The sequence below is a fragment of the Bos mutus genome, chromosome 2 (assembly GCF_027580195.1).
Source record: "Bos mutus isolate GX-2022 chromosome 2, NWIPB_WYAK_1.1, whole genome shotgun sequence".
Classification (NCBI taxonomy): Eukaryota; Metazoa; Chordata; class Mammalia; order Artiodactyla; family Bovidae; genus Bos; species Bos mutus.
The window spans coordinates 111344904-111633261 of NC_091618.1; the positions used below are offsets into that span (position 1 = coordinate 111344904).

At 41.9% G+C, this 288358-nt stretch overlaps 4 protein-coding genes and 1 non-coding gene across 7 annotated transcripts; 4 read left to right on the top strand and 1 right to left on the bottom strand.

The window, feature by feature from the left end:
* The first annotated feature begins 26889 nt into the window (after positions 1-26889).
* Positions 26890-66664, top strand: HAT1 (histone acetyltransferase 1). Of its 2 annotated transcripts, none has more exons than XM_005887571.2 (11): positions 26890-26960; positions 29181-29285; positions 35977-36052; positions 39374-39494; positions 48031-48210; positions 48475-48596; positions 49097-49201; positions 49525-49631; positions 56442-56593; positions 59043-59159; positions 66222-66664. In XM_005887571.2, exons 1-11 carry the CDS (start codon positions 26954-26956, stop codon positions 66387-66389), a joined length of 1260 nt encoding a protein of 419 aa, XP_005887633.1. In that variant the 5' UTR covers positions 26890-26953; the 3' UTR covers positions 66390-66664. The 2 variants fall into 2 exon arrangements, with proteins under 2 accessions (XP_005887633.1, XP_005887634.1); XM_005887572.3 differs by having other exon boundaries at positions 26896-26960; positions 29128-29285.
* A 16169-nt stretch (positions 66665-82833) lies between these two features.
* METAP1D (methionyl aminopeptidase type 1D, mitochondrial) lies at positions 82834-159076 on the top strand. The gene is given in 11 exon segments (XM_070358447.1): positions 82834-82905; positions 141269-141426; positions 143419-143568; positions 144969-145117; positions 145655-145697; positions 149156-149319; positions 156114-156211; positions 157459-157506; positions 158408-158486; positions 158617-158649; positions 158651-159076. Coding segments are annotated over 11 exon segments (1005 nt in total). The 5' UTR covers positions 82834-82865; the 3' UTR covers positions 158694-159076.
* Positions 159077-163841: 4765 nt separating this feature from the next.
* DLX1 (distal-less homeobox 1) lies at positions 163842-167920 on the top strand. Of its 2 annotated transcripts, XM_070380975.1 has the most exons (3): positions 163842-164261; positions 164910-165109; positions 166252-167920. In XM_070380975.1, exons 1-3 carry the CDS (start codon positions 163949-163951, stop codon positions 166504-166506), a joined length of 768 nt encoding a protein of 255 aa, XP_070237076.1. In that variant the 5' UTR covers positions 163842-163948; the 3' UTR covers positions 166507-167920. The 2 variants fall into 2 exon arrangements, with proteins under 2 accessions (XP_070237076.1, XP_005887632.1); XM_005887570.3 differs by lacking the exon at positions 164910-165109 and having other exon boundaries at positions 166252-166454.
* A 10082-nt stretch (positions 167921-178002) lies between these two features.
* On the bottom strand, positions 178003-181416 carry DLX2 (distal-less homeobox 2). Its single transcript, XM_070380990.1, has 3 exons — positions 180710-181416; positions 180024-180208; positions 178003-179511 (listed from the first exon to the last, which is right to left on the bottom strand). The coding sequence occupies exons 1-3, from the start codon at positions 181107-181109 to the stop codon at positions 179101-179103; spliced, it is 996 nt and encodes a 331-aa protein (XP_070237091.1). The 5' UTR covers positions 181110-181416; the 3' UTR covers positions 178003-179100.
* A 5796-nt stretch (positions 181417-187212) lies between these two features.
* Positions 187213-187284, top strand: TRNAW-CCA (transfer RNA tryptophan (anticodon CCA)). The gene has a single exon. It is a non-coding gene; the product is annotated as a tRNA-Trp (tRNA).
* The last annotated feature ends 101074 nt before the right edge of the window (positions 187285-288358 follow it).

Consider the following 288358-nt stretch of genomic DNA (forward strand, 5'->3'; position numbering starts at 1 on the left):
GTATACCTGTAAAAACATTTTTTTTTCTAAATAAAATAAAGTAGGGTAGGGGGAAAAAAGGAAATAGGGAAAAATACCCAAAAATGGAAAGAAATAGGCAAGTCACATCTGGGAGAAAATTAGCAAATATATATACAGCAAAGGACTGATATCCAGGATGTAAAGAACTCCTAGATCTCAGTGATAAATAAACAGCCTAGTTTGAAAATGGGCAAAAGAGGTGAACATTTCACAAAAGAGGATATACTAGTAGCCAATATGCATATGAAAAACTGTACATCATTAGTCATCAGGGAATGCAAATTAAGTCACAGTAAAAAGATAGCACTATACACCCACTAGGGTAGCTAAAATTAAAAAGACTAAACACGCCAGATTCTGGCAAGGAAATGGAGCAACCAGAGCTCTCATGCACTGTAGTGGAAGTGTAAATGGTATAATTACTTTGGGAAAAGATCAAGCAGGTTCTTATAAAACTAAACAGACAGTACACAATGACTCAGCAATTCTACTTATCAGGATTTAACCAAGAGAAATGAAAATATGGTCAACATTTAATATGGTCAACCAGTCTTCTTAAGACTTGGTCAAGAGTGTTCACAAATACTTTATTTATAAAAGCCAAAACTGGAAACAGCCCAGTGATTCATCAATAGGAGAATGGATAAACAAACTATGCTATATTCACAGAACATCTGGAAGCTCACAGTTCACGTATTGCTGAAGCCTGGCTTGGAGAATTTTGAGCATTTCTTTACTAGCATGTGAGATGAGTGCAATTGTGTGGTAGTTTGAGCCTTCTTTGGCATTGCCTTTCTTTGGGACTGGAATGAAAACTGACCTTTTCCAGTCCTGTGGCCACTGCTGAGTTTTCCAAATTTGCTGGCATATTGAGGGTAGCACTTTCACAGCATCATCTTTTAGGAGTTGAAATAGCTCAACTGGAATTCCATCACCTCCACTAGCTTTGTTCGTAGTGATACTTCCTAAGGCCCACTTGACTTCACATTCCATGATGTCTGGCTCTAGGTGAGTGATCACACCATCGTGATTATCTGGGTCATGAAAATCTTTTTTGTACAGTTCTTCTGTGTATTCTTGCCACTTCTTCTTAGTATCTTCTGCTTCTGTTAGGTCCATACCATTTCTGTCCTTTATTGAGCCCATCTTTGCATGAAATGTTCCCTTGGTATCTCTAATTTTCTTGAAGAGATCTCTAGACTTTCAAATTCATTGTTTTCCTCTATTTCTTTGCATTGATCTGTGAGGAAGGCTTTCTTATCTCTCCTTGCTATTCTTTGGAACTCTGCATTCACATGGGTATATCTTTCCTTTTCTCCTTTGCTTTTCATTTCTCTTCTTTTCACAGCTATTTGTAAGGCCTCTTCAGACAGCCATTTTGCTTTTTTGCATTTCTTTTTCTTGGGGATGGTCTTGATCACTGTCTCCTGTACAATGTCATGAACCTCCGTCCATAGTTGATCAGGCACTCTGTCTATCAGATCTGGTCCCTTAAATCTATTCCTCACTTCCACTGTACAGTCATAGGGATTTGATTTAGGTCATACCTGAATGGTCTAGTGGTTTTCCCTACTTTCTTCAATTTCAGTCTGAATTTGGCAATAAGGAGTTCATGGTCTGAGCCACAGTCAGCTCCAGGTCTTGTTTTTGCTGACTGTATAGAGCTTCTCCATCTTTGGCTGCAAAGAACATAATCAATCTGATTTTGGTGTTGACCATCTGGTGATGTCCATGTGTAGTCTTCTCTTGTGTTGTTGGAAGAGGGTGTTTGCTATGACCAGTGTGTTCTCTTGGCATAACTCTATTAGCCTTTGCTCTGCTTCCTTCCGTACTCCAAGGCCAAATTTGCCTGTTACTCCAGGTGTTTCTTGACTTCCTACTTTTGCATTCCAGTCTCCTATAATGAAAAACATCATTTTTGGGTGTTAGTCCTAGAAGGTCTTGTAGGTCTTCATAGAATTGTTCAACTTCAGCTTCTTCAGTGTTACTGGTCGGGGCATAGACTTGGATAACCGTGATATTGAATGGTTTTCCTTGGAAACGAACAGAGATCATTCTGTCGTTTTTGAGATTGCATCCAAGTACTGCATTTCGGACTCTTTTGTTGACTATGATGGCTACTCCATTTCTTCTAAGAGATTCCTGCCCACAGTAGTAGATATAATAGTCATCTGAGTTAAATTCACCCATTCCAGTCTATCTGAGTTCGCTGATTTCTAGAATGTCGATGTCCACTCTTGCCATCTCCTGTTTGACACTTCCAATTTACCTTGATTCATGGACCTAACATTCCAGGTTCCTATGCAATATTGCTCTTTATAGCATCGGAACTTGCTTCTATCACCAGTCTCATCCACAACTAGGTGTTGTTTTTGCTTTGGCTCCATCCCTTCATTCTTTCTGGAGTTATTTCTCCACTGATCTCCAGTAGCATATTGGGCACCTGGTTTTAGAAAAGGCAGAGGAACCAGAGATCAAATTGCCAACATCCGCTGGATCATGGAAAAAGCAAGAGAGCTCCAGAAAAACATCTATTTCTTCTTTATTGACTATGCCAAAGCCTTTGACTGTGTGGATCACAATAAACTGTGGAAAATTCTTCAAGAGATTGGAATACCAGACCATCTGACCTGCCTCTTGAGAAACCTGTATGCAGGTCAGGAAGCAACAGTTACAACTGGACCATGGAACAACAGACTGGTTCCAAATAGGAAAAGGAGTACATCAAGGCTGTATATAGTCACCCTGCTTATTTAACTTATATGCAGAGTACATCATGAGAAATGCTGGGCTGGAAGAAGCACAAGCTGGAATCAAGATTGCTGGGAGAGATATCAATAACCTCAGATATGCAGATGACACCACCCTTATGGCAGAAAGCGAAGAGGAACTAAAGGGCCTCTTGATGAAAGTGAAAGAGAGTGAAAAAGTTGGCTTAAAGCTCAACATTCAGAAAACAAAGATCATGGCATCTGGTCCCATCACTTCATGGCAAATAGATGGGGAAACAGTGGCAGACTTTATTTTTCTGGACTCCAAAATCACTGCAGATGGTGATTGCCGCCATGAAATTAAAAGACACTTACTCCTTGGAAGGAAAGTTATGACCAACCTAGACAGCATATTAAAAAGCAGAGACATCATTTTGTCAACAAAAGTCCGTCTGCTGCTGCTGCTGCTAAGTCACTTCAGTTGTGTCCGACTCTGTGCAACCCCATAGACGGCAGCCCACCAGGCTCCTCCGTCCATGGGATTTTCCAGGCAAGAGTACTGGAGTGGGTTACCATTGCCATCTCCAAAGGTCCATCTAGTCAAGGCTAATGTTTTTCCAGTGGTCATGTATGGATGTGAGAGTTGGACTACAAAGAAAGCTGAATGCTGAAGAATTGATGCTTTTGAACTGTGGTGTTGGTGAAGACTCTTGAGAGTCCCTTGGACTGAAAGGAGATCCAAACAGTCCATCCTAAAGGAGATCATTCCTGGGTGTTCATTGGAAGGACTGATGTTGAAGCTGAAATGCCAATACTTTGGCCACCTGATACAAAGAGCTGACTCATTTGAAAAGACCCTCATGCTGGGAAAGATTGAGGGCAGGAGGAGAAGGGGAGGACAGAAGATAAGATGGCTGGATGGCATCACTGACTCATGGACATGGGTTTGGGTGGACTCAGGGTGTTTGTGATGGACAGGGAGGCCTGGCATTTTGTGGTTCATGGGGTTGCAAAGAGTCAGACATGACTGAGCAACTGAACTGAACTCAACTGATATTCACAGAATGAAATACTATCCATGAATAAAAGAGAGCAAACTACTGATAAACACAACAACATGGATGAGTCTTAAAAGTATCATCAGTTCACTTCAGTTCAGTTCAGTCGCTCAGTCATGTCCAACTCTTTGCGACTCCATGAATCGCAACACACCAGGCCTCCCTGTCCATCACCAACTCCAAGAGTTCACTCAGACTCACATCCATCGAGTCAGTGATGCCATCCAGCCATCTCATCCTCTGTCGTCCCCTTCTCCTCCTGCCCCCAATCCCTCCGAGCATCAGGGTCTTTTCCAATGAGTCAACTCTTCACATGACGTGGCCAAAGTATTGGAGTTTCAGCTTTAGCATCATTCCTTCCAAAGAAATCCCAGGGCTGATCTCCTTTAGAATGGACTGGTTGGATCTCCTTGCAGTCCAAGGGACTCTCAAGAGTCTTCTCCAACACCACAGTTCAAAAGCATCAGTTCTTCGGTGCTCAGCCTTCTTACAGTCCAACTCTCACATCCATACATGACCACTGGAAAAACCATAGCCTTGACTAGACGGACCTTTGTTGGCAAAGTAATATGCGTAAAATAGATAGCTGGTGGGAAGTGGCTGTATAATACAGGGAGCTCAGCCTGGGACTCTGTGACAACCTAAAGGAGTGGGATGGGGTATGGAGTGGGTGGGAGGCTCATGAGGGAGGGGATATATGTACACTTATGACTGATTCACATTGTTGTACAGCAGAAACCAACACAACATTGTAAAGCAATTATCTTACAACTTAAAAAAAGTATCACGCTACATGAAAGAAGCTTTACATAGTACAAAAGAGCATATACTATATGATTACATATAGATTCATGGGGTCACAAAGAGTTGGACACAACTGAGCAACTGAACTGAACTGAATGTCCTAGAACAAACAAACCTAACCTATGGAAGAAAAAATCAGAACCATGGTTGTTTAGGGAGAGGAATGACTGAAAAGAGGTATGAGGGGATCTGGAGCGATAGTAATAGTCTACGTCTTGCTAGGGGTTTAGGTCACACGTGTATGTATTTTCCAAAATTTAAGGAATGTACACATAAAGTTTATAAATTTCATTTTGTGTAAATTTTTCCTCAAAAGGAAAAAAAAAACAAACCTGGGGACTTCCCTGGCAGTCCAGGTCAAAAAAAAAAAAAAAAAAAAATCTGTTAATAAATATTGAACTGTAAGTGATGACATGAAGTATTTAAGGAGAAGAGTACTGGTATATTAAATTTACTTTGAAATCCATAAAAGAAATAAGAGAATGAATGGGTAGATACATAGATAATGTGATACCCAACTGGGGCATGTGTTAGTGTAGTCTCTTTGCAACTCCATGGACTGTGTGCAGCCCACCAGGCTCCTCTGTCCATGGAATTCTTCAGGCAAGAGTAGTGGCGTGGGTAGACCTCCCACGCCACCTCAGTTTTCAGATACTATAAAAATTCAGTTGTTATTGAGGAAACTGAGGCACACTGGGGTAGGGGGTGGTATTTGGGAATTCACTGCTAAACTTCTCTCAACTTTTGTATACTTTTGAAATTGTTCATAATCAAATGCTGGGAGAAATTGTGCCGGGTCTTTTGAAGCTTAAAATGTTACCCAGTTATGTAATTCTGTTATCTGGCTAGAAATTGTAATGGAACTTGTTAAATACTGACATGCCTCTGTGCATTGTTGGAGAGTAGGGAAAAGAAACTGAAACTGATGATTGACAAATAGTATATCTCTAGTATGGGCAGCAAAATCTGTGAAAGATATATTGCACTGAGAAAAAAAATATTTTCCTTATCATGGATTTAGACAGTAATCATATGTCCTTGGGAGTTGTGTGTTTGTGTCCATGTGTCTGTTTGATCTAATAGTTACCCACAGGAAAGCTAGAGGAAGAATGTCAAGGTATATTTGCATACCATATTGACAGAGATGTTGGAAAGTACCAGACTTGGAAACTGAAGTCTGCCCTAGGACTCCCTTTCTGAAATGCCCCTAGAGTGTAAATCTAGGCTAAGAAACTCAAGACTTTGATGGGAGATATCCTGCAATGGGTCATTGTGTCCTTGGATTGCTGTTTCGGGAAAGGAGAACTCATCCTAGTTTGAAACCAACCCCAGGAAGTAGAGAGTTTCCAGAAAAGCCAAGGGTAGATTTGTAGCTAGAGACCTAAAGAAAGGACTCATTAAAGGAAGAGAGGGCCACAAATCTCAAGAGAAGGAAGCCAGGAACCAGGGTACGCCCAGGAAGAAACTCCTTCTGAAGAATCACTATAAAGGAATAATGTAATATTGATCAGCATAAAATTCTGGTCTAATTCTAGTGACCAGAAACACAATCTGAAAGTTTAAGATAGAAAGTTATGGAGAAACGTCATGAATGAGCTAGACCTAGAGGAGAGTTAGACCTTGTGGAAAGACACAAATCAAGGAGGAAAAGTGGGCAGAATTGTGAAATGACTGCCTTTTTTTTGACTGGAAGAGGTCAGAAGCTGAGAACACACAAGGAATTTGACCAAGAACTGTTAAAAGGTCTCAAAGTAGTATTCTGCATTTTCCATTCCTAGTGGCCCTGACAACAGGATATATACCACCTTAAGACAGTGACTTCCCTGGTGGCTCAGATGGTAAATAATCTGCCTGCAATGCAAACAGGCCCATGTCCAATCACTGGATTGGGAAGATCCCCTGAATAAGGGAATGGCAACCCACTCTAATATTCTTGCCTGGAGAATTCCATGGACAGAGGAGCCTGACGGGCTACAGTCCATGGGGTCTCAAAGGGTCGGACACGACTGAGTGACTAACATTTCAGTTTACTTCAAGGTAATGACAATATAATAAAAATGTGACAGTGAAATAGTTATAAGAAGTCTTCACTGTGGTATAAGGTCTCTGTACTTTAAAAGATGTCATAATGGATACGAATAAATTTATGTATAAAAAGGATTAACTGGGGAATTCCCTGATGGCCTAGTGGTTAGGATCTGGCACTTCAGGAGGGATGGGTTTGATCCCTGGTCAAGGAATTATCCTGCAGGTTTTGTGATGCAGCAAAAATACCAAAAAAAAAAAAAAAAGAGAGAGAGAGAGAGAGAGTAAACTATATTCAGCACTTTTGAGGAAGCTTCTGGGTAACCCTAACCTGCAGCTTCTTCATTGACTCTGGTCAGCATGGGAAAAAATCAGAGTTACATGGTCTTGCCTGTATTATCTCTTATTTTTACAGTTTGGTAAGAAGCCCCAGAAAATAGTCATTGTTTGCTCATCCTGCTCTTCCCTCAGCCTGGATGGATGAATGGATGGGCTTACCCTCACAGTACAGGATGAGGATGGGGAATAAGACAGTCAGCAGTTATACTTCCCTTAATCATCCCCAAACTTTCAGTAAAACGTTTTATGTGAACTAGTTTTGTGTTGATGGTATGGAAGAAAAATTAAAGTTCAGTAATGCTAAATGTAGCCTTCCTCATATCACTCCTTCACTGAGATCCATGTGGCAGCAGCAACATCATTTCATCAAAGACAATAGGTTCAGAGTTCTAGGTAGGGAAGAGCAGCCAAGTGAGTGAAACCCAAGGCATGGTAAAGAGGGGACATGGATCACAGAGAAGAAACTGCTCAGTAGTAGCTGAGACAAACCCAACTTTGTTCAAACATACTAGAGAACTATAGAAAGATGATAGAGCATTTCATCATATGGAATTCTAAATGGCCATGACGTTCTACTCCATCTCTTAGACACAGTATCCATAATAAGCCAGGAAATATAAAGGGAATATAACAATTCCTCTCCATAAAGATCTCACCCTTATGGCAGAAAGTGAAGAAGAACTAAAGAGCCTCTTGATGAAAGTGAAAGAGGAGACTGAAAAAAGTTGGCTTAAAGCTGAACATTCAGAAAACAAAGATCATGGCATCTGGTCCCATCACTTTGAAAGGTTGTTGTTGAATCACGCAAATACACCGGGATTCTTGGCCCCCGGAGGAGAAGAATTCAATCCGGGGCCAGAGACGAGGCTTGATCGCTCAGAGCTTTTGTGTAATAAAGTTTTATGTGTAATAAAGTTTTATTAAAGTATAAAGGAGATAGAGAAAGCTTCTGACATAGGCATCAGAAGGGGGTAGAAAGAGTACCCGCTTGCTAGTGTTAACAATGAAGTTATATACTCTCCAGTGAATCCAAAGAATGTCTGGAGGTTGTAAAGACCTCATCAGACCTACTCCCATAATTTACATTTTAAGATAACAGAATTAGCCAGAAGGTTTAATCCAAAGACTGTCCTTAATCCAGAGACTGTCCTCAGGCAGGATACATTATTGTTATATAATCCTAAGGAATGTGGAGAAAGAAAAAAAGTTTGTCCTTTCTTCCTCCTTGAGAATTCCAGACCCCTCTCTCCTTGGGGACCCCTAGACTCCCTATCAACCTGCCTAGGAACTGACTCTCTCAACTTCAAGGCAAACAGATGGAGAAACAGTGGAAACAGTGTCACACTTTATTTTGGGGGGCTCCAAAATCACTGCAGATGGTGACTGCAGCCATGAAATTAAAAGACACTTACTCCTTGGAAGGAAAGTTATGACCAACCTAGACAGTATATTAAAAAGCAAAGACATTACTTTGCCAACAAAGGTGCGTCTAGTCAAGGCTATGGTTTTTCCAGTGGTCATGTATGGATGTGCGAGTTGGACTGTGAAGAAGGCTGAGCACCGAAGAATTGATGCTTTTGAACTGTGGTGTTGGAGAAGACTCTTGAGAGTCCCTTGGACTGTAAGGAGATCCAACCAGTCCATCCTAAAGGAAATCAGTCCTGAATATTCATTGGAAGGACTGATGTTGAAGCTGAAACTCCAATACTTTAGCCACCTGATGCAAAGAGCTGACTCATTTGAAAAGACCCTGATGCTGGGAAAGATTGAAGGCGAGAGGAGAAGGGGACGACAGAGGATAAGATGGTTGGACGGCATCACCGACTCAATGGACGTGAGTTTGGGTAAACTCTGGGAGTTGGTGATGGACAGGGAGGCCTGGTGTGCTGCAGTCCATGGGGTCTCAAAGAGTCGGACACAACTGAGCGACTGAACTGAATTGATAAAGACCTCATAATGTATTAAGAAGAAAAAACACAGGTAATACTATTAACTAACAATGAGGGGACTCCCCTGGTGGTCCAATGGCTAAGACTCTGTGCTCCCAATGTAGGGGGCCTGGTTCAACCCCTGGTCAGGGAACATGCTGCAACTAAGAGTTTGAATGATGCAACTAAAGATTCCACATGTCACAACCAAGACCTGGTACAGCCAGAGTGTGAAAGTGTTAGTCACTCAGTCATGTCCGACTCTTTGTGACCCCATGGACTGTAGTCCACCAGGCTCCTCTGTCCATAGAATTCTCCATGCAAGAATACTGGAGTGGGTTGCCATTTCCTTCTCCAAGGGATCTTCCCAACCCAGAGATTGAACCCAGGTCTCCCTCATTGTAAACAGGCTCTTTACTGACTGAGCCACCAGAGAAGATGTGCAGCCAAATAATAAAATAAATATTAAAAAATAGTGTATATACTTAACTGTGGTAAATATGCAATATATTTCAGAAAGAGAAAAAAATCAGTTCAAGCTGAGTGATATTCAGGTTTCATGGAAATCATGATTTGCTACTTTTTGAATTCATGATTCCTGTTTCTTCAAGGACATGTCTTATTATCCTATCCTTCCTTCTTGGCCCTAACACTTATCTCAATGCTTGACATTAACTACATAGGTACCACTTAAGTGTTTATTGATTATTCTTACCTGGTCAAGACCACAAGCTATTAGTCCTGTTGTCAATATTTCCTAAGTAAAGACCATTCCCACTGCTTCTGGTTCAAGATGGCAGAGTAGAAGGATGTGCACTCATCTCCTCCTGCGAGAGCACCAAAATTGCAACTAGCGGTTGAACAACCATTGACAGGAGAACACTGGAACCCACCAAAAAAATACCTCACATTCAAAGACAAAGAAGAAGCCACAGCAAGACAGTAGGAGGGGTGAATCACGATAAAATAAAACCCCATACCCACTGTGTGGGTGACCCAAAACCTGGAGAACAATAATACCAAAGAAGTTCCCCTTCTGTTATGAAGATTCTGAACCCCATGTCAGGCCATATGACAAAGGGACTGGGAATCCCCAGGGAATCTGATCTTAAAGGCCAGTGGGATTTGATTATAGGACTTCCATGGGACTTGGGGAAACAGGGACTCCAGTCTTGGAGGGCACAAACAAAAGTTTGCACACACCAAGCCCCAGAGGAAAGGAGCAGTGACCCCACAGGAGACAATCCAAACTACCTGCTCATGTTGGAGGGTCTCCTGTGGGAGGTGGGGGGTGGTGGATCCACAGGGGCTCACCACAGGGACAGGGGCACTGGCAGCAGCAGTGGAAAGGTCCCTCTTGGTGGCAACCCTTTTGGAGGTCTCCATTAACACCACCATAGGGCTTGCAGACCCTAGGTGGCCTCAGGTCAAACAATTACCAGGGAGGGAGTATACCCTACCCATCAGCAGATAGCTTGCCTTGTAGCTCAGTTGGTAAAGAATCTGCTTGCAGTGCAGGAGACCTGTGTTAGATCTCTGGGTTGGGAAGATCCCCTGGAGAAGGAAATGGCAACCCACTCCAATATTCTTGCCTGGAAAATCCTGTGGACAGAGAAGCCTGGCAGGCTACAGTCCATGGGGTCGCAAGAGTCAGACACAACTTAGTGACTAAAACACTGTAACATCAGCAGATAATTGAATTAAAGCTTTACTGAACAAGGCCCTGCCCACCAGAGCAAGACCCAGTTTTTCCCATTGCCAGTCCCTCCCATCAGGAAGCTTACACAAGCCTCTTAGCCTCCTCCATCAGAGGGCACACAGAAGCAAGAAGAACCACAATCCCACAGCAGCCTAAACAAAAGCCACATTACAGAAAGTTTATCAGGATAAAAAAGCAGAAGGTTATGTCCTAGATGAAGGGACAAGATAAAACCCCAGAAAAACAACGAAATGAAGTGGAGATAGGCAACCTTCCAGAAAAAGACCATTACCATTGCTTTAGTAGCTCAAGCCAGAAAGCTGGGTATCAGACTCTTCCTTACACCACACATCCAAACAGCTGCCCAGTCCTGTGTTTTCCATCTCCCTGTCTTTTTAAAATCTCTTCTCTTGATTAAAAGGGCCTTTATTGTGCCTCCTATTTGCTCTCCGTGCCTCCAGTTCTCCACTTTCTGCCTCCTGTTACTATCCTCAAATCCATTCTTCACAGTGCTAGCAAGCGTTCAATACAAAACAGATACTAAATTTTGTCATTTCCCCATCCTCTAGTAGCTCTCTAGAGATGTCAATATAAAATCCAAGCTCCTCAGATGATGAAGAGTAGAAGCTCCCTGATCTGGCCCTTCCTCTTACTTATATGTTAGTTATACTTGTTCCTTTAGTTACAAGGATTTTTGAGCTTTTATGCTATTTCATTTACTGGAAATATATTACTCCACACTTATTACAATTTGTCTAGCCTTTAAAATACAGATCAAGAATCCCTCCTCCAGAATACAATCCTTAACTCCCCTTTTCACCATAATATTTATCACATTGTGTTGCAAATACCTCTTTGTTTATTGGCTTTTCCATTGGTGGCTTTCCAACTTCATTGTCCCAGACTTGAGTAGTAAAAAATATGTTTTTAAATCACAACCCCAGGACACACTGAAATAAAAATTCCATAAAGCAATATTGAACTTTATTACATGCAATGTACTATGGTATTTACTATTCTATACTATTCTATTTCTTTTTTTTTAACTCAAGTTTCAACATACTGGATTGATTTCATGACCCATACTTTAAAAATACTGTCATAGATTGTGAACTTACATACATTCTGAAGCATAGTAGATGCTGAAAATAATTAAGAAGATGATACAAACAAAATCTCTGTCCTTAGCAATTAGCAGAGGGCTTCCCTGGTGGCTCAGACGGTAAAGAGTCTGCCTACAATGCGGGAGACCTGGGTTCGATCCCTGGGTTGGGAAGATCCCCTGGAGAAGGCAATGGCAACCCACTCCAGTACTCTTGCCTGGAAAATCCCATGGACGGAGGAGCCTGGTGGGCTACAGTCCATGGGGTCGCAAGAGTCGGACACGACTGAGCGACTTCACTTTCACTTTTCACTTTCATGCACTGGAGAAGGAAATGGCAACCCACTCCAGTGTTCTTGCCTGGAGAATCCCAGGGACAGGGGAGCCTGGTGGGCTGCTGTCTCTGGGGTCGCACAGAGTCGGCCACGACTGAATCGACTTAGCAGCAGCAGCAGCAGCAAACACATGGCAGTGTTAAATAAAGATGCCTGATAAAAGGATAAATGCACACTCCTGGAGCAGACCATTCTCATGAATCATCATTTTCCCTCCATCATTTCCCTTTTTAAGAATAAGAGTTTGCTACAACACATTACATGTAATTTTACATTACAAAATATACACATGTAAGCACAGGTACAGGGCTTCCCTGGTGGCTCAGCAGTAAAGAATCCACCTGCAATGCAGGAGACCTGGGTTCAGTCCCTGGGTTGGGAAGATCCCCTAGAGAAGGAAATGGCAACCCACTCCTGGGAAACCCCATGGACAGAGGAGCGTGGGGGGTTACAGTCCATGGGGCCGCAAAAGAGTTGGACATGACTTAGCAACTAAACAACAACAATAAACCACAGGTACAGATTTAGGCAAAACTGGAGAAGGATTTTGAAAATTGCTGCACTTGAAGAACATAATGAGATAGAGAGGCATGACTGCCAAAGGCCAACTGTTTGATCTTCTCAAAACAGGCCAAGATCAGGATCTGGTGAGAAATTATCTTCTAAATGGCCCAAAGATCACTTACACTAACTAGGTTCACAAGATACTGATGAATAGCTAATATTAATTAATATTTATTATTGAGTACTTAGTGTGTGTCAAAATATTCTAAGCACTTTTTCTGACGCTATCCTCAAAAAAACACTGTGAAATATGGTTGGTTATCTCCTGCTAATATCTCCATTTCAAAGATGAGGAAGCAGACAGATATTAAACAGCTTTCCCAATATTATACAGCTAGTGAGTGGTAAAAAGGTTAGTCAAAGCATTGTAATTAAACTGTTGTAAAAATCTCAGAAAGTAGGACAATACACAAAGAATCAAAGGAAAAAAAATATTTAAACACAGAGTTAAACCAGGGGAACTATTTATTGGCTACTAGGATATCCAGAGAAAATAGAGATTTTAAATTATGGGGAAGAAATTAGCAAAGAAAAAAAAATGAGAATTTCTCAAATTCAAAAGATGAGTTTTGAGTTTCAAAGTGTCCTCTGTGTACCCAGAACAATGAAAGAAAAAGATTCAATACCAAGGCAGATTAGAAAATACCAGAACACTGGAGATTAAAAAAGGATCTCCTATAGTACTAACCCACGTACTAAATAAAAGAGGAAGTAAAAATGGACCTCTCACTATCACAACAAATAATCCACTAAAGAAATTTTTGCTTTTCTTCCCCACAACATTGGGCTCATGCTTTTTGAGGTCTTATATCTAAGGGAGGAACGCTTCCATCAGGAATCAGATGAGTTGGAAGCTGAAAGTTCCCCTGGCTATCTTTGGCTTCTGGAGCTATAGAATTAAAGGCAGAAAAGGGTTATCATAGCCATGTGGTGATTAATCCCAGTCATCAAAGGGAAATTCAGTTGCTGCTATACATGGAACATGCTGCTGCTGCTGCTAAGTCGCTTCAGTCGTGTCCAACTCTGAGCGACCCCATAGATGGCAGCCTACCAGGCTCCCCAGTCCCTGGGATTCTCCAGGCAAGAGTACTGGAGTGGGTTGCCATTTCCTTCTCCAATGCGTCTAAGTGAAAAGTGAAAGTGAGGTCTCTCAATCGTGTCCGATCCTTAGTGACTCCAGCCTACCAGGCTCCTCCACCCAAGGGATTTTCCAGGCAAGAGTACTGGAGTGGGGTGCCATTGCCTTCTCCATACATGGAACATAGATGATGTTTGAAATCCAACTGAGGCAACTCAGTGAAGATAGCCAATATAAGTCCAAAAATAAGTCCATAGTGGACCAAAGTCATTTGGGAATTAAGATTTAGGCACTGAACTAAATAAAGAATGCAAGGTCAAGATGCTTAGAGGGATAAAGGGATGTGAAATGAAGGGGTGAAAAATGAAGTTATGAGTATCAACTTAGGCCTCATGGCCACCTACAGAAGGCAGGGTTCAGTAGTAGCTATACTTTACATTATTCTCACTCCCCACCCTACCCCCACCTTATATGAAGAGCATTGGCATTGGCTAACAGTTTAAATTTAATTATCTTGTGATGATATGATAGCTGATAGGACTGTGTGTGTCCAATGCACTGGGGACATTGATTGCATACAAGAAATAATGTGTGGATTTCCTGTAGGTCAAGAGACACCAGGAAGATATTGGGGCTTGAATTGTTTTTGCAGTGTTCCACCAAAAGGGAAGACTACTTAACAAAGTATTGAGTTGGAGTGGCCAAAAAGTTCGTTCAGGTTTTTCCATAGGATGTCATGGAAAACACAAGTAAATAAATCCAATAAACAACACAGAAAGGTGCCAGAGCTTCCTTGTGAGGGTGCTGGTACAATACCGAGGTCCCTTCTGCTCACTGAAGGAATTGATGTGTACTATGGGAGAGGCAGTTTGGAACACTGAGGGCAGTCAGTGTCAGCTGGAGAAGCATAGATGACCAAGAAAAAGAGCAAGACTCATTTCTCCTCTATTCCTACTTCTAGCCCTCAATACCAGAGGAATTAGCCTTGCAAAAGAAAAAGGAAAAAAACCGTTGAACCAGACACCTAGCCCAGTCTTTAGGGGCCCAATGAGGGAGAAGGAGTGAAAAGTTGGTTATACTCCCTTCCTCATTTCACATCCTTTTGGCTACAAGTCTGGCCTGCATTGGAGGGGGTTTTAGGACACCAAAATTTTAGAAACTAGGCGAGGCTGGACTTTGAGTAACTTAAAAGAGCAGAAAACTATGGAATCTGCCTGTGGAGAAAGGGTGTTTATTCAACAGAGTACAGTGGGAGCAGTGACTAGAGGAAAAATACAATATTTTATGTTTATATCCCCACCAAGATCAGATTTCTTAGTAACTTTGTCACATAAGAGTAGAATGCAGTTTATGATATAATGTTAAATGAATTAATCAGAACTTGAAACTGTGCATATATAGCACGTACAATTGTATGAGTAATCTGAATATATTAAACAAGGCCAGGAGCAGATAACTGAATTTTCTTTATATCACAATTTTTCATAGGATCAGCAATGATCATTTATCTAATTGAACATGCATGAATGTATGTTCAGTCTCTCAGTCATGTCCAACTCTTTGCAATCCCATGGGCTGTAGCTCACCAGGCTCCTCTGTCCATGGGATTTCCCAGACAAGAAGAGTGGAGTGGGTTGCTCTTTCCTACTCCAAGGGATCTTTCCAACTGAGGGATTGAACCTGCATCTCCTGCATTTCAGGCGGATTCTTTACCACTGTGCCATACTATTATACACACTTCTTTTTGCCATTTATTTAAGAAGTAAAATGAGTTTATTTAGTAAGATTGTTTTTCACAAACTCATATTAGACAATAGATACTTGGCCACCCTCTGTGGACTTATAAATTACAGGGTTTTTGTTTGTTTGTTTGTTTGTTTTTTTGCTTTTGGTTTTGTTTTTCAAAGATTAGCACCATGGTATTTCAAAGAAGACTAAACAGTGCAATCTTCCAGTTCCTCCCTTTTCCATTAAAAATTGTGTATCATGCTTGACTTTTTCCATTATCTGCAATCATTCCAGTATGCAGGGAGTCCATACATATAACTGTTAATATTGTGCAGATATTGCACAAAACATGTCTTTGAGCCCTCTAGTGAAGATTCCTTTAGGCCCACCTGATGTGAAATCATCTACCATAACTTATTCTATCTCTCATTCCAATTTCTATGGCATCGTTGGTAATATTTATATAAGTACTCTAATAGATGAAGTCTTTCTCCCACATTGGAATATTTTAGGACACTGGGGCAGGGTAAGAATGTCCTGTGGCATATTGATACCATGCATACTAGAGCCTTTTAACCCCTTCTTAAGCCAAGCCTGCTGCTGCTGCTAAGTCACTTCAGTCGTGGCCGACTCTGTGCGACCCCATAGACAGCAGCCCACCAGGCTCCTCAGTCCCTGGGATTCTCCAGGCAAGAACACTGGAGTGGGTTGCCATTTCCTTCTCCAATGCATGAAAGTGAAAAGTGAAAGTGAAGTCACTCAGTCGTGTCCGACTCTTAGCGATCCCATGGACTGCAGCCTACCAGGCTCCTCTGTCCATGGGATTTTCCAGGCAAGAGTACTGGAGTGGGGTGCCATTGCCTCGTAAGAGATAAAAAGTTTATGGCTATCTTTTTTAAAATTCAACCCTTATGACTCCAATGAGAAATATGTATGAACTAGATAGCATAAAAATAAAGTAAGGCTCACTGAAGAATGACCTTTCAAATTACAGCTATTATTCTGTTACAGGGACAATTTACGTAAGTATTTATCTACCTTTAATAAATGGATAACATGTTATCCATGTTTTGAGTTTTTAGTATTTATTTTTATTTATTTGGCTACTCCAGGTCTTAGTTGTGGCATGCAGGTTCTAGCCCCCTGAGCAGGATCAAACCTGGGCCCTCTGCATTGGGAGCACGGATTCTTAGCCACTGAACTACCAGAGAAGTTCCGAACTGTGCAGCTTTCATTTGCGGTTAGATAGGGGCTCATCCTGAGAGTCCCTTGGACTGCAAGGAAATCCAACCAGTCCATTCTAAAGGAGATCAGCCCTGGGTGTTCTTTGGAAGGAATGATGCTAAAGCTGAAACTCCAGTACTTTGGCCACCTCATGCAAAGAGTTGACTCATTGGAAAAGACTCTGATGCTGGGAGGGATTGGGGGCAGGAGGAGAAGGGGACGACAGAGGATGAGATGGCTGGATGGCATCACTGACTCGATGGACGTGAGTTTGAGTGAACTCTGGGAGTTGGTGATGGACAGGGAGGCCTGGCGTGTTGTGATTCATGGGGTTGCAAAGAGTCAGACATGACTGAGCGACTGAACTGAACTGAAGGGCTCATATACAATTAAGTCTCCTAATAATAAATAAAATTGTCATTCAGCATTTAAACATATTATATAATTTATTTTACTTAACAGAAAGCAAAGCAAAACCTAAGATAATTAAATCATACTAATATTATTTAAATGACTTGGACATTTGTCATCTCCCTGATGCAGTCCTTCTGTGCATTTTACTCAAAAGAACAACATGCAGTTCAAGGTCTGAGAATAAAATAACTTGAAAGTCTGCTTGACAAGGGAAAAAAAGCAAGAATCTTTACCAAATGAAAGAAACAGACAATTTAGCTTAACAGGGCTTCTACACATCTAAGGGCAATGTAGATACGCAGTCATACTTTTTTGAAAAAGGAAATTTTTGTCCTGCTTTTTCCTGTGATCTTGGTCTAACAAAACTTATATAACATAAGACGTTATAATTATTTGTTAATATTTTAAAATATTTTAGGAATCCCTTGACATTATTCCTATGACTTTTTTAAAAGGGAAGTTTTCACTTCTCCAAGTATTCATTCTTAATTGAGAATATTACATATTTTTTAAAGTTAATATTCAGACTTTTAGATAAGATCTCAAAAATGGAGAATATAAGATAGTACTGCAGTAAATAGATAATTTCACTTATATAAGAATAGACCTTAAGGACCAGACAGAGAAGGGGAAGGAGACAAACATGAGTGGGCCTAAGAAGAAAGGATATAGGCAAATTTAAATGTTAATGTATTCAATACAACAGTTAATTTGAATAAAAAATCTTTAGTAAATGTTACTTTAAAAATATTGTTCTCACTTCAAGGAAGAACTCAAAGATGAAGGCAAAACAGTTTCAGCTCTGGAGGAGTTATGAATAAGAAGTAAATAGGTTTAAGAGTGGAGTAGGTGATCATCCACAATTATTCCCTAGGACAGATCAGAAAGTGAGGCAATCCTTCTGTGATAAGCAGGCTCACTTTGGTGAGTGAACACAGCAGACCCCAGATACGACAGGCCTCAGTGAAGACAAGTGGAGAGAAGTGAGGGAAGAGAATAAAAGCCTCAGTTGGGGTGAAGCGTGGGGCTGCTGCGGGTTACAGCATGACCACATCCCTGTTTGTTGTGGGAAATCCAGGGAGAAAAGAAAGGAGACTGTTATATCCACTATACCACTTATTCAACATTCACTTCTCTTGGACTGTGTAAGTAGATTCCAAATCGGGCCTGGGTTTGGGGAGATGGCAGTTTACATTTAGTGCCTAAACATTTGGGTGCTAAACTGATTGAGAGAGAGAAAGAGGTATAGAGAAGGAGGGTAAACTCCCAATTAGGAAGCTGGTTAGATAGGCTTAGAGCTATGTAAGAAAGCCAGAACTTAATCTGAGTTAAAATTTTCTGGGGAAAGCAAAGGATACTGATGATTTGGGTTTGTCTATAAGAATACCTGTGTCCCATGGAATCTTGTCTTTTCAGCCATTGTACTGGGGATTAATTTACTCTGGCAAAAGATCATCTCCTCCTCCTCTCCTCCTTGTATTGATCACTCCCTAATCCCTGATGACATCCAGAGAACAATTTAATAGAAGAAGAATACCTGTGTTATACACATGTTGGTAGTAATGGGTTAACATGGGTAACGTAGGGACTTTCCTGGTGGTCCAGGGGCTGAGACTCTGCACTCCTAGTGTAAGGGTTCTGGGTTCCATCTCTGGTCAGGGAATTAGATCCCAAGCACCGCAGCTAGAGAGTTTGCGTGACCCACCGAAAGATCATGCATGCTGAACCGAAGATCAAAAATCTGACATGCTGCAGCTAAGACCCAGCACAGCCAAATAAATAAATAAAAATACATATTAGAAGAAAAACCCAAACATGGATAAGTTAATTTTTAGTCTCTTTGATTCTAATCACATGCTCATGGATGTTTTAAAACAAGGAAACAGCAGTTTCCAATACCAGGAACCATGGAATGCTTGAACAGAAGTGGAAGCTTAGATGTTTTGGGGAGTAACTGTGTTCTCGATGGTGTTACTGCAAAGTCATTTAACAAATATTTATTAGATATCAATCACATGCTAGATCCAGTAACTTTCTTTGGAAATTAAAGTATCTCATGAAGGAAATAGCCCTTTGTATAGAAAGAAAGGAAAGAAAAAAATGGGAATACATCCCAAACTGAGAGACTTAGGTCACAGTATCAGCTTTGCTAGTTATTCGCAAAGAACCTCAAGCAAAGGGTGTTTTGAGTCAGGGATCTTCAGGGGTGCACAGGTGAACAACTGAGATAGAAAATATTAAAAAATGAGCATTCATATTCTCTTTTGTCTAAAAAATTAAAACTTAATAATAGCAATATTTAATGCAGGAATTAAAAGGAGATATGAGCAAAAGTTTTTATGCACATGCATACCAAATTTTAAAAAAATGACAATGACTAGATTACCTGATTTCTAAAATCACTTTGTTCTAAAATTCCTGATTCTATTTTAAAGCACCTTAATTGCTCTTAAACTATATTAAAAAATAATACCATATCTATAATAACATAAACTGCTTCATATACAACAAAATTTAACTTTACAAAGATATGTGAGAGAAAGCCATTTATTGTTTAAATGTATCCTAACCCTACCAACAACATTGGAGAAGGAAATGGCAACCAACTCGTGTTCTTGCCTGGAGAATCCCAGGGACGGGGGAGCCTGGTGGGCTGCCGTCTATGGGACTGCACAGAGTCGGACACGACTGAAGCGACTTAGCAGCAGCAGCAACCCTACCAACATACTCTTTTTATCTGATGAAACAGGTTCTTTTTGTATTATATGGTGCCAGTTAGCATGACAGTTTCTTCCTCTTTGCGCATTAAATTCTGGATTCCCTCTAGCAACATTTTCAGAAAGAATTAATGTTACTAATATGCATAGTGATTGGTAGCTCTAGCTTGTTAACAACTATATGTTGATATATTCCCTCAAAATTCTGATTTGAGGAAACATTACTATAAAGCTGTCTTATTTTATCATCCTTTTAAGGAACAGTTTTAGGAACTAAACACTTAACAGTATTATATAGCTGGTATAAAAACTCTTCACTTTGTGTATCCAGATCGTAGGAAGTTAACAGTCTTGTTTTGCATAGTGATATGGGTAAACAGGTTACAAAAGAAGTGGCTGAAAACCAGTCCACTAGAATGACATGTTCACAACAATGTGAATATACTTAGTGCTACTGAACTGTATGCTTACCAATGATTAAGACTGTCAATTTTATGTTGTGTATTTTTTGCCACAATAAAAAAAGACAGAATGATTGAAACAATATATCAGTTTAGAATGAATATTACTAGTCATAATTTTCACCACTTTTTATTCTTAATTATGTAATATTCCCTGGTGGCTCACATGGTAAAGAATCCGCCTGCAATGCGGGAGACCTGGGTTCGATCCCTGGGTTGGGAAGATCCCCTGGAGAGGGCATGGCAACCACTCCAGTATTCTTCCTTGAAGAATCTCCATGGACAGAGGAGCCTGGCGGGCTACAGTCCATGGGGATGCAAAGAGTCAGACATGACTGAGCAACTAAGCATAGCACATTTAATAACAAAGTGGCTTTGATAGTTTTCTTCACCCCCCTCCTATACTGAAACTTTTCCACCTTAAGGTACAACGCAAACAACAGCAAAAAAGTTTAAAACAGAGGAATAATGGTCATTTTTCAATTGGCTAAACCTGAAAAAAGAATTAATATTTGAAATAATAATTAAAAATGTGAACTATCATCAGATCAGATCAGATCAGTCCCTCAGTCGTGTCCGACTCTTTGCGACTCCATGAATCGCAGCACGCCAGGTCTCCCTGTCCATCACCAACTCCCGGAGTTCACTCAAACTCACGTCCATCGAGTCAGTGATGCCATCCAGCCATCTCATCCTCTGTCATCCCTTTCTCCTCTTGCCCCCAATCCCTCCCAGCATCAGAGTCTTTTCCAATGAGTCAACTCTTTGCATGAGGTGGCCAAAGTACTGGAGTTTCAGCTTTAGCATCATTCCTTCCAAAGAAATCCCAGGGCTGATCTCCTTCAGAATAGACTGCTTGGATCTCCTTGCAGTCCAAGGGACTCTCAAGAGTCTTCTCCAACACCACAGTTCAAAAGCATCAATTCTTCGGTGCTCAGCCTTCTTCACAGTCCAACTCGCACATCCGTACATGACCACTGGAAAACCACAGCCTTGACTAGACGGACCTTTGTTGGCAAAGTAATGTCTCTGCTTTTGAATATGCTATCTAGGTTGGTTATAACTTTCCTTCCAAGGAGTAAGTGTCTTTTAATTTCATGGCTGCAGTTACCATCTGTAGTGATTTTGGAGCCCAGAAAAATAAAGTCTGACACTGTTTCCACTGTTTCCCTATCTATTTCCCATGAAGTGATGGGACCAGATGCCATGATCTTCATTTTCTGAATGTTGAGCTTTAAGCCAACTTTTTCACTCTCCACTTTCACTTTCATCAAGAGGCTTTTGAGTTCCTCTTCACTTTCTGCCATAAGGGTGGTGTCATCTGCATATCTGAGGTTGTTGATATTTCTCCTGGCAATCTTGATTCCAGCTTGTGCTTCTTCCAGCCCAGCCTTTCTCATGATGTACTCTGCATAGAAGTTAAATAAACAGGGTGACAATATACAGCCTTGACGTACTCCTTTTCCTACTTGGAACCAGTCTGTTGTTCCATGTCCAGTTCTAACTGTTGCTTCCTGACCTGCATACAAATTTCTCAAGAGGCAGATCAGGTGGTCTTGCATTTCCATCTCTTTCATAATTTTCCACAGTTTATTGTGATCCACACAGTCAAAGGCTTTGGCATAGTCAATAAAGCAGAAATAGATGTTTTTCTGGAACTCTCTTGCTTTTTCCATGATCCAGCGGATGTTGGCAATTTGATCTCTGGTTCCTCTACCTTTTCTAAAACCAGCTTGAACATCAGGAAGTTCACGGTTCACATATTGCTGAAGCCTGGCTTGGAGAATTTTGAGCATTACTTTACTAGCGTGTGAGATGAGTGCAACTGTGCGGTAGTTTGAGCATTCTTTGGCATTGCCTTTCTTTGGGATTGGAATGAAAACTGACCTTTTCCAGTAGATGTATATAATTAAAGCATTTTTTACAAACTACAGTTTCAAAAAGTAAACTGGGCATCCCTGACTGGTCACTTTGTAAACAAGAATAAGCAATTATAGTCCTCTTTTCTCTTTCTGACTATTTTTTGCTTATAAATAATGACAGAATGCAAAACCAGAAATATTAATTTTCAACTAATGTTCTTTGTGCCAATTAAGCTGCTTCTCTTTATTCTGTGTATCATAATTTACCAGACATAAAGAAGAGTGTAGAGTTAGCCACCATGTCGAAAAACTTCCAAAAGATTGATGTTTTTAATTATAAAAGAAACCAATATATCCTCATTAAAAGAAGAAAACTTTTTTTAAAATCCCTGATTAATCCTCATCTCCAAATTCTCTTACTAGTAGCCACAGTTAAACTAGTTTGTTATGCTTCCAGATGTTTTCTTTGTTTATATCAGAATACACTTCTTTATACAAGTAAAATTGGGCTTCCCTGGTGGCTCAGATGGTAAAGAATCTGCTTGCAATGCAGGAGACCTGAGTTTGATCTCTGGGTTGGGAAGTGCCCCTGGAGAAGGAAATGGCAACCCACTCCAGTTATTTCTTGCCTGGAGAATTCCATAGACAGAGGAGCCTGGCCTACATTTCCTGGGGTCGCAAAGAGTCGGACATGACTGAGCAACCAACATTATGCACTATACAAGTAAAATAGCATTATAATGTTATATAACTTACTTTTTAACCTATTATATAGTAGGCATTTCCTCAAGTCAGTACGTATTAGCTAGCTCCTTTTGATTAATGTTTCCGCCATAAAGAAGGCTGAACCCGAAGAACGGATGCTTTTGAACTGTGGTGTTGAAGACTCTTGAGAGTCCCTTGGACAGCAAGGAGATCAAATCATTCGATCCTAAAGAAAATCAATCCTGAATATTCATTGGAAGGACTGATGCTGAAGCTGAAACTCCAATACTTTGGCCACCTGATGCAAAGAACCGACTCATTAGAAAAGACCCTGATGCTGGGAAAGATTGAAGGCAGGAGGAGAAGGGGATGACAGAAGACGAGATGGTTGGAATGGCATCACTGACTCAATGGACGTGAGTTTGAGCAAGCTCCAGGAGATGGTGAAGGTCAGGGAGGCCTGGCGTGCTGCAGTCCACAGGGTTGCAAAGACTGAGCGAATGAACAACAATAGTTTATTTCCCCAAGTCAGTACATTTTAGCTAGCTCCTTTTGATGAATGTTTAGACTAATTCCAATGTGCCAGTAAAATTAATGCTGCCTTGAACATCTTTGATTATTTATCTTTGCATTCTTGTGCAAATAGTTTTGTAGGAGAAATACTTTTAAGTGGAACTACTTCAAAGATATACGAATTGAAATATGTTATATTCGTTAAAATTGCTAAATTGCCTCTCAAAAAGTACTAGTTGACACACCTATAGGTAGTATATGAGAACTGAAAAATGGAATGCGTAAACTGTTGGTACTGTCCCTCTTAAGCTATTCCTCTAACATTACTTTTCAATTTTTATTTTCTTTCATCTCATATGAAAGTCATCTATCTGGGTAGGGGATTCTGGATAATTGTTCTGGGAACTGACACTCATACCCCATACCCCCACCATTTCCACTATGTGTTAAACAAATGAATTAACTGGTTATTGTTATTTGTTTGTAGAGAGGCATATATTTTGAAATAAAGATGCATCAAGTACCTGCATTTTTCTTTTGGATCTCAAATTTCCTCCATCCACTTTCTGATAACCATCTTTTTAATACCATGTTTTGTTTTGTATTGTTTTTTTAAATCCCTTGTGGAGGTTTCAGGACAGGATGACAAAATTTACTAGCCCATATGCACTTGAACATGTACAAAACATATGGTTGCTAGTTCATTCCTAGCAATGTAATATGACTACTTGCTATGGAGAAAAATGCCTTTTCCAAATTTTCTATTCTAGAATGAATGGTATACTAATACCATCTCATATCAATATCGGATTTTTATAGTTTACAAACCTCTTTCCTAAATATCGTTCCATTTGCTTTTCACAACAACCCAATGCAATGAATGGGAAGGTATTATTATCTCCACTTAATAGAGGAAACAAGGTCTACCAAGGAGTAGAACTGAACTTTTCATACCACAATGCACCCTCCTCCATATACCTCAGAACAGCAGATTCCTTTTGCAGAAATTTTACTCTGTGGCAGTAATATTCACTTCCTAAATCCCCTTTAAAATAAAGTAAAATATAAATTTAAAAAGAAGGGGAACACCCTAAAAAATATTTTTTCCTTTTTGGTAATTTTACTATTACCTTTCTGAAAGAAGTCATTCATTTAGCTTTTAGCTAAACTAGTGAAACACGTATTCTGTGACTTTTTTTTCCATTTTATTTTTATTTCTTTATTTTTGGCCACCCTGTGCAGGCATGCAGGATCCTAGTTCCCAGACCAGGGATCCAACCCATGCCCCTTGCACTGGGAGCACAGATTCTTAACCATTGGATCACCAGAGAAGCCCCATGACGTTTTAATAAATATGCATGAACAGTTCTAAAACAAGGGCAATTTAAAACTGTAACCTCAATTCTGCAAGCAAATCATAATACTAAATGTTTGTCACAAAATATATAGGTGCCATATTTTTTTCATATTCAGCTTATTTTTTAATCATCATATGCATCCTGTGCCGTGTTTAGTTGCTCAGTCATATCCGATTCTTTGCAACCCCATGGACTGTAGCCCGCCAGGCTCCTCTGTCCATGAGATTCTCCAGGCAAGATACCAGAGTGGGTTGCCATGCCCTCCTCTAGAGGATGTTCCCCACCCAGGGATCGAACTTGCATCTTGTATGTTTCTGGCATTGGCAGGTGGGTTCTTTACCACTAGTGCCACTTGGGAAGCCCACAACTAACTATGAAATCATATAAAGTCATAAACTCTGTTTCAGATTTGCTGCAGTTAAGACAACTCCCTTTTGATTTCTTGTTTTAAGAATCATAATTGCCAGTCAGCTATTGAGCAATCTACAGGTTAGTTTTGGAAAGAAATGATGAATCTTGCCATTTTGAAAAAATGATTATATAAAAAAGATTGTTTTCCATTTTTGATCAATAATGTCACTAGTGACAATGATTTCAGTTTCCTTCTTAATATTATGATCATAATTTCTTGTGTTTCATTAAGGCTTAAAGGAAAGGGATCTGAGCATTCTCAGTACCTTTTCTGATCTTTACCTTCACGGGGGCCATATCCATGTAGTGAAATACTGAGCTGAGAATCTGGAAACCTGGGCTCTTGTATAAGCTGTATACTGAGTGTGAATTTGGGTAATTCTCTTTTCTGGGTTTAGTTTCCACATCTTTAAAAGAAGGAAGTGTGTTAGTTCTAGATTGTCATCCCAATGGTCCATTTTAGCTCTAGTATCATCACTGTAAAACCTATTAACCAACATTTGTTGAGACAAGGCATTCTAGTATATAGACATGTGGGAATAATTGTGGATACGGATGGCATCACTGACTCGATGGACGTTGAGTCTGAGTGAACTCCGGGAGTTGGTGATGGACAGAGAGGCCTGGCGTGCTGTGATTCATGGGGTCGCGAAGAGTCGGACACGACTGAGCGACTGAACTGAACTGAACTGAAACAGGGGCTTCCCAGGTGGCTCAGTGGTAAAGAATCCGCCTGCCAACGCAGAAGGCTCTGGTTGGATCCCTGGGTCAGGAAGATCCCTGGAGAAGGAAATAGCAACCCACTGCAGTATTTTTGCCTGGGAAATCCCATGGACAGAGGAGCCTGGCGGACTGCAGGGTAGCAAAGAGTCTGACAGGACTGAAGAACCAAGGACGCAGACACGCAAACAGTGGTTTATACTCTGGGACAGTTTCAGCAGCTACTAAACACTAACAAGCCCTACGGCCCAAATCGGATAGTATCCTGTGCTGTGGTTTGGACCACTAGGACTTCAGACATGTAGGAGCAGAACAGGTCACCTGAGGTATTATTGGGTAGCAATTTCGGTACACTAAACTCTTGCGCGGGCTTCCCCTGTAGTAAAGAGTCTGACTGCAACGCAGGAGACCTGGGTTCCATTCCTGGGTTGGGAAGATCCCCTGGAGAAGGAAACGGCAACCCACTCCGGTATTCTTGCCTGAAGAATCCCATAGACAGAAGAGCCTGGCAGGCTGCAGTCTATGGGGTCGCAAGAGTCAGACACGACTGAGCGACTAAGCGCAGTGCAGACTCTTGCGTAATAAACTTAAAGTGAAAACAGTACCTAAGTCTCAGACCGCAAACATATTGTTAAAAAGTATGAAAGAAAAACGATGTTAAACAAGTATTTACCGCAAAAATATAAACAAAATAAGTTAAAATTTCTCCGGAAACCACAACTCAGTCCCTGTATTTTACCGACAGGGCTCCGGTGTTTGAATCTACCGTCCAAGCCAAGTGGAAAGTTTCTCTTCCACTCCCAAACATCGCTAAGGGGGTACAGAAAATTGCCATAAGGTATGTATACATTCAAATCAAGCCGATAGAAACTCTCCTCGAGCCAGCGAACGTCTTAACAGAGAATACCCCTTCGCGGCCTCCTCCAGCAATTCAAGCCTGCAAAGGGACTGACTGCGCTCGCTGTGGCTAGGCAACCATCCGAGCCCGCCCCGCCGTCTTAGCCCCGCCTCTCAAGACGCTTCCACTACCCCGCGCCTCGAACCTCCTCCTCTCATTGGCCAGCTACAGGCCAGGGGTGGGCGGGGGAAATGCGTCAGAAAGTGGGCTCACTTCCGGCCTGGGAGCGCGCGCGGTTGATTCGTCCTCCCTCAGCCGCGGGTGCTCGCAGCTCGGAAATGGCGGGTAAGTTCCCGGGAAAAGTTTACCAAGGGGAGAGGGCGGGCAGGTTTGGGAAAGAACACCGAGACGGAGGTGACAGTACCCGCCGGGAACTTTCGAGCTCTTGCCTGGGTTTTAGAAGGCCTGTTTGAACCTGGGAGCGCGGAACTGTCAGCCCAGCTCCTTTTCCGCCGAGATTCGTGCCCCCGCCCCCAACTGCTCGAGGTTCTGCACCTTCTGAGGGGAACTCGGCCCCTGAGAGGGACCAAGAGCCCAGGAAAAAGCGTGGTGATTTGGTCTTGTAAGGTGCCAGGTGTCTGGACGCCTGTTTCTCTTCTCGTTCCCTTCGCCCACTGCTGCCTCAGCCTCTAGTCTGAGCCTCTTCCCGCCAGCTGATTTTAATGCTCAGACCCTCCTCTTCCAGGTCTTCCGCCACCCTGCACTTCAACTTCTGAGCTAGCGCAATGCTGCCTTACCCTGCGCCAAGGCTCTCATTTGAGTCTTGTTTGACTTGATGGTAGTCTCCTTAATCTCTCACACTTCAGTAGTCCTAGGATTTATGTAGATTTCCTTTGAGAAAGAGGATGAAGCATTCTTCCTTCATCTAAACTTCTCTTTTAGGGGATGTCTAATATAATTCTGTGTTTATTCCATTCAGCTTTCTTTATTGAATCTCTTAAATTTACAGCGTTTAATAACTAATAATTGCCATTATTTTGTACGTGTATTAAGATTGTTTTGGTGTGGTATATGTTTGTTTTTTTTTTTTCCCGGTTACATATCTTTTGAAGTGATGGACAGTTTCTTCTGATTTTTCCCAGTGCCTTCCTAGTAGTCTCAGTAGACTTTTATAGATGTGCTGGATAGACAGGGTATAGCATGAGCTCTACAGATGTTTAACGAAGACCTCTTCTACCAGATAGAGATTGTAGGATTTTGGGGTCCATTGGTACTGTCTTAAGAGGGGGGACGCATGTATTGCACGGGGTGAACTGTAAGAATTCCACCTAAATTCGAATCTCAGTCCCACCATTTAGTAGTCAGGTGACCTTTAAGCAACCAAACGTCTTTCTAAGCCTAAGCTTTTGAATATGAAAGGGGGCTGATAAAGTATCTGCTTGTCTTGTAGAATTGTGAGGATTAAACTAATGTATGATTTGTTGCTTAGATTATACATAAATGCCTTGAGATGTGTTCTGTTATCTCATTTTTATAGATGAAGTTTGAGGTAGGTTCTATTATACTCTTTTTATCCATTTGTTCAGAGAAGCCAAGTAATGTGCTCTAGGTCATAGATGCAGTAAGCAAATGATGAAGCCTGGATTTGAATCCAGCAATTCTGACTCCAAACCGTTAATCTGTACTGCTTCAAGTGTTCCACATTTGCTGTGTACCTGTGTTGTAACCACTTACTGAAGTTTATGGCATGTCATTGTACCCTGTTTTTCATTTCTGCTCATGACTTTTTTACCTGAGTTTTCCCTAATTTTTATGATTATTTTGTCAGGAGATTTATTGCCATCTTTGCTTGAAAGTTTCTCATGATAATGGTTTCTTCCACTGTTAATTATCATATACATTGATGGATAGCCACCTTGTAGTAAAACCACTTGATTATTCCAATAGCCTATGTCTTTGTGCACTTGGTTAAAAAAGAAAATTTTCTTTCCTAATCATGTCCTCGTTCCTTGTCTTTTATACTAGAAATAGCAGTGTTTACTGGTTTCTTGTGTATCCTTCCTGAGATAATCTTTCTATGCATTATTAGTTGTTGGTTTTGAAATAGTTGATCTGAAAGTACTTTGGGTAGAATTTTTCCAGTATTATGAATAAAATGCTATCTTGTAATTATTGAAGGACATTCTCACCTCGATTCTTAGTGGAGCAGTAGCATCCTTTTTATATTTCTTTTTAAAAGGCTACTTAGGTATAAATCCTAGCAGGTAGTTTATATTAACTATTTAGAAATGTCAGTAGTCTGTTATGTTATCAAGTTTACTCATTTATGTAAAGCCAGTCTGGTTCACAAGCCTCTATCTCAAAAGTGATGTTTATTCTGTTTTATAATGAGACAGTCATATACTCTACATTTATGTAGGAGTATTTGGAAATCTGTGGTCTGTTAGCATAGTTAAAGACTTACCTTTATTCCACTTCTAGTAAGAACCCTTTTTTTTTTTTTTTTTTTTAGGTTTGATTAATTAAATCACTTCCAACTAGTCTTTTTAAAATCCTGTTTCTTAGGATTTGGTGCTATGGAGAAGTTTTTGGTTGAATACAAGAGTGCAGTTGAGAAGAAACTGGCTGAGTACAAATGTAACACCAACACAGCAATTGAACTGAAATTAGGTATGTATGCCTTTCCTAAGTAGCATTAGACACATGAAGGGGAATTTTGTGTAAGAGCAGTTGTTTATGACATTTGTATGGCTTATTTTTTTGTTTATTGCAATTTATGTTTAGTTTTCTATACTAATTGAGCACATCTAGATTTTATGAAGTCTTGATTTATGTCATGGAGTGGGTAGGTGTTTGACACATGGCAGAGTTTACATGTCAAAAGTTCAGTGTCGCAAAATAATGACAAGTAGAAATGGTTTTAACCTCTTAAAAACATTTACCTTTACCTTTTTGCTTATAAAAATAATAGAAAATAAGTGTTGGTGAGAATGTGGAAACACACTCATATATTCCTGGTGGGAGCATAAAATGATGCAATTACTTTGGGAAACAGTTTTGCAATTACTTTGGGAAGCAGTTTGGCAGGATCTTAAAGAGTAAACATATATTTGCTATATGACTTAACAGTTCAACTCCTAGACATCTACCCAAGAGAATTTAAAACGTTTGTCCATCCAAAAACTTGTACGTGAATGTTCACAGGAATATTATTCACAATAGCCAAAGGATATAACCTAGATACCAGTCAGCTGGTAAATGGTTAAAGAAAGTGTGGTATATCCATGTGATGGGATACTATTTGACATTAAGAAGGAGTGAAGGGTCGATACATGCTACAACATAGGTGAACCTCAAAAACATTCTAAAGTGAAAGAAACCAGACATCCTGTATGATTCCATTTGTATGAGTGTTCAGAAAAAGCATATGCACAGAAACAGAAAGTTAGTGGTCACCTGGGTCTGAGGGTGGCAACAGAGAATGACTGCAAATTAGATTTCTTTTGGGTAATGGCAGTATTTTAAAATTAGATTGTGGTAGCAGTACACAAGTCTAAATGTACTAAAAATCTTAAAATTATACTCTTAAAACAATTGAGTTTATGGAATGTAAATTTATAACTCAATAAGGCTGTTTAAAAAATAATTATGTGCTAATGAGTTCTGGTCTCATCACTTTCCATTCCTTAGATTTTTCATCTTTAAAATGGAATCAATATTATTTGTAGTGAATCAATTATGAGGTTAAATACAAGTAAAGTGCTTGAAAAACTTGATTTAGTCACAGTAAATGTTAGCTATAATTAAACAGTACAAACATAACAAATACAGAGAAGGTGATAAAGAAGATACTTGTGTCCTGACACCTCATTAAAAGGATAATACTGATCAAAGTTTTTATTTTTTCTTGTACATACATTATTTCTTTAAAACCAGGATCCTTTTGTAAGGCTGTTTTGTTATTTAGCTTAACAATAACTTGAGTATCATTGTTTATAACTATATATAGATGTACTTCATTCTTTTAAATTATGTAATTCAGTATGACTGTATCATAACTTTTTAAAACTTACTCTATATTGTGAGATTTGCTTCTCCTTTTTTACTATTAAAAGTGATTCTCTAGTAAATACCCTTGTGTACATTTGTACCCACTGGTGTGAGTGATCTGTAGAATGTGTGGCTAGAAGTTAAAATGCTGGATCAGAGTTTTTCATTTTCAACACTGTTAACATTTTGGGTTAGGTAGGTAATTGTTAGGAAATGGCAGCCCATCCCAGGTGACACTAGTGGTAAAGAACCCATTTGCCAGTGCAGGAGACATTAGAGACACGGGTTCTATCCCTGGGTCTGGAAGATCCCCTAGAGGAGGAAGTGGCAGCCCACTCCAGTATTCTTGCCTGGAGAATCCCATGGACAGAGGAGCCTTGTGGGCTGCAGTCCAAAGAGTTGGACATGACTGAAGCGACGTAACAGCAGCCAATATTTTTGCCTGGGAAATCCCATGGACGGGGCTACAGTCCATGAAGTCACAAAAGAGTCGGAACAACTTAGCAACTAAACAACAAAAGGATTCTTTGTTATTTTGTACTTTGTAGTATGTTTAGCAGCACTCTTGGTCTGATAACTAGATGCCAGTAACATTCTCCAGTTGTGACAACCAGAAATGTCTTCCAACACTGCCATACCTCCTAAGGATGGTGTGTAAAATTGTCTCTGTTTAAGAACTACTGTGCTAGATCAAAGGGTTACAAACATATTCTACTTTAGTAGCTGTTGTTAAATTGCCTTCTAGAAAGAGTATGTGTGCTTATACTGCTACAGTCTCACATTTGAGATAGTCCTTTTACCTCTACCCTGATCAGTGTTGCGTATTATCATTTTTGAAAAAACCAAAAACACCTTGCCTCTGTGATGTGTGAAAGGTAGCTGCTTATTTCTGCTTGCAATTGTTGTGAGAAATGCATAACTTAAAATTTACTGGTTTTTGAAGTGTACAGTTCTATGGTATTTAGTATACTCTCATTGTTGTGCAACTAGTCTCCAGAACTTTCTCATTTTGTAAAATTGAAACTGTATTCATTAAAGAAAGAACTCCTTATTTTCCCCCCTCTCACTGGCCCTTTGCTAATACCTTTCTACTGTTTTAAAATTTGACTGCTTTAGATACCTCATATAAATGCAGGCATACAGTATTTGTTGTCTTGTGACTGGCTTATCTCTTTTAGCATAGTATCCTCAAGATTCATCCATGTTGTAGCACTTGGCAGAAATTCCTTCCTTTTAAGACAGGATAATATTACATTATATATATATGTATATATTATAGATAATATAAACATTATAATATTGTTATATTTAATATTATATATTACATGTAATGATTATAAAATTATAGTATTTATGTTTACATTATATATAATATATACATTACATTATATATTTATAGACATATATATACATACCACATTTTATTTATCCATTCATCTGTTGATAGATACTTAAGTTGCTTCCTTCTCTTGGCTATTTGAATAATGCTGCTGTGAATAGGGATGTGCAACTGTCTCTTTGAGATCAGTTTCAAGTTCTTTTGGATATGTATCCAGAAGTGGGATTGCTGGATCATATAGTAATTATATTTTTAATTCTTTGGGGAACCTCCATAATTTCCATAATGGTTATTACGACTCCATTTTACATACCCACCAACAGTGCACAAAAGTTGCAGTTTCTCCACATCCTTACCAACTTACTGTTTAGTGAGATTTTTCTTTTTCACTGTGTTTTTGACTGTTTTGATTTGATAATTAAAATTGATTTTTAATTCTAAGAGAAGTATATCCTTTATATTTAAAAGAACCAACCCTCCTTTTGTCATATTTTGCAAATACTTTGACACCTGTTTTGACTTTTGTTATGTAGAAGTTAAAACTTTTTATCTAGGGAAATTTCTTTTTCTTTTGTGAGTTTTCATTGTGTCTTATAAAAAGGGCCTTCCTTCTCTAAGATTATGAAAATGTTTATATATTGTTTATTTTAATAGTTTTTAAATTTTTTTCTTTTTTAATTGAACCTTTGAATCTTTACCTTGATAAGGCATAGAGTAGGAATCCAGTTTTATACTTTTCCAGATGGTTTAGGCAATTATCTGCCTGCCAGTTTGTTGTCTCTTAAACAATTACAATTTCTTTTTTTAATCACACTAAAGTATCATATATATTCTTGGGTGTACTTTGAGGCCTTTTGTTCCCCTTGAGCCATTAGTGTACTGTTACAATAAATACGATTAGTATACGGTGTGACTAGATCCCACTCATTTACTCTTTCAGTTTCTGTAATGTTTTTTCTTCTAATGAACATTTTACTAAGTTCCAAAGAGATGTTTTGTTAATTTTTTTAAATTGAGATCCTACTAAAATTTAAGTTTAATATGGGGAAAAGTAGTGTCCTTACATTATTGAGTCTTCCTTACTAATAGCAAGCATATCTTTCTATTTATTAAGGCCTGTTTTTTTGTCTAACTGTAGAGTTTTAAAGTTTATGTATAGATGATAAACATTTCTTATTGTTTATTCCTAGGGATTTCATCTATTTTACTGCTATTATGAAGTGGCATCTTCTCTTCTGTTGTATTTATCTTTATTGTGTGTAGGAGAATGATGGAAAGTAATTTTTAATATATATATATTTTACCACATCAAGATCCCGTTTACATATATTCTACACATATTTGACATAACTAAAGTTGACTGGGTTATTTGGGCAATCTAATTCCTACCATCAGTAGCAATAATTTGCTTCCCTCAAACCAGCCTTTCTTTCTATCTCCCTCTTTTCCCTTCCCCCGTTCTTTGGAGAAACATTTATCAGAACATACTGATAGACACGTGGGATAACTTTAACTCTTGACTGCATACCAATAATTCCACTAAGTTTATCCCAAGATTCTTCTCCATTAATAAGCTATTTTCACTCTGTGTGTGAGAGATTGACAGGCGTACTTTTCCCACAGGGATCCAGTGCTCTGGGGGTGGGTTACTATAGAAAAAAGTGAATCTTTTTTTATTATACCAGACAAACTCTATACCTGTTAAGCGGTAAATCTGCATTCACCTTTCCCTCCAGCTCCTGGTAACCTCTAATCTACTTTCTGTCTGTATGAATTACCCATTTTAGATATTTTGTTTAAGTGGAATATTTATCCTTTTCTGTCTGGCTTATTTCACTTAGCATATTTTCACCTTATTTACTCATCAGATGTTTCATGTTGTACCATGTATCAGAGCTCCACTCCTGTTAATGGCTGAGTAATATTCCACTCGATGCCACACTTTGTTTTATTTAGTCATCTGCTGATGAACACTTAGGTTGTTTCCACTTTTTGGTAATTGTGAATAATGCTGCTGTGAGCATCAAGATAGAATTGTGTTATCCTTGTTTTCAGTTCTTTTGACTGTATAGCTAGGAAGAGAATGCTGGGTCATATAATAAATCTTTGTTTATCTTTTTGAGTAACTGCCAAATTATTTTCCACAGTGGATACACCATTTTACATTCCCACCAGCAATGTATAAGAGTTCCACTTTTACTACATTCTTGTCAGCACTTAATTAATTTTATATATAGCCAATCCTAGAATATGTGAAATGATATCTTATTGCAGTTTTTATTTGCATTTCCCTAATGACTGATATTGAGGATCTTTTCATGTGCTTATTGTCACTGTGTATCTTTTTTGTAGAACTATCTGTTCAAATCTTTTGCCTAATTTTTAATTGAAGTGTTTTTAATATATTTGTTATTTTTTTAATGTATTTTAAAACAGATAATCTTACTGGATTCTTCTACTGTTTTTGGAGAGTGGTTTCAGCTGATTTTCTTAGTTTTTTATTCACTTCCTTTTTTTATAAATATGCCTCTTATTTTGTTCTCTTTCCAATTTGCATTTTCTAGCACTTTCAGAACACTGTTAAAAAATGATAGTGGTCATTCCTTTCACTTAAATTAATGAAGATGATTATAGTAATTCTCCAATAAATCTCAAATCCTGGCTTGTACATTGAAAAGTGTTTTTCAATTTTCAAAATTTTTTATTCAGATATACACATTAGAGTATATTGAGGGCCATTTCAGTTTACATGGAAATAATTTTGATAATGTCTTATATACAATGTAATACATAAATATTAAATTATTTTTTTATTTTTAGATATTGAATCATCCTTTTATTTCAGTACCACAGTGTATTTTGTTTCTATGAAGACTATTTTATGTTATCTTTAAATATTCTTACATTATTGTTTGTAGGTGAGCTTGGTCTGTTTTTCTCCTGAGGTGAAAGTCAATTTTTGTAGTCTTTGTGCACATTTCTCATGGCCTTCCCACTTTACCATTCCCACTCTGAATAGTTTTTAAAGTATTAGATAGATATAGTTGTTCCTTAAAAGAATTCACCTTAATGACTATGAAGAGATTGTTCTTTTATGCCATTTAATGCTTTCTTTGCCTGAATACAACTTAGATTGCATTTTCAGGTTTTGTGCTTTATGATACATTTAAAAATTTATTTATTTAGGTTGCTCTGGCTCTTCATTGCTGCATGTGGGCTTTCTTTAGTTGTGGCAAGTGAGGGCTACTCCCTAGCTGCAGTGCGTGGGCTTCTCTTTGAGGTGGCTTCTCTTGTTGCAGAGCACAGACAGACCCTAGGGCAGGTTTCAGTATTTGCAGGACGAGGATTCAGTAGTTGCAGCACACCTGCTTAGTTGCCCCTTGGCATGTGGAATCTTCATGGACCAGGGATTGAACCTATGTCCCCTGCATTTGCAGGCAGATTCTTAACCACTGGACCACCAGAGAAGTCCTGCAGTGACAAGCAAAAGGAAAAAAAGCTAGCAACAACATAAACATCATCATCATCTTGCAGTCATAAAGAATGATGTGATGATATGAGCTTCATCAAACTCAGATTATTCTTGTTCTCAGAATGTTTCCTATAGCACTTTGTTTTTGTTTCCTTTGTACTAGCTTTGCTCATCTCAGTGTGCCTCTCTTTGGTTTTATTCTCTTTTACTCTTTGCACTGTGTACAAACATAACAGAAAAATAAAAACTAAATTAGATGCCTGTGTCATACCTAGGTTTCTAATTCTTAGACTCAGTAGGGTTTTGATGCTGAAGCACTCAAAAGTAACATTCTGATTTTTATTGTTGTCACATGAGAATCCAGTGTAAATCATATAATGGAAAAGTGACATTTTTAAGTAAAAAAAAATTTGTTGGCTGTATCCTGGTTATAATGAGATTCTCAAAGTGGAAATACCTATCACCTTTAATATCTCTATATTTTTTATTCTTTTAAACAGTTCGTTTTCCTGAAGATCTTGAGAATGACATTAGAACTTTCTTTCCTGAGTATACCCATCAACTCTTTGGGGATGAGTAAGTAACTTAGTAAGATATTTGTCAAATTAGTAGGGAAAACACGTTTTTTTTTTTTTTTAATTTAAAATCAATTTATTTTCTTTTTCTATTATTTTCATGTTTCTTTTAAAATATATTAGAATGGCATGTTTTATATTGAGACACCAATCTACTGTATAATACCTATCATTTAGTGCTATACTGTAGGTACAGTATGATATTTAATTTGCATAATCTTAGCAGTGGTATCATCATGTGTAACATTAACATTGGCGGGGTTGGATAGTTGCCTAGGAACATATGAATGACTGAAATTCAGATTCAGTCAAACTGTAGAGCCCATATTCATAACTACTTGTTTTGCACGATTTTGCTATACTGCTTCTAGAAAACACTCCCCCAACACTAGAAAGCTCAAGTTTTTTTCTATGAGAAATAAATAAACAATTAAGAGAAATTTATTTTCAGAAGCAAGTTTGAAGATATGTCCTGGGATGTTCAGCATAATTTTTTAAATTTCTAATGCCTTCATTACATTATTAGAGTAGTCCATTACCTTTTGATTTTGAAGAAAATATCAACTTTGCAGTAAGTTTCAAGAATAATATTCTGTACATCCTTTACATACATCAGTTATTAACATTTAGCTATATTAGCTTTAATCATTCTCATACACGTATATTGTAGATTATTGTTGAGCCATTTGAGAGTTGGTTGCAGATATATCTTCTCTTACTCCTAAACTCTTTAGTATGTATTTTCTAAAAACAAGGACAGTATTGTGGTAAAATTATCCAAACTCAGGAAATCTAACATTGATATATTTTCTAAAATATAATCCACATTTCAAACTTTGCCAATTGATTCCCAGTAATTCTTTTGTGTATATTCAATAAAGTCAGTAATTCCTCATCCTTGATCCAGTCTAGAATCATGTATTGCTTTTAGTTGTTACCTTTCTTTAGTCCCTTTCGACTGGAACAGTTCCACAGACTTTATTTTCCATGTCATTATTTTTGTAGAGAATAGGGCTAGTTTTGTAAACCTTCATTTTGGACTAGTTTGATTGTTTCTTCATGATTAAATTCAGATAATGCATATATTTATAGTACCACAGCAGAAGTTGTATCTGCCCTTCTCAATGTGTCATGTCAGAATGTCCATGATGTCAGTTTGTCCCATTGTTGGTTACCTTGGGTCATTAAGTTTGGAGGTATCTGCAAGGTTTCACCACTGTAGGGTTTTTTCTTTGTTATTTATATGTAACCTGTGAGGAGATACTCTTGAGAGTGAAAATACCCTGTTTCCCATCAAACTTTCATTCAATAGTTTTAAATCTGTTAATGATTGTTAGTATTTTACTATGGTTGTAAAAGGGCGATTTTCTAACGCTACCACATTTCAGCAGTTATTAGTTTGCATTCCGCTGTAAAAGAGAGTGTGTCTTCTTCCCCTTACATATTTTTGTTTATATCAGAATAGACTCAGGATTTTTTAACTTAATGAGTTATTGTCTGTTACTGTTTTTAATATTGATGCTCAGATTATCCCAGATTCAACAAGTGGCTCTTTCAAACTGGCTTTTGAGTCCTTTTGATATATCATCATCATTTTGAGGACACTTTACTTTGTGATAATCAAGTGTTGCACATTCACCCTGTACTTTACTAGTTCTGCAGAATGAATTGGCCATATCCTCAAGGAACCATGGATTTTTTTCTTAGTAGGAAAGGGTGTTTAGACATAGTTGACATTTAAAATATTCTTCTGTATTGCCCTTTTCCCTATGCATTATTTCAGCATTTTTGACATAATTTTTTTAATATATTTTTAAATTGACAAATGTCTCTTCCTGGAAGAAATTTTGAAGAATTTCTTGTGAATATATCAGATTAGGTATTTTATGTGCTTTTAAGTATTAATAACTGAATTTTATAATTGATTCATGCCAAAATTTGAGCCTCTTATATTTTAAACAGGTTTTATTACAGCATAAAAATAAGAATGCTTTCTTTTGGATCTCTGTCTTTAAAGAGTGTTTTGTAGTACTGCTTCTTTGTGGCATTTTGCACACTCACTTTGCACATCATTAAAAGTGGTGTGCACACCCCTCTAAGGTAGATGGAAGAGAGTCACATAATCATGGTAACTGTATCTTGGGAACCATTACATTGATCTTAATCCTAGTATCATTGCCACTCTTTCCTATTACACATAATTTTCAGAGTCCTGGAATGGACACTTCTTATATTTTGTTTTGGTAACCTAGACAGAAATCTGGAAATGACACTGCTTCTTTCTAGCATTCTTTCAGAATTCATCTTAAAAAAAAAAAAAAACCCTTTATCATACAATAATCTTTTTAAAGTGTATAATTCTGTGGGTTTTAGCATATTGAAAGTTGAATAATCATCACCACAACCAATTTTGGAACCTTTTCGTCATTTCCACCAAAATTCCCATTGTGACCAGTTAGCAGTGGCTCCCTCTTTCCCATACCCTCCCTAGCCCAGGATAGTCACTAATCTACTTTCTGTCTTCATTGATTTACCTATTCTGGACTTTTTTGTGGGGGCTACACCATGTACTTGGTGTAATAGTTGTTCCCAACACAGGGATTGAACCTGGGTCATGGCAGTGAAGGTACCGAGTCTTAACCACTGGACTACCAGGGAACTTGCCTGGCTACTTTAGAATTATCTTTTTAGAAGACTTTTTTTTTTTTTTTTTAAGGAAATAGAAAGGCATAGATGGATAGCAGGGAGCAAGGTTGGGAAAATAGCAGCAGCTCCCCGTGTGCTTTCTGAGTTCCTAAGTGGGGTGTAGTCAGGTGCTACCACTTAGCACTTTCAGCAGCTCTGGATGTTTGTGTTGGACATGCAAGTGATAAGTTGGGAGATCTGGGCTATAAGTTGGGAGAACTACAAGTTGGGCTCTATAGCTCCATCTTAACTGCTTGCCTAACCAGGAATCAGTTTAACATTACTTGTCTCTGATATGAAATACCTCATAATAGTAGCAAGAGTAAAAGCAGCAACAGTAGCTATAGTACACTTGTACAGTGTACCAGTGAATGTTATGAGCAATTTATATGTATTGACTTATTTATATAACCCATATAACATCCCTAAGGTAGGTGTTATTATTCTGTTACTTTATAAACTAGGACAGACAGCTGAGGCACAGTTTCATTACAGTATGGTTTGTTGTTGTTTTTAGTAAGTATAGTTTAAAATTTTGAAACCACGCATGAAGTTAAACCTGTTTCTGTGTAGAGTTAATACTTTGTAATGACTGTTCATTTTCGGGTCTTAGATTACTGCTTTTTCCCCCTTTCAGTGAAACTGCTTTTGGTTACAAGGGTCTGAAGATCTTGTTATATTATATTGCTGGTAGCCTATCAACAATGTTCCGTGTTGAATATGCATCTAAAGTTGATGAGAACTTTGACTGTGTAGAGGTAAGAACAGAAATAAATTTATTTTTAACTGTTTCCTAATTGAGTTTAAAACAGATTATAAAATGTTAAAGATTTGAGGGAGGAGAGAATCTGTTATATTACAGCTCTAAAACCACATATTTAACATTTAATTATGGAGATGATTATCTGCCTGTCATTCCAGTTAAACCTGTGATTGTGATCCTTAGCCTTTTCTGTAAAAATCTCACTTTTTTGATCAGAGTTTTATTTCATTTACCAACTTTAGGTTTTTTAAATTAGTTTCTGTTGTTTTAAGCATATATTCATGTGAAAAGGAAAACTTGTAAGAAATGAACTTGGTTATTGAGCTAAGGAGCTTTATGAACAAAGTATTGAAGCTGTGGCCTGCTTTCTTGCCACTTAAAGTATAAGAAGAAAGAGAGAAATTGAGAGAACTGTTAAGTAAAAAAGATCTAGGACTTGATTTGGGAAATTCTCAGCCTGTTGTGAAGACACTAAATTTAGAAAATTCCTTGGTGGGGAAGTGTGCTCTGGGGAGAAAGCCAATAGTAATCTTGGCTAAATAATCTTGTTTTGCTGAATAGACAGGTGTGACTCATTGATCTCCTCAGTAATCTCAACAAAGCCAGAAATAGGGATTGAATTCTGTGATATAAATTCAGGGAGCACCTGTGGAGGACCATCTTGTCCATTGGCATGAACTTTCATGGCATACGTACATGACCCAGAAAGTTTTCCAGAGTGTCATATCAGCAGAAATATAGCCAGTTTGGACTGACAGAATACGGGAAGGCTAATGGACTTCTAAAATCCAATAGGCAAGAAACAGGTTGATAACACTATTCATCTGCAAACATGTGCTACCTTTCAAGAAAAAGGATGAATGATTTTGAAGGAGGAGCTTCAGGCTCAGAGGGTAGTGTCATAGACCACAGTATTCCTAAGTCTGATGAAATTTGAGCCTTCCCGGGTGGCTAAGCAGTAAAGAGTCCGCCTGCCAATGCAGGAGATGTGGGTTTGATCCCTGGGTTAGGAATATCCTCTGGAGAAGGGAATGGCAACCCACTCCAGTATTCTTGCCTGGGAAATGCCATGGACAGAAGAGCCTGGCAGACTACAGTCAATGGGGTCGCAAAGAATCGGACATGACTTAGAGACTGTACAACAACAATGGAATTTGACCTACTGGATTTTGAAATCATTTGGTGACTTATTTCTTCCTACCATTTTCTCCCTTTTGGAATGGCAAAGTCTATAACTTTTATCCAATGCTTGTCCTGCCTTTGTTCTTTGGAAGTAATAACTTATTTTCTAGTTTGACGGGTGGGAAGGAATTGTGCCCCATGATACGTCATACCCATAGTCTCACGTGTACCTTATTGAATAACATAGATGATGAGATTTTAGACTTGAGTTGATCTTGGAATGGTTGAAACTTTGGGAGATGTTGGGAAGGGGGTGTCTTTGGCATGTTTGGATAGACGTGAATCTTTAAGGAACCTTCAAAAAATTGTATATTTTAGACTTGTTCTGTTCTTAGACATTCCTATTTAAAGATATTGAAGCAAACGTTTTCAAAATTTTAACTAAGTTTTAATTCCTGATGTAAGTCTTTTCCCAGCCTCATGCTCCACTCTTTTATTGTTAAAACCGTCTCTCATTACAGGGATTGGTTGATTTGCCCCCTTTTTATTATTTGTTTGTTTTTTTGTTTTATTTTATTGTAAGGGACTTGTCCAAAGTCACACAACTAGTAAATAATCTGTATTGCACATGGGAAAGAATCACTTATCATAGTATGCATAATATATAGTAATATTCTCCTCAAAGATGTTAGAACTGTTTATGACCTGTTCTAAATGGGCCTGGGCTTTTGTGCTTGTTAGGTTTTATTTCTGTTTTTCACAGTGTATATTTTATTTATTTGCCTGCTCCCATACTTTTATGCTATTAGCTCTCAGTTTATTGCTAGTGTGAGAGTCTTCCCTCTTGCAAACAGTCCCCTTATCGGTAAAAATTCCGTATTAGTAAGCTTAAAGGAATGGAAACGTGAATGATATATAGCATAAAAGAAATCTGAAATAGTCTCTTATGTCCATTATTCAACTTCAGTGTCAGAAATATTTTGAGCACTAACTTTTTTTGGTTCTCATTTGCCACCCCTATTTGAGATGACTCAGCTTGTTAGATAAATATATATAACTTTCACTTAATATTTTTTTTTTAGTGGTTTGTGTCCCTTAGATATTATTGAAAATTTGCAGCTATAAGAATGACTCATTGACTAATACTGTAGTTGTGGTGATTTGATACTTGAAAAGATTTAATCTTAGATAAACTAGCATTTAACACAGAATTTACTAAAATGGAGCTTTTTATAATCAAATATTTGTTAAATTTTCAAGCCCAGATACTCTTAAAAATACATTAAAAATTGTATTTTTTTTCCTTTGTGTTGTACATAATTCAGTGTTGTTTGAGGAGTTTACTGGTGTTTTGTGTTTCTTTTCTTTTTAAGTTCTAGCTGGTAGTGCTGAATTGATTTCTTCTGAAGGAAATATTAATTAGTTATTGATAAATCTTTCAAATATTTTGTGCAGTGAAAATAGCTGTGTATTTGCATTGACTTCTAATTGTTCCATTCTTGAAAACGAGGTTTCTCCATTTAGAAGTACTGTGTTAGGAGTAAGGAATCAGTCTTTTATAATGTCTTTTTGTAGGATTATTTATTTGCTTCATTGTCAGAGATCATTTATTTAAATTACATGTTCAAGCAGAGACCTCTTTTTCCCCTTGTAAAAAAAGAATGGGTAGCAGATGTGGGGGGAACAGGCGTGGCTCTTTCCCATTCGCAGTGAGAATGTTCATTTCACAAGGGTATAATGGCAAACAAAGCAAAGTCACTGTTCTTATGACACATTCTTGCCAAGGGGAGCAGTCAACAAATAGATATTAAATAAACAAATTAATATGTATGAAGAAACGTTTTGCTGGTTTCTGAATGAAGAATAGCCAGTCATGTGGTTATCTGAAGGGATCAGCCTATGCAGAGGCCCTGAAATGAGAACATTCTTGGCATTTTTGTTGTCCAGAAAGATCACTGTTGTTAAATTGTGGTAATGAGAGAAGGAGGGTAGGAGATAGTAAAGAGTAGTTGAAGCCCTTGGAAGTTTTAAGTAGGTGGGGGTTATCTGATAGTGTTTATATTGAAAGATGATTCTGCCTGCTATGCAGAGAACCCACTGTAGAGGGCAAGAGTGAGAGAAGAGAGACCAGAACATTACAGTGTTATGGGCAACACTGCATTTACCTGCTTGAGGATATTTCTTTGGTGGTTGTTCAATCGCTGTGTCTGACTCTTTGTGACCCCCATGGAATGCAGCACACCAGGCTCCTCTGTCCTTCACTGTCTCCAGGAGTTTGCTCAGATTCATGTCCATTGAGTCGGTGATGCTATCTAACCATCTCATCCTCTGCTGCCCCCTTCCTCTTTTGCCTTCAGTCTTTCCCAGCATCAGTGTTCTTTCCAGTGAGTCACCTCCTCAGAGGTAGGGTCAGCAGCACCTGTTACTGAGTTAAATGTGATTGTTCAGGGAAAGAGCAATGAGGAGGATGCCATTGCTTCAGTGGTGGTGGTACTATTCCTGAGATAGGGACGATTGGAGAAGTAGATTTAAGTGGAAAAAACCCAAGATTTCTGTTATTAGATGTATAAGGTTTGAGACTATAATATGTCATAATTGAGTTTATGGATACGGTGCTTTGTAGTATTATTTTTGCATGTGAAAAATATACCCTTTTAGATGGTCAGAAACCAGAGCACATCTGCTTAGAAGTTATTTGCGTATTAAAATTTTGCCATATTAATCTTTCATCATCCATTCTTTTTCTTTTGCAAACTCTCTGGCGACACCTAAATTTTTTTAGTAACAAGTAAGATGTCTATAGAACATCTCCATAGCTATCATCTTTAAAGATAATGTAATTATTTTTAATTTTGCAATATAATAAACTTGATTATTCAGACACTGATGGTTTGTTCATCTTATGGTTTTGCTTTTATCAGTACCTCCAGCCCTCTCTTAAGGTAATTTCATTGCTTTTTAGTAGAAGAATGTATAATAAAGATTGTTCAGTCTTGCTGATTGCTGACATTTTAGGGAAGGGTTTGTTGGAGAAAGTTGAAATACATAGATAAAGTTTGTATTATCTGTGAGTTTCAGTCATCTGTTTTATCCTTGTCTTTCTTTAATTTGGATTCAATTTGAGAGTAGATGAGAGCAAATTTCTTTAATCTTCTGGATTCCTTAGGGCTTTTTTAATAGAAAAATCCTGTGTATGTATAAAAATTTAATCTTGAGAAAGTGAAAAAAATACTTTTGTAGACTAATAATATTTCCTAATGTATTCTACTGCATTCCTTTTTTGATAATGGTGACAATATTCTTAATGAGAAATTCTGTCATAAAATATCATAAAAAGCTTTAAAATTATGTGTTTAGATCTTTATCTTGGAACATCGTTGTGAGTTTGGTGGTGGTGGTTGAGTTGCTAAGTCATGTCCGACTCTTGCAACTCCATGGACTGTAGCCTGCCAGGCTCCTCTGCCTGTGGGATTCTCCAGGCAAGAATGCTGGAGTGGGTTGCCATTTCCTTATCCAGGGCATCTTCCCTACCCAGGTCTCCTGCATTGCAGGCAGATTGTTTACCAACTGAGCTATTGTAAGTTTAGTTAGGTTGCAAAGCACTAATGCAGTAAAATTAACATAATGTGACCTTTGTTTTTCAAAAAGTGGAAGTGCTCACAGTTTTTCTCTACTTAATTTCTCCAACAATACTGAAATTTCTGCAGCTTGCATATTGTCAGTGAATGTAAGATTGAGCAAGTTTATATAGATACGGAGTTTTTTGGCTTGTTTTTGCAGCATATCTTGGGTATTCTTAGAATTACAGCTAATGTTAACTCTCTGCAACTTTAGCCAAGCCTTAACATGCCTTCAAAATTGGTATTTCAAAAATTACGCACCACAGGCAAATTTAGACAAATGCTGCTATTTAGGTTAAGAGGCTAAAGAGGTAATTTGTTTTTTAAATCTGTATTAAGTACATGTGTACGAATTCTATCCGACTGCCAGTTAAGTCTCAGGCACATTGCTTTATGCAGTGATGAGGAAATGTAAAAATTGCTTCATGGAAACATCAGATATGTAACAGTGTATAGAACACTGGAAGTTGAAATGGCCATAGTCAGAGAATATACAATCTAAAATATTTCGTCTTAAGTCACCTAAGAGAAGACCTAAATAGAAGGGTTACCTTTATGCTTTCCTTACTAAAAAGACATTGCCAATTGTTAGGAAAAAATTTGTAAGGCATGTCCTTATTAATTAAACATATCATGCCGTACTCTAGATTCTTGATCAGCTTTATTTCTTATCCTTTCTATAACTGTGGGCTTCCCAGGTGACGCTAGTGATACAAAACCTGCCAGCCAATGCAGGAGATATGAGAGATGTGGGTTCAATCCCTGGGTCAGGAAGATCCCCTGGAGGAGGGCATGGCAACTCATTCCAGTGTTCTTGCCTGGAGAATCCCATGACAGAGAAGCCTGGTGGGCTACACAGTCCACAGGGTCGCACAGAGTTGTACGTGATTGAGTGACTTACCACACATAACTGTATTTCTATATAGTTTAAATTAAAGTTTAGAATACTCTTGCTGCTGCTACTGCTAAGTCGCTTCAGTCGTGTCTGACTCTGTGCGACCCCATAGACAGGAGCCCACCAGGCTCCCCCGTCCCTGGGATTCTCCAGGCAAGAACACTGGAGTGGGTTGCCATTTCCTTCTCCAATTCATGAAAGTGAAAAGTGAAAGTGAAGTTGCTCAGTGGTGCTCTTAGCGACCCCATGGACTCCAGCCTACCAGGCTCCTCCGACAATGGGATTTTCCAGGCAAGAGTACTGGAGTGGGTTGCCATTGCCTTCTCCAGAATACTCTTGAAGATAGGGAATTTTTCAGTGATCTTCAGAAATAGAATTAAACCTTTAACCACAAGCGTTGGAACTTGTGTAAGTTTCAGTTAACGTTTAATTCTACATTCAATTTAAAAAGATTATATGGGGATTTTCTCCAGTGATAAACTATTACCTGGCCAGTAATCCAGAATGATAGATGAATATTTAACTGAACTAAAATAAATTTATTCTTTTAGAAAAGAGTGTAGATCTGTAAAATATGATAGTTACAGGATTTGTTTTTTTTTTCCTTAAAGCAAAATCCATTTAATAAAGAAATGCAGACATTTCTCCTTTAGTGATACAAAGTTCTGAATTCCAAGTTTGAAGAGCTGTTAGTTTTATGTTTTGTATTTTATATAATAGATACACATTTTCTGTAGTGTATTACATGTTAACAGATTACTTATTTTTAAACGTGGCCTTTTATTCCTCTGTAAAAGTTCTTAAAATAATGTATAAACTTGTCCAGAGCAAAATATTTATTTGAAGATATTACAATAAATAGGTATCCTTTGAAGGCTGAAAGTTAAACATTAACTATCTTTCAACTTTGTTGAGCTCAAATCTTTGGGCTGCTCTATAGTCCACCAGAACTGCCACTTGAAACTTAGAGTTTCAAAGAAATCTTTGAAATACATTTGGTGCCGAATATGTGAAGTTATTTGATCATGCTTTGCAGTGCCTTGTTGAGAAGACATGACATTGGGGGAAATTTTTAAAAGTTAAAAGTATATATACTGTATGTGTCTTGAAGTGTTTTCTTTTAAACTGATAGATTATAATATTTAAAAGTAGTGTTTCTTGACTTTTTAAAATTTGAATTAATACTACCTTTACCCATTGCTACTTTGGATTTTAGTTGCCATACAACAGACATATTAGACTTATCCCTTATTCTTACACTTTCTTCTTACAATTATTGAAATTGTACAAATTCTAGAAAATATGCTTAAGATCATCTCTTCATATTAGTTAGCAGTTTCAAGAGAAAATATTTATCAAATAGTACTTTAAAAATAAGCAAAAGTAGTTCTGTCAAATGTGGTGCATTTAACCTTGAGCATGAATGGATTGTACAGACTGGTGTACATGTTAGAAATAAGCTGTTGGGTAAAATGTTGAAGAGCTATATTTTAAAATAATAGCTCTTTTTTATAGCTATAAACAAGTTATATATAAATGTTGGTGTACCAGAGCATTGAAAATAAAACTTGTTTGTAATAAACTCCATCCCTGGTTCTCTATCCTGAAATGTAACTGAGTGATAATAAAGTGCTATTCATCTGCAGGTGCATTGCTTCTGCTTAGTTAAAAGATGGTTGAAAGGACAGGAATTAGTAGCATGTTGTATTAGCCTTTTGTAGTGCATTTTGTCCTAAGCATCTTAATTTCCCTGTTTTGAATGCTAAGTAGCAAGGGTCTTGGTTTAGAACTAATACCCATCATGCATGTAAACGGTATGAAAGAGCTGCTTAGTAAGTTAACACAAAGTGTTCTTGTGTCAGTCCTTGTGGAAATAGATACAATACAAACATTACAGCTGAACTCACGGCAAACTCCATTAAGTAAAAACCTGGCCTCATTGTTCAGGAAAAAGTTTGAATAGAATGCAAGCTCATTTTGTTGAATGTAATGTCAGGCTTTTAGGGACTGTATTGAGGGATAAGGTTTTGTTAAGTTGAGACCAATTCATTAAGTTTTATTGCCTGGTGAGAAGCAGTAATACTTTATTGTAAGACTTCATCAAATATTCATGGTTAAAGAGAAGTAGTAAATGTATTCAATCAAGTGGTCTTTTGGGGTTTTGAAAAGGATTATGAAGTCTGCTCAGCTGATAGTTTAACATTCATCGAGGTTGTTTAACAAGGGTAATTTTAATCTCTGAGTTTAATTTTGTTGTCCAGGCTTGTCTCTTTTTACTGTCACAAATTCAACTCTGTAAAAATTGTGTCACGTTATAGGATGAGTGGATAATATATCCAGTCATATAATTTATGTATTTCCTAAGTGGGCATATTTTAAATAGTCTTAATTTTGAGTTTTGGTGTGAGGGAGTTAATGACCTGCTTGCTCATGCTTACCGTTTGTTTGGTCAGACTCTAGCCTCACCTCACTACTGCTGGAGATCCTTTCATGTCTTGAATAATATACTCTTCTTGACACATGTAACTTAATAAAAATAATAAGCAGTCTTTCGTTTTGGCCAGTTCAAGTTGTCCTGAAGGGGTGTGGTCAGCCTTCTCTACATGATGTTAGAGATTTCTGTAGGGTTGTATTCATTCTTGCAGTTGATTTCAGACTCCCCGCCTCACCTCCTCTTTTTTATTTCTGCGTTATACTTGTGTTCATCTCACATTTTTGTGGCAGAATCTTGTACACATGAAACTCATCCTTTCCCAATTTGCTATGTGTTCACTTGTTTAGTTTAACAGTGAATTGAAGTTTTGTGAATTTTGTCCCTTTCAAAAAAACTAAGCATATTCGACTAGGTCAGAGTTATTAATTTCTGTGTGTGTCCTTTAATCTCCATTCTTTAGGCAGATGATGTTGAGGGGAAAATTAGACAAATCATTCCACCTGGATTTTGCACAAACACAAATGATTTTCTTTCGTTGCTGGAAAAAGAAGCTGATTTCAAGCCATTTGGAACCTTACTTCACACATACTCTGTTCTCAGTCCAACAGGAGGAGAAAACTTTACCTTTCAGATTTATAAGGTAAAGATAGATCTAAATGCTCCCTTACTTAATTTGCCTGAAACCTGTGTTCTGTTTGATGTGTTATTTTCACTGATTTATTTTAACTTCAGGAAACAAGTCTTTGTCAGCACTAAAAACAAAGATCTGTTTTGTATGTGTGTCTGTGTACACATCTTAATCTGAGACTTCTAAACATTTTCCCACAGAATAGTTTTGCGTTCTGCAGACTTTCACTTACCTCTGTGATGAGTTTCACCTGACTTTTCCTGGCTTTTTCCCTAGGCTGACATGACATGTAGAGGCTTTCGAGAATATCATGAAAGGCTTCAGACCTTTTTGATGTGGTTTATTGAAACTGCTAGCTTTATTGACGTGGATGATGAAAGATGGCACTACTTTCTAGTGTAAGTACAGTTCTAAAGCAACAGTAGACCTTATTACCTCCACAAAGCCAGCATTTTAATTGTGGCAGCCCAATTATTGGGACAGTATAATGATATTTTTCCCAGGAAAGAAAAACTATTGTTTATGAGGCTTGAGTTTTCCTTCATTATGCTTTGGGAGACCTTGAGAATAGAGCCGAATTAAATGCTGTTGTCCGTTAGGGCTCTGAATGTAGGCTTAAACAGTAAAATGAGCTTTGCCTGTGTTTTCTTTTACTTGCCACCTATTCATCTTTATAATAGGCAAGTGCACTGAAGTGATGTAAAGAGGTCTGATTTATCCAAGTTGCTGCACACCAATTAAGTGAATTGTATATTCAGAACATAGCAGGTGTACCCATTGGGCCCTCACAGAGTAGCTTGCTGACACTGAAAATTCAGTCAGAGAATGGAAAAGAAAATGGACACTGCATGGGAGCGCGACTGTAATTGACCTGCTTGGCTTTCTGTTTTATCTGCAGATTTGAGAAGTATAATAAGGATGGAGCTACACTCTTTGCGACCGTAGGCTACATGACAGTCTATAATTACTATGTGTACCCAGACAAAACCCGGCCACGTGTAAGGTAATTGGCAGTATAACACGTGCCTTGTCTTTTATTTCAGAAGAAGGAACTGCTGAAGTTTCTAATACTTATTATAATAGTGTTGATTTGTTTTAAAAAATACCATTATTCATTGGCTGTGTACTGATTTATTTCATTGTTCCTTTTGAAACCGTTTGGAAGATTAAATGTTTACAATTTTGAGTGTCTCGGTGGTTTTTGGAATTCTTAAAGATGGATTGAAAAAAAACTACACAAACTTTAAAATGTTTGTATTACTGTAGTGATTTGCAATCTGTAAACTGGTCAGATTGTAATATTTTAATATAATTTCTTTACTATAGTCAAATGCTGATATTGACTCCATTTCAAGGTCAAGGCCATGGTGCTCAACTTCTTGAAACAGTTCATAGATACTACATTGCATCTCCTTCTGTTCTTGATATTACAGGTATGTAAATTTTGTTACTGAAAGAGCTTTTCTAAATCTCTTCTTTACTAATTTTGGTTTTGTCAGAAATAACTTTTGTTTTAAATAGCAGTCTCCTGAGGTCTTTTTGGAACTGTTTAGAGATGACTTAAGTTTCATTTTAAATCATAAACCCTTTGTGAAATTGGATTGCATCTCTGAGTATGAAGTGCTTAATTAGTTGAACAAATTGAGGATAATGAACTGAATATAAAATGGGAAATCTTGGTCAGAAATATATATATATTGCAAGTATGGTATGACTATTTGTTCAGTCTATTTCTCAAGCATTTTATAAAGTTGATTTATCTTTTCATCTAACTTTATTGCTGCTGTTAAATGATTTGGAAACTTGGGAGATAAAGAAGTAATTACTAAAGTTACTTTATATCAAAAGTTATAAATTGACACTTTCACTAGCTTAGTGACTTGTAAAATTATGGAAACTTTACACAATCAGTAACACTTCTTTTTAGCTAAGCTGAAAGTTGTTTAGCTTCTGTTTACTTATAGAGCTTGGACTTGGTACTACATGAAGAGACTTTTTGGTGATTTTAGTCTGGAGATTAGGGTTTCCATAAGTAGTCTTTGTCTTCTCTAGTGGGTAATGTGCCAGCAGGGGTTGTTTCTGTGAAGCCTCTTAACCACTTTCTTCTGTCTACTCCAGCCTATAAAGTCCTTGATACTTAGCGCCAATTAGCAGATAAAGAATTTTATTTCTTAAATCTCAGTGAAGAGTCATCAATAATGGTAGCCTTTATTCATTGCAAACTGAAGTCTCTAAAGAGAAAATGCTGAACGTGTTAAAGGACTTCTGAATTAGAAAACTGGGTATTGGCCTTTATTTTCAGTGTTAACATTTCTTAGCAAATTACTAAAAATGACTGATACATTTCTTCTCATTAAGATATTTCTCCTAGATTTCCATTCTCAGTCTTTTTAAATAAAGGATAGTTTTCTCTCTTTGGTTGTTTTAGTTGTGTTTAGATCTATTATTTTGCATATTTTTAAAACTTTTGGATCTTTTGCAGGGTCTGGATTTCCCTTTGCAACCCAGAATATTCCTTATATTGAGATGGCCTTTTGCTTAATTGACATATAGCCAGATATAGTAAAAATTAAAACCTAACCATTGATGGCCTATGTTACAGGATAAGTTTTTGTGGTATAATTGCCACCCATTTTCTTTTTTTAGCACTTTTTTTTTTAGCACATTATGCCTCGTGACTTGCAGGATCTTATTTCCCAGACTAGGTATCAAACTTTGGCCCTGGCAGTGAGAGTGTCGAGTCCTAACAATTGAACCTCCAGAGAATTCCCTATTTTTAGCATTTAAAAGTAAAATACTGGGAAACAGTTCTTTATATCATGTGCCATTTTCCTTTTGAGGATGTCAGTATCATAAGATATACAGCGTTTTAACACATCTTGGTTATATGACCTTACATATAGAATCAATGATTTATTTCTTCCAGAATTGCAGAGACAGTTGCGTTTGACAGTAAAAATTGATCCTGGGCTATATGTCAGTGTTATTAACCTATCAGTGTATATTAAGAGTTAATTAAATCTGTTCTTTAAATATTCCTTGTAGTACTGGAATATGTTACATGGCTTTTTAGAATTTTATCTGTAAATGTTTTGTAATATGAAGAGTTAAAAGAGTGTTTTTTTAAATGATAGCAGGGTATTAATGTTGGTAGATGATGTATTTAACTTGGGGAAAAAACTCAAACTTTGAGCCCATGTATAACTATAAATTTATATCCAAGCAAATTTCATCTTTTAAATGCATCACTTATGTAGCATAGAAACAAAGCAATTGAAGGATGTCACAAATTAATGGGTGTTATCATTTTAGGTTCATTTTCAGGCTGACACCTTTAGTTAAAGCACTTAAAGTTAAGAGTGGTGACTTGGCCACTTATATGAAGCTACAAACAAAATATTGTTAGTCTATAATGGATTATTTAAACCTGAGTGGAAATTTTTTTTACACAAATTTTTAATTTATGTGAAAATTACAGATAAGAATGTGGTGTGAGTTTTTTTAGATTTTTATCAACTGTAATTCTCTTACCTTTGATGTGTTTTCCCCTAAAATTCTGGGGGGTATTAGTTACTTAAGTTACTTAGGCTTTCTCCCATACTAAATTTTATTTTATACTGATATTAGCAACACAGTTCTTTCTTTCCAAACCAGAAAGAGGTAGACTGGATAAGCATGTGTGTCGCTGTTAGCACTTCAGAACATTTTTTCAAGAAATGCTTGCTTAAGAGTTTGTCACTTAGTAGAGATTTAATTAAAGCAGCTCTATTGAGGTCTGATTTCCATACCATTAAATTCATCCATTTTAAGTGTATATATAGTTCAGTATTTTTAGTATACTTGCCTAGTTTTGTGGCCTGTTTTAGAATATTTCTGTCACCATAAAAAGATTCCCTCGTTTCTATCCCCAGTCAGTCCCCATCCCCAGTCTCTTGTATTGAGATCTGTGATCCATTTTGAGGTAAAGTTTGTGCATTATGTGCGGAAAGTTTCTAAATTAATCTTCTTTACATGTGATCATAGTTTTTCCAGCAGTTTGCTAAAAAGACTATCCTTTCCTCTATTGAATTGCCTTGGTACCTTTGTTCAAAATAGGTTGACCATAAATGTAAAGATTTGTTTCTGGACTCTAATCATCTGTGTCTGTAGTGCTGCTGGAACCATACTGTCTTGATACATTTATTATAGTTTTCTTACTGAGGATTTTTTTGTGCGTGTGTTTTGCCTTAACAGTAATGTCAAGTTTAGCTCCACAAATTCAATGTAAGTTGAATTTGTGGAGCCTGTTTTGCCTGGAGGCTGTAAACTAAACAGACAGTTCTTCAAATGATTGATGAGTAGAGTCAGAAATGGGTACTGGCCTTGGCCAGGTGGGTGGGAATGGAGCAGAGAAGAGGGGCCTCAGGGACCCAGAGGCACACACTCCCAGAAGACAGTCCTGCTCTCAGTGAGCATCTAGACAACGCAGACTAGGGCTGGTCGCTGCAAACTCATCATCAGTGGACCGTGGCTTTGTTGATCTCCTTGGGACTCAAATACTGCCTCACCCAGCCTATGTGGCCTTGCTTTTGCTCTCTTTGGGCGTCATGGCTCCAGTGGTAGCAGAGCTTCGACCTTTATGTTGAGTTTTGGAATCAGGAAATGAAAGTCTGTTGTGTTCTTTTTCAGAATTGTTTTGGTGTGTTTTCATTACAATTGTTGTTTTATTTTCTACTTCATTGATTTCCAGTTTAACGTTTATTATTTTCTTCTTATTGCTTTGAGATTAATTTACTCTTTCTAGTTAAGATTGAAACTTAGGTTATTGATTTGATGTCCTTTTTTTCTAATAGTATAGCTATCTAAATAATACTTAAATATTATTATATAAATACAAGTACTGGTTTTACTGATCATATAAATTTTCATAAATTGTGCTTTCATTTCATTCAGTTCACGTTCAAGTTTGATTATGATGTATTTAGATATGTAACATTATGTTTTTCCTAGTTGAAGCTTGTTGAGCTTCCTGGATGTATGGATAAAATTTTTTTCATCAAATTTGGAAAGTTTTTGGCCAGTGTTTCCTTAGCTGTTCTCCCTCTTCCCTTTCTTTGAGACACACATTAGTTACACTGGTATACTTGAATGGTTTCAATCTAGGTTTGTGTCAGTCCATTTTACATTTTATAAAGCTGCAGAGTACAAGTGAGGAAAACCAGGTTATTGTAGTAGTTAAAAAAAAAAAACACTGGTGGCAGCACATAGAGGAATCAGAATGTCCTTCATGTTTCTGGGTGACTTGTATAACTGCTATGTGACCAGATTAATAAGGAAAAGACTGAAGAATTAGACAAAGTAACTAATTACAGTGTTATGTTTATTTGGTGATTTTCTGTAGGTCTGCATTTGTTATTTGGTTTACTGTTGATTTCATTTTCTGTGTATTCCTAATCACAATTTCATACCAAACCGATGCCATGACAGAATTTCACTTTACCACCTTAAATCCATAGTCATATAATGTTACTTAATAATTACATGTATATGAAGTGCTGCATAGAAATATAAAGACAGTATTTAGTACATATAGATTGAATGAATGAATGACTCAATCATAAAACATTACCTTTAGCTCAGATTCTTTTTTTAATAAAAATTTTATTGCGATATAGTTAACATGTCATACAGTCCTCTTATTTAAAGTGTTCAGTTTTTCAAAAACATGTTTACAGTGCAGCCATCACCTTAACCTAATTTTGGAGTATTTCATTCTCCCAAAAAGAAACCCAGTACTCATTAGCAGTCACTTCTTTCCTCTTATTCCCCTACCCTTTCAACCCCCCACCAGTGCTACACAGCCATTAATCTACTTTTTGTCTCTGTAGATTTGCCTCTTTTGGACATTGGAATCGTACAATAAAATGACTGACTTCTTTCACTTGGCATAATGTTTTCAAGGTTCTTCCTTGTAGTACTTTATTTTTTATTTAGTTTAGTACTTTATTTTTATTGCCAAATACTATTCCATTGTATGGATATACTATATTTTATTTATCCATTCATCAGTTGATGGACATTTGGGTTGTTTCTACTTTTTGGCTCTTCTAAATAATGCTATTATAAATATTCGTGTACAATTTTTTGTGTGGACTTGTGTTTTCATATCTCTTCGGTACATACCTAAGAGTGGAAATGGTGGAAAATCTGATAACTATGTTTCCCCTTTTAAAGAAACACCAGACTGTTTTCCACAGTGGCTGTGCCATTTTATATTTCCACCAGCAAGTACATGAGGATTTCGGTTTATCCACATCCTTGCTGATTCTTGTTGTCTTTTTTATTCTAGTCATCCTAGTGGATAAGAAATGGTATTTCATTGTGGTTTTGATTTGCATTTCCCTTTGGCTAATAATGTTAAACATCCTTTCATGTGCTTATTGTGTGTATTTATATCTTCTTGAGAGATTCCTATTTAGAGTCTTTGCCCATTTTCTAATTGGGTGGTGGGTATTTGACCTTTACTTATTGAATTACAAAGTTTTTTATATAGAAAGTCTGGTTACAGTTACATATCATATATATGACTTGGGAATATTTTACCCCATTCTATAAGTTATCTTGTCATTTCCTTAAAGGTTATCACTTGAAGCATAAAAGTTATAAATTTTTATATAGCCCTGTTTATCTACTTTTTCCTTAGTTGCTTGTGCTTCTGGTTCTGTTATCTAAGAAACCATTGCCTAACCAAAGATCTTGAAGATTTACTCCTCTATTTTCATTTAGGTCTATGATCTATTTTGAGTTAATTTTTGTGTACTGTGTGAGGAAAGGGGGGGCCAACCAACTTCATTTTGCTTATGGAGACCCAGTTGTCCAAGTACCATTTGTTAAAGACTATTCTTTCCCTCATTGAATTGTCAAGGCACCCTTCTCAGAAATTAATGGACCAAAAATGTATGGGTTTATTTTAAACTCTCAACTCAGTCCCATTGACCTACATGTCCATCTTTATACTAGTATCACAGTCTTGATTACTGTAGCTTTGGAGTAAATTTTGAAATCAGGAAATGTGAGTCCTCTGACTTTTGTTCTTTTTTCAAGGTTGTTTTGGCTATTCTGATTTCCTTACATATCAATTTTAGGATGAATTCGTTAATTTCTGCAATAAAAAAAGCCAGCTGGGATTTTGATAGGGATTGCATTGAACAGTTGGTAGAGAGTTGATAATTGTAACAAAACTGTTTTATGACCCATGAACTAGCTCAGACTTCAACATTCTTTGTTTATACCATCTACTAATTAGAAAATGAGGGCTCAGAGAAATAAGATAATTTGCCTCAAGTCCTTCATCTATAAATGACAGAACTGGGACTCAAACTCACGCTCTCTGACTATGCAGTGTTTTTTCTACCTATATGTTTTGGTATCTTCTTGTCCACTACTCAGTCTAATGTAGATAACATAGACAAACATAAAGGAAGTCTATGCTACTCAGATGCAATGAAGAAAGAATCAAAATCATATTCTCTAAATGAAAAAGAGTGTTTTGTAAAAGGAAGAACTTTTTTTAAATTAAGTTAAAGAAGCATAGAAGACTTTGAAGTTTATTAGATTAAAGTAAGGGAGTTATAAACTTAGCTTTGGAACCCTTAGCTATCAGAAAATGGCTTTTGGAATTGATTATCCAAACTTGAATCTCTTGTGTATACTGCTGCTTTAACTGAAAATAAAACTAAGGTACATATGATAACAAACTAGTCAAAAATTTATATTTGATGGGAGAATGGCATTGAAACATGTAAAATATATGTGAAACAAATCGTCAGTCCAGGTTTGATACAGGGTGCTTGGGGCTGATGCACTGGGATGACCCAGAGGGATGGGATGGGGAGGGAGGTGGGAGGGGGGTTCAGGATGGGGAACTCATGTACACTCGTGGCAGATTCATGTCAATGTATGGCAAAACCAATACAATATTGTAAAATAAAACTAATTAATTAATTTAAAAAATTTATATTTGAAAAGTAGTTGAAATTTCACAAATAATATATATGTATTATTTGCAAAAGGATTGTACCTATAACTTTATTTGACAAAGATGGTAGTGCTATTTTATTTATAATCTTTCATATTGTAACTTTTGTATTATATAATTCATTGAAGAATATTTTACTTTCTAAGGTTAGTGTGTATACTGAGGTTGCAGATGATGAATAAGTTATGCTGGGTAAGGGAAATGTTATTCTGCTTTCTTTCTTTAGCGGAAGATCCATCCAAAAGCTATGTGAAATTGAGAGACTTTGTGCTTGTGAAGTTTTGTCAAGATTTGCCCTGTTTTTCCCGGGAAAAGTTAATGCAAGGATTCAGTGAAGATATGGCAATAGAGGCTCAACAGAAGTTCAAAATAAATAAGGTATTTTTATTCTGGAAGGAAAACATTTAAATTTTGAAAAAAATAATTTAAGTACATAATTTAAACGTTGCAAATACATTAAGAATACATGTGTAGGAAGTAGCAGTGGTTAAGAATACAGGCCCTGGGACTTGCCTGGTGGTTCAGTGGTTAAGACTGCATGTCCACTGCAGCAGGCATGGGTTTGATCTCTGGTCAGGGAACTAAGACTAAGATCCCACATGCCAAAAAAGAAAAAAAAAAACATACAGGCCCTGAAGCCAGATTGCCCAGGATCAAATCTGGCTTTACCACTTGAGCAATTAGAGCAATTGCTTAGAGCAATTTAGTTTACTTCCTTCTGCCTCAGTTTTCTCATTAATAGAATGGAAAGATAATTGATTTCATGGCTGCATTAAGTATAACAAGAAAATGTTTATTTAAACTGGTAAAGTAGTTAGTGCCCCTGGATACTACTATATTGATAGGAGGAGGATTGGAATAAAACATATAATTTTCACTTTTTATACTTCTAGATGTATTTGTTTGGATTTTAAAGTAATAAATATCTTAAGGTAAGTACAGACAAATAATATAGGAATTCAGAGGAAATTATTATATTTATGTTAGCAAGAAATCAAAATATTTCATAGTGGGGATACATTTGATCTAAGCCTTGAACAATGGGTAGGTTTTGGAATATAAAAATATGAGGGATGAAGAGTATCCAGTAGTGAGGACTAGTACTTGGTGCCGACGGCCTCCCCTCCCCTGGCTTCTAAGGCACTGCAATTCCTAGCTTTTCAATTAACCACTGTGCTCATCTTTTTTGAGATATTGTCACTGGCTTCTACATTTTTGTATGCTCCCTAAATATAATTCTTCCCAGAGTTTTTTTATCCAATCCTCATTTCTTCTCATTCTACTTAATTCTGAGAGCTCATCTATTACATCTGCAATCCAGATTTTCCTCCTGAGGTCCAAAACTATGCCAAACGTTCACTGGTGACTGACCTTCAAAAAACAATTTGAATTGAAACTTTCCATCTTCTCCCGCATAAAAACACTTTAATGGGCTCATGGTTTTAAGATAAAATACAATTTTAGAAATAATTTATATCTCAGACTGTATTAAACCTTTAATTAACTAGAATTTATTTAATAGCTCAGCTTTCAAGAGAAAGAGGATATGAAGACATTATTATTGAGATTAAAGCTCCTCAGTATGGCATACAGACACCATCGTCATCTGGCCCGTGCCTGCCTTGCTCGCCTCAGCTTCCTCCCACTTTCCTGTATGCTTTGGCTCTCCTGAACCTCTTGCCATTTCCCAACTGTGCTACAACTTTACTCCTTTTATGTACCTGTATATCAACTATTCCCTTTGCCCTGATAACCCCTTCTCCTGTTTCTTCATCTTTGCCTGGCCAGGTAGTACATTTTTCAGGCTCAGTTCAGGTGTTTCTTCCAGAAATTTCAGTATTATCTTAACCTATGTATACCTGACCTCTTCCTCACTCCCAATAAATAAGTGGAATGACAGAAATAGGAAAACTATAGGCCTACTCCTTTGGCTTCAATGTTACCACAACTTCCTGATTTTTCTCATATTTTTTTTGACTGTTTTTGTCTGCTCATTAACTGGCACTATACTACAGGGTTCTGACCTCCCCTCCCCACACACACACCCCCGTCTTCACTGTGTATGTTTTCCTTGGACTGTCTTAACCATTAACCAGTCCTAAGGTTTAAACTCTTGCCATGTATATTGATATTGCTTAAATCCTTGTCCTTCGTCTGGAATTTTATTCAGATTTATATGTTCTCTTGCCTCCTAAATCTCTCCTACTCTGTGAAAATCTCACTGTCATTCCATACCCTCCTCCACAGTCTTCCTCCTCTTTATTTCTAGAATCCTTGTCCCCTTAGTATTACTGTTTGTGCTGTCTCAGTTAATACCATCATCATTTTTTGCCTGATTTAACAACTGAGCTTTCTGATTGGTCTCCTTCCCCTTCTTTTGCTACCGTTTTCATGTAGCTGATTTACTCGCAGTTTTTTTCATTTTGTGTCCCAGCAGTGTTAAACTACTTCTGCACGTGTGTACGTGATACGTGCACGCACATATAGTGCCTCCCTGTTTTAAGAGCAGCATGCTCCCTTTCCTTTAAGACTCACTCAGGTTTTATTCCCCCAGGACGCCTCTTCTAACATTGTTCCCCCATTCTCAGTCTGTGCTGCCGTAGTGTCCTGTGCACATTTCTATCATGAAGTTAACCGTACCTCATTCATTTGTGTTACACAGTAGACTGCTTGCCTTCTTGAGCGCAGAGACTATCTTTTATTGCTTTTTGTCTGGCACCAAGCATAATTTCTGGCCTATGGCAGGTATTCAGTATATGATATGTTCTTTTGGGAAAGTGTCACTATTTGTGATTTGAAATGTTCATGTTCTTCTTTGGTTTATTAGCAACATGCTAGACGGGTTTATGAAATTCTTCGACTACTGGTAACTGACATGAGTGATGCTGAACAATACAGAAGCTATAGACTGGATATTAAAAGAAGACTAATTAGCCCATATAAGGTAGGACTTTGAAGTCTTAAACATTTATTCTTGTCACTGTTGAAAATGAAGAATATCTAGCAAATGCCAATGTGTGGGAGAGTCCAAATCATTACAATTCTGCTAAACTTTACAAAAGTGAAAATATTCTTCCAGTTAGTTATAAGAATTCTCCAGTGTAAACTATAAATGTTTCCATTCACTTAGAAACTAATCCCAAGGATAGTTTGCTCGTGGTTATTTTTTTCATTGTATGCATCTTTTAAAAAACTGAATGCCCAGAATCTTCCCTAACAAATTATCTTGTTTTTTTTTCCATTGTTTTATTTGTCCCTATATTCTGCTTACACGTGCTTCTTTCTTCCTAAATATGGCCTTGGTTGCCTTTTGTAACCCCTGTACTTGACCAGAGCTGAAATCACAACTTAGTGTTGTTTATCTCTTTTGTCATCTTTCTTGCTCCTTTACCCCCTGCTTTTTTTCATTTCCTTTATTTTCCTTTAACTCAAAAATATTCCACTCCTAGATCAGGTCTGGCCTCCTCATCTTTTGGCCATTAATTATTAAGGTAGATATTGTCCATGCCAACTTGTGTGGAGGAAGATTTGTGATTCTTGTAGTTGGGCAGTAATCTGATTGGAGAGAATATTCATTTATTTATTCAACAACTAATTACTAGGTACTGCATTTGTATATACTATTAGACCTAGAGGCTTATACAGCACCATAATTGGGAACATGAATGACAAATTTGAATCTGTCTTAAGGTTTAAGGAGAGTGTCAGTTAATAATGAGTAATTTATATCAAGTGCATAGTTATGATTTTTCTAAGTTAATCCAAGTTTTATTTATCATAGATTCTGCTTTATAGAGCCAGTCTTTTGAGTGTTAATGGTATATAGGGTCACACTACTCGTTGAATCTCAGCTTTTTTCCTTTATCACATCTTGTTTGCAGTGCAACCATATTTCTTAATTTGTTATAATTCTAAGTATAGCACATTTTGAATATAAAAATAATTATTTGCCTGACATACAAATCTTGTGTCTGGAATTAATATGTTTTTTCTTCATAGTGCCATTTCATTAAGCAATTTAATGGAATACTTAAATTTAATCAATTAATAAAATCAATTTAATTGATTTTCTAACTTAGGAACTACCATCTGCATATAACAGGTTGTAATAAATTATAACGACTATTCCCCCAAATTTGTCAGAAATAACATTTTATTCTTTATCAGTCTTTATGTTTGTCAGCTCAGAAACTTCAGAAAATTGGTAGAAATGGTACTTTCCAAAGATTTTGATCTTTAATATTAACTTGGTAGCTGGAAAATTTCTTTATGATGAAATTGGGCATATAGAACAATATAATTAGATGTTAGCATGACAACATTTAAGAGTATTAAAACTTTTAGTAATTTATTAAATTATGTATCTCAGATACTTGTGACATTTTATATAGGCAGATGCAGCAAATAAAAGATGATTTCTAAGTATAAATAGCAGTCAGGAAGTTATGCCAAATAATGGGAATATCTGTAGTTCATAAAAGCAAGTATTGTCTACGCTTAAGAATAATAATTTTTTTATATTATTAAGTATCCTCACCTGTCTAGCAAGTTCACCTTTTCTAAAAGACCACCAAAAACTGGTTATTAAACTATTTAAATTCTTAACAGTCAAAATCGGTATCACCATCCTTGCACTCATACAAAATATTAAATTCTTTAGATACTTGCTGAAACCCTATTTATAGTATGCCAAGTTTAACGAGTTTAGTTATCCAGTATTCTGTCTCATTGAGAAAACCAAGAAATCTTGATCTGGGTTGATAGCCACAGTGTGATAGAAAACCTACCACAAACTTGGTAAAAGCCTAGAAGTAGTTGAATGCCCTATATGCAAGGAAGAGTTAGAAGATTTCTTTGTTGAATGTATGCAGATGGTTTTCTCCAATTTGTCATTCCAAGCTGATACTTGTATACTGTGCTGTGCTATCACAGCATTCTCAAATGCAAAATTATATTTAAGAATAAAGTAAAATTGCTTAATACTGAGTGTGATTTTGAATTTTTAAAAAATCTTTAAAATATATGCCAAATGGGGAAAGTTTGGAATCTAGAATTTATGTTTTACTTTAATACATTTTATTATAAGAAAATGTAACTTTGCTAAGTTATTACAGAGGAATGGAATTGTTTATTGATAGCAAAGTCCAATTCTGTGCTGCCTTTTTTTAAGGGCTTAAATTTCCATATCAGTTTAGTTCCACTAAGAAATTTATTTGGGTAGATATTAGAAGTAGTTGTACCTTACTTTAAAAGTTCTTTAAGTACTGATAATTTATTTGTATCAGTGCCAAGAAGGGATAAAAATAATTTGTATTAACTAGAATCATTTTAAAAGCACAAAAAGAAATTCTTTAGTACAGAAGTAATTTTCAGGTGTTCAAAAAAAGATAAATTTGAACAATTTGACTAAAAAAAAAGAAAAGTTGGTGCAGCTGCTTGGTTTTAGCATTTAAATTTTTATATTGTTTCATAGGCATATTTTAATTCATAATTGGTTTGCAAGTACAAAATTTAGAATCATTGTTATAATAGCATTGGATTTGGAATCAGAAAACTCAATTTTGAGGTCTAGCTTTAACTTTTACAAATTGTGTGTGTTGACAGTTTATTAAAATCTGGGTATTAGGCTTCTCTTCTCTAAAATGGAAATACTTCCATAGTGAGGAACTGATGAGAAAGAAATACAATACAGTGTGCATGTTTTTAAAGGTAACCTTTCGATAAGTCTTAGGACTTTTTATATGTCTCCACACCATTATTATTTTTAAATTATTGCAAAAGAACCTTATTTCTGTAGTTCACAAAAGAGACTGGTTGAGCAGATGGAAATTAAGGCGCTCTTAGAGGTGGTAGAATTTTTGAGATATTTGTAAACCTTCTTGGAACCTCTGAAAACTAGGCAAGAAGAAAGTTGTTTTTTGGACCTTAAATAAACTGACACTAATATGATCTTTAATTAATTTTTCTGCATTAATTAAAGTTATCCACAGCCTTAGTCTATGAAGGAATTAGCTTTTTGTTTGTTTTTGGAGGGAGAAATTTCTTCTGAGCCTAGAGGAGGTCTATTCCAGTCTTCTGGAGTTCTGTCTTTCAGTATTTTATTTGTACTCCCAATGTAAGTCACTTGCTGGATAGAGGTGATCCCCAATCAGTTTAAGTTTTTTTTTTTTAAACACAGTTTAAAAGATGAATTTATAATTCCTACATATACAAAGCAGTATACATATGCAGTTTTAGGAATATTAAAATCAATAAAACAAATAGCTTAAATAACTTATTTTAAAAAATGAACCATAGTTTACATGCTCATGAGGAACTTCTCTAATAGTTTCATAGTTTTCCATAAAGCTAGTACATGTATTTTTTTATTCCTAGGTACTCAGAGCTCTTAAATTTAATTCAGAGATGTTCTGCTATGTCAATAAAAATTATAATAGAAATTAATTCTGACATCCATCTGAGAAAAACTGACAATGAAATTGAAGGTGGCAATGAATGGGGAGATAAACTGGGGAAGTAAACACTCGTAAGAGATCTGTTGTTTTTGTTCAGTCACTAAGTTGTGCCTGACTCTTTGTGATCCCATGGACCACAGTACACCAGGGTTCCCTGTTGTTCGCTGTCTCCTGGAGTTTGCTCAGATCAATGTCCATTGAGTCAGTGATGCTGTCTAACCATCTCATCCTCTGCTGCCTCCCTCTCCTTTTGCCTTCAGTCTTTCCCAGCATCAGGGTCTTTCCCAATGAGTCAGCTCTTCACATCAGGTGGCCAAAGTATTGGACCTTCAGCTTTGGCATCAGTCTTTCCAATGAATATTCAGGGTTGTTTCCTTTAGGATTGATTGGTTTGATCTTGCAGTCCAAGAGACTCTCAAGAGTCTTCTTTAGCACCACAGTTCAAAAGCATCAGTTCTTCAGTGCTCAGCCTTCTTTATCGTCCAGTTCTTACATTGTACATTTGTCAGCAAAGTGATGTCTCTGCTTTTTAGTAAGGTGTCTAGTTTTGTCATAGCTTTCCTTCCAAGGAGCAAGCATCTTTTACTTTCAGGGCTTCAGTCATCGTCTGCAGTGATTTTGGAGCCCAAGAAAATAAAATCTGTCACTGTTTCCACTTCTTCCTCTTCTCTTTGCCAGGATGGGACCAGATACCATGATCTTAGTTTTCTATGTTGAGTTTTAAAACAAGTTAATAATTTAAAACAGTATGTCACTGGCACATGATTCATTCTGTAGGTTATTTGTAGCAGAATTGATAGTTAATATTTAAGAACTAAAATGATGGTTCTGTTGTATACGAGAATTTAATATGATTGGAGGCATATTCAAGCAATGGGGTTAGATTATTTTATAAATGTTATAACTGGTTAGCAGTTTAGAAGAATAATTTTTTTTCTTATAACATACCATGATAATTTTTGGATGCATTACCTTTTAGTTCCTGACCCGTTTCCTTAACTTGGGTGCCGCCAAGAGGCAGTTGTGCTTCTTGGCAAAAAAAAAGTAACTTTCACAGCAGAAACAAAGGATTTATTATCCACATGATTGAAGAGTGAGGAATATACTGTCCTTCCAGGGCTTGGGAGTAATAAACCTGAATTTTCATCACTTCTCTAGAACTACTATTCACAGTGTGATTAGAAGATCAGCAACATTGGGAATTCTCTGGTGATCCAGTGATTAAGATTGTACTTCCACTGTAGGGGCCATGGGTTCAATCCCTGGTTGGCAAACTAAGAATCCCCCAAGCAGTGCAGCCACGCACACAAACACACACTAAGTCAGCAATATGAACATCATCCAGGAGCACTTTTTAGAACCGCAGACTCTCACTCCACCCCAGACCTACTGAATGAGAACCTGCATTTTAATTTTAACAAGGTTCCCAGTTGATGTTTGTGCACATTTAAGTTTGAGAAGCACTGCATGTCTTATATTCCAAAACTATTAAGGTTTCCTTTGAGAGACATTTATTAGTTTTTAGGATGGAGTTAAGACTGTTTTCAGGGGTTTTTGTTGTTGTTAATTGTATTTGGTAGGCAGTTACATAGAAATTCGGGAGAAGGCAATGGCGCCCCACTCCAGTACTCTTGCCTGGAAAATCCCATGGATGGAGGAGCCTGGTGGGCTGCAGTCCATGGGGTCGCTAAGAGTCAGACACGACTGAGTGACTTCACTTTCACTTTTCACTTTCATGCCCTGGAGAAGGAAATGGCAACCCACTCCAGTGTTCTTGCCTGGAGAATCCCAGGGACAGGGGAGCCTGGTGGGCTGCCATCTATGGGGTCGCACAGAGTCGGACACAACTGAAGCGACTTAGCAGTAGCAGTAGCAGTATATAGGAATTCAGAATACGGACTTCTAATTAATCATTAGGGGTTGGATCCTGGCTTCTCTGCTTACTGCCTCTATGACAAATTATTTAACACCTGCACCTTTTTTTTTTTTTTCAATTGAAGAAAGTTATAGTACCTGTCTCATAGTTTTTAGGATTACATAAGTTAATATACTTGATTTCTGATCTCTATATAAAGTTAGCTCTTTATTAAATGCTTAAGTGAAAGAGGATATAATCTACAGCAGTTTATCCAAAATGTATGAAAGCGAAAATCGCTCTGTTGTGTCCAGCTCTTTGCGACTGTGGACTGTAGCCTGCAGGTTCCTCTGTCCATGGAATTCTCCAGGTCAGAATACTGGAGTGGGTAGTTGTTTCTTCTCTAGGGGATCTTCCCAGCCCAGGGATTGGACCCAGGTTTCCCATATTGCAGGCAGATTCTTTATTGTCTGAGCCACCAGGGAAGCCCAAGAATACTGGAGTGGGGAGCCTATCCCTTCTCCAGCAGATCTTCACGACCCAGAAATCGAAACAGAGTCTCCTGCATTTCAGGTGGATTCTTTACCAGCTGAGCTACCAGGGAAGTTGAAAACGCGGGTATACCTGTGGCGGATTCATTTCGATATTTGGCAAAACTAATACAATATTGTAAAGTTTAAAAATAAAATAAAATTTAAAAAAAAGAAAAAGAAAACTAACAGGAAAAAATACACATATGCAATAAAAAAAGAAAAAAAAAATGTATGAAAGTTTCATATATTACAATGTTTTATATAATGCAGTATTGCCACCCACCTAGGAATCTTGGAGTCATTCTGCATTCTTTCCCCACATCATCCAGTGTTTTCCTCCCTAAATCTGTTCTGTACCTTCCACCTCTGCTTGGTCTGTAACTAAGCAGACTTGGCCTAGGCTTTCATCATCTCTTGAATTCTTAAACTAACTGCTAACTTGGTCCCTTCCAGTCCCATCCTCAGTATACTAACTGTATTGTTCTGATAGTGACCTGTCTAAAAGTTGTTACCAGATTCTTAGGGTGATGCAAATCTCAGTTTCCTGAGAAATGGTAGTTTCCTTCTCAGTGAAATGGAGAGGGTTTAATAAGATAATGTATGTCTAGACAGTAGAGACTCAATAAATGCTAGTTAATACTGTTTTTTAAAGTGTGACAGTTTTTGGCCTATCTTCCTGAAACTCTCCCAACAGTTTATGGTAAAATTAATACGTGGTCCATAAATACATCGCTGGGAAAGGGAACTCAGAAATAATAGTGGCAGAAGAAGCCAGTTTGGAATTAAGATTAACATAATTAATGATTAATTACTATTAAAAATTGATGAAATAATAGCACTTAATTTCAGTTGTCTTTCTTCAGTTACAGTACCTTATTTATTAAAGAAATATTTGAGTGTCTGTACTGGCCAGTTCTTTAGTATGCTTTGGAGGGGGGCTGTCACTCACATACCTGTATTTACCATTAATTGATACAAATTCCATGTCTTTTGGAACCCTCTTTTTAGAGGGCTTGTAATTCATGTAACATTATGTTTAGGCTTCCTTAAAAATGTATGGGATAGATTTGGGCATATTCCTACTACTACTATTTTTAACACTGGAGACATATTTTTTTATATCAGCTTTCTTGGTCTAACCAATACTCGTGTTTGTTACTTAGAAAAAACAGAGAGATCTTGCTAAAATGAGAAAATGTCTCAGACCGGAAGAACTGACAAACCAGATGAACCAGATAGAAATAAGCATGCAACATGAACAGCTGGAAGAAAGCTTTCAGGAACTCGTGGAAGATTATCGACGTGTCATTGAACGCCTCGCTCAAGAGTAGAGGTTATACTTCTCTGTACAGAAAGTTTGCAAATTTCTGTACATGTGTTGTGAAAATCAGATGATGACTTTAATTTTAAAAAATCTTGTAACATTTTGCTTACATTAAAAGTTATCTATCTTTAGTTGAATATTTTCTTTTGGAGAGATTGTATATTTTAAAATACTGTTTAGAGTTTATGAGCATATATTACATTAAAAAAGATATAGCTTCTGAAATACCACTGCAATTACTTCCCTTCTTAAATAGTGTAATAAATGCTTAGTTGTGATATGTTAATGTGTGCTGATATGATTCTTGAATACTTATGATTAACTTTTTCCAAATCTTATTAAAAACCTTTAGGTTTTAAGCTTTTATTATTCCTCCCACACTTTGCTTCTAAGCTTTTAACACATTTCTTTAAGGTCTTCCTAGTAATCTTGGTCTTACTATGTGATTTTTCTAAGTAGAAAATGTTCTTAAAGTAGAATTGTTTTAAATAAACTATTAACCACTTATTAGGAGTAGGGTGGGTAAGAGAGAGAAGGGAAACTAAATACAGCCTGAAACCTGGATGTTTGGCACCAAATATTAATTGAAGATAATTCAGAAGTTGCCATAAACATTTTCTAAATAGTAAGATACAAATCAGGTAACAAAAGTCTAGTTTACACACTATTGTTGAAATATGTAAAATGAGGTTGTGATTTAATATAAGGTTATCAAGATGTTGAAGTCTAAGAAGGGGGAAAAAAAGATAAATTGCTTAATATAGTCCTTATTTTATTGAAGTAGAACTAAATAAGTTGCTTGATAGTCATTAAAAGTAAAGCTTGATTTTTTTAACATGTGCCAGTAAGCCAAGTATTGTATAACATCAAAAATGGGATGTAAGTTGAACTTTACTTTTTTTTTTTTAAGTTGAACTTTACTTTTAAAATGTGATTTGTTCAGTGCTCAAGGCAAAATCCCATCTTGGACAAGCGCTAACTTGTCCTTCATCAGCTTTTTTTCATCAGTAAATTCTGTCAAACATGGAAGCAAAGTGAGTAGTACCCTCTGGACACAAAATAGTTGTGGCCACCAGCATACCAATGGCACTAAAGCCAGACCTTTAAAATAAGAGTTCTGCGAACATTTCAGACAGTCTCATCTCAGAAGTTTATATACATAAAACTTGATTTCTGAGAGTACATACACGTACCTAAGTCGTACAGATAGAATGAACCAATGCAAAGTCCTTCTGAAGCTATATGGAAAAAATGTGTTTTCCATCTGGATTTATTATAAGATTTTAAATTTTTTAATTTGGAAATTAACAATTGATGCCTGAAAATGAGCTCTGAGGAGAAAAAATTAGTACAATCTAAATAAATTATCTTTCAACATCCTTCTTTATGTAGACACCAGAAAAAGCCAATGTGATACCAGTTTCTGCAGTTTTTTTAAGAAAACAATGTTCTATGGTTAAAGGTCTAGTTTATTAGCATTAATCTTTCAGACTTGAAAGGCTGTACTTTCATTTTGAGTTAGAATAAGTCTGATAGTAAGATCTGTACTTATAACAGGATAGTTAAACACCAGGATAGAGATACATAGAACCGTGTGTGAAACCCATCGCAGCTACCTTTTGGGCTTAGTGGTCACTTCCACCCTGTGGTAGCAGCCTTCATCCCCTTTACCATCCAAATACACATAGATGTACAGTGTTTTATTTGCTGCCTTTACCTTTTTCCCTTCCTCCCCTCCACTACTACTTTTTTCCATATCTTCTCCAAGTTGCATTTTCTCTACATGTAATACCATGTTTCCTTTCATGGAAACATGAAGACAGTGAAAAACACTGATGTAAAATGAGGTTGTATTAGACTTGTCTCCAGGCTTCCACCCTGTTCTAATATCTGTGTTTATCCTTTTTACATCTTTTCTCATCATTCTTGAGCTTTTCTACTCAGATGTGGATATAGATGTAGTATATATCTAAAATTTTTAAAAAAATAAATAACACGAAATTCAGTTCATACCTGAGTTAATATGTAAGAGGAAGAGAAAAACCCACTATATGTCCCTGTCTCCAAATTGCAGGGGCCTCAGCTTGCTGTACCACAGTCTTATCTACTCTGAAGATTTATCTCATCCACCATTATCTTGTCCACTCGAGTTTCCTCACAGCAAAGCCTTCAATGCTGTATCAAAGAAATAAAGAATCACAGACCTCAGAGGTCAAATGATTGAATTCCTCAAATTCATTCTTAAGTTCTTTTTATTAGAATTTACAAGCCAGTTTAAAAATATTAAATGCTGATTAAGATACCCATACTTCTTCCAAGTGAAATTATTTTATATTTGTATATGATCTCTGTATACATTGAACAGAGTAGCATTTTCTTTTTAACATTTCTAGTATTAAAAATGGTTCTCAAAGATGTACAATATTTCAAGTTGAGGTTCCCATATTAAACCATTTGCCTAGATTTTTTCTTTTATTAGTACAACATTCAAATGAATTAATATCTTCAAATTCAAATAAATTAATAATATATATATATATACACACACACACATATATATATATTTGTATCCATGAAGTATCCCAATTCCTGGGAAGTACAGTTATTGAGTCAAAGGGTAGGACTATCTCCATGGTTCAGTTATGTAAACATGCCATATTTTCCAGAATGCTTTGTAAATTACAGATATTAATGTTTGTACTGATTTTAATAGAATTTCAGTGCTATGGTATGTTGGTTTTGTTGTTGTCTCCACAGGTATAAAATCTCAAATTTGTATTCTTTTGCTTAATGGGAAAGCTGAATACTTTTCCATCTTTTTGTGAAATTTTTTCCCTTAGGAATAGGAATTATCCATTTCATTTTTCAAATTTGACTTTTAGGGGCTATACATTTTTATAGACAGACAGTAGATCCAGAAGTTCACTTGCCTAAGGTCACAATGAATTAGTGGCAAAGCCAGGACTATAATACCTGGCTTCCACTCCTCCATTTCATCTTCTCTCAAGTAGGCTGACCAAGTCATAAGCATGCCAACCCACTAGGCTCTTCATAAAGTGGGGCTTTCTTTTATCGCCATCTGGGAAATACCTCACTTGCATGTTTGACGTAGTCACAGGACAAATACCCCAACTGCCCTCTATTGAAAACCTTAAGTATCAGGAAAAAGGATGTTTATTTATAATGACCGAGATTATTGGTGCCTCATTTGAAGCATGGCTTGAAGTTCCTCATTTCCTCTCAACATTTTCAGTTACTCAACATCTACAGCTTTCATGTTTCCATATGCCTTTACACCTTCATTGTAATACGCATTTCATTCTCCTTGTATTACGCATTGCAGTAGCGTTACACAGCACACTGAATTTACTCCTTGACTTAGGCAGAGCTGTCTATATAAAAAGTAGTATGCACACAGTACAAAAATGTAAAAGGGCATACTGTGAGAAGTTCCTTCCCCCAAACCTTCAGAAACAACTGCTGTTTTGGGTTTGGGTTTTTTTTTTTTTGGCTGTGCAGTGCAGCCTAGGAGATTTTAGTTCCCTGACCAGGGATTGAACCCGTGGCCCCTACAATGGAAGCACAAAGTCCTAACCACTGGACTCCCAGGAAGTCCTAAAGTTAATGGTATCCCGGAAATCATTCGAGCTATGGCTGCATGGTAGCCATTGTACAGATATACCATAAGTTACTCTACCAGTTCCCTATTATTTGTTTCCAGTATTTTCATTACAAACAATGCTGCAATGCATGCACGTTCTTGTACATATGCTGTATGTAGAGATTAAAGTCCTAGAAATCATGACCTTTAGTCTGAACTCATTCTTACAGTGACTGTACTACTGTTTACAGCAGTTAAAATTATTAACACCAACTAAGGTTACAGATGCTTAATCCTGTACCAGTCTAGAATTAGCTGTGTAAACAAGAGCATTTTGGACCTCTCCAACCATCCTCCTCCACAGCTAGAAATAATGAATTGTCTTAAAGGGCACAGTGATTGGAACACTTGCATAGGCCCATGACTTTCTTTTTGTCTCTTCCTTTAGTCTTGCTCGATGCTGCTGCTGCTGCTAAGTCACTTCAGTCGTGTCTGACTCTGTGTGAACCCATAGACAGCAGACCATCAGGCTCCCCAGTCCCTGGGATTCTCCAGGCAGGAACACTGGAGTGGGTTGCCATTTCCTTCTCCAATGCGTGAAAGTGAAGTCGCTCAGTCGTGTCCGACTCTCAGTGACCTCATGGACTACAGCCCACCAGGCTCCTCCGTCCATGGGATTTTCCAGGCAAGAGTACTGGAGTGGAGTGCCATTGCCTTCTCCTTAGTCTTGCTTAGCTCTTCTCAAACCTTCTCATCCAGAAGAACTGCTCTACAGCAGGGTTTCTCATCCTCAGGACTGTTGGCATTTTGGGCCAGATCACTGTTGTGCTGCCTCGTGTTCAGTCTAAGTTGTGACCCCATGGACTGTAGCCCTCCAGGATCCTCTGTCCCTGGGCTTTCCCAGGCAAGAATACTGAAGTGGGTTGTATTTCCTTGTCTAGGGGAATCTTCCCTACCAGTAATCGAACCTGCATCTCCTGCACTGCAGGCAAATTCTTTACTGCTGAGCCACCAGGGAAGCCCACTGACCTGTGTACCAGCTGGTTAAGAGCATCTGTGGCTTCTACCCCCAAGATGCCAGTAGTACTATCCCCACCTCCAGCTGTAACAACCAAACATGTCTCCAGATACTGCCACATCTACCCCAGAGGGGCAAAATCACCCTTGGTTGAGAACCACTGCTATATGGGATTAAATATTCATTGACATTTTAGCAATGACTTTTTAATTATGTAACAACATGAAATTCAAAATAAGTAAGAGTATTTGATAAGTAAATTGCCCTCCCTTCCACCCAGTCACCTAAGTCACTTCTCCAGAGGCAATTTTCCCAGTTTCTCTTTTGCCCCTCAGAGTTAAATTATCAGTTTGCAAACATCCATCACTTTGTTTCAATACAAATGGTGATATAGTACATGCAGTACTTAGAATCTCTTCCAGTTAAATTGAACTTATCTTTATTAGTACATATCAGAATACTTCAGTTCTAAATATGCTGATTCTAAACAGCTGTTTGATACTTATTCCATAGTTTGGTTTCAGAGTCAGTTTTTGATATTTATTCCATAGTTTGGTTTCAGTTTGTTTAACCCAATCCCATATTAATGGACATTTAGGCCGTTTCGTTTCTTCTGCTCTCAGGCAGTGTTGCAGTGAATGTTCTTGTGTGTACTTCATTTTGTACACGTGGTGGGGGTATATATGCAACATAGTGATGGAATCGCTGAGAATGGAAAGGCGTGGACATTTTATATTTGGTAGATTTTGCATACATTTGAGACAATAGAGAAATCTGGACTCTATATTAGATGATACAAGATTTTGTTAATTTTATTGTGATCATGGTATTATGATGAGGTAGGCAAGTCACATGCAAAACTATTTAGGACATCTGTAACTGACATTCAAATGGTCCAGAAAAAAAGTATGTGTAAATGGCATACACACACACAGATATTTGTACATAAATAAATATGACAAAAGTCAAATTATTGAATCTAGGTGAGAGGGATATACAGGTGTTCATCACTGTGATTCTTTCAACCTGTATGTTTTCAAGTTTTCAAAATAAGACTTGGGAAAGATTGCATATATGAAGTAAAAATAATACTATAAAGTAGGAACAATCAGTGAATAAGGAAGAGTTCTCAGAAATTTAAAATGAGTGTGTCACATAATTAAGGCAATGGAAACTTGGGATATAAAGTTGAAGAAATTTCACAGAACATCAAAAAGAGAAAATAGGAGAGAAAAGAGAAATCAGTGTAGGAAATCTGATGGCTGGCTTTATTTTCAGAGAGGAAAAGCAAACAGAAGGACATTATCAAAGAAAGGGGAGATAGTTCCTCAGAGTTGCAGACATGAATCTTCAAATTAGAAGACTTTACTGAAGGTTGAGCAGAATATCACTAAAGTTTATGGAAAGTTGACTATTTGCCAACCACCTGCAACAGTGAGAATCTCAGTTCTCACAATCCTCAGAGGTACACATGGTATGTATCCTTGAGTGAGGACTAGGGAGATTATTTCGCCCAAAGTCACACAGCTGGGAGGTGGCAGACAGGATTTGGGTTCAGGCAGTATAATTCACTTTCGTTTTTAACCACTATACCACTTCCTAAAAGGATATACATGTACACTAAATTATTAAATTTCAAAACATTGAGCATAAGAGTTCTAGATTCTTTCAGAGGGGAAAACACAGGAAACTTGGGAGAGAAGTCAGAATTTAAATAGCACCAGCCTATCAGTTATACTTCAGGCTGAAAGACAATGGAACGATGAATTCAAAGTTCTGACGGAAAGTTATTTTCCATCTAGAATCCTATACCCAAGTGTGAAAGCAAAAGAAAGGTGGTTTTAGAAATCTATGAAACCAGAAAACTTACTTCATAAACTTTATAATGAAGTTACCAGTTGATCTATTTCAGCGCCATGAAGGCGAAATCAAAGAGCATGCAAGATGTGGAGGACAAGAAACAGTAAAACAAATCTGATCCCAATAAAACGAAATCTGAGGATGGCAACTCAATCGCATGCCTACAAAAGTAATTGGTCCAAATTAGAAAAGGAAATTATGAACTCCAGAAAAAAGAAGTGTAAAGAAAGTGAGAGTCTAAATATAGTAAAGTATAATTGGCTTGGGTCTGAGCAGTAACTAGAAACAAAAACAGTTCAAATTGGTTGAGTCAGGTCAGATTGGGAGACAGCAGGATGGGAGACTATTGCTTTTTGTTGTAAACTTTATTATAATTGCATGTTTTTAAAAACCATGTGATACAACATTTTGTTTAATATTACTATATTGTTCAAATAAAATAGAACTGTAAACTAAAGAAATTTTAAAAATAAGTTTATCTGAAGAAGATAAGTAGCACCTTTAAATAGACTGTGCTCAGGACTTTGACAAAGCAGAAATTGCCAAAAGACAGTGAAGATGTTTCTTTTTAAAAAAAAGAACCTAATAACAACACAACTATACTTTTTTTTTGGAAACTGATGCTAAAAGGAAGCATAGTCTACCACGTACTTTATTTGGCTATTTCAAAAGCAAACCGTCCCCACTTCTGACACACCGGCCCTGTGAATCAACACACTAAATGTAAAAGCAAAGCTTTGAAATTTTTCATGTCATAATTTGGGAGGCTTTTCATTACCCTGTGGAGAGATTTAATGCCATAAAAGTGTATCACATGAATATCTGAAGAGCTGTTGTATGTAAAATGCTACAAGAAATACCTTATAAATTTCTTATTTAAAAAAAAATTTTTTTAAGACCTCCATTGTTAAAATGTTCCCAGGCTGGAGAAGGGACTAATCTTCTTCAACTGAAAGGGCCCCACTAGCTTCACCTTAAAACTAGAAGAGGCAGAGTTGGATTAGGTGATCTGTGAAGCCCTTTCCAGTTCTTCAACTGTATTCTTCCTCTTCCCGCTTCATAAAAGACCAGTTGGAAAAATGAGCTTTGGTTGGAGTCTCTGTTCACCTGGACAGTTCTTTATAGATTTTTCATGAATCACATTGGCAGGTGAATCTGCACGGAAGTCTTGGGCTGTGCAGTGTGCCTGCCTGGCTCCCTGAATCCCCCTTTGTGAAGGCTGTGGGGCCACCACAGTGAGGCCTGTTTGCTGTCTGCAACCAGAGCAGCTGCCGCCTTTCTTCCTTTATCCTTTCTCCGGCAAAGGAAAATGCGGTGATGTTTGTGTGTGCTTCAGATGAGGAGAATGCTCTCCAGACAGGTTATTCTCTGGCTTAAAGTGGATGGGGGAGCGCAGCTCAATTGGAAGAGAGGTCAAGGCAGCATCTGCCCCCTTGTTTGTTTCAACAGCTTCCGTCTTGAATATAGAATTTGTTGAGTGAGAGGCAAGCAGAAGTTGAGAAATGCAGTTCAAGCGGTGGTACGTTTCTGCTTAGTTTGTCAGACAGTGTGGGGGACAGAGGTGGGGGGTGGGAGACAAGAAAGGGACACACAGCTAGTCGTTTCTATTATTAAATTCCTTGTTATTTCATAATCTCCACTTCGAAGATTCTTACTGCAGTGTATTCAGGGTGACTGTTGACTAACCAAGGAGTACTGTTTCATGCTTCTAGACAGGGAATACCAAAACTGTGAATATTTTCAACCCCTGATCTTAGTGGTCCAACTGCTTTCTGTAAGAACTGGTCTCACAAAATCCTACAGGACCATATTTTACCGAAACACACTACAGCAAACAGAACCATAAAACCCGCAGAAGAATAAGATAAAAAAATATGAGAAGGTAACCAGGAATGTACCATTATTTCAGGAAGGAAAACACAGTAAAAGGAGTAATCCTACAGAAGGGGGTGAATACTGGGAGGAGAGAAACAAAGGCAGAGTGAAGGCCAAAAGAAAAAAAAAATGTACAGTAGACAGCGACAAAGGTAATAAATACTGTGTATTCCTGTCCTCTTGAATATGGTTTGCCTAGTCTGCTGCTTTTTATTGTATATAGATGTGTGACTAGTCACAGTAAAAATAGATTTCTTCCCTTAGAAAGTTCAGCAAATAGTACATGCACAGAAGGAAATCTGGACAAATAGGTGTTGTGCTAAGTTGCTTTTAGTCGTGTCCAATTTTTTGTGACCTGATGGGCTATAGCCCACCAGGCTTTTCTGTCCATGGGATTCTCTACGCAAGAATATTGGAGTGGGTTGCCATGCCCTTCCAGGGGATCTTCCCAACCCAGGGATTGAACCCGCATCTCTTATGTCTCCTGCACTGGCAGACAAGTTCTTTACCAATAATGCCACCTGGGAAGCCCTCTGGATGAATATACATCAACTCAGTAACAATGATTACCCAGAGAGAGCTTTTCTGGGGGACTTCTACTTTCTGTATTTTCCATTTCTGTGTTTTTAAAATGTTTTTAAAGAGCACATGTTACATACATGTGTAAACAAACAAAAAAACAGACTTTAAAAAATTCTAAATGAGATCAAGAGCATTTTCCTTTCTCTTCTTTTATAAATGTGGATTCGAGATGCCAAAGGAAGCAGTACTTCGCTTTTACGTCATCTCTGCAGGAAGGATTTTAAACAGGTGCAAGTTTCCTGAGAATTTATTAGCGTTCAGCATTTTTCTCAGTTCTTGGCAGCCAGGGATAGCGAAAATCTGATTCCTCACACCTGGTGTTGCTCTTGTAAGGCTTATAGTCTCAAGGTTACTTGCTCTTTCTTTATGGACAATTTTGTGAGCATGTTAGTCTCAGCTTTCCAATTAATTTCCTAAGAACCAAAATAACATCATAATCTCCTTGGAGCCGAGTATGCACTTAAGTATTTATTGATTGGCTGATTGATCACTAAATTCTCTTGGAAACTTTTTGCCTTTCTGCCTTAATTTGCATGGATTCTTCATTCTCCAGAAGCCTGTAAGCAGGTGCTACTTTTCAGAGCTTACTAATTGAGAATAGATAATAGTTGATAATGGTACATGTTTCTACTTAGATAAACCAACTTTCCTTAGAGCCAGTGCCAAGAAATGAGGTCAGGGAAGCCCGGTCACTTAAGATAAAACTCAGCAGCCACTATGAAATACATTTTGGAGGCTCCTCAAAAAACTAAAAATAGGACTACCATGCTGCTGCTGCTGCTAAGTCGCTTCAGTTGTGTCCGACTCTGCAACCTCATAGATGGCAGCCCACCAGGCTCCCCTGTCCCTGGGATTCTCCAGGCAAGAACACTGGAGTGGGTTGCCATTTCCTTCTCCAATGCATGAAAGTGAAAAGTGAAAGTGAAGTTGCTCAGTTGTGTCCGACTCCTAGCGACCCCATGGACTGCAGCCTACCAGGCTTCTCCGTCCATGGGATTTTCCAGGCAAGAGTACTGGAGTGGGTTGCCATCGCCTTCTCCGAGGACTACCATATGACCCAGCAATTCCACTTCCTGGGTATATATCCAAAGAAAACTCTAACTTGGAAAGGTACATGTGCCTCAGTGTTAATACCAGCATTATTTACAATGGCCAAGAAATAACTAAGTGTCCATGAACAGGTGAATGAATAAAAAAGATGCAGTATATGTACACTGGGGCTTCCATGGTAGCTCAGCTGGTAAAGAAGCCACCTGCAAAGCAGGAGACCCCAGTTTGATTCCTGGGTCAGGAAGATCCCCTGAAGAACGGACAGGCTACTCACTCACTCCAATATTCTTGGGCTTCTCTGGTGGCTCAGATGGTACAGAATCTGCAATGTGGGAGACCTGGGTTCGATCCCTGGGTTGGGAAGATGCCTTGGAGGAGGGCATCGCAGCCCACCCCAGTATTCTTGCCTCGAGAATCCCCATGGACAGAGGAGCCTGGTGGGCTACAGTCCGTGGGGTCGCCAAGAGTAAGACACAACTGAGCGACTAAGCACATATGTACAGTGGAATACTACTCAGTCATAAAATATAATGAAATTTTCAATATCTGAAAATAATGAAATGTTGCAACAACATGGGTTGACCTGGAGGGTTATTGAAATAAGTCAGAGAAAGAAAGACACATACGTTATCACTTATATATGGATTCTATAAGATAAACTAGTGAGTATAACACAAACAAACTCACAGATAACAGAGAATAAACTAGTAGTTATTGGTGGGGAGCAGCAAGGGGAGAAGGGCACGAAAGGGGTGGGGGATTAAGAAGGACACAGTAGTATGCATAAAGTAAATAAGCTCCAAGGATATATTGTACAATGCAGGGAATACAGCCAGCATTTTATAATAGCTATAAAGGGAACACGTGTGCTTGCATGCATGCTAAGTCGCTTCATTCGTGTCCGACTCTCTGTGACGCTATAGACTGTAGCCCCCCCAGGGTCCTCTGTCCATGGGATTCTCCAGGCAAGAATACTGGAGTGGGTTGCCATGCCCTCCTCCAGGGGATCTTCCTGACCCAGGGATCGAAACCAAGTTTCCCGCATCTGCTGTATTGGCAGGTGTATCCTTTAGCACGAGCACCACCTGGGAAGCCCGTAAATGGAATATAATCTATAAAATGTTTGAATCATTTTGCAATTAATGTAATATTGTAAATCAACTATAACTCATTTGAAGAAAAAAAGATAACACTCAAATGCATCAGTGAGTGAGGTCTGGGACCAACCCTCATCCTCGTCCTTACAGTCTTCCCACCCCTTCCCTCTCTTGGCCCCTGCCACCATTCCAGGTAGGCTGCTGCCCCAACAATGGATAGGCTGTTACGCTGAAGCACTATTTCTGCTTACAAATCTCCCATAATATCTTTCAAGCCAAGAGGCCGGAGCAGCTTGAAATGAATGCAGGCCAGACTGTGCCTGAGAGCAACTCCCTGGGGACAAAGTTTGGTCTTACCCTACAGCTAAGTTAGCCCTCTCTGGTCCCATTCTTCTCTGCTTAATCACACTGACAGGCTGCTCAGGAGGGTGCAACATGCTCTTCTCTGAGCCCACTTGGATGATGCCTATAAATGGCTATAGATTCACAAAATCTTCAGAATTTCTATGTAGGAGGGTCACAGGCAATCTTGGTGGAAGGGGGTGGAACATAAAGTTTCATTGGCCCAGGAATTATATGATCCAGAAAATGTCATTATACAAATTAAAAATGGGAGGGGCAGGAGGGCCACATACGATTAGAGCCCCTCCCTGCCCCCTGATTTCCTCTAGGCATTGCCAGAGACGAGGGAAGCAGGGCACAGCAGCAAGGAGAAACCCCCTTGATTTCCTATAACTGTCTTGCATATGACATCACCTGTCCTCAAAAAAACATGGAGCATTTATACATTTTCTCTAAGGGTCCCCCTAGATTGGGTGCTAAGTTGCTTCGGTTGTGTCCAATTCTTTGTGAGCCTGTGGACCACAGCCCATCAGGCTCCCCTGTCCATGGGATTCTCCAAGCAAGAATACTGGAGTGGGTTGCCATGTCCTCCTCCAGGGGATCTTCCCAACCCAGGGCTCAAACCCACATCTCTTAGGTCTCCTACACTGATAGGCGGGTTCTTTACCACTAGCACCACCTGGGAAGCCCCAGAGATTAGCCAGTAACATGTCTACCATTGTCTCAAGTGGTCCAGGAAACAATATTCTGCCAAACAAGTTGGCTAAGAGAGTGCCCTAGCAACTTTCTGCCTGAACATATATAATCGTGTGAAGCTGGACCTTAACTTTAGGGGGTCCAGTCAGCTACGCAGACAGGTCCCTGTTAAATATGCAACTTGTGCTTATGCAGGACTCCCAGTTCTTGAAAAGGATGTTCATTTGACTTTTTAATAAGTGTAAATAAATAAAAGCATTTCCTCACACTAAAACTGAACACATTGGAGGGCAGGATGGGAAATATTCTTCCCAAGCCATAGAGTAAAATGCTAAGATACGATCCTGATATAAAACCAAAACGTTAATTTTTCTGGTTCAGATGGCAAACTGAGAAGTAAGTTCAGGGAGAATGAAGGCACCTAGGGTTGACAGCCCCACTGAAGCTATGCAGGTCCCAGGACACCAGTTTCCCCCAGCAGGCCACTGTAGTGCCCGGTAGGAAACACCACAGTCTCAGTTAGTCTTATGTTTGTATGTAACAAGTTTCTTCTACAGATACATACCTTAGTGTAAGGGCTAAGGGCTTCTACACCTTAGTCTTTATGTTGCATTATAGGTAATCTTCATAAGTATTTAAAAACCTAGTGAGACAAGTTACAGGATGCTGCTGCTGCTGCTGCTAAGTCTCTTCAGTCGTGTCCGACTCTGTGCGACCCCATGGACTGCAGCCTACCAGGCTCCTCCATCCATGGGATTTTCCAGGCAAGAGTACTGGAGTGGGGTGCCATTGCCTTCTCAGGTTACAGGATGATGTCTTTACAAAGCAAAAGTTATTTTCAAAGGGATTTACTTCAGGTAGCAAAATCTCTAGAGCTTTAAATTGCGAATTGGAATCACAAATTCAGGATCTTCATTATGGAAACCAAAATAATTTCAATTTTACTACAAACTATATACAGTATTTGAAAAAGTTATGTAGTATGTCTATAATAAAATATCATTAAGTAGAAGAAGGAGGAAGGAAAAAATGACTTTTAGAAAATGAGAATATCAGAATTTATTTCTGATTTATCTCTTTAATAAAAGAAGATTAAAAGATATAAAAGGATGCTAATAATGGGGAGGGTGGTGGGAGGGGGGTTCAGGATTGGGAACACGTGTACACCCGTGGTGGATTCATGTTGATGTATGGCAAAGCCAATACAATATTGTAAAGTAATTAGCCTCCAATTAAAATAAGTAAATTAAAAAAAAAAAGATGCTAATAAGACAACCTTTTAAAAACCGAGGAATGGGACTTCCCTGGTGGTCCAGGGGTTAAAAATCCATCTGCCTTGCAGTGCAAAGGATGTGGGTTCAATCCCTAGTAGGGAAAGGAACTAAGATCCCACATGCCATGGAGCAACTAAGCCTCTGAGACACAGCTAGCGAGTCCATGTGACACAATGAAAAGTCCTGCATGATGGGATGAGGATCTGGCCTGTGGCAACTAAGACTGGATGCAGCCAAATAAATTAATTAATTAAAAATAACAAGGTAAAAACCCTATAAAACAATACTTTCACAATAAAAATATTTAACATCGCAGAATGAACTTCTCGATATAGAAACTGAAGATATTAAAAAGTTACCCTTTATTTCTTGAACTCTGGTTTTGAAAAATTATTCAACATTTTTTTTCAAAAAATACAAAATCTGAAAAATGGTGGAAGTTCAAATCAATGCAGTGCCACAACATAACCTTCATTTCATAGGAAAGATGGGCAGAAACAGAGAAGAGAAGTGAGTCAATAGTAGTTACTCACCTAAATGAAAGCAATCTAATGCCCTTATACCCAGGATCACAGACGTTAGAATTACTAGGGATCTTTTAAAGGGCTTCCCTGATGGCTCAGAGAGTAAAGAATCCACCTATCATGCAGGAGACTTGGGTTCAAATCCCTGAGCTGGGAAGATTCCTCTGGAGAAGTTACTGGCTACCCACTCCAGTATTCTCTCCTAGAGAATTCCATGGACAGAGGAGTGGTTGCAGAGTCAAACATGACTGTACGACTAACACTTTTACGTAGATGCCAGGAGTCTAGCCCTTTATATGGTCGATCAGCATGCATATATCTTATATAAATCGATGATTTTGGAGGACACACTCTGGCAGTTCTCGATCTTTCCAATGTCAGAAGCATGTTATGAAAGAAGCTAAATCAAGAATCAGTGGGCAAGTTATTACCTGTGCAAGTTCATATCTGCTTCATTTCTAGCTCATCCTGGATGTCCACATGCTACGCTGAATTTACTGGTGACTTCCTCACTGGATTACAGTATAGTGGTGCCACCTGATTCTCACAGTTTTCTTTTCCTTCTAGTTGAAGGGGGATAAATCGTGCATTTGTTTTTCAAGGATTGGTGGTAGTTTAGTCACTCAGTCATGTCCAACTCTGTATGACCCCAAGGACTGTAGATTGCCAGGCTCTTCTAACCATGGGATTCTCCAGGCAAGAATACTGGAGTGGGTTGCCATGGCCTTCCCCAGGGGATCTTCCTGACCCGGGGATCTAACCTGGGTCTCCTGCACTGCAGGCAGATTCTTTACTGACTGAACCACCAGGGAAGCCCAAGGATTGGCTGAGCTGAATCACATAAACATGTGCTCCATTTCAGCTGTTTTGAAATTGGGCTTAATGCCCTCTGACATTTCTCTTGGGACTTCTAGGTTTCTTTTTTCTGCACACTTCTTGAGACGCGGTGCTCTGCTAACTTTCAGGTTCCTTTCCTGCACTCATGTCGTTGGCTTCAGTTACAGCGAGCACAGATTACGACATTAAAAAACTCTCTCCTTGGAACTGATCTGCATTTGAAAAAGGTGGGGCTTGAAGTCACCTGAAAGTATTCTTCATTCTCATCCTTGTGCATCTTATCTACCTCAGTGGAAAACATTTTTTTTCCCTTTATCTTTCAAGGTGACCCGAAAGCATACAAAACTGGGTCTCCAAGAAGTATAGGTGTGTCCTCTTATGAACTACCCAAATTCACTCTCCTTAAAAGTAAAATTATCAGGACCATGGAGGCATTAAAAGGATTGAGCTCTAACTAAGTATTCTAAGATTTGATGTTTCTGATGAGTGGAAAAGCAATTTTGTAACAGAAAGTATGTGATTCTATTTAAAATATTTACATATATTTGCCTGTAAAAGACATAGGATGACTGCACACAGGGGCTGACTGGAGAGTGGGATTGTGGTGTGTAGACAAGGTGAGGAAGGGGATTTACGCTTTTTAAAAAAATCACTTCTGAACTGTCTGGGTTTTTCACTGTGTAGTTAAGTTACATTCTTAAATGTTAATTAGGTGACATCACACACATTCACCAAGAATCCTTATCAGTCTTCACTGCATTTGGAAACTGTTATATTGTTGGTTTGACTGTGTTAATGCAGAGTTCAATTTCTTCACCAGACATTCCTTCATTCCTTGCATATCAGGTTCTTCGATGGGTACCAAGATGAATACTATCTGCTCTGTGACAGGATGGAAATGTGCCCCAGAATGCAGATAAGAGGAATAGTGAATTTGGTAAAAATGGGCACCGTCATCACTAGGGATCCATCAGCTCCCTCACTTGGTTCATAATTGGCCTTCGGAAGCCTTCATCTTTTGGCAGCACAATTAGCAGACATCATCCTCTCATTCTTAAAAGTCACATTTAGGATTAAGACACCAGTTAACACCACTGAGCTGGAGGTGTCCTCGGGGAAAGAGAAGTCCCTGAATATACCCACTGTGGAACCCAGAATAGATTTTGCAGCTGTACACAGATCCTGTCTTGTCTGTTGTCTCTGCTGAGTAATGTAGATTCTGGGACAGCCAAGGGGGCAGGCAGCTGGTGACTTTGAACCAAATTTTACCTTTCAGCTGAATCCAGGGAAAAATAGGCAACAAAGTGGCAGACGATGATGCAAAGTGCTATGTTGAACGCTAGATTGTGCTTTATTTTTTTCCTCCCAACTTCACGTTTCCATGCACCAAAATGTTGATGCTACAAATATTGGATACCACGCTTACCTGACAGGCTTCTTCCATCCCACCTGGGCGCCGGGGCTCAGAGAGAGTGCGCGAACCGCTGCTGCAGCCCGCCTCTCGTGGCTGGAGCGGGCTCGGCCGGCCGCGGGATCCCCTACTGGCCCGGGTGCCCGAGCCGCTCCGCCGCCAGAGCTCCCGCAGTCAGCCCCCGGCGCGCACGCGCGCTCCCCTCCGGCGGCCTCGGCGCCTCTGGTTTTTGGCAGCGCGGCGAGTGGAAGGCTCCGACGGGCGGGGCGGGGCGGGGCGAGGTGCGAGAGTTTGTGGCCACGTGACCGACGCCAACATGGCGGCGCCCAGCGGCTTGCACCTGTTCGTCCGAAGAGGTAAGTTCCTAGAGGTGCGCGAGGGTTCTCATCGTCGCTCACTTGCTACGCAGTCGGGTTCAAAGGGATACACGTCCGCGATCGGACATCTCGGCGTACCAGATTGTGCTTTCAGTCCTGCGGACATATGCAGGCACACGTTACCACTTGTCACAGAAACAGATCCGCGTGTGTTCGTCACTTGCTTAGATCACGTCACGGCGTGGCATCTATTTGCAGTCCCTCATTGAGATTTATGGGACATTATCTGAAGTTTTCTTCGCCCACGTCAGCTGTGTGATTGGTGCAGCAAACTTATTTATTCCGGCTGCAGAGCGATGAACCTACAGTAACGGAAATGCTCCTCGACACTCAGTTGCCGCAGAGAATGCAACTTGTATCTATTGGCATTATCCAACACGTCTTTGGGGCAGCTTGCAAAATGTGATTATTCTCTTCCACTGTCTTAAGAAGAGGAGAAATTATGTCTGTTTAGCTTTAAATAGGTGTCATTCTATTATTCTTGGGTGGTGGTTTAGTCGCTCAGTCATGTCCGACTCTGGGCGACCCCATTGACTTTAGCGCGCCAGGCTCCTCTGTTTGAGGGATTCTCCAGGCAAGAATACTGGACTGCGTTGCCATGTCCTAATCCAGGGGACCTTTCCGATCCAGGGATCGAACCTGGGTCTCCTGCACTGCGGGCGGATACTTTACTGAGTGAGCCACAAGGGAAGCCCTTGTGTAAGTGGTGAAATTTTAGTAAATGTGCAAATAGTTTTGCAGATGAATCTTTGTTGGATTTGAACTGGTTTCTGAATCTTTGTTGGAAAGAATTGGAAAGTTTTTTCAAAACTGGGGGAGGAAGGGAATTAAAATATTTTTAAGAACACTTTAGGTGTCAGGTATGTAGGAACAACAGTCTTGTGAGGCAAATACTACTTTCACGGCAAATAGCTACCATTTTTAAGTGCCTTTTATGTATTAATACGTAATACCGTGTTAAGCATCTTACATGTGCTAACTACTTTTTTTGAGCGGGGGCGGGGTGCCACACGTGGGATATTAGTTTCTGGACCGGGGGCGGAGAGGAGGGGAACTCCAGTCCCTGGCACTGGGAGTCTTAACTACAGAACCACCAAGGAAGTCGTGCTAATTGCCTTTTAAAACTCAATGAGTTCGGCATTATTATGTTTGCTGATGAGAAAAGCGAGACAAAGAGGTTAAGTAATAAGACCATGATTGCACAGATTGTAAGAGGCAAAATGGGCATTTGAATATGACTCTGATTTTTTTTAAGGGTTCATTCCTCTGTCCTGCATGGCATGGTCTCTTCACAGAAATCAGTGTGCAAAGTAGAAAATCAGAGACAGGACAAATATGATGAGTGTGTGTGAAAAGTAAAGAGAAAGATGTTTTTAGAGAAGAAGGAGGTTGGTAGGAGGATAGACCTGTTTTTTTGTGTGTTAGTGGAGTGAGGAACCTCGGGGAGATTTGAGGTGAGAGATGTGTAAAGGGACGGTGATGTAGGAAGTAATTTGGACCGGTTGGATGGGAGAGTGGAAACCTATGTGAAAGTACAGCCTTGTGAAAAGTGCACCAATTTACACCTCTTAAGATCTGGGCTCCAATCCAAACTATTTATTCATCAAGTTACTTTTTGTTTCCTCTTTTGACAAGAACTAATGGTGTTTAGACCTTTTTTAGGAACTGCAGGTAATGGTGAAGAGGATCTGGGCAGATAGTCAAGGTAGAGGAAGAGCCAGAACACACACATGCACACACATGTATTAAATGCATACACATATATGTATGCATGTGTATAGAATCTTTGTGGATTATAGAAACAAGATATTCATCATTTTTCTCGCTTATGATTTTGACAAATGATGGTTCAGACAATCTTGGAAAAAGCTCTTACAGAAAAAGCTGTAGTAATGCTTCCCATTACACTCCACGAGGGTTATCTTCTGACTCGAAGTGGAGGATCTTCTGATTAGAAGAGGGAGGGAAAATACGTCATCAGGAAGAAGTCTGGTGATGGGGAAAGCCCCTTTATGGACTATTCATAACTAGTTTTATGTTGCAGACAGGTTGTCTTGTACTACCTACTCTCCACCCTTCAGGGTTGAAAATGAAGGGTAAATTTATTGAGTCCTCTCTCCTCTTTCTTTCTCCTTTTCACCTTTCAGTTCAGTTCAGTCGCTCAGTCATGTCTGACTCTTTGAGACCCCATGAATCGCAGCACACCAGGCCTCCCTGTCCATCACCAACTCCCGGAGTTCACCCAAACTCATGTCTATTGAGCCAGTGATGCCATCCAGCCATCTCATCCTCTGTTGTCCCCTTCTCCTCCTGCCTCCAATCCCTCCCAGCATCAGAGTCTTTTCCAATGAGTCAATTCTTCACATGAGGTGGCCAAAATATTGGAGTTTTAGCTTTATCATCATTTCTTCCAAAGAAATCCCAGGACTGATCTCCTTTAGAATGGACTGATTGGACCTCCTTGCAGTCCAAGGGATTCGCAAGAGTCTTCTCCAACACCACAGTTCAAAAGCATCAATTCTTTGGCACTCAGCTTTCTTTACAGTCCAACTCTCACATCCATACATGACCACTGGAAAAACCATAGCCTTGACTAGATGGACCTTTGTTGGCAAAGTAATGTCTCTGCTTTTGAATATGCTATCTAGGTTGGTCATAACTTTCCTTCCAAGGAGGAAGCGTCTTTTAATTTCATGGCTGCAGTCACCATCTGCAGTGATTTTGGAGCCCAAAAAAATAAAGTCTGACACTGTTTCCAGTGTTTCCCCATCTATTTCCCATGAAGTGATGGGACCATGCCATGGTGTAAGATGCCATGATCTTAGTTTTCTGAATGTTGAGCTTTAAGCCAACTTTTTCACTCTCCTCTTTCACTTTCATCAAGAGGCTTTTTAGTTCCTCTTCACTTTCTGCCGTAAGGGTGGTGTCATCTGCGTATCTGAGGTTATTGATATTTCTCCCAGCAATCTTAATTCCAGCTTGTGCTTCTTCCAGCCCAGCGTTTCTCATGATGTACTCTGCATATAAGTTAAATAATCAGGGTGACAATATACTGCCTTGACGTACTCCTTTTCCTATTTGGAACCAGTCTGTTGTTTTATGTCCAGTTCTAACTATTGCTCCCTGACCTGCTTATAGGTTTCTCAAGAGGCAGGTCAGGTGGTCTGGTATTCCCATCTCTTTCAGAATTTTCCACAGTTTATTGTGATCCACACTGTCAAAGGCTTTGGCATAGTCAATAAAGCAGAAATAGATGTTTTTCTGGAACTCTCTTGCTTTTTCCATGATCCAGTGGATGTTGGCAATTTGATCTCTGGTTCCTCTGCCTTTTCTAAAACCAGCTTCAACATCAGGAAGTTCACAGTTCACGTATTGCTGAAGCCTGGCTTGGAGAATTTTGAGCATTACCTTACTAGCGTGTGAGATGAGTGCAATTGTGCGGTAGTTTGAGCATTCTTTGGCCTTGCCTTTCTTTGGGATTGTAATGAAAACTGACCTTTTCCAGTCCTGTGGCCACTGCTGAGTTTTCCAAATTTGCTGGCTTATTGAGTGCAGCACTTTCACAGCATCATCTTTTAGGATTTGAAATAGCTCAACTGGAATTCCATCACCTCCACTAGCTTTGTTCGTAGTGATGCTTTCTAAGGCCCACTTGACTTCCCATTCCAGGATGTCTGGCTCTAGGTCAGTGATCACACCATCGTGATTATCTTGGTCGTGAAGCTCTTTTTTGTACAATTCTTCTGTGTATTCTTGCCACCTCTTCTTAATATCTTCTGCTTCTGTTAGGTCCATACCATTTCTGTTCTTTATCGAGCCCATCTTTGCATGAAATGTTCCCTTGGTATCTCTAATTTTCTTGACGAGATCCCTAGTCTTTCCCATTCTGTTGTTTTCCTCTATTTCTTTGCATTGATCGCTGAGGAAGGCTTTCTTATTTCTCCTTGCTATTCTTTGGAACTCTGCATTCAGATGCTTATATCTTTCCTTTTCTCCTTTGCTTTCCGCTTCTCTTCTTTTCACAGCTATTTGTAAGGCCTCCCCAGACCTTCACCCCTTTAGATTGATGTAAATTAATCCACTCTAAGTCTTTGGGCCAGTATTTATCATCAGCAGCTGTGTGCACATTTCCCTCCTGGAAAATGGGAAGAAGAGACTTTTTAACTGCTTAAGAAGGGCATAAGGGCCTTGAGCCCTGAGGCACGGCCATACTTGTTCTCTTCCGTCGTGAGCTAAGGGATGGATTAAAACTATGAGTAGTGACGTTGGCAAGGGGAAAGGACATATTAGTCTCTTGGAACATAGAGAGAAGGTAACAAGCCCTTTAGGGATGGAACTGTTCCTAGTATTAACACTGGCAGTAAATCCCAGATCATGGTGCAGAATCCCTAACGGGGTCCCAGGAACTTTGTTTAATCTCACTCCCACCTCCCACTTTATTAGAATCTTTGTTCCAGCTCCCAAAGCTTCCATGTGAGATTCTTAGGTTGCACAGTGAGTATGGGAAGGAAAAGTGTGGGGCAGGCAAAGACGGAGGCATGTTTTCTCTTTTACACTCATGTGCCTTTTATGAGCCAGTCTCTCCTGGCTTGCCCCTTTTCTCTGATTTTCCTGGACTTTCACTAGGCTTTTCTTCTGCTTCTAGGTTTATAAATATTAGTGTTCCCTAAGATTCTGTTCTAAGCCCTCATCCCTGTTTCCTTTCCTGATTGTCAGCAATCATGTTTACCCACCTCAAATGACTGCCAAATCTATACAATTTAAAAAAAAAATCAGCAGAATACCCCCTAGAACCGAACACTGGGCCTTAACTCCCTCTCTCTGTTAAGCATCTTTTCCTGATGTCTCACAGGTCCCTTAAATTCAACAAGTTCAACATGGAAGTGAGTATTTTCCCCCATGTCTTCTGCTTCTCCATTATATACTCTGTCTCCATCACTGGCATCACCCTCCAGGCACTACCTCAGTATAAGCATGTAAGTTCTTTTGGTCCTTCCCACCGCCTTCAGCGTCTATGTTCAGTGAGTCAGTAAATCCCATTTCTTGGATGCCTCCAGCTTTTTGCATGGTCTGGGTACGAGTCTTTACCGTCCCTTGTAATTAGTGTCCACTTTAGTCTGTCTTCTTCCCTACAACTGTCTTTCTAGAATTCAGGTCTGATTATGATGCTTCCCTACTTAAAAAAACAAAAACAAACAAACAAACCCCGAGAACTCTTCATTGCTGGTCTAAAGTCTGAATCTCTTAGGATCAAAGGATAACTCCATCTCAGCCTGGCCTCAGTTTACCTCTTCAGCCTCATCTCCTGCCACTTTCCTAAACTCATATCTGCTAAGGTTTGCCATTGAGTACCTCCTTAATTGCTTTGTCTGCTGTGTCCTTTATTCACCCAGCAAATCATTCATCCTTCAAGGCCACACTTAAATGCCATCTCTCCTTTGAAGCTGTCTTTGCTTCTACCCAGGCTGAACTAACCCAGTCTGCTTCAGTAGCACTGAGGTCATGCCTTTATCACAACGCTTATTACCCTGAATCAGAGTATGTACACTTATATGAAAAGTATTTTACACCTCCATCTCTCCTGCTAGAATGGGAGCTTCTTAGAGACAAGAATCTTATCTTCTTCATCTCTGTCTTCCCCAAATGTGGCGTACAATATATGTGCATAGTAAGTACTCACTTTCATAACTGAATGAAAGACCTTTCAGAATGCAACCTCCTGTAGAAATATTTGTGCACAAAATTTATATTGTAGGCCTAAAGAATAATTTATCTCAAAATGTCAGTTTTTGTCATATGACTGGCATAGATGGTGACTTCATTCCCTGCCCACCTCTTTTATGTTCCATCTCCCTCCAAGATTATTTTTAGGCAATTTTACTTCTGGACACCTTTTTCGGCAACTGTGAGAATTTTGTTCCATGGAATTTGAGTTGTGAGTCAGACTTATTAGAGATAATTAGGAAAAAGAGGTTGGGAAAAGGGAAGGGAAGAGATTTGAAAGAGAAGCGCTTGAGGTGTAAGCAGTGTAGAAGGCTTATGGAAGTGTAAGCATGAAGAAAGCTTATGGAAGTAAACCTGTGGAGCGAACTGAAACCAGCGAGAGGAGAGGGGGCAGACTGTGAGTAAGTCCAGCAGAAAGCCTAAGAAAGGCACAGTTGGTGGGTATGTGAAATAGTTTGGCCTTGCCAGAGGGCTGTGTGGCCACGTGTATCAAGGTGTAAGGTATACATCAGATCAGATCAGATCAGTCGCTCAGTCGTGTCCGACTCTTTGCGACCCCATGAATCGCAGCACGCCAGGCCTCCCTGTCCATCACCAACTCCCGGAGTTCACTCAGACTCACGTCCATCGAGTCGGTGATGCCATCCAGCCATCTCATCCTCTGTCGTCCCCTTCTCCTCCTGCCCCCAATCCCTCCCAGCATCAGAGTCTTTTCCAATGAGTCAACTCTTCGCATGAGGTGGCCAAAGTACTGGAGTTTCAGCTTTAGCATCATTCCCTCCAAAGAAATCCCAGGGCTGATCTCCTTCAGAATGGACTGGTTGGATCTCCTTGCAGTCCAAGGGACTCTCAAGAGTCTTCTCCAACACCACAGTTCAAAAGCATCAATTCTTCAGCGCTCAGCCTTCTTCACAGTCCAACTCTCATACTTTTTAGCTAACAATTCTGCTTTTAGGAATTTATCTTGAGAGAACGATAGCATGAGTGTACCAAGATGGATGAATAAGAAGGTAACTTTATAATAATAGTGATTGGGAAATATTCACCAGAATCTGAATCTGAAATGGCTTGGTAAGAGAATGACCAAATAAATTATGGTTCCCCCATGCAATGGGGTGCTATGCAGTCATTAAAAAAGATGATGTAGATGTACTGTGGACTGAAGTATTCACGCGTATATATGGAGGAGAAAAACCTGGGTATAGAACAGTAAATCCTACTTACATCAAGTTTTGCTTCCTTTTATGTATACATGCCCAAAGAGATATCTAGGATGATGTTCACCCAAGTGTTCATAGCAGTTATTTCCAAATGGTGAGATTGGACTGATTTTTACTTTATGCTTGATGTGTTTGAATTTTATACATTGAAAAGATAACATTTTTATTTTCCAAAGCTTTTGTTTAAACTGTATAAAAGAAAAAAGCAAACAAACAAATACAGAAGATAGCAAATGTTTGAATGGGACCAGATCCAAGGGGAAAATGTCTTTTACTGTGCATAATCTCTGCAACAAAGCAAAATGTCTATGTAAATTATAATATAGAAAAGGAACACCTTTACAATTTCCAGGATGAAAAAATGGTAACTGGAAATTACTTACATATACTGTAGTTTAAGATACATTTAAAGCTATTAATATTTTATCATTCTTTTTTAAGCATATATGCAAAATAGTTACAAGTGCTTTTGTTTATTTAAGAAATCTAAGGCCATAGATTTCTTTCATTAAGAATTTTCTTATGATAGTGCTTTTTCAAAAATTTAGCCTCCAGATAGCAGAGGGCTATTGTACCTCAGAAATTAGGTACTTTAAACTTTTGTCAACGACCTGAGATCCTTGGGAAACAGTGGCTGACTTTATTTTTCTGGGCTCCAAAATCACTGCAGATGGTGATTGCAGCAATGAAATTAAAAGACGCTTACTCCTTGGAAGGAAAGTTACAACCAACCTGGAAAGCGTATTCAAAAGCAGAGACATTACTTTGCCAAAAAAGGTCCGTCTAGTCAAGGCTATGGTTTTTCCAGTGGTCATGTATGGATGCGAGAGTTGGACTGTAAAGAAAGCTGAGCGCCGAAGAGTTGATGCTTTTGAACTGTTGTGTTGGAGAAGACTCTTGAGAGTCCCTTGGACTGCAAGGAGATCCAACCAGTCCATCCTAAAGGAGATCAGTCCTGGGTGTTCATTGAAAGGACTGATGTTGAAGCTGAAACTCCAGTACTTTGGCCACCTGATGTGAAGAGCTGACTCATTTGAAAAGACCCTGATGCTGGGAAAGATTGAGGGCAGGAGAAGAAGGGGACGACAGAGGATGAGATGGCTAGATGGCATCATCGACTCAATGGACATAGGTTTGGGCAAACTCCGGGAGTTGGTGATGGACAGGGAGGCCTGGCATGCTGCAGTCCATGGGGTCGCAAAGAGTCTGACATGACCGAGCGACTGAACTGAACTGGATGCAGCCCATGGGCGATTTGGAAAATACTATTAATAAGGAGCTTCCTGTGACTTAAACTCTATGTGGATAACCAGAGAACGGAGATGGATTTTTGCTATATGATATTTTTTAACAAATGGCTTTCAACTCTGTTATGGCTTGTTACTACATAAATTAAAGCATGCTTAAGTAACAATCAAATCATGGCCCCAAAGTCCCTAAAGTCAGACTTGTCCCTCAAGTCATATATGCTCCTATGTCTTCCCTCTGCCTGAGATCGCTTTCTTTCACAAAGTTCCTGTCTCCTGTTGAAATTATGAATCATAATGCACAGTACAGAACATGTAGACTCTCGATGATACTTACAGTGAAGTCGTTAACCAGAAAAAGATGTTGGCCTGTTTTGTGGACAATAATGGTATTCATAACATATGTTATTTGGAAAATACAAGTTATAGAGTATTTTAATGCAGTCTCATTTTGTGAAATCAAATACTGATATTCCCATGTGTGTCAAAGTGTATAACACAGAGAGAGAGAGAGAGGTGGGGTGAGGGAAATGGAATTCATCTAAATAAATATTCACAGTTTTATGAAATGCTCACTTTCCCCAAGCATTGGGAGTCTTTGAAAATGCAGAGTGGAAACTATATGCCTCCAGGAATTTGGCAAAGATGGGAGAAGAGTAATATATATGCAGAGTTTCATTTGAACATCATCTTTTTTGCAGTTAAAACAGTTTTTTCTTGTAAAGATTGGTTTTCTTTTTTAGCTTTTGAATGTGCAGAATTTTAAACATACAGAAAAGTAGAGAAAGCCATACATACCCATCACCTAGTTACAACAGTCCTCAGCTTATGGAGGCTTGTTTCATCTTTTTCCCCAACCACTTCGCTTCCCCAAGCTGGGTTATTTTGAAGCACATTTCAGATATAAAATTCCATCTGTAGATTCTCCATTATGTAACTCTAAAAGCCAGGCGCCTTTAAAAGTTTCTTCGTCTATTGTACTTAACAGTTCTAGAATTTGCATTTGGTTCTTTGCATATACATTTCTCTGTTGAGGTTTCCTAGCTGTTTACTCATGTCTTTTTTTTTTTTTTAATTTTTTCAAACCCCAAACTAATCAATACTTTAAAAAAAATCAGGTCTAGTTAACTTTAGAAATTATATTCTTAAATGCTTACAAGCAGAATGAAGTTTTTAAAAAAATACGAATTCTATAATAGATTATTTATATCACCTCAAGAGAAATCAAAGTTCAGTTTCTTTGGCTCTAAAAACAATGCAGAGATACAAATTTAGTTTCCAAACATCATGTTTCCTAGTCTGTGTTCTAACAAATCTCTCAATCTGTCTAAATGCTTATTTCAAAGTTATTTCTGTGTGCTGAATGGTATATAAAATGTACAAAGTTGTGTTCATATATTTAGTCCCAGGGAGCTAAGTAACTTTAGAGGACCACTACTCCATGTGGTAACAACATTCCTTGATGCTGCTGCTATTACTGCTAAGTCGCTTCAGTCGTGTCTGACTCTGTGTGACCCCATAGATGGCAGCCCACCAGGCTCCCCCGTCCCTGGGATTCTCCAGGCAAGAACACTGGAGTGGGTTGCCATTTCCTTCTCCAATGCATGAAAGTGAAAAGTAAAACTGAAGTTGCTCAGTCATGTCCGACCCTCAGCGACCCCATGGACTGCAGCCCACCAGGCCCCTCCGCCCATGGGATTTTCCAGGCAAGAGTCCCATCAAGTCTGCTAATATAGTACAAAGGCAGCCTAGACAGTGGGTAAACAAATGAGCATGGCTTATGTTCCATTAACATTTATTTACAAAAAAAGACAGTGAGTTGGGTTGGTTCACAGGTCTTAATTCGCACACCTGTGCTCTGCTTCTGCGTGGTTCTTACTCCCGAGGTCTCAGCTGATCTCTCTGGTTCCAGTTGTATGCCTGTGGGCCTTAGTGAGGTCTTTCTACTCTGGTTGGGCTAAGACTTCAACTTCTTCCAGCCCTGCCACCTCTGGAACCTCTACTCGCTCTCAGCCTTGCAGCAGCCTTAATGTCTGGTCGACCCTGTGTCTCTCTGTTTTTCAGAACCCTCAGTACCCTGCCTCGCAAATCCCAGCTGCTTCACAACCAACCCTCTGCTCTCTAATGAAACAGCAAAGTGCTGTGCTTGGCTTGGGCTCCATCTCCCAATGAAAAATTTGGGATGGTTTCCCCAGGCAGGACACTGCAACCCAGCTGGACTCCCTGTGTGTGTTTGTTTACCCTCAAGATTCTCTATCTTACATTGTTCAGCAGCTGGTGCCAAAAAAATAGCTCCTTCACATTTTGTCTAGTTGTTTAAGGCAGGAATGAATTCTAGTACCAGTTATGCCACATGGCTTGAAGAGGATGTCAATTTGTTTTATTCAGTAAGTTTATTTTCCCTTTTTTTTTTTCAGGAAATTTATTTGTTGAAGCAACTGGTTCATGTGTCTGCCCTAATGGGGCTTTCCACAGTCTGTATTTTGCTGATTGTATGGATATATCCAGTGGGGTCATTTAAAATGTTCCTCTAAGGACTTCCCTCGTGGTCCAGTGGTTAAGACTCCATACTCGCCATGCAGAGGGCATTGGTTTGACTCCTGGTCAGGGAACTAAGATCCCGCATGCCTTGCTGTGCAGCTGAAACCAGACTATTTCACTCAGAGTAAAAGCCACAGTCCTTATAATGTCCTGTAAGGCCCTACTCCTGCTACTTAACACTTTCTAACACACTATATGACTTACTTATTTGTCATGTTATTTTTTGCCTACCTCCTCAACTAGAACATAAGTTCAGGAAAGAGTTTTTGTTTTGTTCTTGGTGTAGCCCAAGTACCTAGAACAATGCCTGGCACATAATAAGCTTTCAGTAAAGATTTATTGAACGAATCAGAGAAAAGTGGCTGGTTAATAATGATACAATAAAATTATTAATAATGAATCTTTGAGTCAAATAACATGTTAAAATACATAAAGCAAGAGCTGTTAAAAATAAAAGGAAAAATGGATAAAAACCACAATCATAATAGGAAACTTTAACATGCCTCTAATTTGACAATTTAAGTAGACATAATAAGGTTGGATTTCAGAATGTTATTATTAGTAAATTTGATTTAATATTAAATTTGATACTTTGATTAGGGTTCTTTTTACAAATATACATGAAATAGGGCAAAGGATAGTAAGTTATGCCACTAAAAACCTTAGCAAGTGCTAGGAAGAAAAATTGTACATTCTGCATTCTCTGATCATGAAGCAGTAACGCACAGATTAACGAAGAAAGAGGAGATTTGCCTCAGGTGTTGTGGAGACAGAGAAGGAACCCAGATAGCGGGGGATATGTCATTTGCAGTGTACTGGCCTCGGAATACACAGTTCTTGTCTTCCATGAGTTCACAGTCCTTGGTGGAATCAGACATGTAAATGAATTTTGCAATAGAGTAAGAAGGATACACAGACAGAGGTGAGCAAATGGTGCAATGCGATCATCCAGTAGTGACTAAGGGACCTTCGCCTTCACAGAGGAGGTAAAGACGAGGCTGAGTCCTGCTGTGCCAGGAGGCCCTGGTCAGAGGAAGGAGTCAAGAAACAGGGAGGCCCCTGGTCCCAAGGCAGAGGTGGAGTGAGAGCCTCTTTAGCTTTCTGCGAGCTCTGCTGCTCTAATACAGCAGGCAGGCAGGGTGAGAACTAGGGAGCAGCCAGTTGGAGGTGCTCCTTTTGACAGTAGCGTGTACAGGATTGGGGAGCCATCTGAACAGGACAACCGAGGCATGTGTGTGAAAAGAGAGAGAGAAATCAGACTCCTGCTCCCTTAGTGTTGGAGGGATGATGGATGAACATGTAGATAGGTTTTCATGTGGAAGAGGGGACAGAAAATTGAAGAAGCTCCTTGTCCCTCAGTTACTTCAGTTTCTTTCTGTACATTTTTGCCAAGGTTAGAGATGAAATGAGGTAGGGGATTGGGAAATAGGAGGGAAAAAATGACAGATAATAGAAGAATTGCCCAGCAATGTTGAGATCCAAGTGAAATTAGAGACCGTGCATCTGCAGTGGCCCCATTCATTGTCACTGTGTGATTTTCTCCAAATGGGCATCATCCTGTGTGTATAAAAGAGTGAAAGTAGATAGTTGGATTGATGGAATTTTCCAGATGGATGCACTGGAAGGACTAGGGAGTAAGAGAAAAGGGGAATGGGGGATTAGCAAGAGGGGGATTGAATTAGTGAATCCTAAGAGTCTAGTCTAAGCTGGATATTTCCCAAGGGCAAGGACCTTGTCTATTTTTTTTGTTTTGGGGCTCATTATTATACAGTAAATAATCTGTAGAAAGTAAAAAGGAAAGAGGCTGATAATATGGGGCGGGGGGGTGGGGGAGGAGTGGTCCTAAGATGAGAATTTCCTGCAAGAGCAAGGAACAGATATACAAGGATGAGAAGTGAGGGAACGAGAAAGTTCGGTGGCAGTGGTCTTCTGAACTTGGGTCAGATGGTTTTTAATTTAATTAGAGAAGGAAGCCTAATACATATGACAACCAAAACAGTATGATAGTTTTATTTTTTCAGTCTTTAAAAAAATTCTCTTAATGGAAAAAATTTCAGCTCCCAGGAATATTGTAAAGGGCACCTGGAAAAGATTGCTCAAAAAGATAAAAAATTTGGGGAAGATAGAATTATGAAGTTGTCTATGAAATGGCAGAAGATAGTGGAACAAAACAGTGAATTTGTTGTTCAATGAAGTTCTTGGGGAAAAAAAAAAAACACAAAAAAACATACAAACCAGTATGATAGTGCTCTGGGAATAAGAGAGAAGAAAGATAATTAAGGGCTGGAGTGATCTCTTCACAGAACTGGGCCTTAAAGGATGAGTAAGATGGTTGGCAGAAAGGTGGAGTGGTGGGGGAGGGTCATTCCTAAGGGGGTAAGGCAGAGCAGTGATGGAGAAAGTGTGTGAATACAGGAAAGTCAAGACCTATTCAGAGGGTTCTGGAATGGAGGGTTTGGCTGGTGCTGAGAATTTGCAGAAGAGAGTTATAGGAGAGTCAGATTAATATTGGAAGTTAGGGCCAGATGATGGAGACCCTGAAGGCCAGCTTAGGGTTTATCTTACAGGTAGCAGAGACTGATGAAAGTTTTTGACAAATAAGTGAAATGGTGTCTCTGTTTTAACCTGACACTGTTTAATTCTGTTTAACACTGTTTAATTTAAACTGACCTGTTTAATTCAGGTGGTTCCCTGAATGACTGATGAGTGAAAACTATCACGTCAGTTGGGAGATATTGGCAGAAACAAAGCGATGGGGCCTAAATTAGTGCATTGACTGCAGGATGGAAAGGAAGAGACGGATGCAAGAGAAATGGTACAGAGAAGGAGGAATCAGGACCTGGGTGTTGGAAAGGGGACCTGAAAAAGGAGAGGAGCTGTCAAAGCATTAAAGAAGGAGTTGGCGCAAACAGAGAACCTAGTGAGGAAAAGAGGCTCAGGAGGAAATTTCAGGATGACTCAGTAAGGGTCAGTAAAATTGACCACTTGGAAGTCATAGTGACTTAGACCAAAATTTTAGCAGTGGAGGAAGAGATGAAAAGTGATGGAAGTGGCTGCAGAGAAGGGTGGGGATTCTTGGGTTCTTTTTTAAAATAACATCTTTGTCGAGGTATAATTCACAGATTTTGAAATTAAAAGACGCTTGCTCCTTGGAAGAAAAGCTATGACCAACCTAGACAGCATATTAAAAAGCAGAGACATTACTTTGCCAACAAAGGTCCGTCGAGTCAAGGCTATGGTTCTTCCAGTGGTCATGTATAGATGTGAGGGTTGGGCTATAAGGAAAGCTGAGCACTGAAGAACTGATGCTTTTGAACTGTGGTGTTGGAGAAGACTCTTGAGAGTCCCTTGGACTGCAAGGAGATCCAACCAGTCTATCCTAAAGGAAATCAGTCCTGAATATTCATTGGAAGGACTGATGCTGAAGCTGAAACTCCAATACTTTGGCCACCAGATGTGAAGAGCTGACTCGTTGGAAAAGACCCTGATGCTGGGAAAGATTGAAGGCAGGAGGAGAAGGGGACGACAGAGGATGAGATGGTTGGATGACATCACCAACTCGATGGACATGAGTTTGAGTAAACTCTGAGAGTTGGTGATGGACAGGGAGGCCTCGCATGCTGCAGTCCATGGCATGGCAGTCAGACACGACTGAGCGACTGAACTGAATTGAATTCACAGATTATACAATTCACACCTACTTAAAGTGTACAATTCAGTGGTATTTAGTGTACTCAAAGAGTTGTGCAGCCACTACCACCATCAATTTTACATTTTCATCACCCCTGAAACAAACCTTTTGTGCATGCTAAGTCGCTTCAGTTCAGTTCATTTCAGTTCAGCTGCTCAGTCGTGTTCGACTCTTTGCGACCCCATGAATCACAGCACGCCAGGCCTCCCTGTCCATCACCAACTCCCAGACTTCACTCAGAGTCACGTCCATTGAGTGAGTGATGCCATCCAGCCATCTCATCCTCTGTCGTCCCCTTTTCCTCCTGCCCCCAATCCCTCCCAGCATCACAGTCTTTTCCAATGAGTCAACTCTTCGCATGAGGTGGCCAAAGTACTGGAGTTTCAGCTTTAGCATTGTTCCTTCCAAAGAAATCCCAGGGCTGATCTCCTTTAGAATGGACTGCTTGGATCTCCTTGCAGTCCAAGGGACTCTCAAGAGTCTTCTCCAACACCACAGTTCAAAAGCATCAATTCTTCGGTGCTCAGCCTTCTTCACAGTCCAACTCTCACATCCATACATGACCACAGGAAAACCCATAGCCTTGACTAGATGGACCTTTGTTGGCTTTTGAATTATGCTATCTAGATTGTCATAACTTTCCTTCCAAGGAGTAAGCGTCTTTTAATTTCATGGCTGCAATCACCATCTGTAGTGATTTTGGAGCCCAAAAAAATAAAGTCTGACACTGTTTCCACTGTTTCCCCATCTATTTCCCATGAAGTGACGGGACCGGATGCCATGATCTTAGTTTTCTGAATGTTGAGCTTTAAGCCAACTTTTTCACTCTTCTCTTTCACTTCCATCAAGAGGCTTTTTAGTTCCTCTTCACTTTCTGCCATAAGGGTGGTGTCATCTGCATATCTGAGGTTATTGATATTTCTCCCAGCAATCTTGATTCCAGCTTGGGCTTCTTCCAGCCCAGTGTTTCTCATGGTGTACTCTGCATAGAAGTTAAATAAGTAGGGTGATAATATACAGCCTTGACGTACTCCTTTTCCTATTTGGAACCAGTCTGTTGTTCTATGTCCAGTTCTAACTGTTGCTTCCTGACCTGCATACAAATTTCTCAAGAGGCAGGTCAGGTGGTCTGGTATTCCCATCTCTTTCAGAATTTCCCACAGTTTATTGTGATCCACACAGTCAAAGGCTTTGACATCAGAGGGCAGACATACTGAAACCATACTCACAGAAAACTAGTCAATCTAATCACACTAGGACCATAGCCTTGTCTAACTCAATGAAACTAAGTCGCTTCAGTTGTGTCCAACTCTTTGGGACCCTGCAGACTGTAGCCCACCAGGCTCCTCTATCCATGGGATTCTACAGGCAAGAATACCAGAGTGGGTTGCCTTGCCCTCCTCCAGGGGATCTTCCTAACCTAAGGGATCGAGGATGTCTCTTACATCTCCTGCATTGGTAGGCGAGTTCTTTTCCACTAGCACCACCTAGCCATGAAACAAACTTCTTACCCATTAACAGTTACTCCCCTGGCCCCCTATCCTCACCAGCCCTAGGTAATGACTCATCTGCTTTCTGGCTCTGTAGATGTTCTATTCTGGACATTTCAAATAAGTGGAGCCACACAATGTGTGGTCTTCTATGACTGGCCTCTTAGGACAATGTTTTCAAGGTTTATCCCTGTTAAAGTATGTATCAGTACTTCATCCCTTTTTTTATTGCCAAATAATATCCCATTGAGTAGAGTATCACATTTCCTTTACTTGTTGGACATCTGAGTTACATCCAGTTTTTGACTCTTGCAAATAATGCTGCTGTGGACATTGGTGTGCAAGTTTTGTGTGGACATACATTTTGTTTTTGACATAGAGGCCCTGGCTATGTTTAGAAGCAGAGGGAAGGGTGGCAAATGGTAAGGGATAAGGACCGCTGGAAATCCTGGAGAGCAGGGGGCTTCCTAGAGAGAGAGAGGACCTGAAAGAGGTGGAAAGCAATGGAAAGCAGAGAAGGGGGACATGTCCCCTTGGAAGTGGCGAGAGTGTCTCTATTTCTACCAGAGGAGTGAGGAACACGTGGGGAGTGCTTTTCCTAGGAATAAAAAGACTTTGAAAATGTACTTTCTGATTATAAAAGTAATACAAAGAAGGCTGTATAAACAGAGGCTAAGAACGTGGGGTGTCAAATCAGGCTCCTTAGGTTCGAATCCTGATGCTGCTACTTACTAGTTAGCAACCATCTTGGCTGCCACACAGTTCTTAATAATAAGCCCTTCATAACTACAGTTGGCTCTTGAACCACACAGATTTGAACTGCACAAGTCCACTTATACATGAATTTTTTTTTTATAGTAGGTACCACAGAGCTACACAGTCCGCAGATAATATTTATTCACAGATGTTCTCCTGCGAGGAGGATCAGCACCCTTGAAACCAGGTTGTCCAATGGTCAACTGTATTCATAGTGGAAGTATTAAGCTACTATAAAAATATATAAAGAAGAGGGAATTCCCTGGCAGTTCAGTGGTGAGGACTCAGTGTTTTCACCTGAGTGGCCTGGAATCAATCCCTGGTTGGGGAACTAAGATCCCACAAGCTGTGTGGCATGGCCAAAAACCAAAAAAGTATAAAGAAGAAAGTAAAAAGTCAATCCAGTCCACCGTTTAGTTAGAATTGGCATTTCTAAAGTGTTTCCCCCCCCTAAGGAGGGCTGCTAGTAATAGAACCATGATTTCTAAAAATTCCTTCTACATCCAAGAGAAAGCTTATTAATTACTGAAATATTAATTTAGGAGAATTAACTTTTGAGGTCCATTTGTCTTTCACATTTGGATTCTATTTATTACACTTGTTTATCCTTCTGCTCAGCCTTGTGATGATTCTGAATTTGGGGCATCACATACTCTGTCTCTGTCATCAGTAAGATTATGATTTTCCTATAAGACCAAGTAGAAATAGGTCATGGATGAAAAGAACACCCTCGCCGCACTCCCCGCCAACTGGCTGGTGCATGCAGCTGAAAACCAGCCCCTCTAAGAATTGATGTTACAAAAGGCAGCTCCTCTCTGTCGTCTTCTGTCATTTCTCCCCGACTTTATGCTCTGTGAATAGCAGCTGTTCAGGGCATTGCCAGGCGAGCGCAGGGGTGCTGCAATCAGAAATGCGAATGAGGGACACAGCAGGAGAAGGCTAGGGCGGAGGGAGGTGTGATCTGCTGATACAGCGAGTTAAGTGGGAGACACGACAGAGAGCAGTACGATGGCCCATGGGGAAGCATGTGAAGGGTGATCAGTTATCTCGATTAAAAAAAAAAGGAAGTCTCATTCACCAGTAGAGAAAAATCACAGCTGCTGAGGAGAGTCTTGTAAAGTCTCTTAGGTGGATTGGTACCTTGTGCTAGCTTCTTTTATAAGGGTCAGATTAACTTTCTAACATTGTCTTCTACTTTAATGTTATTGCTTTAATCATTAGACTACCACCAATTCCTTCAGGCAATAGGAAGCGATTGAAGATTTAATGAGATTCATATTGCTTGTCCTTAAATGTTGATGACTTCCTGCATCCATATTAATCATTCCTGACCTTGATCTTCAATTCCTTCCCAGCACAGATTCTCATCAAGCATACCTAGTGGATCCCACAGTGTTCACCAGACACCTGGTTTGTTTCCAAAAGTACGTTAACTCTGATGTTCAGTGTACATCAGATTTTTTCAGAACCCTTGTCTGCTTTGTCTTCTAATTCTTACTATTAATATGATGATAAATCTGGAAAATTTAGGGGCATAAAAATCAGCAACTCTGAACAGGGGATTTAGCCTAGTTTAGAAGACTGTTCTGTTCAGCAGACCTTGAACATGCCTTAATTGGTTGTCTAGGTCAGGATGTCCAACTGGCAACTCTCAGACCTCATCCAGGCCACAGAGCGTTTCTGGGTGTCTGAAGTGTATGTGCTCCGGCTGGCGAGCAGCAGGACTCGGCCTTTGTCCCCTGTTCTGGCGGCCCCAGCCTTTAGTTCAGGCCCACCCCCTCCTGCCACGGGGGCCTGGGAAACCCTGGCTGGCCACCTGGTCTCCTCACGCCCAGCATCCGTGCGTCTGCACCCCCACCCTCGCCCCAATTATCCCCCCAGCCACCTTGGCAGATTTTCTGACCAACAGTCCTTCCCTGAACAAGGACCCAGGACAGGAGCTTGTGAGAGAGGGGAGGCCTGAGGATTCTGAGGAAAGATGCAAGTGAGCAGAGGGGTGTGGGAGAGAGGGAGAAAAGATCACGTCAACTGAAGAGAAAATAAATATGACCTTGAGTGTGAGGTGGGTCTGTATATGAGACAATGAGTAGGAAGGAGTAGGTAAGGAGGTGAAAGCTTGTGCTTCTCCATGCCAGTCGCTGAGATGAGGAACAAAAGAGGTAAATTTGCGTGTGAAAGAGGCCACCTGTGAGAGGTTGGAAGCGAAAATGGAGAGAGCAAAACAGCTCTGCTTCGTTGAACCTGACCAGCCACATCACTGGGAAACACAGTCTGACAAAGCATTTTTTTTTCAGCTTTGTGAATATATTTATAACAAAAATACTGTTATAAAAAAGTTAAATCACAAATAGGTGGACTCTTAGAAGCTTAGATTACATTGAGGTTCTTTTAGGATGTCCCAAATTCTGGCTGTGATGATTGTTTTAAAAGTGGCTCATCCCAACGGAGAAGTTGAACAGTACCGATTTTGATGACGTGCTTACCATTTTTTAAAAACAAATAATTGGAGTACTTTTTACATACAAATGGAAGTTTTTCATCTTTTTAAATAATCTTCTGTTGATATCATTTAACTGGATAAGTAGCAAGATATCCTTTTTGTGAAGTGCTGCTGCTGCTGCTAAGTCGCTTCAGTCATGTCCGACTCTGTGCGACCCCGTAGATGGCAGCCCACCAGGCTCCGCCGTCCCTGGGATTCTCCAGGCAAGAACACTGGAGTGGGTTGCCATTTCCTTCTCCAATGCATGAAAGTGAAAAGTGAAAGTGAAGTCGCTCAGTCGTGTCCGACTCTTAGCGACCCCATGGACTTCAGCCCACCAGGCTCCTCCATCCATGGGATTTTCCAGGCAAGAGTCCTGGAGTGGGGTGCCACTGCCTTCTCCATTTGTGAAGTAAGTTTTCATATTTAATGATCAAAATCTTTATCCCTTAAAAAAACTTTTTAAAAATAGAAAATTTCCTATTTTTAAAAATTAAAAAAAGATTAAAAAAATTTTTTTGACCATGCCATGTAGCATGTGGAATCTTAGTTCCCTGACCAGGGATTGAACCAGAATCCCATGCATTGGAACCACACGGTCTTAACCACTGGTCCACCAGGGAAGCCCCCCAAATTTCATACCTTTGAACTCAATTATTTAATTCCACTTTGAGAAGTCTGTATTCAGAAAATAACTAGAGATGTTGCCAAAGATTTTGTTTCAAGGATATCTATTATGGTGTTAACCTATATTAGCAAAGTACTAGAAACTCCTTAAATATCTAATAAAATAGATGATTAAATTATGATACATCCATAAGATGAGAGAGACTATTATAAAGTCACTAAATTACTTCTTCCAATTTATCTCCATGCTATACTCAGGTGGCATTTTAAATAGCACATTGAATCAGTTCACTCCCCCTTAAAACCTTTCCTTGGCTTTCCATTGCACTAACCATGAAAATCCTAACCTCCAAGGCTTAGTACCCCAACTCTCCAGTCCTTCCACTCCTGTCTACTGGCCTGTCTTTCAGGGTTTCTCATTCCCTAAGCCCTTTCCTCCTCAGGACCTTTGCACAGGAACTGCTCCTTCCCAGTTCTTATCTAGCTAAGTCCTGCTTGTATTTGAGGCCTTAGCTTCATCAAAGGGATTTACTGACCCTCTCTACTACCCCTGAGCATGCAGGGACAACATCCAGGACAGTTCTCTGTACTGGCCCCCAGGGGAGTTAAGCTGCCACCACCTCCAACTGCTTCTGGATACTCACAAAGCCAATGCAGGAAGCCAATGGAGGACACTGCTCAGAAAACCCTAACATTTCCACATTGTGCTCACTAGCCAAAGAAAGAATGACGGATTCAGCTGAAATGATGCCTCTATCACATTCCCTGCTTCAAATCTCCCATGAATGTTTCTAATTGGTAGGGTGAAATTCAGGTGTAGAACCTCCATGTAGGGGAGTCTGGGAAACGGAGTTCTTAGTTCTTGAGTCTCTGCTGTACAGAAGATGAGTGAGGAGGAGGTTGGAATGGATGCTGAGACGATCATTTTTTCCACGATCACTTACTGTGAGCCATGGCTGTTATACTGGTAATAGTTTTCACACTAACCTTGTCACATCAGTGGATTACCAAGTCTTCTAAGGCAGGAGTATGAGTAATTCCTATACCCTGCCACAGAAAATATACAAGATTCTGTAGAGGCTAAGAACTAAATAACTATATGAGTGAAATGTAGTCATCTTGCCAAGAGTAGCACCATTATTTGGATATAAGGGAAAACCTTTTAACCCAAAATGAGACAAGGTAGTAATTAAAAGAAAGTCTTTAAAACTCCAAGGAAAATTCACTTTGTTTATGTGAAAAATGGAAGTTTAATTGAGACTGTAGCTACAAATAACTTATTTTTTCTAATGTTGAAAGGAGCATCTAAATGATGCTAACGTCATTGAGTAAGAACAGCCCTATCAGAGAGGTGCAACTGCCATTGATGTTTGAAATGAAACTCAGGGTAGTCGATGGAATTGAGTCCTGTAAACTTGTGTCTGCTTATTAAGAACAGAGATAGATAACTTACTGTAATGATTAAAATAAAAAAGCAGAAAAGTAAAAAAAAAAAGTTACTAGAAAATAGATGCATCAGGAAAATAAAGAGGACTTTCATGCCATGGATCACTAAGGTGATCAACTTGTCTTCATGGCCATTGACAAATTAATGAGAAAGTAAGGACTCTAATAAATTGCAGTCAAGATTTGAAGGATAACTTATTCTGTTGGATATAACAAATAAGATAAAACATAATTAGAAATGTTTTCTTTATCTGTGATAAAAGGCTTACTTAAGAGATATTTCTATAAGTAGTACAGAAGTTGGAACACAAGACTGAATGAGGAGTGGTAACTTCAGCTCTGGGTATAACTTGCCATGTGACCTTAGGCAGGTCCCTTAGTTGGCAGCCTATGGCTTCAGCTGCCACTCCTTTGCTGACCCATCTATCTATTCATTCTCCAGAGCTAACTGTCCTCTAGAGTTAGATATAGGCTGCTGCTGCTGCTGCTAAGTCGCTTCAGTCATGTCCGACTCTGTGCGACCCCATAGACAGCAGCCCACCATGCTCCGCTGTCCCTGGGATTCTCCAGGCAAGAACACTGGAGTGGGTTGCCATTTCCTTCTCCAATGCATGAAAGTGAAAAGTGAAAGTGAAGTCGCTCAGTCGTGTCTGACTCTTAGTGACCCCGTGGACTGCAGCCCACTAGACTTCTCCATCCATGGGATTTTCCAGGCAAGAGTACTGGAGTGGGGTGCCATTGCCTTCTCTGGTATAGGCTATCCCAGTCCTAAACTATATTATGCATTTAGAATCACAAGTCTTTAATGTCTTCCCACAGTTTTTTACACTCCTTATTTTAGAACACAAAGCTCTCCACATTTTGACCCTCAGCCTGCATCTCTGTTCTTGTGATGGGCACTCTTCCCTCAAACCATGACACCTAGAGGTTTTTACAAAGACTGTTCTCTGTGTGAAATGCGTATATCACCACTAGTTTTCATCAGGTATTATGTTTATGCTCATTTTTTAAAACTCAGTACACATAGTTCCAGCAGCGTCCTTTTGGTGCCTGTAGTGCTGTTTTGTATCTGTGGGTTGCATGCATGTGTGTGCGCTCAGTTGCTCAGTCATGCTGGACTCTCTGTGACCGCGGTGGCTCAGTGGTAAAGGATTTGCCTGCAATGCAGGAGACTCGGGTTTGGAGATGTGGGTTCCATCCCTGGGTCTGGACAGGAAGATCCCCTGGAGGAGGAACTGGCAACCCAATCCAGTGTTTTTGCCCAGAAAATCCCATGGACAGAGGAGCCTGGTGGGCTACAGTCTTTAGGGTCTCAAAGAATCTGACACCGAGCAACTAAACAACAACCACTGTGGGTTAATTGATTTATCTTTTTTTCCCTTCTGGGCAATAAATGGCCTGAACATTGGGATTCTGTAGTAGATATAGAGCAAGGTCTGGAACTTTGTATGTTCAACAAGCTTCTTGGAGAATTCTGAAGACTCAGACCTCAGTTTTAGTTGGTTTCTAAGATCTTTCAATTCAAATGTCCAGATTTTTCCTCCTTGCATTTTAACTGGCATTGCAGAGGGGGGAAAGGCATTTGGGTAGTTGATTAAAGACAAAGAAAAGCATAGGCAGTCTTCTTCCATGCCCACCTTTCCTTTGCTTAATCTGTTCAATTTTTTATTAATTCTGAGACTGTTTATTGAGGGCTTGCTATGAACTGCTTTTCTAGTTATTTGAAACACATCAATGAACAAAACAAACAAAAATCTCTACCCTCAAGGAGCTTGCTCTGATAGGCAATAAATATATTAAATAAATTGCAGAGTATTTTCAGTTCAGTTCAGTTCAGTCGCTCAGTCGTGTCCAACTCTGCGACCCCATGAATCGCAGCATGCCAGGCCTCCCTGTCCATCACCAGCTCCCAAAGTTCACTCAGACTCACGTCCATCGAGCCAGTGATGCCATCCAGCCATCTCATCCTCTGTCGTCCCCTTCTCCTCCTGCCCCCAATCCCTCCCAGCATCAGAGTCTTTTCCAATGAGTCAACTCTTTGCATGAGGTGGCCAAAGTACTGGAGTTTCAGCTTTAGCATCATTCCTTCCAAAGAACACCCAAAGGGCTGATCTCCTTTAGAATGAACTGGTTGGATCTCCTTGTAGTCCAAGGGACTCTCAAGAGTCTTCTCCAACACCACAGTTCAAAAGCATCAATTCTTCGGAGTATTTTAGAAGGTGATAAAAATTGAGGGGATAATGGAACAGAGAGGGATAACTTTCTTTTATTTTGTCAAGACTTAGTAATAAATTACTGGAAAGAATAGTTTATTTAATTTGAGTTGTTTAAATAAGCCATACTTTAAAAGGCAGAATTTAACCTGCACCCAATTGGAAGAGAATCTGGGATTTGCAAAATTCAAGACTTGTTTCCTTTTATAGAATTGGCAATAACTGTCTTTCCCATTATGTTATTACATGTTAGTAGAGAAATAATTTAAGGAATTGCTCTCAAGGAGTCCTAGTAAATTATATGATACAAATTTTTTACCACTATAAAGAAAAAGGAAACAGAATTAAGCCACAAAGCAGTAAAAAGAAGTTTGTGTTTTACACTGATCTGCAAAGGCTGATTTAATTTTATTAATTAAAAAAAAAACAAAAAACAGTTCATTCCAAAGCCTCTTTCCTTATCTCTCCACTTCCCCTTTTTAATTTTTATTTTGGATTTTCATGTTTAGATAGAAAGTTTGGGTCCTTTTAGAATTTATAAGGAAGCCTGATCGTATGGATGAGAAGCACTGGGCTTTAGCTTTACCTCTTTGGGTGCTCAGGAGTAAGCTGGTTTTGTGGAGAAAATCACGTATCCATCTTTACTTTCAAATAACTTCATCAAAAGATCAAATATTTCACTGTAAACAGTCTTAAAAGTCAAACTGATGTTGCCTGCAGAGTCAGCTAAAAGAGTGATGAGTATTGTCTTGCACAGCAGTTGAAATTGTTTTCCAAGTCCTTCCACATGAGGTAGAAAATGACTTTTCTCGCACCCCTTTAAAAAACTATAACTCTGTGGCAATTCTGATGACTGTCAGTTCCTGTGGGGTATTTACACAAAGATACTTTTAAATGAAGAGTCGTTTTTAGAGCAATTAGAGACAGAGGCTAGACAGAGACTAGCCCAGCTCGAGGCCTGGCAGGTCGGGGTTAGGGTTTATTGACAGGACAGGGTCAGGCGTCTGCTCTGCCGCCCCTGCCCCTGGTACCTGCCCTCCGGATACACCCAAGACCTCGGCCAGCCAGCCGGCCTGGGCTCCCTGCCATAAGCCACCCCACCCCCACCCCGCAGCCCCGTACAATGCGGGAAGGAAAGAAGAAAGGAGGAAGAGTGGGCGAAGTTTTGCGAAAGAGTACAGGTCAGTCGTGAGATACAAATTTGAAAACATTCGTTTCTGTTTTTTCTGGCAGACATTGTGTCACATTAGGAAGAAAGAAATTTTAAAACATACAAAGAATTGTCTGTTCCTTTGGCTTTGTAGTTTGCAGTTATTGCATCCTGCAGAAAGAAATTCCCTGGCCAAAGTAGCCTTTTAATTTCATTTTTCAGTTTTGAGTTACAGGTTTCTGGCAAGCTCTCTGACCACTACTGTTACCTGGTGGCGCCTACATTTCATTGTATTGAGAAGTACAGACTGCCTGGATCCAGGCCCGAAGGAGCTGTCTGTGACTGATGAGCGGGATGCGCCCTGCCCCCTGCAGGCTCTTGCTTTTCCCTTTAAGGGAATCTAAGACTGCGTCCCAGGGTCCCCAAGGGAGTTAAAGAAAAATGTGTTCCGGCATTCTGTTCGGGCAGTGAGCTTGCTCTGTGGTTTTCTGTGCTGCATCTCTGCTTGCCCAGAGGCTGGTGAACATCCCAGCCATGCCCCTGCTTCTCCAGTGTTGGTAATTAATGCAGGGAAAATTTTTTTGTTTTTATTAAAACAAGCAGAGACATCTATCAGTACCCACAGTCAAGGCAGAATTTGTTTGACATCTTGTGATTGCTGCTTACAAAAAGAATGACAGCAGTTATTAAACAAATAAGAAAAAAGCTGCTGTTTATGGGTCGTTTGCAGATACCCTAAGAATATCCTTAGAACATTACTGCTTTTGCTTACATGAGTAGAAAATAGTAGTATGAACAGAATCGTTAATTTTTGCAATCTGGGTTGTATGAGATTTAGAATAATAATAAAAATTCAAATATTAAGGAAATGTATTATTTTTAGCTGTGTAATATATGAGGGGCTTTTCCTTTCATTAGAGTATATTTCGAACGTTTGTTTTTATGATTGCAGGGGGAGTATTAGCATTCAATGTAATTAAACTTAATTGCATTTCCTATGTGAATTATTTTTAGCCTCTTTTTAAAATGCATTTATGATTCTTTTCCTCTATACTAACTATTCCTGGAGGTTTGCCCTGATAAAACATTATAGACAAATTGTCTGTTTTCTTGGAAACAGTCAGAAGTCACAAATTAGATTTGAATTCAATTTAGAACTTTTAAAGTGAAATTCGGAGACATAATCAAGTACAAAAAGCATAAAACTCTTCAGGGTTTGAGGTTTTGGTTCTCATATCATGTTCATGTGATCTGAGAAAAGATTAGCCCTGGGCTGTTATTCTATTTGAGAGGTGTTGATAATAATTTCAGTCCCTGATGGTGTGGATTTCCATAGGTACTGGGTAAGCGTGGGGTTTGCTGGAAAGAGGAGAGAAAGAGCTTCTGCAATGTTGGAGACAGTCTGTATCTTAATAGGTATTTGGTTACACAGGTGTATACATTTGTCAGAACTCATCAAATGATATACTTAAGATTTGAAGTTTTGTGCATATGTATACTTTACCTCAAAATACAGAAAAAAAGGAACTCTAAACACATACTCCAGTTTGATTTTATACATGTTGAAATATGGGGGAGAAGTTTACTGTCTTTGAAACTTTACTTTGAAATGCTTCCAAAAAAAAAAAAAGGTGGATAGTGGAATATTTAGAAATATGACAAAGAGCAAATAGAGTGTTCATGGTAGAATCTAGGTAATGTGTTTACTGTAAAATTCTTTGAACATTTTTTGTATGTTTGAAAATGTTCATAAAATGTTGGAGAAAAGGTGAAGGTACTGATTATGCTCATTAGAGGATTTGTGTACCTCCATTTTTAATTCTGGGCTTCCCTTGTGGCTTAGCTGGGAAATCCCCTGTTAATTTGAAATTAAGCCACTTGGATTAATATCAGAATGGGGGAGGGATGTGAATGTAAGCCCTTTAGGTAAATAGAAAAATGTACCCACCTCATACTCTAGTATCTTTTGAAAGGCCGTTACCAAGCATGGAAGCCAAGAGTGTCTTTACAAACAAGAAGAGCTCCAAGAAACCCACGTCATGCCCTCAACCAATGACCTCTCTGGGCAGATAGAAGTTGCCTCCACACCCCTACCCATGGAAAAGGACGTGACCTCCTGACACACAATCTTCACTAATGGTAGGCAGGTAAACTGCCTGCTGTATACCTTACACTAAGGCCCTATCACATGGAAAGGGGCTTTCGGTTTTCAGCCCTATCTCAGGGTTTGGCCATAAACACCTCTACTTTTATCAGAATGCCAAGCTATCCCTTCTATCCTGATAGAGGTCTTTTTTTAAAGATACATGGGACCCCTGTGGTACTTCTGTTGTATGTGTTTTAATCTCAAAGGGTTAAAAGGGTAAATGGCTTGTGGTGGAATTTGAACCAAACTTTTAAAAGCAAATGATAATGTATTTTAAATGAGGCCATGTTGCTCGGAGCTTAAACAATAAACTGTAAAGTTAAGATTTGAGAGCCTCAAAGATCTCAACTCCTTCAGGGTCTCAAAGTGAACTCTGGCCAGTTAATTTATCTTTCTTCTTTGATTTTCTCACTTGGAAAATGAGAAGTGAAGCCTGACACAAAATGACCAGTCAGGGGTTCTCTGACTTTATTGTTTATAAGAATCATTTCTGTAAGAAACTTCAGTGTGTATAAAAATCATTTAGTTTGTTAAAGTAGAGATCCCAGCTTCCAACACTTGGGTTTTCTGAATTAGTAGGTCTGGGGCAGAGCTCAGAAATCTGCCTTTTAATCAATGGCTGGTGTGATACTGATGTAATTATTGGACCACATGAGAACTGGTATAGGTGTGTTTTGATGGTACTATGTTAACTGATAGATTATTTTAGCTTTTTCTTAGGGAAAATTTTAAACATATACTAAAGCAGAGAGCATGGCACAATGGGCATTCCACGGACCTATCACCCAGCTTCACCAATCGTGGTTCATTCACTTCTACCCCTATCTACTCCCTATACCCTTCCTCCACAGATTATTTGCAAAACAAAACTTGGACATATTTAGTACGCAACTTTAAATGTTGAAAGTACTGTAAACAAAATACCATATTAAACATTACAAAATTTGAGCATAATTCCCTATCAAATATATCTTGTGTCTAGATTTCTTTGATTCTCTCTCTCTCTTTTTTTTCCAAGGTTGATTTGTTGGAATCAGGAACCAAACACAGTTTCCACATTGTATTTGATTGATGTATCCCTTTAATCTTTTAATCTAGAGGTTTCCCTTCCCTTTCTTTTTTTTTTTCCCCTTGTGATTTATTTGTTGAAGAAACTAGGTCATTTATTCCGTAGGTTTTCTCAGTCTAGATTTTCTGATTTTATCCCCATGATGTCATTTATCATTTTTCTTTCCCCTGTATATCCTATAAATTCCACCACTTCCATCCTGAAGTTTGATCAGATTAAAGTTCAATTTGGGGACTAAAATGCACCATTGGTAATGTCATATCCTTCCATCAGAAGGCACATGTCTGTTTATCTCTCTTTATGTCGTGTTAGCAGCTGAGAGCTATTCTTACCTAGGGAGAGCCCTGTAATTTGACTTAGTAAGTAGTTCATGGAAGAACTTTCTCCTTCTCCCTCATGGATTTTTCCTTTTCTAGGTTAGGCTTTTAAAGCTTTCACAGTGAATCCATAGCTGCCTACTTAGACATTGTGTTTGCTGCAGAAAGCAGAAAAGCTTTCTTGCTTTCACACTTAGTCTCATTTTCACAATATAGTAATCTGTAAAATTTTTCCTAGTGCCTTCAACATTTTTTTCAATTTCTGAAACATCTTAAGATGAATGGATGACCACACAATTGAGCAGAAATTAAGGGCCCTATAATGAAACCACAGTTGCAGGCAAAGTGACCTGGCAGAAGTACTAGTGAGTCAGAGCATCCCATCCTGAGGGGAAGACAATGAGTTTTTAATACCTGTATTTATTTATTTTCTCCTAAAAGCAAACATGAGGTTTCTGAATCAGGGGCAGACAGTTCTTACTTAAAGCAATAACTGCATTGGTTCTCTAGACCCCAGTTTTCTCCTTCAGAGTGTGTGAAGGGGTCTAGAAGAATGATGTTGGATATGCCAAGATCGCTCTAGTTACCGGGAATGAATGGGTTCATTTCTTCATTCAACAGCTACATACTTATGGTTACATGTATGCAGACAGTGAGTCCACCCTGGGGAGGATGATAAATACTAGAGTACTCCCAACCTAACACATCAAACCGTAGACCTCTCTGTCTAGAATTAGCCATTGTGTCATCTTATAGGTAATCAAATATATATATTTATCTATTTATGTGTGTATTTGATTTTATATATATGTGTATAATTATATATATAGGCATATATGTGTGTATTTGCTTTTATATATGTATATATAATTTTATACACATATAAGCGCATATAGATGTGTTATTTGATTTTCCCCTGACTTACATTGTGATTTCAAAAATCATTTTCTTAAATTATATGGTAGCTCAACTAGTCTTTAGTTCTCAGCCATTTCTGCTTGAGCTATGAGATCCACATAATCCAGCCAAGAATCTTTCTAAAGTGTGTTCTTAAGTCTTTGTTCTGTCCTGAATTGTGTACTACCTGGAATTAAACCAACTCACTTGAAGTGGCAAAAAAAAAAAATAATTTTCCTCACTTTTATCTACAAATGTCATTTGCACTGACATTTTCATGAAGTTTTCTCATCTCTAGCTTTTCAGGTAGCAAGTTACTTTATACCCACTGTAGAGTTTGCTCATGTGACTAGTTCTTTTGATAAGAAAGTGAAATCCAAATTGTGAAAATTAGACTCTGAGAAGAAAATTCCAGTGCAGAGTACTAAAGATTTCCCACAGCAGGAGAGGGTAGGTGCTGTGGGTTAGGCCTGGTGGAGCTGGTATCCTGCTAGGGGAGACGAGAAGACACAATTAGACACGATAACTCTGCAATGGGAAAGTGCTTGGAAGGGAATAAACAAAGTTAAGAGGGAGTGAGTAACCGGGGAGACCACTTTAGAGAGAGTGGTCCCAGAAGGCCTCTCTGATGAAGCGACATTTGAGCTGAGGCCTGAAGGATGTGAATGAGCCAGTGACGTGAGGAGCTGGTGAAAGAGCAGATGCAGAGACGAGAAAGGACTTACTGTGTCTGAGAAGAGGAAAGGGGGCCTGGTGGCTGGCTGGCTGTGAGTGACAGGGAGAGAAGGCAGGGCCAAAGCACGCAGGACCTTCATCAACTCTGAGAAACGAATTCTGTTCTAAAAGCAGTTGATGAACATTGAAGAATTTTAAGCAGGAAAACTTAGTAATTATCTTCACCTAGGCTTTGTTTTTCTATGCATGTGCAAACCTCTATGCATATGTGTTTCTAATGGTAGCATGTGTATGTGATCTTCAACTTAGTTTTTCATCTACCAGTAACATCATGGGCATTATGAAAGGAAGATTTACAAGGAAAAATAAGTTTAATTTGCTATGATCAACATGACAAATATATATAGATATGTAAGAACTTGAAGCTATGACTAAAAATCAGTTTCTTAGGGGTAATAAATGAAAGACAGTGCTTGTTTTTAGTGTCCATTATAGATATAAATTCGCTTAAATAATTTAAGAACATTAGAAACATGTTCTAACTTGGTCCTTGCTTTTCTCATCAGCTTATCATGATTAGTATGCTACTTTAACCATGTATTTATTGTTAAAGCAGCCTTATACTAGTGAAAGTCACTCAGTCGTGTTCAACTCTTTGCAACCTCATGGACTATACAATTCATGGAATTCTCCAGGCCAGAATACTGGAGCGGGTAGCCTTTCCCTTCTCCAGGGAATCTTTCCAACCCAGGGATCGAACCCAGGTTTCTCAAATTGCAGGCGGATTCTTTACCAGCTGAGCCACAAGGGAAGCCCAACCTTATAGGCCATTATAGTCCATATGGACGTTATAGGCTTATAGGCCGTTTTTAGTCTTCTAGATACAACACAATTTGAATAAAGAAGGAAAACAGAAGAATCAGAATTCAGCAAGGAGTATGTGGTCAAACCATAACAAATGAAGAAATGATCAATAAACTCTGCAGAGAATGTGTCACCTTTCAAAGTACAGTTTACTTTTGTCAATAATTATAAATGTACTTATTTATTCACTTTTAGAATATCTCATTTTTGTGAAAAATAGACCTAAAACTCCTTGAACTGTAGAAACTCCAGCATCGTTTAGTTCTTGCCCATTTGTAAAATCTAAGCAAAAGCTTGAATAGAAGAAACTGTCTATATTACAAGTGAAGCAAAGACACGGACTATGTTTCCTGGTCTTCGAGTCCATGGTAGTATGAGCTTTATGGAAAACATTTTCCAAAATAGCAGGTGGATGAACAATTATAGTCTACAAAAGTAACTGCCTCAAACTCATGCAACCTGACTTAGCTCATTTTTAAGCCTGCTGCTGCTAAGTCGCTTCAATCATGTCCGACTCTGTGCGACCCCATAGACAGCAGCCCACCAGGCTCCCCCATCCCTGGGATTCTCAAGGCAAGAACACTGGAGTAGGTTGCCATTTCCTTCTCCAATGCGTGAAAGTGAAAAGTGAAAGTGAAGTCACTCAGTCGTGTCCGACTCTTAGTGACCCCATGGACTGCAGCCTAACAGGTTCCTGCGTCCATGGGATTTTCCAGGCAAGAGTACTGTAGTGGGGTGCCATTGCCTTCTCTTAAAAATGCCTTCTCATTTTTAAGCCTACATTACAAAACAAAAAACAGCAAACCATATTGCAGAGGTGGAAATGAACTGAAGCAGGCAAGAAATAAGGGGGCTGAGGATGTGTGATGCAACATTGCTATCACATTACAGGAGAGATATCCTGGACAAACCTCTGTCTGCATTCTTAACCCATGAACCCTGGCCCCAGCCTTCAGTATTTGAAAGTATCTTTTAAAATTCAAAGTCTTGGTATGCTTCTGGTTTTTTAATAAAGTCACAAACAATAGTAATGCAGTCATCTGTTACCTTTCTGCCTTTTATGTCAAGTTGGAGACCCTGGAACAACATCAATGAGTTTCTTAATAAAATCTTTCATGTAATTTTCTTCTCTACTTAAAAATTGAAATATATTTAACTTCTCCAAATATTTAATTGAATGTGATACATTTGCTAAAAGATGTCTTAATTCTATAATTTAATACTCCTACGTATGTATATAACATTCCTACGTATGTCTCAAAGAGTCGGACACACAAAGAGTCAGACATGACATATATAACACTCCTACGTATGTCGCAGAGTCAGACACGACTGAGTGACTTCACTTTCACTTTCACATATGTATATATGTATGTATGAATGATACATCAAGAAATATTTCTGTTGCTTAGTTTTAAGAATTTATGTAGTAAAAACTAAATATAATTTAGAAATATTTCATTGTAAGTGCTTCTCATTTTCAAAAACTCGTAATTCAGAAATATGTCACTGGAAAGGGAGGCTAAAGACATTTATAGTTTTTTTTCCCCTCACAGCTTCATGTTTATGAAACAGCTTATTAACCATGGTATAGCTGAAAACATTGGAAGGGTCCGCTGGCTTCCAAATATCTCCACTGTAAAACCAAAAATTTCCAACAGTTAGAATCATTCCTTTGGGTTAAGGGAATATCCACACAAAGCCTTTGTTTAATGGCTGTTATCATTCCTGTATTTGGCTAAGACTGGATTAGAAGAAATGAGGTGGTGTGGTTTTAATAGTCTTAGTGAAAAGGTAGAGAGGAGGATGGACATTCTTGGTGGGAGAGAAGGGAGATACTCCAGTACCAAGGGCTCCAAAAGAGGCCTTCAGGCTGTGGGAAAGGCAGAGACTCTACTTGCTAATTATGAAATGACTGCTCATGTGGGAGCCGTGTTTAAAACTGACTGTACTGTACTCATCTGAGTTGTAGAATGGGTATAAGCAGATGGACCATGTCACTCACAAACGCTTCTGTCTCATTTGTGAGCAGAATGCCACAGGGTGTGCAGAATAACTTGGCACCTTCACTGGTTGGGGGAGAGTCTGGGGGAGAGTCCAGAAAACGGTCTAGTTGAATTCTTAGATGGGCTTTTGGCAAGCACACAGGGTTGCTTTATACAGCCTGTCTCCGATGTTTTTCCCCGAGTGTCTGAAAGAAAAGGGAGGATTTGTGGACCTGATTAAAACAAGGAAGTAACCCAGTGACTTAGAGAGGCGCGCTGTGGAATTTGAATCCTAAAATACAGCCCTCCCTCGTTGACTTTTCAGCCATGGGAATAACCAGTTGCTTCATTGTGTGTTTGCAAAGTGCCTCAGCCATTTGGCCAGCCTGATGGTTACCTGCTGCCTCTTTTTATAGCCTCCGCGTCCTTTGTTGTTGCCCGGCTGGTCAAACATATGTAACGGTGCCCTGGGGCACCAAGTGTACCCTCGGGGAGCTAAGTGCTGCCAGATGTGGGGAGAAAGGGTTGATTCACATGGCCATAATTTCCAATAGCTAATTTTACCTGTTTTCTTTTGGTTTTGGATTTCTTTCTTAAAGAAAAATCCATTTGGAGTTGGGTTCCCCCCTCCTTTAAATTGCAGTCTTGTCTTTTTACCTCTAATCTTCTAGCCCCACCCACCTCCCCCACAAGTGAAAGTGTGAGAAGAAAAGGATGGAGAAGATATATGATATATTAAGCCCGAGTGACTAATGTTTTTACTTTATGATAAAAATTAACAAAATGTTTCTGAGTCTGACCAGTATTTTTACTTCCCAAGTGCAATTAAATTTCACTGACTCAGTCTTTCATATAGAAATCATGTACATAGAAATAAATGATATTTTAGATTAGCATCTTTTAGATACAAATTTTATCTAATCTCTGATTAAGAACACTAAATTTATTGTTCAGAGCTCTGCGTTTTTAACTAGCTATCCTGAAAACTGGTGAAATAGGGAGAAAGGATCAAGCCTTTAGCTTGATTCTCTGTATGAACTCAGGCCGACCAGACAGTAATCTGGGAAAAGAAAGAATTTCTTTATAGAGATATTCCTGCCAACAAATTCAGAAGAACTAATGAAATATTACCACTTGGTAAATCCCTAAGCAATCAATGGATCTAGGCACTGTCAGGGGCTGCTAGTATCTCAATAAGAGAGACAACTGTCAGAGCACCACCAGCCCTTAAATATTCTTGCCAATAAAACAAAAGAAAAAGAACTTGAATCAAAATGATCACTGGGTTTAATATTAGTCCATAGGAAATATATGGAAAGGAGATACCATTAGGTATAACTAGTGAATTCCAGTATAAGGGAGATGCTAAGGACAAAGCAATGCATTTCTTTAACAAATAAATTACATGGAAGAAAAAAGGAGAAGCATTGATTAAACAGGCATAAGAGACATGTCAAACAAATGCAATGTGTAGCCTCTTCTTTGGATCCTGTTTTAAAAAACCATTTGTTTAATAAAAAGTTTATATAATTATATATATAATTGATATATATGTATTTAACAAAAGGAGAGTGCCTAAAGACTACAGCTATTTGATATATTAAGGAATTACTATTAATTTTTTAGATATAATAAGTTTAGATTGTTTATTCTTTATAAAGTGTCCTTATCTTTTAGATATACATACTGAAATATTTACAGATATGGTGTCTAGGATTGGTTTCCAAATAGTTCAGTGGGAAGGGAAGATAGCTGTAGGTTAAACAAGATCAGCGTGAGTGGATAATTGTTAAAGCTAGATGACGGGTACATGGGAGTTTGTTATAGTAATCTGTCTATCCTTGCATATGTTTCTAATTTTCTATTTTTAAAAAATTAAAAAAAAATAGGTTTAGGTTTGAAACTCAGATCTGCCACTTGTAACTTTTGTGATCTTGTGGAAATCCCTGAACCTCCTTGAGTCTCAGGGGTTTTTTTTGCTTGAAAAGCACATGCAGGAATATCTTCTCAGTTTACTTTACACAGGTTGTTGGGCCAAATTAAATAATCTGTATTAAATTGTTTTTAAAATTTCTACAAACATGTCAGTTGTTTTACCATAGTTATTATAAAGTTTCTGAAAGGATACGGTTTTCCCCCTAAGAAAGTTTGGTAGCTTTTTCTGCTTCCGCAAGCAATATTGTTGTTCCATGTATATTATAGTAGCCAAAAAGTCCTAGAATAAGAATAGTTACATGGCCATCAAGTATATTTATTAACTAGTTTATAGTAATAGAGTAATTATGAGAATTCATTTTAATTTTTTTCTAATACAAATTTCTCATAGCTTAGTCGATTAATTATAACATAGACTGTATGTCCCTCAGGCATGTCCAACTCTTTGCATCCCCATGGACTGTAGCCCGCCAGGCTCCTCCGTCCTTGGAATTCTGCAGGCCAGAATACTGGAGTGGGTAGCTGTTCCCTTCTCCAGGGGTCTTCCCAACCCAGGGATGGAACCCAGGAATCCCTCATTGCAGGCAGATTCTTTACCATCTGAACCATCAGGGATGCATAATATAGATAACTATGCTAGTAATATTTTCACTGTATAGTAAGAATTGTGAATTATTTGATTTCCTATTTTCCTTGATTTTTAAAAATTGCTTGAATTTAACATATTAAGAAATATTTTGAATTACTTGCATTATAACACACAGAAACCAAGTTGTTAGAATCTTTCTCATATTGTTTTGGCTTATTTTGTTTTCTAATTCTAGCTTTATCCCTCCCTCCCTCCTTCTTTCCTTTCTTCTTTTCCTGCCTTCTTTCTCTGTCCCCTCTAGCGCTTTATTGTGATGTATAATATACAAAGAGAACCGTATGCAAAACAAATGAGTAATTTAATGAGTGATTATAAAACACATATATTACTACTGTGCCAGTTTAAAAAAAATTCAGAACATTGCCTGTACCTCAGAAGAGCACTCATTGTCTTTCCCAGTCTACATCTCTTTATCATCTTCCAGCTAATCACAGTCTTGACTTTAATAGTATTCACTTTCTTGCTTTTGTCTATAGTTTTACTCCCATGTATAGATTCCTAAAGAGTATGATGCAATTTTGCTTGTTTTTTTTCTTTATATAAATAAAATCACAGATTCTCTTTTTTTGTTTCTGACTGATGATTTTATATTTTGAAGATCCATCCATATTATTGTCTGTAGCTACATTTGTTTTGATTCCTGTATCAGTCAGTTCAGTTCAGTTCAGTTCAGTTCAGTCACTCAGTCGTGTCCGACTCTTTGCAACCCCATGAATCACAGGGTGCCAGGCCTCCCTGTCCATCACCAGCTCCCGGAGTTCACTCAAACTCATGTGCATCAAGTCGGTGATGCCATCCAGCCATCTCATCCTCTGTCGTCCCCTTCTCCTCCTGCCCCCAATCCCTCCCAACATCAGGTCTTTTCCAGTGAGTCAACTCTTCGTATGCAGTGGCCCAAGTATTGGAGTTTCAGCTTTAGCATCAGTCCTTCCAATGAACACCCAGGACTGATCTCCTTTAGAATGGACTGGTTGGACCTCCTTGCAGTCCAAGGGACTCTCAAGAGTCTTCTCCAACACCACAGTTCAAAAGCATCCATTCTTCGGCACTCAGCTTTCTTCACAGTCCAACTCTCACATCCATACATGACCACTGGAAAAACCATAGTCTTCCATTTTATGAATTTATCATAATTTACCCATGCTATTTTTGATGGGCATTTGAGTTAGTTCCACTGTTCTCTATTACAGACATTCTTATAGATGGCTTTTGGTGCTTCTCTGTAACCTCTATGCATTTTTGTTATGTGTATTTCTAGGGGTGAACTAGTGACTTCATTCTGACAATTTTGCAATGTAGTTGAACCAATCAACACTCTCTCCAGCAGTATCTGAGTGCCAGCTGCCATGCTCAGCTTCTTGATCTCTGAGTGCCAGGTGCCATACTGATAAGTACTTAATACATATGAACTTATTTTAATCCTCATAATTTTTTTATTTCCCCTTTTTTAACGGATGAAGAAACTGAGGCACAGAATGTTTATGTAACTTGCTGAAGGTTGGTAGCTAGTAAATCTTAGAGCCAGAACTGAAGTTAGACAGTCCAGCCCCACTGGCTCCACCTAAGTTATGAATGGGCCTCCGGCCCGTATTGGTGAACTCTGGGCAGAGTGACAGTAGTCGGGGAGAACCACCATGTTTCCTGTCCGGGTGGCTGTACTGGGGCTTGAAATGTTCATTCCAGTGCTAAGGGTCGGGGAGGGGGTATTGCTTGAACTTCAAAGCGGAGTTGCTTCCTTTCACTTGCTCTGTGAGTTGGAATAAGCTGAAGCAACATGAGGATCCTGCCTCTGGGGCTGGTACAGCTCTTATGAGAAGGAATGAGACTTGGCTTTCTCTCCTCTGTAGTATTTTCAGGGCCACTCAGCCTGCATCCCCTTTCAAGTAGGACCTGGAGAGGAAGAGGCCATAGAGTGGACATTTCACTTTCCCTCACTGTCCAGATAGAACATCTTTTCCTCTAGAAACCGCACTGTGAATGGGAGCAACATTCCCAGGCTAGCCCAGAAAACCCATAATGTAGCTAAAATATTAGGTATTTGCAGCTGAATTGTTTCCTAGCTTTTTGTTTTCATGGCAAACGTGTAGTATTTTAGTTACATCTTGGGCAAATGGGTTAGCCTAGAACTTAGCCATCTTGTTTATGTCAGAAAATGTTTTCCAACAGCTAAGACCACATATTTATCTTGGTGTAGAACTAACTTTATCCCTAGTATGGATCACTGACTACCTGAGTATTCTGCTCTAAGCAAACTGTACAGCATACATTTATTTGATAGTAAGATGAAAAACATCTCTAATAAGATAGGGAATCATTTTCCATGGACACACTCTGACAGGGACCAAGCTTTAATTAGCTAAGATATTTAAAATTTTAGCAATACAAAAATCCATCTGCTTTTCATTTGTCATATACGGGCTTTTATTTACCAGCCTACGTGGAACATTGAAACATTGATGTTGCCACCTGAACCACTTATAGATCTTCAGATCTGTGTGGGAAAAGGAACAATAATTATAATCTGCTTCAGGCTAGAATAATTCAAAAGGAAATGTGCATTACTAATATGGCAGAGCTCATAAAATTTCAGTGTCAGTTTGCCACTTGTGGTTGAAAATTGGAGTCAGGCTGGTTGGCTAGAGGCAAAAAGACTAGAGTTACATAATATTTATGAGTTCTGAAGTTGCAATCACCAAACCCAAATACTGCCAGCTTTCAGATTGGTCAGTGAGGTCAGCATCATCTAGTCATGGCAATGTAGTTCAGAGCTGAGTAGATTTGGTACTGATGAAACATTACTTCTAAGTATAAATTCTGTCTATGTCAGCCCACTGCTACCTCCTTTACAGGATTTATAGCCTTCTAATTTTAAATATTATCCCCAAGATATTTTCCTGAGGGGCCCCATACGATTGTGCAAAAAAGCTGCTTGCTGCCTAAGGTTTTATGACACAAAGGTGGAAGTGGAGCCTTCCTCGCTGCAGTATTGTTTCTACAGCACTTCAGTGTTGAACTTCTGTGAAGACTTTCTGCCTCTCTGTACATCATCAGAGTGGTCAAGCCCCAGCCAGCACCTTATATCACCCTGTGCTCAGAAACAGTTTGGTGTCCAAACCTGTTACTTACATAGTATATGTAAGTAAGCAGCTAAAACTCAACCCCAGGATGACGCCCAAGAAGCACATGTTGTTGTGAACTGAAGATTCCAAATGTTTCTGCCATCAAGAAGCAATCAGCCCTGGGGCTGTTCCTAACAGGAGCAACTGCAAGTTGATGCTCATTTTAAATGCTTTGTTTTCTCATGCGTAAACAGCATCCTAGATTTAAAGTAATCTTTCGATTGCCTATACTTCTTTGAATTCATAAAAAAAAATTTATGTTTTTCAGTGCTAAATCAAATGCTCTTTGAATGTTTTATTATTGGAAATTTCAAATATAGGTAAAAATAGAGAAAAGGGTGTAATCCCCCATGCTATTACCTGTGGATAAGATATTTATAATGGAAAAAATTAGTCTTTTTTTTTTTCCTGCCAAGAGTATGTCATAGGGATTTCACATACTTGCAGATGGAGTTGGAATTAGAATTCTAAAACGCATGGAAGAGAATACATCAGGAGAGCATTTGATCTGAGGAGAGCAAATCCTCAAAAGAGAGGATTTGGCCCCACACACCTTGGCTCCCTTTTTTACAACTTCAAAACATATTTGTCTTCCCAGGGGAAAGTCAAACTGAATACAAAAGGTCCCTGGACACTAAAGCTATGCAGCGACCTTGTTCAGAAATCTGGCAGATTACTTTTAAATTTATTTTTAATTAAAGTTCTGGATCTGCAACTTCTCTGGTGTTCTAGTGGCTAAGACTCCATGCTCCCAATGCCTGGGTCCCTGGTCAGGGAACTAGATCCCACATACCACAGCTAAGAGTTTGCATTCCACAACTAAAGGTCCCGTGAGCCACAGTTACAGCTGCAGAATGCACAAAGGCTGAATGGAGACAGGAACCCTACTACTGAAAAGATTAGAGTTGTCCCAACCTACCCCAGACACATAACACAAAAGCAAGGCTAAGGTGTAAAATTAGGTAAGCGTAGAATAATAATAAGTCTTAAAAAGTTTTAATGTTCTCCCCTAACCCCTCATAATTAGGTCATTGCTTTTGAGGGCAAATAATCTTTTAAAGTATTTTATTTTTAAAAAATATTCTAATTTGTTTATTGGTCTGCATCAGTTTCTGGTTGTGGCAGGCAAACTCTCCATAGTGATGCGTGATCTAGTTCTCTGACCAGGGATCAAACCCAGGCCCCCTGCATTGGTACCGCAGAGTCTTAGCCACTGGCTCACCAGGAAAGTCCCATGGGAAAATATTTTAAATATCAAACTTTTCCAAAAAATCTTTCCTTTTTTGGTGCTTTTAATTTACTGGCACTTTTAGCACCTGTTAAACCTATTGGGTTCAACACTTCATATATGAGAAGAGGGAGGTAACACTGGGGAAAGACGAGGTAAGGGGGTAAGTTGGCAGTGATGGAAAGCAAAGTCCAATTAACCCCACTCAGCCCCAACACACTTCTTTCCATTGGAAAAAGTATGTGAGTCTGATATTAAGGCACATAAATGTATGACACTGGAGTGTTAAATCAACTTTTAAACTTAAGTTTTTTGTATGTTTTTCTTTTTTAAGTATTGTCTTATGTGCTGTGCTGTGCTTAGTCACTCAGTCATGTCCGACTATTTAGGCAGAAGACATAATGGTAAAATTCCATGTATAATAGCAACCCAAAGTATAAGATATCCTGGAGTAAACAAATAATAAAGAATTCACAGGTCTTTATTAGATGTCTACCGAGATAGACATCTAAATGTCTACTGAGATAAAGAAGACTGCAGTAAAGAACCCACCTGCCAGTGTAGGAGATATAAAAGACGTGGGTTCAATCCCTGGGTTGGGAAGATCCCCTGGAGAGGGACATGGCAACCTACTCCAGTATTTTTGCCTGGAGAATCCCATGGACAGAGGATCCTGGTGGGCTACAGTCCATAGGGTCGCAGAGAGTCAGACATGACTGAAGCGACTTAGTACGCATGCATGCAGTAAATACAAGGACATCTCTTAAATAAAACAACTGAATATTTTAAAAAGTCATAGTCTCCCTAGATTAATCTATAAATTCAATATAAACCCTGTCGTATGGTTGAACACACTTTAAAACAAGGTTGAAATGCAAATGGAAAACCGAAAAAAAAAATTGAAACAATATACTACATGAACATTTAATGTTTCTAATTCACAGAGCACACTTAAAAGTAAATCCAATAAAAATCAACCTATAAGAGGCCTAAATGGGGAATTCATAAAAGTATATCAGTACATAAAGAAATCTTCAATCTCAGGAGTATCTGAAAAAAATAAGTAAAAGCGAGATGCCATTTTTCATTAATCAGACTGACAGAGGTTTCATCTCTAATAATATTGGTGAGGGTGTAGGGAAGTTGACACCTTTGGGAATGTAAATTTCTCTTTTGTGGAGAGCAGTTGTGCAGATATGTCAGAATTTTGTATATTTTTTAACTCAAGAATTCTACTTCTGGGAATTTAAGCTAAAGAGAATAATTACAAATACATATATTTGTATAAAGTGTATTTTGCAGGGCAAAAAACAAAAGAGCTCACCGAAATGCTCATCACTGGTTCAATAAAGGGCTATTTTACTCATCCATATAAAGGAATACTGTGAAACCAGTAACCCAATAGGATAAACAGTTTCATGTAGACTGAAGCAACTTAATACACACACACGTAGAGAAATGGTCTAAAGTATGTTTGCTGAATGTTAACAGTGGTCATTTGAGGAAGCTCTTTACCCTTTTTTTCTTTATACTGTTTATGCTTTCTCAATGTTGTTATGTGTGTGTGCGTGCTAAATCGCTTCAGTTGTGTCTGACTCTGTGACCCCATGGACTGTAGCCCAATAGGCACCTCTGTCCATGGGATTTTCCCTGCAAGAATACTGGAGTGGGTTGCCATTTCCTCCTCCAGGGGATCTTCCCGATCCAGGGATCAAACTCTCATCTCCTGCATCTCCTGCATTGCAGGCAGATTATTTACCTGGTGAGCCATTGGGAAGCCCCCAGTATTGTCATTAAAGTGTTTAATATCATCCATATACCATTTCATAATCAGGGGGGAAGAAAGTAAGTTTCCTATGAACTCTGGCTCATTCTGTGTGGTTTCAGGCAAGGACAGAGTGCATCTACTCAGGAAAATGACCCTTGAGAAGTGGATTCAGAAAGAAAAAGTTAATATCAGACACTGGCTTCTTCACAGCTGCTAATGACCTGCTCAGGAGTTTCCGATGGGTGGAAAGTGACGCGTGTGGCATCCATCCATTTATTAGAAAGGACCTAATTCATGTGGAACAAAGTGGTGGGATGGTTCTGCAGAATCGTCTTCCAGCATGTTGCCTAGTCATGTAGACCAGAGCTGCATTCCTCGGTCAGACTCAGTGCAGAGATCAGTCATGACGATGAAGGGAGGAGGAAAGTAGAGTTGCTGTTCAGAGCTTCACATCTGTCAATTTCCGTGTTCCTTACCAGATTCTTGTTATGCAGAGCTGGAGCAAAGTGATTCGTAGCTATTTCTAAAGGCTAGTTCTGCTTTTCCTTTTCTTCCCTTCACTTCTTAGGAGCCTTCAGTGTGTGAGGACATAATGCTGTATCCTCGTCTGTGGGTGCTGTCGTTATAGTCATGCCTAACTCTTGGCAGCCTTGTGGACTGTAGCCCACCAGGTTCCTCTGTCCTTGGGAATCTCCAAGTGAGAATACTAGAGTGGATTGCCATGCCCTCCTCTAGGGAATCTTCCCAACCCCAGGATCAAACCCGCGTCTCTTTTCTTTTACCACTAGCACCACCTGGGAGCCTGTGTCCTCATCTACACTGCTGTATATTTGTATAGATAATATGGGTCTCATTGTGTCCTTGGGGCCTCGGCCCCTTTGCAGCTGGGTTCCGCACATTTTTTTCTTTCTTCTCTAATGGAAAAGTTTTCATAGATTTCCATCTGATGCTTTTTTTTTTAAAAAAAAACTACAGTTTGGTATCTCAAAAATCTGTCCCTGTGGGTGTTCACTTGTATTCTGAAAATAGAGCTGGGGTCTTGAAATGGTTTCTGAACAAATAATGAAACATGTGTTCAAAGTCTGTAACTCTTCCTTCTCCTTAACCACATCCTAGATAACCTGCCATGGTAAGTGTCATTTGTGTGAATAGATTCTCTAGTTTTAGTTTTCAAGGCCTTCTTTTTTTATTCTAGCTGTCTGGATGATTAATGTGACTAGGAAAATACTGTTGACCCATTTAAATCATGTCAAACAACATCTATTGCTCATCTACATAATGAAATACACACTGAACATTACATCTTAAGTGTGGGAACCAGTGAACTACAAAATAATGTTTTACTCCTGTAGCTTATAAAATAAAATAAAAGACATTAGGACTAACTGTAGCATTAAACATTAAACCATTCAAATGGTAATTGTCAGTGAAAATCACCTGTAAACTGAAACAGCTAATGCCATTTCTGCTCTAGTAGCTAATTAGAAGAAGTGGGGTGGTTACATGCAACAGGGTGAGTTTTAGATAAATCTTTATGTCAAAGCATGTTTTAATATTACTTGACTACTATGGGATTTATTGTATATAGTTGAGTTTTTTTCACTTGTTAATCAGTGGTTGTGAAAATAACAGTTCACTGAAAAATTAGAAAAAAATTGTTAGACATTTTTATCATGGTTCCATTAAATTGGTCCCTGAATACCTTTAAAGACAGCTGATTTATAGTTGAAACTATTTTGATCTGTGATCAGTTAACAAGGATAAGCTTTGACTACTTTTGAAATATTTAAATTTTATAAGGATATCAGTTGGCATAGTATTTAAATAAATGCAAATTTTAAAGGCACTCAATTTAGGCTATCAGGTTACCATAGTTACACCTTTCCATGTTATTTTGTGTATCTCGTGTAAATAGATCTGTGAGTCACTGCTAATTATTTGTTTTTTTGTTTGTTCTGTTGGTAATTCTGTGTTTAGCTGAATTTAATACAGTTCACACAGCTTGCTTTGGTTTATGTATATTTTAGTGTTTGTGATTGACAGTGATTGAGCATTTCTTATGGAGTGCTTGCCTTTTTTGTCATAAATGATGTATGTTGGTAGTGCTTGAAATGTAAATAAGTTCTTCTTGTATTACTGTTTAATAAACAGGAATTTTTATGCAAAGAAGACTTTTTAGTACATTTAAACAGTAAGGTTTGGTGAGCTCTAGAATATTTCTATTAAATAGTCTCACACCAAAAAAAATATGTTTAAACTCTTACAGACTTCGAGGTACTAGGGTTACCAAGGACAACGTAACAGTTTATGGATAAGCAAAACATTGACTAAACATCATTTAGTAACAGAATAAAAATAGCAACATTCTGATATCTCAAAATTATTTGTGATAGGCAACTTTACAGAAAATGTCTTCATAACTGAGTAGAATATTTCTAGAACACAATTTCTTTCAATCCACCCCTTGCACAAATATAAAGCCTATTCAATATACTAACGTGTTTGGAAGGATATGATTCTTGAAAAAGCTAGAATCTTTTATGCTTCTAAATGGAAGAAAATATTTTCCTCAGACTTTACTATCAGCTTTCTAGCAAGGCCCCACCAAGAACTCTCAGAAAAACATCAAAATTAGGAAAACTAGGCTGTGCATAATTCATCCTCCTGAGTTTAAGTGTTCTCTCAATATGCTGCAATCAGATGCTGTCCGGTTTGTATTTATACACCTGCAGTCTCATTTGATGGTCAGATTATTCCTGTGATAAAGGCAGGAGAGGACCTGTGCTTCGAGTAGAGTGGTTTTAAGTGGCAGTTCTGGAACCCAACCTAGGATCTCATGACTGTTTTGTGAGTCGCTCACTTTATGGTTATCCAAAACACATTCCAGCATTCAGTCTGATTAGTTCATTATAGAGTGGCCTTCTCCACAGCCGGGGAACCAGTGATCATAATGACCTTTTCTGTGCGTATCCTGTGCCACTCCACACCTTGTGTCATGCAGTTGTCAAAGCAACCCTGTGAGGAAGGTGTTACTATTCCTGTTAACATCTGAGCAAACTAAGGCTTAGGAGAACTTGCCGAAGTACACCAGCCAATGCTTGGAGAAGAGAAACCAACTTAAACAAGAACTCAAGGAAGTATAGTTAGAAAGGCACACCTTTGGGAGGGAAATCCATGTCGCACTACAAACAAAATGTAAAGTGTTTGAAATTCCACTCTTTCTTTCTTTTTACCTCCAATTGGACTATATTTTATTGAGGCATTTTGGGGGTTGGTATTTTTTTCTTTTGTAACACTCTAATAGAAGTATAGTTCAAAAAATGTTCACATTAGACAATAGCATGCTTCAAATATTGTATCCATCAAATATTTCAGAACTGTGGCTCTATTGAAGACTTTAATCTAAAAATAAGATAACAAGTTTGTCATTCTATCAAGTGTGAATGACCTCTGTCAGCTAAGGTTTTTAAGTAATATTATATTTTCAAATATGTGAGGCAGTCTGCTTTATACAGATAAAGAGAACACATTTGGGTAGTGGTGATGGTTTTCATTTTTAATCCTTTTGTACAGAAAATAATGATTTTATAGCTGAGCATCTATATCTGAAAAAGAAAAAAAATGAGACAGTTTGTAAGCAGTCTTTTAAACCTGTTGTATTTTAATACATTGTACTTTTTGCATTAATTCTGAAAGCAATGGAGTGGTTATTTAGTCATATGGTCAACTAAAGCTACCCAGTTGAATTGTATATAAAGTTATTTGTGGCAACATAACTATGTAACTTCAAAAAGCTGCCTTCAGATAATTTGGAACCTTTTCCTTTGCTAAAAAGGTGACTGTGTATTTTCTCTCTCTTTTTTTTTTTTTGTGTGTGTGTGAAAAGGACTTCTTGATGAGTGATCTTGGCTTCTATTGTCTTGAATCTGTGCAGTCTCAACTTCAGAAGGCTGGAAATACATTGTTTTCCTAGAGTTTAGCTTTCTCATTTTCAGTTGTGATTATTGACCTACCTACCTACCTACCGCTTCTATTGCCTGGTTAGAGGGCAGAGACAAAGCTCCCATAATTGTCAAAATACCACTGCAGTATTTATATTCAAATGGTTTCTTTTTATTTCATGCCTTTCACTTGTAGTTGTACATTGAAAACATTCTCAGGAAAATATTAAGATGTAGTTTTATGGGGTTTTGGGCGGGGAGTGCTATGTGCTCAGTCACTCAGTCGTGTCCAACTCTGTGACCCCATGGACTGTAGCCTACCGGGTTCTTCTGTCCATGGGGACTCTCCAGGCAAGAATACTGAAGTGGATTGCCATGCCCTCCTCCAGGGGATCTTTCCAACCCAGGGTTCAAACCCAGGTCTCCTGCATTGCAGGCAGATTCTTTACTGTCTGCACCACCAGGGAAGCTAATGATACTGAAGTTTGGGTGAAAGCTCTGAACTATTTTATATCAGTTGCTTGCATAAATAACTCTAAAGGGCTCATAGAAAGAAAGAAAGGAAAAGAGGAAAAGAAATACATCCAACAATATATCATGTTGCATGTAGAATTCAGTTGACCTTGTTGTGGGAGAGTAAAATTGCACTTTTCAATGCTTTGATACAATTGAAAATACTCATACTAAAGCTGTACCTTTGATCATAAATTATAAGTTCCAATGTCTTCTGTTACTTGATATTTTTAACCAAATAGCTAGTATTTTGAGCAGTATTTTACATGACAGTAGTATTTAAGAACAGTCTTTTTTAAAGAATTAAAGAACTTTCTTAGTATGTGAATTCTTAAGCTGATTATATTTTTATATAGACTTTCTCTAAAATTGAATTCCATTTGTCATTTCTGTGAAATTGCTGTTTCTAATGCTTTCTTGTGTTCTCTAATACAATTTTTTTCTATTTTTTCCTCTGCTTTAACCCAAGTATGTGAGGTAACAGAAATTTTTTTTTTTTTGAGAGATGTTGGAAAGTTGAAGTTTGCCAGATGTTCTGTGCTAACCTAGAAGTGTGCATTTTCTGGGTATCAGGACTGTGTGAAATTCTTTCCTGTTACTTTGACAGAATGAATGTTTGCTTTTGGGTCATTTTGGTGTCGTACTTCTACTCTGATCAGAGCTTGTCTTTTATTCTGTATTTAAATGATATCACGGCATGCAGAAAATCTGGCAAAGAAAATGATATTTTGATGACATTTTTCACAGGGCTCAACTAGAATGAATTATTACATTTTAACCACAGCCCTAATAAACAGCTCCTTTATTTCCCGTGAAAGGATACAATATTTCTTTGTCCAAGAAGTTGCCTGAGTATATGTATTGTTGAAGTGTTAAAAAGCTGCTTTTCTCTAAACTTTAGCTGAGACACAATGGGATTTTCTAAGCATATACTATTTCAGTGTGACTCAATATTTTATGATTATAAAAATGAATTTAAATTCAAATTTTGAACTGAACATTTTTCACCTTAAATGGAGAAATTTCATATAATAGCCTTGGTTCCTTTTACAGATTAATCATTTCTATGTAACTTCCACTTATCCACTTAAATGAGCTGCTTTTAGTTTTAGATTTTGTGTTTTACTATAATCTTTGACATTCTTCCCCAGGCTGGAGTTGGGCCAGCCTAAAGGAACTTTTTTCTAGTTTCACAAATATGACTCTACTTAATTAAATAGGTATACTTATTGATCTGTGTTTCCAGAATAGGTTGGGTTGTTTTTGTGGCCCAAAAAGAGAGGAATGCTTTTTGTTTAAATAACAGATCCTTAGTTGCTGGTGGTGTAAACTAATGAATAATCACATATTATCCAGTTCACTCTTGTCGAGAAACAAAATGAAACATTTTTCCTCAACCCATTTCTGAACTTGTCATTGACGATATACTCTATCAGTTAGTACTGATACATTTTTTAAAAGGAAAAGGGATGTAGCACAAAGCCAACTTCCTGATGGAGCCGCCGGGAAGGTCATGTTTTGCCTTGACCCCGGCATCTTTCCTGAATGTTTTTATTATTGGTGGAGGGTGCCCCCAGGCGCTGCCCATTCCTCTTCCCAGAAGTGTTCTGTGGCTGACTTTCCAGCTCATCTTCTCTAGAACCAGGATTCCCAGGCTTTGGTTTGGGGGCTTGATGATGAGTTCTGACATCCATAGCCTTGTATGTGCGATGAGGACTACTATCTCACCTTCATTTGACTATTTAGTTGTTTTTTTATTACTGTTATATTTATTTATTTATAGCTGCTCTGAGTCTTCATGGCTGCGCAGGCTTTTCTCTAGTTGTGGCCAGCGGGGGCTACTCTTCATTGCAGTGTGTGGGCTTCTGATTGCAGTCAGCCCTCTTGTTGTGCAGTTTGGGCTCTAGGGCGTGAGGGCTTCAGTGGTTGCAGCACCTGGGCTCAGGAGTTGTGGCTCCCGGGCTCTAGAGCACAGACTCAGTAGTTGTGGTACATGGGCTTAGTTGCTCCCCGGCATGTGGGATCTTCCTGGATCAGGGATCGAACCTATGTCTCCTGCATAGACAGGCAGGTTCTTTATCACTGAGTCACCAGGGAAGCCCTGGCTAGTTAGTTTTATTTGTTGTAGTGGCTCAATTCTATTTTAATATGAGAATGATAAAGTCTCATAAAATTTGCAAACTTAGACCTTTAAGCAACTAGGACAAATTTTTATGTTTTAGCATAAAAGTGACTTGTGACTTTTTTTTTCCATCACTTAAAATACTTTGCATATTTCTTTTATTTCTGTGGAATCTTTGTTGCTGTTTTAGCAGTCTTAGCTATAAGTAACTTCAAGGACAACACTGTCAGATGTCAAGTAGAACCTTTATTTCAGACAAGTATTTATGCCAGTGTACTCTAGACTGTGTGCTTTATTTTGAGCATTAAAAAAAGTGATCTGTTTTCCAGTACGTGCATAACAATTGGCCTGCATCCTCTTGAGAAATGTTGTTTAATAAACACTGGAGCTTTATCATCCAGAGGCTGTTGCCAAATGCTGTTAATTAAGCAAAAAAAAAAAAAGGTTTTTTTTACAGGTTTGTGAAACAGATCCACTCTTCTCCTTGTAATGGCATCTTGGGTTGAAATCCAGGAAGTAATGGTGTATGGTGTCCATATCCATGATTTCCTGAGTTGAAGAAAAAGTGTGGAACGCATCTGGGGAAAAGGAGGCTCTTTACCAGCTTGTTTCCTGTAAGCTCAATTGGAAGACCTTGTCTGTGCAAATAGATTTCAAAATAGAGCCTGCCCTTTGACTGTCTCCATAATTACATGGCTTGCTCTGTATTTTATTTGGCAGCCAGAGCAGTTAACCCCTGGAAGGAAGGGGCTGATGATATGGCCAGCTTAGCTCTCCAGACATGTCCATGGGAATGAATAAAGCACTGTTTGGAGAAGCCCATGGCTAAAAACACACCAGAACTCAACTGAAACTTTTAAAAAACAAGTTTAATAATGTTCGCTATGATTGGGTTAAAACCATACTTTATCCTTATTGTGTAGATTGTAGAGAGGTATTAATTGTTTAAAAAAAAATTATGAGTTGGGGGGAGTTCCTTGTTGCTTTGATGTAATCAACATCTGTCAACAGAATGAATTTGCTTTTGTTTAGTTCCAAGGGCCCTTGTCCTTTAGCTTTGCCCAATCAGTATCTGCTTCAGCCTGGGGCATTCCCCTAGCTGTTTGGATTCCCGCTCCCCCCTCCACCCCACCACCAGCTTCTTCTTCTTCAACAGATGCACAGGTTATTTCTTGTGAAATGTGAGCTTCTCTCCTCCGTAGTCTCCTTGAAATGGGAAGAAACTTTCAATCTTTCTCATTTACTTTTGAAACATGTACCTCTTAGTACTGGATTATAAAAATCAATGGGAGCTACAGCGAGTGAGACACACTATTTAATTTTCCTTTCACGACTTTTGTGCAAGTTATCAAACCTATCAAGCAGACAGTGTTTTAGGTCAGGAAATATGCATGGCTGCGTTCCCCGTGCTATGAGAGCCTGCGCTTCTTCCCTGGGTAATTGGTTGGCGTTCATGAAGTGCGATCTTTCTGTGGTTCTAAATCAGCACCTTGAAAATGTATTTCTGTGGGACATTTTCTCCTGAGCCTACTGTAGTAACCAATATTTCTAAACAGTTCAAAATAGATTGCTGTCACAAAGTTGCTTTTTTTTAACATTAATATATCATTTTAGGAAATAATTTGATTTAAAATTAAAATCCTCAATGAGTGTAAGAGCCATATTTGAAAATGAATTAGTGAAACATTGTTGTTTTCTCTCTTAGTAATCATAAATCATTTAAATCTGGCAGGCATTCCTCCCTCCATCCAAAATAATTGCCTCCATTTGTAAAATCAATTAGATGTTGATACGCTATAAATAATAGTTTTGTTACTAGACTTTGGCATTTGCTCATCATTATGAACAAATACATTCAGCAAGACATTTTACAGGGTGTCTTTTAAATTGCATATTATCTCTGGTTGACATTGTTGGCTAATGTAAAGTTACACAGGCCACTTTATTGTGTTGTTTTCTGCCCAGATACTTGAAGCCTCTGAAACATCCCATAACTTCGAATTGATGGCACTGTGCAGGGTAAAAGTGCTGCCCTGGAAACGTACAATGAAACAGAGGTATTGGTAGCCCACACTTGAGAACAAACGTACTTTGTTCAGTTTTACAACCGCTTACGATACTAAGCATTTTAAATGTCTCTTTGAAAGTTCATTCAGAACGCTCCCTTAAAAATACTTGTTGACCAAAAGAAAACTTGCATTTCCAAGGGTAAAATCGGTTTAATTAAGGGTCATTAGTAGAGGTGCACATAAAAACCCAGGGCTCAGTGGGTGAAATGGAAGCATTTCATTATGTGGTATAGAATGCATGCGCAGATAACAATTAAAACGGACCCTGAGTAAGAGGCCAATGAATATAGGGCATGTAGTGCGCAGCAATATTCGTTATTTTGAATGCATTCCTCCCCCATCATACTTGAATTCAGCGGTCTCACCTTTCAGACTTAATTGGTAAAGGGAAATAAAATGCAGCTTTTAGAAATTGATGTTATTACTGAACATGAAAATATTTAAAACCGTAATGTAGATTTACATTGCAAATGCAAATTTAGGATATGAAAAATGTACCTCAGGATCCAAAGGACATACAGCAATTTCAAGAGACATTCAGGCCACACCGTATGCTCCTCTGCAGAGGGAAAGAAGCAATTGCCTGTTGTTTTCAACGTTCAGCTTAAACTAGGAGCTGATAGAGTTTTATGACACTGAAAATAAATTCTTATTATTACCTGTGATAACTAAATATTCTAGTATTCATAACAAATAACGTATAGATTTACTGCCTAAGGAAACTATATAGAGTTTCTGTTCTGTAATTTATAGTGACAACACTCACTATGATCATGTGTTTTAAGATCAAATTAGTCCAAAGCAGCTCCTTGCTGATCAGGGCTCTCTTCTCCTGAGGTTTCTGATGATTTCCTACTAACGTGTCCTAAACTTTAGATTAGTCAATGTGCCCCTTCTTTCCTGAAAATAACTCTTAACAAAAGAGGATTTGCTGTGTGTCTTGGGTGAATGATGGTTCCCAGAAGACCAAGGGGCCAGTCCTGAGGCTGATGGAAACCTACCTGGTGACCCTACCTCTGATGATGGATCTCCATGCATCAAATTGACTGTAACACTGACAGTAGCAAGTTGGAAATTAGATATAGTTATAAAAAGTTCTTCTTATAACTGTATCTGTTCTTCTTGTATTGTATTGTTCTTACAATATTGTATTATTCTTGTATTGTTCTTCTTATAACTGTATTAGCCGTTCTTCTATTTAATTATCTTTTAAAATTGACATATAGCTGATGTGTCTCATATGTATTCATTTTGGATGTACGAAGCAGTGCTTTTACAAAGAAAGGAAATATATAGGAAATTGAACAAACCTTTTCTAGAATAATCTCTAATAGATAATGTAGTTTGTGACCCTGAATGTAATTGGGATAGGAGCATTTTAATTTTGCTCACTGTGCATTTAGAAAATTTGCTAATTGCTGTTTCTTTTTTAAAATTATTTATTTATGGCTGTGCTGTATCTTTGTTGGTGTGCGGGCTTTTCTCTAGATGTGGCGAGTGGGGGTTACTCTCTAGTGGTGGCGCCAGGGCTTTTCATCATGGTGGCTTCCCCTGCTGCAGAGCACAGGCACTAGGGCAAGCAGGCTTCAGTAGTCATGCCCCATGGGCTTTGTTGCTCCCCGGCATGTGGGATCTTCCCGGATCAGGGATTGAACCTGTGTCTCCTGCATTGGCAGGTGGATTCTTTACCGCTGAGTCACCAGGGAAGCCCAGTTGCTATTTATTAATTACACTATGATAAGCAAAGTTAGGGATCTCCCCCCCCCCATTTTTATGCCACATTAATTGGAGAGCCATTATCTTCTAAAGGCACATATTGATGTAAGACCATTTCTTCATTTCACCTGTAAAAACACTAAATTGGTATTTTTTCTGGTTTGTAATGAATAGTTAGTGGAATAAACACAGTATGGTACCTTATTATCCTGTTACTTTGCGACAACATTTATAGGGTATCTTTTATCAGATTGAAAGAAAAGGTTTTGCTTCCAATAAAAAATATCTTATGAAAGTAGAGTTGCTGAGTACTTTGCAAAACCATAATTGTCAACAGACTGGATATGTTCAGGCTATGTTCCCAGTGTTTAAGTCCTTTGTGTATGTGTGTGGGGGGTGCCTGCCTCTTTTTTGGCAGCGAGCTCATTATTTAGCAGAACAGGTATGTTGGCAACGCTGTTCATTTTAGAAATGAATATCTCAAAAGCCTCATTCAGATATCCTAGTAGAGGCCTGATGACTTCATGCCTTGAGTTTAAGGACATAGGAAAGATTCCCCCTGTAATGACTGTCTACTTGATAATACTGATGAAGGTGCTTTCTCTTTAATGTTATCAGCTGCATTGAAAAAAACCTTCATGAATCATACAATTGATCAGATTCCATATCATCCCATGGCCGGGATTGTAGCATGACAGAAGTCAGAAGCCACCAAATGAAGGCACGACTGTCAGAGCTGGAAGAGACCGCAAGGATTATGAAGCTCAGCTCCCTCCCTTTAATGTCTTCTGCGCATGCGTGCTCAGTGCTCAGTCATGTTCACCTTTTTGCGACCGCATGGACTGTAACCCACCAGGCTCCTCTATCCATGGGATTTCCCAAGCGAGAGTACTGGAGTGGGTTGCCATTTCTTTCTCCAGGGGATCTTGTCCACCTAGAGATCAAACTGCATCCCTGACGTCTCCTGCATTGGCAGGCGATTCTTAACCGATGAGCTATCCGGAAAGCTCGAGTCTTCTGTAGCGGTGGGTAGTGTCTGTGAAGTGCTCAGCACGGAGCTTGGCACAAGTAAGCTCTCAGCCAGTGTCCACTGTAGTTACTGCTCAGGGTCACACACTTAGTTCCTGGCAGGTCCAGGAACAGGATCTCTAGCTCCAGTGCTGTGTCACTTGGGCCGATTTTTCATCAAGAATATCACCGTCTGATATAATTGAATGTATTTGTTGGCTTGCGTCTTGCCTGTGTCTCACCACGGAATGTGAGCACCCAGAGAGGGACTTTGTCACTTCGTTTACCTCATGTCTAAAGCAGGACATATAGGAGGAATTCGGTAGTGAAAGTCACTTAGTAGTGTCTGACCCTTTGCGACCCCCATGGACTATACAGTCCATGGTATTCTCCAGGCCAGAATACTGGAGTGGGAAGCCGTTTCCTTCTCCAGGGAAGCCAGCCCAGGGATGGAAGCCAGGTCTCCCACACTATAGGCAGATTCTTTACCAGCTGAACCACCAGGGAAGCCCAGGAGGAGCTCAATAAGTAATTGTCAAATAAAATAATAAACACATTTTGAGGCCTAAGGTAAACATGTTGAGTGTTGAGAGGGGAAAGGAAGAGACATAAACATTTATGGAGCACCTCCTTGTTTTTTTGGCCACACTGTATGGCTTGTGGGATTTCAGTTCCCCCACCAGGGGTTGAACCCAGGCCACAGCAGTGAAAGCCTAGAATCCTAACTACTAGATCACTAGGGAATTCCCCCATAGAGCGCCTACTTTTTAAAGATGGTTTGAGGATAATGTTATTTCTGCCAATTCTCACAACAGCCTTGTGGTGAGGAAAGCACTACTGTTCCCATTTAGTGGTAAAGAAAGTGGGGCTCAGAAGTTTTGGTGACTCAAGATCTGTCTGACTTCAAAGCTTGTATTATTCTCACTACTGCAATGCCTCCCGGTTAGATCAATTCCAAGACTTTTCATGAAAAATACATTCTTTCTGAATGTTGGCTGGTCTCATGATGTTTATTTTTTTCATGATTAAAAAAAATTTCTTTGAAATTGAGTCCCTGAAAAAACATACTTTCTAGCCAAGCATGCCAGCTACTAGAACCTGTACACACTGTTGAAAGGCAGCTTGGAGCAGCAGAGCCAGCCCTGGATTGGGACTTCCAGGACTCTAGCTGGGGCTGCCAGAGGTGTGTCTTGGTTCCTCAACCATGAAGTAGTGACATCAACAGCTGTCCCCTCCCCAACAGCATTGGCAAGACTCAATGTGTGTGGAGCACCCAGCACTCTGCTTAATTACAGAAACTGGCTATGAAGTGTTCACCACTACCACTGTTACTATTTTTATTAGTCTTACCAACATTAATAGTCATCATAATACATGCTTTTCTCATAAGGGAAACATTTGGGAGCTTAACTTTGGTCCTACCTAGGGATGCAGTTAGGGAACCCAGAATCATGGATTGATTACACCTGAGCCTTTCCTTGGTGATAGCTGGGATCCAGATTTTCCATTCTGTATCCACAGACTAAAGAGCCTCGTGATGAAAGTGAAAGAAGAGAGTGAAAAAAATGGCTTAAAGCTCAGCATTCAAAAAACAAAGATCATGGCATCTGGTCCCATCACTTCATGGCAAATAGATGGGGAAACAATGGAAACAGTGACAGACTTTGTTTTCTTGGGCTCCAGAATCACTGCAGATGGCGACTGCAGCCATGAAATTAAGATGCTTACTCCTTGGAAGAAAAGCTATGACCAACCTAGACAGCACATTAAAAAGCAGAGACATTACTTTGCTGGCAAAGATCAGTATAGTCAAACTATGGTTTTTTCAGTAGTCATGTATGGATGTGAGAGTTGGACCATAAAGAAGGCTAAGTACTGAAGAACTAATGCATTTGAACTGTGGTGTTGGCGAAGACTCTTGAGAGTCCCTTGGACTGTAAGGAAATCCAACCAGTCAATCCTAAAGGAAATCAGCCCTGAATATTCATTAGAAGGACCGATGCTGAAGCTGAAGCTGCAATACTTTGGCCACCTGATGGGAAGAGCTGACTCACTGGAAAAGACCCTGATGCTGGTAAAGACTGAAGGCAGCAGGAGAAGGGGATGACAGAGGATGAGATGGTTGGATGGCATCACTGACTCAATGCACATGAGTTTGAGTAAGTTCTGGGAGATGGTGAAGGACAGGGAAGCCTGGCATACTGCAGTCCATGGGGTCGCAAAATTCGGACATGACTGAGCAATTGAACGACAACAACAGTTCACAGACTGTCCAGCCAGACCTCTGTCAGTCACCTCCCTGCAGCAAGTATCTGGTCAGCAAAGGGAGTTTGGCTTGAGAAAGACGATGGATTAGGCCAACCCATCACCACTTTTTGAAAAAAAAAAAAAAGTAGTAACTTTTAATAGTTTTCGGATGACTTTTACATTTTCAGAGTGTTTCCTTGTGTGTTGTTAGCTCATGTTTCTTATGCGTGGAAGAGGATTATACTTTATGAAGGCAAACTGACCTGTGTCCCCTCAGCTTTGCACTCTGGGGGGAGTTATTTACCTTTGTGTACCTCCACATCTTAGACTATAGAGCGCAGTGACAACAGATCACAACTTGCATGGTTCTCATGAAGGTCAATGAGCTAACATATGTAAAGGGCCTAGTGCAGTAATTGATACATCATAAGTTCTCAGTGAAAAAGCTATGACAAACCTAGACGGCGTATTAAAAAGCAGACATCGCTTTGCTCTCAAAGGTCTGTCTAGTCAAAGCTATGGTTTTTCCAGTAGTCATGAATGGATATAAGAGTTGGACCATAAAGAAAGCTGAGCACTGAAGAATTGATGCTTTTGAACTGTGGTGTTGGAGAAGACTCTTGAGAGTCCCTTGAACAGCAAAGAGATCAAACCAGTCCATCCTAAAAGGAAATCAACCCTGAATATTCTTTGGAAGGACTTATAGTGAAGCTGAAGCTCCAATACTTTGGCCACCTGATGTGAAGAGCATTGGAGGGGACCCCAATGCTGGGAATGATTGAGGGCAGAAGGATATGAGGGTGGCAGAGGGTGAGATGGTTGAATGGCATCACTGACTCGATGGATATGAATTTGAGCAAATTCTGGGAATAGGGAAGGACAGGGAAGCCTGGCATGCTTGGTTCATGGGGTCGCAAACAGTCATCTCAGACACCACTTAGCAGCTGAAGAACCACCATTAAGTTCTCAGTACTGGAAGCTATAGTGAAGCCCATAGTTTCTTTCTCATTTTGCTTTTTCAGTATTCTTGAAGGAACTACTGTTTTTTGAGCATCTACTAAATGTAAGGCACTTTCACATACTTTATTCCAATTAATTCTCACTTGAGACTGAAAACAAGATTCTTGCTCAGGCCCACACAGTTGAGAAGTAGTAGAGCTGAGACAAAAGTCCAGGCTTCTGATTTCTAGCTATCTGCTTTTACTAGGAAACTGCCCTGCCCCCTCTTAGACCAGTTCACACCCCTGGGGATGGTGGTGGTGTCTTTAGGGAAATACTGTACTTTACAAACTTTAGGGAATATGTATCTGCCTCTGTCAAACAAAGGTGATATTCCTGGCAGTATTTTGGCTGGTATTTGGAATTGTTCAAAATATTGTTTAAAATACAATACCTGAAACAGCTCTGGAAGTTTTATTCAACAATATTATATTCAGCTTTCTGGAAGAACATAATTGAGTGAAACTTAGGACACGGACAGGCTTCCCTGGTGGCTCAGACGGTAAAGAATCTTCCTGCAATACTGGAGACCTGGGTTCAATCCCTGGGTGGGGAAGATCCCCTAGAGAAGGAAATGGCTACCCATTCCAGTAATCTTCCCTAGAGAACTCCAAGGACAGAGCAGCCTGGTGGGCTGCAGTTCAAGGGGTCACAAAAGAGTGAGACATCACTGAGTGACTAACTTTCTACTATGAAACTGAATCAGTGACCACTGGAGTCTGTTTGCATCTGTGCCTTTTTTCCAGTTCACTTAGAGATCTTGAGTTTGGGGGCCAATACTTACCTGTAATTTGTGTTTCCATTAGTCTAGGCCAGTAATTCTGAAACTTTAGTATGCATGAGAATCACCCTGGGTTAGGGTTTGTTAAACACAGATTGCTGAATTCATCCCACAATTTAGGTCAGTAAATTGAGGAGGGGCCCAAGAATTTGTATCTTTTCCCCATGTGATACTCAGATGCTGGTCTGGGTATCACATTTTGAGAACCAGTTCTCTAGATCAGGAGTTTGACAAACTTCTTTTCTAAGGGGCAGGTAGTAAATATGCTAGGCTTTGTGAACCACATGTTCTCTGTCACAGCTATTCAACTCTGCTACTGTTGTGCAAAAGCAGTCATGACTAATTATAAGTGAATGAGTACAACTATGTTCCAGTAAATCTTTATTTATGGATTTATGGGCACTGAAGTTTGAATTTTGCATAATTTCATGTTATAAAATGGGATTTTTCTTATGATTTTTTTTCAACCATTCATAAACATAAAAATCATTTTCAAGTTGTTGGCTCTATGAAAACAGGAAGCAGGCTGGATTTGCCCTTTGGATTGTAGTTTGCCAGCCCCTGACATGCAATTATGGCATGTAAGGGAGATTTAAACTACTGTTTTAATTATAAAAATAATGCAAGTGAATGTTCCTAAAAGTCTACTGGTTTAGAGAAAATAGAATGGATCAGGAAGTCTTCCTTCCCACCCCAGCCCCAATCAGATGCCCCAGAATCTGATGAATATCAATCTTCAGAAATTTTACAGGCATATACAAACTTATATAAATGCATAAGCTCTTTTTACCTTAATGAGTTTTTCATACATACTGCTCAGCATTTCCTAGCAATATATTGTGACCTCTTCCCATATCAATATGCAGAGATGATTTAGCTTTTTCTCTTTAATATCTCTCTACTTCTCTGTCTTCTGTTGTGTAGATTTACCATAGTATATTTAACCAGTCCCCTACGGATGGACATTTGGATTATCACTCATTTTTATCTACCACAAACAGTGCTGCAGTTCATCGTCACACTTCCATCACTACATATGGTAGAGTCCTAGGAGATGAGCCGACGAGTCAAAGGATATGTGCATTGAAAATTTTGATAGATATTTCTAAATTCCTATTGTGGGTACTTTTGGAGCCTACATTCATGTGTTTTCAGGGTTGCACCCTACATTTTTACTATTTAGTCTTTATCTGACTTGAGCATTCATTACAGTGAATTTCAGTATAATGCCTCGCTGCACATGAACTTAACACAGAGTAGTAATCCTATCGAGGGCAAAAACGTGCAGCTGGCAATTTGTCCAGGATTCGTGAAAGGAAAACGACCTTAAAGAATATAAAGCCACCCAAACAGTGCCCTGAATCTAGGGTCATCCTGGACACGGCTGCGTTTAAGGTAGCACAGCACAAATTGCTCTTTTGATAGACCTGGTGTTCAGCAGACGTTTCTATATGTTTGTTTCCCACTAGGATAGAGTTTCCCATTGTCAAACATTTAAGTAAACAGAGCATTAGCTAATAAATATGCTGTACTACTATTGTAGTAGAACTCAGAATATCACTGCTTTCCTTTCTGTTAGGAGCTTTTTCGTTTTTGAACCAATAAAGGATTATTATCATGATTTAATGGACAGCGGCGCAACAACTGAAAATGTAGCAATAAGTACTTTTTTTTTTTTTTTGCTTAACATACGTCTATTTCTGCTCCCAGGTTGTCATAGGATTTTCTCGTCACCACTCAATCATATCTACTTACACACACAGTCAACCAGTCAACAAAGAAGAAATTTCTTTTTCCGGAGACAAAGAGAGATTTCCCACAGTATAGTTTTGCCGGCTGCAGTTTCTTCAGCTCATCCAGTCCCGAAGGTACTGCATTGCCTATTATCTGTTGCTTTTTCCAGCCAAGATAAAGGTTAACTGCAGAAGCCATGGAGTGTTTTCGCGCCTTTGATTTCTGAGGCATCTGAATTATAGTTTTTAAACTTAGTCTGTGATATAAAACTGTGGTTTGGGAAGTGTTAACATCCTGCAGTTCTATAATATTCACTTTTTAAAATAAGGCACTGAGCTTCTAACTGCTTAGTTCTTTAGAATTTAAATTTCTATCATGAAATTTTCCATATTAAATTTCTACCATGAAGATAAGATTCTATGTATATAGTTTCTTTAACTTTAAAAAAAATTTTTTGACAACAGTTGGAATCATTTAAGAAAGATTCCTTGAAACCAATACACTAGGCGTTTTTTTCCTAAAGCTTGCTGTTACATTTTCTGTGTTACTATTAATGCTGTCTTTCAATTGCCCTTTAGAGTAAATTAAGTAAAACATCTTGTCTCAAAGCATTCTTGATTTTTTTCAGAGAGTATAGTTCTGTGAAAGACAATCTATCCATTTTTCCAGATGCAATGTAAAGGAGGTGTGGGGATCAATTAGGAAGAGTGAGAATAGCTGAAAGAAATAAAGATTTGCCACGAAAATCACCTGCTTTCCCTTTTTCTATGACTTTTTTTGCAGGGTAGTAAATCAACATTAAGTATATCATACTCCCTGAAGGTGAGTGGCCCATTTTTGTGACAAGGGCTGACAAGACAGGCCACCAGAGCCCAGAGTATGTTTCTGGTATTTTCTTAGTAGAAAACAAAAAAGAAGTCTCCAGAGAGGTGAATGTATTGTTTTAGAATTTCAGTGACAAGCCAACAGCCCTTCTGCCTGTGGTTGTAACCTGGCCAGATTGCAAAGCCAGGAGGAGGCGGGGCTGTGGAGACGGGAGTGCTTTGTGGGCACTGGTACCGAAGCCAGAGGGAAGATGCTCACTCCACGCTTGGCTGTGGCAGCCCAAGTGGTGATGTTACCTGTGTCAGAAAGGCCCATCTGAACACAGGGATAAGTGAAGGTCCTTAAATCCTGTGTGATGCAGTTCACAAAGCACAGAGCCCTAACCTTAGCCCTTCCAGAGTTGCTGTGATGTTCATTGAATAGTGTTATCTCCCTCAGCTTCCTGTTCCCAAAGTCTGTGTAGCCTTACTGGGTGCTGTTCAACAAAACTTATGTAGCTGTTGCCATAAATAGTTGGTAAAGAGCTGTGCAAAACCTGGGTCTGAAAGGAGCTCTGTGTGTGAGACAGTATTTATTTGCTGAATACCACCCATGGATTTAAGTTAGTGGGGGAGAAGGTTCTCCAAGGGTGGTCAGAGTTGAACATTTTGAGTTTCAGAGGAGGAAGGAGTTTGTTTTTGACAAATTATGAAAGTGTGCAAAGTATTTTTTATGTACTTGGGGGAAAAGAAAGGAAAAGGCAAAAGAGCTGTTTTGTTTTGTCCTCTAGTTCCTTCTTAGTTTGGGTACAGTTGCAACATGTAGGGGAAGTGTGTATTTGATAGGCATCCATGAACTTGACAGTCTGCCTTTTACATACATTCATTGGGAGAGGGTGTTGTGGGCTACCCTTTGCATAAATTTTATCTTTGTGTCGAGGAGATGAAAGCACTCTTAATTAACCATTTGGCGGTTGGGGAACTGGGTGCTATTTGTCATCAATAGCAATTCTAAGAGGGTTGGAGGAGGAAGAAAAGAAAACTCCTGTTTGTTTTGACCAGAAGTCTCCTTCAGTCCAGTGTGACTCAAAGCACCAGTAAGGTTAACAGACCATCCAGAGGCAGCACTAACAGGCCACGTTAAGTTCAAAAGGGCAGGGGAAGGAACCGGGGGCAGCCTGGAGGGTCTGTTGTGCTGGCTTCGGAGGTCGGTGCTCCGGCAGGAAGGGCAGAGCTCCATGAAGCAGGAGGCTGTGTGCGAAAAAATGATCCCATTGTCGTGCGCTGGGTTCTGATCTTCGTTTTCAATCCTTTTTCCTCAAGCACATAAAGAAGCCAGACTATGTGACGACAGGAATTGTACCCGACTGGGGAGACAGCATAGAAGTTAAGAATGAAGATCAGATTCAAGGGCTTCTCCAGGCTTGTCAGCTGGCCCGACATGTCCTCCTCTTGGCCGGGAAGAGTTTAAAGGTGGCGTCTCACGAAGCCTCGCAAGACTTACATAAAGGGCAGCAGACCTTCCCCGCTTTTCCTTATTTCCTTTATCTCTTCTTTTGTACACATCTAATTTGTTAAAAATTAAGTAAAACCTTGGGATAGGGGACAGGAATTGTGTATTTTCTGTTTATTCAAAAGATAATTTAAAATCCAAAGTCAATGTTAAGTAGCAGAATTCTGAAGATAGCTTGAGCTCAGTCAGCCTATCCAAGTTGCTCCATGACAGACAGCTTTGACTTCTGCCCTCTTATTCCTGCCTGTAATTTCTGCTTTTATTCCCCACATTATTTCTTGTGCCTGAAGAGTTGCTTTGCCTCATACTTTGGCTCCTATTTTCTTGCATTGGTTCTGCAAAGAAAGATCAGACCAGACACACCAAGCTGTAGGTAATTCAGCAATGTAATTGTATGCAACTATCTTACTATAAGATTTAGGTCTTTCAGAATAATCTGAAACTGAATCTGAATCCTGCTATGTAAGGATCATAAAAGAAAATACCAGCCTATAGTTTCCAAAAGGTGGGCTGCATTTAGGAAATGAGACTCAAATATGAAACACTTGGTGTAACATCTGTGTGATAGACTTGTTATCAATGAACCATAATGTGAATATAAAATAACATAAAGAAAACAGTTGAAGGAATGTTAATTTTCAATAAAAGATCTTGTTTTAGACTTTTACTTATATGAGTTTATAGAGACAGTGTTTATGTGCCCACAAAACTTGATTTTAGTTTTCTTTTAGTTTGGGAGCAATTTGGGTATCTTCTAGTAAGGGAAAAATATTTTTAAAAACACACTGATTTGTTTTGGTATGAAAGAAATCAAGATCAGTGAACCAGAATCTCTACAAAATGTATCAAACTAATTTTTTCAGATGATGATCCATAACCTCCATGCCATCACTGAAAAACCCACGTAATGTTTTGCTGGGATAAAAAGGCATGGGTTGACCTACTTTTCAAGGTTTGTCACCTCAACTGACGATCCTTTTGACAATTTATATGCCTTGATCAGCCGAGGCCACTAACCTATTGAGGAAGAGGAAGGAGTTGCCTCAGAACGTGTTTTTGAAATCTCCAGGCTAAAAAGGAATCCTGTCATTTAATGATTCACAAATGATTGAAAGGATCTTAGAGTTTAAAATGGCCATTTCCTAATAGCCCATAACACCACCATATACCCAAACAATTGTCAGAAAGGCACAGTTTAGGATTTTGGTGTTAATCATAATTAATTAAAATGTTGTATCACAAGCTTATCACAGTAAATTTGTACAACCTCATCTGGAAGGGCTGTAGCTATAGGCACAGTCAATAAATACAGGAGATCTCTCCAACTGTCGCTTCACAGTTTCTTTATTTAATATTTCAGGTTGACATGACAACTGAAGAGATAGATGCTCTTGTTCATCAGGAAATAATCAGTCATGATGCCTACCCCTCACCTCTAGGCTATGGAGGGTTTCCAAAATCTGTTTGTACCTCTGTAAACAACGTGCTTTGTCATGGTATTCCTGACAGGTATTCATTGCTTAATAACATATTGTTCCTTTGGAAACTGAAACGTGAAACTAAGATCTGTAATGTATGTTGAAAGACACTATAGTTTAATTGAAACCTGCCTGCAAACTTTTGAAACCGATTATGGTAAAGACACAATTACAATTTTGAAGTATTTTGTTTCTAAATGGACATAATACCACCATTTAATGTTTGTTAAAGCAATATGTAATCTGAAAAAGTGGTTGTACATTAAATATTTCTTTTACCATCCACTATTGTTTTGGCTCTTTGCGAAATTAAGGTAATAATAAGTATATTTTGTTGAGAATAAGTAGATTTTTAAACAGTGATGCTACATGTTCATATTATGTATTTCTAGTAAAAATGATATGACTAATATAAATTAAAGATTAGATACAGTTGTTCCACTCAATCCTTCTCCACTCTGAATTATCGTCACTACTCATTGGGCTTCTGATTGTAGTCATTAGGTATTTATTTTTATATTCCTTTTATTGGGATCTATCACCATTTTTTTTCCTGTTTATGTTTCAGTCGACCTCTTCAGGATGGAGATATTATCAACATTGATGTCACGGTGAGTAAATCATATAAAAAACAGTCTTTGATCAACTTCAGAATTGCTGGTAGCAACAGGAAGAAGAGTGGATTGAAAACGTGAACTGCGCCGATGGAAGTGCTGTTTACTTCTAGACCCAGACGCAAGCAGCTGGTTTCCTTTTTTGTCTTTAACGCTGTGTTTATTCCAAGTAAACCCAGGCCTGACTTGAATTTAGGGCTGGAATCAGATGCACTGAGATCAATGTTGGCCTAAGTGAAATGTCAACCCAATCCTGCTATGTGTCATGTTTTTGAGAAGGTGTAATTGTTATTGATCCACTGTGTAGTTAATGCAGAGCCCTACAGCACTGGGCAGCTGCTGAAGCTAGATATATATGAGATGAGCTAAGGCGAAGAAAGCCAGCATTTTTCCTTCACTCTGCCAAGATTGATCTTCCTCTTCCTGCTGATTTTGAGTGGGGCCTGTCATTATCTTACTCTGTCATTAGGGGCTACATTGGCCTGTGTGTGTCAGTCTATTTGGACAGAAACTCTTTTGCTAGCAGTGTTCCTTAGATTTATTAAAATCCCTGAAGGTAACGTTGTGTTCCATTTCTGGTATAGACAGCCTTGAACTCCAAGCGTACACGCAGAGTGCTTTTCTTTCTTGAACTTAAGTTTTCACCAAATGGTTAACAGCCTTTCTTTCAAATAACAGCCCCAGGTAATTTAACACAGGAACTTCAAACTGTACAAGCTCTAACCTTTTCTAATTTCCTTAGCCTTTCACAGTTCTCAGACTTAGGTTATTTGTGCTTTGACAGTTCATTTTACTAAAAAATTATGTAACGGTACCTTAGGATAATGGAGATTGTACATAAATTCTATACATCTGATGATTAATATTTCAAATAAATAAATATAAAGTAAACATCTGCTGAGAACTAGTTGAGACAGACAGCATTCAAGGAGTATTTTTGCTATTAGTGAGAAAATATTCTTAGTAATATGATTTCATATCCAGGTCATGAAACGTGGATGGGAGTGGGAATGTGGTAGAGGTTGGCATCCAGTGGTTTAGTTCAGTCTGCTTTTTAGTTGTTTAAATTAATTCAGTCTTTTCTCTTCATAGCAATTTGTCTTAGTATATAGCCAAAAATTCGTTTATGGTGGATACTCTGTATATCATTTTGTCCTAGTTACTTAGAATACTTGAACATTTGCTCCACATATATTGCTGCTCTCTCTCCAGCTCAGAATATGTAGAAGGAGGTATTTTATAAAGTATACATGAAATAAAGTATTTTTCATTATGCACTTTTCTTTTAGATTAAACCTGACTTAGAGGCTATCCATTTATTATCTTACCTAATCATCCCTAATAAAATATTGCTGCTTTCAATGAAATCAGCATGCCCTTCCCACCTGTTTCCAATGTGCCCAAAGAGAATAGTCTCTGCCTTTCGTAAGTTTCCTGAAGACTTTCAGTAAACAATTTCATTTTTAACATTCAAATGATCAAAGTGAAATGTTTTCGAGTGTCTCAAAATGTGAGGACTTTTCACATGGCACAGTGGTAAAGAATCTGCCTGCCAATGCAGGAGACACAAGAGATGTGGGTTCGATCCCTAGGTCAGGAAGATCCCCTGGAGAAGGGAATGACAGCCCACTCCAGTATTCTTGCCTGGGAAATTCCATGGACAGAGGAGCCTGGCGGGCTCCAGTCCATGGGGTTGCAAAGAGTTGGACACATCTAAACACGTGCACAGAGCAATGTGAAGGGACCAAGGAAACATGCAGGTCAGTAACTGAAATTATATTTCTTATGAAATATTTTATTAAATGAAAGGCTTCATTACTTATCAGAAAATACTCATTACATTTTATAATTGTTTACATCTAGTATATATCACAAGAAAATAGACTTCCCCTTGAAAGTTGAATGTTTAAAAAAAAAAGATGATGTGATATCCCATAATAGTTGCTCAATAAACATTTTAAATGTTATTAAATTATTAATAAATGAAGAATTAAATAAATGAAGAATAAAACAAGAATAGTTTGTGGATAAAACCAATAATTATAGATAACTGCCACAGACTTTCAAAAGTATTATTTCCATATATATTGAATCTTTCAAGTAGTCATTTTCAGACTAGCGAAAAGTAATATGAAAAGGCAAATAATGATTTTTTAAATACATTTTTACTTAAATAGCAACTATAGAAACAGCGTTACAATTTTGTCTTAATAATTGCTCTTTATTAATAAATGTTATATTCTTGTGTATAAAGTAAAAATTTGTACTCTCTTGGGTTACAAATGGGAATAAATATATAAAACACTGTTGTATTGCAAGGTGACTTGATATAGTAGAAAAAACACTGGATTAGAAGCCAAGAATCCATCATATTGACCTGGATCTGCCTCTTGTTTTCTGCCACTAACCTTAGACAAGTCACTTGTCTGTGCCTCTGTTTCCTGACTTGAAAAGTGAAGATAAAGACTTCTCCTGCCTCCCTTACAGAGCATACAAGAGTATTTTTATTGAAGACGAGTATACAGATTAATTGCATATTAAAACAGAAAGCTTAGATAAACATCTTTTTTATTACAGTTCCTGCATTCTACTTCATGAGAAAGAGAAATGTGAAAAATAATTACATAGGACAAATTTATGCAAAATAGCAAATTCCATGCTATATCAAAGGATCAATATTCAACCAGTCTCCTCTACCTTCTGTATTTATTACAGTGTTTGGTGATTATTGATTTTTATAATGAATATGGTGTCTTTCAAGATCCTGCAGGGCCTTCTGAGTCATTGAAGACAGATAAAATGCTATTTTCTGTCATTTTATTCTTAAACCTGTTTTGTTATATTCTGATTCTTTAAAAATCCATGTATAGTGTTTTCTGTTAACATTCTGCTATCTGGAATATTTGATTAAGATTTCACTTCCAGACAGGATTTTTCTATAACTTATTTCATTCCGATATTGAGCCACTTCAGTTCTTGGAACTGAATTCTTCTTCTGTCTGTTATAACACTGACACATCTATCTTATTTCTTCTTGTCATTATCTATCACTTCCAAGTGTGGGACTGGTAAATAAAAGATAAGTATCTTTATGATACTTTAAGAAACCTTCCACTGTGTGAAATACTTCTGAATTCTCTAAACCTATTGCAGTAATTATGGGTCAATGTCTTTGGTCACTATTTTTGCATATATAATTTTGCCTCAGAAATAAAATGAGGACTCAAACTGTTAAAGAATATTGATAATCATAGTGCTGAAAGAGCCATGCTAGTCATGTATTTATTTAAACTTTTGTAATATCATTGTGTGTCTGTTTCGTGTTTCTGTAAACTTAATAATTCTGGAAGGGTGAAACACATGAATTTACTAAATATATAAAGGAATGCAAGGTAGACTGTAGGAGAATAGATTTTTAAACAAGGACATATTTGTACATTTCTGCCTGTGTTTAGGTTTACTACAATGGCTACCATGGAGACACCTCAGAAACATTTTTGGTGGGCAATGTGGATGAATGTGGTAAAAAGTTAGTGGAGGTTGCCAGGAGGTGTAGAGATGAAGCAATTGCGGCTTGCAGAGCGGGGGCTCCCTTCTCTGTCATTGGAAACACAATCAGGTAAGCCTTACAGTGACAAATAAAGGGAGGGTTGGCAGATGGTACAAAGGTTATTGGTGGCTTGGTGTAAAGTTGATGACATGTTTTATGATTCAGAACCGTCATTTCAGTCTGATATCAGTATGTGAACTGCCAGGCTGCAGTGCTGTTCCCTGAGTTTTAAAAAAAAGAAAACGATTTCAAAAAAGTGAATTATATCAGGTCAACAAAGAAACTGATAGAAGCAGCAAGCAATATTCATATGACTGCTTTAGTTTTAGCTCGACGCATTGGTCTGTAGTGTTCCTATATTCAAACTCATGCCAAACATGGAACAGTAGCTAAGAAAAGGTAAGTGTCTCAAATCTTGAATAGGAGACAGGAGAAAAGCTAGATTTTATAAAGGCATGAAGTGAAATTATTCCTGTGACAGAAAGATGAAAAGCATTAGCTCAAGCAAGGCTTACCTTTCAAATTAGTGGATTAGCAGACAGCCTGAAAGGGTGATCTTTTTTTTTTTTTTTTTTTTTGTCTGGTTCATTTTTCCTGTAAACCACTGTTTACTTTCCACACAGCCTTCTCTGCTTGCTTTTTGAGAGTATGTGTATTTTCTGAATTCAAGACTTTTCTTTGTAATCTGTTACCTATTTTAGATCTCTTTTTTCCCCCCTGTTTTGAAGTAGATGTGCAGAATATGTGTTTTCATTTAAAAGTAACATATTTTCTTAAAGATGGTTACATTAGTACCTTTTAAAGTACTGCTCTCATTAATATGAACCATTGAATACTTCCCAATTGTCTGAAGGATGGAAGGCTTAGTCACCTTGAAAAGATGCTGCCTTTTTTCTTCGTAAGCCTTCGAATACTCTAAGAAAAAAGGCAGTAAAATATCAGTTAAATGTATTTATGGCTTTAAAAATATTGTAACAGTGTCTGAATCAAACTTTAGTAAAATCTCTTTGGGTTATATCGGAGAAGCTTTTATTGAAGACTTTGAACAAAATTGTGTTTTTGACAGTTTTAAATTATAGGCTAACTAGCCTGGGAAAAAAGGATAGTGTCTCTCTGTTCTTTCATAGGAAATGTTGAATCAGACCCCTACTGGGAAAAGAAATTTAATGCATATCTCACTATCTTACTGTCCATGAATATAATAGAAATGAATTCAAAATGCAGTTTTATTTTTGCAAATGGGATGAGTCGATAGATGTACCTCATATTTTTGAACACCTAGGGTTCAACAAATTTACTGGTGGTGCTCTTGCATTTTAACAAAATTTATTCTTCAGTAGAAGGGGGCAGAGAACACTAGATTCTTATTCAAGCATTCTATCGAGCTCTGCATTCATGGCTGTGTCTAAAGGGCATGTCAGCCTTTGATTCTCTCTGAGAGGTAATTATCCTTTTCCTGTCACGGAACAACAAATGATAGCTAACTACAGAGGCACATTTGCAGTAGTCACATTCATCAACTGCAGGAAAAAAAATTCAATTTAATTGTGCAACACAGCTGCACATGGGCTTTTGAGCATTTCTGTTGTTCTCCCTGTCTCGCTATTCCTCCCTTCAGATCTATTTTTTAAACTTTTTTTTCTGTTTTTTCCCCCTTTTTTTGTCTCTTCTTCCATTTTTACTCTCTGTACTTTCTTGTTAAAGTAATTTTCCTTTGTGGCTCTCATTCTTTTTTCCCCATTGAAGGCTATGAATGTAGAAAATTATCACAATTACTCATATAATTGAGCCTCTTTGTAGCAAGTGCAACTCCAGTAGCCTTTCTCCATCATGAAAATGGTTTCATTATAGGGTTTTTCATATTCTCTGACACCATCTACACAGAGGAACAGGCGTGCAGATGAGACGTACTAGGAACAGGCTAGATCAGTAAGGTCACAGTAGGAATAATTAGCTCTGCTATGGAAAGAGCATCTAGGCCTTTTACTGCTACATAAATGTACTGTCCGTGGCTTTTAGTCACAAAAAAACTTACTAACAAATGGAGCTCCCGCCTACTACTTTGAAAAAAAGATTTGTATCAACACTACAATTTTCCATCATTAAGACTAATAACACAGAGCCTAGTATACATCAAGGGGAATAAAAAGAAAAATCTCACATTCAAGTGGCGGCTGGGTGCTGACCTTTGTTCCCTTTTTTTGTGTACGACTTAACTCTTTACAAAAAAGAGCCACACGCCACACCAACATGCAGGTGAACTCCAGCTAGTACTAGCAAAGCATAGCATTCAGTCGGAAAATCTGATAAATCTCCATGCAGGATAATGCATTTCATTACATATTCACTACATTAATTCTAGCTACATAAAAAAAAAAAAGAAGAAGAGTAAAATTGAAAGTGACATTGAATTTTAGCTATCTGGATGCAAAGGTCAGTTTTCGTAGAGAATGAATCTGCATGTACAGGCTGCTTTGAAAACCAGATCAGTCCCAACAACTGCACTCACAAAACTATGTGAAAAATAGCATAGACAATGAACTTTTCCCGTTACTCTAATGCATTTCATTATTTAGACGGTTTGTGTCTGCCTCTGAGGAGGAAACTGGCCCCGAGTCTAACAAATATTTGTTCTGATGTGTTAAGGCAGTGTTTCTGGACATCTGTTATTTCGCCTTTTCTTATTCAGGCAGACCCTCAAGGGAGTAAATAAACAGTCTCCACCTTTAAGCCAGAAGTACTCGGAATCATTATAGACCAAAGGTTTACAAACATCTTTCAACTCAGCCTCGATTAAGATATTCACCATCGTTTGCATAGCCTCTCTCTACTGATACACCACTCAAAGAACATTCAAGCATCTTTTAGTAGGATCATGTCAAAACCTGGAGATCTTTATAGGAAATTTTGAAATTCTCTGAAACCTAAAGAATAGGATGATGTCTCCGAAGAAGTGTTGGCTAAAAGAATTCTCCCTGTGCCCTTCTTTTTTATGAGGGATGTCTAGTGATCTTTAGGTTACAGCGTTATTATGCTCACTGTACCTCCATTTGCGTTAAAATATTTCTAAATCTGTATTTTTGTAATTATCCTTTGATGATATGAGCTGTACATATGAGGATACTCTGAATGTGTACATTCATGCATCACAAATATGTGACAGTTCAATCAAAAATAATTTAAACTTATCCTTGTAAATGTCATGGTGAAAGTATCAATGAATGGTTTTTAATGTTTAATTCATAAGTATATGTTTTGATATTAATTTAGAAGAATATAAAGCAGATTTTTTAAAATAATCTCTTTCTATTAGATTATGCACATTTAAACAATAAGTGGCTCAGGCAAAATAAGTCATTTTAATGTCATCTGTGATGGATTTTTTCTTGACAGCTACTGTAAATTACAATTACACTGCTTCTCTCTGCACATGAAAGTAAGCATTGCAATAAATTATCTTTTATTTCAATCCATCATGCCTGCTTTTCAGAAACAGAAAACCTCAAATAAAAGTTCAGCACTATTGTAAGAAAAATACAGTAATTTGTAATCCAGTTTGAAACAAAAAAAAATGTACTCCTCTTTTGGAAAACAGTTGTTGGCTTTCAAAAATATTACTAATTGTACTTAAACATTCCTTTTCAATTAGAGGGAATCCTTGAATTTGTGCATTCCTGCATCCAAAGACTTGGAGAAGGAAATAGCAACCCACTCCAGTGTTCTTGCCTGGAGAATCCCAGGGACGGGGGAGCCTGGTGGGCTGCCGTCTATGGGGTCGCACAGAGTCAGACACGACTGAAGCGACTTAGCAGCAGCAGCAGTAGCATCCAAAGACTACTGCTTAAAATAAAAATCTGAAAAAAATTAAGTAAAATTCCATGACTTAGAAAATCAGGTGCCATTTGAGATCCTTTAATTAGAGATGTGACCATTTGGAAATCAGTTCTGTTGATAGAATTCATATAGAAATAGTAATAAAACTATTTCCATGTGCATTTTTATTCCTTTAGAAGAGTGTGTACTTAAAAATAGTACTCCTCTGCCCTCTTGGGGAATGTATTCTTAGTCATGAAATATAGTTTAAATGTATCAAGAATTTTAATTTATCTAGACAAAACTTTTGTTGAGGAAAACTATCTCATGAAAGGGAATTCAATTAAGAGAACAGTCACAGGATGAAATTCCTTAAGAGAGATCTCTCTCTTAACTCTAAACCACACCTGAAACATGAACTGTAACACAGAATAATTTTCAAGTTCATAAACTCCTTTATATGTCTCTCTCCTCCTCCCCAAATATTCCATATGAAGGGCTTCAAATCCCAAATGTGCTCAGACTTAAATAAGTGAGCTACTGTCTTAGAGAGTTTTTAGTTAGAAAAAATCAGAACAGAAGAGCTAATACTCGGAGAGTTCTCTTTAGCAGATTTCAACAAAAAGAAGGCAGATTTCATCTGTGTAATATCCAAGGCAAGAAGACCTTCATGCTCAGAAATAGGTCACAACCCATGATGGCTGGTGTTAAGGAATAACCGTATGCTTTGTGGGCACCCCTGCCCACCCAACACTTCCACTTCCCCCAACACACTAGTCAGGAGAAGCCTGCATGCTCCACTTTCCTGTGACACAACTAGAATTTCTAGTACTTGATTTCACTTTAGAGCAGACATTTGCTCCTACAGATTGCTTGGATTGTCTCCACGAAGTTAGATTTAAATCTTAGAATCATGTAAATTAATCTTGGGCTTCCCTTATATTCCAAAATAGAAGAACAGTACACAGTACAATAGTAGAAAGGGCATGCTTTTCATCAGTAATTAGAAACATTAATGAGATTTTATTCCATTCAGTCCCAGGAAGTATGTGTTAAAACAGCTAACTACCAATCCCAAAAGAAAAGACCCTAAAAAGCAGACAGGAGTTTTTATTTAGTTCCTGAGAATCAACCACTGAGACAGGTACTCAGCCAAGGAACTGAGGGAAATTTGTCCTGATCTTTTCCTCTTTCCTCATGGCTGTGAAATCCTCTGACCTTTGCATCCATGACACATACATTCTATGATCCTCCTATAACCAAAAGTTTCAGCAGGATCCAGGCAGTAAATTGTTGTAGAAAGCACTCAGATATCTTTAGCCACCTAGTAATTGCACAGCTTCTTTTATGAAGAGGAGTGAGAGATATGAGGGGGGAGGGACCCCAAGTGTTTTTTCATAGTGGGCTTTCTTCCTATCCTCTCATCAGAAATTAAAATGAAGATTGCCACTGTAACACACGTTCACAGTGTAGCTGTGATGCTTGCCAATCAGTTAGAGCCTTTTTTTTTTTTTTAAAAGAAAATAGAAGAACAGTTTATAGTGAATCCTCTTAGAATTATTAAGGTTTGTTGGGACATAGATAACATAATGGGTAGATGGGTAGATAAGACCTATTCTTACTTAAAAAAAAAATCTAGATCAGCATATCTTACTGAATAATCTCTCTTCCAGTCTCTATCTACTATCCATCCTGAGTTTTTATTTAGGACTTGTGTGGGTCAAATAGAAGCCACTTGGAAAAGTTGTTATACCTCCTGTCCAGAGTGAAAAGACACACAGAAATAAGTATAACCATAAAGAACAAATTAAGAGAGAAAAGCATTCACTTACCGTTCCTCTCCTCAACACATGTATAGCTCACCTATTTCTGTTACATGGAAATTAAATCTGAATGAGAGACTGCCCATCTGATATTTATGGTGACATCCTGGCCTAAGTGAAGACATTTTACAGGTCTGGAGATGAAGGTTAAAAATGTCTAGAGAAAAGTATTTTGACAGGAATGCTCATAAAGATGCTGCTAAATGCCTTTAAGTTTGTGGTAAACCAAACCAAAGGGTTGCTGAAAACTAGCTTGGGATCCAAGAACTTTGGTTTGGTTAAGAATTTAAATAGTAGTCCTATAAATCCCAATCCATTATTATGTTTAGGGTTAAGGCACTTTGCTCTTCATCTGCATGAAAATATAAATTGTTCATGGTATGTACATTCTTGTCTTTCTGGTGCTCCCAGAAATGAACATGTCCACCTGATTTCAAAAACAACTCCTTAATCTTGTAGGTGAAGGTTTTAGGGTTGGATTCTAAGATTTCACTTATATGGAATAAATGGAATCCAAAAGATTTGCATGTAAAAGTAACTAATGTAGCATTAAGAATTAGGAATCACAATACTAGCTTCTCTTAAGCATCATAGCAATTAAAAAGCATATTTTATGAATTCTGTTAATCGTATAGGTCTTGAGTAGAAATCTCAAATAATCACAAAGTTTTGAAGTGCTTCAAGAATATTGACAAAGCAGATGTGACCTTTTGTATAAATGTGTCTATAAAATGTTTGATGTTCTGAAATAGACCAGAATAAGCAATTATAGAAGTCACATTTCAGATTGTAATTTTTTGTCTGGTTGGTTCCCAAGTCAGTAATAATTTGTACAGTCTTCTGGTGAAACTCCATACGAATCAGGCAGGTTTGTATGACCTGCATTACCTGCACATGTATCTTGGTTATATTACACTGTATATATGTGCATGAAGACTCATTGTCTAAAAGTGACCTTGTTTGAATGCTGTACTCAAGTAATTGAAGCAAACTATTGTGTTAGCTACATATCTTTTTTCTTCACGTATCCAAAGGGAGTTGTTGCAAGCTGTGACAAAATATAAAATTTTTCCAGAATAATGAAAACAAATTGTTACCATATGACTCTAAATAGAACTGATTTTTTTTTTTTTTTTCAGAGAATACTTTGAAGGGACTTTGTCTTATCTATATATGCACTTAAAATGATCCAATTTAATTCAGTATTTTGTTTGGTCACTTTTAAAGCCAGATAACTCATCAGAATGGTTTGCAAGTCTGTCCACATTTTGTGGGACATGGGATAGGATCTTACTTTCATGGACATCCAGAAATTTGGCATCATGGTAAGAAAGTTAGTTTGGGAGCTGTTTATTGAAAGGAATCAAGATAAAGCAGTTTTGCTCCTGAATCTCTTGCTGCAACATGGAATTCACATTGTCATCATTCCCTATGAGGGTGTGTGTGTGTGGGGGGTCCTATTTAATCCTAACCAGCATGTTACTATGTTACTGAATTAGAGCCTGCCATTTCAATCCCCAAATAAGCTTTGTTTTGCTTTTTGTCTTCTCCTGAAGGGTGATGGCTGGAAGGCACAAGGGATATTTGTCTAGAAAAAGTTACTGAAAACAAAACACCACTGCATCAATGTCCCAGCAGCATGCCATAGGACTGTTTTCTGTTTTTCTTTTTCTACTCCCTTCTCTAACTGCTGACTGTTGTGGTTAAACTTCATTACATCCTACACAGCGTTGACAGCTGATGTATTTAGCAGCGTGTACTCTTTAGTGATTCCTAGATTATACCCAGAGTCTCCCGTTTTTCACTGCCTGGATGTTCTCCCTACAGGGAGAAGGCAAGGGTGGGCCAGAAGGGGTGGGGGATTTGGGTTAGACTATGAAGCAATTCTGTGGAGTGTCCCCAAGAGGCATGCATACCTGGACAAGCACCAAAGGAAAGTTGATCCTGGGGCTTTGACCTGTGTGTTTGGGGGTGGGAACAGCCCCATAGAGGAACTACTAGCTGGAATCCACCCCCTGAAAGATCCCTAGACACTCAGCAGGTCAGAACTTCCTTTAGGCCAAAGAACTTCACCTGAGCCAGCTGTTAAGAGGCCCAGGCTAGAGTGCAGAAAGGGCCTCTCAGGTGAGTGCCCACCCAGTGCCAAGCCCTGGAAATATTTCAGGTCACCCTTGTTCTTCCCTCTTACCAACCTGCCCTCCCTTTGTCTCAGTTCCCAAGATGTCTTCCTCTTTCCCTTGGGAGGTGGAAGCCAGCAAACCTCAGAGCAAGTGGCCAGAGCAAGGGGACAGTAGATTGGGGAGCCCAAAAAGTGTCTCAAGCACCTGGGCTGCTCAGCCTTGGTGCACCCTTCCTAGGGGCCCTGACCCCAAGCTCAGAAAATGCAGAGGCTGAGGGCCCAGGAGCCCTGTGCTTAACCCCTGGGTAGCCACCACTCAAGATTCTAGCAACCTCTTCCTAAAAGAAAAATAAAATGACCACTTTTTTGTGCAGCCTAACCCTTCTAATCCATTTCTCTCTGTTTTCACCATATCCCATCCCCACGCCCCACACTTGTATTTTTGTCTTACAGCGAATGACAGCGATCTACTCATGGAGGAAGGCATGGCGTTCACCATAGGTTAGTGCTAAGTTCCTCTTCAGAGAGCAGGGGCTCCCTGGCACAGAGCAGCAGCGCTGGCCTAGGCCAGGCAGTCCGGTGAAGGACTAATAAAGCCAATCAGTGTAATGAAATAATTCAGATGCATAGTAAACCTAATTAAATAATATCCTCTAGCCCCATCTTCCTAAATCAGATACTTACCGACACATTTAGGAGAAGGCAGCCGTCCAACCTTTAATTCTGTTACCAACATAATGTAGTGTTTGGTTTTTTGTGTTGCCTTTTTGTGGGGGGTGTTTTCTTCTTCTTTCATTAACACCCAGTAACTAGAGGCGATTAAGTCCCTTGCTCCCTGTCAGCAAGTGGCATATACTCTCTGTCGACCCATTCCTGGCTGATCATGTGATTGGTGTCACCACCAAATTCCAATCACCTAAAGCCCCGAAGGCATCATATTTCTGACTGTGGGGCTTAATGGAGAAGCAATTACAGTGAAATAAGAAAATTGTTATTTGCTGATTAATGAACATTTTGAGCATGTTTTAAAAATTCAAATATTTTAAAAAACCGACTGATATTTATAAGAGGGACTGGTGTTTGGGTGGTTATTATCCACAGGGTCCTAATTAAGTCTTGATTAAAATGCCCTTTTTTCTCTAAAAAAAATTACGAAGTAGGCAATTTCATACATTTTTGAATGCCATAGCGTTTCCTCTTCCTACTGTTTAGTTTGTAGCATACTATGTAAGCAACATCAATTAGCGCTTGCGAGATGACAACATGAACTCGTGGGGGGAAGCGCTGGGAGGGAGGGGGGAGAAACTTCTTGTTCTTTTTTTTTTTTTTTTAATAATCAGTTGAAACAATGTTTGACAAGAATTTGATTAGATCACTGCAGTAAATATTTTCCTTCTTACAGAGCCAATTGTAACCGAGGGATCCCCTGAATTTAAAGTGCTGGAGGACTCGTGGACTGTGGTCTCCTTGGACAATCAAAGGTGTTTGCTTTCTGCCCAGTTGCTTTTAAATTGTACTGGAAGGGCAGGTTCGTCCCACGACGCGGGCGAGCTGCTGATCCCTGCCCCGCCGGCGCTTGAGCTCGCTGATCTCGGTCTTGTGTTGTTTTAGGTCTGCCCAATTCGAGCACACTGTTCTCATCACGTCGAGGGGCGCAGATCCTGACCAAACTGCCCCACGAGGCCTGAGGAGCAATACGAAGGTCGCAAGAGACCCGGGGCCCTTTTTCTTAAATTGCTGAAATCCACCTGGAGAACTTTTAGAAGAAATTGGCTAACGACAGGTCCCAGAGTAACCTACCTAGCACCTAGCAGCGCCGGCTAGGGAAAATGCGGTAGGACTTGGGAGCCGTTCTGAACACAAATCTGAAGCCCCGAAGTGGCCCTGTGCATTCGGAGAGACGGATCCTGGCGCGTCTGTTTCCCAACGCGGAAACGCATCTGGAAAGGAATGGGGACGCCCTCATTTGGAAGACTAATAAGTCTTAGACATGCATACTTTTTTCTTTCCCTAGCCTTGACTCTGCCCGAATAGAAAGCTTTCACCCCTTAAAACCACTGTCTTGCGGTTAATTTTTGAGTCTCTGAACTTTTCACTCGCGCGCGCGCAGGAAGAAAACCCGAGCCTAGCTGTTATGATTTTGTTGTTGTTGTCTCTTTTCCCGCCCCCTTTGTGGGTTCCACATTGGCCGGCCCCGAGGGCGCTGGCCGGGCCAGCTGCCCCTCAGCCCTTCGGGTTCTTTCCCCTTCGTAGCTGCTTTGCGATGAAAAGATTAGCCGGCGAATGGAAGAGTTAGTTACAAACATTTCCTTGCCTCTAGACCCTGGGCCTGGGGTTATCAGTCCAAAAACTTGCCTTTTCTGGTCCCCCGTGGTTCCTTCTCCCCGCCCTCAAACCGCTCCGCGGGGCCGTCCCAAAGGTTACTTTTGAGAGACCCTCTCACCAACATACAGAGGCAAGCTAAGGATTTTTCTGCTCTGGGAGTTCACATCAGTCCCACGGGACCAGATGTGAGCAGTGTCAGGCGGGTATCCTCCCTAAATTGATCTCTCCCAACACTGGCGTTCTTCAGACCCGCACTAATGCACTGGAGACCCAGCACATCCCTGCCAGAGAAGACACGGGTATTTTTTAGGGCAGGGGCCTAGTTAGGATTGGAGCTGACGAGTTTAATTCAGCCTGCCAGCAGCTCCTCCTGCTTTAGAAGTGGGAAATCCAAGGGTCCACACACTGAGTCTCCCAAGGCTCATCCCTGCCCTGGCTACTCTGTCTTTGCTCACCTGAGCTCCTGGGGACCTCTCCACACCTGGGCTCAGAGGTGGAGAGGGTTGGATTTCCAGCAAGCCACATACAAATTAGTGTCCCCCTGGCCATGATTTTGGGGTATTCCACCAGTCAGTGGTTGTGCCAACTCTTGTTTCTACTGAAACGGGTTATACAAAGCTGCCATCCACTAAATATAGATTGGGCTCAACTCCAGAGCACCAAGGAAATGTGGACACCTGTCACTGCCATGACAGGTGAGCTCTGTGATAGGACTGGAGAGCCAGTTCATCTTTGTGACACTCAGAGTGTGGGGAAAGTCATAGGAAACTGAGGCCAAAGAGTGAGCTTGGAAAAGTGACTAGTTTGAGCTTTTCCCTGAATTTGGGATTCTCTTGGGCTTTCTTCCTCTCATCCAGGCAGAACTTGGACTGAGGTAATTCCAATTCTAGCAGATCTGAGAGCTGGAAAAGATGAGGGAGGGGTTGCAGATTTACAAGATCCACGGACAAACTTTAGGAGTGCTGAAGATTTGGCCAAGAAAAGGCCTAAAGACTGAGGCTGCTGTCCCCAGAACCACCAGAATTTTCTAGAGAGGAACAAGGCCCAGATCACCTTAGGAGAGTTTTGCCAGAGATTGATTTCATTTCTTTCCTAGATTAGGCAGATTGCAATGAGTAGCCAATATCTTATCCACAGATCCATTTACCCCAAGATTCCCCAAGAATAATTTCATTAGGAATACAGAATTTTACCAGCCACTGAGATAACTCGCTGCTTATGCAGTAATTTTTCCGAGGTGGAGGTATTTGTGAGACAGATTTATAATCCTACTTATTAAAGTGAGTAAAGTTTGAATATTATACATATATATGCATATATACTAGCACCAGCCAATAGTCAGCAGCTCTGTAGGAAACAAACTTGAATTAGATCAAATTCCATTAAACACGCTTTGAAGTTGAAGTTAAGAAGCAGATTTTAGAATATCTTGTCCAAGCCCCCACCCTCAACTCGGACAACTGAACTGGCCCCAAACCTCACCCCGGGTTGCAGGGTTTCCAGCCATACGTGACTACTGCTAACACCACCAGGCGCCCGGTCCCTGGAGTCTCCAATTAGGTTCTACTCGGAATCCGGGGTGCTCAGGATAAATGGGAGAGTTTTGTTTCCTCTCTGAGATGGGACAGACGAAGATATAAGCAAAGCGGCGTTTTGGAACAGGTGTCGCCTTAGAGGTGGGGGTTCGAAGGGAGGCACCCTGGGCTCTTAGGCGTAAGATCACACCCTGAGAAGCTAGTCAAGGCCGGGCGTCTCGGAGCCCGAGGGCCCGGGTTCAGCCACCCTTCCCCGAACCTGCTTCTCTGGGGCTAAGAAATAATTCCGGAGTGTAGACACTCCTTCGCCCAGATATAATCGATTTTTAAAAATAAGCCAGGCTCTGAAGCCGTTTCCCGTGGGGGTCCTTTGTTCCCCGGATTCAACCCGGTCCCCTGCGCTGCGACACTTGGATCCCTCTTCTAGATGTGAACCAGAGAGCCCTAGAGACCGTCGCAACCTGCGGCCGGCTCTCTCCCCTCTCTCCCCTTCCCCCACCCTTCAGTTCTCTGGAAGAAGCTGGCCCGGGGCAGACCAGCCGTCGGGTTTCCTCGCCCGTTGCCCAGAGTACCCGGGATCGCCAGCCCTGCTTCCCTCCGTCCCAATCCCGACCTCGCGCCAGCCGCGGAGATCACTTACGTGGGCAGGGCCCGCGAGGCGCGCGGGAGACAAGGGGCCAGGGCGGCATCCGCTGCTGTGCAGGGCGTACCTGACTCCACACCCCAAAACAGGCACTAGGAAAGAGCAATTAAAATCACAAGTGCAACACGGAAATTAAGAGGAGTGTAACGGCTTCGGGAGTTGTCTGGTGGCGGAGTCATTAGCTGGTTGTTGCTACAAAGCCTCGCCGTATGCTTCGATGATTAAGGGAGAAAAAAAGGGGGGGGGGGTGGAGAAAGTAAGAAAGAAAAAGAAAAAAATGAAAGAAAAATCTTTTTAGACGCTGGCAAACCCGTTATTGGTTTGGAGGATTGGTTGTTTTGTTTTGCTTGGGTTTTGTTTTTCTTTTTGCTCCAACCACGCTGCCTGAAATATCTCTACCCCCAACATCGCACCCTTAAACCAAAGGAGAGGAATTCCGCGGGCAGCAGCTGCTGCTACAGAAGTTAAAAAAGAGAAGCCCCTTCCGCTAATATCTGTAACGACAGCACCGATGTAATTTGTTTTGAATGTTCATTTTTATTGGTGTTCCCTTTGCCAAAATGTGCTTGATTACAGAGGTTTGTCCTGTGATCATTGCGCACTCTAGACAGGGGAAGGTGCATCGGCGAAGGTTCAGCTCAGGCCAGATCAAATCCCGGGCTGTTTAACGCTGAAAGGCTGCATGTTGCTATTAGTGTTAAATATATGGCTAATTATGCGTATGAAAATTAAACATCAGTGTTATGCTAATGGGGCGCCTTCAGCTGCGGATCCGAGCACTTGAGACTACCATTTAATCAAATGAATCAGTAACTAATACATCTGCACGTGTGAACTTTCACAAGATCATTTCCCCGTTCCCGTCACACCGCTAAATTATGAAAGAAATAATTATCAACACTTTCTAATTACCTAACAAAGTAATTTGGGATTCACCGTGGGGTTGGCGGGATAGGAAACCAACAGCCCCTTCGCAGCCAGCGTGGTGCGCGCCACGCCTCACGGGGGGTGGTGGCTGTGTGGTGGTGGCTGCGAGGTGGGTGGGGGGGAGCTTTTGTGCGCTTTTCTGTACCTAGAGCTCCAGAAGATAGAAGGCGCCTTGGCAGCTTTTGGCCCAACTAGCCCTGCCCTGGGCTCGGTGGCGCCCGCTTTGACCCTGGAGATGAGAGTCCTGGGCGACCATGAGAGACGTGTCCACAGAGAGACACGCGAGTCTGCGACTGGCCTGATTTTGCCGCGGGTTTTGGTGTCCCTCAGGACTCCTGCACCCCGGGTACTATCGCCAGACCCCAGGAGGCCGGAAAATGACCAACTAGCACCCGCGGCTCAAGCCGAACGGAGCCCGTCAGCTCCTAGGCTTCACTCTGTGCCGCGCCCTTGGGGCGAGTGAGCCGGGGCGCTCCGCGCAGAGGGAATGGAGAGGGGAGGGGGAGGCAGAGGAAGGTTGGGAGGGAAAGAGGAGGTGGGTGTTGGGGGGAGGGGGCGGTGCAGCAGCCTTTCCTGGGAGGAGAAGCGCGGGTTCCTGGCTCTCTGATCGCACTGTTTTAATCAGACCGGTGCAGCCTCGAGCTGGAGTGGCCAGCTTGGCCCGGAGCAATGAGAGAGGGTCCCAGAGAGCGGCGGCGGCGCGGCGGCCGAGTGAGTGAGTTCGCCCGGAGAGCCCCAAACCCGCCCCCAGGGATGTGGCAGAGGGGACCCAGGCCAGGGAGGCGCGGCCAGGAGAGCGCTGCGTTAGGCACAAGACCCTCTGGAGGATAGCGCTCGGTTACCCTCCTCCAGCGCTCGGATTGCGCGACTCAGCGTACGGGAGGCCGTGGCCGGGCTCCAGAGCCGCCCTAGTTCTGCACCGGACGAGTAGCGATGGTTAGAAGAAGTGCCCTGGGCCCCGGTGTTGGGGGAGGGCGGAGGGTGGGAACTGTAGGAGGTGGTGGGCGGCGGTGCCAACCCGCTAGTTAGTTTCTGGGAAGCAAAGCGCGCCGGAGAGACGGGAGGCTGAAGAGCCGCGGGCCGCGGAGGGCCCGGCGCGGGCGCCGCAGCCCATTGTGCGCCTCACGCTGCGCGCTCTGTTGCAGAAGAGCCCCGGCCTGGAAGTGTGGATGCGTCTCTCCGGAGGCCGGGCAGCCTCGCCCGCTCTAGTCCAGCGGAGCCGGAGCGCCTCGGACCAATCCCCGGTGATTATGCAAGACAGCGGACCAATCAGCTCCGCCAGCTCATGAATATTTATGACCTTGGCTGAGTCAAAGCTTTGAAGCGAGTTTGGGGAGCTCGGCAGCATCATGCTTAGACTTTTCAAAGAGACAAACTCCATTTTCTTATGAATGGAAAGTGAAAACCCCTGTTCCGCTTAAATTGGGTTCCTTCTTGTCCTGAGAAACACAGAGACCCCCAAAAGGGAAGCAGAGGAGAGAGAGAGACCCACACCCAGACCCCGCGAGAAGAGATGACCATGACCACCATGCCAGAAAGTCTCAACAGCCCCGTGTCGGGCAAGGCGGTGTTTATGGAGTTTGGGCCGCCCAACCAGCAAATGTCTCCTTCTCCCATGTCCCACGGGCACTACTCCATGCACTGTTTACACTCGGCGGGCCATTCGCAGCCCGACGGCGCTTACAGCTCGGCCTCGTCCTTCTCCCGACCGCTGGGCTACCCCTACGTCAACTCGGTCAGCAGCCACGCGTCCAGCCCCTACATCAGTTCGGTGCAGTCCTACCCGGGCAGCGCCAGCCTCACCCAGAGCCGCCTGGAGGACCCAGGTACGTGCGCCTGCCAGGGAAAGGAAGAGGTACGGAGGGAGGGAGAGAGGGAGGGGGAGAGAGAGAAAGGAGGGAGACGAGAGGAGGAGAGAGAGGTGGGATGGGGGTGGGGAGGGCGCCGGAGCAGTGAAAGGTTTCGGGTATCAATCTCTGCATCCCTGTCATAGGAAAGAAATTAAAAAATATATATCCACCCAATTTGCAACTATCCAGCAAAGAATAAATCCAAGAGCGTCCCCTGGCATTGGCTGGGCCTCTGGGCGGCTCCGTGCGCCAAGCACACAATGCCCTGCTGGAAAACAGAAACCCACATGTGCACGTACTAGTCTCGGTAATTATTTATTGCGTAGCGCTATAAACAATGTATGCAATTAAGGGTAATTAAACCTCAACTACCGCCTGCAAAAATAGCAAACTTTCCCTGCAAAGGCAGGAGCGCGCGCCTGCAAACTGCCCCAGTCCGCCTGCAGCTCCAGGGGTCGGGCCCTTTGGACTTGGCCGGACCCTTCCCTGGCTTTTGGAGTTTCTTGAGCGATCTCCCTCCTGCTCCTTCCTCTGCCACCCCTCTGTGGTTACTTGCTCTCGGCTCCCCACACTCAGGGCAGTCCCTCGCCTTAACAACGGCCCGCACTTCTGCTGTCCCTCCAGGGGCTGACTCGGAGAAGAGCACCGTGGTGGAAGGCGGTGAAGTGCGCTTCAATGGCAAGGGGAAAAAGATTCGCAAACCCAGGACGATTTATTCCAGTTTGCAGTTGCAGGCTTTGAACCGGAGGTTCCAGCAAACTCAGTACCTAGCTCTGCCCGAGAGGGCGGAGCTCGCGGCCTCTTTGGGACTCACGCAGACGCAGGTACCTCGCCGCTGCCCCACCGTGGCGCCGTGCAGGCTTCCCGCGGCCCACCTGCCCCCAGGAGCTTCATTTCTTGCTCTCTGGGCCTCGGGGGTCGGTATGCGTGTGTGTTTGTGTGTCCTATCCCTCGCTCTCACATCTCTCCTTCCTCCGTAGTTTTCTCTGCCCTGGCTCTGTCGCTGCACTCTGTACTCCGGGCTGCCAGCCGCGCGGCCCTCCGTCCCTGGACAATCTGATTAGGGGCGCAAGAAGGATTTCCCTAGGCGTTTTGTTTGGGGACTCAGAGGTCACACGTGCCCGAACAACTGGAACAATAGACTCGGGGGTTAATCCCTTCTTTGCCTTTAAAGTGTATGACTAATCACTCGGGGCCTGGGCCCAAGCCTCTATCTCCCTCCTCCTCCTTCTCACCGAGTTTGGTTGGGGGTGGGGGAAGATCCTTTCCTCCGTCCTCTCACCTCCCAAGTCCCAGAGCCTGGAGGAGAAACGGACCCTTCCTTCCCTGTTTTCTCTAAGATTCTGGGGACCCCTTGGACGTTCTGATCACGACTGCCGCGGGTTTCCAACGTCGAGGCCGGGATTAGGAGCAGAATTGGGAGATGCTAACTAAGGAAAGGTTGATTTGAGTCCAAACGAAAAGTTTAACAAAACCCGGTGGCCTCCTCAGTCAGCCCGCAGCTCACTCAAAGGCAGAGATGATGGAGAAAAGAGAAGGCGGGTAACATTGCAAATAAATTTCCTCCACTTCCTCTCTCCACTCTTTTATTGATGTTCACACTGGAATTGAAGGCTCGGGGTTTTGTGGGCTCTGTGTCTTACCCAGACGATTGCCGGCCTCGGGCTGAAGGCCTGGATCCCGGCGACGCTCACCACCACGCCCCCTGGCTCTCAGAGAGCGGCTCCAGCCGGCCTCTGGGGCGGGCGATGAGGCCTCCCAGCCTTTGGTTCTTAGGCGGGAAGGACGACGTGTATGCTTCTCCAGCAGGGAGCCGCCGGGTTGCGCAGAGCAGGGAGCCGGTGTGTGAGTGTGAGGGGTGGTATCCGCGTATCCTCTCACGCTGTCCCACGGCTCCCTTATCTCCCCAGGACCAAGGTAGGCGCAGTGGACCTAGACCGAGTCACGTTGTTGTCCGCTCTTGCAGGTCAAGATCTGGTTCCAGAACAAGCGCTCCAAGTTCAAGAAGCTGATGAAGCAGGGCGGGGCGGCTCTGGAGGGTAGTGCGCTGGCCAACGGCCGGGCGCTGTCTGCCGGCTCCCCGCCTGTGCCGCCCGGCTGGAACCCCAACTCCTCTTCCGGGAAGGGCTCGGGCGGCAGCGCGGGCTCCTACATCCCCAGTTACACGTCGTGGTACCCCTCGACGCACCAAGAAGCTCTGCAGCAACCCCAACTCATGTGAGGTTGCATGCCCACACCCGCCCGCCGCCTTCCCGTCTCCCACGGCCCGGGCCCCTCCCGCCTCCCGGCCCATCCACCCTGTCCGCGTGCCCTGGGTCTGGAGAAGAAGGGCCCAGTGGGGAAGAAGAAGGAACAGTGAAGGCAGGACGCCCGCCGCCTCCTCCGAGTCTCGTGCGCTCTGGCCCGGCGACTTCCCCGGTGCCCACGCCCGACCTCGGCCGCGCAGTGACAGCAGAAAGCGGCCTGGAAGCGCAGGTACAGCGGTCCGAGCCAGCGGGCAAGGCAGCCAGAGCCCGCCGGACCCGACCGCCGACCCTCAGCTGTATGGGACTATCAGGAAAACAAAACCATGTAGAAAAAGCAAAAGCTCTTTTCTGTCCTGTCCGTCTCTTGTCTTCTTTCGCTCTGTATCTGTGCGCTGACGAAGTCGAGGTTCTCGTCCGTCCGCTGTCCTAGTTCTTCGGCCTCTGAAAAAAGTCATCAGGTCGGAGGAGGCTTGGTCCACCGGGCCATCCAGTTCCGGATACTGGATCGTTTTGTCTTTTCGGACCTTTTCCTGGGCCTGCCTAACCATCGACATGGCTCGTTCGGGGATTGGGGGAAACGAGGGAGGGGTTTTTTATTTATTGAGAAATGGACTTCTCCTGAGGCTGAAGGAAGGTTCGGCCCATTCGCGATTTTGCGGGGCGCGAGGAGAGCAGGGTCCAAATGTACCCATTCCTTTAAACGCACTCGGAAAAACGAATGAGGAGGACCTGGTGATTTTTAACTTATACAGTAACTTTTGTACTTCGCTGGTATGGAGAGGTTGGAGCCGAATGATTTGCATTTTTTACATGTCCCGTATTATTTTAAAAAAAGAAGAAAATAGAGAAATGAAGCCAACAAAATTTCCTCATCTCGGGAAGAACGCGTGATCACTTTTCCTGGTTAAGAAGAAAGATCCTAATTCTTTCCTTGTAGGGAGACAGAGAGAGCGAACTGAGGGGCAGGGAGAGAAAAAAAAAAAAACAGGCAGGGTGCGCCAGTGTCCTAATGCCAGGGGTAAAGTAAGACGAAAGCAGCTTTACAACAATCCCCAGAGGCTCGACCACAGAGCACCACCTTGAATGCACAGTCTCCGGTGCAGGATCTATTTGCTGTACATATTATTATTGTTATTATTATTGTTCTGTAAACATGTTGCACAAACTTAGCTTTTTTCCGTTCTGTTGTGTGTGGCTGTAAAACCCAACGCTTTGTGAAATGAGAATCTTGACATTTTACTTGTGAAATTTGGGAAAATGTGATCAATTGAAATCAACCGTGTTTTGTGTTCTCTATGTCAAAGTTTAGTTTTATATTGAGAATGTTAACTTATTGCTTTGTATCTGGGGGGGGAAAGAACTTTGTAAATAAGTTATAAAGTTTCTTTGAGACAGTAAAATTATGGTTTCAAGAAAGAGTTGGCTGTCTGGTGTGCTGCGTGAGGGGGTGCTGGGGCCGCACCAGCAGGCTCCCACCTCTGGGGACAGAGAAGACAGGGGCAGCCCCTCCTGGCTCCAGACATAGCAGGATAAGAGTGGAGGCCTGTGAAGCCCCTGCTAGGACCATTCCTCAAGCTGAGCTCCTGCCCATCAAGGGTCTGATCCCTGCCTGAGTGAGAGGGTAGTGGCAAGGGTCCTTGGGAAGGGGAATCAGGAAGAGGTGCTGCCTGGCAGAGCCAGGGCTCGGGAACCAAAGGGACTGTGAAGGCCATCTGAGGTGAGATGGAAGCAGAGCTCACAAGTAGCCACCCTGGGAGACGTGTGGGTTCCCTGTGCCCAGCCAGCCCATGAGGCCTGGAAGCCTGAAAGTGGAGACACCCGACTTTGCCCCTTGCCTCTGCCGGGATCTGACCTCCCGGCTTTTTCAGGCCCGCAGGGCGCTGGATCTCGACGCGGAAAAGAGGAGGCCAGACGCCGGAAAGGGGCCGGAAGGACACGTCTGTCATGCTACCCCCCAATCAATCAGCGAGCTCCGGGGGACAGTCCCAAGGCGCCACTGGGCCCCTCCAGAGCCACTCCCATCCACCCAGGCCCATCCATAACCAGAGGCCCCTGCCTGCCTAATGACCCCGGGCTTTTCTCTTTGACTAGGAGATGCTGAGGTGCCGTGGGAGGGGCAGGTGGGCTCCGCTGACTCGTTAGAACCTGAGAGCTTGTCAAGTCAAACCCCTATCCCACCACCATCCCCAAAGTCCCAAGGCCAGGTGGTTAAGGGGCACCTCCAATGGACCATTTTGATCAGTTCACTCCTGAAGAAGGTGGGCTCTGAGCCGCTAATATCAGTCTGGCACCCTCCTCCTGGGCCTCAGACCAACCTCAGCCCCAGACCCCACAGCGACCTGAAAGAGCTCGGGAAAGCTGCGGGCCCCGACGGGATGCTTTGAACAATTCCCGCTTCCCTCAAACTCGCCTTTCGACATTGCTTCCCGCGGGGGCTGGCCCTCTGCCTTTGGGGGTCCTTTTGCAGCGCGAGGTGGGGAGCAGAGAGAGGAAGGCAGTGATCTGTGTTGTGACAAGCACCCATTTTTCAATTGGTGCTGGTGAAAGATCAGATGCACCAGGGTTTTCTGACGCCCTTTAGGAGAGGGAGGGGAAGTTGGGGGGGGTTGCTTAGTGATAGAGGGAGCAGGGAGGTAGTAGGGGATGGAGCCCGTTACCTCGAGGCTCCTTCAGGGCCTGAGATTGGAGCTTTTCCTCTTCTACAGGCCCCCAGAACCTGGAGCACTAATGGCGGTGATGGGACCTCAGAGACCTGGATGCTGGTTGGGCAGTCGATGGCAGAAGCTAAGGAGAGAGAACTGGTTTCCCTGGGTGGGATCCCGTGGGGAGGCAGGGACCTTCCTAGATTTGGTTTCCCTTGCAAGATGTGACTTTGCTAGAGGGGAGGTTTTGGCAGATTTCCTCCATGCATCCAACTCTGGTACCTCAGACGATGGACAGGGCCCAACGCCTGAAGCCACAGACAAAATCTGTTTGGTCAAGCGGATTTTAATACTTTGAGATATTAGCTTATACTAATTTAATAATCTCTTGCTAACAGTTCAAATAGAGAAATTATTAGTTTTAGCTCAACGAAGGCGGTCTTTAGTTAGGCTCTATTATAATTATAAGCGGTTGTACTTTTAAAAAATGTTAATCTCAATATAGGCCTAATTAATGCTGCCTTGTTACTGACAAGTAGTTCATCAAATATCTGATTCAAAGATTTTCATAATGAGTACATTAATTAAACTATGAATAATCTAAAGGTGGTTATATTTAAACAATACCTCATTATAATGATTAAATACTGATTTTGAATATTATGTCTTAACAATTGTCACTTAGAAAACACAACCTTTCCTTATGTATGAGTCTGTAATGGCAAAATGCAATTTGGGGATTTTTTTCCCCTTGTTAAAAAAATGTGAACCTCATTTTAAAACACTTCTGAAATAGGTTACACACAGCTTAATGATTATCAAAATGACTCTTTTCTGCAAAAAAAGACCCCAAAGTGCGCATACAGCTGCAAACCCAAGAGGGTCAGCATCATTTCACTGTATTCTCTTCTTGATTACAAGCCGGGCCCATCAAACACAACATAATTACAGTAATTTCAGGTTTATTTATTCTAATGCAGTTTCCCCATCTCTCTGGTAATTATGAGCAATTTTTTCGCCCAGGGAATCTTTTTGCATTAACAAAAGAGATAACGCACTGAAAGCCAAATTTGCTGTGCATTGAGAAAAGGGAAAAAAAAAAAAAAAAAATAGGTGCGAGCTGCCATCTCTGCAATTCTCCGGTACCGGAGCCGGCAAATTGCTTGCAGGTGTATGGAACAAGCTTGTCAATGGCCGGGCCTCCAAATTAGCAAATGCACAGCATCGAAGTAATGAAGACAGACTTAGCAAAATTGCCAAACAACAGATACCTCTTTAATATCTTCTCTCACACACTCTCTCTAAAATGGGTAAGGGTAGGGGTAGAGGGGCAGAAGCAGCAATCCCCAGCCCCCTCCTCACTGGTTTTGGGTTTCATAAGCCTGGGACTTTGTGGTCCCGCAAGTTGTGGTCTAATTGTGGAAGAAACATTCTTCTAAATCTAGGCAATATAATACAAAATTGGAAATATGTTTATAATTCACAACTTTCCTTCATTGTTATTATGTTTTATTTTTCTTTCTTTGTTTCTTTTTGAGCTCTGCAGCAGGCTGGGTCAGATGGTGGTGCTCCAGCTTTCCCTATCCTGCAGTAGTTTTAAGAGCCACAAAAAAGTTTTAGAATTTCCCCCACCTGCATGCACAGAAGTATGAGTTTATTCTTAGAGTCATTTGATGTAGAAATAATCAAATCTCTCCCCTTGAAAAAATCATCCATTTCTGTCACCTAAGGAAAGGTAGAACTGGGAGCTGGATGTAAAACCCGAGATACGCGATCCCAAGAAAAAGTGGGAGGAAAGAAGCAATCCCGGCCCCTAGTTATATATTTTTATCTTGCTACCCATGACTTGCATTCTGTATCTTAAAAAAAAAAAATGATTTCAAAATTCTCCAGCTTTTGTCATCTCACTGCCTGGGTTAAACATCCTTAAATCAGAGGCTAAAGCGAACTTTGCTGCTCCTCATCCCTCATGGCCATAGAAATCTCTATCAAATGCAGAGAGTAAGGGTCTCTCCCTCCCATGGCTCGAAGAAACCCTCCTTCCATCCCAGCTCCACAACAAACCCCAATTCCATGTTGGCTGGCAAACGGTTCTAAAGGGTATTTTACCCAGGCTCAAGAAACTGTCACCCCCACCCACTCCTTTCCTTACCCCCGCCCTCATTCCCCAACCTTCAGGGATTAACACTTCCTGAAACATCAAGTGTTTTTATAAAAAGGAAAAAAAATAATCCTGACATAGCTGACAAGAAGTTTTGATGGAAGAATTAGCTGGTGCATACATAATCACTCCCCCACCCTCCTACTCCCGGAGTGGGAGCCGCTGCGGCGGGTGCAGCTCAGCCTTCCAACCCTCTGAAAAATGAAACCGGTTTCCACCCTTACCTTCTTCAGTGTCAATTTCAGACAATCTGGACACAATCTTTGCTACATCAAATCAAAAGGGTCGAAGGCGGCTTTTGGCTGGGAGAATGACAGGAAAGAAAAGGCAAAAAAGAAAAAAAAAAAAACACAACAAAAAAGAAAAACAGGAAATACAAAACCGACCAAAGCGAGCAAAACAAAACCAGAAAACCAAAAAGAATCCCCCAGCCCCGTCCTCCTATCCTGAGGTAAAGAGTGGAAAGAGGTCCCCAGGACCAGGAGCCTGCGAGCGCCGGAGGCTTTTTGCAGCGCTGCGCTTGCAGAATAGGACTGAAAATTTCGGCTATATAGCCTCTGTCTTTATAGCTGATGAAAAAAATTGCAGATTATTAGCATAAATGTTTACTCTTCATTACGCTGATGACATTGTGCACTCGAGATCTTGGTAATCTTTGGGAAAATTATGAGTAATTTTTAAAAATTTTAAAGCAGCAGCAGTTACCATGCAATTCAGGCTAATTCTGCGTAGGCTCCGAACGGATATAATTATCGAGGAGTCAAGATGTTATGCTAAAAACTATGCATTGATATTCCCATTTATTATGTACATACAACTTTGACAATGTTGATGCTTGAAATAGCAGGAAATTGTCTTGCGCAAAAATTACAGTCCATATTAGGACATCTGAAATTGCGAAGAATTATATAGTAATTGCAGGCTTTCAGATGGGAGAGCCAGAATGCTCAAACTAGTGCAAATGTGGATAAAATTACAGATCAGAGCAAAAATTAGGGAAAAAGGGGGTCTGGGATTTTTCAGGTTGGCTATAGGATTCCGGAAGTGTCTAATGCCACATGATTGCTGCAGCTTTAGGGGAAACATTCATGCCTCAAATAGCGCCTTGGCCAGGGTGGCTTTAATTGAGTTTCTTGGGCTTTTTCTTTTAATAGGGGCAAATGAGAAAATTGGCCACCCAAGGCAAATTTTCACTGTTCTCCCCTGAACCTGTCGGGAAGAGAATCCCTTTTCCCGCGTGCCTGCTGGCCCTAGCTGAGATACCCGTGAGGCCGGGGCCCCCGACCCTAAATGTGGTAACTGGGCAAGAAAGTGCCTGAACCGGATGCCCACCTCCTCCCAACATCTATTCTTTTTTTTTTTTTTCTTTCCAATTCTCTCTTCTTTCCTTAGGCCCTTTTCCCAGATTCTTACAAATCCCCTCCAGAGCGCAGCCAGGTAGGGCCCTGGAAATCTGCAGGCCGAGTCCAGGGGGCGGGAGGTGGGGTGCGGGGGTAGCTGGCTGAGGAACTGTGAGGCGATCACCACACCAGGACAGAGTGCCGCTCGGTGCCGACGGGCACGAGCCTGGTTTGGAAGCTCTGGGACGGGGCAAGGGAAGGATCTGAGGATCCTCGGGGCCCGCCCAGCGACCTCCTCGGCGTTCCTTTGATCTCCACCGCGGAGAGATAGACCCCCCACCCCACCCCAACACTCATTCCCGTTCGGGCGGCGCTCCTCTGGGGCACTGAGACAGCCTGCGACTTTAAGAAGCCAAGGGCACTGCTGCCAGGAGACGGGGCGGGGCTGGGGCGGGGGTTGCGGCGGCTCCCTGCGGGAGAGAGGCCACCCGGGAACCCGGACGCCGCTCGGAGCAGCCCGGACTCCGTCGGGTTCCGGGGCCAGAAATCGCCATTGTTCCGTGAGCGACGATTTCATATCTAGGGTATCTGAGCCTCCTGGACGACAAAAGGAGGATAGGAGCGCGGGTAGGCAAAGCCCGCCATGTTTGTTCCGTGCGGGCCCCAGTCGGCCCGCTGCGATCACCCTGGCGCGCTCCGACTTCAATCCCGCCCTCTCCTTCGCCTTTTCTCCTTCCCGGGAGTTCTAACCCTTTGGCCCGCAGCCCTGGCCCGCCACAGGAAGCCTTTCTCCACCTTCTCGGGCTCCGCGCCCAGCCTTCAATCCCCCTGCTTCCGCCCTCAAGCTCTCAGCGCTGGCGGAACCCGACCCGGGACGCAGACAGTGGCACCAGGACTCCTGAGGATTCCCCACCCCCCACCCCCCCTCCGAAAAAAAGGCCTCCGGAGACTCCAGGGAGCTCTGCGCAGCCCGCCCACGGCTAAGATGCTGCAGTGTTGGCGGTCTGGCCCGACCCGGAGGACGGAGAGGAGTCGAGGCGGCCGGGGAAAGAAAGGTCTATTGAGAGATTCTGCCTGCGTTCTCACGTGCAGGCGGAGTGGCTGCTCCTCCGAGACCTGCCTGCCTGCTCCTTTCTTTTCGAGAAACACAGCTTCTCCCCCGCCCCGCTAGGGCCCAGGCCCCGGGGTGGAATGTAATATCTTGTAATGTGGCAATCACTGCCAAACCGGTCCCCTCCAGGGGAACTCCCGGCAGGGGGGCCTTGGAGAGTTGTGGGGCCTCTGCATCCGCCCGCGCAGTTGAGTTTGCGGGGGGCGGATGGGAGGCTGGGCAGCGGGTTAGGCTTGGGTGGGGGCGACGGGGGCAGATCCCAGAAGGGGAAGGAGGCTTCCCTGGGGTGGTTTTGGGTATCTCGACCCTGTGAGAGCCACAGTCTCGGGCGATCCTGGTCAGACCCGGCCAGGGACCCGAGTAATCAAGACCGCAGCATCGGGCTTCCTTGGTGGTTCAGTGGCTAAGACTCCCGGCTCCGAATGCAGAGGGCCGGGTTCGACCCCTGGTCAGGGACTGCAATGAAGAGTTGATTAAAAAAAAAAAAAAAAAGACTGCAGGCTCGCATCCTACCCACCGGCTTACGGGGACACCAAAGTCAAATGCAAAGGGACCACTATTTAAGGAGGAAGAGAGAATCTGTGGTTTCATGCTTGAAGAGGTCTCTGACCCCAAACAGCCTCAAGGCACTGGTGGTCGCTGTCCCCTAACGGGAAAAGACCCGGCGTGTGAAACTTTTCAGGGAGTGCATGGGACGGGGACAGGGAAGGGGGTGTTTTGGGGAGGGCTGAGTTGCTTCTGGGTTTTATAGAAGGACGTCAGTGAGGACGTCTCTTTGAGGGGGCTTTCTGCTCCTGGACATCATTCTCCTTTCCGGGACCTTTTAACAGTGGGGAAACCATCGGACCACTTCCTAACTCCTTTCTTTACCCCTTTTTTTTTCTGCCGGCCCCCCTTCTACCAAAGAACTGTTTGTAAACAAAACTCCGGTCTTCCAGCACTCTCTCCGCCCCCGCCAAACCTGATACTTCCCCCAAACTCGCCCCACAAGTCTCGGAAATCCTTACACAGGACGGATATTCACAATTTTCACAAGTAATCCTGAAAGAAGGCGGAGGGGAAGCCTCCTAAACGATCCCACATTGCAGCCGCGCTGATTAGGCCTGGGATCCGTTCCCTTTCTCTCCTCCTCCTCCCACCCCCCAACACCAGCCTGGGAGCGGCGGGAATTTGGGGCAGCGGGTGGGGTGTGTCTCTACACCCGAGAAGCACCCAGGGCAGGGTGGCCCGCGGCGGGGCGCGTGCAAGGCACGGGTTGGGGGAGGGTGTTGGCGGAGGTGGCGGGGCGATGCGAGGAGCAGGGGACTCAGGAGCGCCCGGAGTGCCTGCAGTGGGAGTTGGGACTCAGTGCTCTGCCGGAGTTCGAGCGACCCTGCCGGGTGTGTGTGTGTAGCGGAAGGCGTCGGGCACCCCTCACTCTTCGGCTGCCCTCCCCCTGCTTCCCAGCGCTTGTCATATCCTGTCTCTGGCCTGATATTTCACGAGAGCAAATGGAAGGGGATTACAATGAAGATTTATGTGTGTTTCGAGCGGGGCTGGTTTCCCAGTGTAGGGAGCTGGGATCGCCGCTTCCCATTTCCATTTTTCATTCGCGCTTTGGGGAGCGCAGGCCGGCGTGGGGCGGCGGGGCGGGGGGGTGGGGGAGCGGGGAGCCTGTCTGCGCGGCGGCGGGCTGATCACAGGGCTCCGCGTCTCCCGGCGGGCCGCGAGACTGGGAGAAGGCCTCGCCAGCGAGTCGCCCCCGGCGGGGCTGGAGCCGGCCCCCGCCTCCCCCCAACCCGGCTTTGTTTCTCCCTCCGCTCACCCCTCCTCCTCCCCGCCCCCTTACTTCTGGGACCCCGGTGCATCCTTTGCTTTCCCTTCTCTTTGCCCTTCTCCTGGTCTGCGGAAACGCCCCCTTCCTCTGGCCCCTGCACCCTTCTGCTCTCCGCTTCAAGGGCTTCCCGGGGAAAGGCACGCCGTGGCCCGGCCCGACCGCCGCCGGCGGGTGCCAGGTTCGGTGACTCCGGCGAGTCTGCGGAGCCGCGGCCCACCCCGGAGCTGGGGCCGCCCGCCCTCCCGGCTCCCAGGCTCGCTCATGCCAAGGCCTGTTGCGTGATTCCAACTTGGGCTGACATTCCCTGCCCCGGGCGCTCCGGCGTAGGCCTCTTAATCATCTTGTCTGCTGCAGATCCTCGACACCAGCCAATTTACTGCCCCGTCTCTCCTCGCTAGTTTCAGGAGGGGGAGGGGAGTGCGCGCAAAGGAGGGGAGGGCATAGTCAACCGCAGAAAGAAGGCTGGCACCGGCTACTGGCACTCAAAGAAAACCACAGAATGTGGCGGTGGGAGGCGGGGGGAGGAAGGGTAGCAGGAATGGGGGTCTGCTAGGCGCCGACTGCTTAGGGAAGTCAGAATCGTGGGGTCAATGAGCGTCATCCCGGGCTTTCCCAGCCCTGAAAAACAATGCAGGAATGCAAACGGACACTTGACTGAGCAGCCTCCCTGCCTTCCCCAGAGCCCCAGCTCCATGGACCATGCTCTGTTGTAAATCAGATTCGATGCAGGCCTCAAATCAATCTGGTCAGAAAAGTCAAGATTCTTCTCAGGGATGCCTCGAAGGTCACCCTTGTCCCACGTCTGTTTTTTGGCAGAGATTAGTTGAGGACACACAACAAGGATGGCCTGGCAGAGAGGAGTCCTGCATCTGGCAAGGAGGGCTGTCTGACTTGCCCCCAGCCTCCTCACCAGTGGACACTGACCGCTTCAGAGGGGATGGCTAAGGTTCAGGTTCTCATACAGGAAGGGGCCAGAGCTCTCACAGCCCTAGAATGCTGTTCTCCCACACAAGGTGAAGTTGGAAAGGACTCTGGGTAAAACTCTGGACCTCATAATTGCAGGCAAAAGTAAAACCTCACTATTTGGAGGCATTGGGATAAAACTATGCTGTGCTGTGCTAAGTCGTTTCAGCCATGTCTGACTCTGTGCAACTCTATGGACTATAGCCTGGCAGGCTCCTCTGTCCATGGGATTCTCCAGGCAAGAATACTGGAGTGGGTTGCCATGCCCTCCTCCAGGAGATCTTCCCGACCCAGGGATTGAACTCACCTCTCTTAAGTCTCCTGCACTGGCAGGTGGATTCTTTACCACTGACGCTACCTGGGAAGCCCATATACTACTATACTGCTAGGCAAAATTTTATTGCGCATTATACACCATGTTACATCATTGCCTGGTTAAATGCTCACAACTCTGACATAGCTATTATTATCTGTTCCATCTTATCGGTCTGCAAAAAGCACAAAAAGTTTAAGTGGGTAGCCTAAAGTCACCCAGTGATTGAAGTCAAGAAGTTTCCAACTGTAGGCCTTAGTGCTTTCAAGGAAAAACAAAACAAACTTTTACTTCTGCAGACTTTTAGGTCTGCATTACACACCTACCCCGGGCCTTTGAAGGAAATGCCAGAAATTAGGGTCACTTCCAAAGCTGGACACTAGCTGTGTGGGACCCAAGGTGGAAAGCAGAGCTGAATCACGTTTGGACCTTTCCCCTCGGAGATGGTGAGGTGGAGCATCTGTGAATGGTGCCGATGCCACAGCAATTTGCACCGGTCTCCGTGGGAAAGTGCATGAATTTGTGTCAGTGTGATTCGTATGTGACTGTGTGGATGTGCTTGTGAGAGTCACAGTGTGTGCGTGTGCTGCGTGTGTGCTAGCGCAGCCCTGTGTGCCCGTGGTGGCCCCGCATTCCCAGTCTCCTGAGAGCCTGGGTGACTCACTGAGTTCTCCACTCAGTCAGCCCCAGAAGAGCTGCAGGGCAAACGGAGGGGAGGGTCCGAAGCAGGGGTCTGACCCGGCTTCGGCAGGTTCCCCGGGGCGGCGGCCTGAGTGTACTGCCCGGCCAGCACCGCGGGCGCGGGGGCGGCTGAGACCGCCCAGACGCGGGGCTGTGGCGCTGGCGCCGGCGCCGGAGGGGCCGGGCGGGTGGAGGCTGGAGCCACCCGGCGCTGAGTGACTCACCGCGCCGAGAGCTGGCGAACCTCGAGCCGGGACTCGCATGCGGGCAGAGCGGGAACCCTCGCGGCGGCCCTGCGCTGAGTGCGCCTGTCCTCGCCTCGCCGCACCTCACCGCAACTCGCAGCCTGTCACTCTTGACCGACCCAGTTCCCCCCTGGGCAGCAGCTCGAGCTTCCAGGTTGTGACACCAGGGAAAAAGTGCACACATCCAATGAAAACAATAATTTATTTAAATAATCTCTTCATATTGTAAAATCAACATTAAGAGCATGTTGTTTTCATAATAAATAACCCCAAAATACCTTTCATTTCAAGAACAAAGACTTTAGGATAAGATAAATCCAAATCAGTAGCTTAAACTGAGAAAATCTTTCAAGGGAAAAAGAAAACGGAGGGGTGCTGAGGTCACTGCTAAACCGCAGTTTTCACAAGTGGGGGTTTACAAAAAAATGTCTGAAAAGATGAGTATGTTTATACAAATAAATCAGTGGGAAAATCTGCACAGACACGTTTATTTACAAACGCTATGTCCAAGTCCAGGCTAATACTCCTGAATAGGTTTTAAAAAAGATAATTTAAACACATTTTTTTTTTGCAGTGTCCACATATTAAAAAATCGTTTTTCCCCAACATCAAAATGAGGTCATCCGCAAAGGCACCTAAACTTTTAAAAAAATAAAAATAAAAAAACTCCACTGGTGAAGGATGAGGAGAGAGCTAAGGGAGCGAGGGGAGCGTTCCTGGGAGTAGAGCTAAGTCGGGGGAGGGACGCGGGCTCCAAGTGTTGGCAACAGCCGGGCAGAAAAAAAAGCGGCGGGCCGTCGGGGTCAAGGGGGCGTTGGGGGGGGGGGGGTGGGCAGGCAGGCAGGACCCAGGAGGTCAATAACCCCAGAGGATAGGAGCTGAGCCTGGGGGCGGGCGAGGAGAAAGGAGTCTCAGAGGGCCCGGGCAGCCTCTCGGGCGGGGGAGGCATCCCTCTCCGGGACTCAGCTCGCGGCCCGCGGCGAAAACGGCGCCGGGCTGCCTCGCCGGGCGGGGAGGGGAGGGGAAGCTAGTCTGAGGCGGGGCTCGGGTCGGCAAGGCCGCCGTGGCAGGGTTTCTCCCGCGGATGCCGGGTTTCTCCGAGAGGAGCCAGGCGCGCGAGAACACGCCTTCCAGTCCCCGAGGGTAGCAGGGCCTGGGGGCAGGCCATCTCGGGCCGCCACCTCCGCGAGTGGTGGGTGGCATCCTCGGGCCGGACGGAAGGACCCTCTGGCTCTGGGGACGAGCAGTGAGGATAACTGGTCTCTGCACTTTCAGTCTCTGGCGCGGTCTCCGGGGGTTAGAAGATCGTTCCAGCGCTCACCGGGGCGCCCCCGCCGCCACCGTGGTGGTGATGATGGTGGTGGTGTGGCTGCGGGGTTTGCGTCGGGTGCAGCAGCGGCGCGGCGGCCTGCAGGTGCGAAGCGGAGCCGGAGGCCTGGTGGTACCACGGGTAGTTGCCCAGGAACGCCGAGGCCGCGCTGCTTGGGCTGGACCCGGAGCTGCCCGCCCCGCTGCCGCCGCTGCCCGGGCCGCCGCCGCCGCCCCCCATTCGCTGTGGCGCGCCGAAGTCCCAGGAGGCCGGCGCCGAGGCCGGCGGCGAAGCACAAGGTGGCGAAGCGCTGGCCCCCGGGTGCTGCTCCGAAGGGATCTCACCGCTTTTCCACATCTTCTTGAACTTCGATCGGCGGTTCTGGAACCAGATTTTGACCTTTGTGGAAAAGGGACCTGAGCATTAGTGGAGGAAACTCGGCCTGGGATAGGGGAAGGGAGGAATCTTAGGAAGACCGCCGCTAAGGGGCGCGGGGTGGGAGTGGGGTGGATTGTCAGCCTGGGCAGGTAACCGGATCACGTGCCGCGGCCTTGGAGGCTGTGTCTGTTCCTAGGAGCGGTATTCTCAAAACAACAATAACAACAAACCGAGACAGCCGATGTGTGTGCACGGAGACTGATAGTGACCGCGGAGGGGGTCAAGAGGGCCAACTGTTGTACCCGCTTAATCAGCAGTGCGCAGAAGGACAACTTGGCACGCGATTTCTGCCCACACTGGCACTTCCCTTCCATCACATCACCTGGGGGATGTCAGCTTCGGGCGTAAAAGGTCCAAGGCGCGGCCTCGAAATTCTTAAAATTACTTAAGAAAAACATAGTCCTCAACCTGCCTGCTTCCCGGCCATCCCAGGCCAGTGCCCTCCTCATGCCTCCCAGGCCGTGAACCCTCACCTGAGTCTGGGTGAGGCCCAGAGACGCCGCCAGCTCAGCTCGCTCGGGAAGTGCCAGGTATTGAGTCTTTTGGAAACGCCGCTGAAGAGCCGCCAGCTGGAAACTGGAGTAGATGGTTCGAGGTTTCCGGACTTTCTTTGGCTTCCCGTTTACTATCCGGATTTCAGGCTCGAGGTCTTCCTTCTCTGCAATGAAATGGAATCGTGAGAAACATGCAACCGTGGGAGCCCAGGAGTGCCCGCCCGCAGGGAGGGTAAAGTGGAACTTTGCCTAAGCCGGGAGGCGGGCTATTGGAGACGCTGCTTTGAGCTCTGGCGCAACTTTGCAACGCTCCGACCCATGCCGCCAACGAACCCGGGAGCTGGCCCCTCCTGGGAAGGGGAAGACCGGCGCAAACCTTGGATAGAGGAGCAGCAGGTGGTAGGGAAATGAGGCTACCGTGAGGCATGCACCTCGGCTGACGAGGCCGCCTGGTGCCACCACCTGAGGTCCCACCTCCTGAGGGACGTATCCGGTGACCCTAGGCCGATTGAAGATTTAGGAGGGTAAAGGGCGCGAGGCGAGCAGGGAGCAAGCAATGTGAAAGGCCAGGGCTCCAGATAGATCCCGCCCCAAACATTTTTATCCGCCCCCACCCCCCAGTAACTAGACCGATTTGGCACCCGTGATGCCAACTTTAAGCATACCAGGTTCGTTGTTGGCCGGGGACGAACTGGTCCCGTAGGGCGCGTAAGAGGTGTAGGCGGCGGTGTAGCCCAGATCGTAGCCGCTCTTGGCTGAAAACGGGACGTTGTTGAGGCCGCTGGCGTGGTACTGGTAGGAACCCATGTGCGCGTAGGGCGAGCCGCCGCCGCCGCCGCCGCCACCACCCGCCGGGTGTTGTTGGTTGGTGTAGTAGCTGCTGTCGGTAGCTGTGGACACCGGGAGAGTGGGCGACTCCTGAGGCTTGTGGAGGCTGCTGCCGTTGCTGCCGCCGGGGCCAGCGCCGCCGCCGCTCGGGGGCTGCTGGTGCTGGTGGTACGTGCTGGAGGCCGTGATCTGGGTCGAGTGCATATCAGCCACCAGACTGTCAAAGACTCCAGTCATCCTGGCCCGGGACGGGAAAGAGCAGGGGTGGCGGGCGCGAGGGGGGTAGCGAGGCGCCTCCTCTGTCTCTCTCTGTCCCCTCCAGCAGCCAATGTAATTACAGAGGGGGAGGGGGGAGGAAAACAAGAAATGTAGCAACGGTCTAGGCAACTCCTCCTCTGGGGGAGGCGATCACCGTGCACTGCTCGGGACAGCTGCCGCCGGCCGCATCCTCTCTCCGTCTCTCGGGCTGCTCGGCTCCTTGCCCAGCGCGGGCTCGGGCGGGGGGCGGAAAGCGGAGGGGGCAGGGGTGGCGGGGCCTGGCCTGGGCTCCGGGAGGAGGTGGGAGCAGGTGAGCAGCCCCGAGCGGCTTTACGATTGTCTGTGGGGCGGGCTCCTGCAGGGTGGGCATTTAACACTCATCACGTGAGCTCAGGCGACGTCACCTAGCAACGGCCAATCCGAGGCTCCCGGCCACACGGCTTCTGGCGCCCTGGAACGCCGGACCGGGGTGGGGGGTTGGGGGGGCGGTGTCACAGGGCGGGCGCTGCGGCTGCTGCGGTCGTGGGTGCAGACAGGCTGCTGCCTAATGTGAGCCAAGAGGCTGGAAGGCGGGGGACGGTGGGGAGTCAAGGTGGCCGATGGCAGGAGAACAGAAGGCGTGAAGACGGAGACGATCATTTCGCCTCTGAGGAAGAAGAAATGGGGTCTTCCATCCCATTCTGTGTACAAGTGTCGACCAATGCCAGTGATTCCTACTTTCATGTCCGAGGTCAGCGTTCAGATATTAATCGAAATAAAGCGATCCCGAGACCGCGGCCAGTTCCAGCTCCGCTTTTCCTCGAAGGGTCTGACATTTACGGTTGTCAGCCCCTAGACACTTGACATAGCCAACTGATTTAAATTAACCATAATACCTGCTTCCTAACCAACCCAGAGGGATATTAAAACAATTAATACGGTAATATTTAAACTATTTTCTTTGTTCCTTGAGAGAAGAGCTATATAAATTCAAAGATATTATTGCTAATGATATATTTGAAACCATTTCCCTTTATACTTTTCTGACACAGAGAGACTCTTGAGTAATTACGTGTATTTGATGGCTAATTGACGACCAAAACATGATCCCGGTGATTTCCTCTCTAGGTTGGAAAGCTAGACCAGACTGATCACATGGCCTTTCAAGTTCATTCTAACTCTAAATTCCATATTTTTATGAAAAAAGAAATGGGATAATACTTTGGTGAGAGTGTTGTCTTGATATTACAAATCTTGGTAAACTTACAGAAGCAAATAGAAAAGTTTTATCTCATGTACTTAAGACTTTTTAAAGTTATTTTCATCTCAGGATCCTATTTGACCCTATCGCTGCAATTTTTCTTTTAAATCTGGTAGCGACTTCTTCTGTATCTGTTTCCTCGTGGTTGGAAACCATGGCCCGGTGTTGAGGGACACTCGCCGGTACTGGACTCCGCAGTTCCTGCCTTGTGGCGCCACCTGGTGGAGGTGTTCGTGATTGCGGTGGACCCAGTAGACAGTCTAATGACGCCGAGGCGCCAGCCTCTGAAACCCCCCAAAAGAACAAAATAGTAATTAAAAGCCACAAAATTGTGCTAGTGCGTGCCATCTGAAGCACCCCGTCCTAAAGACATAACAGGTCGCTGAAAGAACTTGTTACAACAACTGCCTAATGGAAAACAAGTTGATACTTTGAAAAATATCTTTGGTTTTCTTCCTCAGAAAAAGCAAGTGTGTAATTAAAACTCCAGCATCCACAGAGCTCACTCTCCGCGGAATAGTGAGGAAGGTAATCGGCCTTCAAATCTGCCTGGATTTAATTCCCAGCCGTCCTTTTGGTTACAAAAGACCCCTAGATGGAGAAGGGTGAGCAGGTTTAGAAAGCCTTGGGAGGTGGGGCTCACCACTGGGGCGCAGCTTGCTGCTTTGGGGGCTCCAGTCACAAACTTAACCTCTTGATAGGTAATGAAGCCTGCTTTTTGGTGTCTTCACACCACATGACGAATCTTTCTGTCATCACAGTGATAGCTGTTTTGACCTAAGGCAGAAACTTGTTTTCCTATTGAAAATGAAACATAAAATATCCAATTTCCATAGTCTTGACTCTCTCTGTTCCTTTGGTCCCACCAGACTTTTTCATGGTGGCAAGTGTGTTGAATTTTATTAACCGTGAGAACCTGCATTAATGGCATGAAGTCTAGGTCAGCTGAGATCTGGAAAATGGCATCTTCCTGGAAGGAAATATGACCCCAGTTCCCCTTTAACTGGAAAACAAGGGACTTGTGTGTGTGGGAGAAAAGACCAGAGGCAATGAGCAAAGAGAGAGAGGGAGAGTGACGCAGAATTTAAAACTGCATTTGGAGAATCAAGTAAAGACCTGAGATGTTAATTCTGATAATCCAGGCACAAATCTGGGTTTACCTAAATTATCTGATCGCTGCATCACAATATCCAAATAATTTTCTCCCTTTGGTCTAAAGTCAGAGAGGCAGTACTGTCGAGAATTGATACTCTCTTCAGCAGTTCAGAGTTAGGGGCATGCCTCTCTCCATAATGATTGGAGAGGAGTTTAGCGGGGCTCAGACCGAGTTTTGGGGTAATTAGACATGTCTTCTTGCCGCCAAAATTCCTCCTCCACCTCAAGGCACCCTCCTTCCCGTTTTCTGCTTTCAGTTTTCTAGAGACGGATGGGGGAAGGAGGGGGCTCAGTGTCTCTGCTCTGGTCTTGTATGTTCCACATCATCGCTGAGACCTTCCTGCTTTGGATTCTAGGCCCACCAGGGTGTCCCCATGGCACTTTATCTGGTCACAGAGTCTCACCGTCTCCTTCCTTGGGAGCCTTGTGACAGCCCTTGCAGACAAGGACGTAATCATCGTTCCCATTGTACACAGGAACACTGAGGCTCCAGGATGGAAACTACTTCCTTTGAGTTAAGTACACCTCCTTTCTCTGTTGCCATAGTGTAAACCGCAGGGTATTTACTGTAAGCCTCGGTTGAACAGCTGCCGATCTCCGGAAGACAGCGAGCGGCTCTTTGAACAGGTCTGCTGCGCCTAGCTTTCAGTTCCTGCCCCACCGCTGGCCTGGGTCAGGAGTCCAGGGCGTCGCCTGGCTCGGCGCACCGTGTCTGCGGGACCACTGGGCGTCCTCCATTACACAGAAAGCCAACTCCGAGGGGTGCCCTGGGGGAGAGGATGCCCCCTGCCGGCAGAGGGTGGGCGCCCGAGGGCTGTTCGTGCGCAGCCAGGACAGTCACATTCTCATTCACCTACTTCGCTCGGGGTCACACACGCTGCTGCTAGACTGCCCTCTGTTCCCACTCTGCCGTCGAGGGTCCCAGGGACACGGATTTCCGGGCCATTGGTCCGAGAGGCGTTCTTTCGTGTTTTTGTTTCCAAAGTATTACCTCTAGGGTCCTGCAATTTCAGGTCTTTGGGGAATTCGTCACAGACCTCGGGAGAGGGTTTGGTTTCTGGGAACTGCTCATCTCCATCTTTGCAGGAGCAGCCTGGCCGTTGCATCTTCTGGGGCCCAACTCTCGCTCAATCTTTTCGCTTCACTCGTGTCCTCGACCTGGTTCCATCCCCCACCCCCGCCCCCAGCCCTTAACGAGGCCTCGAGGGACTCCTGGTGTGGCCAGCCCCTCCCAGCCCCTCTGGTCTGTAGGCAACAGGGATCAATGTTCTTGAATCCCACACATTTTTCGTCTCTCTTGCAAAGACTAGAGGAGCGGACATAGTAGACACACTCTGACTGGAAGGAAAAAACCCTCTGGAAAATTTTTCTGGGACTGCGCCTGAGCCGGCGCAGTGAGTAGAGAGTGCAGAGAGTAGATGGCCTTCGGATCGTCTGCCCTGTGCTGCCCTGGCAGCCCCCAGCCACATCCTCATCTCACCTCTCCAGTCTTCACTCACAGACTCTGGCGTTTCCGCACCTTTGGCGGCCCCTCGCCTTACCTCTCCTTCCCCGGCCTTCCCCATGAGCTTGAGTGTCTCAGCCAGCCAGTCCCGCTGACCGCTTACCATGCCGGGTACCTTGCCAGCTATTGGGAGTGCCTGTCTCCCAGTACCTTACAGTCTCGTGGAAAAAATACGTATTGCCATGACTAATAGTGATGGCCAGCATTTGTTTCTTGGGCGTTTCAGGATCACCAGTTCTGCCAAGGACTGAGCCCAGGGAACCGTCTTATGTGGTCGAAACAAATTTATCCACATTGCGGAAACCAAGGCTTAGAGAGACTTTTTTTTTTTTTTTTTTTTTTTGCTTCAGGAAACGTAGCGGCGTCGGGAACTGCAGGTCCGGGCCACAGAGGCAAGGCCGCTGTCACCCGAGGCCGAGTTTCAGGCCTGGGGGTCCCGGGAAGGCTCCGAGGCAGCGGCGCCAGGGGTGGACTGGACGGAGCTTCTCCCGGAGAGTAGCCTGCGCCGGCCCTGCCCGGAGGGGCCCCAGCGGACTAGGGAGACCCCCGGAACACACTCGAGGGGCCCTGTAGGGGGCGCGAGGGCAAGGCAGGCGCCCCCTCCCGCCTCGCCCGCGAACCCCAGCTCCTAGCCCCATGTTCTGTCCCCGCAGAGTTTGCGCACCTGAGCCCCCTACTCTAGTGGGTAAACCCGAAGGGCCTGGCGAGAGCGAGCGGACGCTCGGCGTTCACGGCCGCGACCCGCTGCGTCCTGGCGCTGGGTGCTCAGTTCAGCGTGCTTCTTTTAGAACTTTCAGGCCAATTTCCCAGACTACCTTCTAGGTCTTCCTGAACCAGATCCAAGTCCCTGTCGCTTTATCGCCTATTCCGCGGTTAAAGCAAAGAGAGACAAAGCGGCGTTTCCTGACCCGACCAGGGCGCCCACAATGGGCGAAGGGTTCCCCGGGCTCGGAGGCGCTGCCAGGGCCGGACACTCGGCAAGGCGGGCAAATGTCAGTGGGCGAGAGGGACGCCTCCTCCTTCCGCGGCTACAAGCTTCAGATCTCAGACCCGGCAGGCGGGCCATGCGCGCTGATGGAGTAAGTTACCCCCTCATCCCCACCCCTTTCCCCAACTCCGATCCCCAGTTCAGTACGCTGGGACCTTCACTTTCAGCTGCAGCCACGTGGCATGATAAAAGCTGTGCAAACAGATGGCCTTCAACAAGGTTTATTCTTGAAGCTGAAAGGAAAACAGTCTCTGACATGCCCTGCCCTCTGCCCGGGGCTCGGTACAGCGGACGCCGCAGGGAATGTTAGAGCCGGGCGAGCTCAGGTGCGGGCGCTCGCGGGCTGCATGCGGGGCTGGCCGGGGAAAGCTACTTTCATTCTAGAACTTTCTGCCCTATGAGGTGCCCAGCCACGGCTGGCTGCTGCCTGTCTGGTTGAAAGGGCAACTCTTCCCATAAGAGGGGCGGAAGTGAACCTCTCCCTATGTACGCGCCCAAACTCGACGGTCACCCCCCGAAGCTCATGCGGGGGTTGTCATAGCTTGCTTTTGAAACTTTCAGAGCCAATTTCGCCTTCTGCTTTACTGATCTTAGACTTTAATTCAGGTCCGATTCACTTTATTGTCTATTCAGTGGTTAAAGCGTCCCCTTCTTCCCCCACCAGCACCAAACAGGAAAACAACTTGGAAGGGACCTTTGAAACTTAAAGTATCTTTTTGGGTGCTCGGATTCCTTTTTCTCCACCCTCGCCCACGCCCACCGCTCATCACACACTAAAGAGTTGTGCCACCTCCTGCGGATGCAAAGAGGATGTGCTTGCAGACTCCTTGTCTCTGGAGCCAGACTTTGTTGGGCTGAACCGCTGCTGGTACTGTGTGACCTTGGGGCAAGGACTTCATTTTTCTGTGCTTCACTGTTTGCATCTGTAGAATGCGAGTAATAATACCTTTCGAGGGCGAGGGGCAAAACAGGTGAAGAGGGTTAAGAGGTATAAAATAAGTTACAGGGAATATAGCCAGTATTTTATAATAAGTATATAGGGAATATAATCTATAAAAATGCTGAGTCATTTGTTGTAAACCTGAAACTGACATAATATTGTAAGTCAACTATACTTAAATAAAAAACAAAAACAAGCAAGCAAACAAAAAACCAATACCTTCCTCCTAGGATTATTGCCGGGGAATAACGGGCTTCCCTGGTGGCTCAGAGGTTAAAGCGTCTGCCTCCAATGCATGAGACCCGGGTTCGATCCCTGGGTGGGGAAGAACCCCTGAAGAAGGAAATGGTAACCCACTCCAATATTCTTGCCTGGAGAATCCCATGGACAGAGAAGCCTGGTAGGCTACTGTCCATGGGGTCACAAAGAGTCGGACACGACTGAGCGACTTCACTTTCACTTTCTTGTCTGCTGCCCATGTATCTGAAGAACTGGGCATTCTCTGGTCTAGGCACTGCAGGCTCTAAGAGGCCAAGGCAAGGGTGTTGCCGGGTTTTCTTCTCCAGTGCATAAGGACTTCTTCTCCAGGCAGAGGGCTGAGAGCAGAGGAGGCCTGCTGACTCCAGTGGACAAGAGCAGGCTGGGGATATAGGCATCTGCCTGTATCCGCAGTGCATGGCCCATGTGTCTTAAGGAGAGGTCAGGAGCTGGGATGTGGGGAGCGCAGGGCTGCCTGCAGCATGGAATTTAGGAAAGGCTCTGAAGGCTGTTCCTGACCCATGTGGCATTGCACTACCCTTATTCAGTCCCCTGGGCAGAGCCCAACTGTGCAGAGCCTTAAGTACTTTCCATGTGTGGCATACCCAGGCTACTTCTATATCTCTTTGAAACTGAAGAGGGGGATGAAGAAGAGCCCTGCAGTTTGTTCATAAGAAGCCCTCTATAGCTATGTCCACCTCCTTGCATCCTTTTGAAATAAGAGGAAACACTGCTGTTTTAAAAATTACAAAGTAATTTGTAAGAGAAGCAAACAGTATTAGAAATATATTGGAGTGGTTTAAAGTATAGAGTCTGGGCTCCATTTCTCTCTTTCTTTTTTTTAAAGACTATATCCCCTGCCTATCTTTATTTCTTTTTAAAAATTTTTTTTCTTTATTTGACTGCTCTGGGTCTTAGTTGTGGCATATGGGATCTAGTTTCCTGACCAGGGATAGGATTCAGGTCCCCTGCATTGGGACCTCAGAATCTCAGCCATTGGACCACTAGGGGAGTCCCCTGGGCTCAGTTTCTAACTTGGCCATTTGCTAGTTGTGTGACCTTGGGAAAATTACTTAACTACGCTGTGCCTCGATTTAGTGTTTAATCAGAATAAAACCTCATCATTTGGGATAGTGATGGAAAATTGTGGAATAGACCAAGTGCTGTCTGCCCAAATCTGATTTTTTTGGGGAACACAGCTAGACCACCATTTCCACATGACCCTTGCAGTTAGATTAAAGATGTAATTCAATTCTAGGCAATCGATGGACCAGAGTCACTCGTGCCCCTCCTAGGATGCGACATTGAAGACAGAGTTGAGACTCTGCCCTGCTCCTGTTCCACTGGATGGAACCAGAGTCAACTATGCAGATGACATGGCCCTAGGGTAATCACTCAGAGGAATCTCTCCTAAGGAATCTTCAATACTTGCCTTGAAGGGTTACCTGGCCAAGAAATAAACTTCTCATATTTTAAGCTACTGACTTTTGGGATTTAAAAAATATACTTATAGCAGCAGCCTAACTCTGATGCTGGGAGGATTGGGGGCAGGAGGAGAAGGGGACGACAGAGGATGAGATGGCTGGATGGCATCACTGACTCAATGGACGTGAGTCTGAGTGAACTCCGGGAGTTGGTGATGGACAAGGAGGCCTGGCGTGCTGCGATTCATGGGTCGCAAAGAGTCGGACAGGACTGAGCGACTGAACTGAACTGAACTACTGTAATTAATATGACCTTAGAGTCAGTATATGATGACTTTGTCAGCAAGTTACACAAAAGAAAAAAAAAAACCCAGAACGTATTTTATCTGTGAAAGCTAGAGATGGAATTAGAAGCTAAGTGTAGAACTCAAACCATCTGATTCCTCGGTGTATTCAGTCCGTGAATAGAAATAGGTCAGCGCAGCTCATTGTTCTCATTAGGAACTTAAGTCTTAAGATGATCATTGTTGAGGTCCTGGCAAGTCTAAGTCTAAATCATATGTGTTTCTTTTTAAAGGTGACAGGCTGCAGAAGTTTTGTCACCCTGCTACGTGTGGCCCTCCTCTTCATGTCATTGTCAGTCTTGCTTTCGGCGCATGCTTATTACTCTTAGGAGTTGTCATGAGGCAATAACCCCACTTCCTACTTCAGTCTATTTTGGATCCACAGTATTGCATTCGCTTGGCAGAATTCAGTTAACCTTTGCCCTGCTTCATTTTGTCTCCAAGGCCAAATTTGCCTCTTACTCCAGGTAGCTCTTGTCTTCCTACTTTGCATTCCAACACCCAGTGATAAATAGAACATCTTTTTTTTTTTTTTGTGTTAGTTCTAGGAGGTCTCCTAGAACTGATCAACTTCAGCGTCTTTGGCATAGATGGTAGGGATATAGACCTGGATTACTGTGATGTTGAATGGCTTGCCTTGGAAATGAACTGAGATCATTCTGTCATTTTTGAGGTTGTGCAGAGTACTGCCTGTCAGACTCTTTTGTTGATTATGAGGGCTGTTCCATTTCATCTATGGGATTCTTGCCCACAGTAGTAGATATAATGGTCATCTGAATTAAATTTGCCCATTCTGGTCCATTTAGTTCACTGATTCCTAAGATGTCAATGTTTATTCTTACCATCTCCTGCTTGACCACATCCAATTTACTTTGATTCATGGACCTAATATTCCAGGTTCTTGGGCAATACTGTTCTTTGCAGCATCAGATTTTACTTTCATCACCAGACACATCCACAACTGAGCATCGTTTCCACTTTGGCCCAGCCGCTTCATTCTTTCTGAGGCTGTTAGTAGTTCTCCTCCGCTCTTCCCTAGTAGCATACTGGACACCTTCAGACCTGGGGACTCATCTTTCAGTATCATATCTTTTTGTCCTTTTATACAGTTTCTGAGGTCTCACAACAAGTATACTGAGGTGGTTTGCCATTTCCTCCTCCAGTGGATCCCATTTTTTAAGAACTCTCTGCTTTGACCCATCTGTCTTGGGTCATAGATGACAACACCACACGGCTACATAGCTACATGGCTCATGGCTTCGTCGAGTTATGCAAGTCCCTTCACCACAATTAGGCAGTGATCTGTGAAGAGGGTGTAAGCTAATGGGATGGGCCAAAATACAGGCAGTACAAAGGCAAGAGGTACTGATAATAAAATAACTTCAAATAGGAAACACATTCATGTGGATGCATGGCAAAACCCACCACATATTGTAAAGTAATTATCCTCCAATTAAAATATATATAAATTAATTAAAAAAAAGAAAGGAAGCATGGCAGGAAACATCCCACTAAAAGGGCCCTAAAGGCTTTCTTTTAAGGAGAGTATATACAAACCTAAGTGAAAGGACTTTGAGATGTCGTTTTAGACCATTTCAAGATAGTAGTTTTGCTTATTGCCTGGTTCTCAGCAGTGTTCTCCTTGCCTATGTCAAACTACATAGTCAAGTTTTATATGGATAATATGTTTTGATTCCATCCAGAACTGAGAAAAATGTATTTCCTCCAGAAAAGTTTGACCACCAAGGAGTCACATGGACTGCTGCCACACCTAAGACTTTGATGACACCCAGAGATCATTTAACATAGTGTCTTCATCTACATCAGCCCAATTAGTAATAGAACCAACAAATTGTATGTTTTACTATAAGGAAAGTGCTTTTTTTTTTTTTTAAACAAAACAAAATGTAATCATTTACTCATAACATCAGTAACCCCCCGGACTCTTCACATCTTGTAAAGGAAGTGGCAGCTGAACTTTGCAGCCCCAATTGTGGGGCATGTAGGATCTTAGTTCTCTGACCAGGGGTGAAACCTGTGGCCCCTGCAAAGTGCTAACCACTGGATCACCAGGGAAGACCCAAGCCCTGACTCTTGTACCCTAATAGTTTCTCCCTGGGCATGTCTCACTATATGGAGGATTCCATAACACTCTTTTTCCATTACACTTTTGATACTCTGACCGTCTGGTCTTCTTATCCTAATCCAAAGCGTAGCTGGGGGAATCCTGAGATGTTTAAACAATGTTTTACTTAAGTCTTGGGATAATAGGGGAAAATAAACACCAAAAGTATCCTGGACCCAGATGGCCAAATGCTGTAAACTCTTTGTTGGTTTGGACCATCTGTATCTTATATGCAGGATCCCATCACCTCGTGAGTGACTGAATGAGAAAAGTGACACACCAGAGACTTGAAGGGTAAATTAGACTTACTGCTACTGCTAAGTCACTTCAGTCATGTCCGACTCTGTGCGACCCCATAGACGGCAGCCCACCAGGCTCCCCCGTCCCTGGGATTCTCCAGCCAATAACACCGGAGTGGGTTGCCATTTCTTTCTCCAATGCACAGAAGTGAAAAGTGAAAGTGAAGTCGCTCAGTCGTGTCCGACTCTTAGCGACCCCATGGACTGCAGCCCACCAGGCTCCTCCGTCCGTGGGATTTTCCGGGCAAGAGTACTGGAGTGGGATGCCATTGCCTTCTCCGAAATTAGACTTAGCAAGGTAAAAAGTTGAGAAGAATATTATAGGAAGAAAGAATAACATGTGCAAATTTCAGAGTCTGAAAGGGATATTTGCAGACATGGAAGAAGATCAGTTGGGTTGGACCATGGTGCCTGAGAAGAGCGTGCAAGATGAAGCTGGCAAGGTAGGAAGGAGCTCCATCATGTAGGACCTAAGAGATTTTTGACCTAGGAACAATGGGAAAGCTAAAGGTTCAAAGGACTTAAAAAATTAAACTTATTTTGATTTAATTATAGATTCCCATGCAGTTGTAAGAAATAACAGACATCTTTTGTACTCTTTACTCAGTTTTCTTCCAATGGCAAGGTCTTACAAAGTTATAGTATAAATCACAACCACTCCCACCTGCTTCTTGAGCCCTCACAATGACTAAATCTGTTCTCCATTCCTATAATTTTTGTCATTTCAATAATGTTGTATAAATGGAATCATATGAAACCTTTGGGTTTGGCTTTTTTCATCAGCATAATTCTCTGAAGAGGATTCATCCAGATTGTATGTATCAATACTTTATAATTTTAAAAACTTGTTTAGTAAAGTGGTGTACTACTAGTTTAATCGTTCACCCCCTTTAAGACACCTGATTGTTTTCAGATTTGGTTATTATGAATGAAGCTGCTGTGAATATGTGTGTATATGTTTTTGTGTTAACAAGGTCTTTGTTTCTCTGATATATATGGTCAGAGGTACTAATTCAATATGACTGTGTCTTTGTAAAAAGAAGAGATTAGGACACAGACACACACACAGAGGGAAGGCCATGTGAAGACACAGGGAGAAGACAGCCCTCTATAAGCCAAGGGGAGAGGCCTCAGAAGAAATCAACCCTCTGTTGGAGATGTTAGCAAAAGCAGAGTGATAATCATTTTGCAATATGCACATGTATCAAATGAAATTGTATATCTTAAACTTATACAATGTTATATGTGAAATATATCTCAATAAACCTGGAATGAAAAAAAGAAGCAGCTGACACTACTGACACTTTGATCTGTGATTCCTAGCCTCTGGAATTATAAGAAAACAAATGCCTGTTGTTTAAAGTGTTCTTTAAAAAAGAGAAGACAAGAAAACCTCTGCAACAGAGCCTATTAAGAGGATGATAAGACAAGCTACAGGATGGGAAAAAATATCTGCAAATAACGTATCCAACAAACACTGGAATACATAAACAATATCTGGTTCTTGGTTATGGTGGAACTACAAATTAATACACTGCTGAATTGTTGAACAGAGTGGCTGTACCGTTTCATATTCTCACTAGCACTGTATGAATTTAGTTTCTCATCTTTGACCTCACCAAATTCCATTAATTCTACTTCTTAAATATTTCTGGAATTCACTCATTTCTAACATTTTCTCTCTGTAGTTTAGCAACTAAATTACAGGGGAAAAAAATACTTGATTGACATTGTAGTGATCATTACCATTCCTGTCACATTGCATAATTATCAACTCTGAGTTTAGTTTTAAACAAAATAAGTTTGAGGTATCTCCATCAGTTACCTATTGCTGTGTCATAACCTGCCCCCAAACTCAGTAGCTTCGAGCAAACCCTGCACCAATGGTCTCCATGACCTCAGTCTGCTTGTGAGTTGGTTTATTTTCAAAGCCTAGGGACTCCATTTCCTCACTGGGATATTCTGAGGATTTGTATCTTAAAATACATCAAACATTTCAAGTGAAAAGTGTTGTAGAAGGAGGGCAAAGAATCATTTATCTAATTTTCATGTTTACATAGCATTTGTTTTAAAGCAGTAAGAATCTAAATTCCAAATGTGGTTACAAAATCAGCCTCCACTTAAACTAGTAAGTGCATTTTAATGAAGCTTAATTTAAAAGCATGCATTTGCATATTGAAATTTGCTTGAACCGACTTGTAGAGTGTGATCTCCAAAGCACGGGTTTTCCTGTCGCAGTTCTTTCAAATTACTTTTCATGGCCTGGAAATCTTAGCTCAGTTGGTATAAGGGTTAGTAAAATGGAGAAGGTTCAAATTAAATTGTTGTATTAGTTATAATACTTTTCCAAGTTGTTCTTAGAATGTTCTTGGGATTGCTTAGAAGTCAAATGTCATGCTTTGGAATAGTGCGTTAAACGTGTGTGTGTGCATGCTTAGTCACTTGGTTGTGTCCTGCTCTTTGTGATCCCGTGGATTGTAGCTTGCGGGGCTCTTCTGTCCAGGGGATTCTCCTGGCAAGAATACTGGAGTGAGTTGCCATTTTCTCCTCCAGGGGATCCTCCCGACCTAGGGACTGAACTCTTCTCTTCTGCATTGGCAGGCTGGTTCTTTACCCCTGAGCCACCTGGGAATCCATGTTAAACATAATTTTATGTTTACAGCTTTTATTCTACAACTCATCTATATTTAAATCAATAGGCATGAGAACTTAACATACGGGAATTTATCAAGTCAGAAATAGTTGGCTTCCACTTTGCATACCTTCATCCAAAAATCAAGGTGTATTAATACACTTGTTAAAATCTAGTAATTCCAAAGGGACTTCTCTAGTTATATAAGTGAGGTTGATTGATTTATTCTAAACCTTTATTAATTGTGAAAGATAACACACATAGAGGTGCATAAAACACAAAATATGATAGAAAATTATAAAGTAGATACAATTAGGAAAAAACACAAAACACCACCCAGATTAAAAAAAATAGAACGTTGCTGTTGCTGCCTGAACTACTTCCTACGTTTCCCATCTGGATCACCTCTCTGACTTTTATGGTAACCGCTTCCTTGCTTTTTAAAATTTTGCCTGTTTTTGAACTTTATACCTAGATGGACTAATACTAAGAAACACTGACTTGGACTTCTGTGGAAGTCCAGTGGTTAAGACTGCATTTCCAATGCAGGTGGCATGGGTTTGATCCCTAGTCAGGAGCTGAGAGCCCACATGCTGTGTGGCATGGCCAAATAAATAAATAAAATAAAAAAGAAACACTGACTTGGCTACCTAGCCTGCCCATATCAGATGTGAACCTGGCTAGGTAACACAAAGCCACAGCTAATTAGCCTCTCTGTGTGGCTTGTGAGGCTTTGTTTTCCTAGTATCCATCCAAGAAAAGTCTTGGTCTTTTTGGGTTTAAGTGACCCACCCAACTTCTTGTCCCCCCAGTTTCATCTTCCAGAGTCTAGACTCTGTGCTGTGTTAAGTTCCGCAGTTTGGCTTTTTTTCTGTTCTATACTTAGTCTTTACCAAGAGATTAAATTGCTGGTTTTTATTCAACACTATGGAAAGTTTTCTTTTGTATGTTTCTTTTTTGCTCAACTTTATCAGATTCATCCATGTTGTAGGTGTAGCTGTTGTTAGCTCATGTTCACTGCTGTATAATATTCCAACATGTTTAATATATAACAATTTATCCATTCTATTATCGATGGCATTGGATTGACTTTATTACTGTTAAGAACTTCTTGTGTTTGTCTCCTGGTGCAAATATATATGCATTTCTGTTGGATATGTACCATGGAATGAAATAGAGGGATCATAGGATATGTATATCTTATACTTTAGTAAATAATTCTAAACTGTTTTTCAAAGTTGTTGTGATAAGCATTTGTGCAATATACTTTTAAAATATAGAAAAATATAGAATTTTTGTTGTCAATATAGAAATATATTGACAATATATTTGTATATCAATATACAAATATATTGTTGTCAATATAGAAAAATAAAAGATAAAATAAGTTGTTCTTTAGTATGCATCTGTTAAATTTTGTCATTAAAAATGTCTGCTCTAAGAGATGAGTGTAAGTGAGCTCAGGCTTGAGGAAAGTGGTCCACTTTCACGATAGTTCCTGTTCCAGGCATTTCTGGATACCCCTGATAACATGGTGACTCTTCAGGGGAGACTAGTATACTTGCAGATTAGGACACTGGTAGATACCCAGGTGAGGATCTTGGAGTAGGTAGGACAAGATCTAAGTGTTCTTTTCACAGGTCCTGTGTTCCCTGTGTTCCACCCAAAGCAAGAGTCCCTTTGAAGGCAGCTTTTTTTTTTAAACAGTGACTTTCTGTAGAGTTGCAGTCCCTCCTGCAGTATGCTCCTTGCTCTAAGTGTGTTTTCTTAACCATCTGATGTTCCAGTTACAAGGCAGGGCCAGGTTTAAATTCCCTACCCCAAATTATATGGCTTGGTGATTTGCAAATGGCTAAATTAAGAACAGAGGATGAGATGGTTGGATGGCATCACCAACTCAATGGTCATGAGTTTGAGCAAGCTCTGAGAGTTGGTGATGGACAGGGAAGCCTGGCGTGCTGCAGTCCAGGGGGTCGCAAAGAGCTGGACACGACTGAGCGAGCAACTGAACTGAACTGATTGAAATCAAGAATGAGTTAGGGAAGTAGTTTCTCACTTTTTTTTTTTTTTAGCATGACAACCTATTAATTTTTTGATTGTAGACTTTTCTAAACATACACAAATGTATAAGGAATGGTATCTCATCTATCCACCTCCGAGATTTGATAATTATCAATTTATGGCCAATCTTGTTTGTAAATCTCTCGCTTCCCTTCCCACTGGATTGTTTGGAAGGAAATCCAACATGTCAAATGATTTTATCCATAAATATTCAGCATGTATCCCTAAAAGGTAAGGACTGTTTAAAAAAACACAACCACAATACATTATTACAAAAATAAAACTAACGATTCTTTAATATCATTGAATATCTTCTGAGGATCCAAGTTTTCTCCATTGTCTCATGAGTGCTTTGTTATGATCGGTTTGTTAGAATCAGGGTCTTATGAGGTAGGCATATTGCATTTGGTTTCTAAATCTTATTACCTGTTTTCCTCACCCTCTTTCTTTTCTTCCCATTGGTTTATTGATTAAACTGTATCATTTGTCCAGTAGAGTTTTTCTGTCTTAGATATTTATAATTTTATTCCTGTGGTGATGTGAATTTTATTTCTGTGGTGATAAGCACCATTTTAAACCATATAATAGTAGTTATAATTTTAGCATCTTTTAAGAAAATGCATAATGATAAAAGGCTACCAAAAATTCAGTAGTAGTGAATGTGCGCTTAGTCACGTCCAACTTTTTGCAACCTCATGGACTGTAGCCTGCCAGGCTCCCCTGTCCATGAGATCTCCCAGGCAAGAAAATTGGAGTGGGTTGCCATTTCCTACTCCAGGGGGTCTTCCTGACCCAGGGATCCAACCCGAGTCTCTTGCATCTCTTGTACTAGCAGGTGGATTCTTTACCACTGCACCACCTGGGAAGCCAAAAATCCAGTAACACTTTCAAATTACTTTTTGTATGTGTGTGTGTGTGTGTGAGAGAGAGAAAAATAGCTGAAAAATTGTAAGTCAGTGAGTTTGCAAATTTTGTGGTCAGGACTCATTTACTATTGAGGAGCTATAATCAAATAAAAGTTACTTATTTGTTCATTGATATCTATTGTATTAGAAATCAAAACAGCAATTAAAATACTTGTTTGTTGATTCATTTTAAAAATAATAGTGAATTCATTAGATTTTAACAAATAATACACTTGTGAGAAAAGTGACAATGTTTTCTAAAACAAAAAAATTAAAATAAATAAATAAAACAAAAAAATTTAGCAAGTATAATATTGCTTTCTTTGTAGATCTCTTTAACATTTTGCTTGATAGAAACCAGTTAGATTTTTATATTTAGTTTGGCATTCAATCTGTTACAATTTTTACAAACTGAGTTGCCTCTGAAAATTTTGCTGTACATTTTTTTGTGTGTCTATGTGGCCAGGTCACTTGGCATACAGGATCTTAGTTCCCTGACCAGGGGTTAAACTGTTGCCCTCTGCAGTTGGAAGCATGGTCTTAACCACTGGACTGCCAGAGAAGTCCCTGCGGTACATTTTTGAGAGACTGACAGTGAAAAAGGCAAATAAAGCTTTTGCTTTATTGTGAAAACAATTTTGACCTCATGGAGCCTCTGAAAGTGTCTAGGGACCCCCGTAGGTTTCTGGACCACACTCTGAGAACTGTTGGATAATACTGATGAATGGAAGATGTTATTATTAGTAGTAGTAATAAGTTGAGAATGCTTAGTAAAGGTATGTATTTGAGCAGCCCTTGCAAAAGTATTTCTCAGCTTCTCTTTCCTGGAGCTCCACGGTTTCTTCCTCCTTGCCCCAAGTTTGGGACTGGCAATACAAAAATATTCTGTAGATGTGGTGATGGCATTTTAATGATCTGTATGTCTTTCAAAAAGTGCTTATAATCTCTCCACACATTACTCATCCTCCGCTCCCCCCCACCACCCCAGCCTCAATTCCTTAACAAGCTTCATTATTTTTTCCTGAGAGAGCTTCCCAATTTTTTCATAATTTGGAAGTGTGAATTCTAGTCCCAGGCCTGTTTCTAGAGAGCTGGGTGACCTTGGGCAAGCCATTTACTCTCTCCAAGCTTCTGTTCCTTTAGCTATAAAATATGAGCTGGATCAGATTATTTTGATGCCTTTTCTGGGTCCCAAATCCAAGAAATGCTCTTATGGCTCATAAATAAGCCCATCCTGATGTTTCCTTTAGCTCAGGAATTTAACATGGGCCTAGCACACAGAGGAGCCCGCAGCAACCGGAGAAGAGGGGATTAGGAGCCTGTCCGGTGAGTCAGAGGGTGAGCAAGGATTGAATACACCAAGACAGATTCACAATGGAAATAGGAGTTCCTTGCTGAGGAGTTTTGCAAGATTTCCCACACCAACAAATATCCTCAGAGAAAGAACCAAAGCCCAGCATTTTTTTTTTTCCTCCTGAGATCTTTTTAGCCTTCTAAACTTCATTCCCTAAGGAAAGTGTCATTAAACTATAGCCTGGAAATTAAGACTGGCTTTTACACTTTCAAATGGTTGAAAAAAAATCAAAAGATGAATACTATTTTTTGACACGAGAAAATGGTGTAAAATCCAGATTTCAGTGCCCATCAGTTTTTTATGGACCCAGTCACTCATTCATTTATATAGTCTGTGGCTGCTTTTGTGCTTCATGGCAGAGTTGGGGTGATGGGACAAATACAGTGGGGCTTGCAGATATTTACTATCTGACCATTTCCAAGAATTTACAGACCCCTGCCCTAGTGCAAACCTATAATTTGCATTTTATAGCTGTCCTTTCAAAGGCTGATAAGAGTCAACGAACACTTCTAAACACTCATTCACACACCTTCTCTGACTTAGACTTCTGAACACCCATTCAGGCAACTTCTCTGACATACATTTGGTTTGACTTTAAGATTCTCTTAGGTCTCTAATGGCTTCTGTGTCAAATCTTTCTTTTATATCAAAACTCTGCTCTGACACCTTTAATTAGACATCTCAATGCCTGTTCTAGGGAAGTCTGAGGGCTGAAACAGATGCTTTTCTGTGATCCACGCCTCTTCAGATCTAACTGAAGCCCCCTATCCTGGCTTCACCTACAGAATTCCTCAAATTCAACACCACCTGCACCGTTCAGCTGTCTATTTCCAAGGCCCCCTTTCCTATAGCAGTTATTGAGAGTGGCGGGAGGAGAGGTGATTTTATGTTTTTGTTTTTGACTAGGGTACAGTCTGCTCAGCTAAGTCCCATTGTAGTTTTGTCACTTCATGGTTTTCAGTGATCTTTTCTGCTTTTCAAGGACGTAAGCTGAAGTTTGAATGAGCTGGATAAAGTTAATTCAGCAATTAAAATGAAAAACAAAACACAATGGTCCTTCTTCCTCTCTTGGAAATCCTTGGAATTTTTGAAGAAGCATAGCTACCTGTTCTAAAATGATTCCTAGGATTTAATTTATAGAGGTTTGAGGTTTGGCATGAAGATGTCAGTGCTGTTGAATGAAGAGTTTACATTGCATCACATAAGGCCCCCGGGGAAAGGATGGGCAGGCGAGGGGAGGGGAGGAATCATCAAGAGCCTTTCTTGGTGAAAGGCAAAGTAGGAGAGAGTGAATGGTTTAGGACTGGCTAGCTTGAATAACTGCATTAGGCCTTGGGACAGAGGGGCTGTGCCTCGTTGCTTGGTAACTGGCCCTCAGTTTGATTTAGGGTGGGGGAAATATTGGCTAGGTTGTGTGAGAGTTAGATAAAGAGATCATTGGGGGTATAGATGAGAAATTGATTGGTTTGCATATAAAAGGTGTGTTCCTTGGCAAGTTGTTATTACCTTTAGGAATTAGTCAAGCCTGGAAGGGGCAGTCTATTTCTGGGTCTGCAAGGGCCCCAGAGTATCAAAGAATACAAAAAAGAAGAGAATATTGTTAACATAATTGGCTCTATGATGAATGGATGCCAGGTAGACAAATACATAATTTAAGAAAACACAGACCATTAAAAAAGTAGCAAATTAATTGAATTTATATATTTATTGGAATGATGAGTTTTACCATTAAAAATAGAAATGTTGAGTTTGAACTAGTTTAAAAATTAATAACAAGAGGCATAGAAACAAAAAAATTTAAAGCCTATATAAAAATGTATAATGTGAAAATTAAAAAGATTTTTTCCACACCTCTTACTAACGTCATTTCTCACTTAACTATTATTAATGTTTTTTTCCCTAATATGCTTTTCAATGGTGAAGAATCCGCCTGCAATGCAGGAGACCCAGTTTCAATCCCTGGGTCAGGAAGATCCTCTGGAGAAGAAAATGGCAACCCACTCCAGTATCCTTGCCTGGAGAAATCCATGGGCAGAGAGACTTGTGAGCTACAGACCATGGGGTTGCAAAGAGTCGAACATGACTTAGTGACTAACATACACACCCCATCTCACTAAGGGTGAAAGCAGTGTCCTCACAAGTCTACAAGGCCCTGTTAGCCCTGACTGTGCTCTTGCTTGCTCATTCCCTCCTTCCCCCCCAGCTGGAACCCTCGAGGCATGCTCCTGCCTCAGAGCTTCTGCTTCTAGTTAATTCCCAGGCTCCTCCTCGGGACAGCAGCCTGACAATCTCCCTCACTTCCTTCCATTTTTTACTCAAATATACTTCCTAGTCTGGAGAAGGCAATGGCACCCGACTCCAGTACTCTTGCCTGGAAAATCCCACGGACGGAGGAACCTGGTGGGCTGCAGTCCATGGGGTCGCTAAGAGTCGGACACGACTGAGCGACTTCACTTTCACTTTTCACTTTCATGCATTGGAGAAGGAAATGGCAACCCACTCCAGTGTTCTTGTCTGGAGAGTCCCAGGGACGGGGGAGCCTGGTGGGCTGCCGTCTATGGGGTCGCACAGAGTCAGACACGACTGAAGTGACTTAGCAGCATACTTCCTAGTGGTCTAGACTAGATACTTCTATCCCCTTTCCCTGATTTTTTAAAAAATTCCTTAGCCCTTTGTACATATACCTTTTGCTTTTTCTCTAATTTATTATCCATCTTCCCCACTGGAATGTAAGTTCTGTATATGCAGAGATTTTTGTGTACTGCCTGGTACACAGAAGATGCTCAATAAATATTTCCTGACTGAATAAATATCAAGCACATTTATATGATATATATTTATTTGTATAATTTTCTTTATTGAGTGGGATCACATTATACATGTGATCTCCAACTTTTTTTTTTTTCAATCCATAAAGGAATCTTGGCTGTTTTTCCATGTGAGTACATCTGGATCTGGATGCAGTTTATTCTTTAAAGTAGTACATAGTATTCTGGAGTATAAATAAATTCTAATTTATTTAACCAGTCATTTTCTAATAGTCATTAGGATGTTGAGAATTTCACCATTTCCTACAATAACAACAAATCAAGGAAAAGAATGCACACCAGATTCAGGTTATAAGATTTTTTCTAGAATGACTTGGAGACTATTGGTTATTTTCTGACTTTCTTGTGCTGTTATTTATATTTTTCTTTAGTCTTTGCTACTCAGTTGGGAAAAAGGTTGCTCCAATGAGGTATAGGCAGAGATGGACATTGAGACCATCACAAGTATTTACAATAATTCTACATTAATAGCCAGTTCCTAGAGCTGAGGGCAGACCTCCTTGCAGGCAGGGTACAGGCATGTGGTGGGAGGCTTGTCACCCGCAGAAGTCTGTCGTAGGGAAAGGAAAGGGAGGACCCCTCCATTTCCTTTGGCCTAAGGCACCCCATTTATCCACACCTGCATCTGGTCCTGTATGCCTCTTGTTGACTTGTCCATTCATCTACCATGTGCCTTCAAAATTAATACCTGACACTCCATGTGCTGGCCTATTTCTCTTCTCTGCAGTCATATCTTTCTTCTGTCTTCTATTCATTTAGACCCCGCTTCTCAATCTTTTCCTCTGTAGAACATAGTCACGTAGTCTATTTCCCCATTGAAATCTGCCCAGTCTCTGACAGCTTCCATACAAAAGTTCAAGCTTCATCTCTCAGTAATGCTTAATGATAAGGGCTTCATCTTGCCTTTCATTTCCTCCCTGGCCCTGGACCAGACCATCTGTTCCTTCCTAGCCTCTCTGTTGCTTTAATCTGCTCCTGCCTCTGATCTGTTCTTGTTACACCTGCAAGCCCAGCCCATGTAATATGCTCTTCCTCCCTAACCTTTGGAAACTTCTTCTGCTTTCTTGACTGATTCCAGTCATCCAGGTTCCCTGAGCCATTCTGCAGGCGACTTGAGCTGTGTTCTCTTGGGGACTGGGTGTTTCCTCTCCATGCTATATCCTGTTTAGCACTTTTGAATGTCCCCAGTTTGGCTTACTTAGGGTGCTATGGGTTTCCATTGCCGAGGAGACTAAGCTGGGGCACAGGAATGATAGGAAGGGCTGGTGAGGTGGCTGCCAAACCTGGTGTCACTGAGTTCCTGGTGCCCCCAGCTCCTCTGAGTTGCCACTGAGGGAGAGGTCACTGTTTCAGGAGGGAGGGGAAATTGGGTTTTAGAAAATACTGCTGGATTATAGAAAATATTATTTTTACTAAAAGTTAGCAGTGTGTGTGCGTGCTAAGTCACCTCAGTCATGTCCGACTCTTTGTGTCTCTATGGACTGTAGCTCGCCAGTCTCCTCTGTCCCTGGGATTCTCCAGGCAAGAATACTGGAGTGGGTTGCCATGTCTCCCTACAGGGGATCTTCCCACCCAGGGATTGAACCTGAGTCTCTTAGGTCTCCTGCAGGTGGGTTCTTTATCACTACCGCTACCTAGGAAGCCCAAGTTAGTAGTTCTTAGTGGTTTTTTTCCCCCAATAATCTGGGCCTCTTGATGATAGCTATGAACCTTCTTTCCAAAAAAACACACAGACAGATTTTTGAAGGAGCTTCCAAGATGTACCAAAAGATACCGTGATCCCCCCAGCTTAGAACCAAGTTCTTTAGATCGTGTTTTATACACTCTTTGGTGTTGTATTCCCCCCACCCCCTTGACCTGTTCACTCATTGTGACTGGAAAGCATTGTCTTAAGGAGACAATGAAATAGACGCAAAATGACTCTTACGGCATCTTTTTTTTCCTCTTGGTTTTGCAACAAATTTTACTTCTCTTTGGAAATGTTCTATATTGGGATTTAAAGAGTTCGGTAGAGCTCTTTCCCTACACCGTGCATAAATTTAGTATCACAGGTTCTGTCTTATATCTGAGTTATTGGTTTTGTGGTGCAGATTGGTGGGAACTTCCCTCTGTGTTGCACTGGGAATTCTTCAGTACTGGTTCTTTTCTTCCTTTCTTACACAACTCTGTTTAGCACTGGTGGAATGAGTAGAACAAAGGGAATAACAGAGCTAGGATAGCCTAGGTGTTAAGAGCAAGGGTTCCCATAGGCAGGCTGATTTGAGTTAGTCAACTCGGAATCTTAAACTGGTCACTCAAAGGCCAGAGAAACCAGTGGGTCATTTTTGTTTCTCCTGCCCAGCATTTCCTAAAACAAAGTTATCTTGTTCTCAGTAAAAGATGCTATCTTGATCTCAGTAAAAGCAATATGTAATTATTTGCCTTATACTGACCCTCGTAAAGTGTTACGTCAATTGCCTGACCTGGGGCAATTGAGTTTAGGGTTTCATTTCCCCAACAGTAAATCAGGCAGGATGCCTATCTCAAAGCCCTATGTGACTCATGAATATAAGACCTAAATGAGTTTGCCTGTAAATTCTGAACAAATTGTACATCTGACTGTAAATAATAATCCACAGTGATGGATGCCTTAAGAAGTGCTAGAAGCAGGGGGATGGGGGAATTGGGACAGATGGAGCTGAGAGATGCTAAATCAATTTGAGAGTAAACCCAGGCGTGTTTGCTGGGAAAGTTACGTAAAGTGGGAGAGTGCAGTTTGGTCCAGAAAGCTGCATAACAGCAGCCTGGAGTTGCTGGCGCACAGCTCAGAGAAGTCAACACCCGGGGTTCCGCTAGGATGGCAACAGGCGGTTTCCGCTGCTGTTTCTTGCAGGGGAGGTGAAGGTCTCTGTCCAGGCCTCTTTTCTGTGGACTCCGTCACCCTCAGGCCTTCTGTTCTTCCCACAGCTGCCTTCTTCCGCTGCCCACTGCTTGGATCTCACAGCCGGTTTCAGACACAGAAATGCTTTTGATGCGGCAGCGTTCTCCACAGCGCTGGAAGGTAGGCCTGCAGTGCCATGGCTGCATCCTGGGTGTCTGGCGCTCATTTTAGTCAGCAGCGGTGAAGCTCCCTAGGACTTCAGTGTGCTTCCTGGGACCCCCTTGGCCTGGCTCAGCACTCACCTCTCACTGACTTGGGTTCTGTTGTGGTTTGTGGGAGGGGGAGGATTGTGTCAGGTGAACACCTGACGGGGTAGGTGGGCAGACTGCCTCCTGACGTCAGGTGTGGGCTCGGCTGCATCATCAAGGAGCACAGACTGCCGTCAGATGCGGAGAGTCTGAGGGTGGGGCTGTGGCTGGACTGGGGATGGGGATAGCGTTTCCAGTGTTGGCGTGAGCCCAGAAGTTAGGACTAAAGACCTTGGGTTCGAATCTCAGCTCTGCTATTGACAAGCTGTGCGACCTTGGGCAAATCACCTAATCCCCTTGAGTCTCAGTTTTGTCATCTGTAAAATGGGAATAATAATAGTACCTACTTCAGTGGTTTGCTGTAAAGATTATATACACGTGTGTGTTTGTGTGTGTGTGTGTACATGTATTTGCTTACAAGTGTTAGCTGCAATGATGAATTATTAATATAATACCAGGGCTTGGATTGATGGACTGGGCACTAGGGGTGGGCACTGGTCAGGGCTGGGGACTGGAATGAAGCTAAATATGAATGAATGAATGAATGAATGAAATATTGCATTGGGGACAAGCATTAGAAAAGTTGGGATTAGGGTTGGTTTGGGAATATAGCTCAGGCCAGCACATTTGCTGCAGACTTCTCGAGGTGGGGGGCAAAGGGGTTTCCCTGATAGCTCAATGGGTAAAGAATCCGCCTGCAATGCGGGAGACCTGGGTCCAATCTCTGGGTTGGGAAGATCCCCTAGAGAAGGGAAAGGCTCCCTACTCCAGTATTGTGGCCTGGAGAATCCCAGGACTTTATAGGCCATGGGGTCACAAAGAGTCAGACACGACTGAGCGACTTTCACTTCACTTCACTTCTCGAGGGAGTGAGAGGTGGAGGGAAGAAGCTGGGGGTGGGGACAAAGGCAGTCCCCACTGCCACCCCAGTCCACGAACAGCAGCATGAACACACATATGTACTCTTGTCTCTCCCAGTAGACCAGGGTCCCTGTAGCTCTGCAAGAGGATAAAAGGGGAGAAGGAAGGTTCTGAGTTCTTCGAACGTAACCTGAGAGTGACGGTGATGGTAGCCAGTGCCAAAGGCTGGCTGATGGGGAAATGTAACTGCTGTTGTCCTCTGCCTCCCAGGTCTCCTTCCCATCATGACACTCCTGCTGCCATGGTTGGGAAAACCCAGGAGAAGTCTTGGGAGTAGTCTTGAATGCCTAGGAGAGTGGAGATGACACCAAGCTTCCCCTTGGCTGCTCTGGCAGCAGTAAAGCTTGGACAGCGGGCTGGGGAGGATGGGGTTCCCTGGAGAAGGCCTCCTTGCCGAGGTGGTACAGCCGGTCTGCACACTTAGGTCCTGGTGCCATTGCCCCTGACGGTGTGTTGCCCTGTATTCCTGACCTGGAGGCAGCTAGTGGCTGAGCTTGGTTCAGAAAAGGAGGGGAGGTGTGCAGGAGGTGGAGAAGTTCTGAGGCCAGAGAAGGGCAGAGTCTCTCCATGAGCTCCAGGGTAGTTTACAGTTTCAGCCTGCTTTCAGTTCGGTAGAGGGGATGGAGCAAGAATTGGCTCAAGCATGGGTGGGTGGGTAGACCAAGGAAAGACCCAGCATCCACCAGAGTCATTGTCTGGGGCAGGAGCAGAGTAATTATTTTTATATCATTTCAATATGTTGTTCATGATTTGTGGTCATTAGGACATATACACAGTTTCGTATGGCGCTGCCAGGACTCACCATGGGAATACATGTGTTTATGACAAGGGTGCCAGCTTTTGATGTTCTTAGAGCTGCAGGAACTGCCTTAGCCACAAGTGTTGTGGATGTGCTGGAGCCCTTGAGGCATCAGAGTTGTCCCACCACCCTCCACAGCCTCTCAATCCCAGGAGTGGCGTAGCTTGGGCATGCTACATCTGGGTGTGTGTGTGTGTGTGTGTGTGTGTGTATTCAACAGAGTCAAAGGGATGCTTTCACATTGTGGTTTAGGAACAGAAAGGAAACTTCTTTGAGAGCTAACCACCTGGTGTTATTAAGACTTACATTATTACATTAGGATTATTTTAAGTGGTCCCTACTAAGAGTAAATTGAAAGGAAGTGAGCCCATGAGAGGTTGCTAGGCTCCAGATGTGAAAATCAGAATGAGGATGCACCAGAGGCCTTCCCATTAGAACCATGAATAGATTACAAGAACACCATCATTACCATCATCATTTGGTGTCTTTCCCAGTTGGTCACCAATGCAATTAAAGATGAAACAGAAATAAGACTTAGATTGTTGGAAAGGAAAAGACAAAATTTTATTATTTGCAAATGATATGATTTTATACCTGGCCTACTTAGAGAATCAAACAAAAAGGACCCCCAACTAATGGGTTTAATGAGAAAGTTTAGTGTGCTGGCTGCGAGCACAATAGATTTACTCAAGAGTTTTTCACAAGCTAGCATGGATGGGCTTTAAAGTATAATGAGAGAAAGAGAGAGAGATTGAGTTTTTAAAAACAGAACTCACACAATACCCAGGAATAAGCTTAATGAGAAATGTGTTCTGGGATCTATATAAAAGAAAGAAACAAACAAAAATCTCCTGAGAGTAAAAATGTGAGTAGAGAACCATATCACATTTTCCTCCTGATTATAAGTGGTACATTTCTATCTTCCTTGGTGCTTTTCAATATATGCTATGGGTTGGGGATTCAGCGGTGAAAAACACAGATATCTTTATGGAATTTATGTTTGAAAGAAGGAGATATTGATAAAAGAATAAACAAATTATTTACATAAATTCATCTTGCAGTAAGGATCAAGAGACATGGCCTTTCTCTTTGACTTCTGTGAGAGAGCTCCCTGACATCCCTCTGTTAGATCTCTGAAATACCCCAAACTTTTTTTTTTTTTTTACTGCAAATACACTGATTACGGCAAGTTTGTTAAATAATCAACAGATGATAAATCTTATTTAACTAAGGATGTATACAAACAGGGCACCATAAATCACTCAGCTCTCAGTTGTGGTATTCAGAGCTCCCTGAGTACTGGGTTCTTTCTTTTAAAAGGAAATCTTTTTTCTTTTGTTTTGTTTAAATGTATTCTTTCAGGAATTCCTTGGTGGTCCAGTGGTTGGGACTCTTGTGCTTTCACTACCCAGAAGACACAGGTTCAATCCCTTGTTGGGAGACTAAGATGCTGCAAGCCTCACAGAGTGGCACCAAAAAAAAAGGATTCTTGCATATGTCACGTGAAAGATAGGAGAGGCTGATTTGGCCTGTGTCCTTAAGATGCAGGGCGGTCCACCTCTGGGTTTGACGGTAGCCGTATCTGATCTCTACTAGCTAATCATAAGAATGTAGTGGCTTCTCCACTCCGGAAACTATCACAGTTTTGTGGACTGCCGCTTGACTTGGATGGTTAACCAGGAAAGGATGCTGTTTAAATATTTTCTCATCATTATTTATTATAAAAATGAACAGGGTAGAAAACACCATTGAAGTATAGCGTAGTGAACTGAATGTGGAAAAAGAACCAGTCTCCAGTGGTTTTTTTTTAAACGTATTTTCTTCATTTCTTCTCCAATCTCTTACACTTTTCATCTTCTTCATCTGCCCTGGTCACACCCTGGATGAAAGTTTACTGATTTCCTTTGCAGTTTCTCCCCAGATCTTCCATCATCTTCTATCCTTTGGCTCTGTCAGAGGTTTCCAAGGGGGCCTATCGCTAACAGACAATATTCAGCTTTAGAGAATAAAGGAAGCAGATAACCATATTCCACACAGAGTGTCCTCCTTTGATGCTCTCTTTATATAGCATGCTAAGTCCATATGGAATTAATTTCTTTCTGAGGCTTCACAAGTTGCCATCTCACACATTTGTTTCCAGAAGGAAAGTAAATATAGGCCAGGTGTGGAGGTAGGTTAGTTTTTTTTTTTTCCTCTTTATTGGTGTATAGCTTACTTACAATGCTGTGTTAGCTTCAGGTGTACAACGGAGTGGATCAGTTATACATATACATATATCCTCTCTTTTTTACTCTTTTCCCATATAGGTCATTACAGAATACTGAGTAGAGTTCCCTGATCTGTAAGTGGGTCTTTATTAGTTATCTATTTTATTTATAGTAGTATGTATATATCAATCCCAATCTCCCAATTTATGACCTCCCTCTCTTTACCCACTAGTAACCATAAATTTGTTTTCTACATCTATAATTCTATTTCTGGTTTGTAGATAACTTCATTTGTAGCTTTTTTTTTTTTAATTTCCACATATAAGTGATGTTATATGATATTTGTCTTTGTCTTACTTACTCCATATGACAATCTCCAGGTCTGTCCATATTGCTACAAATGGCATTATTTCATTCTTTTTTATGGCTGAGTAATATTCTATTGTATATGTATACCACATCATCTTTATCCATTCCTCTGTTGATGGATATTTAGGTTGCTTCCATGTCCTGGTTATTGTAAATCGTGTTGCAATGAAAATGTTTCCGATTGGAGAAGAACTGAGGATGTTACTTCACCATGACAGCAGCCAAGAATTTGAGGCCTGGTCTCAAGGAGGAGACTTATCCCTAGCTTTGCCTTCTGGGACAAGGTGATTGATATGTCTATTCCAGGAAGCAGGGACTTGAATGATAAGCTGTGAGAGCTTGAAGAGAACTTTAAAAATATTCATTCCAATCACCCCCCTTAAACTAATGAAGAAATGGATGCCCTGAGAGGTGAAATGACTTTCTCAGCGAGATTCCCAATTTTTAGCCCAGTGGTATTCTCAATATACCTTGGAATCTGTTATAAACTTTGGAAACCACTTGTTGGAATCCACTAGTGATCTGAACAGAGGACTGTGGTCATGGCCCCTCCTTGCTTCGGGGCAATAAGGAAGTCTTATGTATCTTTTCTTGTAGAGACTGGGAGAATGATTCATCTTTAAGTCACAAAGAGACAATGACAGATTCTTAAAGCTGCACACATCCATGAGAAAATGATAAACACATGAGGTTCTGAAGCAGAAAAATGCTCCCAGTGATGACAGCTGTGAAGAGGGAACACTGGCACTCTTCTGGGCAGTGGGAACCACGCTTTGCTTGGAACAGGTGTGAGTTCAGCTTCAAGTGTGTCAAGAGGGTCAGAGTAGAAGGCATGTGAAACAAAAGATAATTTACAAAGACATGGGGAATGCTTCACCATTCAGGATCATGAAGGAATAAAAACACACACACACACACACACACACACGTTGAGGCCATGTTCAAGTCTCTGCCCCCAACATTTTAGTTGAAAAATTTCAAATCTATAGGAAAGGTGAAAGGATAATCAAATTATCATCTGTACATTGTTCACCTAGATTTACCAGTTGTTAATATTTGAAATTAGGTCAGGAAGCAACAGAACTGGACATGGAACAACAGACTGGTTCCAAATAGGAAAAGGAGTTCGTCAAGGCTGTATATTGTCACCCTGCTTATTTAACTTATATGCAGAGTACATCATGAGAAATGCTGGGCTGGAAGAAGCACAAGTTGGAATCAAGATTGCTGGGAGAAATAGCAATAACCTCAGATATGCGGATGATACCACACTTACGGCAGAAAGCGAAGAAGAACTAAAGAGCCTCTTGATGAAAGTGAAAGAGGAGAGTGAAAAATTTGGCTTAAAGCTCAACATTCAGAAAACTAAGATCATGGCGTCTGGTCTCATCACTTCATGGGAAATAGATGGGGAAACAGTGGAAACAGTGTCAGACTTTATTTTTTTGGGCTGCAAAATCACTGCAGATGGTGACTGCAGCCATGAAATGAAAAGACGCTTACTCCTTGGAAGGAAAGTTATGACCAACCTAGATAACATATTCAAAAGCAGAGACATTACTTTGCCAAAAAAGGTCCATCTAGTCAAGGCTATGGTTTTTCCTGTGGTCATGTATGGATATGAGAGTTGGACTGTGAAGAAAGCTGAGCACCGAAGAATTGATGCTTTTGAACTGTGGTGTTGGAGAAGACTCTTGAGAGTCCCTTGGACTGCAAGGAGGTCCAACCAGTCCATCCTAGAGGAGATCAGCCCTGGGTGTTCATTGGAAGGACTGATGCTAAAGCTGAAACTCCAATACTTCGGCAACCTCATGTGAAGAGTTGACTCACTGGAAAAGACCCTTATGCTGGGAGGGATTGGGGGCAGGAGGAGAAGGGGACAACAGAGGATGAGATGGCTGGATGGCATCACCGACTCGATAGACATGAGTTTGAGTAAACTCCAGGAGTTGGTGATGGACAGGGAGGCCTGGCGTGCTGCGATTCATGGGGTTGCAAAGAGTCGGACACGACTGAGCAACTGAACTGAACTGAATATTTGAAAGTTGGACATATTGTATCACTTTAGCATGCATCTCTTGAGAATAATGCTGTTTCCCTTATGTAAACAAAATACCACGATCATACCTGAGAAAATTAGCAATAATTCTGATGCATAATTTGTATTCAGTGTCTCCCTAAATGCCTTTATAATTTTTTAATCATTTGAAAACATTTTTGGCTGTGCTGCAAGGCTGGCAGGATCTTAGCTCCCTGACCAGGGACTGAGTCTGTGCCCCCTGCAGTGGAAGCATGGAGTTCTAACCACTGGACTGCCAGAGACTTCCCTCAAATGTCTTTCTATGACTATTTTTTTTCAATCTGGGATCTATTAATAATCAAGATTCATGAATTATGTTTAATTGTTATGTCTTCAGTCTCATTTCATACAGAATAACTGCCTACTCCCCTTTTGATGACACTGATTTTTTTAAGAGAGGAAGCCAGTTGCCTTGTAGAATGTATCATGGTTGGCATTGGTCTGATTGTTTTCTCTTGATTACTTTTAGGGAAACATTTTTGGAAAAATGTTACATACGTGAGACTGTGTGTCTCTTTTTGTATCTCATTGGGAGGCATATAACATGCTGCTAAGTATAGTCATTCAGTTAGTGATCCACCAGTTAGTGAAATGTTCCCCCATATGTCTGCATTTCCCCCCTTGATAGTTAGTAAGTCCTCGTGCAGTCATACTTTGAGTCCATGTGAATATACTGTCTCCCTGCATTTTTTGCATCCATTGCCTGAGTTGATAGTTACATCACAGGGTGCAAACTAATCATTTTCTAATCCTATCATTCCTTCTATAGGGAAAATCTGTTTCTCCTTCTCTCTTTTGAGTATCACTATGGAGCATGGATGGAGAAGGAAATGGCAACCCACTCCAGTGTTCTTGCCTGGAGAATCCCATGAGGGGAGCCTGGTGGGCTGCCATCTCTGGGGTCGCACAGAATCGGACACGACTGAAGCAACTTAGCAGCAGCAGCAGCATGGAGCATGGATGATTATTAGTATTGTTCACAAAGAGTTCATTGTGTTATAGCCCCTTATTATCATTACTCTATTTTTCCACTTGCTGCTCAGGTTGTCCCAAGTTTGGGTAGCAAAAACTCTTTCCTGCTGCCTCCTGTAACCTCCTGTGACCTTTTGCCAGGTCCTGGCCAATCTCTGTTTGGCTGTTTTGGGTCTCAGCTGTGGCACTTGGGCTCCAGAGCACGCAGGCTTCAATGGTTGTGGTGCACAGGCTTAGTTGTTCCGTGGCATGTGGGATCTTACTTCTTCGACCAGTGTCTTCTGCACTGCAAGGTGGACTCTTAACCACTGGACCGCCAGGAAAGTCCTGCTTTCAGTTCTTGTGGATACATTGTTCTGCTTTAAATCATTTAGAGAACCCAGGACTCTGCCTGACTTAGGTCCTCAATGCCAGCAGCATGTGGTTCTGCCATCCATTGCTGATAACTGGGTGACTCTCTCAACTCGAAAGAGCCTTTTTCCTGGGCAAGCTTCTGCTCCCCAGTCTACTCTCATCTTGGAGATGGGGTGGGCCTGGGGAATTTGGGCAGCACTTTTACATCTCCATACATAGTTTCTGAGAAAATTAATTTGATTATTTTAGTCAATCAACACATTTCTTTTGAGTGTCTGTACTATGAAACGCACCATGTCGGGACACTTGGAGGATAGGAAGAGATCTGAATTATGATCCTTGCTCACCAGTGCTGGCCAGCGAGAGATGACGCTTGCATGCAAGGAACTCTAAAACCAGGCACTCGACAAGTGTCCTGTGCCAGATACGGGACAGAGGGAGGGAGCCCTGCTTTCTGGGGTGACAAGGGCGGCTTTATCTAGGAGGCATCACTACAGAGGAGTGTAGGCTAATAATAGGTGAGGCATTGTTGTTCAGTCTCTAGGTTTGTGTGCGACTCTTGGCGACCCCATGGACTGCGGCACACCAGGCTCCTCTGTCCCTCCATTATCTCTTGGAGTTTGCTCAAAGAGGTGTCCAGGTGAGGCACTGGGGAAGGTATTTTTCATGGCAAAAATGTGGCAGTAGGAAATTCAGTGTGTAGATAAGTTTGGCTAGAGCAAGGATTAATATAGGGCAAGAAGATTGATGGAGGATTTGGTTGCAAAGGATTGAGAGTGTGCACTTTATCCTGGACCAAAATAGAATCTGGTGGGGAGAAGTCTAATAACTGGGGATAAATCTTGATTTCATTTTATGGCTATAAATCGGGGATGATCTTTAGTAGTGATGTGTGGCCATAGTTTAGAATCGTTACTCTTGCCAAGTCCTGAAGAGCCTTCCTCTGTTTAGTCACTTATTTTTGGCTTCTCTGATATTTATTGATACTCCTTCTGAGAACTTGCCCAGCAGGCAAATTATAAGCCTACACTAGAGTGTATGCTGTGGAACATCACTTCTGCCAATAGGATTCCATGCTCAAAAACATTTGAGAATCATTGTGTGGTGGCTCTCTCTCTAGAAGGTTCATAGTGCATGTAAAAGAGTTAAAGGCTTTGCAGAATCCTGCAGCAAAAAAAAAATTGGCTTAGTTTGTTTAGTTCAGCCTTTCCTAAACCTATCTACTGTAGTGGGTCAAATGATGCCCCCTTAAAAGATACATCAACATTAATCCCTGGAAATGGTGAATGTTACTTTATTTGGAAAAAGAGTCTTTACATTTGTAACTAAATTAAGGATCTCAAGAACAGATCACTCTGAATTATAGGAATGGGTCCTAAATCCAATGATATATCCATATAAGAGAAAAATAGAGGGGAATTTGCTACATACAGAAGAGAAGACAGGTAGAGAAGAGAGACGATGTGAAAACTGAGGCAGTTTGGAGGGACGTGGCCTCGAACCAGGAGAGCTGAGGATGCCCACGGCTACCGGAAACTGGGGGCCAGGAGGATTTGCCCCCAGAACCTCTAGAGGAACAGCAGCCTGCTGACAGCTTGATTGCAGACTCCTGGCCTCCAGAACGCCGTGGGAATATATTTCTGTCGTTTTAGCCTGCCCAGTTGGTGGCAATTTGTTATGGCAGTCCTCAGAAACCATAGGCACACCTCATTTTATTGTGCTTTGCAGATATTGCCTTAAAAAAAAAAAAAAACAAATTGAAAGTTTGTGGCAACCCTCGGTTGTCAAATGATGGTTAACATTTTTTAGCAATAAAGTTAAAAAAAAATGAAGGTGTGTACATTTTTAAAGACAATGCTATTGCACACTTAATAGACTACAGGGTTTCCCAGGTGGTGCTAGTGGTAAAGAACCTGCCTGCCTGCCAAGCAGGAGACTTAAGAGACGCGGGTTCAATCCCTGGGTTGGGAAGATCTCCTGGAGTAGAAAATGGCAACCCACTCCAGTATTCTTGCCTGGGAAATTCCATGGACAGAGCAGCCTGGTGGGGTAGAGTCCATAGGGTCCCAAGGAGTCAGACACAACTGAAGTGACTTAGTATGCACACAGTGTAAGTAAAACTTTTATATGCAATGGGAAACCAAAAAAGTCACATGACTCGATTTATTGCAGTATTTGCTTTATTGAGGTGGTCTGGAACCAAACCCACAATGTCTCTGAGGTATGCCTGTAATCCATTTGCCCATAAAACTCTTTAAAAAAAAAACACAAAATTTTTCATGGAAGAACTACTGTCTATGCCCAAATATGAAGTGAGGTTTTCTTCTCCCAAATTATCCTTCATGGATATATAAGATGGAGATGGATATTTAAGATACATAAGATGGAGTTTCCTTATATTCAAGGGCTTTCAAGAGCTCGTATTTCAAGCCAGTTTCTCAATCATTTACTTTTGAAGAGCTAAAATACTGTGTGAGGAAAAACTTGATCCTAAGACAACTTTAATCTGTGTTAGTTTTAATTGCTGGTAAAGGTTGTCTGATGGAATTAGTTTTTTAAAAAAAGAAGGGAGTAAATAAATATAACGCAAAATTGGTAACTGTTCTTGAAAGTATGAAGCAGATGCTATAGACTAGCTTGCTCATTGTCGTTTTCTAATTTTATTCTGATCTGTCTTCTTATATTGAAGAAACTGGAAACTTCTTAGAAGAAGTTTTCTTAGACACTGCAGTGAGCATTTTGGATGTACTTTAGGTTCCAAAAAAAGAGATTTACTTGCACGAAACTTGACTTCAGAACAACACATTCAGTTTGGTTGGTGGTCAGCAGAGGTGATATGCAGCAGCAGACTCTCAGCTCCGCCAGCAGCATTCTGACTGTAGCAGAAATGGCCCAATATCGATGTGTCCTACAGCAGCAGAGCCGATTTGGCTTGTGGCTTCTTGTTCTCTGGCTGGTCCTCTGGTGTGGCTTTGGAATTATTTTTGGAAGCTCAGCCTAAAGTCTGTTTCTTGCCAAACTCCCCACTCCAGTGATTCTGGAAATTATATGATACCCTGTTACAAATCTCCTCTTGCTTAAACTAGCCAGAACAGATTCTGTTCTCTGAGGCTAGACCCTTACTGATACAGGGTATGACCTCCCTATGCAAATATTTGGTATGCGTTTAAAAAGCAATGATTAAAAAGCAGTATAGTTAGGGATTATGTCAAAGAGATAAATCTAAACCTATAGCACAAATTTGAAAAAAAAAACCCTGAATTTGTATAATTATGGTTTAGGATTAAAATGTCCAGTAACAGCACTACACATGGATTTAAAAAATTCTGCATGCAAACAAAAGCAACTGTTAGACGCTTTAAGAAGGGCCTCTTCGGATGACTGAGGTATTGAAAGACTCAGGTGAGAGTTTAAATAGAATTGAGTCATAAAAAGCAAGAGGAAAAAAGCAATATTGCAATATCAACCTGCTATTTCACATGTTAATTAAACTTTAAAATGTAACTAAAGGGATGAAGTCAATCCTATAGACAGACATATAACTCTCTTACCTATTGCTGAAATATTTATATTTTCAAGTTGGCCAAAAGGCCCCCAAAACCTCAACCGTGTTTTCTGAGAGGTTTTTCCCTTGCAAAATGTGAGATTACTCTATATTCAGAATTACCTGATACTCAAATTTTATGACATTAATATGGCCTGAAACTAACACGCAGGGGGCAACCTTTGAGGAATGCTGGCCTACTGAACCAAGGGGAGCAATTTGGTGTTTGATAAACTATTCAAATGACACAAAATTGCTGTTGCGACATAGCTTCTTTCTTCTTTTCTCTTCATTGTTCCCAAGATCTGCACGGCTTGTCTTTCCCCCTACTCCTAACAGTGAGTAAGACATGGTCTCAGCCTCAGGGAGCGTGTAGCTCCAGTAATCAGGATGATGTGCAGATATGATTCTCAGAGGAGAGCCCCTCACACAGGCCATGACAGTGAACAAGGGGACTCGTCTGCTTGCCTAGGGGCAGATTTCAAGAAGGAGGTGGCACTGTGGTCGAGCCTGCATATAGTCAGTTCTACTATCCATAGATTTTACTAGACCATAAGGGTCATCCTTCAGATAAAAATTAATAGTTCCTTCCTTGGACTTCATAAATGACCAATTGTCTAGAATTCTGAATAAAGTACTGCAGGCGTCTCAAACCAGAACTTTCCGGCAAGTCGATTTTCACCCAGAGGCTGAATGCAGTAAGAACGACCTGTGAGTTTAGCAAGTGTCTTGGCAAACAGATCGCCTCTCTTCGTTTACAAAGTAGGAAAGAGACTATTCTTCCACATCACCTTTTCTTGAGACTGTTACTGGCGGGAGGCGGTGACTCTCGGGTCCTTGCCCCACCTGTTGTCCGGGCGACCGTCGGGCGCAGTTTCCCCGGAGGCCCGCTGGGTCGCACTGTGGCCCTACGGATGCGCACCCGGGCCAGGCAGGGGCGCTCGGGAGCGACCGGCTTCAGCCTTGAGCGCCGGTGGAGACGCCGGGTCGCGGGTGCAGCTGCTGCCAGGCCTCCGGGGGCGGCGGCGGACGCAGAGGTTTCCAAATTCCGGCGAAGTTTGTATTTGACAGTATATCCCAGGGGCTGCACCTTGCCCTCCCGCGGAGCTGCCCTGCGCCACCATCTGGTAGGCCGTGAGTTCCGGCCGTCCCTGCTGTCCACCGTCTTCCCGGAGTTGGCGCCTCGATATGTTGTCGCCCCCTAGGATGGCACGAAAGACTGGTCCCTTTCGTGGGAGAGAGGGCTGGGGGATGGGGGAGAGGCTTCGATCGCGGTTAGGGCAGCGCGTGGTCCTCGGGCTCCGCCGCCCTGGTTCGCACTGCTGTTCGCTGGTGGAAAGAGCTACTCCCGTTTCTTCGTTGCGTCGCTTTAATTTTCTTTATATCTGCACGTCTTTTAAATTTTATTTTAAAAATTGTCTGTGTTTGACTTTCCATGAGTGCTCGTTGCTGGACTGGGATATGAAGTCTCCGTTCTCCTGACCCAAGAGCTCAAAACACCATGGAATTTCCCACTCTGCTTAAATATTAATGTTTATTGAAAGCAATTAGCTAATAAAAAATTTTTTTTAGTATCTCTTTCTCCCTTCCTCTCTTTGATACTTACTCTTTTCGTTCCCCACCTCCACCTTTGGCCATGCCATGCAGCTTGTGGAATCTTAAATGCCCCATCAGGGATTGAACCCTGCCTTTGGCACTAAAAGTATGGCATCCTAACCACTGGACCGCCAGGGAATCCCCGATTAGCTAGTTTTTAAAATGGAAAAATCATAAATACATATAGTAGAAAATGCAAGCAGTACAGAAACCTCCCCCCCCTCTTTATATGGCCCCAAGCCCCCTTCTCAGAGGCAGCCGTTTTTAGTACTTTCTTTTGATTTATTCCAGAACAAAAGTATACGGATATCTCCTGTTAAGCTTCTTCTGTATACAAAACCTGTACATGGCTTCTCTTCTCCCTTTATAATACATCTTGGCGATGGCCTCACTTCAGCGCAGGTGGATCTGGGACATTCTTTTAGAATGGCTGCCTGGTGGTGTTCTGATAGGCAGCAAATTGTAATTATTAAATCATTCTTTGACTGAAGGATATCGAGGTTGTTTCCAGTCTTTTGCTGTTATGAACAATTCAGTGAACATCTGTGTGTATGTGCTTGAACCACGTGTGTAACTGTGTCTATAGGATAAATTCCTAGAAGAGGAGCAGTGTTGATGAAGAATATTTTTATTTTTAATTTTCTATATCTTTCCGGCCTTCCCTGGTGGCTCAGATGGTAAAGAATCTGCCTGCAAGGCAGGAGACCTGGGTTCGATCCCTGGGTTGGGAAGATCCCTTGGAGAAGGGAATGACAACCCACTCCATTGATCTTGCCTGGAGAATTCCATGGACGGAGGAGCCTGGCTTGCAACAGTCCAGAGGGTCAAAAAGAGTTGGACACTACTGAGTGACTTTCACTTTCTTTCTTTGCAATTAAAGGTAGCACCAAGTCATAAAGTCCTCAGTGGCTACTCCCCATCCCCCGCTTTGTTAACAATAGGTTTATTGACCTTTAACATACTATTTGCCAGTGTGAAAGATTAAAAAATAGCGTGTCATTGTTTTAATTTGCATTCTTTAAATTTTGAGTGAGGTCTATTCTTTTTCACATGAATAAAGCAATTTGAGTTCTGTGAGCAGATCTTTTTTTCCTTTGCCTGCTTTCTGTTGGATTGTTGTTCTTTTTCTTATGGATTGAAAATTCTTTTTATATACTAAAGAAATTAGACTTTGGCTCATATCTATTCATCCTTTTGACTTCATTTACAGTATTTATGTTTCATAAATTTTCATACAGAGTCAAATTTATTAGTCTCTTACTTAGCTTCTGGGTTTTCTGTTTTGTTTAAAAAGACCTTCCTGACCCAAATATTGCATCTACATATTCCCAGTCTACAGTTTTAGTCTGGCAGCCTCTCCAAAGAGACCCAGATACATGAAGAGCTTCCTGGCTGCTAGAACAGAAGGGAAAGAATGTTATTTTTTCCATAAGGTAAATATATAATTTGAAGTCAAATAAGTCTGAACCAGGAATTGAACCTGGGTCTTCTGCATTGCAGGTGGATTCTTTACTGTCTGAGCTACCACCTGTGAGGGAAGCCCTAAACACATTATCTTACTTACACAATAAACAGTAATTCAATAATTTATAATCATGTTTAGAAGAATACTTAATACCCTGAGAAAATTCCCATGGAATACTGCTAGATTTTAAAAAACAGGTTACAAAATATAGGAGGTATGAATTATATATATATGTGTGTGTATATATATACACACACACTTATCATTGTTTTTCTCTAAGTGGTAGAATTATCAATGACTTTAGTTTCTTCCTTATATCATTGTACATTTCCATATTCCCTACAATGAACCTAATCTTTGAAAACAAGTAGAAAATGTTATTTTTTAAAAAAGGTCCGAGTGATTGTAACTTAAAGATAATGTGTTTAACCAGTCCTGTGCTGTGCTGTGCTGAGTTGCCTAGTTGTGTCTGACTCTTTGCAACCCCATGAATTGTAGCCTGCCAGTCTCCTCTGTCCATGGAATTCTCCAGACAAGAATACTGGAGTGGATTTCTATGCCCTGCTCCAGGGGATCTTCTTACCCCAGGGATAGAACCCAGGTCTGCCTCATTACAGGCAGATTTTTTTACTGTCTGAGCCATCAGGGGAGCCCAAGAATACTGGACTTTTCCTGACTCAGGAATCGAACCAGGGTCTCCTGCATTGCAGGCGGATTCTTTACCAGCTGGACTACCAGGAAAGGATATTAGAGAGTTTCTAATTTTTCAGTCTTTTGAGCAAGTTGTAATAATATGCCTCTCTCTTTTCTTCTCATTTAGCCAATTCTATAAGTGTAAAATGTACTGCAAAGAATGGAGAATATGGATTTAATTTTGGGATGGAGCCTTCCTGTGCCTAACTAGCTTTTTGCATGTGATCAGCTAATCTCTGGCTATAATGTGCCAGGACGCCTATAGATTCTGTGCTTTCCTTTAATATCTTTTTGGGAAGTATGCATACTTTTTGCACATAAAGAAAGAAGCAAGTCAACTATTTCCTTATGGTTTTCATATTTCAGTGCTTGCCTGACAGACTAAAAATTGAAATTTCCTTTTTAAACTGTATATCTTCTCTGAAGCTCAGAGTGAGAAACTATAAGTGTTATTACTTGTGCATCTAGAAAACATGTCAGAGACCATCTGGCCCAGTCCCTTCATTTACAGGTGAGGAAGCTGGGTTCAGAGATGTTATGTGAGTCCCGTATTCCTTAGCTGCATGAGGTGGTGCAGGATTCACATTGGAGTTTCTATTGTTTATTATCTGAATTGTACATTCTTTCTTCAGTGCAATTTTTGTGTGTGGATAAACTGGCTTTTACTGGCTTTGATTACAGAATTTCTGAATACAGCGTATTTCTGTAGAATCCTGACTGAGCCAGATGCCTGACTTCCCTCGAAAGCTCAGCTCCACGTATAGTCTTCTCACCTTCTCCTTCTGCTCTACCATTTGCACTGAAAAAGTTCCTTTGTGAATTTCCTTTCTTGTCAACCATTTTCCATTGGTTTAGACAGTTTAGCCAATTTTATGCTGCATTTTTGCTTCAGTTACTTATCAGGCATTTATTTTGCATCTCATTGAGAAAACAGAACTTACTACAAACCCTCATCAGTAGGGCTTTCATTTGTACGGTAAAATAATGCTTTAGATGAGCATTCTGAAAGTCTCGGAGAATTGAGGTTGGTTAGTTTTGGTCCTTACTGTTCCTGAACTAAGACATCATCAAGACTGAATCTGTCTTTCCCTACCCTTTGTAGATTGTGAAGACAGTTCTCTCCTTTGCTTTTGAATAAAGGTTTTTTTTTTTTTTTTTTAAAGAAAAGGTTAGGGAAATTATTTTTGCTCTGGACTTGGATTCTGATAAATTATATGACCTTGGGGAAATTCCATATAGAAAGTTCCTTGTACCTCCTTTTCCTGAAGAAAAAATAGGATATCCTCCCTAACAATGACATTCAGAATATTAGAATATAGACTATGACTTTGAATCTTGAGTTTGGCTGATAGTCACAGTCTTGCAATGCTTTGTTAAAACTCCAGTGAGGAAATCGAGATATTAATTAGTTAGCACCCTTTAAGTTGCAAGGGAGAAAACCAACAGAATCCAGCTTAAGGCACAAGGAGGAATTTATTGATTCTTATGAGTGGGAAGGCCAAGGGAAGTAATTGTGATTTCAAATGTGACTGAATCTGGAACTTAAGGTGATGCCATCAGCTCTGTCCTTCACTCTCCTTTTTTCAACTCTGTTTATCTCTGCCTGAGTTTATTCAAGCCTTCGTGATCTTAGGCTTAAGATCCTGCAGTAAGAGAGACAACGTTTCTCTTCTAGTGCCCACATGTCAAATCTTAGGGAAGATTCTAACTGTTCCAGGTTAGGACACTTGCCTATCGCTGGACAAGTAATTGTAGTTAGGAGAATGGGGTACCATGATGGGCCAGCCAGAGCCGTGAGCCTATCTCTTTGAGGCGGGATGGGGATTGTGGCACCATGATAGACAACTCTACCAGGATCCCATGGAGTCAGATGAGGATAGTTAAGTTCCAAATGCAAAGGGATGTTCAGCAGGCCAAACCAGCACTACAGAAGCCTTTGCATGAAGTGTGAGTGTGTTAGGTATTGATTTGTTCAGTGTTTAGACATGTTTATATCTCTCTCCAAAAATACAACTTGTGCATACACTCACATTTCATTTGATTTCACTATAAAGCTTAAGCTCCATTGAACGGAAGCTGCACCATAGTAAGCCTAGCAAAGCTGTGGTATTAATACAGAAATGTATATCAGACTAGAGAAATAAAAGTAAGAAGATGATTTTTTCAAGCTTCAGTATCCTAGAGACATCATATTTATAATAGTTTTTCTTGGCCTCTTTTATCATATCATTTAGAAAAGATTTTCAAACTATTTCTTAAATTATTCAGTTCAGTTCAGTTCAATTGCTCAGTCATGTCCAACTCTTTGTGACTCCATGGACTGCAGCATGCCACGCTTCCCTGTCCATCACCAACTCTCAGAGCTTGCTCAAACTCATGTCCATCACGTCGGTGATGCCATCCAACCATCTCATCCTCTGTCGTCCCCTTCTCCTCCTGCCTTCAATCTTGCCCAGCATCAGGGTCTTTTCCAGTGAGTCAGTTCTTTGCATTAGGTGGCCAAAGTATTGGAGTTTCAGCTTCAGCATCAGTCCTCCCAATGAATATTCAGGGCTGATTTCCTTTGGGATGGGCTGGTTGGATCTCCTTGCAGTCCAGGGGACTCTCAAGAGTCCTCTCCAATACCACAGTTCAAAAGCATCAGTTCTTCAGCGCTTAGTTTTCTTTATAGTCCAACTTTCACATCCATACATAACTACTAGAAAAACCATAGCTTTGACTAGATGGAACTTGGTTGGCAAAGTAATGTCTCTGCTTTTTGATATGCTGTCTAGGTTTGTCATAGGTTTTCTTCCAAGGAGCAAGCATCTTTTAATTTCATGGCTGCAGTTACCATCTGCAGTGATTTTGGAGCCCAAGAAAATAAAGTTTCTCACTGTTTCCATTGTTTCCCCATCTGTTTGCCATGAAGTAGTGGGACCGGATGCCATGATTTTAGTTTTCTGAATGTTGAGTTTTAAGCCAACTTTTTCACTCTCTTCTTTCACTTTCATCAAGAGGCTGTTTAGTTCTTCTTCACTTTCTGCCATAAGGGTGGTGTCATCTGCCTACCTGAGGTTATTGATATTTCTCCTGGCAATCTTGCTTCCAGCTTGTGCTTCATTCAGCCCAGAATTTCGTATGATGTATTCTGCATATAAGTTAAATAAGCAGGGTGATAATATACAGCCTTGACGTCCTCCTTTCCCGATTTGGAACCAGTTGTTCCATGTCCAGTTCTGACTGTTGCTTTTTGACATACATACAGATTTCTTAGGAGGCAGGTAAGGTGGTCTTGTATTCCCATCTCTTTAAGAATTTTCCACAGTTTGTTGTGATCCATACAAAGGCTTTGGCATAGTCAATAAAGCAGAAGTAGATGTTTTTCTGGAACTCTCTTGCTTTTTAGATGATCCACCAAATGTTGGCAATTTGATCTCTGGTTCCTCTGCCTTTTCTAAATCCAGCTTGAACATCTGGAAGTTCACAGGTCAAGCAGCAAAAAGGATATAAAATAAAAGAGAAGTTCCCTCTACCTCTCATACTTCCAGAAATAGAGTAATTTCTTTTGTATCATTCCAGAAACTTACCATGTACTTGCAAGAGTATATGTATTTTTTAATATTTTATATAAACAAATGGAATAATTCTGTATAGATGCACTGCAGCTTGCATTCTGCACTTAGTGCCCTATCTTGGACATCTTCCTTTGTTGGCATAGACAAAGCTTCATTTCAACAATTGCACAGTTTTTTGTGGTATGGATGTGTAACTCATCCCTTCATCATCAGGTTTTAAGGTGCTTTACAAAGCAGTACTCCTTGGCCTCTCCTGTCTGTGGGAAGCCTGGTGGGGCTAGAGGGCCTGTGGCTCAGAGTTGGGCCAGACCTTGCCTATGGATGATAGATGCAGCAGTAGCTGAGATGCCATCAGCTATTTCTCAGAGGGAGCAAGCTTCCTCCAGCGTTGAGTTATAGCCAGAATCTAATCCTATTGCTTCCCTACTTACTGCCCTCCCAGCAGTTAACCAGGAAGGAGGCCCATTATTGAGTGGATTGGCATGCCTGAGAAATTTGCAAGAGTGTAATGACTTGTGGCTACATGGAAGGGGACCATACTAATTTCACAGGATTACTGGGTACTTGTCTTCTCCAGCCTCTTGAGTGGGCTCCTTGGTGTCCTTTATCTATCTGCAGATGTCAGCACACATTCCTGGGTTATGGTTGATCATAGGTAATTAATTTATATCTGGTTTGGAAATGCTCATATCAGATGTAATTCCCCATGGTTGGTCAGTCTGTTTCTCACCACTGAGTTACCAAGACTGTCCTAAAAGCCAGGCTGGGTTGGAGGGACTGTAACCAGGATAGGTTGAGAGGGCAGCTCTGAGGCAGATGAGAAAAGATGCCACTTCAACTCAGTTTTCTGATGAAGAAAAGGCCTTTGGTCCTCCTCGTCTCCAACCTCTGCCTCCCAATATTCTTCCCTGTGCCCCTTCCTGCACATTCCCATCAGCATCCATGTCAAAGACAAGGCTTCCTTTCATTCAAAATGCCCCTCTGCTGGAGTCTCCTGGCCAGAAAAATGAGTACAGAGTTGCAGTGACCTGGGAGCTGTAATTTAAGACCTGAAGGTGTCTCTTTCCTCTATTTGTCTCTCAAACTTTTCTTTCTGCCTTTCATTGCCCTCCCACATGGCTTTGCCTGTTGGAATTCTCATCATTCTAGACTCAGCTCTGATGCCACCATGGGGGTCTCTCTGATCATCCCAGTGGGCATCCTGCTGCCTGTGCCAACTGCTCATTGTCTCCCTCACTGGACCCCTGACGTTCCTGGAGGCCTTGTCTTGGGAGGGCTGGAGTAGGTAAGCTTTGTCTCTTCCTTACCAGACTGTCCCACTGCCCCTCTCAGGGCTCAGAAGGCACTGTATTCTTAGCAAGAGCATGATGCCTAGCACATAGTAGGTACTAAGTACATCTATTGAAAATATGAATCTGTCTAATTCAAGATCTGCTGCAAAGACTTGGACTTGGTTTTACAATTAAATCACAGGCATCCTTTCTGGATCCCTCTATGTATTCCCTTTGTTGGTGTTTGAGTACTGGTGATGCTTTACTATTTTAAAAATATACATTTATAGTTTTAAATGGAAACTCCCCACTTCCCCACTTTAGTCCCCAAGCAGAGCTTAAAACTATCAGATCCTAGGCGAAGTAACTGCACAGGGACAGGTTGTACGTAAGTCTAAATTGTTTTCTAAATTCTAAGGTCAGAGGAAAAAGAGAAGCAATAAATGTAAAAAGACCCCAGGAAGTAGCATCTTGCCGTCCGAGGGGTTGGGCTCACTTTGCATCATGCCATGATATATTTTTGGACCCTGGAAACCCTCCTGAGTGTCTCTCCAACACAAGGAGGAACCTGCAATTACAAGTACAATGGCACTATTTTACCTCCCTAGGGTGGCTGTGGCACAAAGAGCTCAGAGGCTCACGTGGGTGTTGGTTTGGGGCATGGGAATGTGCTCTGAGAGAGGTTCTGTTTGTTTCTTGACAGAGCTGTAAATGGCAACCCTTGAGGCCTTTGCTAAGCGGACATTTACTCCTTGGGTTTTCTGTCCTGGGACACCACCTCCTTCTTCTCCCTGGACGATGGTGGTTCTGCCTCAAATATGCCACAAAAGCCATCTTTGGCTTTTTATTGCCTTACAAAGACACCTCAGTCTCTCACTGTGTATTTTCAAGGCCCCACAAGACCACCTCTAGTTCTGACATGTAGTTAGGATGATAAGTCTAGAAACTATGGGAGGATCCTTCTCCAATTTTTAAGTGGAAAAGATCAGCATTTCTCCTGTTTTCAAAGACCTCTAGCAAAATTTCTGTGACTTCTATTTGATGATCAGTTTTCACATGTGATCGATCTTTTTGGGGGAAATTTTGATTGACTTTAACCTTCTCCATTTCCCTTAGGAAGCCTGTCGTGTAGTTTAGGGAATTTTCTTTTGTTTATTTTTTTCAGACCTTGTATGTAATTAGATTTTCCCCTCCTAATAGTGTGCTTGTTGGGCTGCACCCTACAGGCCTGCCAATTTTGTAATCGCCCAGCCACGAGACTGAAGAAAGAGCCCAGAGACTGCGACAGAGACATCAGTGGTTTTTTGAATCTTACATGTCTGAAGCTGAGTTGTGGAGAGCCAGCCCACTCTGTGCAGCAGACAGTGGGCAGAGCATAGCAGCAGCCTTTACTACTGCGGGGGAAGGAGGCTACTTCTTACAGAGGGAATTGACGTCAGGTTGGCTCATCAGTTACCAGGGTACGTAGGCAATTACTGACTAAGCCCTATAATTAAGAGGATTGGCTAGTCACGTGTGTTGGTATAGGTGAAGCAGGGACTGGCCAAGCAGGGGATGTAAAGAGAGCTAGAGAACACCCATCTTGAATGGCCCGACTCTACAATGTTCATTGAAGATCAGAAAAACACAAAAATGCATAAAGAAAATATAAGTAGTCCTAATTTTGTCTGCAAGATAATCTTGCAGCTCTGGGAAATGTTCTTTCATCATTTTTTGAGGGGTTCATCTCTCTTCTGCATGTATCCTTCATGTGTCTGTCATCCTGTTCGTTTCTGGGAGGATTCGTCTGTTCCACCTGTCCGCTTTCTTAGTCTGTGTTCTGCTGCGTCCATTCTGCTATACAGCTCATCTATTGGATTTTTAAAGACCGGGTTTTTTTTTGAGGGATGGGAGAGGGGGTGCTGGGTGGTAAGTTCCCTTAGATGTAATTGGTGTCTCTGTGTTACAGTAAAGGTTTTCTTCAACTATTCTGTGATTTGTGATTGTGTGTTGTGTATCTGGGCCATTGAGAGGTCCGGATGATGTGTCTGAGAACGTGCTGTCCTCTCTTGGCAGGGCAGGAGCAGGGCATGAGGCCAGGCAGGGTGAGTCAGTGGAGTCTTCTAGCCGACACACTTCCACTCCTCCTGGGTGAGGCCAGCTACTAGAAGTACCACCTTGATTCCCTGGCCCAAAACATGCCCCTTGGGCTTACTGCTCCTACGAGCTTGGTGTGTATGTGTGTGTAACCACTTGGCCTGGTTGCTCCTCCAGTTCTGATGGTGGCCAGAACCTTGTTATCCACACAGGCTCCCAGTATCTTCTCCCTCTCGTTAAGACCCTTTGAAGCCATCCCCACACTGTCCCCTCCTGCGTATGTTTTAGGTTCATGATCTGATTCCTTCTGAACTTTGTCTTTTAGGGAGGGCTCATTATTACTGGGAGAAGGCAATGGCACCCCACTCCAGTACTCTTGCCTGGAAAACCCAATGGACGGAGGAGGCTGGTGGGCTGCAGTCCATGGGGTCGCTAGGAGTCGGACACGACTGAGCGACTTCACTTTCCCTTTTCACTTTCGTGCCTCGGAGAAGGAAATGGCAACCCACTCCAGTGTTCTTGCCTGGAGAATCCCAAGGACGGGGGAGCCTAGTTGGCTGCTGTCTATGGGGTCGCACAGAGTCGGACACGACTGAATCGACTTAGCAGCAGCAGCAGCATTATTACTGGTCCCAGAGGCTGCCTTTCTTTGCTTGCCTTCAGTTTTCTAATTTATTTATTTAAAACTTATTTTCCCTGTCATTTTTGATGATTTGGAAAGGGAAGGGTAGGATGGAACACATCAGCCTTCTTCATCCAATCTTCTCAGGTGATTTTTTTTTCAAAGTCATTTGAGGTTTTCTTGTGGCCTAAGAATTCAGTATTGATCATCAGAGTAGGAAATAGCTTAATATTTGCCTCCTAGTACCTTAGTAGGAATTAAAAATCTAAATACAGAGAAAGCATAGTTGGAGGCCATCCACTTGACAAAATCCAAACTTTCTTTATCGGCAACTAAGGGCCACTTTCTCAGAAGCTGCTCTTCTGACTCCGGGCAAGCTTGTTGCTGGAGAACTTCAGCGGCCTAATCGGAGACAGCGCCTCTGGGCTGAGGGCACTGTTCTGAAGCGTTGCCACCTTAGGGAGTGGTATGGGTGGGGTCACGTTCCAGCTGCACCCCGTAGCATTTCCCACGTCCTGGCTGTGTTGACAGCTGGTGCTGTCTGCGGTTCGCTGTCCGGGCCCACGAAGGTGGAAGGACTGCTTGCGCTGAGAAAGTGTTGACGCACCCAGCAGCCTGGGGCTGTGGTTTACTCACATGCCTTCATAGCCCTCTGGGGCTGGCATTTCTGTGAATTCTGTCAAGCTCATTCCTGTTCCTCAGGCTCACCCCTTCACAAGTGCTTGCTTGCCCTGCATGCCTGAAATGATGGAAGGACATCAGCTCTGCAGGATAACTTTCCAGTGACTTTTTTCTAGAATTTTCCTGTGCCAGTGTGATATCATATTTACGTTTGTACAACATACCATTAAAGGTACTTCGTTATTCTCTAAATCCTTTCCCCTGAAGACTTTTTGAATGTCTAAGGGCAAGTTGTTTGTAAGCCTCATAATTTTTCAGTCTGAGATACATGTTCCTTTGTTAATTTTTAAGGCAATGACTATGACTTTGAAGATAGCACAGTGGGCTTTTATTTTTTACTACAGAGCCAAAGGACTCTATCCTAGGCCTGTGTAGAAATGTGGCATTTCATACTTATTAGGAGTGTAAATACACATACAGCCATTTTTTTTTACTTAGTGTATTTTAGTAAAGTTGATTACAGACTATTTGTCCCCAAAAGTATTCTATTCCACCAAAATTTTTTGATTTGTAATTAGAGAATTTTAAATATGGAAAAATTCTACCAGAAGCTGTCTAAATTTTGTGAGGCAGGACTAAGGAGAGAGTTTATCTCTTTGGTGTCTGGAATGGTAATTCTTCACCGTGTCTGCACAAAAATCACTTAAAAGCTTTTAAAAAGTACTCATGCTTGAAGTCTAGAGACTGGAACAGAGCCGTGGTGCCTAGGGCTGGGGTGAGTGCAGGGACTGCCTGAAACTGGCCCTGGGGAGTTTTTGGGGTGAAGAGAAGGGTCCATTCCAGACTGTAGTGCTGGGTGTACAACTGTATATGTTTACCAAAAAAAGAGTCACTAAACTTACAATGGACGAATTTTATGGTATGTAAATTGCACCTCTATAAAGGTGCACCTCTTTAAAAAAGCCTGCCTGGGTATCACTTTATGCCAATACAATAAAAATCTCTGGAAGCAGGATTCTGGCACTGGCATTTTTAAAAAGCTCCCCAGCTGATTTGAATGTCCAGCCAGGGCAAAGAACCACTGGCCTAACCATTGTTTGTCTTGGTAGGGCAGTTCTGCCCTAGGGCCAAGAACCTTCCAGACAATATGGCTTAGTAATGAGGTTTGGCTTTTTTGTCTATCCCTTAAAGTAAGAAAGGCTCATGAGATTCAGATATAAAGACGGATGATGCATGTGGATTATAGTAAAATGGTTTTAATTTAGGTGACAGGGCTATGTTAGAAATACAGGAGAATGACTGGATGAGTTATTGCTGTTTTGAGGGAAACCCCAGACTTTGCATGCCTGGTGATTCTCCATGTGCCTGGTCAGCGCCCAGATGAGGGTAAGGCGAGTAAATCCCTTATCTTGGGTGAGAAATTTAAGGGAGCACCATAAAACCCTCAGTAATCAAGGCAAATACTATTTTCATGCAATTTTAAAATAAAAATTAATGTGAAAAAATCCATGTGGACAAAATATCAAACTTTTAAAGAAAGGTAGGATTCTCCTGGTGTCTGATAAGACTTGGCTCTCTGCCCCTTCCTCTTGACGGTCAGGCCCCCATCAAGCTGGTTCCATAAGAAAGGGGCCCTGGTGAATCTCTGTGCCTGAGACAGGGGGACCCACATGCAGTTCTGGCTGCTGCTGGTGGCCCTGCTGGCAGCACAGATGAGTATGAGAAGGAAGCCAGTTTTCTGGGGACCCATGGGTCCCCAAGTACATACTGAACCCGATCTGGAGTGATGAGGAGCAACTCTTAACTCTCCTGCTTTCTCCCCTTGGGCACAGCAGAGTGAAAATGGCCTTGAGGGTTGTCTGTGCTGTTATCCATATTCTGTAGGTCTCTGATTCTCTGCTTGATCTCCTAATCTGAAGCTAGAAAATGAGTCTCTAATTTAAGAAATTCATGGTCTCATCCAGGGGTAGGTCCAGGTTTTGTGGAGTCTGAAGCTTTACTATTTTGAAGGACCTTTTTAAAGAAAAAGAATAAAAATGTGTAAAGAAAAATTTAAATTTAGAGCTTTGGAAAGAGCCTCTTGCAACAAGAGCACTGGAGCTTCATCAACTGCATGGAAAAATTGTCTTCAGTCTCAGTTTAATATTTCATTTTCCTTATACGTTTGCAAGACTTATCTCTGTGATTTATTAGCTCACAATGCCTATAGACTATATGACTATGTCTCACGTCTTGTCTTCCAGTTTCATACTTTCAAAAGCCCCAGAGTATTTTCCTTTGTCTGATAGTGAAACGATTAAGAGAATGAGTTCTAATGTTCAACTGAATGATTTTGTATTCTGGTTCTGCCAAGCTAGTTGTATGACTTGGGAAAATTAGTCTTTTGGCCTCTATTTCCCTCTCTATTCTTATTTTATAGGGTTTTACTGGGGCAGGACTAGATGAGATAATGCATGTGTAGGACTTGGCACAATGCCTGACATGTAGAAGTCATGCAATAAACATTATTTAGTATATCAGCTACCGTCCTTGATTCTAAGCACAGAAACTTACTCTGGCTACCTTAAATGGAAAAATAATTTATTGGAAAGATGTTGGATAGTTCACAGAATTGACATGAAGTTTGGAAAAGCAGATGCTGACAATAGATAGGAACTAAGGGAGGCCAGGCAGCAGAATTCATCTAATCAGGACATTCTGATCCCATTTCTGGGCCCAAGTACCACTGTTAAACTCTGCCTTTGTTGCAACCCTAATCTACCCATCCCTTCTTCCTGAAGTCTTTTTCTTAAGATTCAAAATTACAGGTGATCTTGTCTAATAGATTGAGAGGAGGGTCTATCTAGTTTAGCTTCTGCAATAGAAGTTGGGGCTGCTTACATTGGAGGATTTCACCCAAATAGGAGGAGGATTTGGATACTGGGGAACAAAGAATTCCCAAACTAACAGTTTTTGTTTCTGATGTGGTTCCTTTGGTGTCTTCTTTGATACCTAATAGATCTGAGCTGCAGTGTGTTATCTGCCTGTAGGTGTCACCCTTTAACATTTGAGTATGTATATACCTCACAGCCTCACCCGTGGCTCAGTGGTAAAGAATCGGCCTGCAATGCAGGGGACACAGGAGATGCAGGTCTGATCCCTGGGTTGGGAAGACCCCCTGGAGAAGGGCATCATAACCCACTCCAGTGCTCTTGCCTGGAGAATCCCATGGACTGAGGAACCTGGTGGGCTACAGTCCATAGGGTTGCAAAGAGTCAGACATGACTGAACTGACGGAGCGCGCACACATGCATGTATATACCTCAACCTCTAACTTCAGCTATTCAAAAGTAACCTGCGGAAGTGAACATATAGAACAGTGGCGTTTTCCCGCTGAAGTCAAACCATTGTGGTAGTATATCAGGTCACAGAAAATGGATTCAGTTCTCTGAAATGAAAACTCGTTGTCCATAAATTTATGTTAATTCTTGGTACTTGTTGCTATTTATCTAATAATTATTATGAACATCTAATAAATTTAATAGGAAAACACAAAACCAGCTTATTAGGTTTGGTTTGCTTTTTTTTTTTTCATGATGTGCTTTTAGGATCGTAATATTATGTTGCCTCTATGTAAAATGCCATTATTTCCTGCAGGAAGTATTTTCCTAGAATGTGATAGAATTAAAAAGAAACATGGCATTTCCAAAAGGCCAGGCATGGATTGGTGTTGTTCCAAGAGCAGAAAATCCCATCAACAGAGGAGCCTGGCAGGCTACAGTCCATGGGGCTGCAAAGAGTTGGACATAACTGAGAGCACACACAAGGGCACTGCTAGTCCATAGGCTCCCAGGGCCAAGCACTCCATCTTTTGTTTATGAATGCATACTTAGCATAGTTCTTGACACAGGTAGTCCTCAAATAAATAGAGGAAGGAATGAGCATCACAGAATGACCAGTACCACCTGGACCTGTTGAGAATCATTGCCGTGATCGGAGAAGTCCATCTTGAAGTTTAACTTAAGTCCTAGCTTATGGATGTGGTTTTCTCCATTCACTTGCTATTTTTTCCTATCTTTAACCAAAATACACTACTTACTACACAGTAGCACTGTGCCGGGGGTGGCTATGAGAATTTGCCAGCAGAGTCTCCTGCCTTCGTGGATTTTATGTTTGAGTTTGGAGACAGACACACAATGAGAACTAGAAAACGTGGGGTCAGCCCAGTGGTAGAGATATGGATACAGGCGGTTCAGAAGGAGGATACCTCCCCTAGCCTGGGAGAGTCAGGGATAGTCTCCTGGGGGAGACCATCTTCCTCTATGGACTTCCCTGGTGGCTCAGACAATAAAGAGTCTCCCCACAGTGTGGAGACCCTGGTTTGATCCCTGGGTCGGGAAGATCCCCTGGAGAAGGAAATGGCAACCCACTCCAGTATTCTTGCCTGGAGAATCCCATGGACAGAGGAGCCTGGTGGGCTACATGGGGTTGCACAGAGTTGGACATGACTGAGCGACTAACACTTTCACTTTTCTCCTGGAGGGTAGAAGTCTACATTGAATCTTAAAAGTATTTAGAGTGTCCAGAAATCCAGAAATTATATGCTGGGATATGCTAAACACCACTATCAGGTGAAAAATTTAACACAGTGCTTGGAACCCAGTAGATTCTCAATCATAAGTAGTAATGAATTAGTTAATTGGTTTAGGAATGCTTGTACTATATAGGCTGGTGTGATCCGTAGCATGCTGCTAAATATAGGCTTGGTTTTCTAGAGCCCATAAGTTGAATTCATGCATTTAATCCCCCCATTAGCTGGTTAGTTCACATGTAGAAAAAGTCTGTTTCAAGGTCATAAATCAAAACTCACAGCCCATTTGAGCCCAGGAAGCATGACAAGGGCTCACTACAGATCCACCTTCATCACTGGGAAAAGTGAGGAAAGCTGTGTCCTGTGACAAATGAGTGTCACAGGACGGCACATGTGTCTCTACACCCGGCAGGTTTGCTGCTAGCTGGGCATCCGTCTGGAAGGTGTTCTTTATTTTTGAAGACAGCAAACCTACCAGTAGCTATGCAAGGAAGGCCGATGAGAGTTTATTAATTAGATTAAGATTACATTTCTATTCTGTGTAATAAGTACTTCCATCCACCCCTCACGAGCCACTAAAAGAAACAGTTTTTTTTTTTTTCTTGTAGAGGTGACTTCTTAGAATACATTTCCAAAAGAAATCTTGGTTAAATTGGTGTTTGGAAGTGTGTTTGCCTTGCTGCCATACTGTTCAAGTTTTAGAAACTTATATCATAAAGAGAAAAGGTTTGTCTTAAAATTGTTTCTTTTGAAGTAGAAATGTAACTTTGAGTTTTATAGCCTTTCTATCTGGCTCTCTGCTTTGCATAGCTAAAACCGCGCAGAACCATGATTCAGGTCACGTTTCGATTTGCTTTACCTTATCAGCCGTAACGGGAGATGGGACTGGAGGTGGCCTGGGTCATGTGGGTATGTGAGGACAGGAGGTAAGATTTCAGAAAAGGTACACAAATCAGCCAGGGTTGGTTTATGACTAAGACACTTGCATTTTGTGAAGATGGTCATGGATCCTCCCTCTGTGTAACCAAGGGGTCATCTTTTCTCTTCTTCTCTTTTTCCTCTTTCTCCTCCTTCTTCATCAGTTCCCTGATCAGGTATTGAACCTGGGCCACAGCAGTGAAAGCCCAGAATCCCTATCCACTAGACCACTGGGGAACTCCCAGATTCCCTCTACTCGTGAACATTACATCTTACCTCTGATTTTTGAGAAATTTGAGTATAAAACTTCTTGGCATGTGCAATAAACAGTAAAAAGCCAACTACATAGAATTTGCTGCTTTAACTGAATTGATTTATAGCCCAGTTAATCTGATACGTGTTCAATGATAAAAAAGATGATTTTGTGTTCCACTGGAGAAAATTAACACTTCCAATAAATGAAGATGTTTTTAAACAGTCAACATTTTAGGTGTTATTTTCTCCTTCTGTTTACCTAGGACTCGTAATATCTCTGCTGCCCCTCTTTTCTTTGATGATCTGTACCTTTTAACAAAAACTTGCTCACACTCATTTATATACATCTTAATACAGAGGGCCCAGGTCTGTTACTGGAAGCTGAAAGTCTGGTCTCCTGCCAAAATCCCACTCTTCAGAACTGATATGCCTTGGGACTCCTATCTGTATTTCTAGTATAAGTTCTCAAACTTGAAGCAGTTGCTTCTGGCCCCCATACCAAACAAAGTCACGGTTTCTCCTGTGAACTGAGAATGCTTTCATTGTTGTTGTTGTTTTTTAACGTGGCTCCGGGATGGTTCCCATTTATTTGACCTAGAGGGATAGAACAGCTTTTGCCTTAAATAGGTTCAAATATTAGTGAGAGAGAGAGCGAGAGAGAGAGAGAGAGAGAGAGAGAGAGGAACCCTTATAATTCAGGTTATGATCGTATGGTGGGGATGCTCACAGTGTGTGATGAAGCACAAGGGGAGCACTAAAAGACCCCGGGGAGATGAGGAGAGTCTCCCATAGGAGGTAATATCTCAGCTGAGTCTTAGAGAAGAAATGAGAATAAACCAGACATAGATGGATGGGAAAGGTATTCCAGATGCAAAGGTACATGTAAAGGCAGGAGTTAATGGAGAGCACGGCAGTTTCCAGGGACCACAGTGGTACGGTGCAGATGGCTGGCACAGGGTTTGAGTAGAGAATGATCAGTGATCAGGCTGAGATCTTTCCTGGGGGACTTCTATGGCATTGTGAGGAGCCCAGACTTTATGCTATGGGAGGCCATTGAAGGAGTTCAGGCAAAGGAGAGACATGGTCAGATTTGGTTTTAGAACAATCATTGTGGACAGGCTAGAGACTGGTTAGGATGTGATTAATGTCTGAAGTAAGATAATAGCAGAGGAGGCAGAGAAGAGGAGGGATTCTGGAGACATGAGGCAGATAGAATTAATCAGACAGTTCATCTTGTTGGATATAGGCCATGAGGGAGGGAGAAGAAAGGCAAGTTTCCAGCTTGGGTGAACTTCTGAATTTAAGAGGAGAAGGAAAGGTTTTGGGGGAAAGATGCTGCGGTCCATGTGGGACATGTGGATATGAGATACTTGTGGGAACGTATCTGGAGGTGTCCAGCAGGAAGTGGGACCTTTGTGTAGGGACCATGCGGAATTCTGAACTACAGGAGTGGAGGGACTCACTCCGGAAGGAAGTGGGTGTGAAAATAGAAGGAGGCAAAACCTCTCATCTATTAAGTTCCTCTCTCGCCATCACCCTAAGGGCTTAAAGGGGACTCTGGGGTCTCCCTTGCTAAGGTTGGCCTGCTCTGGCCTCCCTGCCTCTAGTTCTGAACTGAAGGAGTGGAGGGACTCACTCTGGGAGGAAGTGGGCGTGAAAAGGGAAAGAAGCAAAACCTCTGGGTCTATTAGGTTTCTCTCTTGCCATCACCCTAAGGTTGGCCTGCTCTGGCCTCCCTGCCTCTGGTTCCTCCTGGCCTTTGACGTGCTCATGGGGTGACGTTCCAGAATGTGGGGAAGGAAAATCCAGTGGCAGTTCCTTAGCTTGGCCATTCCCTTTGTCTGGAAAACTGCTTACCCAGACACCCCTTTTGCTTTCTTCCTCAATTCAAGCTTTTGCTCAAAAGTGAAGTTTTCAGTGAGGCTGAGGTTAAATGGGGTTAGAAAGCCATGCGGTTGTCAGGAGCTGTAGTGACTTCATTTATATGGTAGCTTGCAAATCACTTGGCTCTTCTGGCCCCAATTAATGTACTTTTTTTGGTACACAAAGTGTTTTTGCAAATAGAGTTGTCTGAGAGGACTTGTTGGTGAAGGAATTCTGTGAGTTCTATCCATCTGTTTCATCATAACTCAAGGGGTAAAAGATTAGACAACCATGTAATAGCCAGGCATGCAACTGGTTGGGTCATCATAACACCCCCTCCTTGACTTACCCACTTTGGTAAACATGTGCTGGGAAGTTGGGGCATGGAGGTTAATGGATGAGGCAGAGTGGCCTTGTAACCCTGCCCTGAAGATAAGCTCTGGTCCATTTTTGCAGTGAAGTATTCCTACTCCAGAATAGAATATGGTTGTCTGCTATCTCCCTTTCCACACCAGCAAGAAGGATTTAGATTGTTGAAGACAGGTTGGAATTCGGACTTATAGCCAGCTGTGCTTGTCCACTCTTGACCCTCTCCTTGTTCCCTAATTGGGGCCTTCATGGGAGTTTGTCTTTGTAATGGTCTTGTATGGGGCTGGATTAGTAAAGAGGAGAAATTGTATCTATCTTTCACAGTATTCATTGTATGAATGCCTTTCTAAGGTACAGATCAGATCAGATCAGTTGCTCAGTCGTGTCCGACTCTTTGTGACCTCATGAATCGCAGCACGCCAGGCCTCCCTGTCCGTCACCAACTCCCAGAGTTCACTCAGACTCACGTCCATCGAGTCAGTGATGCCATCCAGCCATCTCATCCTCTGTCGTCCCCTTCTCCTCCTGCCCCCAATCCCTCCCAGCATCAGAGTCTTTTCCAACGAGTCACCTCTTCGCATGAGGTGGCCAAAGTACTGGAGTTTCAGCTTCAGCATCATTCCCTCCAAAGAAATCCCAGGGCTGATCTCCTTCAGAATGGACTGGTTGGATCTCCTTGCAGTCCAAGGGACTCTCAAGAGTCTTCTCCAACACCACAGTTCAAAAGCATCAATTCTTCGGCGCTCAGCCTTCTTCACAGTCCAACTCTCACATCCATACATGACCACAGGAAAAACCATAGCCTTGACTAGACGAACCTTTGTTGGCAAAGTAATGTCTCTGCTTTTGAATATGCTATCTAGGTTGGTCATAACTTTCCTTCCAAGGAGTAAGCGTCTTTTAATTTCATGGCTGCAGTCACCATCTGTAGTGATTTTGGTGCCCAGAAAATTAAAGTCTGACACTGTCTCCACTGTTTCCCCATCTATTTCCCATGAAGTGGTGGGACCAGATGCCATGATCTTCGTTTTCTGAATGTTGAGCTTTAAGCCAAATTTTTCACTCTCCTCTTTCACTTTCATCAAGAGGCTTTTGAGTTCCTCTTCACTTTCTGCCATAAGGGTGGTGTCATCTGCATATCTGAGGTGACTGATATTTCTCCCGGCAATCTTGATTCCAGCTTGTGTTTCTTCCAGTCCAGCGTTTCTCATGATGTACTCTGCATAGAAGTTAAATAAACAGGGTGACAATAATCAGCCTTGACGAACTCCTTTTCCTATTTGGAACCAGTCTGTTGTTCCATGTCCAGTTCTAACTGTTGCTTCCTGACCTGCATACAAATTTCTCAAGAGGCAGGTCAGGTGGTCTGGTATTCCCATCTCTTTCAGAATTTTCCACAGTTTATTGTGATCCACACAGTCAAAGGCTTTGGCATAGTCAATAAAGCAGAAATAAATGTTTTTCTGGAACTCTCTTGCTTTTTCTATGATCCAGCGGATCTCTGGTTCCTCTGCCTTTTCTAAAACCAGCTTGAACATCAGGAAGTTCACGGTTCACATATTGCTGAAGCCTGGCTTGGAGAATTTTGAGCATGTGAGATGCTTTACTAGCGTGTGAGATGAGTGCAATTGTGCGGTAGTTTGAGCATTCTTTGGCATTGCCTTTCTTTGGGATTGGAATGAAAACTGACCTTTTCCAGTCCTGTGGCCACTACTGAGTTTTCCAAATTTGCTGGCATATTGAGTGCAGCACTTTCACAGCATCATCTTTCAGGATTTGGAATAGCTCAACTGGAATTCCATCACCTCCACTAGCTTTGTTTGTAGTGATGCTTTCTAAGGCCCACTTGACTTCACATTCCAGGATGTCTGGCTCTAGGTCAGTGATCACACCATCATGATTATCTGGGTCGTGAAGATCTTTTTTGTACAGTTCTTCTGTGTATTCTTGCCATCTCTTCTTAATATCTTCTGCTTCTGTTAGGTCCATACCATTTTTGTCCTTTATCGAGCTCATCTTTGTATGAAATGTTCCTTTGGTATCTCTGATTTTCTTGAAGAGATCCCTAGTCTTTCCCATTCTGTTGTTTTCCTCTATTTCTTTGCATTGATCGCTGAAGAAGGCTTTCTTATCTCTTCTTGCTATTCTTTGGAACTCTGCATTCAGATGTTTATATCTTTCCTTTTCTCCTTTGCTTTTCGCTTCTCTTCTTTTCACAGCTATTTGTAAGGCCTCCCCAGACAGCCATTTTGGTTTTTTGCATTTCTTTTCTATGGGAATGGTCTTGATCCCTGTCTCCTGTACAATGTCACGAACCTCATTCCGTAGTTCATCAGGCACTCTATCTATCACATCTAGGCCCTTAAATCTATTTCTCACTTCCACTGTATAATCATAAGGGATTTGATTTAGGTCATACCTGAATGGTCTAGTGGTTTTCTCTACTTTCTTCAATTTAAGTCTGAATTTGGCAATAAGGAGTTCATGGTCTGAGCCACAGTCAGCTCCTGGTCTTGTTTTTGCTGACTGTATAGAGCTTCTCCATCTTTGGCTGCAAAGAATATAATCAATCTGATTTCGGTGTTGACCATCTGGTGATGTCCATGTATAGAGTCTTCTCTTGTGTTTTTGGAAGAGAGTGTTTGTTATGACCAGTGCATTTTCTTGGTGAAACTCTATTAGTCTTTGCCCTGCTTCATTCCGTATTCCAAGGCCAAATTTGCCTGTTACTCCAGGTGTTTCTTGACTTCCTACTTTTGCATTCCAGTCCTCTATAATGAAAAGGACATCTTTTTTGGGTGTTAGTTCTAAAAGGTCTTGTAGGTCTTCATAGAACCGTTCAACTTCAGCTCTTCAGCGTTACTGGTTGGGGCATAGACTTGGATTACTGTGATATTGAATGGTTTGCCTTGGAAACGAACAGAGATAGTTCTGTCGTTTTTGAGATTGCATCCAAGTACTGCATTTCGGACTCTTTTGTTGACCATGATGGCCACTCCATTTCTTCTGAGGGAAACCTGCCCGCAGTAGTAGATATAATGGTCATCTGAGTTAAATTCACCCATTCCAGTCCATTTCAGTTCGCTGATTCCTAGAATGTTGACATTCACTCTTGCCATCTCTTGTTTGACCGCTTCCAATTTGCCTTGATTCATGGACCTGACATTCCAGGTTCCTATGCAATATTGCTCTTTACAGCATCGGACCTTGCTTCTATGACCAGTCACATCCACAGCTGGGTATTGTTTTTGCTTTGGCTCCATCCCTTCATTCTTTCTGGAGTTATTTCTCCACTGATCTCCAGTAGCATATGGGGCACCTACTGACCTGGGGAGTTTCTCTTTCAGTATCCTATCATTTTGCCTTTTCATACTGTTCATGGGGTTCTCAAGGCAAGAATACTGAAGTGGTTTGCCATTCCCTTTTCCAGTGGACCACATTCTGTCAAATCTCTCCACCATGACCCGCCCGTCTTGGGTTGCCCCACGGGCATGGCTTAGTTTCATTGAGTTAGACAAGGCTGTGGTCCTAGTGTGATTAGATTGACTAGTTTTCTGTAAGTATGATTTCAGTGTGTTTGCCCTCTGATGCCCTCTTGCAACACCCACCATCTTACTTGGGTTTCTCTTACCTTGGGCGTGGGGTATCTCTTCACGGCTGCTCCAGCAAAGCTCAGCCATTGCTCCTTACCTTGGACGAGGGGTATCTCCAAGAACAGCCACATGGAAATACTCAGGGACCTCCTTTCATCCTTATTTCTTTGCCTGTTTCTCTTCCAGGGGCAACACCTGCCTGGCTTATTTATAGATATCAAGGGTATCTCTGTTTATAGGTATCTCCTACACTACCTTATGGGTTTCCCTGGTGGCTCAGATGGAAAAGAATTGCCTGCAATTCAGGAGACCTGGGTTTGATCTCTGGGTCAGGAAGATACCCCAGAGAAGGGAATGGCAACCCACTCTATTATTCTTGCCTGGAGAATCCCATGGACAGAGGAGCCTGGTGGGCTATGGGGTCACAAAGAATTGGACACGACTGACTCACACACACACACACACACTGCCTTACAGAGATGCCATCTGTTTTCTCCAGCAGATACATCTAGGAAGTAACATGGGTTTTTATGGCACTGTCCCTTGTGTGGAGCTCATGAAGGGATTGGCAGAGCGATCCTAGACTACAGAGAGGGTTTGTGGTCAGGAGAGACATGCCCTCTCAATCAGGGTTGATAATTCTGAGGCAGCCATGGGCTGCTTTTTCTCTAGGCCTTGATAGATAAAATATCTTCTTCTTAGTTAGAAATGTGTATTCCTATCTGAAAGCCAGAAGAGGGCTTGGAGGACCTCCTCATGGAGGCTGCTCCTCTGTGTCTCCTTCTTTTCTTTTTTTAACTTGAGGGAACCAATGTTGAACAAAGGCTGAGGTAGCAGAAGAGTCTATTTATAGAACTTATATTGTGAAAATCAGAGTCAGGAAAAGAGCAGATATTCTCTCCTGGGGTGGCAATTTTCAAGGCTATATGTTGTGAAATAGCCTAAAGAGGGAAGTGGCCTTGATCTGATTCATATCTGACCCCTCTTTCCATGTTCATAAAAGATAGTGAGTCCAGGGTCAGGGCTAAGGGTGACTTTTGACTCGAGAGCTCAATTGTCAAATATTTTGTGCAGGTTACAGGGCGTGCCTGGTGCAGCTCTCAAAGTTTCCTGACCCTCCCAATTCCATTCCTCACTCTTGCTAAATAGTCTTAGCGAAACACTGGAGTATAAAGATGATAGACCAGAGAAAGTCACGCTGCTGAGCAGTGAAACATTATTAATAGGGGACTGAGTCATGAGCTAATATCATTTAGAGAAGTTTTTTAAGTATTCCCAGAGTAAACTATTTTTCTTTATGAAACTTTAGAGTTTATTCTAGCCCTTATCAAATTTTCTAATGACTTTCTATTCACTCTTGCTTCAATTTGTTTTTGTAACACTAAATGTTTGCCATGAAATATTAAACCAGGAGAATAAGGGGCAAAAGCCTGTACATCCTCATCCATGCTCTCTCCTGGGGCTGTGCCATCACCAACTCCCAGTGAACTGCCCCTCAGGAAGAGCCTAATCAGTGGTGTAGGATGAGTTCAGAGAAGTTTGAAATCTGAGTTTGAAGTCTGAGCCAGGGGTGGTACAGGGTTAGGAGGAATTTGAGCTGGGCCTCAATGGGACAAGATTTGGTTGGGAAGAAGTGAATGGGGAAGGCTTTTGCAGAAAAGGACATGTCATAGGCAGAAGCACAGAGGGAAAAGCACAGGGTTGACTGAGGCAGTGATGAGTGACTGACGGTAGTGGAAGATGAGCCTGGAAAAGTAAATTGGCTCAGGCCGAGGGTCTCAAATGCCAGGAATTCAGCACCCTGGCAGTGGCAGGGGTTTCTGAATAGGGAACTTGCCTCTATGATGTACAGTCATTCATGTTGTGGTAGACAGCCTTCCCTGTCTGTACACATATGTTATTCTTTCCCTGACGAGACAGAGCCTACCCCTCTTCCCCTTAAATCTGGGTTGGCCTTAGTGACTTGTTTAACCAATGGAATATTGTAGAAATGACATTCTGAGACTTCGAAGAATAGGTCACAAGAAGCCTTGCAGCTTCCTCCTGGGCCCCTTGGAATATTCAATCTTGGGATGCTCTCTATAACTGGAGAAAACTGATTTGAAAAGATACATGCACCCCATTGGTCATAGCAGCGCTATTCACAATAGCTAAGTCATAAGCAACCCAAATGACCATTGACAGATGAATAGATAAAGAAGATGAGGTACGTATATACAATAGAACACTACTCAGCCATAAAAAAGAATGAAACAATGCCATTTACAGCAACATGGATGGACCTAGAGATTTTTAAAAAATATTTCTTTCTTTATTATTTCTATATTTGGCTGCATTGGGTCTTAGTTGCAGCACACGGAATCTTTCCTTGAGGGGCACAGGCTCCAGAGCTCAGGGGCTCAGTAGTTGTTGCATGTGGGCTTAGTCACTCTGCAGCATGTAGGATCTTAGTTCCCCACCAGAGACTGAACCCTTCATTGCAAGGTGCATTGTTAACCACTGGACAACTAGGGACATCCCAGACCTAGATATTATCATACTAAGTGAAATAAGTCAGACAGAGAAAGACAAATATCATACGATAGCACTTTTATGTGGAATCTAAAATATGATTCAAATGAACTTATTTACAAAACAGAAACAGGCTCACGGACATAGAAAACAAACTTATGATGGTTACCAAAGGGGAAAGGTCGTTGTTCAGTCACCCAGTTGTGTTCGACTCTTTGCGACCCCATGGACTGCAGTAAGCCAGGCCTTCCTGTCCCTCACCATCTCCCAGAGTTTGCATAAGTTCATGTCCACTGCATCGGTGATGCCATCCAGTCATCTCATCCTCTGATGCCCTCTTCTCCTTCTGCCCTCAATCTTTTCCAGCATCAGGGATTTTCCAGTGAGTCAGCTGTTCGAATCAGATGACCAAAATACTGGAGCTTCAGCTTTAGCATCAGTCCTTCCAACAAGTATTCAGGGTTGATTTCCCTTAAGATTGACTGGTTTGATCTCCTTGCTGTCCAAGGGACCTTCAGGAGTCTTCTCTAGCACCACAGTTCCAAGACATCAATTCTTTCGTGTTCTGCAAAATTTATCTATGGTCCAGCTCTCACAGCCATATGTGACCCCTGGGAAGACTGTAGCCTTGACTATATGGACCTTTGTCAGCAGAGTAATGTCTCTGCTTTTCAACGCATTGTCTAGGTTTGTCATAGCTTTCCTGCCAAGAAGCGATCATCTTCTGATTTCATGGCTGCAGTCACCATCGGCAGTGATTTTAGAGACCAAGAGGAGATCTGTCACTGCTTCCACATTTTTCCCTTCTATTTGCCATGAAGTAATGGGGCCAGATGCCATGATCTTAGTTTTTTAAATATTTAGTCTTAAGCTGGCTCTTTCTCTCTCCTTCACCCTCATCAAGAGGCTCTTTAGTTCCTCTTTGGTTTCTGCCATTAGAGTGGTACCATCCACATATCTGAGGTTGTTGATGGGGAAAGGAGGGAGGAACAAATTAGGAGTTTGGGGTTAGCATACAAACTATTATATATAAAACAGATAAATGATAAAGTCCTACTGTGTAATACAGTGAACTGTTTTCAATATTGTGTGATAAACCATAATGAAAATGAAAATGAAAAATAATATATGTATATATATAACTGAATCACTTTGCTGTACTCCAGAAACTAACACATCATTGTAAATCAACTATAGAAAAGGAGAAAGTATTAATCACTTAGTCATGTCTGACTCTTTGCAGCCCCATGGATTGTAGCTTGCCAGGCTCCTCTGTCCATGGAATTCTCCAGTTAACAATACTAGAGTGGATAGCCATTCCCTTCTCCAGGGGATCTTCCTAACCCAGGGACTGAACCTTTGTATCCCACATTGCAGGCAAATTCTTTACCATCTAAGCCACCACAGTTATACTTCAATTAAAAAAAAAAAAACAAAAAACCTTGGGATGCCCCCTCTTGGAACCCAGCCACCATGTGAGAAGACCAAGACACACAGAGAGGTCACGTGTCTGGGCTCTGACTGAGAGCCCAAGCTGAACTCCTCCACAGTATCAGAGCAGAAAGAAGGATGGAACTTGGATTCGTGATGATATAGTCAAGTCACTGACTCAAGTCCAACTGACTTCCAGTATAGGAACCAATAAATCAATTTTATTGTTTTTAATCAGTTTGAGTTTATTTTATTTTTACCATGAAATGGATTCTAAATGATATAGAGGAGTATTGGATACATACTAGTTACCGTTCTCTCCTTAACCCTGTGATCCAGCACGAGTGTCTCTTGACCTGCTTCCTTATTTCTGCACCTTTAAGGGATGCTTTATGGGGCTGATCTTCCTAAAGTATCCCACACTTTTGCTTCAAGTAAAAGCATAGCTCTCTCCTGGACCTTGTTCTATGCACACTGAAAAATTTCTCTGCCATCAATTACTTTTACATTTTAGAACCATTTACTTTCTGTTTGCTCCATGCATTAAAGCTGCTGCTAAGTCACTTCAGTCGTGTCTGACTCTGTGCAACCCCATAGACGGCAGCCCACCAGGCTCCCCTGTCCCTGGGATTCTCCAGGCAAGAACACTGGAGTGGGTTGCCATTTCCTTCTCCAATGCAGGAAAGTGAAAAGTGAAAGTGAAGTCGCTCAGTCGTGTCCAACTCTTATCGACCCCATGGACTGCAGCCTACCAGGCTCCTCTGCCCATGGAATTTTCCGGCAAGAGAATGGAATGGGTTGCCATTGCCTTCTCCATGAATTAAAGCTACTCTACCCTTAATTTGATATGTAACACTTGTTATAACATTTTCAAATGTCTACCTTTTTTTTCAATAATATCACTCTCACTAAAGAACCTCTGTATAGAGGAGGGGTGTCCTGATTGGAGCATGCAAGTGTCAAATCCTAAGAAAGGTTTTACTCAGTTTAATTCAGTAAATTACCTCTTAATTAAAAACCAGTGTTGACAGAGTTTGGATAAAATGAATAGCTCTCCTTGGGTCTAACTACCTATGGCTAAGCCAACTTCCAGCTCTGGAACAATCTCCCAATCTGTGAAATCCAGCCAAGATGGTAAAAGAGACCTTAGTCTTATTCAGGCTAAACTTCCTCCTTAACTTATGGGGCTTCCTGTCTCCAGGGATTTTGAAGGGGGCTTCCCAGGTGGCTCAGTGGTAAAGAATCCGCCTGCCAGTGCAGGAGACGCAGGAAGATCTCCTCCAGGGGATCTTCCCTGGTTGATTGGGAAAATCCCCTGAAGGAAGAAATGGCAACTTGCTCCAATATTCTTGCCTGGAGAGTCCCATGGACAGAGGCGTCTGATGGGCTACAGTCCATGGGGTTGCAAAGAGTTGGACACAACTGAGCGACTGAGCATGACTGCACATCCTTCTGTTCTCAATCATAACTCAAATTGTGTAGCCGTCTGGGTCTCCTGAAATAAAATAAATATCAGGTCCAAACAAGTTGGAATTACTAACCTAGAATAGATATTGTCTTAGGGCTCTGAGAAGTATTGCAATTGTCATCCTTTTTAGCTCTACCTGGAGGGATAGAAGCCTTGAGTTTCTCATAGTCACTGGCTCTGTGAAGGTTTGGGATGTCAATGACATGGTTAGGAAGTTCTAGTTTAGAGACATAAACCTCACACGTGAGGATGTCAGCCTGCGGCATACACATTCATTCCCATCCTGCAGGAGTTCTTCTGTATTCTACCCTCATGTTAAGGGAGTCAGAATTACACCTTTGGCATTTGACTCCTGGTAATACATTCCAGCCCAGTCTCAGAGCATTCAGGAGCAGGAGACTTGAGTTCTAGGATGTCTTTGAATTTATTAGACCTTTGTCTTGGGAAAGTCATTAGAAGACACAGTTTGTATGCATGTAAAATAATTGCCACCTCAGGGCTAGGAGATGAGACTAACAAGGCTATGAAACAGCACTTTGAAAACTGTGAAGCCCTTGTCTGTGCATCTAGCCCTCTTTGTTCTCTGTATTCTCTCACAGGTAAGCATATTTCCGACGGAATGCTTGAAACTATCAGAAGTGAATACTGCTTACAGCAAAAGCCAGGGTTGGAACATTGTAAATAAATCCTGTAAATCATAGGCCTAGGTGGCCTCACTTCTTCTATTAGCCCAGGTAAGTCTGGGAGGGGAAAGGTTGGAAGGGTAAATGGTGAGATATGGAAGAAAGAGACGGAGCAAATGGAGAAGCCCCAGTGGACGCTTTGCAGCTTGTCTGCACATCATGTTGGAGACTTGGCAATTATTTGGTTAATTTGATCGTTGTAGACAGACATCAGATAATTACAAGGAGAAACATTAGCTTTGGGACATGATTTGCCCAGATTGACTGTCTAGAATGATTTAATTATCGAGCTCACCAGCAAATCTTCATTTTACTTGAGGCTTTAGTGAGTTATAGGTAGTTTTATATCATTGGGAGCAATGCTTAGAAATATTATTTCTAGTTTAGTGCTGGTAGAGATTTTTTGAAGAGTTTTGCTTAGGGAGTTGTATTTAGAACAAAACCTTACATCAGATTTCCAGTCCCTCATCGTGTTTCCATCTGACGTATATTTTCCATGTTGCCCATGCATTTAGTTATGGGTTATTTAACACTACCACATATTTTAAACTCCCCCTTCCCCTTATTTCATTAATGAAGAGAAGAAGATTACAGCCTACAAGCACAGACTTCATAAAATGGAAAAAGGAAATTGGTTGGTTCTTCTCTTATTTATTCATCTTCTCCAACTTCCTAAGTTCCCCAAATTACCTTCTGGGTTGTGAGCCACCAGGGTGGTTAGCGTGCTATTGATGTGGGAGTCCATTTCCTGCTCACTGGCCTTCTAACTGGAGTGCCACGTTGCTTTTTAAAAATTAAACCCCTTAGAGCAGTTCAGCTAAGAGTTGGGCTAATAGTGCTCACATGCCTGACTTACATTACACTTAGATTCTCAGCAGCCACAGTGTGGCCTCTGATGTTAAAATGGCAGACTATTATCTTCAGGGCTGAAGAAAGCACCGAGGAAGGCAGCGACGGAAAGTAACTCTGCAGTGTATTGTTCTCAGGGCAAAAGGGTTTCAAAACTAACAGCACAACAAAAGAGTGGAGAGAAAGTGCTTTTTGTCACCCTGGAGAATTCTTTGCCAAAATTCCCGTCTACTTGGAGAGGATGAAGAGCTTTTACAAGGTTGGGAACAAAGCAAGGAAACATGGCTCCATTCCCATATTGGGACCTGCTATTTCTTGGTGGGTACAGAAGGGCGCTTGTGCAAGTTCACTCAATTATAGCAAAGGAGCATTTATGAGCAAAAGTGTGGCATGCTTGGCAAAGGCTTATAGCCTTTCTTTCCCCACCAAACATAAAATGACTGTTTGATAGAGGGGGATTTTGTTCATTTTGACAGGACAATAGCAGCGGTGTTCTAATTTCCATTGTCTTCTTGCTTGAAATTACCCTCCCTTAATAGTAAAAGCCTTCCTAGTACAGTGAGTGCTGAATAAAATAGGTGTTAGAAAGACTGTAGATTTCAGACTGTGGGGCGACCTGGGATTTAAATTCAAATTCATGTTATTAGAAAAATGACCAATAATATGTGCTATGTTTCACTGGAATCAGTTGGTTTTTGCGTGTGTGTGTGTTTTTCTAGCACAGTGGTTTTCAGACATTACCTACATCAGAATCATCTGGAGGGCTTGTTAAGCACACATTGCTGAGCCCCACCCTCCTTGATTTCCGTCTTTTAGTAGGCTGGGTGAGACTTGAACATTTGTATTTCCAAGTTCATAGGTGATGCTGACGCTGATGCTGCTGGTTTGGGAAGCATAGTTTGAGAACCACAGGTAGAGCTGTGCTGTGCTTGGTCACTCAGTTGTGTTCGACTCTGTGCAACCCTATGGACTATCACCCACCAGGCTCCTCTGTCCATGGGGATTCTCCAGGCAAGAACACTGGAGTGGATTGCCCTCCTCCAGGGGATCTTCCAAACCCAGGGATCGAACCCAGGTCTCCCACATTGCAGGTGAATTCCTTGCCATCTGAGCCACCAGGGAAGCCCACAGGTAGAATGGGTTAATTGTTAACCCATTAATTGTTAATTGTTAAATGGCTAAAATTGTGACCTGACTTGTATCAGTCTGGTACAAAGCAAATAGTTGAGTTTTTAACCAATTGCTTTCTAGTTGGACTTAACAAGTAGTCTGGTATGGGCTGGACAAGCTGATGGACTCAGTTCACATCTGGGTTTTAACTGTTAAAGGCAGTATCAGAGGAATAATTTTTTTTATACACCCTGGAGAAGGAATATGACGGAAAAATGTACAAGGGTTTTGAGGATGGTGAAGATATGAATTTGCAGAAAAGTCTCAGTATAGGCCTTGTGCCATAGAATCATTTTTATTGCCCTAAATTTCCCTTCTTAATTCTGAATTATTTTAATCTATAGATCTAAAATTTATTTATAAGGAAGGTTGGATTTGAGAATATTATGCTCTGTGCTGCTCCTGGGATAAGCCTTGGGGTCTTTTGTTCTTCAATGCCTGTCCTATAACAGGAAACCTTTCTTGGCACCAGGACCCAAGACTTTGGGGACTTTTACTTCTGGTGAAATGTAATACAGGCAGGTTGGGAAGGTGCCACAACCCAGCCTTACAAAATGGAAATCACTGTAGTGTCAAATGATAAAACTAAAACAATTTAGTGGTGAGTTTTCTGTCCTTCATACAAGGGGAATCAGTCAATGGACTGGGGGAGTCCAGTGCCTCATGGCGGAGAAGGCAGTGGCACCCCACTCCAGTACTCTTGCCTGGAGAATCCCAGGGACGGGGGAGCCTGGTGGGCTGCTGTCTATGGGGTCGTGAAGAGTCGGACAAGACTGAGCGACTTCACTTTCACTTTTCACTTTCATGCACTGGAGAGGGAAATGGCAACCCACTCCAGTGTTCTTGCCTGGAGAATCCCAGAGATGGGGGAGCCTGGTGGGCTGCTGTCTATGGGGTCACACAGAGTCAGACACGACTGAAGTGACTTAGCAGCAGCAGTGCCTCATGGGCAGTGGAGCACTCTTCTGGAGGACTTCTGTGCAAGAGCGAGTCTTAGAGTGTATTAGAAGAGGCAACATGGAAACAGCACATGATTGGCTGGGAGGCTGGGAACTTTCCTATAGGGCTCAGTTCAGTTCATTTCAGTCACTCAGTCGTGTCCCGCCAGCAGGTCCTATTTTCTAGGTAAGGTGAGCTCACTAAAGCTGAGTTGAGGATTGTTATTGGGGTTAGACAAGGTTCCTTGACAGAGGTTTCCCCTAAGTGCATGCTGACTTAGGTTTATACCTGTCGTGTGTGCTGGGCTGTGGGGGTGACCTCCATTTTGTGAGGCCCCTTATAGGAGTTGTGGTAGTTGCTCAGTCGAGTTTGACTTTTGCAACCCTGTGGACTGTAGCCCACCAGGCTCCTCTGTCCATGGGATTCTCCAGGCAAGAAAACTGGAGTGGGTTGCCATTTCCTCCTCCAGGGGATTCCCAAACCAGGGAGTGAACCTGAGTTTCCCTCATTTTCGTTACCGTTTGAGCAACTAGGGAAGCCCTCAGATGATAAAGAATCTACCTGCAATGAGGGCCTTTTTTTAAAAAAATAGGAATTGACTTTATTAGGAATGTTGTAGGATGGGGTAGAAGGGGACTTTGAGGTCATCTCTTTCACTCTCCTGGTCAGCAGACCTCTCCAGGGTGTTTTAAGGAGATAACTCTGTGGCAAAGTACACAAGCTTGCATGGCCCCTGGTGATGGGTCTGCCAAGGGAGATCTTCAGGATCAAAGGCCAGCACATTCTCTTGTCTTGCTTGTGTTGGCACCACGCTTGATGTGTGGCCATGCCTCTGTGAGCTGGTGTGTGGAGGCAGGGGACTCCAGCTCTGGGAAGAGGAGGACGTCATTGGCTTTGGCAGCCAAACTTGACACCACCATCCCTCGGATTTCATAGAGTCTGTAGTTTCATTGGGAGGCTAGCCAACTTGCTGTCTGCTGTTGAGTGTGGGTGAGGAAGTGGGAGGAAAGAACTGGGTGATGAGAAAGTAGGAGGACAAAGAGAAACCATAAGGAGTGGAAAATCTGTTGAAGGGAGTGAAGAAGAGGCGGGTGAGACACAACAGCCCCAATCTAAAATATACAACTTAAAGGACTCTGCCGCATAGAGCAGACCAGGGGACTTTATGAGTGGTGTCACTTAAGCCTTGCAGCCCTGTGCTGGCTCTGCGGCCCTGGGCCCTCAGATGGAGCCCCTGCTCTGCGCCTCAGGACAGCCAACTCTAGGGTGTGTTTGCCAGGTGGCATCTGGATGGTGTGTCCAGTGGAAGGCGTTGGTAGGACTGAAAGGTGGGGGGATGGGAGAAGCCAGGGAGGTCCCCTCTCCTACCCCACCTCTGCCTTGGGAGGCTGCTCCGGCTGCAGCTGCAGACGAGCACTCAGAGACCTAGCTTCCTCAGCTGACCCGGGACTTCCATAACTTCATCTCCTCTCTTTGTCTTCCACTCCAGGGTCAGCAGCAGCTTCCTGCCTTGTCTCAGCTTCCCCTTCATCGGTGGAAATAATTCCCTGCATTGAGCTCTTTCTATTGCAAATGCTTAGAAGTAGTTTCTATTTTATTGGTTAGATCCTGAGACAGGTTAGATTCTTATTCCTAGTGAACAAAAGAGCAAACGGAGGCGTACATATGATAAATAACGTGTCCAAGGTCATCACAACTAGCCAATGATGAGATTGGTATTCACAATGTAAGACTGCAGCACTCACACTCTTGATACAGTAACATGTGGCCTCTCAGAATGAGCTTGAAGGAATTAAGAAAAAGGAAGAAAAATCTCTTCATGTATGAAATGGTAATGGTGTGAAAACATTGCTTTGACCTTAAGAAATTCGGTAATCTCTGTGTGTGTGCCCAGTGTTTCATAGTCCTAAATCTTGGTAAATTAATTCAACTCAGGCACTGGTGCTCCTCTTTCATTATTCTTCATTTTCTTGGTGGATCATAAGGGGTTGCTTATTTCCACTCATCTATTCCATTTCAATTTGTGGAATGTGACCTGAGCCTTGCTTTGGAACTCAGGTTGCTATGGAAACCTTTGACTGGAGGTGGATGGATCATGGAGGTTTATTAATGAGAATTTCCTCCTTCTACCTCTGGCCTCTGTTTGTGTGAAAATCCATGAAAGGCTCATTAATTTTTGTGTTAGGGTTCTCCAGAGAAACAGGCCCAATAGGATGTATACAGATAGAGAAAGAAGTTTATTTTAAGGAATTGGCTCGTATGATGAGGGAGGCTGACATGTCAGCAAGCTGGAGACCCAGGAGAGAGATGTGGTTCCAGTCTGAATGCTGGCAGGCTTGAGGCCCAGAAAGACTGGATGTTTCTGCCTTTCTTCCAAAGGCAGGAAGAGAAAGGATGTCCCAGCAGAAGGCAGTCAGGCAGTTCTTTTTAACTCGTGGGAAGGTGAGCCTGTTTGTTCTCTTCAGGCCTTCAACTGATTGGATGAGGCCCACCCACGTTAGGAAGAGCAATCTGTTTTAATCAGTTTACTGATTTGAATGTTAATTAATATCATCCAAAAACACCCTCAAAGACACACCCAGAATAATGCTGGACCCTGTAATATGTGGGCATCCTGTGGCCCAGTTAAATTGCACATAAATTAACTCTCATGGTTCTCACTACTGAAGGCTGACTTTTCAGCCTCTTTGGTGATCAAAACTGATGATTTTTCCAAGGATCCAAATGAAAAATGGTCACTTGAAAAAGTTTTAACATCTACCGCAAATTTGGGCCAAACTGTATTGTTTGTTATGTTACTTGGTGGCCTTTACATAAAGAAATGCATGGTAATTCTTTTCTTTAGAATTTAGTAACAGGAAGACATTTATTTCTAGATAAAGCTTATGTGCTTCCTTTTTATTTTGGAGTAGAAAATATGTTTCTGTTTTCACTTGTTTTGCTAGGAAGCTCAGAGCTGAAATTCATGACCGTCTCATATCTTTCCCTTTCTTTTTCAAATAGTAAACTTTTTTCCTAAATGTCTATTTTATTAGCTGTCTTATAGCATGTTTTTTCCCCTAAACTACATATTTTGGCCAGGCAATTAGGAGATAAATTATAAATAAATGAAGATATTATCATCTTTTTCAAATGCAATTCTTACAGCAATGTTATAACTTATTTTCAAATTTTACAGATCATTCTATCATGTTCATGCATCATAACTACATCATGAACTTAAGAGATAAAATTGGTGCAACATGAGTAAGGGGTGAAGAAGTGGGTGGAGGCCTCTCTTACTTTAAGAATAGATGCTTTGGTAATTACATGATACTCTCAACTTACACTTTTGTGGGAGGGTAGTGTGGTAATCATATCACAAGTCTCAAAATTATGTACACTGTTAGACTCAAAATTGAACATCTGGCTTTTTTTCTAAGAAAATAATTTAGGAAATGGGCAAAGATGAATAGTTATGTAATATCAAATGCATTTTAAACTCATGGTCAGTGCTTTATATGTATTATCTCATTTAAAAGACAGGCACCACTATTACCCTCACTTAACAGATGGGGAATCTGGGGCCTAGAGAGTTTACGTGACTTGCCCACGGTCACTCTCAGCTAATGCAGGCCGTGTCTGGGACTCAAACCAAAGCAAGCCTACTCTAAAGCCCAGACTTTTAATTATTATTCCCAGGCCAGCCGTGAGAGCAAAATCTGAAAACAATAAAAGTATTCAACAATAGGAATATATTAAATGAATTAAACCATACATTGTAATATCTTGCTATCACTTAAAGTATTATAAAATTGGTTTATTGACATGGGTATCTATTCACTAAATATTGCTGAGTGAAAAAAAGCATGCTAGGTATGATGTAAATGTGTGTGTTTGTGTGTATGGTTCTGTGTGTGTGAGGCGATTGACACTTTGAAAAGGGCCTAGAGCAGTGGTTCCCAGATTTTCTGGAGGCTTAGAATCTCTGGAGGTAACTTTGAAAAATAGTGATGCTGGGGACTTCACTGGTGGTCCAGCAGTTAAGACGTGACGCTCCCAATGCAGGGGGCCAGGGTTTGATCCCTCGTCAGGGAACCAGAGCCTGCATGTCCCAACTGAAGATCCCGCATATCCTAACGAAGATCCCACATATGGCAACTAAGACCTGGCACTGCAAAAAAAAAACAAACCGATGCCAGACCCATAAAATCAGACCAGACCAATGAAATCAGAATCTCTGGGGGCTATGTCCATGCTTCACTATTTAACAAAAGCTTCCCAGGTTACTTTAATATGTTGTCAAGTATAGAGCAGGAAGTCCATCTAAGTGTATAAGAGTGGTTATACTTGAATAGGGCTTCCCAGGTGGCGCTAATGGTAAAGAACCTGCCTACCGATGTAGGAGATACAAAAGGCATGAGTTCGATCCCTGGGTGGAGGAGGGCATGGCAACCCACTCCAGTATTCATGCTGGGAGAATCCCACAGACAGCCTGGCAGGCTACAGTCCATAGGGTTGCAAAGAGTTGGACATGACTGAAGCGACTTAGCACACACCACATACTTGAATAGAATGGGAGTCGGCTCTTTTATTTTTTTTCTCTTTTCTGTATACTTTTTTATAATGAGGATATTACTTATAATTAGAAAAAATTTTAATCAAAATAAGTATGATTCAGAGCCTAGGGAATGAAATGCTTTATTCCTTTCGTTTTCCCTTACTTTTATAAACATTGTAACTTACTCTTTTATTTTCTAGCATGTAAATATAAAATGCTTACAGCAGAGATATATAGTGTGTATATGTGTGTGTGTCTGTGCATCTTGAGTTCTCCATGGTACCTGCCAGGGAAGGAAGGGGTACTGGGTAGAGTGTACATCTTCAGGGAGCCTCGCCATGGCATACATGCTTGGGGGACCAAGCCAGGAACAACAGTCCCAGTTCTCTGACAGCCTGGGGTGGTGCAGCCGTAACCTGCTCAGTCTCCACCAGGACCCACTCCTGCAGTTTCCTCTGTGCCTGCTAGGGTGACCTGTCTTCCCAGTTTCCCTGCAACTCTTCTGCCTTTAGCACTGAGGGTCTCGAGTATTGAGAAGAACCTTAGTCTTGGGCAAACAGGACAGTTGGTCACCCTGTCCCTGCTCTGCTGGGCACTGTCCTCATTTACTCCCAATCTCTCTTTGAGCCTCAGCACTGACACCCCTACAGGTGGCAGCTGTTCGTAACCACCTGATGCAACATATGAAGGCAGGGATGAAGCAAGCTACATTGGCACTGGCTCCAGGGCTACAGTACAAATAAAAAAATGTATTTTCCTTTTCTCATTTTTTTTTTAAGGAAGATATATCTAAGCCTAACAGTACCAAGATTTGCTCTCTTTTATTTTGCTCTGGGCTGTCCTTAATGGCCTTGAACATGCTCAAATTTCTAATCTATAGGACAGCTACGGTATTCTTGCTGAATAGTACATTTTAAAAATATTCCTGAATCATAATACATTTCTCTAGGGTATGTTAGAGGCTTGCCAGCCAGCCCTTCATTGTGACTTGCCTTAGGTAGGTTTTTGTAAAAAGCTGGCCTGGATTTTGCTTAGATGACTGTAGAAATGCAATCAAAACAATCTATTTCTCCCTCTTTCTCTTCCTATATTGCTGTTTGAGCTTGTCATTTTCTGCTAAATCTTAGCATCTGTTTCAAAATGCACATCACTCTTTACATGGTTTGACTGACATAACAAACCTTCCCTGAAATTCACACAGTATGTCAAACCTTTTTGATTACTTACAATATTTGCAGTATAACGGCACTGCATATATATCATTCTTTTTCTTGGTGCATCAAAAATTTCCGCATTTATTTGCACTATATCATTTTTACCCATCAATTCCCACTGAATAATGGCTCATAACTGACCCAAAGCAGTTAAATTGAAGTGTTTCTGATTTATTGAAAAGTTATAAGAACCAAAGCTCTATTCCCAAGCTGCAGTAAGGTCTAACTTGTCAGATAGAACTAGATTTGAGGACAAGGTTGTATTAGGGGTGGTAAGGTTGTGTGATCTATTTACAAACATGGAGACCGAACTGGTTATTGGCCAGAAGTGGGTAAAGCATTTACCCCTCCTTTTGCTGTAGTTGCTCACTTAGGAAAAGCTGATTTCATTGGGCAAAATTTCCCCCAGACTCTTTACTTAATTTAGATACCTTTGCTGCTGCTGCTAAGTCGCTTCAGTCGTGTCCAACTCTGTGCAACCCCATAGACGGCAGCCCACCAGGCTCCCCCGTCCCTGGGATTCTCAAGGCAAGAACACTGGAGTGGGTTGCCATTTCCTTCTCCAATGCATGAAAGTGAAAAGTGAAAGTGAAGTCGCTCAGTTGGGTCCGACTCTTCACGACCCCATGGACTGAAGCCCACCAGGCTCCTCTGTCCATGGGATTTTCCAGACAAGAGTACTGGAGTGGGGTGCCATTGCCTTCTCCAAGATACCTTTGGTACATTACAAAATTACTCTTTCTACAAGAGACAAAATAACCAATTCTTCTCTAACAATTATAACATTTCCTTCAAAATGTTAATGGAAGATAACCCTGCCGTTTATTGAGCTAGCATATTGGTACGTATAGGGGAATGACTTTTCTCTGTTTCTGTAAACACCTGGCTGGTTATAGACAAATAGGAAGAAAGCTGAGTAAACAGGACTTTCCCCATCCATCTGGTCATGGCAGGGGTCCTTCTACTGTGAAGACACATTTTCCCGAAGGTTTGTGGGTAGAGGAGCTGGTATTGGTGGCTCTCTTTTAGGAACCTTTGGACTTTGGCTACTTTGCACATTTTTCTTCTGTGTCCTTAAGAAACACTTCTCTTCTGTCTCCATCTCTTTTTAGTGAAATGTCATGTTTTAATACTAATAATTCAGCAGATGCCAGTTTCCTTCCTAAGTTATGGGTGCTTTTATTCCTTTTAATTTTGAACATTGTCTTCCCCTAACCCCCCATGGCAGGGATGGATATATTTAGAGGAAACAGTGGGCTCTTTCTAAATATATAAGATAGATTGCACTTTTAAAACCCTCACTGGTGGAGGACCAGTTACTGAGACCGAGGCAATCTGACCTAACTCCCTCTTCCTAGCCATTTCAACATCTCTGTGTTTTCACCCATCCTTTCTTCCTTCCTCATATTGCAAAAGCAGAAGTGCCCATAGTTAATACTTTCCTGCTGCATCTTGTATCCCATCCCCTCCTGCCTTTTCTTCTCCTTTTCTTTTGTGTCATTTGTCTGGTTTTCATTCTGATCTTTCCACTGAACCCTTCTCAGCCTCCAAACATGTTCTAGCTTCCTCCTAAAAAAAGTAACCTGCTCTAGTTTCACTGCCCTACTCCCTTCCTCTTCACTGCTGAGCTTCTCCCTGCCTTATCTCAAAAATACAAAACTTCTCTTCATTCAGGACCCTGCTCAAACACTTGATAACCTCCAAGGTCCTCCAAGCAAGGACCTTATGCCCCTGCCCTCTGCTCCCCAGAGTTGCCTCCTTCCACAGGAAATACCCTCATTCTCAGGATAGCCTTCCTCTGTCCTCTGGCTTCCACCGCAGTGTGCTAAACCACAGGGCTGAGATTCAAGATCAAGTTTTCCCTTAGTATAAACCACCATTTGGAGCAGTATTTAGCTTGATCCCTGCATTAGTTGACCTGTTAAACTTAAGTATCCTCCAAGCAGACAATCAATGGGGAAGAAGGTGGTGAATAATTAAGTAGAAATCTCTTTAAGAAAAGAAATATTTCCTCCTTTAGCAAGAGGCCTAGTCCTGTTTTGGGAGGTTGCTACCTGCTATATGTTAGTTGCTCAGTCATGTCCAACTCTTTGAAACCCTATGGACTGTAGCCCGCCAGGCTTCTCTGTCCATGGAATTCTCCAGGCAAGAATACTGGAGTGGGTTGCCATTTCCTTCTGCAGGGGATCTTCCCAACCCAGGGATCGAACCCAGGTCTCCCGCGTTGCAGGCAGATTCTTTACCATCTGAGCCACCAGGGATGTCCTTGGGAAGTTACTGGGCTTCTGTTATTATGTGACTTAGCATTACTTTCTATCCATTTAGTTTCTTTGCTTGATGGGTGGGAATCTATCACTGTAAAAGAGGAGCCATGTCAGTTTTTAATGGATCTTTTGTTATGCAAAGAAGGGCGCTAGCATTCCATCAAATTTTAATGCTCTTTCTGTTTCATTTAGTTTAGTATTTCTCAGCAAGGGTCCTTTGCATATTTCATCCAGGACATTTATTCTTTGACTACTATATGGTGTATATGAAGCAAGCATCCTTGCTTCCTCCCATGTTCTAATCTCCCCGAGGTGGGGGGGAACCCACTGTCAACAATGGTTGAAAACACAGTATTTTTACATAAATGCATGCATACTGTGGCAGGTAGAATTCTAAGATGACCCCCAGTGACCCGCACAATTATCTAGTCTCCTCTCCTTGAATGTGAATCAAAGAGAACCTGTGACTAGGATGAGGTGCCATGGACTTGACCTAATCCAGTGGGCCCTTTAAAAGCACAGTGTTTTCTCTGACTGGTTCCCAGGAGAAAGTCAGAGATTCAAAGCAAAATGATTCTATTGATAGGTGCCATTGCTGGCTTGAAGGTGGAGGCCATGTGGCAAGAGAGGGAGGTGGTGTCTAGGAGCTGATAGCAGCCTGGCTGACAGTCATGGAGGAGATGGGGATCTCAGTCTTATAACTGCAAGGAAGAGAATTCTGCCTACAACTCGAATGAGTTTGGAAGAGGATACCGAGCCCCAGCTGAGAAGCTCTGACCATCTTGATTTCGACCCTGTGAGATCTGAACAGAGAACCCAGCCACTCTGTGCCTAGACCTCTAACCTACAAGACTATGAGAGAATCAGCTTGTGGTAATTTGCTAACATAGCAATAGAAAAACAATACACATGTATTTGTCTTTAAAAAGTATATAGCTTTCCCCAATGAATTCTAATGCTCTCAATTACAGGATTGGCACCCGATACATCTTGGGTTTATCACCATGCCAGTGATGCCTCATCATGACAGAGCTCAATTAATGCCTGTCTAGTGAATGAGTGACCCCTTAAGAGTCATCCTAAGGAGGGGGATAGGGAGAAAGAAGCAATCATTGCTTATAAAGTTGTCCCACTTTCAGAACAACATCGCTTTAGAACTTGCTGTGTCAAGGCACCAATCAAGTGCTGTGACATACTGATTTCTTTCAATGGCTGAAGATATTCAGCCAAACTTGATTTTTGCCTGGACTTCCCTAAAGATTTTCTTCCTTGGCAAGAATTTAACAAGCAGGAGCCAGGTCTACATATGATTTTATTAGTTTTATCCTACAGACACTCTGCAGCATGTGTATGGTAGGCTGTTGGAAATGACACATATAACTGATTTTATAGTTGTTTTTCCTGATTCTCAGTGTAGTCTCAGGTCCCTGCAGCAGGAGAGAGAGCCAGTGGTGTCTGAGGCAATGGCTAAACATGAGCTGGTCCTTGAATATGGTATGGAGTGATGGTGAGGGTTTACTTTGACAAGGCGTGGGGATTCAGTCCCTCACTGGGACAGGCCTTTGTCTCTACTTGGCTGAGGAGCCAAGGGGCCTGGGGGGATGATGATGGTACTGCCTTATGGGATGGCTGGGGAGTAAACCAAATAATGCCTGTAAAATGCTCAGCATGGTGCCTGGTGTTAGGCAGCTCTCAAATATTAGCTATTATTGTTACTACAAAATGTGAAACATTGATCCCTGTAAATGTTTGCCCTTTCTTCTCTATAGTTTGTGTTGCAAAAATAATCAAGTTTTTCAGTATAAAATGGCATGCTACTAATTTTGCTTTTTTGAATAAAACATCCTCTTGGAGACTCTTGTTCCTATCTTCCTGGATAGGCTCCTCCTTAGGGCAGGCTCGCTGCCCCCTCAGGAACCACCAGCCCTAGACCCAGAGAAAAATAACTGAAACTGCTTTAGGGTTGGTGAAGGTCACAGGTCACCCTGGTCTTGCCCCAGGCCTGGAGCTCAGATGCACTGAACCAGGCTGTTAGGAAGCTGGAAGGGACTGCCTGGCACAGATGTGGGTAGCCTGGGGCGGGGGGCTTGGGCTTGTCCAGAGGAAGCTGGGTTTAGGCTGTTGGTCCTAAGTTCTTGCAAAGCCAGGTGTTGCCTTTTGTGGGTGCGTGGTCCAGATAACTTAGTGGTAAGAGCCAGGTTGGAGAGGCCACACAGAAAACAGAATTTCAGAACCACGACAGGAACTTGGGGAAGCTGCTCTCCTGGTTGGTTGGGCGTTGGATTTCTCAGGGAGAATAGAACAGGCTTTCCATAGAAGGTGATGGAGACACTGAAGTTTGTTTTGCTGTAGAGCAGCAAAGAAGGAAAGAATTCCGGGCTACTGAAACCCCCTTGCTGCTCTTTCAAAATCTCATTTTGAAATGGCATCTAGATTTCAACAACATGCTTGCACTTGAAAAATGAAAACATTGGACAGAACTGGTGGTTACGAGTGTGAACTTGCTCTGGCATCCAGGGTAATTTTTTTTGGCTGTGTAACTGCCATTCTTCCCATCTGTTCCTCCAAGCAGATCTTTGTGAAAGAGGAGTTTCAGCTGGTGAGATCTTAGCTGCTTTGTTAAAAATGTGCTAGTGTGGGAGATGGAAGGGGTTTTCCTGACTCTAGCAAAGGAGAATGTACATGGACACTTACCCTCAACAGGAAAGGAGAAAGGAACTGTGTATTTACATCCAAAGAGCTCAACGTAGTACTGACTCATCTGCTTCTTTTCGGGTGCTTAGGGGTTCCAACTGCTTAGCTTAGGCCTTTCCTGGTCGGAAGATACGCTCATCAGGCCCCAAGGGAGGGCTCTGTGTGTGGGTACGGTCAGGATGCTCTGGGACTTAATTCAGGGCCTACCTGCCTTGGTTATGTTCCAGTCACCATCTGTGTGATAGTTTTTGACCTTTATTAGCACCCTTATTTTTTTGAAGAGAGTAGTGCTGTGTGAAATACAAGGTAAAATACAAGACCCTGGTTACATTTGAATTTCAGATAAGCAACAAATAATTTTTTAAGAAAAAAGTATGCACAAATATGGCATGGGACATACACTAAAAAATACCTGAGCTGGAGTGAGGTAGCAAATGCCAGGAAGGTAGTGGGGTTCATTTCCTGGAGATTTTTCTGTGGTGGCTTGTGATGAGAAAGTGACACCAAAGAGTTCCCTCCCCAACAAGTCTGCTAAGTAACAGGAAGCTGTGTGGAACCAGAAAGGCGCAGACCCCCTGATTAAGGGCGTTTCTGCACCCTCTCCTCAGTGGGCAGTGAAAATCTCCCCTTCTCAAACTGGCCTCTCCTTCTCAGAGGACAGCCTCCACTGGCTGCGGCCAGCTCTCTGATGGCCTGGCACTGCATCATCTGTTGGTGCAATGAGCTGTTATTCTCATTCCTAAGCTGGAAAATGATGCTCGCGCTTCCCGCGGAGGGATGGCACCGAAACGTCTTGTTGTCGTTGTAACAAGTGGGGAATGAAATCAGAAATTAGCATGAAGATAACGTACTTGGGAGATTCAGACGGCGGCAGTAACGGGAAATTTACAGTCAGGTAGAACCGGGTTCAGAGCCTGGGACCACTGCTTGCTCACTGTTGGATCTTGGGACTGGGGCTCAATTTCCTCACCTCTAAAATGGAGTGGGGAGTCATACTTAACTTCACAAGGTTGGGGTGTGGGTTCAATGAGACAGTATGCTGCTAAGTCGCTTCAGTCGTGTCCGACTCTTCGCGACTGCATGAGACAATATAGTCAACGCTGTCTAGATAGTGTGTATGATTTGGTAGATGCTAAGTTAATGGCAGGGCTTATTGCCACAGCCACACAGCGGTTTAGTCTGCCCTGGGCCACCATGTTTGTCAGAATGATCTTCTTACTTAAATCTTGCCATGCGCCAGGGAAATGGGCTGTCTTTGTGATAGCAAAAAGCTGGTCGACTGGCCTCTGAAGCTACTTCTAGAAGGACTCTGGGGTATCTTGGCATCATAATCAATGGCTGTACTTGGGCTGTCAAGCTGCAGCTTCAAGGTGGGGATGGGGTTTTAGGGCTCCTCATGATTTCATGAGCTCTACTCTAAACGTCTCCATTGTTGTTCAGTCGCTAGGTCATGACCAACTGTTTGCGACCCCATGACTGCAACACGCCAGGCTTCCCTGTCCTTCACTATCTTCTGGAGTTTGCTCAAACTCATGTCCATTGAGTCAATGATGCCATTCAGCCATCTTGTCCTCTGTCACCCCCTTCTCCTCTTGCCCTCAATCTTTCCCAGCATAATAGGGTCACAAAGAGTCAGACATGACTGAAGTGACTTAGCATACATGCATAGAGGAAACATGGGTAGATTAAAGGGAGGCTTTAGTGGGACGGACAGGCTTTTAGAAAGGGCCTTAAGAGAAAGTTCCTGTGGTGTTTTAGTTGATTACACATAACAATGGGAGAGGCTTTTATGGGGATCTGGAGCATAGATTGTGGGCTTGGAGGCTGAGGCTGCCTGGGGATTTGGGCTCCAGGAGAGGGCAGAACCAATGCAGTGGCTTATTCTCCTGGAACTGGCAGCTGGGGCCAGCCTTGCTGCTCGGCCCTCCGAGGCCCCCGGAGAGTCAGCTGGCTGGTGGGTTGGCTGACGGGGCTGGTGTGTGCTGAATCCTTTTCCAAGGAGGAGGAGGAGATGCCAGTTATTCCATACATCATCCTCTCCACCTGCCAAGGAGGCGAGATACTGCTGTGGAGAAAACAGCTTTTACTCATTCCTTTGTATGTGGGGCTGAATAAGAGCCAGAAGCAGTAGGGTTTGTTCCATAAATCAGATGCAAGTCATGTAGATGGGAGTGCTATAGTCTGGAACATCAGGATGGGGAACGTGTGATTGAGTGTTGAGAATCTGAGGGTGTTATCCTCCCTAACGTTCCACTTTTGGAGCTGCAATCATGTCGTCGTGGCTGGTGTGAGCAGCCAGCTGTGACAGGGAGGGACAGGCAAGGGTCAGGGTGGCAGACGTCTATAATGTGATCACTATGGGGTTAGATGAGAGCAAGCTGTTGCCCTGCTTCCTGAGTAGTGAAGACGGAGGGTAGAGACATTTTGCTTTATGTCCAAAGAAAAAAGAGCAGACCCAGGTGCTACCCCCAAACACAATCAGATGTGTTTAGGTTGTGTTTCCTTTGGTGTTATCACTCATGATGGCCAAATTAGATACCATACACAGAGAAAGGAGCCACCATGTTCAATGGAAATGCTTTTAGGGCTGAAGACACTGTGCTTTGGCACTGTTTTTTCTCCATCTGGCTGTGGTGTGTCTTGCTACTCAGCTCTCACTTTGGCTCAGGTCTGAGTTTCATGCTGTTGCTCTCAACCATCCCTTCCAGAGATCCTGTTATACTCCGCAAAGCTGCTCCCAGTTAGTAGTATGCAGTGCTACTGGGACTTGGTTTCATCAGTGAGTTTGGGGTTGTGGGGGAGGTTGGTGCTTTGCTGAACTCAGATCTCCCCATGGCAGAATGTTCATGAAGAAGTGTGCCCAAGTTATCAGAATGTTATTTGCTAGTTTACATGAGTCACGTTCATGAAAATAGGGGCTATCACTTTTCCACTAACTATTGTCCACATGCCTTTCATCTCCCACCTTGGCCCAAAACACACCTGTACCCTTCATTGGCCCCCTTCTTCCCTCTTGTGATCACTAGTAAGTTTATGAGTAAATTATACTTGAAAAGGGCTTCCCTGGAGGCTCAGATGGTAAAGAATCTGCCTGCAATTCAGGAGACCCAGGTTTAATCCCTGGGTCAGGAAGATCCCCTGGAGAAGGAAGGAAATGGTAACCCACTCTAGTATTCTTGCCTGGAGAATCCTATGGACAGAGGAGCCTGGTGGACTATTGTCCTTGGGGTCACAAAGAATCTGACATGACTGAGTGCCACTAAAACACATACTTGAAAAGGCCTCAGTATTTTTCTTAGGCCATGGTGGTGAGCTAGCTTCTCCCCACTGCCTGGCTTCCTGAGTCATTGCCCAGCCCAGCTGCCAGTGAGAGTTAGCAGGAGGAGGGAAGGGTGACTAATAACAGAGGAGAATCTGTAGCCTGGAGAGTGATTTTCCTGCTTTCTTTACATCAAGCCATTGTGTGAAAGGAGTGTGTGCGTGTGTGTGTGTGTGCATGCGTGTGTGTGTGGTCATGCCAGAGCCTTGTCCAAAACCAAGTGCCTTCTCAGCATCACCTGGGGCCTTGCTGTGGGAAGGTGGTCTGACGTCATGCTCCTTTTCTTCTTGCACTCAAACTTGCAGTCCAACATTAGCTTTGTTGTTCCCGCCAGATGAGGAAATAGGCCCTGTGGAACTCATTTTTAAAATCATGTTCAGTGAATGTTCTTGAGTTTCCTTGGATAGATCAAGGGTGAGCAACCCTTACATTGTTTTTTTTAATCTCCCCTTCTTTCAAATTTCTGTTTTTCCAAAACTGTGAAAATGAGCATATGCTCCTTCAAATGGAAGTCGCTCCATAAACAACTCTATCGAAAAAAGGAAATTAAATCCTTCAGCAAACTCTTTGCTTCCTGGGCCCCCAGCGAAGGGATTGGTTTGGGAGATGAGTATCATGTACTCAAACATTATGCCTCCATGCACCCTGAAAAGAGGGTCTGTGCCTTTATTTATAATGTATTTACCCAGTGCGGCAGCCATTGAAGAAGTCTGTTTAATGAAATGTTGGACTTGTATGTAGATGGGCCTGTTGGAAATCATTATGAGTAAACATGTGTAGAGATTTATTTTCCTCCCCCCAGAGGTCTCTTGGAGGTCCCCAAAGATAAATATTTGCCCAGTTTGTATTTCCCCAGTCTTAATGTGGTGCTGAGCCAAGTGGATTGCCTTCTTCCACAGAGCTTGTTAACATGCACAGAACTGCTCTCCTCCCCGGGCGGCTGTGACATCTTAAGCCTGCCCTGGAGACAGTGTCTGGGTGCCAGCCACTTATCCAGCCTAGAACATTGGTGCAGGCACAGGCTTGCTGCTGTTTGAAGCAACCACTGCTCAGCGAGGACTGGACCACTTTGAATCACTTGAATTTCACCTTTGTTCAGCAGGTCCCACTCCCTACCCTGTGTGAATCTACTTTGTTGCCTCTGTTATGGAATTCAAGGGCAGTAGACAAAATTCTAGAGCCTTTCCAAATGGAAACCTCTTGAATTTTAATGTTCTCTCTGGGAAGCTGATTTCAACTTTCTTTCAAAAATTTTCCTTTTCCTTCAGACCCTTAAAAATCCAGAACAAACCAGGATATGTTATCTAAGATCAGGATTAACAATTTTCTTTTTGATTGGTCTTTGTCTCTTGGGTAAAAGTGAAGGAAGAAGGAATTATATTTTATGCGTCTAACATACATTTAAAAAATTTAACTGCAAATTAGGTAACTAGGCTTAAGGTTACTCTGTAAAGGTCATGACTGGTCATTTTAGAGTGCATTTCCATTAGCATAAAATGTGGTTAAGAAGAGGTCCAGGACTATTCAACTTATTTTATAGCTCTATTCTTGAGAATTACAGAGCTCTTAGAAATTGGTATCTGAAGAAATTTAGGAAATATTTTCAGCTCAGACTCAAAATATTCTTTACTATAAGATATCTATAGTACCATAACCTAAGAAATGCTATACGCTCATGGCTGAAATCTTGAAATGGGTACACAGATGTATGGACAGGCTTTCGGAACACTGGAGTCACCTGTCAGGGACTTGGAAAAGGCTAGTCAGTTTGAATTTAGCTTAGCTTGTAAAATATGTCAATCTAAGTATATATTGTCCAGCAAGCATGGCAGCTGCATCCTGCAAGAATCAGCAATTGATGTTTTTAAGACTATTGTTGGAATTTCAGGACTGAAAGCTATTTACGAAATCCTGCTCCTTGTGGAGCCAGCCATGCAGTCCATGTGAATTGTCCTGTCATGAGAAAGCGGAGTGCTGGAGGCCAGTGAACTTTCTTGAGAAACTGGCAGCCCAGCAGACACGCTGACGCCAGCAGGACAGCAGCGGGAACTGAAGGTCTTTGTACCAGGAAGAAAACAGTGCTTCTTCCCTGAAGGAGAGGGAGCCCTGACACTGGAGGGCCCTTGGTAGAAACGGGGTAGTGAAGTCTGGGGGAAGGGCCTGGGGATGGAGAGTGACTGTGTATACAGTAGGGAGAGAGGAGTTTGGCGCTCTCAGAGTGGAAACATAAGGGATGTCGCCATGGGAAGAGGGTGGGGAGAATGGTTGAGAGTGTCCTTGGAGAAGTGACCCTTCTTCTTGTGGAAAGCCCCCTCCTTGTTTTCAGTGAAACCTCTCAGGAACTGCTTCACGCCAGTAGATTTATTTTGGGAACCAGTGGAAGGGCACTTGGCTGTAGGGTAGGTGGAGGAACTAAAGCATGGCCGCAGATTCCGGCAGCAGGAGGACCTCAGACCCCAGAGGAATTAGCAGGACTCTAGGGGAGAGGTCTTTGGACTGTCCTGGACTGTAGAATTGGTGGGTTCAAGACAATTTCGTCCAGATGTTACAGGGCAAAGGGACCCGCCCTAACTTTGGGTCACATCTTTAAAATCAATGCCCAAATAAAGATTTGTTCTTTAAACTCGTGTTCTATCAGGCTGGCTGAACAACTCCACCCATGGATTCGGTTTTCGTGCCCCCATGATGAGTACAGAATGGGAAAGGGAGGTCCCCAGGAGGGAGCTTTGGAAACTGGGCCAGCCCGGAGGAAGGCCGAGACCACGGCCAGGCTGCCGGGCGCGCATTGCCGGGCGGGTGGAGCGGCTCCGCGCCCCGGGCCTCCGGGCACCTCGCACCGGCGGCGGCGGTGGGCGGCCGGCGGCGGCGCGGGGAGGGCCGGGGGGTGCTGTCAGGTGGGCGGCGCGGGGCGCAGCGCGCTCCGGGACAGCTGGAGGCTCCGCGGCAGCGCGGCGAACAGTGACAGGTTCCGCAAATAACAGCTGCGGCGCAGTCTTTCTGTTTGGACAACGTGGGAAGGGCCATTGTTCACAAATTGGTCTCTTCAACAACACCTGCACGCACAGATAATAATCCAACTGTCGGTCTCGGGGCTTTCAAAGACAAAAAGACAGCCGTGGAGGGAGGAGCGAACAGTTCCTGGAGGTAGCGGGACAACTTTTGAACCGCGCAGAGTGCAAACGAGGACTCCATGTTCTGTTCCCGCGTCCGGCGGGGCTTGTTATTCACGGTGGGGCTCGCTTTCCTTTGCCGGTAGTGAGCGCCAGAGCGTTTATCCCCCCAGGCCGCCGCCGCCGCGCCACCGTCATTTCCTATGCAGAGCGCGCTCCCCTGCAAACCAGCGATCAATACTGGTAGAGTGGCCCTAGGAGAGGGAAGGTCACGCGTGTGTATGTAAATCGAAAGGTTATTGCGGCGCAGGTGGCTTGCATTCCTCGGAAATTGCAGTATTAGCATGTCAAAGCTAGGCCAGAATCAAGGTATATACGCAGTCTCTTCCTGTGGCTCCAGGAAGGCCTGAGCTTACCCTCTTGATCCTGCAGTTGAACATCCCTTGGTGGCCCCAGATGCGGCCACCATATTGTTAACGCACCCAGCACCTTCCGTTTGCACACTGCTCTGCAGCTTAAGGTTAGTCTTCCTACTTGTATTTCTCATTTTAGCCTCAAGGACAGTGCGAGGTCTAAAGTGAGTAAAAGCCAAATTTTAACAGAAGAGAAACCCTGAGGACCACGTCTGGTGTTCTGTCCACTCTGCCATTTGGCACAGCTACAGTGAACATTTGGTTATTTCCTTTTTTCCTTTTTCTATCTTTATTGAAGAGCTACTACCAGGTCTGAGATGAGTTAACAGGCACACAGAGACATAGGAAATTCACTCCTTACCCTGGATGTCCAATACGTGCCACTAACCACAGGTGGCTGTTAAAATGTATATCCTAATTAATTAAAATTAAATAAAATGTAAAATTCAGTTCCTCATTTGTACCACCCCATTTAAAGAGCTTAATAGCCATATACACCTAATGGCTACTGTATCAGACAGAGCAGAAAGTTCTACTGGTCCGCACTGTGTGCAGAGGTAACAATCAGTTTGGGAAAGAATTCCTCTTTTCTGTCCTATTTGCTATGTCCTTGAAGTTCATTTGTTTCTTGGTTCATACATGCTTCTTGCTTTCTGAAAGCCTGAGCAGTTTCAGTGTCTCAATAAAGAGGTATAATGTACATACAAGAGATGCATTCATTTTGATGCTCAATTTAGTGAGTTTTGACTAATGTAAATACCATTGTGTTGTTGTTCCATCTCTAAGTCGTCTCCCACTCTTTGTGACCCCATGGATTGCATTACTTTAGGCTTCCCTGTCCTTTACTATCTCCCGGAGCTTGCGCAAATCCTTGTCCATTGAGTTGGTGATGCTATCTAGCCATCTCATCTTCTGCTGCCCTCTTCTTCTTTTGCCTTTAATCTTTCTCAGCATCAGGGTCTTTTCCAATGAGTTGGTTCTACATATCAGGTGGCTAAAGTACTGGAGCATCAACTTCAGCTTCAGTCCTTCCAATGAATATTCAGGGTTGATTTCCTTTAGGATTGACTGGTTTGATCTCCTTGCTGTCCAAGGGACTCTCAAGAGTCTTCTCTAGTAAGAGTCTTCTCAAAAGCATCAACTCTGAGCATCTTGCTCAGCCTTCTTTATGGTCTGACTCTCACATCAATACATGACTACTGGAAAAACCATAGCTTTGACTATACGGATCTTTGTCAGCAAAGTGATGTCTCTGCTTTTTAATATGCTATCTAGGTTTGTCATAGCTTTCCTTCCATGGAGCAAATGTCGTTTAATTTCGTGGATGCAGTCACCGTCCACAGTGATTTTCGAGCCCAAGAGAATAAAATCTGTCACTTCTTCTTGGACCTAACATTCCAGGTTCCTATGCAGTACTGTTCTTTACAGCATCGGACTTTACTTTCACCACCAGCCACAACTGAGTGTCATTTTTGCTTTGGCCCAGCAGTTCTGGAGCTATTAGTAAATGCCCTGTTGTCTTCCCCAGTAGCATATTGGACACCTTCCAACCTGGGGGGCTCATCTTTTGGAGTCATATCTTTTTACCTTTTCATACTGTTCATGGGGTTCTTGCAGCAAGAACACTGGAGTGGTCTCACATTCCCTCCTCCAGTGGGCCGCAATTTGTCAGAACTCTCCACTATGATCCCTCCGTCTTGGGTGGCCCTGCATGGCATGGCTCATAGCTTTGTTGAGTTACACAAGCCCCTTTGCCATGACAAAGCTGTGATCCACGAAGGGGAAGTAGCATTGTAGTCATCACCATTGAGACACAGAACTTTTGAATCTTTCCAAAATGTTCCCTTATGCCCCTTCCCAGTTATTCTTACTGTTAACCCTTGGTCTAGGCAAACACTGATCTACTTCCTGTCATTATATATTTGTAGTTCCCAGAGTTTTATATAAATGGAATCATATAATATTCTTTTGTCTGCCTCCTTTTGTGGACAATTTTCAAATTCATCCATGAGATTCATCCATGTTGCTGCGTGTATTGCTAGTTGATTCCTTTTTATCACTGCAGCAGCAGTGTTCTTTCGAGCAGAAGGCAATGGCAACCCACTCCAATGCTCTTGCCTGGAAAATCCCACGGACGGAGGAGCCTGGTAGGCTGCAGTCCATGGGGTCGCTAAGAGTCGGACACGACTGAGTGACTTCACTTTCACTTTTCACTTTCATGCATTGGAGAAGGCAATAGCAATCCACTCCAGTGTTCTTGCCTGGAGAATCCCAGGGACGGGGGAGCCTGATGGGCTGCTGTCTATGGGGTCACACAGAGTCGCACACGACTGAAGCGACTTAGCAGCTGCAGCAGCAGCAGTGTTCTTTCGTAGGGAAAATCACAATTTGTTTATCTACGCACCTGTTGATGGATATTTGGGTTGTTTCTAGTTTTGTTTGTTATGAACATTTGCATACCCATTTTTGTGAAGACATGTTTCCATTTCTTTAAAGTGAAACTTCTAGGTCATATGGTAAGTGTATGTTTAACTCTATAAGAAACTGCCAAACTGTTTCCAACATGACTATATCATTTTGCATCCTATTTAGCAAGGTTGCAGGGTACAAGCTCAACATATAAAAAACACCTGTATTTCTATATGATAGCTATATACAATTAGACTGAAACTTTAAACTGTAAATAACAGCATAAAGTATGAAATTCTTAGGGTTAAATTTAGCATATGGCCTGAGCATTGAAAATAACAAAATACTGCTGAAATTTTAAAAGACCTAAGTAAATGGAGAGAAATATCCTTTGTGCATGGATTAGAAACATGATTTTGTTAAGATGTCGTTTCTCCCCAGATTTATTTTGGTAGGAACTGACAAACGTAAAATGGAAATCTAAAGTGTCTAGAATAGTCAAAGCAATACTGAAAAGAAAAACAAAGTTGGAAGCTTTACATGACTTAATTTCAGGACTTATTTTAAAGTTAAAATAATTAGGATGGCATGGTTCTGTTATAAAGGGAGTCTGGATAGAAGATCCTGAAATACTGACTGGAGCAGGGAAAGATTTAGGAAAAGCTTTATGGGAAGGGGTCAAAATAAATTTGCAGTTTTGAGTTCATAAGGAGAGGCTTATAAAGAGGAGTTTGTGCAGAGAACAGAAAAATCAAATGGGGATTTTATTTTTACTGTCTGACATATGATATAATTCTTCCTCCGTGACAACCTTAAATCTTAAGTTAAGTTCTTAAGCTCCTAAGATGCTTGGTTTAAGGCAAATTTTCGTAGTGATCCACAGAGGGTGGAAGCAAGATGGCAGACTCAGATGCAGAAGAGGAGTTGAGGGGCATGAAATATCCAGGGGATGTAGTATGATCCAGAAGTAAGTAGGATACACTCTGTAAATGTCTGAAGTAAGATCAAGCATTTTTATAAAAGTAAGGGGAAGGCTTTAGAATGTTCCCGAGCTGTAGAAGCCGGGTTCAGATCATAGTCAGTCATATTCTCTGTGTCCAGGTAAAGACTTTTCTTATGTAAAGAAAATTCCTGAATCCAGTGCTGATTTAATGTACAACTCCAGGGGGCACTGTTTTCATGTTATCTGAATTCTCAGTGAAAGTTGGTCCTGGGGTTGTGCAAGCCAACTCAGCAGCCCTCATCAACTGAGTCTAAAAGTCAGCATTTTAAAAAAGGCCCTGGGAGTGTGAGGTTTGCAAAATACTTTTCAATATTATATATTACCCCCTTTTGTATTCCTCACCTGTGTGCCTAAAAAATTTTACTTTCCTAACTTCTCAGATAAAGACTCAGTAGCAAAGACAGGCAAGGGACACAGTGAAGCCACTGTTATCAAATGATACCAAAAGGAATTTTTGTTTTTTTCTACCTTTAATGTTCTCTGATTTAGGGAGTCAGAAAAAAGGAAGGAAATCTCTTATTCACACAGCCTGGACTAAACTTTGTATCAGTTCTATCTAGGTTTTAATTTCATACTTCATATCCTTTCTTTTTGGACATTCCAAATACTTAGGCGTGTCTGTAACAGAAAATAAAACACTTCTACTGCTTTTTAACATCAGACATCCATTTCCCCTTCTGTAGTAGTGGTATCCTGCTTTCCCTCTGGGGAATCTCCCTCACCCTTGCTCTGGGTAGAGTTGATCCTTTTCCAAGTACAGAGCCACTCTGCTCAAGACAAGGAGGGCTTTTATTATTGGTTCTCAGGTGGGGCACGTGACTTAAGTTGGACCAATCAAAGTGAGGCTCATAACTTGTGGAAAAGACTTCCTTCTAAGCTATACTGAAAGTTGAAAGTGTTATCAGTAACTCCTTTATCTCCCTTTAAAAGTTAGTTTAGCTCAGGTTTAATAGTATCTCAAAGCAAAAGAACCCTAAATGAAACATTGAATTTATTATCTCACCCTCTAAGCCCATCTTGACTTGCTGTATTTGTTGTTAAAATGGCATGACTGTTGTTTTCATCTCAGGATAAGTTAATAGAGGTAACAAATGATGCCAGCATGTCAGTGGCTTACCACAATGAGCCATGTGAAACCCAGGTGGTGCTTCTGTTTGGCAGGCAGACTTTCAAGTAGGCCTCCTTCAGTCTTGTGGATCTGACCTCCCCTTTAGCCTTAGAGCCCTCTCCATTTATCAGGAGGATGGGAAGGAGAGTGGAGAAACACAGGTGGGAGATTTTTATGGACCAGACCTGGCCGGGGGACACATTACATCTGTTCACAGTCTTTCCTCTGTGGTATACTCAGCTGCAAGGGAGGCTGGGAAAGAGGGCTACTGGTGGCTCCAAAAGAAGCAGCTACTCTCAAGGTTCAGGATTAAAAAGCGTGGTTAGTATTTATTCTTCTCTTTGAGTTACATTAGGCCTTCCCTATTGACTCTGACGCTTTTGAACTGTGGTGTTGGAGAAGACTCTTGAGAGTCCCTTGGACTGCAAGGAGATCCAACCAGTCCATTCTAAAGGAGATCAGTCCTGGGTGTTCATTGGAAGGACTGATGCTAAAGCTGAAATGCCAGTACTTTGGCCACCTCATGCGAAGAGTTCTCATTGGAAAAGACTCTGATGCTGGGAGGGATTGGGGGCAGGAGGAGAAGGGGACGACAGAGGATGAGATGGCTGGATGGCATCACCGACTCGATGGATGTGAGTTTGAGTGAACTCTGGGAGTTGGTGATGGACAGGGAAGCCTGGCGTGCTGCGATTCATGGGGTCGCAAAGAGTCAGACACGACTGAGCGACTGAACTGAACTGAATTGAAGTGGCTCTGATGGTAAAGGACCTGCCTGCATTGCAGGAGGCCTGGGTTTGATCCCTGGGTTGGGAAGGTTTCCTGGAGAAGGAAATGGTATAACCCACTCCAGTATTCTGGCCTGAAGAATTCCATGGACAGAGGAGCCTGAAAGGCTGCAGTCCATGGGATCACAGAGTTGGACACAACTGAGCGACTAACACTTTCACTTTCTTCAAGTCACATTATTCAGCCAGCCACCAAGTCCTGTTTATGTTTACTTTGCAGTGTCTCTAATCTCTTCCTCTTTCCCCCTTTCACTGCCGTAGTTTTTCTTCCTTAACCCAGCTCCAACTCTTGCTCTCCGCTGTTCAACCCATTCTGCATTCCCCTCTGCCAGGCTCCTCAAGGGCAGCCGCTGTCTTCTCCAGCTTTGTATTCTCAGTGTCCGCAGACGCCTCATAAGCATCAAGAAATGTTTGCCCCTTGAAACCTTGACAGACTAATCTTTCTTCTACCAATTTCAGCATGTCATTCCCTTGCTCAGAAATCTTCGGGAGATCTTACAAAGTAATCCAAAGTTGACTTTGTCAGCCTTGTATTTACTGCTTCCCTTCAAGCACGCGTGCGCTTCTTTCTGTCCCACTCCATAGCCTTTTCCTCTGCTCCCCAGGCCAAGCTCCAGCCCAAGCGCGCCTGTCTTTGGGGGACTTGAACATACCACTATGCCTTCCCTGAAACGCGCTCTTTGTTCACCTCTGTCCTCTGTCTTTCCAAGTATAGGTCTTCCTTGACTTTTGATGGGATCACATCCTGATAAGCCCATAGGATGTTGAAAATATTGTTAGTTGAAAATGCACTAAGAATACAAATACTTAACCTACCAAGCATCATAGCTTAGCGTAGCCTACGTTAAATGTGCTCAGAACACACACATTAGCCTACAATGGCAAAATCACCTAACACAAAGCCTATTTTATAATGAAGTGTTAAATATCTCATGTAACTTATTGAGTACTGTATTAACGGTGAAAAATAGAATGGTTGTCTGGGTACAGAGTGACCATAGATATATTGGTTGTTTACTCTTGTGACTGCATGGCTGACTGGGAGCTGTAGCTTGCTGCCACAAATTGCTACCCAGGAAAAGATAAAAATTCCACATTTGAAGTATGAGTTCTACTGAATGCATAGCACTTTTGCACCACTGTAAAGTCAAAATATTGTAAGCTGAACTGTTGTAGGTTGGAAACCCTCTGTACCATCTTCCTTCAAGGACCATCCAAACCCTGGCTCCTCCATGACCCTTTCCCATTCTTCTCCTGCCCTCCTTGAACTCCCCCTTTTCTGAACCCTGGCTGCTTATACTGTTGATAATCAGAGTGACCCTATGTCCTTGCTTTTCTGAGAGAACCCTGAATGCACATGATCTGTCTTGTTGTCTGACACATCGGCATAAAAAGTAGACAAAGATGGAGCTGCTCTGATTGCAGGAAGGTGGGTAGACATCACACCTCCTGTCCCAGCATATCCTTGCAGACTTTTGAGGAATAGAGCTTAAAACTATTGATCCAGTACAATCCCTTCATTTTGCAGGTGAGGAAAGTGAAGCAACCAGAGAGGTAGACTTGCCTAAGATCATAGCTGATTGAATAATCAGAACCCACAGCTCCTGACTCCTCATGCTGGCATTCTTTCCTAGTAGCTAGCTGTCTCCTTAGCCTGTCTTGCTTTTGTCTCTGGTACACCTATGTCAGAGATTCTAAACTCCATAGGGCAACAGTAGCCTGGTAGCCTTCCCATGGCTGAGATTTAAGTAATGATAAATGCTCAATTCATACTTATCTACTTGAATTTCATTTCATATTTGAAATCTGATGAAACTAGGCAGGATCTGTGACTAAAACTATGAACCCATTTTATATACATGTGACAAAGATTAGAGGGGAACTCATAAAAATAAGAATAATTTAATTTGTAGGATTATGGGTGAGTTTCTTCTATTTGTGCGAGATGTGAGGATGACAATTTAATAAAATTAACTGGTCTAGATAACTTCAATGTTCCTTTCAATGCAGCTGAAAACAGTCTTATTTTTCCTCTCTTTTTTTCTTATTTCAAAGCTTACTAATTCCAGTGTTCTCTCTTCTTTGAAGTTCTCTCTAATCTCTTTTTCATTCAAAACCACCCTAGGCATTTCAGAGTGTAATAAATAAAATTTACAGAAATTTATTATTAATAATATCAGTGAAATGAATCCTGTAATTATTTATACCATAATTTTAAACATGGAGGAGCACTTGCAGAGGCATGGACCTTGCCTGAAAGGTTCTACTGTGCACACTGCATGTCGATATGTGGCATGAATAAATCTGTTTAGATAAGATGACTATTGATCTCAAGGATAGAGAATTCTCAATTCGGTTCAATAATAATATAAATCAATTGTTCCTAAGGAGACTATTCCCAAAGAACAGAGAACAAAGGCAGGAAGGAAGCTGCTTTGAAGAAAGTCTTGAAAGAGACATGGGTTGGGCATGGCGTGTGGCTGGGAGCTGGCCAGGTTACAGCCACAGAATGTGAAGTTACTGGTATCTCAGAGCTGCCATCCTTTGAAAGGCAAGATTCTGTGGCCTTTTTTCACTAGAATCAGGGACAAGGATCAAGAACTGCATGTGTATGAGCATGGTGTTTTTATTTCTCAGCTGTTAAGAGCTGGGGTCCAGTTTTGAAGGGCCATTATTAGCAAAATCTGTCAGACTACAATCTGGTACAAAGGGAAGAAATAAAATACTGCTTTAAAATACTTTAAATCACAAGTTGAAGAGTCATCTGTAAGTATCTCTTATGGGCCTTGTTAGGAATCTTATTATGAAGATCTTGCTGAATGGGGGCCGGGGCTGCCCCCCATAAGCTTGAGCAATGTTGGAGTACTGCACAAAGACCCAGGTTAAGGTGATGAATCGATATTGACTCTACTTATCGAGCTCTGACTGGTACAAAGCTGTCTTAACCCAAAGGAAGGGTACTTTTTTCTAACTTACCCAAAGCTGCTTGCCAAGCCAAGTGCTCAGAGGGTGTGCACTTTTCTAACTTGCACAAAGACACTGACTAGGTTCATAGTGGCCCGGGAAAGGATGTAAGGGAGGCTGAAAAGAGAGAGGGTGGGACTTCCCTGGGGTCCAGTGGTTAAGACTCCACACTTCCACAAACCAGGGGCACTTGGGGAACTAAGATTCCACATTCGACAGGCATGCTACCCGCTCCCCCCCTCCCCCATAAAAGGAGCTGCTAAGTCGCTTCAGTCGTGTCCAACTCTGTGCGACCCCATGGACTGCAGCCTACCAGGCTTCTCTGTCCATGGTATTCTCCAGGCAAGAACACTGGAGTGGGTTGCCATTTCCTTCTCCAATGCATGAAAGTGGAAAGTGAAAGTGAAGTCACTCAGTCGTGTCTGACTCTTAGCGACCCCATGGACTGCAGCCCACCAGACTCCTCCATCCATGGGATTTTCCAGGCAACAGTACTGGAGTGGGGTGCTATTGCCTTCAGGGAGCGGTTAACAGTAGAGGAAGAAGATAACATGGAGAATTTAATTGAGTTGGGAAGAGAAATCTTCAGAAAATATTACAAGATCCCATATAATCTATTGTGCCATTCCTGCCAGGATTCCATTTTCCTGTTTCTTCTACTCTGCTCCCTGCCTTCTATCCTCATTGATTTTCTCCAGGCCCATGGTGTTACCATCCATGTAGATGCATAAGACTCCCAAATTCCTATCTCTGGCTCTGACTTCTCTCTTTAACTTTAGGACCATCTGTCCAAAAACTTCCCTGGTGGCTCAGTGGTAAAGAATCCGCTTGCAATGCAGAAGACAGGGGTTCCATCCCTGGATTGGAAAGATCCCTTAGAGGAGGGCATGGAAACCCACTCCAGTATTCTTGCCTGGAGAATCCCATGGACAGAGGAGCTTGGCAGGGTACTGTCCATAGGGTCACAAACAGTCAGGCATGACTGAGTGACTAAACCATCACCAGTTCCAAAAACTTATATTGGAAATATCTACCTGGGTAGCCCTGCTGCATCTTACACTTAATATGTACCAAACTGTATTCATTATCTCCCCCTACCGTAAACTTGTTCTACATTCTTGACCTTGCAAATCCACGCTCTTCTCTTTATTTCCACTGCCAATGCCTCAGTTCAAGTCTAATAGCATCATAACTGATCTGCCTGCCTCTAACCTCTCCTCAGTTTACTATGCAAGCAGATTCTTTATTGTCTGAGCCACCAGGGAAGCCCACTATGTCCTCCACATTTTGCCAAAGTAATTTTCTTAAAAGAAAATTCTTTTTTACCTCTCTCTTCCTTGAAACTCTACTGGTTCTTTTTTGAGATATAAGATCTCCATGATCTGATCTCTGTATACCTCTCTCCATTCTTAATTTCTACTTCTGCTGTCTTTACAACAGCTCTGACCTGGAGCATCCTACACTTCACCTCTTCATGCCTTTCTTCTTGAGGATCCCTCTGCCTGTGGTGTCTTCTCTTCCTTGTCTACCAGTTAAACGTGTTATTCACAACTTTCCTTCTACCAGGAAGCTTTCTCTTAGAGAATTACCCATTCTTTCTTCTGTGCTACCCAATGTCTTGTACTGTTTTAGAACATATTTTTTTACATGTCAGTCTTTCCTGTGAGATGGGGCTCTTGTTGTTCAGTCACTAAGTCATGTCTGACCCTGCGACTTCATGGACTGCAACAGGCCAGGTTTCCGTGTCCTTTACTATCTCCCGGTATTTTCTCAGATTCATGTCCATTGAGTTGACAGTGCCATTCAACTGTCTCATTCTCTGTCACCCCCTTCTCCTCCTGCCCTCAGTCTTCCCAGCATCAGGGTCTTTTTCAATGAATCAGCTCTTTGCATCAGGTGGCCAAAGTACTGGAGCGTCAGCTTTATCATCAATCCTGCCAATGAATATTCAGGGTTGATTTCCTTTGGGATTCACTGCTTTGATCTTCTTGCTGTCTAGGGGACTCTCAAGAGTCTTCTCCAGCATCACAATTCAAAAACATCAATTCTTCTACTCTCAGCCTTCTTTATGTTCCAACTCTCACATCCATACATGACTGCTGGAAAAACAATAGCTTTGACTATATGGACTTTTGTTGGCCAAGTGGTGTCTCTGCTTTTTATTATGCTGCCTAGGTTTGTCACTGGAGAAGGCAATGGCACCCCACTCTAGTACTCTTGCCTGGAAAATCCCATGGACGGAGGAGCCTGGTAGGCTGCAGTCCATGGGGTCGCTAAGAGTCAGACATGACTGAGCGACTTCACTTTCAACTTTTCACTTTCATGCACTGGAGAAGGAAATGGCAACCCACTCCAGTGTTCTTGCCTGGAGAATCCCAGGGACTGGGGAGCCTGGTGGGCTGCCGACTCTGGGGTCGCACAGAGTCGCACACGACTGAAGCGACTTAGCAGCAGCGGCAGCAGGTTTGTCACAGTTTCTCTTCCAAGGAGCAAGCGTCTTTTCATTTCATGGCTGCAGTCTCTATGATGGCTAATTTTATGTCACCTTGACTGGGCTAAGGGATGTCCACTTATCTTATAAAATATCATTTTTTGAATAGGTATCATTCTTGGAAGGTATTTTCTGAAGAGATTAGCATTAGCATTTGGATCAGCAAACTGGTAATGACAATCACTGTCACCAGTGTGGGTGGATATTGTCCAGTCCACTGAAGGCCTGGATGGAACAAAAAAGCAGAGAAAGGGCAAATCTACTCTGTTTGAACTGGGGCATCGCTGTTCTCCTGCCCTTGGACATTGGCACTTCTGCTTCTTGGGTCTTTAGATTCAGATTAGGCCTTACTCCCTTGGCTCCCCTAGTTCTCAGGCTTTTGTAGTAGGACTGAGTTACATCACAAGCTATCCTGGTTCTCCAGCTTGGAGATGCCAGTTCATGGGACTTCTTGGCCTCCATAATCCTGTGAACCAATTCCCCTAAATCTTCTCTTATATACATTTGTATCTATATATATCCTATTGGTTCTGTGTCCCTGGAGAACCCTGACTAATAGGCTCCATGACATCAAGAGTGAAGTCTTGGTCATCTATGTGTAACCCATGCCTGTAAGTTGCAGGCCTCATCAGCCTGTGCCTATTCCTGAAATTCATGAAATGTGTGTCATACCCAAATGGTAATGGCACAAGTCTTCTCCCATCTACTTGCTAGAAATGGGGCTTCTAGGTTATGCCCACTGTGGTTTTGGAATGAAGAGGACTCATGTAGACCCTAGCCTACAACTGCTACCAGAAATAACCATCTCTAGAACTTAAAGGTCACACATAAACTGGCTGTACCATGGCTCAGGATCAGATCCTGTGACATCCTTGTCTCTTCCCTTATCTCTCATTTCTTCTTCGTGTCCCCCTTCCCCCCAGCCCAGAGAATTAGGTTGAATAGTTCTCTGTTCTCTCCACCTCAACAGCAGGGACCTGATTAACACTTGTTGAATTATACCAGGTGAATTTAAAAAAGAGAAAGAGCATGTAAGTTGCTGTGGTCAAGCAAGGCTTCCTGGAAGAACTAGGGCTTTGGTTGGAGAAGGGTAGAGGGAGTGATATTCCAGGCCTGAGACAGAGCACAGTGCATAATCCCAGGTCGTGCCAAGGAAAAGGCTGGTTAGAAAGCAGTGACTTGTAGTTGTGTGGGGATGCTGAAGGCGGGAGAGTCCTCACATGGTTTTTCAGGCTGCCAACAGCCCTCCCTTCAATTTCTCCAAGTCATCATTTGAATTAGTCTGACCCCAAAAACTTGGGAAAGACAAAGAATGACTATTAAAGAAATCATACTATGCCGTGGAAGATGGAAAGGTAAAATTGTGCTGTAATAATCCCGTAGACAGAATAAATGTCGTAGTGGATTATTATGTTGTCTAAAGACAGTCTTTGTGGATGGTGAATGACACTTGTGAAATTTGCAGCTATTTGCTTTGCAGTGCTTCCATCTCCATTCCTTTTGGAGTGATGGTTTCTCTTTTCCCATGCCTCCCCCCTTTCCTTCATCCTGGCAGTGGGAGATAACCTGACAAGGTGCTTTCAGGAACTCTCTCAAGTGCTCCAAAATTCAGAAAAGTTCTTCTTTCAATATGTTAATATGTGTGTGTGTGTGTGTGTGTGAGAGAGAGAGAGAGAGAGAACTACAAAAAAAGAAGACGCAGCACTGGCCAGCTGCCGTGGAGACAGACATCTGTGAAGAGGTATCTGTGCAGAAACAGTCCAAGGGTTGGGGAAATCTTTCAAGATAAAGCAAAACCCTTTACCATGCTGGAGCTTTGTGCACAAACCTAAATGTGGTTTATGCACACTTCTAAACCTAAAATTTTCTAGCACTTTAATGTTTAATATTTAATTGGTCTTAGAAACTAGGCAGTACATTCATGTAGAATATTTAATATTTGCATGAAAATTTATAATGAAAATCAAATCTCTTCCCTTTCCTATGCCCCAGTCTAACAGGATCTTTGTTTGGAGACACTTTTTTTTTTTTTTTTTTTATGACTTTCAAGACAGTCCATGCATCAACCAGCACAGGATATATATCATTTTCTTCTCCTTTTAAATGCAAATGACAGCAAACTATGCATACTGTTTTATACTTAAATTTTTCATTACTTAGTATGTATCTTAGGGCTTCCCTGGTGGGTCAGTGATAAAGAATTCACCTGCCAATACAGTAGATTCAGGCTCTATCCCTGGGTCAGGAAGATCCCCTGGAGAAGGGAATGGCAACCCACTCTAGTATTCTTGCCTGGAGAATTCCATGGATGGAGGAGCCTGGCAGGCTACAGTTTATGGGGTCACAAAAGAGTCAGACATGACTTAGCGACTAGACAACAACAACCACTGTATATATCTTGGGGACGATTCCAGGACATAGCATTTTAGGATTTAGGTGCTGCCTTATTTTTTAATGGCTCTATGGCATTTATTCTACTGTATAAATGTGCCATCACTTGTTTAACAGGCTTTCTCTTGTTAGCGGTATTGACTGAACTGTGTTCCCTCAAGATCCACAAGTTGCAGTCCTGACCCCCAGACATATGAAATGTGATTGCATGTAGAGAGAGGGTTTTTAAACAGGTGTGTGCGTGCCCAGTTGCTTCAGTCGTGTCTGACTGTTTTCGACTCCATGGACAGAGGAGCCTGGCGGGCTAGTAGCTAGAGCTCTTCTGTCCATGGGATTCTCCAGGCAAGAATACTGGAGTGGGCTGCCATGCCCTCCTTCAGGGGATCTTCCTGACCCAGTGATCGAGCCCGCGGCTCATGTGTCTCCTGCATTGACATGCAAATTCTTTACCACTGAACCACCGGGGAAGCCCTTTGATACATATATATATATGTGTGTGTGTGTGTGTGTGTGTGTGTATGCTGAAGCCCTATTTAGTTAAAAAAAAAAACCCAAAACCAGGGCATAAGGGAAAAAGAGATTATTTTAGATTATATAATGTTAAAATGGAGAGACCTGTAAAATGCCTCTGGCTTTAATCTCCTTGTTAGGCATATGAGGAAACTGCTCAGACAGGGTGAACATGAGCGGGGTGGACCACACCACAGCACACCATACCACACCACACCACACCATAACACAGCACACCATACCACAACACACCACACCACACCATAACACACCACACCACACGTAACACACCACACCACACCATAACACACCATAACACACCACACCATAACACACCACACCACACCATAACACACCACACCACACCACAATACAACACACCTGGGTCTCCAGGTATCCTGTTGACATCATTTTTCACTATAACCTGACATTTATTTGGGGAAAATAAAGGGTGATTTTACTATGGGAAGATGGTTAAAGTATCGATATTACCATGGAGCCATTCTAAAATTAAGTAATGAAACCTCTCCCAAGAGGTTGTTTACAGATCTGAATTTCAAATATCAGTGTTTAAAATATGTAGTATTGTTCATCAAACTCCAAAGCCAAATTTCTAGGAGCAGCTATAACTGCTCATCACTTTGACAATAAGCATTAGAGCTACTACTTTTCACGTGCCTGCTCTGTCAAACAACACCAGGTCCTTAAATACACTTTTTCTTTATCTAATTATCACTTAAACTTTTGTCTTTGGTTGCTTCATCTGTAAGCAGAAGACAGAAAGAGTGCCTACCTCCTACACAAGGTGGCTGTTAGGATGAAATGAGGTAATCCATGCATAGTACTTAGCAATGTGCCTCACAGCATGTGATGCTTCATACGTGTTAGCTGTTATTGTTAGTATCTCATTTATTTTTCAAAAGAATACAGTGAGATACGTATTTTTGTCCTTATTATGGAGATGAGTAAACAAACTCATAAAGTTAAGTAACTTGATGTTATATTGTTTATAATTTATTTTTATAACTTCATTATAGACAGTGTGATGCATCTGTGCATGTGAGATACACTTAATTACCCCCAGTGGTGGTTCGTTAACATCTAAAGCTCTCCCTCAGAAACCCACTCTCTGAAAATGGACTTTAAATATCATTATCTATATTCTCATCAGAGCATCTGTTGATTAGTGTAAGAGATATTAGAAATAGGTTTTCATTGATGAAATGAGTGGCATCAAGAGATATGTAGGCTAGGAAGACTGCTTAGTCATTTCTGCCCTTGTAGGAACAAAGTACAGAGCTGACTTGGCAAAGCCAGTGGCCCAACACTTACTTCTGGGACCCTCACATTAACGGAAGGTTCTGTCCCTGGATCCATAAGAAGACTGGCTGATCCTGACTTCAGAACATGGTTGAGTTTGCCTTGATGCAAAAATCCTACAGGGGCACCAAGGGACCCCATGCACCTTCAGAAACACTCTGTGACTGTGTCTGTCCAGGTTGCTGGGAATGTCTGTGTGTCTGTCTGAGAGTTGCTTTCATTGAAGCATAACCTAAGTAGCAGGTTATTGTGGGAGGAAACATAAAGCTCCCACCCACCTGTAGGAGTGGAGCCACTGGTACCCAGGGTGATGTTGGGTTGAATGGCCTGATTGTTGTGGATCATTTTACATCACTTTCTTGAAGCCGCACAGCATGTGGCAGAATTGAAAGTTCAGCCTGCTTGACTCTCAAGTGTGTGTCCTTAGCCGTCTCATCTCACCACCTGTTAATAGAAATGACCCAGGATACTTCTAATTACTCAGTTCAGGGTATTTCCATATAAAATGGTGAAAAAGTATTGTAAAATATTGATAGTTTCCCTGAGACAGCAGTTTCTCCACTTGGGCATCATGCATCTTGAAGGTTCTATGATGAGCTTCAGGGTTCCAAGAATCACTGCAAGTTGTATGAACATTTTCGAGATATGTGAATATGCAGTTATTTTTTCATGATCAGAGTCCTAAGTTTCCTGCAGACTCTCAAAAGGGTCTGTCTATGACTTCACCCCTAGAAACATTTAGTTCTGCTTAAGAAAACCAGTTATGAACCTATCATCTGCCCTCTGAAGACATTTTCCCAGACATCAGCCCATAAATTTTCCTGAACAGTTTACAGTTAGAGGTAAATGGAAGGTGTCATTGTCCTCATTTTGCTTGGCAGGGAACGGAAGTGCCAAGGTTAAGCTGACTCAGCCCCAGGAGTCCTGATGCCCGGGCAGGCTCCGAAGCTGCTTTGGAGGAAGTCCTTTGCTACGTCCCTTATCTCTCTCTTGCAGCTCCTTGGTTGTGTGACTATCTGCTGGCCAGGCCCCTAACTTTCCTGGAAGTGCCTCCCATCTTTCTGCCTTGGTGCTTTCCTCTCATGCTGCTGGCTTTGCCTGGAAGCTTTCTGGTTCTTCCCACCCTGCATGGCCCAGCCAGAGCTCACCTGCTCAAAGCAGCTTCCCTGGCCAGCTTGCTAAAAGGGGCTCTTCTCTTATTCTGTATGAACCAAGCTTAAGTCTATGGAAGTCAGCAAAGCATTAGCCGTGGACTGCGTGGGTGGTATCTCATATTGGCTCATCTTAAACCATTACCTGCATGGTGTGTTTGTTGTCTGCATTTGCCAGGCCACAGCCATTGGTAGCCATCAGTATTGTGTGTCCCAGGCTCTGTCCTCACCTGCTGAGGCAGGTCCTTCAGCCTTCCTTGAGGTCACCTTTGTTTCCGAGGGTCCCCAGGGTGGCCATGTATGGTCTGAATCCCCTCCCTCCTGCACTGACTCTGGCCAGTGGTGAGGGCTCCTGCTGTGGCCCTGATCTCACAGAGCTCCAAGAACTTGCTGCTGCTGCCCGCTAAAGCCGCATTGCCCCAGGCTGCCCTGAATGGATGCTGCTCTGCATCTCTGTTCACACGTGGGGGCCTCTCAGTGACCGACCTGAACTGGCCTCCCAGATGAGTTCCAGGGTATCCTTTATCTCACCTCCGAGTTGTTCTTCACTGCGTGGATCTAGAGCAGTGGGGCTTTGCTCCCAATGGCTTATGAATTTTAAGCTCAGTAGCTGTTTCCTGTTTTATTTGCTGTCCCTTTTTCCTAGAATTCATCTGGGAGTCCTTGGGGACTGTGCTTTCTGATTCTAGGGTCCCACCCCTGGTCTAAAGTATATTTGGTTCTGTCTTTCTCCTGGGGAGGGTTTTCCAGGAGACCATAGATAGCTACTGGATACAGTCTTTGCCTCATTCCTTCATAGAACCCTTGCAATGACCTTTTCTCCCTTTTTTTAAAAAATTACTTTTTAATTAAAATATAGTTGATTTACAATATTGTGTTGATTTATAATATTGTGTTAATTTCTGCTGTACAGAAAGTGACTCAGTCATACACATATATACATTCTTTTTTATATTATTCTCCATTATGGTTTATCTGTGGATATTGAATACAGTTAGTTTTCTGTGACAATAACCTTTGGAAGCCAATACTTTCCTGTGTCTGGGTGAAGTTAAAGCCCAGGGGGGATGAAATAACTTGCTAAGGTTGCCCAGAAAAGTAGTGGTAGAACCAGGCTCCCTGATTCTTAGCCTAGTGCTTCTTTCTCAGATGGCCTTCCAGCTCTCTCTCTCTTTTTAAACCCCAAATATCTCTTTTTTTCAAATGAAATTGTTCAAGAAGTGCAACATGTGAAACAAATATGGCTGGACCTTCCCTAGATGAAAACAGGATGAATGTGGGGCTTTCTACAGCTCAGCTGCCCCTTCAAGGGCAGCTTGGCCCCAAGCTTTGTCTGAGGAAGTATTCCCAAAACACTGCTGCCAGGGTACCCAGTATTACCAAGAACACTGACGAGCTGTCTATTCCATCAAAAAAGGACATTTCCCACCCTGAAGGGACGCACAGTCATTTTCATACAGGCCAGTCAGGAACACAGTTTTATCTGGTGCTGATTTATTCTTTCTCTTCCCTGCCCCTCCCCACCCCCCACCTCTACTTCTCCTGAGTCACATCTCCAGCGCTCTGTGTTTAATCTCTCAGTTATCCCTTCTACCCTGCTAGCTCCTTGAGCTGAGATGCTTTCATGCTGGCAGGTGATCACCACAAGCCTTAAGGAGTGGTAAAATGAGATGGACAAGTCATCGGAGGCCCTAAGGCTGCTTTAGGTGACGTTTGTTCAATTTCACTGGCTCTCCTGCTGAGCTTCAGGCTTTCCATTCAGGCTCATGAATGCCACGCCTGGGGCATTCCAGCTGAGCTGTCTGAAGCTGAGCCAGGGTTTGTAGATGGCTGGAGAAACTATGTGCTGAAGCAGCAAGACCCCTGTGCTGTCATCCTGTTGGATGACACCCCAGGAGCCTCAGCCAGACCTTGTATGACCAGGTGCTGCGATGGTCTGCCCTGGGTGGTGAAAAATGTGAGGGGAGTGAGCAGCAGCCCGAAGCCCTCTCCCTCCCCGCCTGAGCTGGGAGTGACTGCAGGATGAGCAGGCATCAAGGGTTCAGGGTAGACTTGCCAGAGTGAGAGAGGTATGTAGGAGCCACTGAGAATGACTCATGGGCTTTCCACCTGATTCTGGAATGTTGGCCCTTCCTGGTTACGCTCTAGGAGATGTTCAATTCTAGTAAAACCTCCCCAGGAGCCACACGCTGCCAACTCCACACTGTTCCTGTTTTCCAGATAGGCAGAAATAAGGCTGTAGAAGGGAAGCTGGATTCCAAAGTGAAACTTAGGGACACTTCCGTGTTTCTGGTGAGGATTCTGGTTTAAAATGGCTATTGACACAGGGGATACTATGTCAAGAGTGTGAGTCTTCCTGAAACAGCACATTTTGTGACTGATGGCTATTCCCATGGCCCCTTTCCAGAAAGCAGCTCTGCTTTGTGATGAGTAACCATAACTCACATTTCCATAGCAGTTTATAGTTCCAGAAGCTCTTTCCAATATATATCAAACAGGGTCCAGGGCAGGTAACAATAACCACTTTAGAAGTTTAGGCAGAAAGAGATTTAGTATAGAGAATCCCGGGCTTAGAAGAAACAGTCTTCAGGCTGGTCTTCCACGAATGACTACCAGAGCTGGATCCCAGAAATGGCTCTACCCAGGGAGCGTCTACTTCTGCCACCATCAGGAAGCCAGTCCAAGAAATTTTGGCTCTAAGAATATAATTCATTGTAAGTTGGAGATCAGAACTCTTGGCTCTAGTTCCAGTTTTGCTCTGTGCTAGCAGAATGTGTACCTCATGCCTTCTTAAGTTTCTAAATCCAAGTCGTTTGAAAATGGAGTCTGGAAACTAGGTTTTTATCTTTCCAGCCTCTGTGATAGAGAAAGGCACACTAGAAAACTGGATTGATGCGTCGACTCTGTATCTGCCATCCCATACTACTTCTCAGTATTCACGGGAAATCTGAACGTGACAGAAGAAGTGATAGTCTCATTTATTTAGCACATAAAGAAAGAGGGTGTGGTGGTGAGGCTAGAAGGAGAAAAACAGGGAGATGCAAGGGTCAGGAACTGTTGAAGTGAGGTTTGTGTTGAGCAAATGAAGTTTGTGTTGAGCTCTAGAGAATGCAAGGGCTAGAATGCATCAACTAGATGAAGGGTTGAGCAGGAACTGCATTCCGGGCAGGAATAGCAGGCTTGTGTTCTGAGACTAGAGGGAGTGTGAGACAAGTGCAGAATTGAAAGCATGTACCTGTGGGGCAGGGAGAAGGATGCAGAATGAGGCTGGAGAAGCACCAGGGACAGGCAGGCAAGACCCATATGCCCCATTGAGAAATTTGCCTTTGTCCTGAGAGCAGCGGGAGGGAGATGTTGGAAGGGTGTGTGGGACCTGATTGTGTTTAATTTTGAAAAGGTGACTGACTGCAATGAGTGTCCTAATACCACACCCAGATTCACTTAACAATTTGCCGCCAAACTATCACTCTTACTTAGTACTAAAGGGGTTTATTTTCGTACCATCCTCATTCTTTCATTCCAAGCAACAGGAGAAAAACAAGAAGAGGTCTACAAATCTGGGATGGTATTTATAGGGGTTTTACATTTGTGTAAATAAAAGCCTCTGGGAGAAACCATTAATTTCCTTTGTAGCTGCTTTAGGATGTTGGGAGTGGGGGCAGGACTCGGTGTGTGCTGTTGACACGTTTCTACATATTGTTCTGTAGGTGGAGCTCGACAAGGTGTGGAAATGAATCAGCAGGCGAGGTCTCTGACGGTGCCTCTGATCCTGTAGAAATGGGCAGTGCTGGGCCGCCTCGGCTTCCCTCAGGGAGAGCTTGGTGGAGGGTGGGTCTCCTCTCACTGAGCAGCCACTCATGGGCTTGGTAGCTCATGGTCAGGGCCTGTTTCAAAGAGATTAAAGATCAGAAATTTAAAAAACAGACTGATTGTACACCAAAAAGGCCACATGTTTTAACAGAATTGGCCCCTGAGAGTTCCAGAACTCAACTTGCTCCAGAACCCTTCCTTCCCAAGGGAACTCAGCTCTGTTAGCACCTTCCTCCAAGGAGGGTTTGGCAGACTCACCTCCATGGAGACTGAGTCTCCTCACCAGGTTCGAGCTTCTTGAAGGAAGAGATTATACCTTTCACAAGTGTTTGTATTCCCTACAATGTTGGTTGTGGTTGGTTTATGGTCTGAGCTGAAAGTATTCACAGATCCTGAGATTCTTGACCTTCTTTGGGTCATGGGGCCATGGGATAGGATGCTCATGAACCCAAGTCGGAAACCTTTGCTTAGAGGAAACCTTCCGCAGAACATCTCGGTAGTGAACCGCTTGCTGGTTCTCTCGAGCCTGTACACTGAGGGGTTGTCCACACTGGCCCAAGACCAATGGCGGGGTGCAGGAGATATGCTTGGTGAGGTTCCCCTGGAAGAAGCTGCAGTCCTTGTGGGCACCACCTCCCCTTCCTGCAGAGGCGTGCAGAGCCAGAGCTGGTCTGCAGATGCGTTACACGACAGAGTGTTAACAACCATTCAACTGTGTGAACCAAAGACACCGATGCTCATTGCTTGCTCTGCGTTTCTTTTACGGGTTTCCCAGAGAAATTGCTAAGGTGGGGAGCCCTGTGTGGCTCATGTGCTGATGTGGCTCACACATCAGCTGGCTGCCTTCCAAAGCCACGGTTGCCCACCCAGGGAAAGCACTGGATTGTGGCATTTGGGGGTCTCTGTATGAGCAGCTAGAGTGTGTTGGGCTTGGTGCTCTGAAGCTCACTTCCGTGTTCATTTGGAGCCCCCTCTGGCCTTCTCTACTTCTCCATCTATAGCTACCCAGTAGAAATAGAAACTCAGGAGAATCATTTCTGTTTATATTTAGGGAGTTCTTAAAGAAATAAATACCAAGAATTCAAAGCATTATCCATTTTTTCCATTAAAAATGATAATGATGAAGTGATAAATGATGCATGAAATAAAGCACAATGGGCAGATAGTGTCTTCAAATTCATAGAGACAGAAGGGAAATCGGTGGTTACTAGTGCTGGGTGGGAACGGAGAATGGAGAGCTTTGTTTTTGAGTACAGAGGTCCACTTTGGGGAGATGACAAGTTCTGGGGATGGGTGTGGATGCTCTTCATGCCACTGAACGATACACTTAAAAATGGTTAGAATGGTAAGTTTTATGTAATGTATATTTTGCCACAATAGAAAACAGCCACTGTGAACAGAATTGCCTCAGTAAGAGACCAGAAACTTGTCAAGTTTTAGCTTGGGGCTGTGTGTGTGTATTTATATTAAAAGTAACCAGTTTCCTGAAAACATATAACCTGCTCCTGGCCCCAAGGCTCTTTTCCTGTGCTTTTGTGCATCCTGAAGCTGTCTCCACCGTGTGTTGGTCAGGAAGTGGGTGACTCATGGGTGTTTATGACAGATCTCTGAGTCACACACATACACACACACACTCACACTCTCTCTCACACACACAAAGACACACACAAGTCACCTCTCCCAGAGGCTTCAAAGACAGGCAGGGATTTGGACGCTGCCGGAGAGATTGCCTGGGGCAGGCAGGAGGTGGCCAGCTGCCTGTTGCCAGGTGCATTCCTGAGCGACCTCTCCTGTGCCTTAGTAGTAAACGGAGGCTGTGGCCGCAGCTCCCAGCCCCAGGCCCAGTGTTGCTCCTCTTGGGGTCTCTCTCTTAAGGTCAGCCTGAATGGTGGCAGCAGTGAAAGCAGCTGGGACTGGAAGCGCCTGGCGCTGCTGGCTGCCATGGGCCGCGCCTGTTTTGTGGGCCTCTGCACATTGCAGTGAGTGATGCTGGGTGGAGACTCACAAGATGGCAGGTGTGGCATGGGTGCCATGGTCAGGGTAATCACAGGGCTGGTCTGACATCTTCCTGGTGCTCCTGAATGGGTTTGGGAGCTACTCAGCTTCATACAGAAGTGGAGGAGTGAGCGAGACATTAGCAGACCCGGGCTTAGACTAGACTCTTCCTAGCTCCTCTAGTTACCATGGTAAACCACTTAAGTGTTCCAGCCTCGGTTTCCTCCTAGATCAGGACTGCCTGGCACACGTCTCCCAAGCCACCTATCCTCCTGCATCCACAGCAGACCCCACTCACTGCTCACACACTCTCCCCGAGCCTAGATGCCCTCTCATGGTCCTTCCCACACAGCCCTCTTGTACCTCTTTCAGTGAATTGGAGTTAGCATTTCAGATGACACCTTTTTGCTTCATGAGGTTGGCTCTCGATTCTGACTTAGAATCACTGAAGGGCATTTACAAAATACAGATGTCTGAACCCTACCTGTATGGGTTCTGATTTAATTGGTCTGGGACAATCCCCAGGCGTTAATGTATTTTAAAGCTCCCCACGTGATTCTGTTGTGTAGCCAGGATTGAGGGGTACTGGTTTGATCGTCACTGAGAGCTCATATCCAAGCCTCTATGTACAAATGTTGGCATTAAGATGGCAATGTAACTAGGCCAGTTAGGCCACACTCTGGTGGCAAGAATATAAGGTTGAGATCCAGGAGATCGGATTCTTGTTTATAGTGTTCACTCAT

Excerpts from the sequence above, each read along its gene's own strand:
- HAT1 (XM_005887571.2), top strand. Across the intron at positions 29,286-35,976 it reads AGCAATTGAACTGAAATTAG|TTCGTTTTCCTGAAGATCTT; the intron begins GTATGTATGCCT and ends TCTTTTAAACAG. Across the intron at positions 59,160-66,221 it reads GACTAATTAGCCCATATAAG|AAAAAACAGAGAGATCTTGC; the intron begins GTAGGACTTTGA and ends TTTGTTACTTAG.
- DLX1 (XM_070380975.1), top strand. The coding sequence starts at position 163,949 with ATGACCATGACCACCATGCCAGAAAGTCTCAACAGCCCCGTGTCGGGC. Across the intron at positions 164,262-164,909 it reads GAGCCGCCTGGAGGACCCAG|GGGCTGACTCGGAGAAGAGC; the intron begins GTACGTGCGCCT and ends CTGTCCCTCCAG. Across the intron at positions 165,110-166,251 it reads TGGGACTCACGCAGACGCAG|GTCAAGATCTGGTTCCAGAA; the intron begins GTACCTCGCCGC and ends CCGCTCTTGCAG.
- DLX2 (XM_070380990.1), bottom strand. The coding sequence starts at position 181,109 with ATGACTGGAGTCTTTGACAGTCTGGTGGCTGATATGCACTCGACCCAG. Across the intron at positions 180,209-180,709 it reads CCCGGCCAACAACGAACCTG|AGAAGGAAGACCTCGAGCCT; the intron begins GTATGCTTAAAG and ends ATTTCATTGCAG. Across the intron at positions 179,512-180,023 it reads TGGGCCTCACCCAGACTCAG|GTCAAAATCTGGTTCCAGAA; the intron begins GTGAGGGTTCAC and ends TTTTCCACAAAG.